The following is a 288,358-nucleotide window of genomic DNA, read 5'->3' on the forward strand; positions in this document are numbered from 1 at the left end:
TTTGTGCTTCAGAGGGACAGGAAACTCTAAAAATCTCCCTTAAAGAGTCTCTCACTACACAATCATGTCAAAATTTCTTTGAATGTTTTTGTGAAATCTGCTTTTCTAATGTTTAGAGTTTGCATGTGAGTAGCCTCAGGGTTCCCATTTGAGGCTGTTGTAAATGTTAAGATAAAAATACACACTTTCTGCCAAGATTCTCCTTATTCCTATCTCACCAACCAGTTCTTCCTCGCGGGTCCGAATTAAATCCTGAATAGCAGATCTCTTCATTGCAAGTTACGAACAACGCAAATCAAGAATTCGTTAGACACATCCCTTTTACCAGAGTGAGACTTGTGGAGAATGTTGTCACTCTGTCTTACTGGTGGGCCACAGTTCAGACATTATCCAGAGTCTCCAGCAAGCCAGGTTAATTTATAACTTATTCCTAAGACAATTACTTCTTCTTTATCTTTCTCTCCTTTTACCCTCCTCCACTCCCTTTGGTTCATGTTTCTTAATTAGAGAGTTGAAGATTGAGCCTTTCTGTTCTCTATCTTTCTTTCAACAGATTTAACTCATTCACTGCTGTCTTCAATATTTATATACAAAACTTTGGTGATACATACGTAATTTGTGTAAGACTACAAATTATCATTGCTTATTATCTATCTGCTCTAATTGGTGAACAGTTGAATCATATGGAGAAAAAACTCCAAGGACAAAAATGAAAGAAAATAAATGAGTATATTCCTCATTTACATCTATTGAACTGAATTACATTTCAACATTCATTGTGACAGTCCATCTCACTCAAGTGTTAGCCTAACAGATTTTTTTAAGTTCTAGATTTGTTAACAAATTTATGAGAAAAAATTCTTCATCTGTACATATTATACATTAATATCAAATCAATCTATTTTCATAGGTTTCAAGTCTATAGGAATTATTCCATTACAGACAAGAGAATATAATTTATGGAAGATACTCTCTGATTAGAATTTATTTCTGTTTGTGATGTGTAAAATCAGAATTTCTAGGAGCAAATATTAAACTGTACAACTAAACAAACAAAAAAAACTAGTCTCACAATTCCCTGCGGAGTAGAAAGCATTAAATTTTTACTTATTTTTGTTTTAAAAATAAGAAATTAAGTTAATAAAATATTTGGATGAACACAGACACCCTCCCTTAAGTTTTTCTTAAGTAAAAATAATTAAAATAATGTAAGCAAAACAATATGGTAACCAAACATCAGGAAATAACTTCAAAAGATGCGTAAAAAATATTGTGGAAGAATTTAAGGAACAAGTGTTAGGACAAACTACACAACGTGGGATGCTTGCTATAGCACTGGAGGAAAAAATGGATGTTTCTATAATGTCTTGACTTATGCTAGATTTTGCTTTAATTATATATTAGAAGTAATTTCTATGTTTTATTTAAGCAGAGGCGATCAGCAGAAGGCATACTGCATCCTTGGGACATTTTGGAAATAGGGACACATCTTTGATCCACGCAGTGACTGGGAGGCACTTACTGGCATTTAGTGGGTAGAGGCCAAGGATGCTAGAATTCCTTGTAGGCATGGGATAGTATTATACATTGAGGGACTGTCCCTTGTCCTGCAAAACTTCCAATGGTCTTACTGGACATTCAAGTAACCAAAAAACCTGCTAATTCTCTGAGCCCATATCTCACTCTGTTTTATATATAAACATTCAATATATTGTTTGCACTCTTTTCATATACACTACATTTTGGGAGAATGTAACTAGTGTAAAATGGAGGAGAAAATGTACTTTGTTTGGAACTTTGCTGATAGTTGTTCACCACCAAGTCTTGCTTATTTAATAATCATGAACTGATTGTTCATAACTCGCTTGGCAGCAAAACTAGATCTGAATCGATTTGAGGCTATTTGGAAAGTTATATCACTGACAGTAATAATTTTATCAGGCCACAGTTGTAACTGTCACATGCAAATATCCATATAAAGAAATGATATTGACTCGCTCTATTCAGAATGTGGACCTTGGACCAGAGCGTTGGAATCACTCTGAACTTGCTAGAAATGTCCCACCCTAGACCGGTGAATCAGAATCCATATTTTCGCAGGATCCACAGGTGACTTTTATGCACATAACAATTTGAGAAGCAATAATATAGGCAATAATTAGATGAAAATTCTTATACTTCTTATTTTTTGAGACGGTCTCGATCTGTCACCCAGTCTGGAGTGCAGTGGTGTGATCTAGGCTCACTGCAGCCTCCGCCTCCTTTGTTCAAGGGATTCTCCCACCTCAGCCTCCCAAGTAGCTGGGATTACAGGTGGGCATCACCAAACCCGGCTGATTTTTATGTTTTTAGTAAAGATGGGGTTTCACCATGTTGGCCAGCCTGGTCTCAAACTCTTGGCCTCAAGTGATCCACCTGCCTTGGCCACCCAAAGTTCTGGGATTACAGGCATGAGCCACCATGCCTGGACCCTGTTATACTTCTTAAATAAAATATATTCATCATAGATAGCACAAATATCTGACCCCTTTATTATGTCTTTAGTGTGGTTTCTTCAAGAATTTTACATATTAGGAGACATTCTATTTTATTACAATTTACTTTCTCTTATTTATCTTTTATTTATTGTCAGTGTATTTTATGTATTTTTGAAATTAGGACTTAATTTAATTTCAAGATGACAAAGAGGACAATGCAAAAATAAAAAGGTGTGTTGTTCTTATAAGGCTGAGAGCAACTGAGAAAAAAGAATTATGTATTGAGGAAGAAAAATATATTTCCAGTGCATATGATTTCCACTATAAAAACAATGTTTTATGGAAAAAAAATGTCTCAGTGCACTGATGGAAGAGCTGCTTTGACTGGAATAAAACTTAAATTCTAGGATAAGGATACAGAGATAGCTCCAAAAATAAATTTATTCACTGCTTTTAATAAAAAAGCAAAATGTTCTTGTGGCAAAGAAGTTGAAGCTAGAAGGGCACAAATTTGCTATAAGATTTTGTTGATATATTTGATGGTTAATTTTATGTCAACTTGATTGGGCTAGGGGATGCCCAAATAGCTGATAAAACATTATTTTTGGATATGTTCGTGAGGGTGTTTCTGGGAGAGATTAGCATTTGAATCCATAGATTGAGAAAAGAAGACCACCCTTGCCAATTTGGTTGAGCATCATACAATCCATTGAGCTCCCCAAAAGAACAAAAAGGCAGAGGAAGCATGAATTGACTCTCTTTGAGCTGGGACATTCATCTCCTGCCTTAGGACATCTGCACTCTTTGTTTTCAGGCCTTGGAACTTGGACTGTGACATACCGCATTAGCTCCCCCTGGTTCTTCAGTCTTCAAGCTTGGACTGGAATGGTATCACCAGTTTTCTTGGGCCTCCAGCTTACAGATTGGGGACTGTGGGAGTTCTTAGTCTCCATAATTGTGCAAGCCAATTCCTAATGTAAATTCCTATTTTATATATCTCTCTGTATATTCTATTGGTTCTGTTTATCTGGAGAACCCTAACTAACACATATTGATAATATTATCAAAGGCAGGCATTTGTAGTAAACTGTTCACTGTTCTCTGCAGAGATGATGAGCGATTATGAAAACATTCCGTATCATGGATAAGAATACTGATTATATCATGGCAGAGTATGTTTCACAGTTGTCAAATTTATTTTCTTATTCTTATTTTCTAAAAACACTAGTGCTTTACATTCTGTCTTTTCTATGATAACAAGTATCTGTCAATTCTATGGTAGTAAAGCAGAATTTTTAAAAGAAATTAGCATTGTCCCTTCAAAATGAAAGTGTCACTTTAATAACAAATTAGAGAGTTTCCACTTTTGAAGGCAACTTAGGCTATGGTGACAGCATTCTGAAAGCAGGCCTTTTGCAGTGCTTCCTTCTTAACTGATTGACTTCTGAAAACACGTATCATCTAAAAAACTCCTCATATCTGCTCACTTTAAAAAGCCTGGAAATAAACATTTCTAATTTGGTTTAAAAATCTTGCCAACAATGACTCTCAAGTGGGTTTTGAATCTACTTGTATATGCAATTGTTAAAAATAGAAAAATGCAACGCCTCTGATTAGTTGACAAAAAATATTGATCTCTAAGACACTGGATGAATTGGTTGTGGTAGAAAAGTCTTCTTAAAGAGTTCTTGCTTGTCTGCAGAGTTTCCCCAATTCTGTTTTAATTCAGGTCCATGATCACTAATTCATAATTCTAAAATCCAAAATTTCTGAAAACCGAAAGTTTTATATGTGACTCACTTGGCAGCAAAACCTGATCTGAATTGATTTGAAGCTATTTACAGTCTATTTTTCCGTGCAATATGCCTATTCATATCTTTTGCTGTAGAAATATAAGGGTGTTTAACTATGGGATGCAGCCCCAGACCTCATCAGGGGTATTACATAATATATGCTATATGAATTGTATATAATTTCTGAAATCCATAGAATTCTGAATATGATAAATTCATCTGATCCTAGGAGTTTTGGAGCTCGTGGAGTTATGCAAGTACCATCACTGAATAGGAGATGAGTAAAGAATTGCAGTGTTCCTGACATGCAAGGGTCTTTTCCAGTGTATTTTAATGTTAAGGGTCTATAATTCTGAAATTTGTTCCCAGATTTTTTGTTGTTATAAGGATAGAAGAATCACATTTTTGGGCAGAGGTTCTGTAATTCAGGGTCAGCATGTCAACTAACAGATTGTTCCACATATACATATTTTTTCCTACAGAGGAGCTCTAATTCCCAGGAACGCCCTGAGCGCAACTGAAGCTGAGACGTTTCTGAGAAATTCTTTTGCTTTATGTGGGGTGTGGAGTAAAGGTGTCTTGACTGGCCTTACAAACTAGCCTAAGGCATGAGTTTAAAAGTGCACCTTTAAGGCAACAGATTGTACAAGTGTGAAAAATGATACCAGCAACGGTTTAGTGTGACTGTCCACAGGATGACTTTTCTACTGGAAAATGAAGAATGAGACTGGAAAATGAAGAATGAGGCAGGAAGATGAAAATGTTTTCCAAACTCCTTGGCTATCAGCAAATGTTTGCCAAGAAAACATTTCCATAATTCTCCGGAGGTTCTAAGTGATTAGAAAGCACACAGGCAGGGATCCAACCGACTCTTACCCTGGGAGGTTTTACCATTCTTACAATCATTAAACAACATTTATAACAAGTCTTTCTTTTTCTATTCTTTTATTTTAAAGAAAACATTTGCTTAGAAAAAAACAATACTAAAATTTATATGGAACTACAAAAGACCCAGAATAGCTAAAGGTATACTAAGCACAAAGAACAAAACTGGAGGAATTACATTACCTTACTCCAAATTATACTGTGGAGCCATAGTAACCAAAACAGCATGGTACTGGCATAAAAACAGACACACAGACTAATTGAACTGAATAGAGGACCCAGAAACAAATTCACACATCTACAGTGAATTCGTGCTTTACGAAGGTGCCAAGAATATCGACTGGAGAAAAGACAGTTTCTTTAATAAGTGATGCTGGAAAAACTGGATATCCATATGCAGAAGAATGGAACCAAATCCCTGTCTCTCATCATACACAAAAATCAACTCAAAATAGGTTAAAGACTTTGTTTTTGATCCAATGATAGTTTTTATTATATACCATTTATAATTAGTTTTCCATTAAAAGCTATTCATATATGTGGCTCCCTTCGTAATCCTTTTAAACACAGTAGCCCTATGGACTTAACCTGTAAGTTACTATTACCCTTTATTTCATTTTATTTACAAATTTGATTAAAGACTTACATCTAAGATTTCAAATTATATAACCACTAAAAGAAAACATTGAGGAAACTCTCCAGGACATTGGAGTGAGCAAAGATTTCTTGTGGAGTTTATGGATTGTTTTTCTTTTTCTTTTTTGGGATTCAGTTTTTTTTTTTTTAATTCAATTGCGCTTATAGTTCTTTAATACAATTGCAGCAATCAGTTGGCATATAATTGTATTATTCCAAATATTCATTTTTAAATGGCTTTTTGCAAGTTTGCTTATTTACTAAACATGCTAGTTTGTATAAATATGCAAATCCATGAAAACAAATAAAATTATAAAAGTTATGTCAACATTATCCCATTACTGGGTATATACCCAAAGGATTATAAATCATGCTACTATAAAGACACATGCACACATATGTTTATTGCGGCACTATTCACAATAGCAAAGACTTGGAACCAACCCAAATGTCCATTAATGATAGACTGGATTAAGAAAACATGGCACATATACACCATGGAATACTATGCAGCCATAAAAAAGGATGAGTTCATGTCCTTTGTAGTGACATGGATGAAGCTGGAAACCGTCATTCTGAGCAAACTATCACAAGGACAGAAAACCAAACACCGCATGTTCTCACTCATAGGTGGGAATTGAACGATGAGAACACTTGGACACAGGGCAGGGAAGATCACACACTGGGGCCTTTGGGTGGGTAGGGGGCTGGGGGAGGGATAGCATTAGGAGAAATGCCTAATGTAAATGACAAGTTAATGGGTGCAGCAAACCAACACGCACATGTATACATATGTAACAAATCTGCACGTTGTGCACACGTACCCTAGAACTTAAAGTATAATAATAAAAAAAAGAAAAAAGTTATGGAAACATTGAAAATACAGAAATATTTCAAATAAGTCATTAGATGGGGGAGTTGGATCCTTTTGGGCTTGTTGGATATGAAAAAGCTTCACAGGGACTGGCTATGGGTAACTGAGAAGACGTATCTCTGGTATTGCAGGGGGAGCTGTAGGCGTCAGTGTGGGGCCTTTATAGTCACATGGCAGACAGCTCACAAGTTACCGTTGCTGGAAAAAATGATGAAACATACAAATGAGCTGAAATGAGGATACAGAAACACAATGCTCTGCACATCTTGGCAATATCTGCTGTGCTACTGTGTTCCTCATTCTGTCTTGAGACTTTTGGTCTTAGCCACTGTCATTTTTTCACAAAAAATTGAGCCTCACTAACGACACTGTTCTGATCTTTCAGTGAGTCACTGTTACAGTGGTTGAAGTGATTTATGTCATCAGGTGACTGGGGATACAACATCTTGCTCTATACTCTGTGTCTCCAGAGAAACATGTGCATTGGTTAATTAACGTTAGCAATTAGATGCTTGTGAATGAATGAATGAAATGAATGATTGCTAATCCACAGACTGTCAGGTGGACTGAAGGGCACAGAAGTCATGCAGATTATGTCAGTGAGGATTATTGCGGACAAATAATGAATGCAGACTTGCTATCTGAAAGAAAAGGGCACCAGGGCCTTACAGAATCAAGACAAAGTGAAAGAACAGCAGGAGTGAAGGAAACAAGAAGATAAAAAAAGAAAAAAGAAAAAAAAGACCCACAAAACCTAGGAAGTAAAAGTTTCCTAGGTTTTACTGGTCAGGGTAAAGCTGCTGCTGGGACTGCTTCTGTCTCTGTTCAATAAGCTCAACCCCAAAGATCACTGGCTCCCTCATCCCTTGAGATTCAGTCCACCAGACCTATAGGGTAAATGGAATGGTGGTGGGAATATGGAAGAAGGATCTGATCTTCACTTTTGAGGTTACTGCTTGAAATTGCTCTCTTGCCAGGACTATGCCTATTTGGGGAGAGGTAATTTTCTACAAGAAAATGGAACTGTCAGAAAAGATGACCGATGTTGGTATCCCAAAATGACCCAGATGATCTGGATGGCAGTGTTTGTATAAAATGTACCACAAGGGAAAATCTGGGGGAGCACCATTAGTATGTAAATACATTAGTAGTATTATAAAATAGTTCTGTTTCTGTTGAAAGCATTATTACAAATTAACAAGAAACTAATTTGCCATAGAAAAAGAACGGACAATGGACATGAATAGATCATTTTCAGTAAATGGTACAAATAATAACATGAAAAAATAGTGTTTAGCATTACTGATTATAAACAAGTTGATTAAAACAAGATATGATTTTGATTCATGACATTTCCAGGTTACAAGCAAGGCAATATTTAATACTGGAAGGTAATTTTGCAGCCTCACACAGCACCTTTAAAAAATGCTGATCCAGTATTTCTACTTTTAGGAATCTATCCTAAGAATGTAGAGATCTTGACAAAGATGATGCAACGTAGTGTTCATTCCAGCATGATCTGTAAACTGCAATAAAGTCTGAAAATATCCTAAAACATTTGATAAGTGATTGTAATAGTCTTCAACCATAGAAATATCTTAGAGAAAATTTAGTGACAGTAAATAATACTCCATTTATAAATACTGAGTGAGATAAGGAAGATTCTAAATTCCGTACAGCACGGTTTTAATTTTATAACAAACCTTTAGGCATAGAAAACATAAGGAAATATACTAAATGCTAATAGAGAGTGTGTGTGGGAGTTATAGGTGATTTTAATTAAAAATGTTTTTCTGTGGTCTCTAAAACATAGATGTCCTTTTTTCCTAAAATATAGATGTCAAAATTATAAAAATGACCATATATTGTTTTTATTCTCAGAAGAAAATATAACAACAGGATTTCAAATACCACTTTGACAAAAATGTCAAATGCATATTGAGATGAATGTATAGCATGATTACTTAGTCATCGTTTCTTGACATATTTGAAGATATGAAAGATTTGGAAGAAAAATCACAAAATCTCTCAGTAAAATAAAAATAATTACATACAAAATTATACTACTTCTAAAACTTATGTTTGGGAGTCCATAAGCTTAAGTTCATCTCTAAACAACATATGGCATTTCCTATTTTATTCCTCTATCCCAGGGAGGCAGAAATTCAGTTACTGTAAGGGCACTTAGATAATTTTCTTTCTTTCTTTCTTTCTTTTTTTTTGAGACACAGTCTTGCTGTGTCACCCAGGCTGGAATGCAGAGGCACAATCTCAGCTCACAGCAACGTCCTCCTCCCAGGTTCAAGTGATCCTCCTGCCTCAGCCTCCCTAGTAGCTTCGATTACAGGCACCCGCCTCCACCTCCGGTTAATTTTTGTATTTTTAGTAGAGCCGGGTTTTGGCCATGTTGCCCAGACTGTTCTTGAGCTCCTGACCTCAGGTAATCAACCCGCCTCAGCCTCTCAAAGTGCTGGGATTACAGGCGTGAGCCACTGCGCTTGGCCTAGATAATTTTATTTCTAATTAGATTTAGTAGAAAGACCTATTGTTGGAGGCAAGTGCCAAATGTTTTCATAGTGACACTTAAGAATTTGGGATGCAATTTTATAGACTGCTGCTTCTCAACCAAAAGTATTATAATTTCTAAAGACAAGCTTGTAAGAATGCAGTTACGTGTGTACACAAGACTTATCAGACCATCTGTGACTAATAAAGCTTGAGAAAGAGGGGAGGAGACAGGGTATTCTGCCTTCCAGTAACATGCTTGTCTGAAACTTGCTAAACTCCTCTTAGGCAATACTCTGCTCAGAGAGCCATGTGTTTAATTGTAAAAATCTGTCAGTATCATAGGATTCAAAAGACATCAATCATTTATGTCAACAAGGAAAGAGTGAGGGCTGTATGACTCTTCTATCATTAGGAAAAGATGTGCTCAAGAGACAAAAACGTGGTCTAAGGAGGGCTGAGCAACTGTAGGTTACAGGAAAACTGAGTTCCAGACTATAATTTGGCCCCCCTCCCCTAATTTGGACTGGTATATTATATTTTTCATTTCATGTAATGCCATGTGTGCAGTAAGACATTATGTAACTTGGCCAGTCTCGGTGTGTAATATCCACTAAATGCTTTAAAGTGGCTGACGTTATTAGCAGTTTGGTGCATGGGGAGGCCATTGCTTCCCTTGGCTTTGGCGGGATGCAATATTGTGTAATGAGGTTGGAACTGGCCTATACTCAAAATTACATTCCCAAAGGGCTGCTTATTCAAGCCACATGACAACTGGTTCTCTTTTTCTTAAGACTTCATTCTAAGTGGACTAAAAACAGCAAAATTGCCATGTTTGAACAGTTCCATAGGTGGACTGGGTCTTTTCCTTGTTTTGCTCCCAATTTATTATTTTATACTAAGATTTCTGAATTACACCCAGTTTTAGAGACATCGGGACACAAATTCCCGTCCCCCTCCATCTAAGCTGTGTGACCTCAGGCTGGTTACTTCATGATTCTGAGCCTTCATTTCCTTACCTGTAAGTTGGCGTTACCACTTCCCTAAGGAGGTGTAAGTCTTATAAAGACGCCAGCAAAGCTCCAGTCTCTTAATTATGTCGCCTCAGGCAATTTATTTAGCCGTTTGATTTGCCGATTCCTTACTTAAAAGTTGGACCAGTTGTGGCTACTATCCGCAGTAGTCGAGGAATAGGTATGATAGGCAAAGCTCCGGCAACGGTGGCTGGCCCTTGGCGGCTCAAGAGGACCTGATAATGGTCCTGCCAGCGAGCATGCCCTAGTGTAATGCGGTCGAGTCATGAAACTTTGGGAAAAGAGAGAACAAGGAAAGCGGGCGATCAGAGGCCCAGCCGCGAGACCCGCCCCGCTGGGGCCGCCAGCCTGCACCGCGACGCCCCAGGACCCGGCACCGCCTCGCTCCACCCCTGCGAATCCGGGGCGAATCCGCGCGGAGAGTTCCTGGCGGCCGCGCAGCGCAGAGCACCCTCCCGCCCGCCTCCCTCCCGTTGAGCTCCAGCTGTGCCAGAGGCACGCGAGCCTGGAGAGTCCGCAGCCAACGCGCAGGTGCTAGCGGCCCCTTCGCCCTGCAGGTAGGAGCCGCGCCGAGACCCGCATCACCTGGCGCCTGTGGGAGCCGGGTTTCCCCTGCCTTCGCCCTCAGTCCCTTCTGGCTCCCAACCCGGTCAACTGGCCGCTCCCCGCCCAACTTGGACGGGACTTCAGTGAGTGAGTCGGCAGCGGACTCCCCAGCGATCCCCAAGGGCCTCCCTTGCACGGCTTCTGGTGGAATTCCTGCAGGGTGAAAGCTGACAACTCAGGCACGCACTTTTGCAGCGCGGGCGGCTGCCTGGAGCGCAGAGCCGTGCAGGCTCCAGGCTGAAGCCCGGGCGTCCTCTGCAGGATGCACCGCCCCGCCGGCGCGGGGCTTCGGGTGCAGTGTGTGTGGTGTCCCCAGGTCATCCGGGCGCCCTTGGTTCGGAGGCGCGGTGGCATGACTGGGCTGGTGGGGGCGATGGGACCAGCATCCCGTACCAACCAGGAAGTGCCGCGTCCCAAAGCTTCGAGCCCAGCCCTCAGAGCACGGTCCCGGGGGTGTGGTCACAGCCGCGGGTGTCCGCGCCTCCCGCCATGTGATGTGACCACTCGGAGGCGGGGCGGGGGGCCCGGGGGCGAGCAGCAGGGCGTGTGTAAAGGGTCTTGTTCGTCACAGTACGATTCAAGGTATTTGGGACCTAGGGCTCAGATCCAGGAGTGCGGTCCTCCAAGCCTTCCAAAGGATTTTGTGACGCCCTTGAGAACTGCCCTTGTAGACTCAGTCCTGAACTACCGCCACGCCTGTGTTTGCTCCTCCTCATCTGGGATTATTGCCTTCTTTACTTCCTCTGTGAAGCACTAAATACGAGTAGCTTTTTAAGAACAGACCACAACAGTTTCTTCGTTTGACTATCACTAAGTCTGTCTCCAGAATGGGGAGCTCCGTTAACTTTATCAGCCAGCCCTGCCAATTTTAGTTAAGATAAGCCTTTGTGGGCCTCCAAAGACCTCTGAGAGACTAGGTACCCAGAGACCTCTGAGGTATGTTAAATGGTTTAATTCGTGGTGTTGCAATTAAAACTTAAAGAAGGAAAGGAATCTGCCATTTGAACTGTTAACAGACACCACATTTATACACTGCCTATTTGAATAAGAATCTCTTTCGATATTAAATGTTTTGTGACACACAAGTGAATTTGTACACAGTCTTTTAGCTTGAATTTGTAGACAGCCTTTAAATGTTGTTTGGGGATCTTTGGACTAATTGTATAGGCGCCCAGTCTGGCTTCTCAAGAACCCGTACAGTTAACAATCCATATAAAAAGTTGGAATGCTGCCTGGGCGCGGTGACTCACGCCTGTAATCCCAGCACTTTGGGAGGCTGAGGTGGGCGGATCACCTGAGGTTAGGAGTTCGAGACCAGCGTGGCCAACATGGTGAAACCCCGCCTCTACTAAAAATACAAAAATTAGCCGGGCGTGGTGGCACACACCTATAATCCCAGCTACTTGGGAGGCTGAGGCAGGAGAATCGCTTGAACCCGGGAGGCGGAGGTTGTAGTGAGCCGAGATCATGCCATTGTACTCCAGCCTGGCTGAAAGGGCGAGAGTCTGTCTCAAAAAAAAAAAAAAAAAAAAAAAAAAAAAGAATACTAAGGCTTTGAGGAAAAAATGTCTTTACAATGTTTGTTCCTGATGACAGAATAATTATGAACTATAGTAAGTGCTGTACAATGCTCATTTAGGTTTGTAGACTTACTTATAACTAGGTGGTGGGGAACCCTGCTTCTTGAAAGTAGTATGATTACTTAGTGTTTCTTAATTAAAAACATAGTTACAAATTTTATTTACCTTTAACCCTTACAGGGTTTTTAATTTATTTTTGTTCCGAAGGAAAAGTAGGACTGTCATTTTTTTTATAAAAAATTTCCAATTTTATTTTAGATACGGGGATACATGTACAGGTTTGTTACACGGACATGTAGCATGAAGCTGAGGTTGAGGGTACAACTGATCCCATCACGCAGGTAGTGAGCATAGTACCTGATAATTTTTTAACTTTTGCTCTCCTTCCTCCCTCCCACCTCTAGTAGTTCCTAGCGTCTATTGTTGCCATCTCTATATCCATAAGTGCCCAATGTTTACCTTATATATATATATTTTTTTGAGACAGAGTCTCACTCTATCTCCCAGGCTGGAGTGCAGTGGCACGATCTCGGCTCACTTCAAGCTCCGCCTCCCGGGTTCACACCGTTCTCCTGCCTCAGCCTCCCCAGCAGCTGTAGTACCTTCCACTTATTAGTGAAAACATGCAATGTTTGATTTTCTGTTCCTGCCTTAATATGCTTAGGATAATGCCCTCTATCCGCATCCATGTTGCTACAAAGGACATGATTGTGTTATTTTTTATTGTTGCATGGTATTCTATGATGCATATGGACCACATTTTCTCTTATCCCGTCCGCAGTTGATGGGCATCTAGGTTGACTCCATTTGCTATTGTGAATAGCGCTGTGGTGAACATATGAATGTGTGTGTGTTTTTGGTAGAACAACTTATTTTCTTTTGGATATATACGCAGTAATGGGCTGCGGGGTTGAATGGTAGTTCTGTTTTGAGTTCTTTGAGAAATCTGCAACTGCTTTCCACAGTGGCTGAAATAATTTACGTTCCAACCAACAGTATATAAATGTTCTCTTACAGGATGTTTTTTAAAAAATTTTTCTTTTAATTTCACTTTTGTTGTAGTAAAAGATGCACAACATAAAATTTACCATTTTAGTCATTTTTAAGTGTGCATGTAGTGGCATTAAATACATTCACATTATTGTGTTACTGTCACCACCATCCATCCACAAGACTCTTCATCTTTCTTACAGGGTTTTAATAACATTTTAATGATAATGGTTGTGTTGCAGGCTTTAGTTTTATCACTAAGCAAGGTTTGAGTTCCTTCTCGTAGCTTTAGAGAAATGCACCTTTTAAACTTTTTTTTTTCTGAGGCAGGGTCTCACTCTGTTGCCCAGGTTGGAGTGTAGTGGCACAACAGTCTTGACCTCCCAGGCCCAAGTGATACTCCCATCTCAGTTTCTGAGTAGCTGGAACTATAGGTGTGCATCACCACCCTTGGCCAGTTTTGTTTGTTTGTTTGTTTTTGTAGAGATGAGGTCTCACTGTGTTGCTAAGGCTGGTCTTGAATAACTGGGCTCCAGCAATCCTCCCATTTCGGCTTCCCAAAGTGCTGGATTACAGGCATGAGCTACCATACCCAGCCAAGAAATGCACTTTTAAAAGAGAAAAGGTAAAAAGCCATAACCAGACTGTTTAACAAATCTTATCTACAGCCGGAAAGGCCTAATACGTTACTGTTTGAGAATAAACTTGTGATGTATTTAAACTTTTGTCTAAGGGTATTGTGGGGTTTAGCTATCAAGAGGAAGGAACACGTAAGGCAGTTACTGTTATTGATCATTTCCTCTCCTGAGTATCTATCAGAAAAATGGCAATTGTCAGTGTTGTTGTCTTTAGCAGTGCAATAGTACCTATCTAAATTATGCTTGAACTCAGGTAATGTTGCCTTCTTAGTAACTAAAGGCAGTGTTGATCAAACTTGAAACTACATGTAGCAATTTCCTGTCCATCCCAGGTGTTTACTAAAGATTGATACTACGGGACCCAACACATAAGATATGTCTCTTTAAACTTGTAGTTAGGCTGAGTCATTGTGTTCACAAGAAAAGCTGTAACTTTGCAAGGTCTGGTTTTATGTTTACAATCCTTTAAGTCTGAGCATCACAAAATAAAATGTATTTGCTGGGGGGGTGCGGTTAAAAGTTGTCGCAGGGTTAAAACGAGAAACATGTAAACCTAACTTTCCCATAGGCCTGTGACATTTCTGGTTACAAAGAGAATCATACAAATCACATCTTATGCTTCAGTGGGAACACATTCCAGTGTGTTAGTTTCCCTAAATTCACACTGCAGTGTAAAATCTGGACCCCAGCTGTTTTAGTGCTGGGTTATTAAGCAAAAGTGTATGTTGTATAAGTGTTTCATAGTATCACAGGTTTTTTTCCTATTGCAAAACTTTCTTAATTTTTAAATTTATTGAGCAAACATTACAGCGGCAGAATAAAATCAATTATTTATTTAATAAACACTTACATGGTGTTTACTTTGTGCCTTGCACTTGTCTAAGCATTTTACAAACATGAATACATTTAACCCTCAAACAACCCTGTAAAGTAGGTAATCTTATTATGGCCATTTTATTTATTTATTTATGTTTGTTTTATTGTATTTTATTTTGTAGAGATGGGGTCTTGCTATGTTGCCCAGGCTAGTTTCAAACTTCTGGGTTCAAATGGTCCTCCTATCTTGGCCTCGAAAAGTGCTGGGATTCACAGGTATGAGCCACTGTGGCTGGCCTATGCCCATTTTATAGATGAGGCAGTTTGAGGCATAGTGAGATCCCACAACTAGCTCATGGCAGAGCTGGGGATCCATCTCTGGCAGCTTGCACCCAGAGTTTTGACACTGCTGTCTGTTTAGGAAAAAACATAACCTGTGATTCCATCCTCCTAACAAACTTTTTTTTTAAGGTTTTTTGATTCCCATTTTGTCTGTGTTCTTTGACGTAATCGCAATTATAGTGCAACTCAGACAATCTGTTCAAGTCCTTTACTTTTCGGAAGAAGAAATTAAGGTGGAACCTGGGTATGTCCAAGGGTAGAAGCACTGGGGCAGGGTCCTGGAGATCCTCTGCTGGGCCAGGCCTTAACTCCCTGATTGTGAGGAGATTGGGCCAGGGATCCTGGGAGAGTCTGGGAGGCCAGGGCTGTGTTTGGGAGGAGTTGGGTGTTATTTGCCAATCCAGAGGGAAGCATTTCAATATTTTAAAAATTGTTATGACCATACTAGAGCTAATCTACTAAATAAGGGCCCACGTTATGGCCGACTGGGTCATGGGAGGTCTTGCTTCCTAGGGCTCCAGAATCCTGGATTGCTTCCCCCGTTGCTGCTAATGCCCATGACCCTCAGCTCCCCTCTGGATGAGGGCAAGATTTTATTCTGTACTCAATCATTTTTTGAACTTTTTGGATCTAGAGTTGGGAACCTTTTGGAAGCCTCTGACGCACAAAAGAAAATCAGCCAAAATCAACATGGAAATAAAAATAACTTGGTTTAGTCAGTTCTTTTGTTAAGAAAGAGAGAGAGACACTTCTAAGGCCGTAAACTTATGAACTTTATATTAAGAACAGGAAAATAAGGGTTCAGAATTTAACAGTGATCTTTTTCAAAGTAGGCTTTTACAGATGGCACATTTAGATGAAGGCGAATAGGAATAAACATGGGGAAAAGGAAAGCCGTAGAAAGGGAGGGGAGAAACAAGTGCAGAGACGAGGCATTGGCAGAGGGCCATAGATAGGAAGCATGGAGCTAATACCTTTGTCAGTTCTTTACAAAAAGCCTGCGTCTCAGTGTGTTACCACCGGACGATGCCTTCAAAATATCATAAGCAGTTGCAAATGATCTTTCCTTTGGTTTATCTTGATGGGATCTTAATGTTTAAACTGTTGCTAATCAACAAAGCATGTGGACAATAAGATACAAGGGAACTCTTGGCCCCTGATTGGGATCTTCATAACAGTCTAGTCTAGTTTGGTTTATGCCACTTTCCGTGGGTGGATTTTATATGTAGTGTGATATTAGAATCACTGGATTTGCCATTATTTTTTCTATTGACGGTCTTCCCTGTGAGAGGGCCAGGTTCTTGAGGTCACACACTGTGTTTTTGTCATTTTTGTGTCTCCAGTGTCCATTGTAGTGTACAATAGATGTGAGCTGAATGACAGGGTACATGGATGAAGGGAGAAGGTGTAATCCATTTTGTTAAAAATACATAGGTATTTCCAGAAAATAAGTCTTTATAATTAATGTTGTACTTATTTATTTGCTCCATGGTGCCATTTAACTATTCTTAAAAATAAAATGTGTAGATGTGGAATGGACAGTCTGTGGCATTTTGGGTAAACAGCTGTACTCACTTCACTGATCTTTTTCTGCCCAAGTTCTGATGAAGGAGTCCTTTGAAATAAAGAGTTCGAGTAGGTAGCCATGGGTTGGGATTGGAGATTCATGACTTGGAACAGAAAAACATTTCCAGATGTGTAGGGCAGTGGTTCTCTGAAGATGCAGACCCAAAAGTGAGAAATTTAACCAAAGGAGCTAAGAATAGGGAAAAAAATGAAGATGAAGTGTTAGATACTGTTTTTTAAGTGTCACCATTATTCCTGCTTTGGAATAAAAAAATGTAAGAAGTAAGGTAGGAGTACAGAATTTGGGGATGAAGTATATTTTTGGCACTAACATCACTGTGATGTTAAAGCTATTTTTAAAAGATAATAAATACCCACACCTCTGACTTACTAATTATTTTACTAAATGTATTGCTCTCTATGCTATTTATGTCTATTATTTCTATATGGTGAAAATACTGTACCTGCTGCACGTCTTCCCCAAACTGCATGTTCTAGTGATATCATGTTGGTAACTTAGAAGTGGCCATGGTAGGAATTTCTTTTTTTGAGACAGGGTTTCACTCTTGTTGCCCAGGCAGGAGTGCAATGGTGCAATCTTGGCTCACTGCAACTTCCACCTCCCAGGTTCAAGCGATTCTCCTGCCTCAGCCTCCTGCCTCAGCCTCCCAAGTAACTGGGATTACAGGTGCATACCACCACGCCTGGCTTATTTTGTATTTCTAGTAGAGACAGGGTTTCACCATGTTGGCCAGGCTGGTCTCGAACTCCTGACCTCATGATCCTTGGCCTTCCAGGAATATTTACACTGTGGAAATTGGCACACACTACAGTTAGGGTTTCTCCTCCAACCTGGTTGCTAAGCATTTGTCAGCACACCACTGGCTTTGCCCAAGGGGGATATCTGAGCTTCTCCACCACCCCGCCTTTTTTTCTCATTATGACCAAAGAGATTTGTCGTGCACTTTTCTTTCAACTGTCACAGTGATTCTGAATTTGGCGATGTGGTTGGGGGGAAAGGAATACATATAGTTATGCTATGTTCTAATCTCTTTGTGCCTATTATCTGGTCTGGTACAGGTCTCAATTGCATTCAGTTTAACCTTTGATTCTATCCTTTTGTAGAGATAGAATTCTCCCTGCAACCTCCTGAAGAGCTGGCCTTCCCTCCTTCTCCATCACAGTAGTTCCAAGGTCTGGCTAAACAAAATCACCTGGGAACTTCTTAAAATACAAACTTCCAAGTTCTATCACATATGTAATAAATTTAGATTTTTGAGGAATGGGACTCAAAGTAGTATTTTGTAAATTCCCTTGGGAGTTTGATGATCACCCCATGTGGCTTCTGGGCCCCTCTTGTGGGCTCTTGCTCTCCAGCCCTGGCACCTGTGTACCGTGCTTAGAATCAGGTCATTTGGGCTGCTGGACCCCGGCCACATTGTATGGTAGCCTTGATTTTTATGTTTGTACTCAAATTCTGATCCTGTGAAACTTGGTAATCAGGGGCCACTCTTTTCCCCATTGGCCTGTCATTCATACCAGAGCCTGATTTTTCGTGTTCAGTTCTTTGGAGCTTGGGTTTCTAACTAGCGAGGCAGCTAGTGTGTTGCAGGGAGACTATCAGAGGAGTCAGGTGTGCTAAGTTTCATTTCTACTTTAGCGTCTGTGTAACCTCGATAAACTTGTTTTTCACCTTTCTAAACTACAGTTGCCTGTCTCCAGAGTTTGTTAGGAAGGTTGTTTCTAGAACACATCAAGCTTTGTTCCATCTTAGGGCCTTTGAATCATGCTATTCCCTCTGCGTGGAGCACACTTCTCCTAAGTCTTTGCATGGCTTGCTTCTTTTTTGTCATTTGGATCAATGACAAAATGGTCAAATGTTATCTCCTTGGAAAGGTTTTCCCTGACCATTGAAAGCTGCCTCACCTCACAGTCCACATTGCGTTGCTTGCTACTTGATCCTGTTCCAGCCTTTTACCTAGGGTTATTTTCATGCTAGCATTTACCACCATCTGAAATTCTTTTTCTTTTCTTGTTTTCTTGCTTACTGGGTTTTCTACACAAGAACTTAAGCTTTATGAGAGTAGGGACTTGCCTGACACATAGTAGGTGCTCACTAACTACTTGTTGAATGACTACCTTTCCAAGTTATTATATAAATATATGATGTTAGTGTGAACCCTGGTTCCCAAGCGATTCATTTGTTTTCCTAATTGTTCTTTTCTGACCTCACAGATGTTGCTGTTTTTATGACAGCGATTCATTGCTGAGATATTACTGCAATTTGGAGCAAAGTGCTGCTCTCAACTGATGAGAAATAAAATCTGTAGCTTTCTATGTGAATGCCTCCTTTCGTTTTCAGAGAGCTTGCAAAATCTTGTTTCAGTTGCATCTGTTTGTCATGTGGGTGTATAATCTGCGATAGAATGGATCGATTAAACATAACATAAATGAGACTGATTTGGGGAAACTCCTGTTTCCTCCCTTTTTTGAGTTCTACCAGGGGTGGTTTTTGGTAGGGTCATGGGGACTAGGGAAATGTGTATCACTTTCTAAGAAAGGCAGTCCATAGGCTGGGCACAGTGGCTCACGCCTGCCATCCCAACATTTTAGAAGGCTGAGGCAGGTGGATCACTTGAGGTCAGGAGTTCAAGGCCAGCCTGACCAACACGGTGAAACCTCATCTCTACTAAAAATACAAAAATTAGCCGCGTGTGGTGGTGAGTGCCTGTAATCCTAGCTACTTGGGAGGCTGAGGCAGGAGAATTGCTTGAACTTAGGAAGTGGAGGTTACAGTGAGCTGAGATCGTGCCATAGCACTCCAGCCTGGGTGACAGAGCGAGACTCTGTCTCAAAACAAAAACAAACAAGTAACAAAAAGAAAGGCATGCCAGAAACGCATGTTGGATATGTTCATCCTATCGGATCTCACCAGATACATGGGGTAGGTTTGACTAACGGTGAAGTAATTTTTGTAGATCCATTGCCTGGAAGGCCAATAAGGTTGGCAGTGAAAGCTTTCATCCTGTATTTGCAATAGCCCCTTTTCAGGATGGTGTTGAAGAATTTATCAAGCACAGAGTCTTTTTGGTGCTAACACAGTACTAGGCCTAGGCTAGTGAGTCTAAAATGTGGTTCCAGCCCCACAGTTTACAGTCTAATGCAGTCACCCAAAGGCAGGACTGAATTGTGCTGCAGAATCCTGCCAGGCCACCTGAAATGGGCTGCCTTTTATAATGATTCTATGTTCCAGTTTTCCTTGATAGTGATTTTCAAACTGCTTTGTTTCAGGGCAGTGCAGTGTTGTGAATGTTTGTCTTCTTCAAATTCATTTGTTGAAATCCTCACCCCAAGGGGTGATGGTATTAGGAGGTGAGGCCTTTGGGAGGTGATTAGGCCACAGTGGCTCTGCCCTCATCAAGGAGATTAGTGCCTTTATAAAAGAGGCCAGAGAGGGACCTCTGACTCTCTTCACTAAGTGAGGGGTTAGTGAAAAGGCAGCCACTGGGGAAGCAGGCTTTCACCAGACACCAAATCTGCAAGCACCTGGATCTTGGACTTCCCAGCCCCCAGAACTGTGAGAAGTAAGTTTCTGTTGTTTATAAGCCACCTAGTCTATGGTATTTTGTTATAGCAGCCTGAATGGACTAAGACAGGTGGGCTGGCATTGGAGTAGAGATTGGGTCCAGGGATGTAGACAGCAGAATTCTGGAGCGTTTCTAAACACCACATTCAATCAGAGCATCTCATTTAGAAAATGTACTCTTGTATATTTGCCTTTTAAAAATTATTTTTGGGCTGGGCACGTTGGCTCATGACTGTAATCTCAGCACTTTAGAAGGCCAAGGTGGGTGGATCACTTGAGGTCAGGAGTTTGAGACCAGCCTGGCCAACATGGTGAAACCCCATCTCTACTAAAAATACAAAAATTAGCCAGTTGTGGTGGTGCACACCTTTATTTGCAGCTACTTGGGAGGCTGAGGTAGGACAATTGCTTGAACCAAGGAGACGGAGGTTGCAGTCAGCTGAGATCGCGCCACTACACTCCAGCCTGGGCAACAAAGTGAGACTCCATCTAAAAAATAAAAAATAAAAAAGTAAAAATTATGTTTGTTTCAGATTTGCAGAAAAGTCGTGACGCTATTACGGCAAGTTTCAAAGGAGTACACAGTTTCCTCTGTTATTAACATCTCACATTGGTATGTGATACATTTGTTATAATTAATGAACCAATATAGACACATTATTAAGTAAAACCCATACTTTATTTAGATATTCTCCCATGTCCTTTTTCTATTCCAGTATCTTGCCCAGGATACCATGCTACATTTCATAGTTGTGTCTCCTTGGGCTCCCTTGGTTATCATGGTTGTTCAGACTTTCCTTGTTTTTGATGACCTTGATAGTTTTGAGGGGTACTGGTTAGGTATTCTGTAGAATGTCCCTCAGTTGGGATTTTTATGATATTTTTCTCAAGATTACATTGGGATTATGGGTTTGGGGAGAGAGAGGACAGAGGTAAAATACCATACTTATGGGTGCAGCAGACCAACATGGCACAAGTATACATATGTAACAAACCTGCATGTTATGCACATGTACCCTACAACTTAAAGTATAATAATAATAAATAAATTTAAAAAAAAATACCATACTTATCACATCTTATCAAGGGCACATACTATCAGCATGACTCATCACTGGTGATGTCCACTTTGATCACCTAACTGAGGTTGTGTGTGCAAGGTTTTCCATTGTAAGGTTACTTTTTTCCTCCCTCTACACACTGTACTCTTTGGAAAGAACTCACTGTGCACAACCCATATTTTTGGGAGTTATGTTCTACCTCCTAGAGAGGGGAAAATGTCCTAAAAAGATCTCATTCCCTTTACTTCCTTTAATGTTATAGATTTTCTGTTGAATGTCATTAATTTTGGTTTAAAATAGAAAAGTAGTACACTTAGGTGGCCTTGTTTCATTTCTGTGCTAGTTCACAAACACAGAAACACTTTAGAAAGAGTTTTAGTTGCAGGCAAGTCCCTCTTTTTTTTTTTTTTTTTAAGATGGAGTCTCACTCTGTTGCCCAGGGCTCACTGCAACCTCCGCCTCCCGGGTTCAAGCAATTCTCGTGCCTTAGCCTCCTGAGTAGCGGCAATTATAGGCGCACGCCACCATCCCCGGCTAATTTTTGTATTTTTAGTAGAGACAGGGTTTCACCATGTTGGTCAGGCTGGTCTTGAACTCCTGACTTCGTGATCCACCTGCCTCAGCCTCCCAAAGTGCTGGGATTACAGGCGTGAGCCACCGCGCGCGGCCTGAGTCCCTCTTTTTAAATGAAAGTTGTGGGCAGACAATTATGCTCAGAGACCAGATAAATCTGGTCAAAGGGACCAGAATGATACCCCTGAATCAGGTGTTGGTTAGTGGCTTAGTGTGCAGTAGGCTTCCCATGAAGCCTTTGTGCTCTGATGCCTGACTGAGGACACAGTCCTCCTAAAAAAGAGTGTGAGGCCCATCGCAGCATGGCTGACTCTCTAATGGCCAAGTTCTCTTGTGGCTTAGCTCTCAAGACAGTCAGGTAATATGCCCAGAGCTGGACCTTGGGATCTGGCTAGACAGACCTGACGAGTTTTCTGTTGCAATCAAATAAAGGACAACAATATTAATTTGGAACATGTTGAGAAGTCATTGTTGTAATTAAGCACAAGTTAAGCATACATAATAAGCACTTCACATAATTGATTAGAATTATTTTAACACAACCAAAGCAAAATTCAAAAATTCCAAAGCAAAAATTCAATTCTCAATCTTTCTCTCTCTCTTTCTCATGCCAGTGACCATTATTGACACTGTCTCCTGATTTCACCTAGAATTTATTTCTGAATTTACTTGATATTCTCTAAGTCATAGCACTTAATATAACTTCTATATAGCAAAAGCTTCCTTACGCCTGATTTCCTAGGGCCAAGGACTCAAGGAGTCTGTAAAATTTGACCATAATTTAAAATTGGCCATATGTTCAATGAGTAGGAGAGTTGATGTGAAGCAAGGGAGGTATCACAGGCCCAGCCTAGACCCTTTGCTCTGTGCTCCAAAAATGGTTTAGAATTCCTTTAGTAGAGAATGTGTAAGGTGACTGTCATTCACTGAGCACACTACCTTATCATTTAGTTCTGTATCCCACAGCATCTTAATCAGTCTACTTTGATCCTGTCCGACCCACTTTCCTGCCATTGCTGATTATATAATAGGACAATCTTACTTAAGTAGGGGTGAGTGTTACCTGGATTCAATGGCCTGAGAATTTTTTCCTTCCCTTTAATGTTTCTTTAGGTTTCACATTTTAAGGGTCAGTGACACTTAGCTGTTATCCATTGTTTCACAGATGAGTCATGGAAAATGGAAAATGAGTTTGAAAATTATCCTCACATGACAGCCATCATGCAACTTATAAGGAAAAATGGCACTTGGGGAGTAATAAGCCTCTAAAAATTTCTAAAGATTGAGGGGGGAAAAAACCCTCAAAGAATTTAGCTGACTTCAGTCAGTTTGAAATAAGAGGCCCAAAATCAATAAGTGAGAAATTTGAAAACTTCATTCATATCAATACATGCCAGCTTTTTTCATATTATTAGGATATTTGCATATATTTTGGTCAAAAGCTGCTTACTTGAAAATATGTATTCAGAAGAAAAATGTCCATAATATGCTGTAGTTTTTTTTTTTTTTTTTTTTAAAGACAACCTTCTAAGTTTGCCTCTGAAACTACCCTGAGAGCAACTGCCCTCTGGGGATTTATGGTCTAGTGCTGTGGTTCTCACACTCCACTGTGCACCAGAATCCCTGGAGAGCTCAGGAGAGTACAGAGCGCTGGGCCTCACCCTAGAGTTTCTGATTCAGTAGGTCTGGGCTGGGCAGAGAATTTGCGTTTCTAACAAGCTCCCAGATAATGCTGATGCTGCTGGTTTGGGGACTGCGATTTGAGAATCACTGATCTAATGGTTTAGCTGACACATCAGTAAACATAATTCAAAGATTAAATGCTGTGAAATAAGTACAAGTAACATGCAGTGGGAAACAGGGTGTGGAGAAGTGGGGTAAACGATGAATGATCAACTAAAGATCAGAGAAACCATATGGAAGCAGAAAGGTTAAGCAGGATCTTGAAGCCTTGGCAGGTAGGGCATTTTAGTGATGACAGTCCCCTGTTGGGAGGGAGAGTGCAGAATGTATATGGGAGTGGGAGTGTAGCCTAGCACAGGAGGAGAGTAGGGGTGGTGTGAAGGGAGGAACAACCATGAACAGGTAGAATTCAGAATGAGAGGGCTGGAAAGTTAAACTAACACGTTCTTGGTTTTTGGAGTTTGGCAGCAAAGGAAAAGCATGATCAGAGCTATGCTTAAGAAGGGCAGCTCTGGCATTGCAACAGATGGTGCAGGAAGAGAAAGAGTGATTCTGGGAGAATCAGTTAGGAATTATTGAGGCAGCCCTGCCCAGAAGCAAGGATAGCCTGGAGAAGAGCATGAAGGTGGGAGGGATACAGTCATGGGAGGCATCTGTAGCAGAAGCCACACATTTGGTAGTTGATTGGTCCCTGAAAATGAGAGAGCGAAGAGTCAAGGTGAGAGTGAGGATTCAAAGTCTGAATTGTTGATGATGAGTGTTGGTGGTGGCTGGATCTCTCAGAACAAATAATTGGATAAGAAAAAGAACCTCCTGGGCCTTAGTTTCTTCAGTAGAGGAGTGGACTAGATACTCTTAAAGATTTCTTTGTAATTGTAATTAAGGGTTTGAGGGTTTTTGTTGTCTGAAATATGATAGAACATAGTTGTACAAAAAGTTAATGGCTTGTGTATAACAGGCACTCGTATGTTTGTTGATTAGTTGATCCATGACAATCATTAGCTCTGAAATAGTTACATCTGCAAATGGTCTTCTTCCTCGGCTCTTCATTTTGCTACGGTTTTCTTAGTATGTTGACTTACTCTTCCTCCCATTTTATAAATTATGAATATCAACCTTTTTTGATATGTGCTCTATGTATATATTTTAACAACTACAGCAGATAATTTAAACATCTCTTTGGCTGTTTCTTACATCATAATAATCACACCATATATGGAGATATTTATACACAACTCTGTCTTTCCCACTGGATCATAAAATCCTTTTGGGTAAGGGACATATCTTACTCATTTTCGTCTTCCTCACTGCACTCATGGTCAATACTTATAAAAAGTGGCCAGCAAATGTTTGAGGAACTGGATTGAATCATTGAGTAAGAGTAAATTACTGTCTGTTCTTTTGGGAGAGACAAATGTTTCAGACAATAAAGAGTAATAGTTTAAAGGGAAATGGAAGTCCATATATCCTAGGAGGTAGAAAGAGGAAACACATTTCATTCAGTAGACTCTTAGAACTGGAATAGACATACTCATGGACACTGTAGGGACTAGAAGCAGAAGCCTATAAAAAGTAGCGCAGTGGTTAGCTCTATCCTAAATTAGCCATTGAAAACCTTGGGCCAGACCTTTCCATGCTGGACCTCAATTTTCTCCTTTGTAATATTGAGGTTATACTAAATTACAAAGTTTTAGAACTCTCTGAACACCCTTTTGGGAAGAATTCTAAGCAGAGGGAACAGCATGAGTAAAACACAAGAGATAGGTAAGAGTATGTGTGTTCTTTGTGACTGGTTGTGACATGCTAGGAAATTAAGCAGGAAGAGCAGGTGGAGGCCTTGTTTCAGAGAGCCAAGATAAGGAGTCTGGACCCATCCTATGATGATAGGTGGTGTCTTATGCAGAGATTTGTGCCAGGTGGTTTAATTGGGGTTGGCATCCAGGGAGCACGGGTGAAGGACCAGAGACAGTCATCTAGGGAAGGAGGCAATAGTAATACAAGGAGGCATTATTGGAGTGCCATTGCTATAGGCAGCTGATTGCTTTATTCCAAGAGATCATCTGAGAAGTTTTATGAAATGCACTCAGCACAGTTTATGTAGAGAAAAAAGAGAGAGGCTTTTATCTATATTTCTTGTTTCCCATTGAATTAAAGCAGCCCCACTTCTGGATTGCACATGTATGACTGCCAGGTTCCCATGGGCGACACATGAAGCAGCAACAGAGGAGTCTAGGGGTGTGTGGGCTTGTCAGTTTGCACTTGTGTGAAGCTGGTTAAATTCTTCATGGAACTGGCTGCAATGGCAATGCTGGAATAAGAAGCAAGTTTGAGAGGATTTGAAGTAGTCCGTAAAAGGAGGCCAATACAGGGAGCTATTGAGAGATTTTAAACAAAAGAACACCTAATCAGAATGATATAATGGTGTGCTTGTAAGTGTTTAACAACCAGCTCTCCAGAAAATGTGTGTGCACATATGTCTATTATAAATTGTTCTGATACAAAAGATGTGTAGCACACAATTTACAAGTAGTAATAAAATGCTCTTTATCATTAAATCTATATAGCTAATTGATTTGGACAGATTTCTGTTGGTTTTTGTTGAACTCTTGTATCCATAGCCTAGTCATGGTTACAGTTGATGAAAGAGCATATTGATATTTTCTTTTGACATTATTGTGTAATTTGAAAGTGAAGCAGCAGAGGTGTATCCCAAAATTTTACTTGTTCAGGAAACATCTTCCTTATGAATTGGCCAGTACTTTTTCTTAATACTAGAAGAATATTTCCTCAATTTTTTGTTTTATTCACGATGTAACTACTACAAGCACCAGGCATTTTATTAATATTTTCTCTATCACCTCCTTAGGCCTAGACAATTAACAAAACAGAAACGATGTGATTATAGTGTTCGTCAATTTCAGTATGAAACTACCCTTATCATGGCCAGTATCAAGTTACAGGAAATTGGGAAGAGATGCACAGTAGCAGCACAACACAACATTGTATAGTCTTTTCACATCCAGTAGTCTCCCGTCATCCAAGGGGGATATGCTCCAAGACTCCCAATGGATGCCTGACACCTCAAATAGTACTGAACCCTATACACACTATGATTTTTTTTTTCTTATACATACATGCATATGATAAAATGCAATGTATAAATTAGGTACAGTAAGAGAGTAACAATAATAACAAAATAGAACAGTCATAATGATATACTATAATAAAATTTACATGAATGTGAGCTCTCTTTTTTCCCTCTCTCAAAATACCTTGTACTGTACTCTTCTTCTTTTTTTTTTTTTTTTTTTTTTTTTTTGAGATGGATTCTTGCTCCCATCATGTAGGCTGGAGTGCAGTGGCACGATCTCGGCTCACCACAGACTTCACCTCCCAGGTTCAAGCGATTCTCCTTCCTCAGCCTCCCGAGTAGCTGGGATTATAGGCGTGCGCCATCACGCCTGGCTAATTTTTATATTTTTAATAGAGACGGGGTTTTGCCATGTTGGCCAGGCTGGTCTCAAACTCGTGATCTCAGGTGATCCACCCACCTCAGCCTCCCAAAATGCTGCGATTACAGGTGTGAGTCACCGCGCCCAGCCCCTTCTTCTTGTGATGATGTGAGATGATAAAATGCCTGTGTGAAGACGAAATGAGGCGAATGACCTAGGCATTGTGACATAAATGGAAAATGCCAGAAATAAACAATTCATGTTATAAATTGTGCACCATTCTGAGTAATGTGATGAAATCTTGCACTCCCCCATTCCATCCTGCCAGGATTGCCAGTCACTCGGTAGCCATCTCTGTTACCAGATTAACTGTGGTTTTATCAGTATCACAGTGCTTATGTTCAAGTAACTGTATTTTACTTAATAATGGCTACAAAGTCCAAAAGTAGTGATATAATATTTTCGGACCATGGTTGACCGCAGGTAACTGAAATTTTAGTTACATGAAACTACAGATAAGGGGGGGACTGCACTACAGATAAAATAGGCATAAGTATCCTCAAGACAATAGATATTATTAAAATGAAGAAAAATAATAAAGAAGTGATAAACTGAGAACTATTGCTTTAATATAATTTATTTTATTGTAAGTTTATATAATTTAATTTTTAATAATTGCTATGTTTAACAACTGACTCACAAAATTGCTGAAAATTTCCCAATCTTGATGAAAATTTCCCAGTCTGCTCTCAGGAGCCTATATGAGCCAGCCCAGAACACCACTGGAGTTATAATTTGAGAAGATTACCTTGGTAGCAATCTCTAGAAATGTTTTGTAGGGGAGCTACAGTAGGGGTCAGAAGTAGGAGACAGATTATGAAATGTCTTCAGACCCTGCCAGCGTGAGGGTTCAAATGATGTCTGGTTGGTGGAGATCATGCAAATTTCACTGGTTTGTGTTCCCACACGGATCTGTAGGACCTTCAGTGAAAGTCTCCTCCAGGTATTCCAGGAGGTATCCTGGCATTGTCTCACATGTGTTTTGAGAGCCCCACTCCCTTGGGGGGTCTTCCGCTTTTGCTTCCTTGTTGATGACCATGGGCCAAAGGGGCTCTGTGGGTGAGGCTCTACCTCAGCCATAGCTGGTGTCCTCCTGAAGAGGATTTATGCCAAAAAGAGTCACATGCCAGGCCTTGTTTTTTCAAGTTTGCAAATCTAGGGGAGAGGGAGGCTCTAGAAAAATGCTGGAACCTGGTATGTGCCCTGCAGAAACATCCTTGACTCCCTTTGTCACCAGGAGCCTAATTTTACTGTGTTTTTCTGTGACTCACAGAGGCAGGGGGCAAAGACATTCCTCCCCACTTCTTCCTGCAGCTGCTTGCTGCATCAGCCTCAGCCAGTCTGGGGCTGGGCAGGGAAACAAACCCTCTTCCTTCTCTTGGTTTATCCCCTGGTTTGCTCAGAGAGACCTTTGTGTCTGAGGCCCCCTTCTTGCCTTGCAGCTCAGCTGGTGCGGTGCTGAATGCCTTATTGATGGCCAGGGGCCCCTGATCCATCTGCATTCCCAGAACGTATGAATCTCATTTGGGGGCCACCCAGCCCCCACTACTCTTAGTAGATGAAATAAGGTGGAATAGATAAGAGGATGGAACTGGCCCCTGGATGCATGATGGGGCCAATAACGGAGGTACAGGGTGCATAGGTGGCTGGGCTGTTAGACAGGGAAAGAGGATGGAATTGAGATGCAAGGTAGAAAAGCATGACTATGTTCAGTTTGGGATTTGAAGAAATAGGTACTGGCAGGACAGTTCAGAGGGCACTGGGCCTTCAGGAGAAAGAGAAGAAAGGAACGGTGGCATTGGGAGTAGTAAAGCTGTGGGTATGAATGAATGTCTATGAGACTCGCCTCCCCGTGAGGACATAGAATGAGAAGACACAGTTTACAGGTAGACTAGGTTGGGTTCAGAAGCCCAGAGAACACGAGTGTTTAAGGGATGGTGTTGGGAAAGGGAGCCAGGCCAGCCAGAGTGGAATGTTTGGGAACTCTGAAAGGAAGGAAATGGCATGAACAAAGGAGCTAGGGCACAACAGTGGTGACTCACACTGGGAACACTTCAGCCCATTGTGTTTATGCTTATAGTTTCCCGAGTTTATCTTTTGCGGGTTATGATTATGTTAACCTCACCTCCCTTCCTCCCTCTTAAAAAAAAAAAAAAGGAGTGAAAGACTCTTCAGTATCATGAATGGCCCCAGGTGAGGAAGACATCTGACACTTTGATATCATGTCAATACTTCGATGTAGCCTTTTATAGTCAGTGTGAGGAGAAAACAAATTTACTTGAAGCTAAAGGCATGGAAAGTGTCAGCTTTTTCCTGTTTGATGTTTCTTGTTGTGTTTTCCATATTAATCACTTCATTTTCCCCTTGGTCACGGGCCTGATATTTTTTTTCCCGACACATGTCAGCTGCCTAGTGTGTCAGGCAGTTTTTCACTGCGATACAGAGACACAGTAGAGCTGCAGCTGGCAAGGCGACTGCCAGAAGTGTGTGTCACTCTTGATGGTTATGTTCACGAGCATCCAGAAAGCCCAGTGCTCCTGAACTGAATTGCAGGCTTTGAAATGACCATGTGGTTTGCATTCAGCAAAAAACTATACCCCAGACATGTGCAAGTGTTGTTGGTTTGGGGAAAATTAGATGGTTCCAACATGAAAAGACAGAGCCTATCTAAAGAGATAGGCTAATGTGAGTTTTTTTACAGCACAAATCTGTTGAATAAGTGGATTTGGATGTAACCACAGGCTTGCCATATGAAATTCTGTTCCATGGGAATTAAAGTTTGTGGCTTTGTGAAGGCATTTGTTGCAGACTTATGAAAAGTTCTCGTATTCTTTTGCCAAAACATAGAAACATGGAGAAATACAAAAAAGCCTTTACTGTGGCTGTCTCCTCTAATCCTCTTAAATACTTACTGTGTCCCATGTACATAGCAGTGAAATTAAATACAGCTATTCCTGATAATGTAGCAACTTAGACGTAGAAGTCTACTGCTAAGGGAATAGGAAGACTAAAGAAAACAACGCTTATATCAGTTAGGAATTGTGTTTCACTACAAGTATCAGAGCCCCCAGGTAGTGGCTTTCTTCTCATGTATAAACAGTCCAGAAGAAGTCCATTGAGAGCTGGCATGATGGCTCTAGAAGTCATCAGTCTCTAGAGCTCTCCAATCTGCCACTTCCAGGATGTGGCCCTTGTCTGAGGTGGCTGCTGGGGCTCTCCATATCACATTTACATTACAGACAGAGAATGGAGGAAGAGGGGCATGCTAACTCCCTTTGCATCGACTCCCTCTCATAATTCCAGTACTCCCAATTACGTCTCATTGGCCAGAGCTTAGTAACATAGCCACACCCCGCTGTGTGTCTCTAAATTATCATAAGTCTCCTTTTTTGAAAAACTAACTCACAGTCTTCTCTTCTCCTGGCCATTATTGCAAGAGATTGGGAGACAGCTAGTACAAGAGTGAGATTCTTTAGTGTCTTCCTGGATGATTCCATGCCAAGAGGTCTTCCTCTGTGTCCTCTCAACAGTAATAACTGCAACATCATGAATCAGTCAGGGTTTACCAGAGATACAGACTTAGTAGGTTACACGTATTAAGGGATTTATTATAAGGAATTGGCTTACTCAGTTGTGGGACTGGCTAAACAAGCTTGAAATCCACAGGGCAAGCAGTCAGGCAGGTAGACCATAAGCAGGCTGGAGCCCTGTGAGTGGAGTTGAAGCTTGGAGTCTCTGAATCCAGGGAGTGCTTAAGCCCTCTTTTAAAGGACTTTCAGGTGATTACATCAGTCCTACTCAGGATAATCTCCCTTTCGACTAACTAAAATCAACTGATTAGTTACCTTACATCTGTAAAATCCCTTCACAGCAGCAGATTAGTATTTGATTGAATAACTAGGTAAAGTCACGTGAGTACACACATGCTACAAAATGGTTGCTGCCTCCTTTCTTTTCTCCACCTCTTAGGAGAGAATATCCTTTGACCCTAAGTGGAAGCCTACAGGAAGTGGAATTCTGAGCAATGTGGTTCAGCCCAGCCATATCACACGCTATTATATAGTAGTCGTGAAGAGAGAGACATAGGTAAAAACAACAGTTAGTGTTTCTTCATTCTGATATCTGGCAGCAAGTGAGCGATGCTATCATTATTGGCTAACATCAGGAACTGGTATTAATGCATTTTGTTTTGTTTTGTTTTTTGCTTTGTTCTCCTCTGTCATAGATAGTGAAGAGTAAGGGAAGAATTTGAGGGTCATCAGCCATTGCAAACTCATCAAAGTTAGTAACACTTAAAATTTGCTTTTAAAATGAATGGAGAGATGTCCAAGTTTTTAATAGCACAAATAATTTTTTTCTCATTTGTACCTTTTTTTTTTGTCTTCTGTATACAGATATTCCCACTGTGGCCACTGCCCAAAGGGGCTCTTATCTGAGGACTACTGTTGACTTCGTGTCCCCAGTTTTACAGAGCCATCTTTCTGAAGCACAAATTAGATTACATTATTCTACAGCTTAAGTCCTTCCATGAACTTCCCATCACCCAAGAGTGGATCTGAAACTTCTTAGTGTGTCATTGAAGACCCTTCTCTATGTGGCTGCCATGTATTTTTTCAACTTTATTTCCAGCCTTCCAAATACATACATCCATCTCCCTCCCACACCCTCTGCAGGGGCTTTTCGGTGCCAGAACATGCCATGTGCTTTTCTCCTTTGGGGCTCTTTGAATAGGATGCCCTTCCTCCCTTGTCTACCTGTAAATAGAAACATCCTGTGCATTGGTGGAGTCTGCCCTGACCACCATTTTCTCAGCATGCTGAATTACTTCTGTTCCCTTCTGTGTTTGCACAGCTTTGTTTGTACACAGTAGACTTTTGGCTGGGCCATGTAGACTGCCTCCTCCATGAGTTTGCCAGCTTTGTGAGGACAATGTCTGTTTTATTCATCCTCGAATTCTCAGTGCCTAGCAGAGTGCACAGCACAGGGTAGTTATGGAATACATATTGGAGTAAAGGAATACAATTCAAATAAACAGTCTCATTAACAGATGCAAACCAACTCCTCTCATGACAGCAGAGAATCTAAGCTCAAACAAATTACCAGAGTTGGCAGAAGAAGTACTATATATAGACAGAAGTTAATAAGTGCCTTTCTTTGTCTTAGGCCATTGATGACAGTGATGTGTTTTTATAACGTAGATAACCACAAGCAGATGTGTCAAAGCTCTTTTGTCCAGGAATAAACTGAGTTTCGTCATCATCTTGATAGTACTTTCCTGGATGAATGTTCAGGAAACATGAAAAGTTTTTAGAACAATTCAACACATGTGTAATAAAAGTTTGTTATTTTGTTTTATTTGTTGTTATATTGTCTCTTGGCTTGGGTTTTTATTTGGGAAGCTAACAGAGAGACGGGATGTTAGAAAACCAGAGGCAAACTGCTTGGTTTATTGAAGCACTAACTGAATGAATGCAGGTACACAAGTAATCCAGGAATTCTATGCATTAAGGAAAAATGTATTTCCATCACCTCTGTGTTGTTGTTACTTTGTGAACCTGGCTTGGTTTTTTCAGCAGTTGGTAAACTGATAAACCTGTTTCTCACTCTGTCATTCATCTCCTCAGTTTCAACCCAGAAATCCTCCTTTCAGTCTTTACAAAAAAAAAATGCAGATGCACTCACAAACACAAAAGTTATTGTTATTATTATTATTATTTTTTTTGAGACGGATTTTTGCTCTTGTCACAAGGCTGGAGTGCAATGGCACAATCTCAGCTCATGGAACCTCCACCTCCTGGGCTCAAGTGATTCTCTGGAGTAGCTGGGATTACAGGTGCCCGCCACCATGCCCAGTTAATTTTTGTATTTTTAGTAGAGATGGGGTTTCACCGTGTTGACCAGGCTGGTCTCAAACTCCTGACCTCAGGTGATCCACCAGCCTCGGCCTCCCAAAGTGCTGGGATTATAAGCATGAGCCACTGCTGTGCCCGGCTAAATTTTTTTCTTGAGGCTGACAATCATACAATTTTTTTTTTTACAAAATATTTTTCTTCCTTTTTTTAAAAAAACCAAGTTGGTTCCAGTAATATCTAAATTTTGTTAAATTATCAGGGAAAAATATTTTCTTTTCCTAAATGAGAATTCAGGGATAATATGCTTGCTGCTCCATAAAAGATGGCTGTTCTTTAACTTGTATCAACCTTCCTCGTTTGTACCATGCCCCAACACACACACTCACATACCACACCATACCATGAACATTAACAAGGGAAAAGTGGCCTGAATTTTATTTTCTGGGAATGATGACATTCAAATGAGTTATAAAATATGCAAATATATTTTAGATTCCTTTCCTGGTGCACAAATCCATAACATTTTCGCCTAGGTTGATAACATGGTCATGAAGTTCTTGGGTGCTGCATTTTGTACAACCAGTTCTTGCAATGGTAGAGAACCATCATCCACTTGGGGGCACCCAGGTAGTTACTTAATTAAATAAGGGAAAATACTCAGGGTAGATAATCTATTCCAACATAACAAATCCAGAAAGTAGGCCTGTGTTGAACAGAGATGACCATGCCCTACAGACACCTAATGTACCATACAGACTCAGTAAAACCCTGGTCAGGTACCTGTTAGTTGGTACTTCAGCACAGGCACGTAGCCTGAGAGACACAGGGGCCCAGAGGCGGACAAGCAGAATGGGCAGTGATTGGCAAGAGAATTCAACTGTAAGCTTTCCAGGGCAGGGAACGTGTTTGGTTGACTCTCTGTTGTGTGCTGGGTGCCTAGCACTCTGCTGTAGACATGAACTCAGTAATATTTGTTTAATGAATGGCTGGCTGGCTGGATGAATTGAGTGAATCTAGAAGGAATCTAACAGGAAATGGATGGACAGAGACTGAAGGTTTAAAGCAGTGATAACTTATCTATGAAGGGAGTTAGTTAGCATGAGGCATCACTACGGAGGCACTACGTGTATTGAAAAATCTATTTGATTGGCTAGACTGTTTGCATAAGAGATAAGAATTCATAAGAAAATCCCCATGTTACCTATTCTAGTTGCAGTTTTGTCAGATGAGATATTTTGTTATATTTATTACATATAAAAAATTTAAAGACTTGCTGTTTGTATTTTGAGTAAGTAATTAAACAACACAGAAACTCAACTGACATGGAAGCTTAAATTACACATTTTATGGTACCATCCTGAACAATAATATTGCTTTGAGCAAAAGAAATTCTGAAATACTGTTTGAGTCCTCAAACAGTATTCAATTATGATAAAAATATTTCAGTGTTCCTAATTCTTTATTCTGTCTAATTCTTTGAGATTAGAATAATTCTAATACTTTGGATATTCAAGTATCCGCTTAGCTCGGTTGCTGCATTTCTCCCTGGCTCTGGGCTGACAGGATTCTATAATGCAGAATCAGTCTTACCAGCCATTTCCAGATGGACTTGGGGGTGGCTGCTCCTTGGTTTAGAAAGACAATCTGACTGGATCTTTTCTTTATCTTCCTGGACTCAGAAACTCACTTTTATTAGTTCAGCCAGGGATAAATGAATCCTACAGGTTTGCTTAAAATCAGATTCACTGGGGATGGATGAAGAGCAGGATAATAGTTTATTTATTCTGACAAATTGCTATTTCCAAATAGTTGGAAAAGTTTATTGGTGGGTAATTATTCTTCTGCCAGGAAAATCTGCCACGAACCTACATTAAGGTGACAAGATTGCTTGGAGGGTACTGAGCAGGATAAAGGGAGCCTGCTGGCCTCAATTCCATAGTACTGTTTCCAGTTTGGAAAGTCAACCCAAGAAACATTTATTGAGGGCCTACTGCATGTGAAGGAAAGGAAGTTGGCCATTATTGAACCCTTCTGTGTGGTAAGCACTGTTTAGTGCTTTAACACTTTGGTTTTCACATGCTTGTTGCATTTAATCTCATTGAATGGGCAAATCACTGTAGAGAGTACAGGACTGAAAGAAGCAGCCTCTGCCCATAGGGACGTTCCAGACCTGTAATGTCCAGTATGTTGTCCCCTAGCCACATGTGGTTATTTGAGAATTGAAATGTGGCCAGTGCAAGTTGAAATGTGCTCTAAGTATAAAATAGACACTGGAGACTGGGTGCAGTGGCTCACGCCTGTAATCCTAGCACTTTGGGAGGCCAAGGCGGGCAGGTCACGAAGTCAGGAGTTCAAGACCAGCCTGAACAACATGGCGAAACCCTATCTCTACTAAAAATACAAAAATTAGCTTGGCATTGTGGCATGTGCCTGTAATCCCAGCTACTCGAGAGGCTGAGGCAGGAGAATCAGTTGAACCAGGGAGTCGGAGGTTGCAGTGAGCTGAGATCGCACCAGTGCACTCCAGCCTGGGCGTCAGAGCGAGACTCTGTCTCAAAAACAAACAAACAAAAACAACAAAAAAATAGACACTGGATTTCCTAGTAAGCAAGAAACGTAAAATATCTCAATAATTTTTGTGTGGATCACATGTTAACATTACACAGTATTTTGGATAAATTAGGTTAAATAAACTGTAATTAAATTATTTTCATCCATTTTATTGCACTTTTTATGTGGCTACTAGAAAATTGAAAATTATATATGTAGCTCACATTTGTAACTCATACTGTATTCTGTTGGAGTAGAGAACAGAATAGAGGTAAGATATAAACATAAATTGCTGAGATCTAGGCTCTCTTCCAACCTTATGACAAGCATTTAAATTGGAGTAAACGTGTCGAGGGATACTTTGGCAGTATCCCACAACAATAAAATCTGGATCTTTACAGGAGTTACTGTAGTATTCCTATAGTACTGTGTCTGTACTTCAGAGACAGAATGCTGAGCTTAATATAAGTGCACCTAACATTGTATTTAACTTTTCCTTAGGATTCGCTCTAAAACCTAGTTGTACGTTATTAGCTGTTAATTGGCTATAATATGCTGGGTACTCTGTGAGGTATCCACTACAATGGTAAATACGGAGATCCAGATTCAAATATTAGATTATTCTCTCTAAGGGAGGAGTTTCTATAGATATTTGCTATCTATGGGTAGCTATGATACCAGACACAAAGTGACAGATGCCTTATGTGTAGCAGGTAAAAAACTTTGGTGATTCTAGAGGAGAGTAGTCACTGTCTGGCTTGCAGCCTGTATTTGAGCTGGAGCTTGAAGAAAAATAGGATGTCTACAGAAAGATTGGGCAGGTTGCGGTGGTGGCGATCCAGGGGAGGGAACAGCAAGAGGAAAAGCTCAGAGATGAGACATTCTTTGGGAAGAATGCGGCTAATTCATTTGCCTGGGGCATGGCATGTGTGCAGGCGAATGATAAGAGACTGGACTTTAATAGTGGAAGGCCAGGCTAGGGAATCTGGACTTTTTTTTGCCTGAGTACTTAAATGTTATTCAGATGGTTTCTTAAATACACAATTGGCTCAAGCCTGTAATCCCAGCACTTTGGGAGGCCGAGACGGGCGGATCACGAGGTCAGGAGATCGAGACCATCCTGGCTAACACGGTGAAACCCCGTCTCTACTAAAAAAATACAAAAAACTAGCGGGCGAGGTGGCGGGCGCCTGTAGTCCCAGCTACTCGGGAGGCTGAGGCAGGAGAATGGCGTGAACCCGGGAGGCGGAGCTTGCAGTGAGCTGAGATCCGGCCACTGCACTCCAGCCTGGGCGGCAGAGCGAGACTCCGTCTCAAAAAAATAAAAAACACAATTAGTGGTCCCTCTAAAATTCTGAATGCCTCAATGCGTGCTACTGTGTTTTTTTTTTTTTTTTTTTCCTTCTGAGAGTGAGGTGACTTAGTGCTTACATGTTTTTAAAATAAATTATGTTGAAATAATTACTTTGAGACTAGTTTCTTCAAATCCTCCAAATGTGGTATTTGTTTTGTTCCAAGTAGCAACATGTGCTTTTTAGGAGTGAGAACTATAAGACACAAAGAGATGAGCTGAGATAGGAGGATACATTTTTCTCTGATAACCAATTTGTTGAAGTGTTTCAAAAATTACACCAGCTCTTTATGTGTCTTATATTTCCCATTCTATGAAAGAAAACCACTTCCATAGAAATTATTTTTAAGAATATGAAGTCAAATAATACTCCTGGGTCTTGAAAAGACCAAATGGGTATACATATTATCCAAACACAGAGAGTATAGGACAAGAGTCCTAAAAATGCTGGAGAGTGTTACAGTTAAGAGGGTGGGCTGGGTGCAGTGACTTATACCTGTAATCCCAGCACTTTGGTAGCCTGAGGCAGGCAGATTGCTTGAGCCAGGAATTTGAAACCAGCCTGGGCAACATAGGGAGACTCCATCTCTACAAAAACATTAATACAAAAATTAGCCGAGTGTGATGGTGCATGCCTGTAGTCCCAGCTACTCGGGAGGATGAGGTAGGAGAATCACTAGAGCCCGAGATGCAGAGGTTGTAACGAACCATGATTGCACCACTGCACTCCAGCCTCAGTGACAGAGCAAGACCCTTTCTCAATAAACAAACAAACAAGCAAACAAACAAACCCTATCTCAATCAATAAAATAATAATAAAAAAAACCCAGGAGTCAAACATTTATATTTAAATCTACCATCTGCCAACTTTTATACTGTCTTCTAATATCCTCAGATCAACAATTTTACGTCCACTCCTTTGACTTTGCCACCTTTTTACTTTCCATCAATGCCCTGTGTAGTCTAACTTTCCACTTTACTCACCTTATCTGCGTGGTCCACTGTTGTGGTTACTCTACTTGCCTCTCTCCTCTTTCTATCCCACTGTCCTGCAAAACACAACCCTGGTTAAAATCAGGGTTATTCAGGCATAACTCTACACTTTCTTCCAAACAACAGAGCATTCCTGGAACACACACACACAAACTCTGATGACATTAAATTAATCATCCTACCTTCCACCCCTGCCTCCACTGATACTCAGCCCTCTCTGGCAACCCTACTATATTCGCTAGTAAACTCACTCTCCTGGGTAACTATTTCACACCTTTCTTTCTTTCCTCAAACCCCTAACATCCCTTCCCAGACTCTCTCTCTCGGCCATGGATCTTGCTGCTTATATCACTGGGCAACTAGAAGCAGTTTCCCAGCTCCCATATCCTCTTGCATCCATCCATCATCTGTCCCCCATCCCCTGCTCTTTACCATGGACAAACGTGCATCCTCCTGGTTGACATCCATTGCACCCCAGTGTACCCAATCTGTTGCTCTTGCCTGTTCAGAACTCTGCTGCCACAGAATCTGCCCACTAGCTTCATTAAAGTTCCTCTTTTTACAGGATCATTCTTATTCAAACATTCCATAATGTCTTCCTTCTTTACAAATATCTCCTCTTGATTCTTTATCTCCCTCCAGATTTGCCTCATATCTTTGTTCCTCTTTAAAACAAAACTCTGGTAAGTTGTCTGTTCTCGCTGTCTCCAATTCCTTACCCCACACTCTCTTCTAATAACATCTTATAAACATTTCAAACATGCAGGAAAGTTGAAGGAATGTTAAGGTGAACACCTATAAGCCACCACCTAGATTCCACAATCAACAGTTTGCTTTATTGCTTGAACATACGTCTTGTCACCCATCTATCCCTTTATCCTTTCATCAATTCAATTTATGTTTTGGATACATTTTAAAGTAAATTGCAGGCATCAGTACACTCACTCCTAAACATTTCAGTGTACATATGATTAATTTGCTTCCCTATTTGTTTATAGTTCTCTTTTTAAGTAAAATTTACATACACTGAAATGCTCAGATCTTTAGTGTACCATTCAGAGTTCTGAAAAACGCATGTACCACCTCTGCAATCCAAGCCCTTTTCAAAGTAAATAACACGACCATCGCCACAGAAAGTTCCCTCATGTTCCTTCCCAGTTAGTCCCCAGACCACCCTCTTATGCTCTGCCAGAGGCAACCACTGTTTTGATTTTTTTCCCACCATATGTTATTTTTGCCTTTCTAGAAGATTATCAAACTTGAATCATACAGCATATGTACTCTTTTATGTAAGGCTTCTTTCACTCAGCGTAATGTTTCTGAGATGTATTCATATCATGTGTATCAGTAATTCTTTCCTTTTAGAGTGAATCCATTCCTTTCTGAGCTACTGAGTATCATTCCATTGTTTGATGATACAACAGGTTGTTTATTCATTTTTCTACGGGTGGATGCCTGAGTTGCTTCCAGATTTTGACTATCGTGAATGCGGTCTTTTTTTGTGGCTGTATTTTCTTTTCTTTTGGATAAATACTGCAGAATGAAATGACTGGGTCATAGGATAGGTGTATATTTAGTTTTATAAACAATGGCTGGACTTTTTTCTAAGCTGGTTGTAGTTTTACACTCTTACCCATGGCGAATGAGAGTTGTGCTCTCTCTGCATTCTTGCCAGCATTTGGGTTTGACGGTCTTTTTAATGTTTACTTGTTCTGGTGGGGATGTAGCAGTACCTCATTGCGTTTTTCTTAAATTTCCCTGGTGAATATTAACATTGAGCACTTTTTCATATGCTTATTGATCACAAGTCTGTCTTCCTTTGTGGATGTCCAGTCAAATCTTTTGCTCACTTTCATCGAATTGTAGGCATTCATGAGGTATTTTAAAATATTAGTTCTTTGCCAGATATATGATTTGCACATCATTTCTCCCAGGCTGTGTCTTTCCTATTTATTTTTTAAATGACGCCTTTAGATGAACAGAAATTTTAAACTTTGGCTAAGTCTGTGTTTTTTTTTTCTTTTTCTTTTTGTGTTGATTGCTTTCTGAGCCATATCTAAAAGCTTTATAATTTTAGTTTTTACTTTCATGTCTATGATCCATCTCAATTTTTGCATGTGGTGTGAGGTCGGGGTTGAGATTTATTTATTTTTGCTGTATAGATATTTAGTTATTTTAGCATCATTTGTTAATAAGTCATTTTTTTTTTCTCTGTTGGATTTTTCTCTCACCTTCATGAAAATCGAATGACCATGTAAGTGTGAGTCTATTTCTAAGCTCTCTATTCTGTCTCATTGATCTATTTGTTGATCCTGTACTAGTACCACACTGTCCTGGTTGCTATAGACTTACTACGATGTCTTGAAGTCATGTAGTGTTAAGTCCTCCAACTTTGGTTTTATTTTTTTTTATGATTGCTCTGGATATTCTAAATCCTTTGAATTTCTATACACATTTTAGAATGAGTTTATCAATTTGTACAAAAGAGCTCGATGAGATTATAATTGCTATTGTGTTGGATCTATAGATCAGTTTGTGGATAACAGAAAATTTAACAATTTTTAGTCTTTTAATCTGTGAACATGGTATATCCACTTATTTAGGTCTTTAATTTCCCTCAGCAATGTCTTGTAGTCACATTCTCATTTGAGACGACGTTTTAGGCTTTTGCATAAATTTCTCCTGAGCCCATCTTGGGGACATCAGTGACCTCCATGTTTCTGTATCCAGTGGTTAGTTCTCAATCTTCCTCTTTCTCTATCTCTCAGCTCCTTTGACATAATTGATCTATCATTGACACACTCTTTTCACCTGGCTTCTGTCTTTCTCACCACACTCTCCTGGGTTTCCTACTACTCCACTGGCAGTTTTTCTTTCTTTCTTTCTTTCTTTCTTTTTTTTTTTTTTTTGACCCCCTTTACTGGACACATCTCTTCTTCCTGGTATTTAAATGTTGGAGAGTCCTGGGTGTCAGTCTTCAGAAATCCCTCCTTTATTCACCCTCAGTCAGTCTATGGTGAAAATATGTTACTTAATGCTAACTACCACGTTTAAAGCCACCTGACGTCCAAGCCTTGAATCTCAGACTTATGTCTCCAAACCCCAGTCCTGAATCTCACACTTATGTATCCCAATCCCAGTCCTGATCTCAGACTTACATCTCCAAACCCCAGTCCTCATACTTACATATCCAAACCCCAGTCCTGAATCTCAGACTTATATATACAAATCCCAGTCCTGAATTTCAGACTTATGTATCCCAATCCCAGTCCTGATCTCAGACTTATGTATCCCAATCCCAGTCCTGATCTCAGACTTACATCTCCAAACCCCAGTCCTGAATCTCTGACTTATGAATACAAATCCCAGTCCTGAATCTCAGACTTATGTCTCCAAACCCCAGTCCTGAATCTCAGACTTATATATACAAATCCCAGTCCTGAATTTCAGACTTATGTATCCAAACCCCAGTCCTGAATCTCAGACTTATGTATACAAATCCCAGTCTTACATCTCAGACTTACATATCATAACCCCAGGCCTGAATCTCAGACTTATGTATCCTAACCCCAGGCCTGAATCTCAAATTTATGTATACAAACCCCAGGCCTGAATCTCAGACTTATGTATCCAAACCCCAGTCCTGAATCTCAGATTTATGTCTCCAAACCCCAGTCCTGAATTTCAGACTTATGTCTCCAAATCCCAGTTCTGAATCTCAGACTTATGTCTTCAAACCCCAGTTCTGAATCTCAGACTTACGACTCCAAACTGCAGTCCTGAATCTCAGACTTATGTATCCAAGCCTCAAACTTAGGTATCCAACTTCCTACTTCTCTTCATTTGGGTATCTATAAGGTCTCTCAAACTTAACCTACCCAAAATGGCACTCTTGATTTGCCCCTAAAACCTTACTGCTTCTCCCCAGACCCCATCACCCACAATGTTCCCCAGCTGAATAATTAGACTTTCCTCCCTGTTACTCCTATGAGTCTTAGAGTATTCCTTGGCACCTCTCTTTCTTTCTTTAGCACTCTGCGTCACAACCCACATTAGAAAATCTTCTTGGCCCTATCTTTACAGTAGATCCTAGATATGACTCCTTCTCTTCATCTCCCACCTGGGCTACTGCAGTATTCTCCTAAGTAGTCTACCTTCTCTCAGTCTATTCTTTTTTAATTTTTTTTTTTTTTTCATTGAGACAGAGTCTTGCTCTGTCCCCCAGGCTGGAGTACAATGGCACGATCTCGGCTCACTGCAAATTCCACCTCCTGGGTTCAAGTGATTCTCGTGCCTCAGCCTCCTGAGTAGCTGGGATTACAGGTGCTCGCCACCACGCCCAGCTAATTTTTGTATTTTAAGTAGAGAGAGGGGTTTCACCATGTTGGCCAGGCTGGTCTTGAACTCCTGACCTCAAGTGATCCACCCACCTCAGGCTCCCAAAGTGCTGGGATTACAGGCGTGAGCCACCATGCCCAGCCCCTCTTAGTCTTTTCTTTACCTACCCAACTTGTGTAATCTTTTCAAATGGCACAGTATTTCACTTTCTTGATTAAACCTTTCAGGGCCTTTTCATTATATTTAAGGAAAAACACAAATGAAACTATGCGATGGTTTACAAAGCCGTACATAACCAGACTCCCCAGTTTCTTCTCTCACTACATCCTCTACTGTTGCCCTTTCTTTCACAACACTGACTACATTGGCCTTTTTGTTGTTCTTGAACACACTAAGTTTGTATTGGCCTCTGGGCCTTTGCAGTTTCCGTTTCTTCTGCCTAGAACCCTTGCCCAGATGTCACCTCACTTCGTTCAGGTCTCTGCTCAAGTGTCATCTCCCCAGAGAGGCCTCTTCTGACCACCTTATCTAAGGAGTGTGCCACCTCGCCACTTACCCCATCTCTCTCCAGCCCCTTACTCTGCTTTAGTTTTCTTAACAATACTTAGTATTTTCTGGCTTTATATAGATTTGTTTTAATTTTTGATAGTCTGTCTTCCCTAATAGAATATAAACTCCCCGAAGATAGAAGTTTTCTGCTTTCATCACTAATGCTGATAGCAATGCCTGTCGCATAGTAGGTGCTCACTAAGTACGCATTGAATGCCTGACCTTGGGAAATTTAAGCTTTCTGGCCCCATTTTCATCACCTGAAAAATGGGGAAAATAATTGTATCAACTCCTATGGCAGATGTCAATGTCAAATAAGATATTGAGTCTAGTAAGATATTATGGCAATAGTGTTGGCTGTTGTTTTGTAATTATCATTAAGTAACACAAGTAATTTAAATATCTTATAAGCAACAAATATATATATGAATGCAATGTAAGGTAGAATTTTTACTATATACTTTTTACAATGGCCGATTTCAGAGGTATAACTTGTAATATGTAGTTGCTGATTACTAAGTTGGAGGAAGTAGTTATAAGTACATGAAAAGTTAAATGCCATCGCTATTTAAATAACCCATCCAGATAAAATAGAAAGTCGCAAGGTATAATTTGTTGCCTAATGGATTTGCTGCTGCTAATGATGATTGCTGGAGTTGTTGAGCAATTTTTTTTTAAAGCAGGGTGACCTGAAAATGCTTTGTAGGGGACATGGGTTTGGGCTGCCCCTTGAAATTCTGGAGAGAATCTGACTCCTTTACTGTCCAGGAGGGGGAAGGGCATTGCCGCAGTTGCGACAGTGGCACAAACTCGAAAGGAAGGAAGAACTAGGTAATTTGAAAAATGGAATAAACCAGTTTGGTTGGAAAGCGAGGTCTTGCGAGAAAGCAGATTGAGAGCAACACAAAAAACAGGGTAGGAACTAGAGCAAGTGGCTTCAGGTTAAAGGAACTGCTAGGGCAACAGGAAACCCTTCCTTAGATTGGGTAAGCAAGGAAGGAAATGCCTCTGGGCAATTAGGAAAGAAGGTAAATTACCAAGGGCTTGTTCCTGCCAGGTTTAGTCTCCTCCTCCCTTACACTGCAGGCAGCTCTCAGTGAAACCTCTGCGTTTCGTACAGCGGATGGGTGTGCCGTGTTCAGAGACAGGCAGCAGCAGGGAGGCCAGTTCTTCTGTTCCTGGGATGTAGAATCCAATTCTGAACTCTTTTTACACACAAAACTTTTCACTCTAGTTTTTAGGTGACTGATTAGAAGGCAAGTGACAATTTTCACTATGGCTCCTTATTTTAAAAAGAAAGAAAATAATAGGGAAACTTGGAAATTAAAGATCCATCAATGAACATAGTAATGTATATTTTAACTGCATATTAAGAAATGTTCAGCTTTGTTCAGCCTTTTTTTTAAAGCTGAAGTTACTGTATTGTGTCAGATTAGTCATATAAACCTACATTCTCGTTACTGTGTAAATGAAAGTCATGTATTATATGAGAAGGGGCCAAAGTCGTCTGTGAACTGATCAGGTTATTTAAAAAGAGAGGTTATCTAGTTAACCTTGAGATAAAATTTGTTTGCAATTATACAGTTTTATGTAAAATTACAGTTATTTAAAAGGGCGCCATCACACGTGCCTTCAGTTTTTTGTTATTACCAAGTTACAAAATGATGTTACACGTTGCAGGGTTAGAATAGATTTCAGAGCAATTTGTAGTAATTAAGAGTCACGCTGTAAAAGTAAAAGAAGCAAAATAAAATGAAACATAGACAGGAGCCATGACAGATGTTACAGAATAGAGAAAGGATGTGAAGACAATGGGTGCTGTTGTCATTACCGCAGCCCTGGCAACACGCGTCACAGATTCGATAATGAATGCCAGTTGGTGGGCACAGAGAGGAAAGAACAGAGAGCCCATTGTTTCAGCTCATCCATCTAATTTCAAACCAATTGCTTCAGCAAAGTCTTCTGTCTTGGTTACAGCCAATGGCAAATTAAAGAGCTGAAATATTGCAAATCTTGTAATTCACTCTGGATCATCAATCAGAACTAACTAAAAGAGCTTTGAACAAGGAAACAAATTCAATTCTCAGCCTTACCTGCAAATAGAAGCCTGGAGAGAAGTGCAGCTCATCACTGGGTGGGCACCCACTGTGCCCTCCTCTTGCGATCAGGTTCTAGCTAGTGTGGTATGAGGGGGGGCTCTTCATCTTACTCTTCTGTGTCCATGACTACAGCTCCATAGAGTGGGGTGACAGGTACCGCCGTCCGCTGCAGCACTGGCACAGTGCTGAGGCCCAGGAAGGAGTGTCCTCTTAGATGGCAGCTTCTGCTGAGGTTCAAGGCAGGTATGGGTTCCTGCCTTTTCCTACTCTGAATCAATGTGATGAACGAACAAGCTAATACATGTGAAAGAACTTTGTTTACACAAATGAAGCAGTTACTGTTTTGATTATTTTAGGATGTGGAGTCAGGTGGTGGTGGAAAGAACACAAAGTCAGAAGTCCTGGGTTTGCATCCTAGCTTTGAAAGCTGGCTCCATCTCATACCAGGGTCCCCCTTTTCCCAGTGCTACTTTTAAGTGTTTTCCTGTGGCTTCTTTCCCCTTTTATTTTAGTTAATTAATTAATTAATTTATTTATTTACTTATTTTGAGGCAGAGTGTCTCTCTCGTCCAGGCTAGAGTGTAGTGGCACAGTCTCTGCTCACTGCAACCTCTACCTGCTGGGTTCAAGCAATTGTCCTGCCTCAGCCTCCTGAGTAGCTGGGATTATAGGCGTGCGCCACCACACCCGGCTAATTTTTGTATCTTTAGTAGAGATAGGGTTTCACCATGTTGTCCAGGCTGGTCTTGAAGCCCTGACCTCAGGTGATCTGCCCCTCTCGGCCTCCCAAAGTGTTGGGATTACAGACGTGAGCCACCGTTCTGGGCTCTTTCCCCTTTTAAATCAGATGTTCTTTACTTTTACTTGTGCCATGGGACCTCTCTGATATTCTAATTAAGCTAATGAATCACTCTACAGACTGTTTATTCTGTAAAATTAAACATATAAAATTAAAATGCATAGGATTACAAAGGAAACCAATTATATTGACATAAAGTTATCAATATGCAAAGAAGTAAATATGTCATATTGTGATACCTGTCCTTTATTAAAATGCATTACTTACCAGTATCTAGTGACAGGTCTAATAACTACTGTAATTTTGAAATAATGATGAGTGGAAATGATACTTTGAGATATTACAATAACTAATGTGATATGAAAATATCTTTGCTGTCTAAGAAAATATCTTTGATGTCAAAGAAAATATCTTTGATGACAAGTTACAGAAGGAAATGATAATTTTAGTTAGAAGTTAGTAAAAATAAAAATAAAATTTTTTATCAACAGCCTGAATTCTGTCTGACACCCTTAGCCTTGCCTTAAATTTCACCCTTTCTTGTTATGCTGTGCATTTTCCAGGGATAAACTCTGTGTTCCACTGTCCCCCAGCTGCAGCTGCTCCTTCAGTGTCAGTGACTCCTAAATGTACACCTCTGCTGTCTAGGCAGAGAACTGAAGCGCCTGGCCTGCATCTCCTGGGACATGCTGAATATTCTCCCTGAATGGCTCAGAGGACCTCAAACCCAGCCTCCTTCAGCAAACTCCTTGGCTTGAGCATCTCCCCACCCTGCTCCCACCAGCCTGCCCTTCCTCCTTGTCCCTAGCTCTGTGAATGGCATTAGCAACCACCACGTGGCTCTAGCCCCGAGCTGGCTTGACAAGGGAGCCAGTGAGCATGCTGCTGCAGGGGTTGCTGCACAAGACTCCTTGATACAGTTTATGAAAGTACAAACTTGTATGTTTTACAGCACTGGCCGCTGCTTGCCTTTACCTGGGATGTCTAAATTTCTACTCACTGAACAAAGCCTCATTCTTCCTTTTCAACATGCATATCTGGACACTTTCTGGTTTAGCATCCCTTGGTGATGCCTCTTTGCTCCCTGATGCGACATAAGAGGACTTTACCTTCCTCATAGCGTTTTCTTCTGCTGGTCCCTCAGCCTTACTAAGGCCCCTGCAGGCAGTCCCTCCAATATCCCCTATGGCATTTACCCCTTTGCTTTGGCGGACTGAGTGAGTGCCCTCTCCCTGGGGACCCTTTCCCTTCCATGTTGCCTCCAGGTCTCAGTTCTGTGGCCACTTCTCTGAAAAGACTTTTTGAGGACCATTCACAGTGTTGTTCTTATCCACTGTCTCCCCGCCCTTGCATTTGACCAGGGCCTTGGCAGGGTTTAAATGGTATGCACTCAGGAAGAAAGAGTTATTAAAGTACATGGTTAGGAGCACCGACCTGGGTTCTAATCCCAGCTCTGTCTCTAACCGTGTGATCTTGGCAGTGTACTTACTAGCCTTTGGACGCCTCAGTTTTCTCATCTGTAAAACTGGTATAATAATAGAGTGGTAAGGTTTAAATGAGTTGGTACTTATAACGCACTTTAGAACCAAGCTTGGCTCATCGTAAGAGCTTAAATGATAGCTATCCTTATTCATTTTAGTTTTTTGTTCATTTGTTTTGTTTTGTTTTGTTTTGTTTTTTTGAGACAGAGTCTCGCTCTGTCGCCCAGGCTGGAGTGCAATGGCACGATCTCGGCTCACTGCAACCTTGGCCTCCCGGGTTCAAGTGATTCTCCTGCCTTAGCCTCCTGAGTAGCTGGGATTATAGACGTGCGCCACCACACCTAGCTAATTTTTGTATTTTTAGTAGAGACGGGGTTTAGACAGGGTTTCACCATGTTCGTCAGGCTGGTCTGGAGCTCCTGACTCATGATTGGCCTGCCTTGGCCTCCCAAAGTGCTGGGCTTACAGGTATGAGCCCCTGCACCTGGCCTCATTTTAGTTTTAGTAATACAGCTTGGGCTCATTTAAAAGTCATATCCTGCTATAGTCTTATTATTGCTTTATTAAAGAATGTAGTGTAATTTGGTGCCCATGACTTAACTTTTCTTCGTCTTCATTAATGTTAATATTAGACATTCATTTTAGATGAATTAATTTATATGTGGCAAAAGGAAATAAATTTTTACTGAAAGATAAGAGAAATTCTGGGAATACAGACATACAGACTGATGGAGACACAGCCCCACCAGTAGTTTATCTAGCTGAGTTGGGGATTTATTCATATTTCTTCCATTTCAAAGATTGTGTTGGTCTCCCAGGAGTATTTTTTGAAGCTCTTTGTGCAGAGGAGAGATCAATATTATTTATCAGAGGATTTCCTTGAGCATGCAAATTATCATACATGTTTGCAAACCAGATCTATGTAAAAGAGATGGTTTTGAATCTAATTGCATTTTTTGCATGAGCATTTTTATATCCTCTAGAAATATATCACAATTGTGTGGAAAAATTTAACATTTAACAACATATTGTATGTGACATTAATGTGCTCGCATAGCTGATCCTTCCCTGTTTTTCTTCCAACATCAAAGTAGTAACATTTCCCCTGAGGTTTGTTCAGCTCATCCAGCCTTCTCTTGGTTTTGCCAGCAGGTGGGGCACTAGCTCCTTTTAAAGTCATCGGCCACATGTCCTGAGGCTCGTTTTCTTTTCTTCCAGAGGTGGAGGGGATTGTCTTGCGGCGTCACTCTGAAGTGACCCCATGAGATCCTGTTGAGCCATGACCCGGGAGTGGGTAGAGGAGGTGGGAAAGGTGTGTGTTAGATCTAAGATAGTCTCCAGGATTTTCATGCCTGGATTTGTTGAGCTAATGGCTTGTATTTCACAGGTTTTGAGTCACTTGAATTTTACCAGTAATTCATGTAAATCAGTTTGGCAACAGGTGAATCACATTTTGCTTGGCATATGTGGTCCAATCTTATGGTTTAGGAGAAACAATAAAACTCAAAAACTTTGATCGTTATGTTAAAATAAGTCTTATTTAAACAAAGTACAAATCATGGCAACAAGCCATTAGAATTAAAACTGTTCTTGGAGTTGAGTTCTAGGGGAAATATGTATACTGTGAGCACATTGTGTAAAAAGCTGAGCATAGATTCTTCTTCTTTCTTAAGCAATATGCTAGAACATTACTGACTCTGCTTTAAGATCTAACTGCTTTAAGGAATTGATTGACTACATTTTTCTAGAATGAAACATAAATTTCTTACTTTGAAATCTTAGTGAGTGGTATTAAGTTCCATTTTAAAAGGCAGCTTAAAGATCCATGTTAAAAGACATGTCTTAGCTTATACATCTATTCTAAATGTAGGTGGTGAAACTGAATTATAAGAATGTTTTTAAGACTTATAGACACTAAGTCAGAATCAGAAGTTAGAAGGTTCTTTGACAAATTTTCCTGTTGAACTTATGTTGATCATTGGATTTGATGAAGTTTTTAAGCTTATTCAATGATATCTGAAAATAGTGATAGTATCTACATTGGATTCTCAGAAATGATAACTTCATATGTCCCTCTTATGCAATGTGAAATTACAGTGCTATCTGTTCCATAACTGCCACCCAACTTGTACAATATAAAAATCATTTCATGGCCCTAATGGAGGACAGACTGTATTCCCTTGTTTAAAGTAAATCAGTCACTTTAATGCAGTGTCTGAGGGGAGAGAAGGGAGTAAGAGTTCCCTTTGTTTAAGTTTGTGTTATGGTTTTCTTGGGCAGCAAGTACGAAAGTGCAACCCGAAGCTGTAGCTCATTCTGTATGTGGGTTTTATTTCTCACAGCAGTCCGGTGTCTATTTAACATACGGGGAGTGGTTTCAAGTTCATTACTAAAGCTTATAGGTTAAAGTGCTTTGTGGGCTTGGCTATGACTGAAGTTGCCTTGAGGGAGTCAGCCAAAACTGGGCTTGGGAACAGGAAGGCTTTCCCTGTTTATTTGGATTCTCAGGGTAGTCAATTTTGCCACCTCTTGGCTTTCAGCTGCTTTGGAGATTGGTTTCATAGCAAGGATTCTTTCCTTAAAGTGATATGGAGCAACTATTTTCACAGGGGCACCAGGTTAGTAAATAACTTTTTGCACTTTCTGCTGCATGTGTCAGATTTTCTTTCTGAGCTCGTGGTGTGATGATAGGACAAACTGGGTTGCTGCGTTCTTTTAGAAAATAATGTGAGTTCGTTTATCCTGCAGAGGTTTAGGGGGTTATGTTTTTCCTTATAATATATGCATTGTTTACCCATATTAAATACAATGGGAAGCCAAGAGGAAATGACATATTCATATCTGTGTTGGATTTGCAATCCAGAAGTCTTGTTAGTAAATATCAGCCCCCACCACTTTTTTTTTTTTTTTGAGACAGGACGTTGCTCTGTCACCAAGGCTGGAGTACAGTTGAATCATCATGGCTCACTGTAGTCTCAACGTCTTGGGCTCAAGCGTTCCTCCCACCTCAACCTCCTGAATAGCTGGGATTACAGGTGCATGCCACCACACCCAGCTAATATTTTTTTATACTTTTTATAGAGACCAGGTTTTGCCATGTTGCCCAGGCTGGTCTCCAACTCTAGGGCTCAAGCGATTCGCCTGCCTTGACCTCCCAAAGTGCTGGGATTACAGGCATAAGCTACCTTGCCCAGCCCAGTTCCTTTCTTATCATTACTTTGTGTCCTCGCACTAGACTTTCTAGGCATAAATATGATTTTATATGCAGTTGATTTTATTTTTTGAAACATTAAGTAGCGGGGAGTTGTGCCCCAGTTGGGGTTGTCCTCCCTCACCACACTGGTGCGTGCTTGTCTGATGCACGGTTTTTCCTCGGGCCTACTCCTTGGAGTTACAGTGAACCAGAATATCATTTTAATTTTTCTCTTTGAAAAGTCTGGCACTTTTCTGGAATGCCTCATAAAATACTGGCATAAGATTTGATTCAGGCAGAATGTACAGGTGGATTAAGCCCCACTGAATTTTGTCTTCAGTTTTGCTGTTTTTATTCTCAAGTGATTCTTCAGAACACAAGATTACCCTAGGATTAAAGAACAGCTGTAAAAATGGAGTGTGACTTGTAAAACATAAAAGTATAGTTAATAGTAATTAAGAAATTAAGTCAATATAATCAAGCACAGAGGAAGACATTGTCTTCCTTAATCTCATTAATTGAAAGATCTAAAGAGCAATTCTGCCTTTGTTAATTTGCCACCAAAGCAATCTGGCATGAAATTGTTCTATAGGAATAGTTCAATTTGGTGTTTTAAAGTTTGCAACACTTTATGAAATATAGTTTCTCTTGCTCTCATGTTATTTTAAGGATGCTTTAGTTCAGGGTAATGTACTAGTGTTTTAAAATATGCTAATATGCTTCTGTTATTGCCATTTTATTCTCCTTTTTTCCCCACTGGGAAATACAGTGTATTAGAAAGGGTCTGTTCTTTCATGTTCTTCTCTGCTTAAAGAAAATTGAGGGGGAAGGGAGACAGAAATAGGTACTTAAAAAAGATCTTTGAGGTGATATGCCACACTTTAAGGATCCCTTTCCCATCAGTGCTAAGTTGAAGTTATAATGTTATGGCTGCATGCTATTTCGGTATTACAACATTGACTGTATTTTATACCCCCAAGACACAATTGTACACCTGTGTTATTGTCCCTGCCTCTGTAGATATTTTCTTTAACAGTAAGTTTATTACATCATTTTAGCTTCCCCAAAGTGCAAAGATTGCTATGACTTTGCTAAGTTATATATATATGCCATATATATGCTATGACTACACATATGTGCCGTTGTGCAATTATTAATTATTAAATGATATTAAATTTTAAGGAACGACTTGTCTACCTGATTGTAGCTGCCTGATGATTTTAGAGAGAAATATTAAGACATATTACTCGTTGATTACTTGTTTGTGCTTGACGGGTACAGATAAAGGTCTTTCAAACTTACATGAAACTCATTTGTAACTCGTAGATCTCAGTTTCTGTGTTCCCAAGTGCTTCATAGCTTTTCATCTCAGATGGCAACAAAGCAAAGACCACTGATTAGAAACAAAAATAATGTGGCAAAGGATTAGATAAGAGGGAAACTCCCTAAAAACCAGATTTTAGGGTTTTCCCAGAGAATATACACATTAAAATGTTTCCTCCAAACGTGGGAGAAAAAAACAAAGGACTACAGTAGAGAGTTCAAAATCTGTAAATTTGGGATAAAGTATCTAAGCAAACCTTAGATTATTCCTGATTCTAGGTTTGGAACACACATTGCATTTGTGTTCTCATTCTGCTGGACTGGCTTAATTTTGTTATATATTTGTTATATTTTGGCTAATAAGAGATGGGTATTTGCCTCATAACATACCATCTAATTTTAAGCTGAGTTTTGTGCTAATTAATTGTTATCCAACATGCTTTCTTGTGGATATTCAAAGTGATTTAGATGTCTCACACATCTCAGATGGTTTATGAACCTAACTATGACCCAGAAGGATGTGATGCCAATTTTCTTATAAAATGAATCTGAGTTTCAAAGCTGGAGATAAATTCTTAGGCAAACTTTTTTAACTTGAATTGGCTACGCCCCAAACGTTGAGCAAGTTGCATGGCAGTAGAAGATCAGGACTCTGAGGAAATAACTGAGGAACTAGGAGTAGCAGTGGTATTAGAGATGAATTTTCGACCCTTGATAGATTTTCACCAGATGGACCAGTTCCGTTCACAGCCCAGATCACTCCTTGTTCTTGTGTGATCACACATAGTCTTGATCTTTGCAGCATATGGTTTGGGAGGTGCAGGCTTTTGATCTGCAGTTTATAGCCTTGTCAGCTTCAAGTAAGGACTAAAATGAACTGTGCCACATCTGCCTTTTCCAAGAACCATCCTCCTGGTTCTTGCCCCCTCAAGAACCAGGTGCTTGTGTGCACATAGGTCTTATGGTTGTGTATCAGGAAATGTGGAAGATTATGATACCACCCACCCCAGAAATTCACTACTTTAGTAATGTCAGTAAATACTGAACTTCCCAGAGGAATTGCAAAAGCTGAGGACAGAGTATACTCCTGGAGCTGATCTGACCACGGAGGTCCCCAGTTGCCTGTTTCATTCCAAAGAACCCAATTTAAGTTTGACCTGGGATTTCCGGGGTCGTCGTACTACCCTAGTAGTAGTAATAGTCATAGCAGAAGTGGTAGAATAGTGGTAATAATAATAATGAACACAAAAGGCATTTCCTAAGTGCAGTCACTATTCTAAGCCCTGCCCCACCTCCTTTTTTTTTTTTTTTTTTTTTTTGAGGCAGAGTCTCACTCTGTTACCCAGGCTGGAGGACATTGTCACGATCACTGCTCACTGCAACCTTAAACTCTTGGTCTTAAATCAGCCTCCCACCTTGGCTTCCCAAAATGCTGGGATTACAGGCATAAGCCATGTAAACAAAATGCTGGGATTACAGGCATGAGCCATGTAAACAAAATGCTGGGATTACAGGCATAAGCCATGTAAACAAAACGCTGGGATTATAGGCATGAGCCATGTTAACATGCCCGGCCTGTTCTAAGCCTTTTCCTTAATGCTCACAACAACCTTAAGTGGTTGATTTTCTTTATTATCTCCATTTTGCAGTTGAGGAAACTATCCAAGAAAGTTAGATTGACCCAAGTCAGAGCAACTAGTAAGCAGCAGTGACAGTGTTGTGCATCAGAAGGTGCTGTGGAGGGGGAAAAACTGAAAATATAATCCAATATTAGAAAAATATAAGAAAAAAATACAACCTAATACATTTTGGATTGTATTATATCCAATATAATCCAGTATTTGTTATTGAGAAGCAACCATGTAGATACTAACATCTGTGCTGCTCTTCATTCTGAAGATGCTCCGTTGACCTACTGTCAACCAGCAGGGCAAGCCATTTCTATCCTTTCTCCACTTGGGTTGGTAAGCTTGTGTTCTGCTTTCTCACCTACTCTGCTCATGACCAGTGGCAAGAACCTGGTGACCAGTGGCAGGATATAGAGGTTGCCCATGGCCTGTAAATGAGACCAGTACTGGCCAGGCCACATGGAGAATAGCCCACTGCATTGAATACTGTCTTTTAACTACTTAAGCTACTCTTGGGATTTTAGAGACTTTTTAAGGCTAAAATAATAAAACCACTAAAGCTAGGAACTTGAATTTTCTGATTGTTTAGCTTTAATTTGGCCTGTATGAGTGTCCTCTTTATTTCTGCCCAGTATGACTTCCTGCTAGTAATCAAAGCTCTGGTTATTTTGTCAGTCTTGAAGGTTTTCTTAAGCTTAGTGGATAACCGAGATTATGAGACATGTATTCTTTTTAAGAGACATAAATGTGCATTTGAAAAATATTGGGCAAATAACTTCTACACAATTTGACTAAAATTTAAACATGTGACAAATAAGTTGGAACCTTTAACAACATAGAACAAGATAGCCCAGCCAGATTAAGGAGCTAACTTAAAAGAAAGAAAAGAAACCAAACAATAAGAATTCTGATCTTTGAACGGGTAAGCACTTTCTCTTCCCGAAATCAATAGAGGAAATCACAAAAGGAAAAAGTCCATAGATTTAAATTTTCTAGGTAGGAGTATAGAAGCTTTAAGTATAAAAATGTTAATCGAAGCTTTATTTATTACCATGAAAAGTTGCAAATAATAAAAACATAGAGTAGCAGAAGAAAATTGCATGATGGACCACCACAATTTTATTTATGGAAAATTGTAATAGGAGGAAATGGTGATGATAGATCTTTAAGTTAAAATAATGGATATTAAACTATCTCTCCATCATACATCTGAATGTGTTTAAAATATACCTCTCTATGTGTGTTATGCTTCCAGAGACAATAGAAAGGACGATCTCCTTAAGTTAATAGAGATTTAGGGGTTATTTTGAAGGTGGGATTTCTGATGATTTATATTTTCTTCTTATACTTTTCTATGTATTGGTATTTTTAAACATGATTACTTTATATTCATTTAAAAAAGGGAAAAACTATTCATGGAGAAAAAAATGAGACTATACCAACATTTAATAATAGAAATAGTAGACTAACATCACTCTTAATCTATTTAAGGTAATGGCTCTAAGATTGATTTTAATTTCCTCAAAGTTTTATATATTTAAGGTTTTCTTAAATAATAATTTATTACTTTTATAATAAAAATTAAAATAGATTAGAAGTGACAGGTTAGAGTTGAGGTGAAATGAATTTTTGTAAAGGACAGGATCATTTTACTTTGGAGACCAATTATATTGCTGCCCTTATACATCATGTTAGGAAACATACCTTTTTGACTTTTCTGTGTCAGACTTAAAATTTTAATTAGGTTTTTATAGCTAATTAAATTATGAGGTAGATACTTTATTTAATAAAGGATATGGAGGAAGTTCACATAAATACTTGAAACATCAGTCCAGGAAAGATTCTTTGAGGGATTTTCAATATATCCAGATGTCTGAATAACACTTCTTTGGTCTAAATGCAGTTGATGATGTCATGAAAGAGACAAGTCAGCATACCAAGACAATCCTTAGAAGGGATGATTTGACTGGAATGCTGAAGACAGAAGAAAACCTTAGAGTAGCTGACTTCATTCTTCCCCATCCTCAATTTACAGATCAAGTCACTGAAACCCAAATTTATTGAGTCCTCAAGGCTACAAGGTCGTAATAGACTCAAATGGAGGCTTTTGGGGTCCTTTGATTCCCCCTCTGCTGCTCTTTATAATATTCTGCTCGTTTTCACGCACTTTAGTAATGATGAATGAAATTTTATTTCCATTTCTCCTAGGTTGGTAAAAACTAAAAACTAACACCATTCAGAACTTAACTAATGATGTTTGAAAAAGAGGCGGTAGGCTGGTAACTGCTTCCTAGGAAGACCTACCAACTTCACTAGCATGCTCATTACTTTCATCATTGTTGTTGGAACAATTTGTTCTTGGGTACAAGCTTACTTTACACACATCTGGTTTCTATGTTTGTTCTGGAAGACAGCAGCCACATGGAGTGACTAGAGAACACTTGATACTGAGCTCTGGAAATCGTTTTTTAACAGCTTTATTGATATTGTATAATTTACAGATCATAAAGTTAAGCTCTTTAAAGTATACAATTCATTGGTTTTTCTAGTATCTACAGAGTTGTGTGACCATAACTATAGTTCATTTTTTAAACATTTTCATCACTCCAAAAGGAAACTTTGTATCCATCCTCTCTACCTCCCGCTTTTCCTCCCCTAGCTTTAGGCAGTTTTTCTTTCTTTCTTCCTCTCTCTTCCTTCCTTCCTTCTTTCTCTCTCTCTCTCTTTCTTCTTTCTTTCTTGATTTGCCCATTTTGAACATCTCATATGAATGGAATCATACAATATGTGAGAATCCTTAAAATTTTGATTGGATTTTCAAAGACGATGTAGACAAACATGACCTGGTTACTCTGCAGGCCCCATCTTCCCAACAGTGTCCTGAGTGTGAGATTAAGACCAAATGAACTCTGTCAGTGCTGTCAACTATTTTATTAGATTAAATGACTTGTTTTTGGCCTCTGGAGTGTCTAACTCTTTAACTTTTCAAAGTTAAAGAAAAGTGGCCGGGCGCGGTGGCTCACACCTGTAATCCCAGCACTTTGGGAGGCCGAGGTGGGCGGATCATGAGGTCAGGAGATTGAGACCATCCTGGCTAACACAGTGAAACCCAGTCTCTGTTAAAAATACAAAAAATTATCCGGGTGTGGTGGCGGGCACCTGTAGTCCCAGCTTCTGGGGAGGCTAAGGCAGGAGAATGGCGTGAACCCGGGAGGTGAAACTTGCAGTGAGTCGAGATCATGCCACTGCACTCCAGCCTGGGCGACAGAGCAAGACTCAGTCTCAATAAAAAAAAGAAAAGAAAAGTAAAGAAAAGAAAAGTATATACTCATTAGTGTAAGTCTGTTGTAGGCCATGTTGCAAAATTACTGGGTTAGACCATTGCTTATTAGTTGTGACCTTGTGCAAATTACTTGACTTCTCTAAGACTCAACTTCCTTACCTATAAAATGGGGATAATAATTGTACTTACCTTAGATGGTTCCTGTAAGAATTAAATGAAATAATGCATATAAAAAGCTTATCATAATGCCTGATACATTATAAGTGTTAAATGAATATTAGTGATTATTATGTGTCATTGAAAATAAACTGTAGACCGGGCGCAGTGGCTCATGCCTATAATCTCAGCACTTTGGGAGCCTAGGCAAGAGGATCACTTGAGCCCAGGAGTACTAACACAATTATGAGTGTGAAGGCATCACACTCACACTGGTGTATGAGACTTTGCCATAGATGGCAATTTGGTGTGGTATGGTGCTGGAACTCAGAGTGTGAGAATGAGTTCACCATCTCACAATATGAATAGCTACTATTTGTACATATCATAAGCACTTACTATGAGCTAAGTTAGAATCCAAAATGACTCCAAAACTATGTAATCAGGTTGTAAAATTGCTTACTTAAGGCAACCAGTTTTCTTGTTAATAGTTCTGTTTTACAGAATGTTCTCACACATGTTAAACTGAAATTTACACTCTTGTAGCTGCCCCCTCACCCTCCCAAGTCTTGTAATATCTTCTACATGGAGAATCAAATGCCTAATCAGCTAGTTCTTCAGATATCTGAAAATAATGGTCATGACCCTCACTTACCTCACTTTCTTGCTCAGACATCCAGAGATACATATATTGTTCCTTAGATTACACAGTCCAACCCACCATACCCCTTCCTCTTTCCTGGAATGGGCTTTCCACTCACATGAGCTCATAAGTGGTCTTCAAGGTTCCTGTCCAGGGTGCTTTACCAGTGGCAACCTTCCCCAACGCCCAGATGTTGAGCAGCTCCTCCTCTGGGATACGCCCAGATGTTGAGCAGCTCCTCCTCCTGCTATACTTCTGTTCACATTCTTGAGAATTTGCTGTGTCCTCCCCCGGCCTGTGAGCCCCTGAGGGAGAGCTCTGTTTATCTTTGTGTTCCTAAACCCCATCCCAGCCCCTGACACTTAGTAGCTTCTCAATACAGTGGAAGAGGAACTTCATCTTACTTCATGTGGATACCTAACTATATCTGGTTTTAGAGAGGTTGCACTATAAGAACCTCTCTAAAGTTTTTGGATATAAAATGCATAGACAAACCTTGATTAACTTAGGACAGAAGAAGATAACCAAAAAGCCTATGGCTTCTCCTAGACCAAAAGTAGCACCGTCTGGGGAATAAGACTGTGAAGCCCTTTCACTTGGTTACTGCACCATTCAATTTCACTTGGTAAAAGTGTCCACTAATATCCTGATGTGAGTAAGGTGCTTGTCTGTTGGGCAAGGTTGATACCCACCACCTTTGCTCAGAGAAATGTAAATAAAATGATTGTAACATTTTACATATGGTTGAATGACAAAGTTCACAGTAAACTTAATGCCAGTGTTCAAATGAATGCTGATAAGAAGATACAGTCCAAAGTTACGTTTCTGTATTAATCTGAGACCTTTGCAGTTTTCATGGAGTATATATAGAGATTTTTTCTGAATGTGTGGATAGAGGGTTAATTTAAGAAAAAGTATGTTAACTGGGGAAACAAAGAGGCTGGCCTGCATCTAAAGGAAAGAAAGTGGGTCTCACCAAGGGTTTGTTGTGATTCATAAAAACTGGTCCGCATCTTAAATGGATTAATTATGGGCCCAACTGGAACATTCTACACAGAATGAGCCCAGATGCTGGTCATTTTATCTGGGAGTCTCAGGACTTACCACATGCCTGCTCTGAGCACCAGACTTAATACTTTCCCACTCTGTAAATCCTAGGAAACACTGCCTCTTGATGCCTGAGTTTGAATTTGCCAGGTTTCTCCATCCCACTTGAGTCTGCCACCCTTATGCATAGTAACAGCACCAGACACCCCAGTAAAACCATCTTCTTCCCCTTGCTTTTTACTGGTTTTGCTCTGGTGGAGGTCTGGCCTAGGTCTGAAGGAGGAAGAGTCAGGTGTGGAATTCTGAAGTTGTGGTAGATGCCAGGGTGTGTTTTCTGAGACCAAGAAGGAGGCTCTTCTGGGGAGTGCTGGCTCCGGGGAACTCAGGGACTGACGGAGCATCTCCTTTTTTAGGAAGCACTGCATTTTCAAAGGTCTTTTAACTGTTGGATGGCTTGATGTATTAGAAAGTTAGTAACTTGCCATGGTCTGTAGAAGGAGGGATCCAGACCCTGCTTTGCCTGACTATAGAGTGTGTTCCTACCACTTGCTCTGCTCCCTCCCAAGTAGCCCTGCCGTGAAGTTGGCTGATCCAAAATTCCCAGGGCTTTCTCACAAGAATAGCTGCTAGTCCAGGCAACTGCCAGCCTATACATGTATGTGTGTGTTTAAACTTCAATGAGGATGTATACATTTATCTTATTAAATTTTGTCTCTTTTGTTTAGCAAGGAACAACTTTGTGTATGTCCCTTTCCCCATTTTTTACAGTGTGATTACCAGATCAAAAAGTATAAATGCTTTTGTTGCTCTTCAACTATCCTACTACATTTTCCCGAGAATGGTGTCTCCATTAGCAATGCCACCAGCAAGTGAGTGCTTCAGCACAATTGTTACTAGCTTTTAATACAATCCATTACTGGTTTCATTTGGGCTGGGAACTTGGGTCTCTTGTGGAAAACTCATGCATGTGATTCTCTCCTGGAGTTCCTCAGCTCCCCCTTAAACCCCCATCCTAGGCTGACTCAGGCTGGTGAGTTACCCTGCCAGGTCCTCCCTTGGTAATTAACATGTGTCTTCAGGTCGTAGTGGCCTCTGGACTCTGCCTTGAGTCAGACACCTTGGGCTGCACTGCCCCAGACTTTGCTCTGCTTCCCTCCCATCCTCTGACTTTGAGCATGCTCACTTCCTTCCTCTTCTGTCATTGTAAAATCCTGGGTTATTTCAGGCAGTTTATAGAAATTCTCTGAAACTAGAGGATGTCTCATGACAGTAACAGAATAAGAGCGCTGAGAATTAAAAGCAATTCTTTTTATAGAACCACAGTGGTTGAAGGAGGGATGTCTTGCAAACTTTCTAGAAGATAATACCTAGATGATTAATTAGCAAGAAATCCATTCCAATTATTCTAGTTATCACTAGATGAAGGCAGGGAAAGTGACAGCAGAAAGTGTGAAGAATGTATAATTGAAGGCATTAAGGAAAAGAACCCATCTACTAGATTTTAAATCACAAAAAGGAAAAAACTTAATAAAAGAAAGAATTTCTACCTGTATACTGTGTCATTCTTTTAGTTCTAGGAAGTATAGATTTGTAAAAAATGTAATTAAAAAAATAAATGTAATTTATTTTTAAAATGGGAATAAAGAAAAAAGTCAAATATACATCTTGGTTTCTACTAAAACCTCCTTTCATTATTTGCATGACTTTTATAGGTGGAGTTATTAGGGTTCAATAACTCTATCTTGACCCTTTTGTAACAACAATGAAATACCAGTCTTGCGTTTGCAAGCAAAATAGCAGAGCTTTGCCTTTGGGGAAGCAAGAGAAATGACAGTAACCAAAGGGGACAGTAAGACTGTTCTGTTAGAACATCGGTATTAGGTTTTTGTTAAGAAAAGAAGTAAAACAGCAAGTTGCCAGACAAGCTAATTGCTAAGCAAAATGTAGATTTAATACTGGGCAAGATTTAAAAAACATCTTTGAATAAGTAAATATTAACTAAACAATTAGCAACAGATTTGATTATGCTACATGAAACAAAATGGTATGAGTATAAACACAAAGCCACGTACATACACAAACATGTAAAACATCTTTAATTTTCAGGAATGGAATTCTCTAGCTTTTCTAGTATCAGGAAACTAGAAGGTTCCCTTTTCTTCTTTTTCTCCCTTTTCCACTCCCCACATTTCCCTTTCTGTTCTTCTACTGCTACCTACTTACCCGCTAAGCATCAAGTTACTAGTATGAGGGCACAGGGTCGAGAGAATGTATTCTGGAATTAAATTAGAAGAAGAAAATTCTATAGAATTTCTCTTTCAAAGAATAAGTGTAAAATTATCTTTCTTGAATGAAAGAAAAAAAATCAGTATCTTCAGTAATTAATACTAAAAATTAGTATCTTCAGTATCTGGACATCATCAAAATATATCTTCCTTTCATTATTTGCATGACTTTTATAGGTGAAGTTGTTCAGCAAAATGAACTCTCTTGTGAGAGGACAGCTACTGTCCTGCACCTCTCAACCAAAAATGCAGGCCACCTTCTGCCGGAATAAGGCAGGCCACTTAAAAAGAAAACCATAAACCTTACTGAAAAAAACTCATTTAAATCCAGTTTAAGCTTGTTTGTTAGCTTTAGTGTTGTATATGTGCTTAAATAATTGTATGAATATTTAAAAGGAAAAAGTGACCTCGACAGGAAGGAACTGCTGGATTGTGAAGGAAGGTAGTAATATCATACACATGTTGAATTTTATCAGTCCACAGGGCAGCTCTACTCTGCCTGATGAGTGATTTCAGTATTTGCCAAAGACTTAATGTATTTTTATTTGCTACATGATATATGCTTCTAAAGACAGGTTTGGAAATTTCAGAGAGGAGTAGAATGATAGATGCCCTCCCCATAGACTCAGTTATTGCTTCTGTCATCAGTTCTCTGGGGATCTTCATAGGTCCTTTAAAAATATCCATATGGGCCGGGCGCGGTGGCTCAAGCCTGTAATCCCAGCACTTTGGGAGGCCGAGACGGGCGGATCACGAGGTCAGGAGATCGAGACCATCCTGGCTAACACGGTGAAACCCCGTCTCTACTAAAAAATACAAAAAATTAGCCGGGCGAGGTGGCGGGCGCCTGTAGTCCCAGCTACTCGGGAGGCTGAGGCAGGAGAATGGCGGGAACCCGGGAGGCGGAGCTTGCAGTGAGCTGAGATCCGGCCACTCCACCCCAGCCGGGGAAACAGAGCGAGACTCCGCCTCAAAAAAAAAAAAAAAAAAAAAAAAAAAATATCCATATGCCACTATCCAGGAGAAGGAAGGTCCTGAGACAGTCATAGCCAGCTGGTTTTGTTCTCTCTAGGCACAACGCTTCTGTCATGTTTTCCTTCTTGGACATTCTTTCCTCCTATCATGAAGGAAGTGTTTTACTTTGGAGCTAGTCTAAACCAGTGTCTCGGAAGCTGATATGCTTATGGCTCACTTGGATGTCTTGTTAAAATGCAGATTCTGTGTCCGGAGTGTGGCCAAGGTTCTGCATTTCCAACAAGCTCCTGGGTGATGCCTAGGAGGCTAGTCTATGGACCACACTCTCAGTAGCAAGGATCTCTAGGTTTTAATTGTCAACAATCCCAGAGAGACAGATGGTGGGGAAAGGTGAGCAATAAAACAGAGATTAAATGGAGGAGCAACATTTGTTCGTTGATCACTCTGATGACTTTGGCCAGTGTCCAGTTAAGTTCAGATAGGCAGCAGTGCACATTGATTAAGAACTTGGGCCCTGCAGTCATCTTCCTGCCACCCACCAGCTGAGTCACGTGAGCACGTGACCAATCTCTCTAAACCTCAGTTTCTGAAGTTAAGACACACAAATAATATGAAAATTTACATTCTAGGGTTACTGTGATGATTAAGTAATATAATGTACATACTGAATAAGTGCTTGCTGTTAGCTATTAGTAGTAAGAATCCAGGAAGCATTTATTGAACACCTACCACATGCCTGGCATGTTAAGGTAGGGATAGAAAGATTAAAAGCCAGCTCTTTAATTTCAGAGGAGATTTAATTGGTTTATTTGAGAGTCCCCGGAGTTGAGGTAAGATCTAAAACTTTTGACCCCAGGGCCAGTGCCCTTTCAGTCCACATGCTCATTGCCTATTTCTTACATTGAGTAGCTATACGGAAACAAAGGTGGTTTCAGACCAGCTTTAATTCAGTAAAATCCATGTGCTGAATCATAGTGAATTGAACATGTTCTGACTTTTAAGACCAAGTGATTTACATTTAGTTCCTATGTTTGAGCGAGGTATCTCTGAGGATAGAAATTAAAGGGCAGGTTTTTGTTTTGTTTTGTTTCGTTTCTTTATCAGCTGAAAGTTTTTCTTGGGCAACTAGAACTGAATGATATCAAAGGCAGGTATAATCAATGTTTATTCTGGTGAATCAAATTCGGAGCATATACTTGCCTTCCACTTTTGGCATCTATCTTCTGAAAGTGAAATCCTGAAAGTGATTTCAAAAGGACTCTGTTTTTACTTGAGCTAACTTCTTTTTCTAATAGAGACTAAAAAATTTGCACCCTGTGTCTTTTCCAACAATTGCCCAGCATGAGTATGTGTGTGTGCCTTTGAGGAGCTGGGTATTCCTGCTTTGTGTCCATCTTTTGTACATTTTTTTGGAACCCTGCCTTAAAAGGAAATGATCACTGACCCAGAATTTCTCTTTTCTTTATCTAATTGTTTTTTCTAGTTATTGAGTCTTTCATACTTTTTCTGAACTTACAATAGTTTTCTTTGTGACACATACTTTGGTAGTTTTTTAAATACGATAATAGATCCCAGTATGATTTCTGTGTTTGTGAAAACATAATTATCTCACTGAGGAGAGTCTTCAGAAAGAAACAGTGGAATTAAAGTAATATTCAATATAGACGTTGTTAGATTGCTTTCTTTTAGTGTTTTGACAGTGTCTTTTCCCCTTTTCTTTTTGGGTATAAGCAATTTGTCTATTTTTGTTATAAGAAATGTAAAAATGATTTTTGCCTCTGGTTTTTCTACGATGGGATCAAGGAAAATTCCCTGCCCTTTCTTTGAACATTGATTGATTTTTACAACTCTGGTTATTATTATTCCTATGCCATTGCTGATTTTAAAAAAATCTTTATTGGGATATAATTTATAAACCATGAAATTCACCCATTGAAAGTGAACAATTCAAGGTTTTTAGTATATCGACGGAGTTGTCTTTGCAGATTTTTGCTAGCACGTTATTCCCTTCTCTTTCTACTGTGTATGCTTAAACTCCTCTGTATTCACATTTCTTTAATGAATTTTGCCACTGTTTATAGTTTTGGGCAGATGTAAGTATGGTAACAATGACTTTTTAACATCTACTAACTTAAGACACATCCTGATTACATCGCACGTTTTTATTCACTTTATATTAGTGCCATTTTAATGGTGAATCAATAATCTGTCAGCTATGCCTACGCATTCTTAAACCTGGCATGTTCTTCATTACCCCTTCCATCCTTTCTTCCACCTAAACCTCACTGTCGACACACATCCAGTTTAGCTTGTTTACCTTAAATATTGCATTGTTTCTTAAATGTGACAGACAGAATTCTGGTGGTCCCATTAAGGCACTACTTTACAGCTGAAACTCATCTGGAAATCATTGTTCCCTGTAGCAGCTTTATAAAGAGAGCTGGTTTTCTGTTTAGCAGAATATAAATTTGTGATAAAATACCATAGTTTAGCCGGGTAATTAAAAATAACCAAGTAAAAGTGAGTTACTTATCCTGTGAAATCATATTTGGGGCAGCCCAAACTTATTTTTAGGGAAGACTTTTTAACTCTAGGACAACAGCATCAAGACCACTCTGGGGGAAGGGGGTGTAAAGAGATAAAGTTGTAAATGCCTTAACATCACTTACCTTGTACTGTATGTCCAGGTGCACTGCACCTTTTTCACTTCTTCAAACATGTCATGGTTATGGAGTTAAAATATGGTCAGATGGGAGAGATATTTAGAATTTGGCTGGATTTATTAATTGATTGGATATAAAGAGTTAGGAAAGAGAATTGCTAAGGATGAGTTCCAGAATTCTGGTTTATGCAGCAGGGTAGATGATGTTTCTAATTTTTTTCAGGAAGAAAACATAGAAAGAGGGAGTGTTTTGTGGTTAGAAGATGGTGAATTCTGTTTCGAGCATATTGAGATGCTCTATGGAATCACCCAGTGGGGAAGTTCCTAGGCAGTTACATAGACAGGTCTGAAGATCAGGACAAGGATTGCAGCTGGAAACAGTTACTGAGAGCCCAGTAGATGCTAGTGATGGGCAATACAGAGTTGGCCTCTCTCTTCAGGGAGCTCCCAGTTTTTTAGGGGAGACAGAAGCCAAGAGGAAAGGAATGTACTCAACAGTGGTATCCCTGAGTAAAGGAGACATCAGCATGTATTTTAACCATCCATTACAGTGGATGAGATCACCCTGGGAAATGTGTAGAGTAAGAAAGAATAATCCCAGGACCCTGAAGAATATTAGCATGTAAATTTTGAGCACAAGAAGAACAGCATCAAAGAAGACTCCATCTCAGTTGGCAGAGAGGGAGGAGGAAAACTGGAGGAGTGTGAGAACATGGAAGCCGAGGAAAGAGACCCTCAGGAAGGATGCAGTCGAGGGTTGTGCAACAGAAAGATTAAGTGAGATAAGAATGGGGAAATGTCCTTCAGATTATGAAATATGCAGGCGGTTATGAACTTTGGAGACAGCTGTTTGGTGGAGTGTACAAATGGAGGCCAGTGACAGCAAGTTAAAGAAGGAGGAGTGATAAACTAGAAGGAGCAAGTAGACAACTTTCTTAGGAAGTTGACTTTGAAAAGAGGGTGAGAGACATAGCTGGAAAGCCCCATGAATGCCAGTCTGCGTAGTTGAGTGCTTTTTATCCAGCCATGTTTAGAAGCCTTGGGATAAGTGCCAAGAAGGCAGATAGTTGGTGTGGCCCAGGGTTGAATTTTTCCAGAAGACTGCAAAAGAAGGACATACGAGCAGAGATTTTTGGGCAAGCAAATAGTCAGAGATGGACTGCATGCTCTCAGTTGGATGAACAGGGGTGTGAGGTCTAGAAGGAGCTGGTGGCGAGTTAACACCTTATCGGAGATAGAGTAGTAGCTGAGTCTCAAGGGTGACCTTGGATAAAAGTTGCCTGCACAGCTGTCTCACCAGATAGGATGGAGATTTCCTGGTTTTAATAAGGAGTGAGTCACAAGGCAAATCTCTGGTCATTTTGTCATAAACCCTACGTTTGAGAAGTTTTGCCGCTTGGAAGAAAGATGTAATATCACTAGTATTTATGTTCATCCATCACACTGGAGGACAATGGAAGTGTTATCTCTATTGTTCTGGTTGTATTATTTCCTTTTCTAGCTGTACTTCTTTTGTTAAAATTAGCCAGAATTGACTTATCTTCAATTCTAATATGTAGTTTGGTTAGACACAAGGTGAGAAGATTGGTTTCGAGATACGAGATTTTGATGAGGAGAGTTTATGGAGAATTATATACATCTGAATATGAAGGCAGTAATTTACAGGAAATGGAAAAAGCAGAGAACGTGAAGTTGAGAGTTTTACAGTAGGACCTTAATCACTTTGAGTTATTGCTTCTTCAATGAAAAGAAGGTTAAAAATAATAGTTTCCCCTGTAGGATTATTAGGAAAATGAAGATGTATGTGTACAGAATGCTTTGTAATCCAGAAAGCATTACGCACATGTTCTTTGTGCTGCCCAAACTGTGAGCAGTTCTGAGTCTTATTCGTATTCATTCATTCTCATTCGACTCATTCAGAAACAGTGACTGGGAACCCAATAGACACCAGTGACTCAGGATTTAGAGACAGCGTCTCCCTTCAGAAAACTCAGTCTTCCAGAGGAGTCAGAGACCAAGTGGAAAGGAATGTACTCAATGGACTCACTTGGATGCTATAGAAACACTGAGAAAAAAGGCACCTAAACCAGCCTGGGCTGTCAGGGGAAGCTTTCTGGAAGGGGTGACACCTGATATGAGTCCCAATGGATGATAGGAATCAGTCAGGCAAAGATGGGGTTGGAGGAAGGCAAAGCTGCAGAGGGAGCAACCTATTGGAAGGCTGAGGTTGGAAAGCATGGAGCATGTTTTTTTCAGTCCAGCTGAGCAGGGAAACCTAACACAAAAACCTTGACTATGAGTCACAGCAAGAGAGAAGCAGTAGAAGGGAACATATGTGTAATTGAGATACTTGAGAATGTTTTAAGTGGTAATAGGGGAAAGCCACAGGATCAGGAGAAGTTGATGAGGGAGTTGACTGATGAAATAATGAGAGGAGCGTTGGAAACAAGCAAAGGTGGGAGATAGGACACGCAGAGGAGGGGCCTTCTTCCAATGTTTTGGTGGGCTGGGAAGGAGTCAAAATCACAAATAAGGTGAGGGACATTGAGAGATTCTGCCCTTAAAGCCTCCCTTGTCATGGTAAAGTGAAATTCATGAGGTTATTTTATATTCCCAGTGCCTAGCATGGTGCTCAGCACATAGTAGGTGTTCAATAAATATCCATTGAGTGAACTATTGTCATCCTGAGAAGCTGCTTAAGAAGCCCCGCAAAACAGCTGCACTGGAAAGCAAGGTAGCTTATCAATCTGGCTGGTGCACACTGACTCTCTTTCCAGTTCATCAAAGTTTGGCAGCCTGCCTTTTAACTTGCCATTTCTTGTTAGTATTGATGCAACCCATTTGCTTCTGACCCTTGGGAATGTCGCAGGAGTCAGGTGTCCCGAGAATATCTCTATTCCTTAGTACTATGCATAGGAGCAGTGGTTAAACAAAGACCAAACTAGTTCTTTCCCAGTGAGGCTGGCAGCCTGTCCACACCTGTTGAGCAGTCTGGCTGCAGCTCAGACAAAAGCAGTTTATCCTGCCTGTCTGGTTGTCTTTCTTACACATTTCAGACATGGTTCAAAGCTGCATTATAAAGGAAGAATCCATCCCTGAAACAGACTTGTATGGGCAAGCAGGGTGCAACAGAGGTGTAAGTTCTAGTCTCATCAATCCTTTATCTGTATGATTCTGAGCCTCTCTCTTCTCAGTGCATTGAAGAGGTTGGACCAAATGAATGCCTAGATCATCATGTGTGCCAGGCATTACAGATCAGGTTTTTTATTCATTGGTTTCTTCAGTCTAAAAATTGCATGCTTAGTTCTTACTCAATGTAATTCAATTCAATTCAAAACCTGTATGGTGCCACCAAATATGTGCACCATACAGGTTTTGAATTGAATTGAATTGCATTAATTTCTATTCTTTCTAAGACACATACACACACATAGTAAAATACTGCCCACCGGTTATATAATTCACTTCCCTCATTTAATTCATTTCTTCTCAACAAATACTAAAGATATGAGAGGGATCAGATTTGATTTCTTTCAGAGAGGGCAAGATGTTAAAGCCTCTGAAGTATGGGGTGAGAAGAACTCGGAGGTGTATGCAGGCTCAGAGAAAGTAGGCTGTGATCACAGATTAATGTTTGCCATGGAGATGCAACTGGGAAGGCTGGCCACAGGTTTCATTTATTGTTATTCTGAGTTCTCAAGGAGCTTACAGCTCAGCAAGAGGGAAAGAGCTGCAAATAGATAACTTTGGTTTAGCCAGAAAAAATGTCAGATTTGTATGATAGAGACCACAGAAATAAAAATGCACTGAGTCCCTTTTGGACTCCTTGCTAACGGCGTTCTCCTCCCTCCTCTCTTGCTAAATGTTACCATTCTTCTAAAGTTATTGTGTATCATTTCCTCAATTAGTTTTTATGTCATACTTCTATATATTTATCCATAGACAACATACAGGATTGTTCTATGTTTTTAAATCCTAAACAAAAATTGTAAGCCGGATTTTTCCCATCAAACTTTGTATTGACATTTATTCATGTTGATACATGTAGTTCTAATGCACTTATTTTCTCTGCTGTATAGCATTCCATTTGAAACATTCATTTGCCTATTCTGTGGTAGATGGATATTTTCAGTTGTCTAATTTTCTTTATTGTGAATAGTGCTTTAGTGCCCATTTGAATATATGTCTTCTTATACCATGGGGGAGTATTTTTGTGAACATACTTATGGGAAGCATTGCTGGCCAGTAGGTTCCATCATCTTCAAGTTTACTAGATATCGTGATATAGATATGAAATTATTATTATTTTTTTCTTTGAGACAGAGTCTTGGTCTGTTGCCCAGGTTGGAGTGCAGTGGCGCGATCTCTGCTCACTGCAAGCTCCGCCTCCCGGGTTCACGCCATTCTCCCGCCTCAGCCTCCCGAGGAGTAGCTGGGACTACAGGCACCCACCACCACGCCCGGCTAATTTTTTTGTATTTTTAGTAGAGACGGAGTTTCACCGTGTTAGCCAGGATGGTCTCGATCTCCTGATCTCGTGATCCGTCCGCCTCAGCTTCCCAAAGTGCTGGGATTACAGGCGTGAGCCACCGCGCCCGGCCCATTCTTCTATATTTTATTTCAAATGTCTACATGTTTGTAGTTCATGTTTAGGTTTTTAATCCTAAAAACATTTGTTATTCACATTTGGGACTATAATATGGAAACTATTCTTATTGGAGCTTTGAAGTAGAGAACTAATTTTATTTTGTATTTCTCTGAATTGCCAATAGTTTCAGCATCATGTATTAAAGAGTTCATTTTTCTCCATTATTTTTTTCATTCCACTTCTGTCAGATGCCAAGAACTCATATTTGAATAGGTTTGTTTGGGGGGGGGTCCCTATTTGGTATAGTTCATCTATTTCTGTGCCAATAATGTACAATTTTATTTTTTTCAGGTTTGTAATAATTATTGATCTATCTGATAGGGCAAGTCTTATCTACTTATTATAATTTTTCTGTTACAGATTCTAGGATCATATTGTCAGGTTCTGTGAGAAATTCTTAGGAATTTGAATCAGTAGATTTCCTTTGAGGAAAAGCAACCTTTATTTACTAATTCAATACCACATTTATTGAGCTTTAGGATGTTGTTTCAATCTTACGGCCTCCATTTATTTCTGATGAGAAGTTCATCATCGTTAGTATGGTTCTCCTGAACACAAGTTATTTTTCTCTGGCTGCTTTTAAAATTTAGTTTTTTCTTTACATGACAGCAGCTTGACTTTAATGTACCTAGGGGTCATTTTCTTTGTATTTATTCCTGTTTGGGATGCACTGAACTTCGTCAACCTGTAAATTTATTTCTTTCACCAAATTTAGTGAATTTTTTAATCATTATTTCTTTAAACATTTTTTTTTCTGCTTCATTTTCTCTCTTACCCTATCTTTCTGGGATTCAAATTATATGCTTGTTAGATTTTTAAAATATTATCACATAAAATACTGAGGCTTTGTTCGTTTTTAAAAAAATCTTTTTTCCCCTCTGTCTGTCCTTCAAATTGGATAATTTCTGTTGTTCTGTATTCAGGTTCACTGACCCTTTCTTCTGTCATTGCTATTCTGCTGTTAAGCCCATCCTGCAAATTTTTTCTTTTCTCTGGTGAGATTTTCTACTTATTCGTTCACTGAAACCATATTTTCCTTTACATCTTTGAGCATTATTATAATAGTTGTTTTAAATACTCCTTCTCAGCTAATTTCAACATGTCAGGCTTGGTCTCTACTCTTCACAATGGATCACATCTTTCTGTTTCTTCTATGTGTAATAGTTTTAGGTGACATTGTGACTGGCATGTTGTAGAGACTCTGGATTCCTTTATACTTCTTTCCAGAGTTTGGATTTTTTGTTGAGTTTAGTTTTGTTTTACAGTCATTTAACATGCCTGGACTCAAACTCCAGACCCCATCTGTCCTGTGGTGAGCAGCAAGAGAAATATCTGTTAAAGTCATTTTAGTACTAGCTGCGTAGCTTTGGAATGTATCCCATGCCTACATAGTTCAAGCGTCAGCCTATGCAAAATTTGGGGTTGTCTCCCCCTCTGTGGCTCTCTCCTTTCTAGGATTTCTGGCCTCACTTTTCAGCTGCTGTGATAGCTGTGAAGTTTGTTCTTTGGTTCTTCAAGCCAGAAATCTATGGACTTTCTATCCAAGCTTTAGTCACTCAAGTTGACATGGTCTGGGACCAGCCCTTAGACAAAAACAATGCTGTTTCTTTCTTCCGAATATAGGTTTCCTTCCAGTTTCTGCTTGATTTTGGTTGTTTTTCAAGCAAGTTATGTATATATATATACACACACACACACACACTATATATATATAGTGTATATATAGAGTAGTTTTATATATATTACAGAATGTGTAGTTGTTATCTGTGGGATGGTAAATCTAATAAAAGTAATACCTCTATTACTGAAACTAGACATTGTGATCTTGGATAATTTTTATATACAGTTTTTCATTTTGTAGTTATCACAGTTCCATGTAGTTTCTTCCCAGGGATGCTGGGTGTGGTTATTTAGTCCCTTTTAAAGAGGCAGTGTAGCTCTTTGTAGCTCTGGGTTTTTTTGTAAGCGTGTCACTTCCAGGCCACTGCCTCCCGTGGTTCTGGGATCTTATCTCCTAAAATTTATGTGAGGGAACAGAACTGTAATCTCAGATGCTTATCTGAGATCCAGAACCCTTTGGACCCTACAGCTTCAGTTCCAGTGTGCCCATCAGACTTCAGTTTCTTCATTCTTAGACACTGTAGGTTTTTTCTTCATTATTGTTTTTGTTGCTGCTGCCACTGCTGTTAACCTTGAATAAATCTTTTCTTAAAACAATCACAATTTACCTAGCAATTCTGTGTTTTCAGTAGAAATGGAGCGTATGTATCAGCTTGATTCATTTTGTTTCCGGAAGTTTGTAGCAGTGTTTTCTATAACAGACAACATCAGACCGTTCCCAGATCCAGCTCTTGCTGCTAGTTCCTGTGCTTAGGAGGGACATGATTCAGGTGGGAATATATGGACTTTGGGCAGGGGTCTTACTGATAGCTCTTAGAATAACTAGGGACATAAGAACAGCTAACTTTATTTTAGCATCTAGTATAGTCCAAGCTCTAAATCACGCAATGTTACTTCCATTTTACACATTAGGAAGCTGAGGCACAGAAAGACATAAATAACTTGTTTCACCATAAGGAGAGTCATATTTCAAGTTAGTTCACTCAAAATCACAAATGTACCATGGTACAGTACTGCCTCAACAAACATTTTTAGTAATTATATAGATGGCCAAAAAATTGGAATTGTGCTATGTCAACTAGCAGTTGTGACAGGATTCAAAAGCTAATCAGCACTGGAGAGTTTTTGGAGGAGATTACGATGTGTGTTTGCCAGATTCATTCTTCTCATAGGTGAAATTCATGGGATATCATTGAAAACACTCTCTGTACTGCCAAAACTCACACTAACAGAGGTCGTTTGCCTGTTGCTTTGAAGAGAAGTGAAAGAAAGGAAAGCATGAATATTCTATTCTTGGCCATAAAGAAACTGAGTATTCATTTAACATCCAAGGATGTTAATTTTAGAAGTCTGACCACAGTTTTTAGCAATATTAACTACCTTTCTTTTATAAAGAAGAATTTTCCCTTTGACTTAAGTCAATCCAGTGGTTGTACAAAGTCTCCGACTTACACGTAATAAACGTATTAACAGGCTTTGAAGTTAGGAGTGATCCTCCCATATTTTCTCTTCAAATACAAATCTTTGTAATGTGCCTTGTCACTTACAGGGACAGGAATAAATCTTCCTAGATATTGGCTCAGAATCCTCATCTAAATGTCCTTGGCATTTGGGCTAGGTTTTTATCTTCTGGGTGATGTCATTTAGAATATGTTGTTTTTCTGACATTTAGTAATGTTGACAGAGGAGTTTTTAAAATTATAATGTATCTATTGCAAAGTCCTAAACACAGACGACTTCATATTCGTGTAAAACAGATATTTTAATTTTCAGTTTTTGGGTGAGGAAACTGAGCACCAACTAAAGTGACTTTGCCCAAGTTAACCAAGGCAGAAATAATAGCAAAGTAGATCAGATAGTTGTGTGGCCTTGAGCAAGTCACTTATCTCTCTGTGCCTTCAGTTTCCTTGCCTATGAAAAGGGGCTAAGAATAGCAGCTACTTCATAGGTCTGTTGTAAGGACAGATTGAGTTAATGCATGCAAACCACCTGGATCACTGCCTGGCACATAGTAAACATTATACAAGTTTGCTTTTTAAAAATTACTGTTAAATTCAGCACAAACGAATTTCTGCAGGAGCCAGGATGGTTCAGAAAAAAAAAAAAAAAGAACAAACAAACAAAACATGGGCTTTGGAATCCTGGTTCTAACACTGTCCTAGCTCAAGTTTCCTGTATAGAGCCTCTGGGGTTGCATAGTAGGGTTGAATAGGGGTGTTTATAATTCTAGAGGAGAAAAAAAATGGGGGGGAAGAGAAGAGAGGCAGGAAAGAAGGCAAAGCAGTCATTTCCTGGCTGGCCATAGCTTCCCAGGAAAAGCAGCCAGTCACTCCATCACATAGAACATCTTCCAGATTGACTGTTTTGTATCAGTGTGCTCAGCACAGCCAAGGCCTGAAGGAGAGGGGAGAGGCATGCATCTGCCAGCAACTTAACCTGCCCTAGTATCACAGGCTGTGAGACTTGGTTTCCTGTACTCCTCTCACCCCCCTGACACACAACTCCTGAGGAAGCAAGAGAACATGTCCCCGGTGCAGCACTTTAACTGAATCCAAAAGCATCTGGATGAGCCAGTGCCTCCGAGGGTCTGGTCGGAGGTCAGTGGAGCCGCGTGCTGTACTGCATGCCATGGAAGCTGTGCCAAAGCCCTGCCCTCGCCCAGAAGGAGGTTGAGATGGTTGGTGGCTTTAGGAGAAGAAGTGAGAGCAGTCATGACTGGGGATCTTTACTGAGCAGAGGCCAGGAGGGCAGATGGGACCCAGCCCATCTGGTGGCCTACATACCAGAACCAGTCCCACCACTCACAACTGTGCAGCCTCAGTAAGCTCCCATGACCCCAGTGAGATTGTTGTGAGGATCGGAAGTAATACACGTAACATGCCTTTCAGTGCAGGCACTCAAGAAATGACACATCATATTTTCTTAACCATCAACATTTGAAATAGAGGTCAATTTCCTTCAGCATGTGAATAGATGTCAATTTCCTTTAACATCTGTATTTGACTCTGGAAGCAGTTTGAATTCAAAGATATGACTGAGATGAGCTAGAAGCTGATACCACTGCAAAAAGGGAAATATTTAACTCTAGGACATATTAAAGGAAATTACTCAGAAAGCTCATGCCAGAGAACAAATGCCATGGATGTTTTTAAAAGGTCATCCAAAGAGGTAAAAGGACTTACGAAAAGTCATGAGAATCAAGAAATGATTTTCATGCCCCAAAACATGTGACTTATATCCTAATTCACTATTGCATAGTGAAACAGCTGTCTGGAAGGTTTTCCCTTCTGGAAACCATGATGTCTTATGGGATTTCTTTGTGCCTCCATGGCATAAAGCTGCCTTGGTTTTCTTGGGTTATTATTAAAAATGGCTGGGAGAGATCATTATTAGAAGTATCCTAATAACATACTTACTGGTTGAGATTAGCTAATGGCAGAAATTATGGAAATTGTAAGAGCTATGTAACCATTTTGCTTTATGTCATTATAGATGTGTTTTTGTTTGTTTGTTTGTTTTTAGCTAGGGGAAAAAAGAGAACATGAATTCAACTCTTATTCTGTGAGCACAGTGAGTCCAAAGTATTTAGCACCAGTCTGGACATCTCAGGGATAAAAGCAGCATCAGTGTTAGGCCAAGTGGAGGGTTTGATATAAAGCCAGGAAAGAAGGATAAGTAAGTGGAAGATTGCTGGGCTCTGGGCTCCCTGAGATCAGACTGGATGTGGAGCTCAGTGGAAGGACTGTGTTTGGGAATCAAACTTCTGACTCTTAGAACCATAGACGTAATAGCAAACTGGACTCACAGGTTATGGGCAGGAGAGCTGGCTGGGTGATTCCGCATCTTGGCATTTCCTTTTCTTGGCACAGGCGCAGGTGGAAGGCAGAAGAGGAGCAGGCGCATGGCTTTTGGGTCAGCCAGAGCCAGGCTGAGAGGTGACTTACTGACTTTCTGACTCTTCACCTCTGTCACACTATCTCACTGTCTGCAAAGTGGGAATGATGACAGTACTCCTCATGAAGTTGCCGTGAGGATCATTTGACATGATGCATGAAAAGCCCTCAGCAAAAGCCTGGCACACAGGAAGCTTCACTAGCAGTTTGCTGTGTTAGCTGTGATTGCTTTGGCAGCCAATCTGTTTCTTACATGTTATACGCCTCTCAGGGGCTTTTCAACCAGAAGGCTTCTACATCTGAGTGTGTCTGCGGTATGTAAGGGAAATAATATCTCTTTGTGTCATTCACTGAATAACCTGCAGCTGACAGCTTTCTCTATGGATAGCTCACTGATTATGTCACTTAATCAACAAACGTGTTGAGCAGGTGCTCAGCTGGGTGTCTGTGGTGAATGCCCATGACTCTAACCCTCTTCCCCCAGGAGTGTCCCTGTCTAGTGGGAAGACAGGTGTGTCAGTGCATCAGCACATGATTGCAGCTCAGTGGACATGCTTCTTCACCTAAAGGTCTTGAGGGTACAACCATGAACCTATGAAAATATATGCAAAATGCTGCATGTGAACTCATGCTCATTTATTTCTGGAGTTGTGGGTTCATAGATTTCATCAAAGTTGCAAAGGGTGCTGGACCTCAAAGGGAGCAGGAGCCACAATCGTGAGAAAAGTGGCGAGCACTATGGGGATGCCAAGGAAGGATTGCATAACCAGCCAGGGACAGCAGGTTGGATGAGGCCAGGAAGACATGCAAAGAAAAGGAAGGACATTAGCTGGGTCTGGCTGGCTAATGCCTTCCATGATTGTTTTTGCAGAGGAAGGCTTACTGGTTTCTCTTATACTTAGGGTAGTATAGTCCAGAAATTTCAGGACTGGTTGAATGGGAGAGACCCATTCTTAGAGTAGCCCAGCCAGAAAGACAGTTGCAAGATGGTATGTTAGTTTTGGCAGCTAAAAAAGAGATGAAAAGCAGGATAAACTCTGTTAAGATTATTTTTTCAGGGGTCCCCTTTTAATAGAATTAAAGATGACACTAGCAACCGAGATGATTTTTGCCTGTAGATGAGTATCCATGATCACATTTACTCCTCACAGCTTCCCAAGGGAGGAAGCATGAGTGGAACATTTCATAGAGGGACACTGCAACCCTCGGACTGGTAGTTGCCCAGGTTACACTCATAGTAAGGGTAGAACAATCCTAGGTCATTTGATCTTTCCCTTTTACCATTGACATTTCATTTTCTGTCCAAGGTACATAATCACCTTCCATTAATATTTGTGGAAGTCATGTTCCTTTTTATAAAAAGTCAAAGATCCAATTAAACATCAGAGGATATTTAAAATGTATTTTCTCAAAACATGTAGTCTGGAGTGTAAAATATGTTAATATCTTTTACTTTATTGAAAGTCAGCTAAACTCAAAAGATATTTATCCAAGTCATATTATATTACTAGAGATTGAGTTTAGTACTTGAATCCACATTTATAATTTTTATATCTCAGAGAGCATCAAGTCAGTTCCAGAAATACAGTTGCTGTATGATGTGTTTTCGAAGGTTATATATTATGGATCCTTTAATTTTCATCATCGTGAAAAAATGGGAAAACAAGATATCCCCACAACTCAGTTTGGGTTTAAACTATCTAATCATGATTTTTTTTTTTTTTACATTCATACATTATAATATGATTTTTGGCTTAGGAATTCATTGCATTTATTTCTCTCAGTAAGTACAATAGCATCTAGAAAAAAATGAGGAAATTTTTGCACATTATGTTAGAAAGGAAGCAATAAGTAAATTGTAACTATGTTCACGGAGTGAATGTGGGTTGTTGTTCTTTTAAAAATGGTTTTACTTATTAGCAATGCATAGTGGCACATGCCTGTAGTCCTAGTTATTCTGGAGGCTGAGGCAGGAGGATCACTTGAGCTCACGAGTTCAAGGCTGGATTGAGCTATGATCACACCACTGTACTCCAGCCTGGGCAAGAGAGCAAGAGCTTGACTTAAAAAAAGAAAAAAACAGTTTTATTTTAAGAGTATATGAAGCAAAGTGTAAAAGCCTCCCAGTGCTAATGTTTCCTTCCACCCATAGTCTCACCTCTGGATTCGTAGGTAGCTGGGCTTTGAAGTCAGATCAATCAAAGTTGATCACCAGCTTCATCACTTCCCAGCCATGTGGCCCTGCCAAGTTTCCTACCTTCTCTAAGCTACTCATTAAAAATGCTGGTAACAATGGGACCCAGCTCCTAAAGTTATTGTGAAGATTAAATGAGATCATGATATTAATCTCTTTGTACGGTACCTGGCATGTAGTACAAATTCAGCAAATATTGGCTAATGTTCATATTTATGTTAATATCAATAATTATAGTTGATATTATTGTATTTTGGCTAAGGCAGTGTTTATCTATTTGTTATCTGAAAAGGAAAGTGTCTGCTTCTCTTTGATGTTCTACTTCCCAATCTTGTTGAAAGTTGAGAATAGAAAATTCTCTGATTTCATCACTGAATAACTGGAGGCCATTAACTCTTCCCTGCAAAGATTTTCAGTTCTATAATTCAAAACGAGAAAAAAAAACCCTTATTTACTTTCCAGATACAAATGCAAACAGAAATAAAACACAGCTGCTCTTATCTCTCCATGGGCACCATCTCTTCTTGGTACTGAAAAAGATAATGATCTTGCAGTATAATTTTATAAGGAGGTAACAAAATCAATTACATTATCTCAAGTGTAAACACTGAAGCCCTTATCCAATTGCTGACTAATATAGGCTGTGCCTGTGGCAGCTGCTCACCCCCTATTATAGATTATTTTAGATGAAAGAAAACATTGACTGATAAATGAAGATTTGACAACATAGGAGCATAGATGGTTTTACAGCTTGATATTCAAGAATGAAACCAGCAATACAATGGTTGGGTGAAAAGTCAGCACACAATGCCCATGGACACAAGTAAAGGTAAAGATGGACAAATGATTCATTGTCTATTATTAAATAGTAAAGTCTTTACAAAAGCATGAATAAATCTGCAAATGCTTTGGGTCCATTTCCACATGGTCTTATAAAATATTATAAACCATAAAAGTAAAAGGCTAAGAAGGAACTCAGGAAGCTGTTGAGATATGTCATTTTCATAATTGAAGTGACTGTGGGATTAGTATGATCCCTTCCAAGGTATGGTGACTAAAGTAGAGGACATCTCTTGTCACAGGACTTAAACTTCATATAAAAGATTAATTTAAATTTATAGACATTCAAGCCCATAAAATAAAAGTAATAATTATGGGCCTCTGTAACCAACTCCATAAGATTTTAGAGCCAGACAAAATCTGCTTTATAAACTCAACACTGACACAAGTTGAGTGACCTTGGACGATTGCTTAACTAAATCTCTCAGAATAATCATATCTACCATGTGGGGTCATTGTGAGTATTAAATAACATAACTGTGCTACAATTGTGCTTAGCATGTAATAAACACTTGATAAATGATAAGATGTTTTCTTTGTTTCATGTCTCACTCTTCAAGTTTCTCATAAGTGAATATGCTTCTTTTTTCTCTATCTGAAGTTGGATATTTATTTTAGCTTGATGCGTTAGCTCTGTAACACTGTATAGATTACTGAAGTCTTTGTATTTCTTAAAATTAACAGGCATTTTTAGGATCAGCACGTAGTTCAAAAGGAAGGTTATTTGGAGTAACCTTTGTCTTCACTATGTTAAGAAAGTTGACAAAGTTAATAAGTCTGTTTAATCAATAAAAAAATCTGAAGTCTTTAAAAATTAACAAGCTGCAATGATATGATGTAATTTCTTATCTGTTTTTCCTTGTCTCTTTTCCTCTAAATTTTTCATTACTTTGTATTTTGAGTAGAATAAAATCTGACACATTGTTAAGTGTTTGTTGAATGAAGAGGAAAGGACATACATATTTTGATTTTGACCAAAGGCAACGCTCCTCAATAGAGGCTGAATAGATCTTAATTAAATTATGTAGGTTAGAAAACATTCTGCTACCTGCTTCTCTTACTCACATGCAAAACTACTCTGATTAATTTCTTGGGCTAGGAAAAGGGTTAAAGTAATTAAATTATAAGGGAGGCTGAACACTTTTATGGCATCTTTTATCTACAGTTAGGGTTTTCGTGTTGAAAGAACTCTAGAGATGAAATGCCTCAACCTCTTCAATTTATAGAGAGGAAACAAAGACCCTGGGAATGTAAATGGCTTCGTCTTGTGGTAACCGAGTTGCAGGAATTTATTTCCAATTCTTCCTATTAGGGTTTGCTCTTAAATGGACTTGCCCCAGGGTACTTATTTATATTAACTGTTCCATCTATTCCAAGGGCTTACATATCTACAAAGAATAGATAGCAAGGTAAAGATTGTGATTGAGAATATTGGGGTTTAGGTTAGAGAAACCTGAATTCCAGTCCCTTCTTCACCACTTACCAGCTGTGTGACCTTGGACAGATTGTTTAAAATATTGGTCAAGTTACTTAGTCTTTCTTTGCCTCAGTTTCCTTATCTATGAAGAGGGGATGACAAACTCCTGTCATGCTCAAAATAGAAATAACAAACCGTCACAGATTTATTATTAATGACAAATGAGACAATGTATGTAAACAATTATAACCAGCGAGGTGCATTCTAAACAATTAGTAACTATTAACTATTATCAATTAGAAGTGGGAGGGAACATTGAAGGGAAGAGATAGTCCTATACTTTGCTATAGTAGGCCACAAATTTGGCTCCAAGCTTTCTTACAGCCGACATACAGAAAGAAACATGATTGATTACATAGTTCCAGGGAACTTAGATATATTAATTTTATATATCTGGCCAAACCAGAACCTCCCTCCTTCACTCCCGTTTTTGAATTTCCAAACACAGTCTCTTTCTCCCAGACATAACAGTACAGGTTTTAGAGACTCATTGAGTTATAATAAGGGCTGTATGAGTTTTCCTGAGACTTTCTTAGCATTCCCATATAGCCACTTAGCTTTTTGGTAGCACTTGCAGGAGAGACCCAGATAAGTGTCTTCCCCGGGCAAATTTCATTCTCAAGAAGCCCAAGACCTTGGAGGAGGCCAGGGGTGAACTTTGGGTTATATGCCTCATTTCCCTCACCCATATCAGGTGTTCCTTAATCACAGGGGCCTGCCTTATTCACCTTCACATTTTCATTCATCACGTGGTGGATGCCCATTGTGATTTGCAGTTATAAATGAACATGTGCTGAAGAGTTACTGGTATGAGCGTCCTTCCGTTTTAGGGCCTGGTTTTAACAGAGAGATTATTTCTATATCAGGCAAAACAGATGTTTCATCCAACTCTGATGACAGTGTGCGAAGCTTGAATCTCAATATTTTACATGAAAAATAATATCCATGTGAACTCTTCTGCCCTGGGTACTGATGTGCAACGACTTGTGTTATTAAATATCAGAATGAAATAGAACTAGTTTTCTTTAAAGAAATAAAAAAAGGAGGGAAGTATAATTCTAGCACCTCAGATATCTTTCGGAATAGGTAGTTAATCAATTTCCTTTCAAGACACATACGTCATTATACCTCATGTAAAGTCGTGGCCAAATTCTCATATCTCGAAAGGTAATATACACTTTGCTTGTGATATCACCTACAGAGAAAATGTAGAAAGATTATGCTATCATAAAAATATTTCTAAATCTGTATATTTCAATATGTGAAATACTCTAAATTTTCTTTAGGAGATATTTAGACTTGCTTATTTTACATTATATTCTTTCTTCAGCTGTATTTATTATAGCAAATAATCTATTTCTTTCTCTGAATAAGCTTTCCGAAACCAATCTCCCTTGAATTACTTATCCAAGTTAATAAAGTCAGATGAGAGAAATGTTGGCATTCAATGTGGTGTTTCTTTTTTTTTTTTTTTCTTTTTTACAATTGAGTACTCCATTTTAATTTACAAGTTAAGAATCCTTTAAATGTTAAACAGGAACAACAACTAAAAGGTTGTTTTAGATAACTGAGTCTCACACAGAGCAGGCGGAATTGTTTCCATATGCTGTATCTAAGTCTGGATTCAAATTGTGGAATAGCATTTTATGTTATCAAAATACTAAGTCTTTGTAACCCTTTTCTTCTTTCCTAGCCCCTTTGCTTTTACTCTGTCCTAAGTTAACATGTCACTGAAAACCGAGTCACGGGTAAATACCTCTGCACTGCAGAAAATTGCTGCTGACATGAGTAATATCATAGAAAATCTGGACACGCGGGAACTCCACTTTGAGGGAGAGGAGGTAGAATACGACGTGTCTCCCAGCGATCCCAAGATACAGGAAGGTAAAGACGGATGATCTGAGCGGGGAAGAAAAGAGTTTGTCAGGGTTGCTTGGAAGAGCACAAATTTGAAGTAACCAGCAAATGATTGATTTTCCTTGCAGATGTAACACTGGGCTCAGATCATTTTGTAAGAGGCTTTCTTGTTTTAACACATGGTTCTTGAAAGAATGCCTGTAAAAGACAAGTTACGCTAATCAGATATTGCATTAACTTTATTTACTTATTTTTTAGTGTATATCCCTTTCTCTGCTGTTTATAACACTCAAGGATTTAAGGAGCCTAATATACAGACGTATCTCTCTGGCTGTCCAATAAAAGCACAAGTTTTGGAAGTGGAACGCTTCACATCTACAACAAGGGTCAGAGCGTTTATGGACTCACCGTTTTTTCTTTTGTCAATATATGTGAATTACTACATAGCCTTTCATTTTCCTCCCTCCTAGCTATGACCATGTTTGTGGCTGTTTGTTTGTTTTTATTTATCTGTTATTTCCAAGTCATTGTCACCTGTCAAGGTTTTGCCTCCTTCCCACTTAATCTTCATTCTTATATTCCTCTTTCTTCATTCGAGCCAAAGCTCTTTCTTTTAAAAAGGCATGTAAGGCAAATTAACAATGTAATAAATTGCAAAGTGCCTCTCTTACTCTTCTTCTCTCCCTAGTTTTCTGTTTCATTTGGACTCTTGATGCGTATTTGTTCCACCTTGCATGGCAAGTATAAGTCAACAAGAATTTTAGCTTTCCTAATGTTTATTTAGAATGAAAATGTTGGTGCTCCCTGGCTCTTAAGAAAAAAAGCCAGGATACTGGATTGGCCAGTGCCATTACCCCAAAATACTGTTGAGAGAATTCTGCAGGCATACTCTGCCTCTCTGATTGGTTCCTAGAAAACCATCCTTTAGTCCTCATTCATGTGCTTTTTCATTGAACGCTGAAAAGGCTTTGGAGTAAAATGTCTTCAGCAATCAAATCCTTTGAAATGTCTCCAGGGGAGGAAAATGGCTGCAGGGTGGTGACTTTTGTCCCTTCAGGCTAAGCTCTAGCCATGGCAGAGTAAGGCCACCATTGCCTCCTGCCTCAGGGGAAGCACAGATTAATAACCAGCTGTCAGGGCACAGCTTCGCCTTCCCTTCCTCCTTGTCTTTTGGAGGTGGCATGCGCTGCATCGCTTTCTGGGTGGTTTTGCCTCGTGCTGTGTCCCAGCTTACCTGCACATGTACTGACTTCCAGCCTGCACTCACTTGGGTGTCAGCCTCTGGTTTAGACTTTCCCTGTAACTCGGGTCCATGTCTCCCTGATACACCACTGAGCAGAACTCACTCAGAAATGTCTCTAAGATGAGCTTTGTTTTCTTTTTTCACCTGCCAGCATTTAGATTGAAAGATAGTTAACATGTGGGGGTAAATGACAGACTCTAGAGCCAAACTGCATGATTTAATTCATCTTTGCCTTGTGATCTTGAACGAGTGACTTAACATCTCTGTTCCTGTTTCCTCTTCTGAATAAGGGGTATAACAGTGCTTACCTTATAGGCTTGTTATGAAGATTTAGTAATGATAATACATATGTATAATATTATACAAATGTACACTGTATACTCATTACCGCATTCACTTTCTCCACCCATGCCTCCTTAATACTGGTGGCTCCTCAGGGTGGGTGGGTGGTATAGACAAGGCTGGACCTTGGAATGTGTTTCACAGGAGAAGGAGAGAAGGCATGTCATGCCATTTCTGAAGAACAAAAACAGCCAAGATGGTGCATTTAGTATACAATACCTCTCACCCCTGCCAATTGCCTGGTTCACTGCTTGTATTTGTGGACTGGACCCCTGAAGACTCATTAGGGCCTTCTCTCATTGTCTCCTCCACCTAGTTCCTTGTTTCAGGTGTGTGTGTGCGTGGATGCACACACACACACACATATGTTGGAGGAATAGCATTTGTAGGAATCGTCTCGTGTGATCAAAAGTTTGTCTTATGTAATTCATCAAGTGAACATTTAGGGAATATTATTTCTGTAACTGGCTGCTTTTGAAAGAAATTTACTTAAGTACTTACATAAAATAAGTAGGCTGGACTTAAGTATACTTCCCTGTTACTAATTAAATATTGTTCACTGAAAGCTTTTGGAATTTTTGTTGTTATCTAAAATATCAAACATTTTTATGTATCACTGTAGGTACCAAGTATTAATCTTTACACTATTGAATTAACACATGGGGAATTTAAATGGCAAGTTAAGAGGAAATTCAAGCACTTTCAAGAATTTCACAGAGAGCTGCTCAAGTACAAAGCCTTTATCCGAATCCCCATTCCCACCAGAAGGTAACCATTTTGGAATTAATTATGCCAGTATACAAGTTGAATGGAAAGTGTATTTTGGCTGGGTGTGGTGGCTCACGTCTGTAATCTCACCACTTTGGGAGGCTGAGGCAGGAGGATCACTTGAGGCCATGAGTTTGAGACTAGCCTGGGTAACGTAGCAAGACCTCCTCTCTACAAAAAAAATGAAAAATTTAGCTGGATGCGGTGGCACGTGGTGGTAGCTAGTAGTTCTACCTACTCAGCTGCAACAGGGGGATTGCTTGAGCCCAAGAGTTTAAAACTACAGTGAGCATGATTGTACCACTGCACTCCATCCTGGGCAACAGAGCACACCCAGTCTCTAAAATAAATAAATAAAAAGTGTATTTAATTCACAGTATTGGCTAACTAGTCTATTGTTGGTAGATATTTTCAATTAAATAGTGTCTTAAAAATATGCCATCTCATGAAACATACATTAAAGTCATAGTCACAGAATAATCTAGTAAGTGTTTGCATTCTGTGTGTTTGTGTTTTAGACACACATTTAGGAGGCAAAACGTCAGAGAGGAGCCTCGAGAGATGCCCAGTTTGCCCCGTTCATCTGAAAACATGATAAGAGAAGAACAATTCCTTGGTAGAAGAGTACGTTGCTTCACTATTCTGTTGTTTTGAACCTAATTTTGCAGTGCTGTAGAAACACAGCATCTACTGAGGGGTGAAGTAGGCCTGGCTACAACTCCTCTCATCCACTCATCGATCCCCCGGGCTGGTTTAGCTTTTCTGGAACTAGTTAGGCAGTCCCTTCTTTCCCCAAGCCATACAATGCATTTTCTCAGAAGGGGAAGATCGTTCTTAGTTAGGACTTAACGTTATGAAGAAGCTGTTCTCCCGACTAGAACCTTTTTGAGCTTATTGTGAGTCAAAGATTGAACTCATTGTTGTGGATTTTGAGATCTACTCTTTTAAAATAATATATTTCCATACATAAGCTTCTGTGTTCGTAATAGCCCATCTTAAATATATGTAAAATCTCATTCCTAAACTATAGATGGAGCAGTTAGGGCCTGAGAAGAGTATGACGGAGTACAGACCGGCACAGCACGGGGACAGAAAACTCCAGGGGAGGGGCACTTCTGCCTGCTTCCAAGATGGGTGCTGCAGAGTGTGGACGATTAATTTTTTTTTTTTACTAGAAAGTGAACAAGTGTTTGTTAATTTCTGTCAGTTCTGTTTGGTAATCTGAAACATTCATGTTCCAGAGGGAATGTTTGATTTCTCCTTTGTAGTTGTCATCTTGGCTAAAATCTCTGTAGGTATCTGGACCAAATATTTTCCAAGATACCTAGACATATATAATTATATAGTGTTGGTTTACTGTGTGCACATGTGTGAATTCAACTGAAAATGAAAGTTAGTGATTAAGCAAAACCATGCTGAATTTTATATCATGGTCAATATGATTGACATCTGTTGCTCCAGTGCCCCAAGCCTATATCCCTCTACTCCCCATCTGCCTCCACACACAGTTTAGCATATTTAAAATCAGTACATTCTACTAGAAAGCCGTTTAACCTCTCTCCACTTTTTTTCCTGGAAAGCTGTTTAAAAATTGTAGTGTATCTTTCAGTAAGTTCAGTGTTAGAATTGAAAAAAAAAATGAAAGTTTTTGGTAATATCAACAAATTCTTTAAAACAACTTATAGCAAGTCCTGCTATAATAGCTATGGAGGATTAAAAGACTATATAGCTCAGGGCTTGTCAGCAGTTTATAGAAGACCTAAGCATATGGAAAGTTAAAAAGTAAGAAGATATTTAAATAACAGTTCAAGAGAATTATGGAAATGACAGACTAATGCCATTCAGGATTCCTTGCTCCATGATTATATTATTAAATAATTGAATAACTTATACAAGTTAAGATGAAAATGATGATCTCATCATTGTCACTACTGTTTAATTTTTAAAAATAAATATGACCATGTTAACACTTACCTAAATTATTTGCATTACAGAAACAACTGGAAGATTACTTGACAAAGATACTAAAAATGCCCATGTATCGAAACTATCATGCCACAGTAAGTACTAGTCAGTGATTTGAGTTTGGAGTAATTTTCACTATAGTAAATTGTCAGCTAAATTTTGGATCATTTTATTAACACAAGTGATTGTATCCACATCTACATTTGTCCTTGAATTAAATTAAGTGAATACAAAGTTGATTTGACAGCAAGGTCCAGTTTACAATGGTGTGATGCTGTTTAAAAAAGTTGAATGAACTTAATATGTCTATAAAAATAGATTTAAATGAACTTGAAATGCTGCTATAAGCTAGATTATCTAGAAATCAGCCTTCTTCTCTTCTCAGGTTTCCAGGAAAATGCCAAAAAACACTTTTAGCTACAAAGAGTAACTGTTGAGTAGTAAGTGATGAAAACAGTTGATGGGAGTTGAATGCCTAAAGATTTTGTGCTGGGTAGGGCGGTTGCCATCTGATTGGCTTGTCATGCCTGTTAAAGGCCTGTCTTTTCATTCCAAAGTGAGAAGCATGGGAAAAGCTAGGAAAGAAAAAACGCTTGAGGAATCCAAGTAAAGAGAGAAGAGGTGATGGGGCTTAGATGCAGCCACAGAAATTAAGCTTGGGTTATGCAGCTGGCAAGCAGGGAGGGAGTAGGTTTCCTAGTGTCAGCTAACAATTAGCTCTGAGCTGTTAAAGGTGGGGTGTTTTTAAAGGTTTAGCCTTCAATTATCCAGAGGTCTGGATAACTGAGAATGCACTGGTTTATTGGGTGTATGTATGCCTTTGTATTAATTGTATTGTTATGGGGCCGTGTGCATCTATATTATATGTGTGCAGAACTCAAGAGTTGGTGCAATTGTGATTTGGCCACTAGTTTAGAGAATGGCATCACATAAACACATAAAAAGAAAGAGGAAAGACCTTAGTATATTTTGGAGAGGATTCAAGAGCAATTGGCTCTGTGAGTTTCTCATAACAGGAGCTGCCTCGCTGCTGCCTTGCAACACACAGTTTGGAGTCTGGTCCAAATATACATCCAGCTGGTCCCCATTGCACACAGCTGACCTGAGTCTAGGTCACTACCTGCCTCCTGCAGCAGCTTGCACTGGGGCATTCGATGGACTTGAGGGAGCTTCTATGTCTTGGTAAACCTGGAGAAGGGTTTTCTGAGGAAAACAGGAATTCAGATTGCACCAGAGAATCTCAAGGGAAGGATGATGGGAGGCAGGGGTTTCTTTTCTTCTGGGACTCAGTAACTTGTATTGTTGAAATAACATAATGAATAAGGATACTACTACTATTGTTAATAAAAATGATACCTCCTGTTGTGTTGTCTGAAATCAGACAACAGACAATTATTTAAATGTGTATTAGTACCCATATGCAATAATTTTCCATTTCTTTTACTTTTCTGCCTGCCTGTGACTTTACTTTTACTATTTCTTTTGGCTTTAACAGTTCTTGGTGAGTTCATTCTTCTCTTTTTATGTACTTTTCTACATTTGGGATTCTACTATTGACTAAAGAATGTTTACGTCTAAAAAATGTTCATTTTAATACTTTTCTGGTCATAAAAATATTTTCAAAGTTAAGCCATGTTGTATTTAGAAATTCCAGAGTGACCTATAAACATTTCCTTTGGAAGGGAAAGCCTCATTAGCAACTGGCTGAGAAGATTCTCCCTCTTATTTTCTTTTTCTATTTTTTTCCTTTTTATTTTTTATTTTTTATTTTTTTTGAAACGGAGTCTCACTCTGTTGCCCAGGCTGGAGTGCAGTGGCATGACCTAGGCTCACTGCAACCTCCGCCTCCCAGGTTCAAGCAATTCCCCTTCCTCAACCTCCCAAGTAGCTGGGACTACAGGCGCCCGCCACTAAGCCCAGCTAATTTTTGTATTTTTTGTAGAGACAAGGTTTCACCATGTTGGCCAGGATGGTCTCGATCCCTTGACCTTGTGATCCGCCCACCTCGGTCTCCCAAAGTGCTGGGATTACAGGCGTAGCCACCGCACCCAGGCTCCCTCTCATTTTTGATGGTTACTGAGATTATTCTCTCCAACAGCTGAATTGTTCAATATGATTCAAGCACAGGATACAATTTGATATACATTAATTCTCTAACATTCTTTTTCTTTAAATGTAGTCTGGCCTAAAGACTAGATCTGTAGGCCTCTGCCTCATATTTGTGAAATGAGATTGGAATCTATGTGTTTTCTTCAATAATTGTGAGAAATATTAAAAAACTGTTTGTTAAAAATGCTTTACTGTCTGTAAAAAGCATATTAAAAATTATTTTAACATGTATATAATAAATTTACACTTTTATAAGTATAAAACAAACCTATTTTAAGTGAATTCAGGTCCTTAAGCAGATAGAATCATGGATCAGAGGTCAAGGGACTGAACAGGATATGTTCTTAATCTCTATAGGACCATCCAGATCTGTATTTGGAACAAGTGTGTTTAACAAATAGCTCAAGTGATTCTTATCATCAGGAGTTTGAGAACTAAACTAAAATGCTATGGTCAGCTTAGAAATGTCTTGGTAAAGTTAGACCACTTTAAAAAGTGGAGATAGGGCTGGGCATGGCGGCTCATGCCTACAATCCCAGCATTTTGGGAGGCTGAGGCAGGTAGATCACCTGAGGTCAGGAGTTCGAGACCAGCCTGGACAACATGATGAAACCTTGTCTCTACTAGAAATACAAAAATTAGCCAGGCGTGGTGATGGGCGCCTGTAATCCCAGCCACTTGGGAGACTGAGACAGAAAAATCGCCTGAACCTGGGAGGCAGAGGTTGCAGTGAGCCACGATTGTGCCACTGCACTCCAACCTGGGCTACAGGGCAAGACTCTGCCTTAAAAAAAAAAAAAAAAAAGTGGAGATAAATTTATTATAAAGGTGTTTGTATAATAGGATTTTTGCCAAAGGAATTTGGTTTAGGGTTCTAAGCACTGACATTATTTTTCTTAAATGGCCTCTGAAATTAGACATGGACAGTTCTTTCCTCTCACTTTATAGTCATTGGTTGGGTTTGTGCTCAGACTTTTCTCCCATGATTATGAAGACTTGGTCTGATTTTAATTCTTTTTTTTTCCTTCTTACCCTTCTGCAAAACAGAGCATCCTAGTGTTTTAGTGTAGTCATCATCAGACAGTCCCCTCAGAGACTATGGGTGATTTGTTCAGTTTTCTTTGCTCATTTGTAAAATGAGGACAAATGTATTTCCCCTTTACTCTAAGCATAAATATGTAAAAAATACCAATATCTGAGTTGTGTAATAACATATAAAAAAATCTCAAACAGGAATTCCTTTTGTATTCTGAAATTGTATTAGTGCTGGCTGTGGTAGAGAACTCACTAGCTAGGCATTTTAATTAGTAACTGGAAAATGTTTATTTTCCAGGGAATTAAAATAAGAGGAATAAGGAGCAGTAAATGTACCTTTTTCATACGTGAGATTGAAATCTAGAAATGGAACAAAAACTGTACAATTTCCAAGAGAAGGGCCCTAAACTGATAGGATCATATCTCTACCTTGAAGTGAATCATTTAATTCATGTGACTCAGATTCCTTATCCCCAAGAAGATGATTAGCTTCAAATCTTGGATAAAACATGCCACAGATCAGTAATACTGTGTTCATCTCTCCCTTGTTTTGTAGAATGAGCTTTAACTTGAGGGGAAGAGTAGGTAAAGAATAAACATGCACGCAGTGTTTTCATTCCAACAGGGAAAAGCTGTACTAATTTGAACAGCTGCCTTTTCGAATTAAGGGAAATGTTTTCTTTCTTACGATTGAGTCTTAGCGTTTAGAAGGACTTTAGGCCTTTGTCCAGCCTCCTAGTTTCCTTCATAGATTATATGTCCTCTTTGTTCCCTGCCTTTCCTGGAGTACCTGAGTCTACAAGGACATTGCCCAGCTCGATGCTCTTACCTTCCTTGTATCTGATAATTTTCCACCTGGCCATTTACTTGAGTTTTTGCTACCTGGGAAATAAAAGGAGCCTCTGAAAGTCACCCTTCTCTTACAATACAAGGATGGGTGGAAGGGGCAGTGTGTACGTGATTGCCAAGTGATTTTCAGGATTTTTTGTTACCCCTCGGGTTTGTTGTTTGTCTCTTGACATAGAAATATTTTTGCTTCTCTGTTTCTCTAATGTTTTTAGTATCCAATTGGTAGATCACGTTGGAATTTTTTACTTGAGACCACTTTCCACCTAGTGCCAAGAACATTATTGCATTGCAACATTATTTCAGTTGTATTCATATTTTACAAATTCCTTTGCCAAAAAACAAAGACAAAAAGGTATTGATTATACATTACTCAAAAGATCAATAGAATAAGTCCCGTGAAATACTGTTAGGCTAAATTGATCTTTAAATTCTTATTCCTGAGAATCGCTTGCCCAAATGGAGAATAGAATTCTTATCACTGAAGACGTACTAAGAAGTTTAGACAACATCATCTTTGTTAAATTTTAATTTTTATTAGTTAGGTTTGCCTCTCAGTTGACCCTGACACACTTACTTTCAATTTGATAACTCTATTAGAAAAACTTTTATTGCCAGATATGTTCTTTTCTATATAATAGGCCTGGTTCCTTCTTAAAATCTCTCTCCAGTCAAACTTTACTAAGCCATTAGGATAAATTAAATTTCATATTAATGTGTAACTTTCAATTTTCTACATTATTAATGTGTGCTTATCTACTTGGCTGAGACTCTTTACACTTAGCAGTTTTGTTATGATACTCCAAAAGTTACGATTTCTGAATGATTTCGGAGAATATTTCTGTTGTCAGCTATTTGATGATAACAGCTATGTAAATAAGAACTTTTTTTCTTATTTAGATTAGTGGCTTCATAGTCTTCAAATGTAAAGTAGGACTGACATTATTTGTCTGCTCGCTAGAGATAAAAGTTATGACTTAGGATTTTAAAATATTTTGGATTTTATGGCTGGCAATCTGTGAGTCATTTCCAATAACCCATAGGTTACTACATTTTCCAATTAAGAAGCGTTTTCACAAACCAGATAAAAATGCATGATACTGAGTGAATCACTGTTTTATATAAGAAATGAAATGTAAAGACCTTGAGGTATTTTTGTTTTTTGTTTTTTGTTTTTTTGAGACAGTCCCACCGTGTTGCCCAGGCTGGAGCGCAGGGGCACGATCTCCGCTCACTGCAAACTCGCCTCCCGGGTTCGAGTGATTCTCCTGCCTCAGCCTCTGCCTCCTGAGTAGCTGGAATTACAGGCATGCACCACCACACCCGGCTAATTTTTGTACTTTTAGTAGAGATGAGGTTTTGCCATGTTGGCCAGGCTGGTCTTGAACTCTTGACCTCAAGTGATCCACCCACCTTGGCCTTCCAAAATGCCGGGATTACAGGCGTGAGCCAGTATGCCTGGGTGAGTCCTTGACTTTTTAAATTCTCAATTTAAAAAATGCTGTATGAAGATACCTTTGACTTAGGATTTTTAAAAGATAAGTCTTTTTGAATTTTAAAGACTATTTTCTGCAAATAACCCCAAGAAAAGAGAAAAATGCAAGCATTTAGATTAACCTTACAAGGATAGAAAGTCTTGAGATATTTGTAATTTTTTTTTTTTTAACAAGAGTAGTGTTAGATATGTCCAATCACATATAAAACTGTCATGGAAAACTTTTGTTTTGTTAATCCCATTTACAAACCTAGATCAAATGCCCCTGCCTCTGTGATGATGTCATGTCAGCTAGGAGGTGGTTGCCCTCCACTGCTCTATAACTGTAACTACTTTCACATGCATCTAGGGTGGTTCATCCCACAGAACTTCATTGAGGGGAGTGTTTTCTATATTTGGTCTCCCATCTGCTTCCTAATGCTAGGAGAGTATCCTTTTAGTCTCTGTTGTCTATCAAGGCTGTTATTGACATGGTGTAAGGAACTGAACTTATTCTTTGTCACGTTTTTTAAAAATCTGCAAATCTGCATATGCTAACCATTACATAATGTTGATTTGTTTTTCCCTCTATGCCTCCACATTTACATCTGGCTCTCACCTACCTAGAATACGCAAGGAATGCAATTTGAGTTAGATAAACGTTGAATGACTTTTGGCTTTTGCAGCTTAGTTTTGAGGGCGCTGACTTTGGTCTGACTTCATAATGAGTTAATCATACTGAGGTAATCCCTTCTTAACTGTGTCATCTTGGACAACTTACTTGACTTCTCTAAAACAGAGGCCTGCAAACTAGGGCCCGTGGACCAAATCCTCCCCATGGCCCATTGCCTGTTTTTGTATGTTCTGTGAACTAAGAATAGTTTTTATATTTTTAAGTGGTTGAAAAAATCAAATGAATAATAATATTTTGTGACACATAAAAATTAGATTATCTTCGTGTTTTATATCCATAAATAAGGTTTTATTGGAACACAACCACAGTTATTCATTTATATATGTGTCTATGGCTATTTCCGTGCTACAACAGCAGAGTAACTGCAAAATGAAATGTATGCCCACAAAGCCCAAAATATTTACTGTCTGGCTTTTTGTGGAAAATATTTGCTTATGCCTACTCTAAACCTCAGTTTCCTCTTCTGTACAATGGGAAATATAGCACCTGCTTCAAAGGGGTTTGAGATAATGCATGAAAAATGGTTAGCATAACACCAACACATAGCACTCAGTAAGCACAGCCACAGTTGTTGTTATAATATTTACAGTTTTTAACCTTCCAATACAGTGAAGGTGGGCCTAAAATTCTCTTCCTCTTCAACTCATTAAAAATCATTCTTTTTGTTATGCCTGATGTTCAAAGCCCTCCCCACTCTCTTTTCAGCCTGTTTAATTTTTCATTTTTTCCTTCATCTTACTCACTGTAACCCAACTGTACGTCCTATAACCTTTTTGGACCTTCTGTTCTAGCCCCCCCATTCATCTCCCATTTCCGTGCGCCCAAATCGAGTCCATCTTCCAGGTCCTGCACCAGTATCACTCGCTTCTCACATTCTTTTATTGTTTGAGTGTACACTGTGCCACACAATATCCACCCTGCGCAACAAAAACAAACATGAAAGAATATTGGGAATAGACTCCCTCTCTCTCCAAGCTTCTTGAGCATTTTATCTCTGTATCTTAGGGCACACCTCACTCTCTTGAGATTTAGAAGATCTAGTAGGGTGTGTCTTCATTATTTATATACTTCTAATCTGCACTCTTTTAGGGCAATGCCATTATTATTGATCTCTGTAGTCTGTGGAACACACCAAACAGTATTTACACACAGCTATACCTAATACATGTTTTTTAATGCATAAATTTGAATTGTTTTGCTTGCTAAAGATGGATTTTTTTGCCTCTTTTCAGACAGAGTTTCTTGATATAAGCCAGCTATCTTTCATCCGTGATTTGGGACCAAAGGGCATGTAAGTTGCAATAAACCTTGAAAGAGAAGTATGAAAAGTTGATATGCATTAACACTTAATATAGCAGCATGCCATGGTGATGGAGTCCTCCTGGCTTTACTGCTAGCTTCTCTTCTCCCCAGTAGAGTTAAAGCAACTGATGGAATTACTCATACAAATCAGAGCATCTCCCGTGATAAACAATGGTAGCAACTGCTCCACTGTCTTTGTCATGTGCTTACAGCACAGATTCTTTCTAACCCAACAGTGGAAGTGTCCAATACCTATAGCAAGTATGATGTGTAGGAGAATACATTAAAAATCAAGTATATAAGATCTCCTTTTATAATCCCTTATAAAGTTAAATGTTTATACTCATTTTGATGATTACTTTAAAATAATACTATGTAAAATATATGTTGTATAACCAGATGGAAGTTTATGATTTTCCTTCACAATATTAGAGCTTGAAAACATAAAGAGCTTAACTTTCAAGCTCTAGTTAAGAGCGTTGTTGATAGTTGTTTCAAAAAGTTTTTTTTTTTTTAAGTTTAGCCTTTGTTATTGCTTTTTCTTGTCACATTTTTCAGAATTAAGATATTGTTTTCAAAACTAGTAGCTGTGCTCTGCTTCCTTTGGCATGGCTCAATTAGCTCAACTAGTTAGTTAGTTTGCTAGAACTGTGTGTGAAGAGACACAGGGATGTCCCGGAATCTGTGTGTGAGATGCACCATGGTCTCAACAGCAGGTGAAGCATCCCTGTGCAGGCATGTGGAAATGCATGGAGTCTTTTTTTAGTTTGTCACAGTGTCACAATGTTGAGGAGGGAACACTCAACATTTAGAGCCAGGAGACAGAATGCTTAAGGTCCTGTGTAGTGCACAACAGAATCACACCGCCCCGAATGCTGAAGGGGCTATATCTCACCAGTATATCTTAGGGTTCATCTCTAGAGTACCCAGCCTAACAATTAGGGTACTGATCTAGTTGAGAGCGAGGAGGAGAGAGTAGGGAGGAAAGTCATGTGAGAATGAGATGGTTTATTTAGTCCCATGTTGGGAGGCTATACAAGCTAAGTGGGAGCAGGAAATTTGAAGGTGATGGGTTAATTTTATGTCTATTTCAGAGAAGGTATGATAATGAAAAGATCTGGAGGACACAGAATACCAGGCTTGAATTGCTGTGGTCAGGGAAGAGCCTGCTACAGATGGTCAAAAAGGTAGGAATTAGTAAGTTTTGTGTGTTTGTTTGTTTTAATACACTGGGTATTTGGGTTAGTTTTACATACCAGTTTTAAATTATAAATCCTTTAAAAGTCATGACAGAAGAAATTTTTAGTTATATTTTAAAATCCAAGTTCCAGCATTCATTTAAATATTCTACCCAAAGCTGAACTTGTAGGCTAAGTGTACAAATTATATTCATGAAAACCCAAGGACACAGAAGGCACAAATTGACCAGCCAAAGAAGATGTACAAATGGCTAGTGAGTATACAAAAAGATGCTCAACATTACTAGTCATTATGGAAATGTAAATCAAATCCACAGTGAGATACAATTTCACACCGTTAGGATGGCTATAATCAAAGGGATGGACAATAACAAATGGTGGTGAGGGTGTAGAGAAACTGGAATATTTTCTGTAGAGAAGCCTCAGATATTGCTAATGGAAATGTAAAATGGTGCAGCCACTTTGGAAAATAGTCTGGCAGTTCTTTAAACTGTTAAACGTAGTTTCCACATGTCCCAGCAATTCCAGGGATTCACCTAGGAGAACTGAAAAAAATATGTCTACACTAAAACTTTTCCATAGCAGTATTATAATAGCAGTATTATGGATAATAGCCTTACAAGTGGAAACAATTCAAATGTTCATCAATTGATGAATGAATAAACAAAAATGTGGTATTCCATACAGTGGAATATTATCCTGCCGTAAAAGGAATAAATCACATCAAGTTAAAAACCTTCTGCACAGCAAAGGAAACAATCAACAAAGTGAAGAGATAAACCATAAAATGGGAGAAAATACCTACAAACTACCTGTGTAATAAGGGATTAAGAACCAGAAAGAACTCTACAGGAAAAAAAAAATCTGATTTAAAAATAATCTGATTTAAAAATAGGCAAAAGATCTGAATATACATTTCTTGAAAGAAGACATACAAATGGCAAACTGGTGTATGAAAAGGTGCTCAGTATCATTGATCATCAGAGAAATGCAAATGAAAACCACAATGAGATATCATCCACTCCAGTTAAAATGGCTTTTATCCAAAAGACAGGCAGTAACAAATGCTGGTGAGGATATGGAGAAAGGGGAACCATCATACACTGTTGATGGGCATGTAAATTAGTGCAACCACTATGGAGAACAGTTTGAGGTTCCTCAAAAAACTCAAAATACAGCTACCATATGATCTAGCAATTCCACTTCTAGGTATATACCCAAAAGAAGGAAATCAGTATATCGAAGATATATCTGCACTTCCATCTTTGTTGCAGCACTATTCACAATAGCCAAGATTTGGAAGCAACTCAGGTGTTCATCAACAGATGAATGGATAAAGAAAATGTGGTACATATACACAATGGAGTACTATCCAGCCATAGAAAAGAATGAGATCCTGTCATTTGCAACAACATGGATGGATCTAGAGGTCATTATGTTAAGTTAAATAAGCCAGGCACAGAAAGACAATCTTTGCATGTTCTCAGTTACTAGTGGGAGCTAAAAATTAAAACAATTGAACTCATGGAGATTTTATCAGAGGCTGGGGGAAAGGCAGCATGGAGGCGGGTAGTGGGGATGGTTAAGGGATACAAACAAATGGGATAATTAAGATCTAGTATTTGATAGCACAACAGGTGACTATAGTCAATACTAGTTTAATTGTATGTTTTAAAATAACTAAAAGTATAACTGAATTGTTTGTAACATAAAGGATAATGCTTGAGGTGATGGATACCCCATTTATCCTGATGTGATTATTACACATTGTATGCTTGTATCAAAGTATGTCATATACCCCATAAATATATAGACCTACTAGGTACCCACAGAAATGAAAAATAAATTAAAAAAAGAAAAGAAATGAAGACCACTGATGGTCATGGAGTTTCTTTATGGGGTGATGAAAATATTCTGACATAAGATGGTAGTGACGGTTGCACAACTTTGTGAATATGCTAAAAACCTTTGCATTGTAAACTTTTAAAAGGTAAGTTTTATGATATGTGAATTCATCTGAATAAAAATTTAAAATTAAATGAAAAAGCATATGAAGTTCTGATACATACTATAATGTGGATGAACCTTGAAAACATGGTAAATGAAAAAATCCAGATACAGAAAGGCACATATTATATGATTCTTATTTATACGAAATATTCAGAATAGACAAATCTGTAGAGACAGAAGTAGATAAAGGGTTTGTTTCCAGGGAATGGGGAGGAGGTTGCTTTGTATTAATTTGATACTAGTATGGGGTTTCTTTTTGGGCCAATGAAAATATTTTGGAACTAGATAGTGGTGACGGTTATACAACTTTGTGAATATGCTAAACATCAAACTAAACTGTACGCTTTAAAAAAAACTTAAGTAAAATTGTGCAGACTTCAGGGATGGTAATTTTAGACTTACATTTGTGAAAAATGTTTATCATGGTAAGTGTAATATAGACAGAAAACTTTATTTTATGTCTTACGTCTTACCAATTAAAAACTCCTTGAGGAACAATATTTTCATCTGATTCTTATCTGTATCCCCCAAGTTTGGCAAATAATAGGCAAAAACTGTTGCAATAACAATGTACTGGGGTTTTGAAAAACTATTACAACACTTAAGAAATCAGTTATAAATATTTTATCTGTATATATAATATTTCCCCCAAATTGAAAATGATAAATGTGGAATTGAGCTATGTGTATATTCAAAATGTATAAAATTAATACTGGCATCTACCTTTACACATATCAATTTAAGATATACTCCCAACAAAAAATACCATTAAGTTGGGCCTTTACTTTGTGGACTTTGAAAGGACAGAAGAAATTATAAGGAAAAGATCAGAAGATTAAAGAAAATTGAAAATTTTTGTTAAGGAAAAAAGTTTTACTAAAATAAAAAGGGAAATAATATACTAAAAAATGTATTTGCTTTCAAATACACTTCTCTAACTTCTAGAAACTTGGGGATTCCTTCTGACCATTCCTCCCTAGTAATTAAGTGCCCAAATCAGCTGCTACATACCAACCACAGTTTTCAGACTGTAACCTTAAGCATTTGTGATTCTTTGACCAAAGATTCTGGAGGCTGTCAGAACCCACCTGTCTGTGTGCACAGCAGTCTGGGAAGTGTCAGCAGCTCCCCGGAGCAGCCATCAGCCAAGAACTGATCAGAGTCCAGCCCCTGCTCCTCAGGTGGGGTGATTCTGCAGCATTCTCTACACTGTGTCCCAGCGTTCCTCAGCTGGGTTACGGCACAGTTGCTCACAATAAAACGCATGAAAATCCACTCTCTGTGGCTTCCTTCCTTGCTCTTTCTTTCTATCCTTCCCTAATGGTGCTTCCTGGTGCCCCCTTATTAAACTCCTTTGTATACATCCGTATCTCAGAGTTTACTTCTGGGACAACTCAACCAACCGAAGGCATCAGCTCAAGGAATGGAAGCCATGGTCTGGTTTATTCAGTCATTTATCGAGTGCCTAATGATTGTGACATACTCTTGTGAAAAAGTAGTGAAGAAGATGAAGTCTCTGCCCTCATGGAGTTCTATTAGAGGGGAAATGCAGGCACTAAGCTGACAATTAATGTAAATTGTATAAATTCAGGTAGCGATGAGAGCTTTAAAGGGGAAAAATGTTCTGTGAGGGATTTGGGGATTAGAGAGGGTGACTTTAGCTCTGGGAGTCAAGGAAAGGCTCCCTGAAAAACTGACATTTGGATTTAACCCTTATGAGAAGCAGCAGCTAGGAAAGGTGAGGGAAATACTTTGTTACATAGAAGAAATATGCCCCCTCTTTTTAAACTTTGGATTACATTTATTATTATTATTATTATTATACTTTAAGTTCTAGGGTATATGTGCACAACGTGCAGGTTTGTTACATATGTATACATGTGCCATGTTGGTGTGCTGCACCCATTAACTCGTCACTTACATTAGGTATATCTCCTAATACTATTCCTCCCCCTTACCCCCTCCCCACAATAGGACCCGGTGTGTGATGATCCTTCACACACCAGGAAGGATCCTGTGTCCAATTGTTCTCATTGTTCACTTCCCACCTATGAGTGAGAACATGTGGTATTTGGTTTTCTGTTCTTGCGATAGTTTGCTGAGAATGATGGTTTTCAGCTGCATCCATGTCCCTACAAAGGACATGAACTCATCCTTTTTTATGGCTGCATAGTATTCCATGGTGTATATGTGCCACATTTTCTTAATCCAGTCTGTCACTGATGGACATTTGGGTTGGTTCCAAGTCTTTGCTACTGTGAATAGTGCCACAATAAACATACGTGTGCATGTGTCTTTATAGCAGCATGATTTATAATCCTTTGGGTATATCCCTAGTAATGGGATGGCTGGGTCAAATGGTATTTCTAGTTCTAGATCCTTGAGGAATCGCCACACTGTTTTCCACAATGGTTGAACTAGTTTACATAATAAGTCAATGAGGACAATCTAAAAAGATACGATCCTCCCTGGAATGAAATGTATCATCACTGTAAATTGTGTACATCTTTCTGTGAAGATTAAAGCCCTGGTTCCATATTAATAATAAGTATTCTCTGAGTCACATTTTTGGGATTTAAAATACCAGAAAGCATATATAGAGGATAACATATAGTTGACAAAATTAGTTTAGAAAGTTTCTCACAGTCACAGGCTTTTTTTTTTTTTTTTTTTTGGAGACAGGGTCTCACCTTGTCACCAAGGCTGGAGTGCAGTGGTACAATCTCGGCTCACTGCAGCCTCGACCTTCTGAGCTCAAGCAATCCTCCCACCTCAGCCCCCCAGGTAGCAGGGATACAGGTGCGTACCACCACACCTGGCTAATTTTTGTATTTTTCTGTAAAGATGGGGTTTTACCATCTTGCCCAGGCTGATCTTGAACTCCTGAGCTCAAGTGATCTGCCCGCCTTGGCCTTCCAAAGTGCTAGGATTACTGGTGGGAGTCACAGCAGCTGGCCAAGACCACTATTTTATTAATGTCTAAATGAGACTTACTTTTAAAGGTGATACTCCTTCATAACTTTTTTTTACTTGTACCCATAAAAATACATTCTGATCACTTTTTAATGTATTCTATGACAAATTGTAGTAAGGCAAACAAGGAAATTGAACTTTCAATCAGGTCTCATAATGACCTTGTCTGAGAGGTAAGTTTAAAAAAAGACAAACAGAGAAAACATTTCTTCCTACAATGTAGAACATCTGCTTCAACAGCACATTTATTGAGCAACTTCTCTGCACCTGGTAGGAAGTTAACTTTCTTATCTCAAATAATGTCTTAAGAAAAAGAGATACACAGATGTTAAGAAATAAATTTAGCACGTATTATGGTGGTACAGAAGTAATTGTGGTTTTCGCCATTATTTTTAATTTCTTAGCACTTTCTTACTTAGTGTTTACTTTAGTGAACTCTGAGCTGTACCAATAATTAAAATTTTTAGACAGTGATAGTGTCTACACGGTTTTATTTACTCTCTGGAATCCATTCATCCAGCCATTCTTTAGGTGAGTTGGTGGCCTTGCCTGAAAGCTTGCTCTGGGCTGCTAGAAGATAATGCTAGCCATTGGGCAGATAGTAGTAGACGCGATAGGCACATTCCCTGTTCCCAGGGATCTTACGCTGTACTGTAGGAGACAGACAATAAACAAGAAGACAAATACTTCCAGATGTGCAACAAAGAAGCTAAAGCAGGACATGATGGAGTAGAGTTGGGGTGATGAGGCAGGGATGATGGAGAATAGCTTTTTTTGGAACCAGTAGACTGCCTGTAGAAGGATTTTTAAGGAGAAGTTTGATTGACAAGAGACTGTCCATGGAATTGTCTAGAAGAAAGTTTTTAGACAGAGGAACAGCAACAACAGAGCCCAAAGAAGAAACCTGGCAAGTCTAAAGAAGACCCAACATTGACCAACATTGTGGGAGAGAACAGTAGGAGATGAGGCTGAGAAGGGGAGGGCTGGCTCAAGTGGGCTTATCTGCATTTTAATGCCATGACAAGTAGTAACACAGGCAGAAAGTATCTTTTTAAAACAGACCATAATCTCACATGGTTTAGAACAAGGTTAGTTATAATAGTTCGCATGTATTGGGGCCAGGCACTGTGCTAAGTATGTGCATGAGTTATCTCAGTTAATCCTTCATGAATACGTGAGTTATCTCAGTTAATCCTTCATGAATACTTATGAACTTGATGTTACTGTTAGGTCCTCATGTTATAGGTCTTATGTTGTCCTCATGTTATAGATTTCGACATCATGCTCAATCACTGAAGTTCGCACAAGCAGTGAGTGGCAGATAGAATTGGAGCCCAGGGAGGCTGACTTCAGGGCAGGCACTTGATCCCTGTGCAGATGGTGCTAACTCCTAGAAGGCTGGTTGATAGATGTATTTCTTGATATATATATATTCCTGAGAAAGAAAAAAAAAATCTTGTTGAGGTGTTTTGCATCTATGTTCATAAAAGATATTGGCCTGAAGTCTTCTCTTTTGTGTTGTGTCTCTGTCAGGTTTTGGTGTTAGGATGCTGCTGACCTCATAGAATGAGTTGGGTAGGAGTTCTTCCTCCTCAATTGTTTGGAATAGTTTCAGTAGGAATGGTACTAGCTCTTCTTTGTATATCTTGTAGAATTTGGCTGTGAATCGCCTGATCCTGGGCTTTTTGTTTTTGTATTTTGGTTGGTAGCCTATTTGTTACTGATTCTAATTCAGAGCTGATTATTGGTCCACTCAAGGATTCCGTTTCTTCCTGGTTCAGTCTTGAGGGGGATGTATGTGTGCAGGAATTTATCTGTTTCTTGTAGGTTTTCTAGTTTTTGTGCATGGAGTTGTTCATAGTAGTCTCTGACAGTTATTTGTATTTCTGTGGGATCAATGGCAATGTCCTCTTTGTCATTTCTAATAGTGTTTATTTGGATCTTCTCTCTTTTCTTCTTTATCAGTCTGGTTTTGATTTATCTTAGTAATTTTTTGAAAGAACCAACTCCTAGATTTGTTCATCTTTTATATGGTTTTTTATATCTCAGTCTCCTTCAAACCACAATCCAACAGCACATCAAAAAGCTAATCTACCATGATCAAGTAGACTTTATCCTCAGGTTACAAAGTTGGTTCAACATATGCAAATTGATAAATTTGATTCATCACATAAACAGAACAAAAGGTAAAAACTACATGATTATCTCAATAGATGCAGGAAAGGCTTTTGATAAAATTCAACATCCCTTCATTTTAACAACCCTCAATAAACTATGCATTGAAGGAACATACTTCAAAAATAATAAGAGCCATATATGACAAACCCACCGTCAACATCATACTGACTGGATGAGCTGGAAGCATTCCTCTTGAAAATTGGCCCAAGACAAGGATGCCCTGTGTCACCATTCCTATTCAACATAGTATTGGAAGTCCTGGCCAGAGCAATGAGGCAAGAGAAAGAAATAAAAGGCATCCAAATAGGAAAAGAGGAAGAGAAACTATTCTCATTTGTAGATGACATGATTCTGTATCTAGAAAACTCCATAGTCTTTTCCCAAAAGCTCCTTGAGCTGATAAACATCTTCGGCAATGTTTCAGGATACAAAATCAATGTAGAAAAATCATTAGCATTCCTATACACCAACAACAATCAAGCCAATTGTGAATGGGATTGCTTTCCAATCAAATCAGGAAGGAAATCCCATTCACAATTGCCACAAAAAGAATAAAATACCTAGGAATACAGCTAACTAGGGAGGTGAAAGATTTCTACAATGAGAATTACAAAATACTGCTCAAAGAAATCAGAGGTGACACAAACAAATGGAAAAATATTCCATGTTTATGGATAGGAAGAAACAATATCATTAAAATGACCATACTGCCCAAAGCAATCTACAGATTCAATGCTATTCCTATCAAACTACCTATAACATTCTTCACAAAACTAGAAAAAACTATTTTAAAATTCAAATGGAACCAACAAAGAGCCTGAATAGCCAAGGCAATGCCAAGCAAAAAGAACAAAGCTGGAGACATGATGTTACGTGACTCCAAACTACACTACAGGGCAACAGTAACCAATACAGTACAGTACTGGTACGAAAACAGACATATAGACCAATGGAACAGAATTAGAGAGCCCAGAAATAATACTGCACACCTACAACCATCTGATCTTCAACAAAGCTGACAAAAACAAGCAATGGGAAAAGGACTTCGTCCTTAATAAATGATGCTGGGGTAACTGGCTAGCCATATGCAGAAGATTGAAACTGGACCCCTTCCTTAGGCCATATACAAAATGCAATGCAAGTTAGACTAGAAACTTAAACGTAAAACCTAAAACTGTAAAAACCCTGGAAGACAACCTAGGAAAAACCATGCTGGACATAGGAACTGGCAAAGATTTCATGATGAAGACACCAAAAGTAATTGCAACAAAATCAAAAATTGACAAATAGGATCTAATTAAACTAAAGAACTTCTGCGCAGCAAAAGAATTTATCAACAGAGTAGACAGACAACCTACAGAATGCAAGAAAATATTTGCAAACTGTGCTTCTGACAAAGATCTAATAGCCAGTATCTATAAGGAATTTAAACAAATTTACAAGCAAAACCAAACAATTCCATTAAAAAGTGGGCAATGGACATGAACAAACACTTTTTTTTTTTTTTTTTTAATTAATTTATTATTATTATACTTTAAGTTGTAGGGTACATGTGCATAACATGCAGGTTTGTTACATATGTATACTTGTGCCATGTTAGTCTGCTGCACCCATCAACTCGTCATTTACATCAGGTATAACTCCCAATGCAATCCCTCCCCCCTCCCCCCTCCCCATGATAGGCCCCGGTGTGTGATGTTCCCCTTCCTGAGTCCAAGTGATCTCGTTGTTCAGTTCCCACCTATGAGTGAGAACATGCGGTGTTTGGTTTTCTGTTCTTGTGATAGTTTGCTAAGAATGATGGTTTCCAGCTGCATCCATGTCCCTACAAAGGACGCAAACTCATCCTTTTTTATGGCTGCATAGTATTCCATGGTGTATATGTGCCACATTTTCTTAATCCAATCTGTCACTGATGGACATTTGGGTTGATTCCAAGTCTTTGCTATTGTGAATAGTGCTGCAATAAACATACGTGTGCATGTGTCTTTATAGCAGCATAATTTATAATCCTTTGGGTATATCCCCAGTAATGGGATGGCTGGGTCATATGGTACATCTAGTTCTAGATCCTTGAGGAATCGCCATACTGTTTTCCATAATGGTTGAACTAGTTTACAATCCCACCAACAGTGTAAAAGTGTTCCTATTTCTCCACATCCTCTCCAGCACCTGTTGTTTCCTGACTTTTTAATGATCGCCATTCTAACTGGTGTGAGATGGTATCTCATTGTGGTTTTGATTTGCATTTCTCTGATGGCCAGTGATGATGAGCATTTTTTCATGTGTTTGTTGGCTGTATGAATGTCTTCTTTTGAGAAATGTCTATTCATATCCTTTGCCCACTTTTTGATGGGGTTGTTTGTTTTTTTCTTGTAAATTTGTTTGAGTTCTTTGTAGGTTCTGGATATTAGCCCTTTGTCAGATGAGTAGATTGCAAAAATTTTCTCCCATTCTGTAGGTTGCCTGTTCATTCTGATGGTAGTTTCTTTTGCTGTGCAGAAGCTCTTTAGTTTAATTAGATCCCATTTGTCAATTTTGGCTTTTGCTGCCGTTGCTTTTGGTGTTTTAGACATGAAGTCTTTGCCCATGCCTATGTCCTGAATGGTACTACCTAGGTTTTCCTCTAGGATTTTTATGGTATTAGGTCTAACATTTAAGTCTCTAATCCATCTTGAATTAATTTTCGTATAAGGAGTAAGGAAAGGATCCAGTTTCAGCTTTCTACTTATGGCTAGCCAATTTTCCCAGCACCATTTATTAAATAGGGAATCCTTTCCCCATTTCTTGTTTTTGTCAGGTTTGTCAAAGATCAGATGGCTGTAGATGTGTGGTATTATTTCTGAGGACTCTGTTCTGTTCCATTGGTCTATATCTCTGTTTTGGTACCAGTACCATGCTGTTTTGGTTACTGTAGCCTTGTAGTATAGTTTGAAGTCAGGTAGCGTGATGCCTCCAGCTTTGTTCTTTTGACTTAGGATTGTCTTGGAGATGCGGGCTCTTTTTTTGGTTCCATATGAACTTTAAAGCAGTTTTTTCCAATTCTGTGAAGAAACTCATTGGTAGCTTGATGGGGATGGCATTGAATCTATAAATTACCTTGGGCAGTATGGCCATTTTCACGATATTGATTCTTCCTATCCATGAGCATGGTATGTTCTTCCATTTGTTTGTGTCCTCTTTTATTTCACTGAGCAGTGGTTTGTAGTTCTCCTTGAAGAGGTCCTTTACATCCCTTGTAAGTTGGATTCCTAGGTATTTGATTCTCTTTGAAGCAATTGTGAATGGAAGTTCATTCATGATTTGGCTCTGTGTTTGTCTGTTATTGGTGTATAAGAATGCTTGTGATTTTTGCACATTAATTTTGTATCCTGAGACTTTGCTGAAGTTGCTTATCAGCTTAAGGAGATTTTGGGCTGAGACAATGGGGTTTTCTAAATATACAATCATGTCATCTGCAAACAGGGACAATTTGATTTCTTCTTTTCCTAACTGAATACCCCTGATTTCTTTCTCTTGCCTAATTGCCCTAGCCAGAACTTCCAACACTATGTTGAATAGGAGTGGTGAGAGAGGGCATCCCTGTCTTGTGCCAGTTTTCAAAGGGAATTTTTCCAGTTTTTGCCCATTCAGTATGATATTGGCTGTGGGTTTGTCATAAATAGCTCTTATTATTTTGAGGTACGTTCCATCAATACCGAATTTATTGAGCGTTTTTAGCATGAAGGGCTGTTGAATTTTGTCAAAAGCCTTTTCTGCATCTATTGAGATAATCATGTGGTTCTTGTCTTTGGTTCTGTTTATATGCTGGATTATGTTTATTGATTTGCGAATGTTGAACCAGCCTTGCATCCCAGGGATGAAGCCCACTTGATCATGGTGGATAAGCTTTTTGATGTGTTGTTGAATCCGGTTTGCCAGTATTTTATTGAGGATTTTTGCATCGATGTTCATCAGGGATATTGGTCTAAAATTCTCTTTTTTTGTTGTGTCTCTGCCAGGCTTTGGTATCAGGATGATGTTGGCCTCATAAAATGAGTTAGGGAGGATTCCCTCTTTTTCTATTGATTGGAATAGTTTCAGAAGGAATGGTACCAACTCCTCCTTGTACCTCTGGTAGAATTCAGCTGTGAATCCATCTGGTCCTGGACTTTTTTTGGTTGGTAGGCTATTAATTGTTGCCTCAATTTCAGAGCCTGCTATTGGTCTATTCAGGGATTCAACTTCTTCCTGGTTTAGTCTTGGAAGAGTGTAAGTGTCCAGGAAATTATCCATTTCTTCTAGGTTTTCCAGTTTATTTGCGTAGAGGTGTTTATAGTATTCTCTGATGGTAGTTTGTATTTCTGTGGGGTCGGTGGTGATATCCCCTTTATCATTTTTAATTGCGTCGATTTGATTCTTCTCTCTTTTCTTCTTTATTAGTCTTGCTAGTGGTCTGTCAATTTTGTTGATCTTTTCAAAAAACCAACTCCTGGATTCATTGATTTTTTGGAGGGTTTTTTGTGTCTCTATCTCCTTCAGTTCTGCTCTGATCTTAGTTATTTCTTGCCTTCTGCTAGCTTTGGAATGTGTTTGCTCTTGCTTCTCTAGTTCTTTTAATTGCGATGTTAGAGTGTCAATTTTTGATCTTTCCTGCTTTCTCTTGTGGGCATTTAGTGCTATAAATTTCCCTCTGCACACTGCTTTAAATGTGTCCCAGAGATTCTGGTATGTTGTATCTTTGTTCTCATTGGTTTCAAAGAACATCTTTATTTCTGCCTTCATTTCGTTATGTACCCAGTAGTCATTCAGGAGCAGGTTGTTCAGTTTCCATGTAGTTGAGCGGTTTTGATTGAGTTTCTTAGTCCTGAGTTCTAGTTTGATTGCACTGTGGTCTGAGAGACAGTTTGTTATAATTTCTGTTCTTGTACATTTGCTGAGGAGTGCTTTACTTCCAATCATATGGTCAATTTTGGAGTAAGTACGATGTGGTGCTGAGAAGAATGTATATTCTGTTGATTTGGGGTGGAGAGTTCTATAGATGTCTATTAGGTCTGCTTGCTGCAGAGATGAGTTCAATTCCTGGACATCCTTGTTAACTTTCTGTCTCGTTGATCTGTCTAATGTTGACAGTGGAGTGTTGAAGTCTCCCATTATTATTGTATGGGAGTCTAAGTCTCTTTGTAAGTCTCTAAGGACTTGCTTTATGAATCTGGGTGCTCCTGTATTGGGTGCATATATATTTAGGATAGTTAGCTCTTCCTGTTGAATTGATCCCTTGACCATTATGTAATGGCCTTCTTTGTCTCTTTTGATCTTTGATGGTTTAAAGTCTGTTTTATCAGAGACTAGGATTGCAACCCCTGCTTTTTTTTGTTCTCCATTTGCTTGGTAAATCTTCCTCCATCCCTTTATTTTGAGCCTATGTATGTCTCTGCGTGTGAGATGGGTCTCCTGAATACAGCAGACTGATGGGTCTTGACTCTTTATCCAGTTTGCCAGTCTGTGTCTTTTCATTGGAGCATTTAGTCCATTTACATTTAAGGTTAAGATTGTTATGTGTGAACTTGATCCTGCCATTATGATATTAACTGGTTATTTTGCTTGTTAGTTGATGCAGTTTCTTCCTAGCCTCGATGGTCTTTACATTTTGGCATGTTTTTGCAATGGCTGGTACCGGTTGTTCCTTTCCATGTTGAGTGCTTCCTTCAGGGTCTCTTATAAGGCAGGCCTAGTGGTGACAAAATCTCTAAGCATTTGCTTATCTGTAAAGGATTTTATTTCTCCTTCACTTATGAAACTTAGTTTGGCTGGATATGAAATTCTGGGTTTAAAATTCTTTTCTTTAAGAATGTTGAATATTGGCCCCCACTCTCTTCTGGCTTGGAGAGTTTCTGCCGAGAGATCTGCTGTGAGTCTGATGGGCTTCCCTTTGTGGGTAACCCGACCTTTCTGTCTGGCTGCCCTTAAGATTTTTTCCTTCATTTCAACTTTGGTGAATCTGGCAATTATGTGTCTTGGAGTTGCTCTTCTCGAGGAGTATCTTTGTGGCGTTCTCTGTATTTCCTGGATTTGAATGTTGGCCTGCCCTACTAGGTTGGGGAAGTTCTCCTGGATGATATCCTGAAGAGTGTTTTCCAACTTGGTTCCATTTTCCCCCTCACTTTCAGGCACCCCAATCAGACGGAGATTTGGTCTTTTTACATAATCCCATACTTCTTGCAGGCTTTGTTCATTTCTTTTTCTTCTTTTTTCTTTTGGTTTCTCTTCTCGCTTCATTTCATTCATTTGATCCTCAATCGCTGATACTCTTTCTTCCAGTTGATCGAGTCGGTTACTGAAGCTTGTGCATTTGTCACGTATTTCTCGTGTCATGGTTTTCATCTCTTTCATTTCGTTTATGACCTTCTCTGCATTAATTAGTCTAGCCGTCAATTCTTCCACTTTTTTTTCAAGATTTTTAGTTTCTTTGCGCTGGGTACGTAATTCCTCCTTTAGCTCTGAGAAATTTGATGGACTGAAGCCTTCTTCTCTCATCTCGTCAAAGTCATTTTCCGTCCAGCTTTGATCCATTGCTGGCGATGAGCTGCGCTCCTTTGCCGGGGGAGATGTGCTCTTATTTTTTGAATTTCCAGCTTTTCTGCCCTGCTTTTTCCCCATCTTTGTGGTTTTATCTGCCTCTGGTCTTTGATGATGGTGATGTACTGATGGGGTTTTGGTGTAGGTGTCCTTCCTGTTTGATAGTTTTCCTTCTAACAGTCAGGACCCTCAGCTGTAGGTCTGTTGGAGATTGCTTGAGGTCCACTCCAGACCCTGTTTGCCTGGGTATCAGCAGCAGAGGCTGCAGAAGATAGAATATTTCTGAACAGCGAGTGTACCTGTCTGATTCTTGCTTTGGAAGCTTCCTCTCAGGGGTATACTCCACCCTGTGAGGTGTGGGGTGTCAGACTGCCCCTAGTGGGGGATGTCTCCCAGTTAGGCTACTCAGGGGTCAGGGACCCACTTGAGCAGGCAGTCTGTCCGTTCTCAGATCTCAGCCTCCGTGTTGGGAGATCCACTGCTCTCTTCAAAGCTGTCAGACAGAGTCGTTTGCGTCTGCAGAGGCTTCTGCTGCTTTGTTGTTGTTGTTGTTGTTGTTGTGTAGCTGTGCCCTGTCCCCAGAGGTGGAGTCTACAGAGACAGGCAGGTTTCCTTGAGCTGCTGTGAGCTCCACCCAGTTGGAGCTTCCCAGCAGCTTTGTTTACCTACTTAAGCCTCAGCAATGGTGGGCGCCCCTCCCCCAGCCTCGCTGCTGCCTTGCCGGTAGATCACAGACTGCTGTGCTAGCAATGAGGGAGGCTCCGTGGGCGTGGGACCCTCCCGGCCAGGTGTGGGATATGATCTCCTGGTGTGCCTGTTTGCTTAAAGCGCAATATTGGGGTGGGGGTTACCCGATTTTCCAGGTGTTGTGTGTCTCAGTTCCCCTGGCTAGGAAAAGGGATTCCCTTCCCCCTTGCGCTTCCCAGGTGAGGCGATGCCTCGCCCTGCTTCAGCTCTCGCTGGTCGGGCTGCAGCAGCTGACCAGCACCGATCGTCCGGCACTCCCCAGTGAGATGAACCCAGTACCTCAGTTGAAAATGCAGAAATCACCGGTCTTCTGTGTCGCTGGCGCTGGGAGTTGGAGACTGGAGCTGTTCCTATTCGGCCATCTTGCTCCGCCCTCGAACAAACACTTTTCAAAAGAAGACATACATGTGGCCAAGAAACATTTGAAAAAATACTTAACATCACTGATCATTAGAGAAATGCAAATCAAAACCACAATGAGGTATCATCTCACACCAGTCAGAATGGCTATCAAAAAACAAACAAAAAAACAGATGCTGACGAGGTTGCAGAAAAAAGGAAATGCTTATATGCTGCTGGTTGGAGCATAAATTAGTTCAGCCATTGTGGAAAACAGTGTGATGATTCCCCAAAGAACTGAAAATAGTATTACCATTCGACCCAGCAGTTCCATTATTGGGTATATACCCAGAGGACTATAAATCATTCTACCGTAAAGACACATGCACGTGTATTTTCACTGCAGCACAATTTACAATAGCAAAGACATGGAATCAACCTAAATGCCCATCCATGGTAGACTGGATAAAGCAAATGTAGTACATCTACAACACAGCATATGAAATCATGTACTTTGCAGCAATGTGGATGGAGCTGGAGGCCATTGTCCTTAGCAAACTAACACAGGAACAGGAAACCCAATACCACATGTTCTCACTTATAACTGGGAGCTAAATAACGAGAACTCATGGACACAAAGAGGGCAACAACAGATACTAGGGCCTACTTGAGGGTGGCGGGTGGAAGGAGGGAAAGAATCAGAAAAAAAAAATGCCTGTCAAATACTATGCTTAGTACCTGGGTGACGAAGCAATCTGTACACTAAACCCCTGTGACACAAGTTTACCTATTTAACAAACCTGTAAGTGTACCTCTGAGTCTAAAGTAAAAGTTAAAAGAAAAAAATATATCTATTGACAAAAAAGAAAAAGGGAAGAAATCAGAGGAGTTTTTATGAATGGCATAATTAAGAAGAGCTTTCAATAAAAGCCAAGCATCAAATTACCCTAATATCTAATGACTGGTAAAAAGAACAACTACAAGACACCAATGAAAAAAAATTGAAGAGGAGCAGAAGAATTAATACTGTTAAAATGACCATACCATCCAAAGCAATCTACAGATTAAGTGCAACCCGATCAAAATACTAATGACATTTTCACAGAAATAGAAAAAACAATCCTAAAACTCATATAAAACCACAAAAGACCCTGAGCAGTCAAAGCAATCCTGAGCAAAACAACAACAAAAAAACAAACCAAAGCTAGAGGCATCACACTACCTGGCTTCAAAACATATTCCAAAGCTATAGTAACCAAAACAGTATGATACTGGTATAAAACAGACACACGACTAGTAGGACAGAATAGAGAACTCAGAAATTAATCCATGTATCTATAGCCTACTGATTTTTCCAAAGGCATCAAAAACATTCTGTGGGGAAAGTGCACACTCTTCAGTAAACAGTGCTGGGAAAACTGGGTTACCCTTTGATATCATAGCCTTGGTATTTGTCTTGAGGAGCATTATAAGAACTCTTATAAAATGTATAATTTCTATATTTGCTTTGAAAATTGTTATCGGGAATATTATTCATTATGTTGTTCAGTTGTCTTATGTCAGGTCCCAAATGAGAAACTTTGTTTGGAATTTAGTTTTGGAGGAAATCCACTTATTTCTTTAATTTATTCATTTGACAAGAAAAACCAGGAAGCTTATACCCACATGAGTGTGTCATCTCTGTAATTATATTTACCTTTGTGGTTAGGTATTTTAGGTATTTACTTTCTGTGACCTTGACATTTTTCCTTTTTTGAGCTATACCACATATGTTCTTTGCTGTAAGTTATCCTAAATCCATTCTATGCCCTTTTATTAGAAAGGAGATAGCTTATGTATTAAAAAACAAATTAATGAAATGAAACTATGTGGAAATCAATGTAGGTTTGTCTACATTAAATTCCAAGTTACAAAGCCATTAAAACATAATGCAATTCCCAGTTTCAGTAGAGATTTATTATAGATATATTTTAAATGCTGAGTTCCCATGCTATATTTACAGTATTACTTATTTTATATTCAGACGTTCCAACCTTACTATTCCATAATGTGGAAGTACCTAGAGTGCTTTACTTTGATATGCGCTATTATGCCCATTTTGTTACTTCAGTTTTCAAATAATTCAGTCAATCACTCCATAATTGCAGGCAAATAGGAATACATGTTGCTATATGCAGCCTTATGAAGTTACCATTTGCATTCACTGTAAATGGATTCCATCTCCTTGGTCTTGCCCTTCTATTGGGGGAACCCACCCCCGATAATTCAACATTATTTCACATAGGTTCTTTTCTATTTCCCTAAGTGTTGGCCGGTCTGAGAAATAAAGGGAAAGAGTACAAAAGAGAGAAATTTTAAAGCCGGGTATCTGGGGGAGACATCACATGTCAGCAGGTTCAGTGGTGCCCCCTAAGCTGCAAAACCAGCAAGTTTTTATTAGTGATTTTCAAAGGAGAGGGAGTGTATGAATAGGGTGTGGGTCACAGAGACTACATGCTTCACAAGGTAATAAAATATTACAAGACAAATGGAGTCAGGGCACGATCACAGGACTGGGGCAAAATTAAAATTGCTAATGAAGTTTCAGGCACACATTGTCATTGATAACATCGTATCAGGAGACAGGGTTTGAGAGCAGACAACTGGTCTGACTAAAATTTACTTAGGTGGGAATTTCCTCGTCCTAATAGGCCTGGGAGCACTATGGGAGACCGGGGATTATTTCATCCCTTATCTGCAACCATAAAAGACAGACATTCCCAGAGCAGCCATTTTAGAGACCTACCCCTGGCTATGCATTCTCTTTCTCAGGGCTGTTCCTTGCTGAGAAAAAGAATTCAGTGATATTTCTCCTATTTGCTTTTGAAAGAAGAGAAATATGGCTCTGTTTCGCCCAGCTCTCAGGCAGCCAGGCCTAATGGTTATCTCCCTTGTTCCCTGAACATCGCTGTTATCCTGTTCTTTTTTCAAAGTGCCCAGATTTTATATTGTTTAAACAATTTGTGCAGTTAATGCAATCATCACAGGGTCCTAAGGCAACATACATCCTCAGCTTACAAAGATGACAGGATTAAGATTTGAAGTAAAGACAGGCATAGGAAATCACAAGAGTATTGACTGGGGAAGTGATAAATGTCCATGAAATTTTCACAGTTTATGTTCAGAGATTGCAGTAAAGACAGGCGTAAGAAATTATAAAAGTATTAATTTGGGGAACTAATAAATGTCCATGAAACCTTCACAATTTGTGTTCTTCTGTCATGGCTTCAGCCGGTCCCTCCATTCGAGGTTCCTGACTTCCCTCAACACCCTTCCTATCATGCATCCTGTGAGTGCTACCTGCCAATATTAGGGACATTCCTCCGGTTTTGCCATTAGTGTTTAAAGAGCTAATGAATTACTGTGAATTACTTGTTACACTGTTTCTTAGAAAAACATAATAGAAAGGTTTTGTTGTTGTTTTTTGTTTGTTTCATAGCGATTAAAAATAAATAAATCTCCTATGTAGAAAATGTAATTATGTCTACAGTCTGCCAGAGTGATTACTTAAGATTTGTCATAATAATTAGTTCTTCTCATTTTATTTACTCAACACAACTTTTAAAATACTTACTACCTTCTTACAGATGGTTAATAGTGAAAGATTCCTTTTTACTGTATATGAAACCAGACAGCGGTGCCATTGCCTTCGTCCTGCTGGTAGACAAAGAATTCAAAATTAAGGTGGGGAAGAAGGAGACAGAAACGAAATATGGAATCCGAATTGATAATCTTTCAAGGTACAAGTTTCAAATATTTAAAAAAGATTTCCACAAAAATATCTTAAAAACAATTTTTTCCTTAACCTTAAGTAAAAAAGGAGTTTAAAAAGGGTTAGAAAATTGTAATTTAGAGCTCATCCTCCATCAATGTAATGAAACCACTTTTTTCCTTGTATATATTTTAAAGAGTATCCTGTGTGCAACAGAGTCAGAATAAACAATCGCGTATGTAGATGTTTGCCTATGTTAACAGAAATTGCTACTCAATTTGCCAGTTTACTAAACAGATAGATTAGAGCTATAGTTCACATTTTTAAAATAAATGAAACCTTTACTTTGTAAATCAATATTCTTTAATTAACAAAACACCAAAAGAGTGATTTGATTTATAAAAATTGTTACACACATATTTTAAGAAAGATACCTTCTTTTTCTCTGAGACAGGGTCTCACTCTGTCACCCAGGCTGAAGTGCAGTGGCGCAATCTCTGCTTACTGCAACCTTCACTCACTGCAACCTCCATCTTTCAGGTTCAAGCAATTCTCCCACTTCAGCCTACCAAGCAGCTGGGACTACAGGCGCCCGCTGCCACACCCGACTAAATTTTGTATTTTTTGGTAGAGACGGAGTTTCATCATGTTTGCCAGGCTGGTCTCGAACTCCTGACCTCAAGTGATCTGCCCTCCTCGGCCTTCCAAAGTGCTGGGATAACAGGCCTGAGCCATCCCACCTGGCCAAGAAAGATATCTTGAAAGGACACTCATGTACATTTATTTATTATAGATTTTATTAGTGAATACATGTGTATGTGATCTTTCTGGAAGATTGTAGTTATATCATGTATGTGTGTCTTTATACGTATATATCCATTTGTCTCTATATAGTTCATTCACCATCATGTATATGACTATATATGCATTTCTCCCTGTACACATACACAACATAGCTTCATATTCCCTTACTAATTTACATGTTTGTGTGTGTGTGTGTGTGTGTATGTGTGTGTGTATAAAAAGATGCTGAACTTCCTGATGATATTCTATGAGAATGGAACATTTAAGATTGTGACTGGAAATATAATGGTGCTGCCATTACACCTTCCTCCTACATTCCTGTTTTACAGTGAGCCACAGAAGTCTGGCCACAGTTCTCATTGGTCCCTTACTTTATTGGCCACTTCATCTGCATTTCCCACCCTCGCTTATTCGTATGTCAATGCCAAATGAGGCCATTCACATCCAGGTTTCATTACCTTCCTTCCTGGTGTAAGATCCCCCCATGATTTTATCAAATAAGGCCAAATTTCCCCACTTATTTTTGAAGGGCATTTATTTTCCTGCGTTTATTTGAAATTCCTCCCTAATATGCCTTGCAGGTTCTATGGAGGCAGCATTTTTTTCTTGCCTCTTTCCCTTTGCTTTTCTTATGTCCATGGTTGGAATAGTTCTTTTTTTCCCCCTTGATTCTGACTTACATCCTGTAATAATGTCTTATCTTGTTACTTGTATCTTCTGTAAAGTCATCTCGTAACTGTTTTTCAGAGGCTTTTTAGCTCAATTGGAGTAGTCCTTGCAGGATGGGTCAAGCCCAGGCACCTCCTGTGCCCTCTTGTCTTCATCCCTAGAAACCTGTGCCTCCTTTACCACACATGATGGGGATGCTTCACTCCTCTCAGCTCCACCATGTCTCTCCTCCCCTGTCTCCACAGCCCAGCAGCAGCAGCCTCCCCCTGGCTTCATGACTTTCAGACAAAAGCCAGCATCTACCTCTGACATATTGAGGAAAGCAGTTTGGACATGGTTAATCTTTATAAATAATTCTTTTAGAATCTATGAACACAGCCCCCTTCCCTGCTTCTCATCAGGATCATTGCATTTCCTCAAAAAAGCAACCTCCCTCCTCACCCATAGTCTTCTTACATTGGGATGGTGGTAGATTTCTGCCTACATGGCAGGGATACAGCTGGCTCCAACACTCTGTTTTCCTTCAAACTTCAAATTTGGATAACTTATTTTTCCCTCTTAGTAGTAGGCAGAATTCTGACACTTGGCATTAAGAAAAAAACTTTCTGGAATCCACTCTGAATTTTTTTTTTTTTTTTTTTTTTAGCATTTATAACTCTGTACGAGTTTAGGATCGTTTAGTTGTGAGTGACAGAAAAATCTAAAGCAAACTGGCTTATACCAAAGAGAACTTATCAGCCATGTTGAGCGTGACTGATTCCCTTGTGGTAGCAAGATGGCCACCTCCCACACTCACACCAAATTCTGTGGAAGCAAGAGAGTCCCTCCTGGCATTCCTGAGCAAGTCCTCACATTTGCTCAGGAATGGCTGAAAGGATACTCATGTCCATTTGTTATAGGAATGGATGAACAAATGTACATGAGTATCCTTTTTTTTTCTGATATCAATATGTTTAATTGATTATTATTGCAAAAGAACAGTTTTCCTGGCCAGGTGCAGTAGCTCACGCCTGTAATCCCAGCACTTTGGGAGGCCAAGGTGGGCAGATCACAAAGTCAGGAGTTTGAGACCAGCCTGGCCAATATGGTGAAACCCTGTCGCTACTAAAAATACAAAAATTAGCCGAGCATGGTGGTGCTTGCCTGTAGTCCGAGCTACTTGCGAGGCTGAGGCAGGAGAACTGCTTGAACCCAGGAGGCAGAGGTTGCAATGAGCCGAGATTGCCCCACTGCACTCCAGCCTGGTGACAGAACAAGACTCCATCTCAAAAAAAAAAAAAAAAAAAAAAGCCAGCACGGTGACTCATGTCTGTAATCCCAGCACTTTGGGAGGCCAAGGCAGGCAGATCACCTGAGGTTTGGGAGTTCAAGACCAGCCTGACCAACATGGAGAAACCCGTCTCTACTAAAAATACAAAATTAGCTGGGAGTGGAGGTGCATGCCTGTAATCCCAGCTACTTGGGAGGCTGAGACAGGAGAATCACTTGAACCCCGGAGGTGGAGGTTGCAGTGAGCCGAGATCATGCCATTGCACTCCAGCCTGGGCAACAAGAGCAAAACTCCGTCTCAAAAAACAAAACAAACAAACAAACAAACAAAAAAGAACAGTTTTCCTACGATTAATGAAACAGAAAATGCACAACATATTCATGCCAGAACCACCTTCTGGGACCAGGAAGATGGAATATGCAATTTTGCTTAGCTTTGTTGAAGAGAAGGGATGGCTGTCATGAAGCACAATTGGGATGATATTTCCAGAAGCTGAGGGAATGGATACTAGAGGGCACAAAGGGAAGTGTCCTCTAGAGCAGAGATCCCCAACCCCCTCGGGGTGCCAGTCCATGGCCTATTCGGAACTGGGCCGCACAGCAGGAGGTGAGCAGTGGGCAGGGGAGCATTACCACCTGAGTTGCAGTCTCCTGTCAGATCAGCCACAGCATCAGATTCTCACAGGAGCCCGAACCCTATTGTGGATTGCACATGGCGCGGGATCTGGGCTGCACGCTCCTCGTGAGAATCATGTCACCTCGTGATGACCTGAGGTGGAACAGTTTCATCTCGAAACTACCCCCCATCATCTGTGGAAAAATTGCCTTCCACAAGCCTGTCCCCAGTGCCAAAAAAAGTTGGGGACCACTGCTCTACAGGAGCCAACAGCTCTCTAACACTTAAAAGTAGATCCTCACCTTACCCCTCTTTCTTTATCCTCCTCATGGCCTAGCACGCAGCTCTAGGTCTATGGTAAGTATCTTTATGCATGTTTGCATGAGTTAATGAATAAGTAACCTGAACATTTATTTTTGTTATATTGAATATATTTCTAGAAATACTACCAAAAAATGTTAAATGCCTGCTTTCTTCATGTTCTTTGTCTAAAATTTTCAGTTTATGTTTGGTATACTACCAAATAAAAAAGAGCATGAGATAGAACAGAGTGACTATTCTTTTCAACTTTCTGCTTTCTCTTTAAAGGACACTTATTTTAAAATGCAACAGCTATAGACATGCTCGCTGGTGGGGAGGGGCTATAGAAGAATTCATCCAGAAACATGGCACCAACTTTCTCAAAGATCATCGATTTGGGTCATATGCTGCTATCCAAGAGAATGCTTTAGCTAAATGGTAAGTTAGTTATTATTGCTCTAAGCCTGCCAAGGCAGTCCTAGCATCTAATATTACACTGTCCTAAATTCACATGGAATCAATTTTCAAAACTGTGAAAGATTATGCATTATACTTAACAAGGCTTCTCTTTTTGTGATAATTATAGGACTACCTGATTATATATTAGTTTTTCAATTGTTGCTTTTAAGATTTTTCATGGTGAACTTAGCTAGCTTTAGAGTTTGAAGTTTGAATTTTAAAGCTAACTTCATACATTTCTTTAATGATGCAAATGGAAGGTTTATTTAAGTCATTAGCCCTAATTTAGGAAAAAGCATTTACTTGCTAGATATTTCTTTTAAATAAAGTCACGCGTAGCATGTTTTTCTACCCGTGGATTGGAAGCTAATTTGTTTTCAGTCTCAGAAGAAAAACTGTATGTAAGTTCAACAGGATAGGAGAATTCATCTGGCTCCTTATGATGATGAGGCTCAATAAATTTGTTGTTCTCTAAGCAGAGAAAAATCAGGCTGCTTACCACTCACTGCCCTTCCTAGGCAGCAGAGGAAACTTGGTATTTTCAATCCTTGTTTTGCAGGTACACAAAGTCAATGATGATTGTGTGTTATGTGGAGACTCTAGGCAGTGGCTTCCATGTTTTGCTTTACCATAAGATAAGTTTCGTTTCTTTTCTTTTTTAATAACAAAAAAGAACAATAAACTTGTCTTTCAGGTATGTTAATGCCAAAGGATATTTTGAAGATGTGGCAAATGCAATGGAAGAGGCAAATGAAGAGATTTTTATCACAGATTGGTGGTTAGTATTTGTCCCTGGGAATTTTTTCTGGAAGTTTCTATGTTTAGAAATGTACAGTGGTATAGTGCTGTTCAAGAATTACACATATGAAAATCAGCAGTATCTATGGATGGTTTGGCCAGAGTCTCAACCAATTGACTAAGCCTTCAGTGAAAGGCCTTTTCAAAAACCTTGGCCTCAACAATATTCATAAAATACTTAGTTTGAACAATTAGGTTTTATATTTGCATTTGGAAGCAGACTTCCATGTGTTCATGTCAGTAAAGATTATGCTGTAATGCAAGTCCACTTACAGAGGTAATGGTGTCTTTGGGTGTCTTTTTCTAATTTTGGTATGTCTGTCATGAGGGCCAGTGAGTATACTTCTTCTAGATTGTGACTTTGATGTTGAAATAGTTCCACTTGCCTGTTACTGTAAAAATATCCTCTGTAATGACTAGGCCTCCTCAGCTGTTCTAGAGATACATCCGGTTTCAACTTTGTGACCACCTTAAAAAAGTGTCCATAAGAGTTGCTATGCTTATTTAAGTCACCAGAAGCCTCATATCTGAAACTCATTTAGCTCTTGGGAAATTTACTCCTGTAGTTGGTGTAGGCATTCTAGTCTGACTTCAGTTCCAATCATTTATCTGCCTGGAAAGCTAAAACCCGTTACACATGCTAACACTGGCTATGATGGAAATGAAAATGTCTAAAATGTGTTTTCCTTCTAGGAACTTATTAGTAGTTGCCTGAATTGCCCCTTATCCAGTTTTCTTCCAAAAGGTACCTTACATGAACTGTTAATATATCATCATAATTTATTCCCTTCTAATTCTAGGTTTTGTGGGCAATATCAATATCTAATTCAAGAATGGGAACACATCTTTTGCTTCAGTTGTCTGGAAATCTATAATGCTAAGGCATGCTTTCTTAACCTTGGCCCCATTGACATTTGGGGCCAGATAATTCTTTGTTGCAGGGGGCTCTCCTATGCATCGTAGGATGTTTAGTGACATCCACTAGCTACCAGTAGTAAGTTCCCAGTTGTGACCACCAAAATATCTTCATCCATTGCTAGATGTTCCCTGGTTGGGGTTGGGAGAGGATGCAAGATCCCTGTCGGCTGGGAATCACTGATCTAGAGGGGATAGACGGGGCATGTGGTGGCCAGCATGCTCATGCTTGTGGAGGAGCTTAATTCTGGTCTTTCTATTCTTGCCAAATTTTCTCTTTTCGGTCAGTTACCAGGAAGAAAAAATGTTTCATACTTAGGAGCTATTTATTTGGTTGAATATTTTATAAACACTTGTGATAATAAATTTGTGCCAGTGAGTACTATATTCTTTAAAAAAATATTTGTGAGAGACTAAAAATAATTTTTCCATTGAGTCTAGATTTTCGTGCTTTGTATCTGAACACCAAAATTTTTTTAACTTTTAAATTCAGGGGTACAATTACAGGTTTGTTAAATAGGTAAACTTGTAGCATGGGAATTTGTTGTATGGATTATTTTATCACCCAGGTGTTAAGTCTAGTACCCACTAGTTATTTTTCCTGATCCTCTCCCTCTACCCTTGAAAGGCCCTAGTGTGTGCTGTTCCCTTGTACGTGTCCATGTGTTCTCATCATTTAGCTTCCACTTATAAGTGAGAACATGTTGTATTTGGTTTTCTGTTCCTGTGTTAGTTTGCTAAGGATAATGGCCTTCAGCTCCATCCATGTTGCTGCAAAGGACATGATCTCATTCTTTTTCATGGCTGCATTGTATTCTGTGGTGTATATGTGCCACATTTTCTTTATCTAGTCTACCATTGATGGTCATTTAGGTTGATTCAATTAAACATTGTATACAGAGATGGAACCCTGAATGTTGTCCTCTCTACTTTCAGCAAGAGTATGAATTGGGAGGTTATTCATTTGTTCATGACTGCACTAGGATGCCATTTTATTACAACACATCATTAGAAATAAAACCTTCACAGTAACTTCTCTCAAACAAGTAAAGAAAATTCTTGTTGTACAAGCATATTCCAAAAGGAGCATTCAGAAACTTAACCAAACCCTAATATGCGTAGACCTGAGAGACTGGGGTTATCTACCACAGTCTCTGTATGGAGTCTGTATGTTAAATGTGTCAGAAATAGGATTAAGAAAACAGGAGAATACAAAAGAAAAATCAATGAACAGAGATTTTTAAAAGAGGGATTTTGTAAAGGGTAGAGAAACAGAAGAGACAAAGGTTGAGCTGGAGACAAAGGTTATAAAGAAAATAAATCAGCATTGCATTACTAACTGGCTCGCAAACAGAGACTATTCTAGGTAAAAGAATACATGTTTTCAATGCATTTAAGTTGGTTTTAAATGCAACTTTCTTTAAGTTGGTTTCAATATTGTTAGTGTTTTTCAAATGATGGGTTGAGCCTCTTTAGTAATTGTTTGTTAAAATAATTTAGTATGTTGTGACCAGTATTTTTTTTTTTTTAAAGAATGGCGTAGGATAGGATAAGGAAGGGAAGGGAAAAGAAAGGAAGGGTACAATGTAAGTGGTAATAAGGGCTACTAATTTTGGAAACTTTTATTTCGGTTGTAGATAGATAGATAGATAAACAGACAGACTGACCGACCGGCTGTTGGTTTGGGGTATAATGTATTTCTGTCTGCAGTTTATGGTCCAAAAGTTTAAAAGTTTGAAAGCCACTGACTTTCAAAAATGGTTAGTAAACTTTTTCCTTAAAGAGCCAGAGAGTAAATATTTTTTTAAGGTTTTCAAATCATGTATGGTGTCTGAAGCATATTTTTTTTTACAACTCTTTAAAAATATAAAAACCATTCTTAGCTCACAGGCCATGCTAAAACAGTCTATGGGCAACATTTGACTTGTGAGCTATAGTTTGTCGACACCTATCTTAGAAGATAGACTTAATTCACCACATTTTATCAATACTAAGAGCTAAATGTAGTGTTTTCGGAAGTTGTACCATTTTACATTTTCACCAGCAATGTATGAGAGTTACAATTCTTCCACATAATTGCTAGTCCTTGGTGTTGTCAGTCGTTATTTCAAAGGGTATACAATAGTGTTTTATTATGGTTTTAGCTTGTGTCAGGAACATCATTTCACATTGAGCAAATTTTCATGTGCTATTTGGACATTTGTTTAACTGTTCAAATTTTTTCCCTTTTTTTGAGAGGGAGGTGTTGTCAGTCTTCTTGTTTAGTTGTAAGAGGTATTTGTACATGCTAGTTAAAGTGGTTGTCCCATTTCACTCTGGCCTCCATTCTTTCTGTTGAGAAATTCTCTGTCACTTGAATAGATTGTTCCCCTCTAAGTAATGTGTTATTTTTCCTCTGAGTGGTTTCAGTATTTTCCTTCTGTCTTTAGTTTTCAGCAGTTTGGTTATGATGTTTGTGTTTATCCTATTTGGGGTTCTCTGAGGTTCCTAAATCTGTAGTTTTATATCTTTTGCCAAATTTAAGAAATTGTTAGCCATTATTTCTTTACACATTTTTTCTGAACTTTCCTCTTTCTCTCCTCTTCCTGAATCTCCAATGACACAAATAGTGTCTTATTTATTTGTCAAATTCATTGACTCTTTCCTCTATGACAGGGTCCCCAACCTCCAAACCAAACCAGTCTCCAGACTGTTAGGAACCAGGCCACACAGCAGATGAGCCGGAGGTTGTAGGGGGAGGTAGTGAGCATGAGAATTACTGCCTGAGCTCCGCCTCCTGTCAGATCAGCCGCGGCATTAGATTCTCCTAGGAACATGAACTCTATTGTGAACTATGCATGTGAGGGATCTAGGCTGCCTGCTCCTTATGAGAGTCTATATAGTGCCTGCTGGCCTATCTGAGGTGCAACAGTTTCATCCAGAAATTATCCTTCCCCCTCATTCCCACCCGTGGAAAAATTGTCTTCCATGAAACCGGTTTCTGGTGCCAAAAAGGTTGAGAACTGCTGCTCTATGATCTCCATTCTGGTATGGAGCCTATCCTGTGAGGTTTGGGGGATTTATTGTTTGCTTTTGTTTTTCTAGTGTTTTTGGTAATTGTGTTTTTCACTTTGAAAATTTTTATTTGGTCCTTCTTTATATCTTTTTCTGTAAGACTTTTTTTGTCTTTTCATTTTAGGAGTGTTCACCCTTACTTAGAGCATTTTTATAATATCTGACATAGCCTTAAGTAGGTAATTTCAATATCCACATTGTCTTGATATTGACGTCTGCTGATTCCCTTTTCCATACAAGGTTAAGATTTTTTTTTTGTTGTTCTGGTTCTTTGTGTGCCGGGTACTTGTACTGTATTCTAGAAAATTTTATTATTATGTTATAAGACTCTGAGTCTTGTTTGAATCCTGTGGAGAATGTTAGTATTTTTGTGTTAGCGGGCAATTTACCAATTTCAGTTCAGGCTTAAAGTTCCAACCAGCCTTTTATGAGTGTTGTTTTAATGTCGGTTTTGTTGTTAATGCCTTTGCGGTGCTATTCAGATCTGTCCCATATGCGTGCCACCTAGTGGCCAGTCTGAGACTTGGATGGTGGTCTGTTCCTCAGTTCAGTTCTCAGCCTCTTTGGTGTGATGTTTAGGATGAAATCCATGCATAGACAGCTTGGGAGTGAGCCAGAAAATCAGAAACAACTTTATGGAGCTGCTTTTCTGAGCTCCTCTCCCCTGTTTTTAGCTTCCCATGGCTTCCCTTTTTAGCCTTCTAGCCTGAAAGATGGGTTTTTATTTACTGTGCTCTGCCATGTGCTTTCTCTGATGGCACCCATGTCCAGAGCCAAGCCAGGCGTATTTACATCACCATTGGTGAGGAAATTTCCCCTGCCTCAGAAGTTTTAGTACCTTTGGGCTCTCCACTGCAGCCCTGTCACTACCAGAGATCCTTTTCATTCTCCCCAAGCCTGAACGAGAGGATTTTTGAACTTCTCTCTGTGCCGATGCCTGTTTCCAAGTTTTCCCTCCAAGTCAAGGAATCAAAGGGGGAAAAATTGTTAAACTTATCACTGGCTAGGTGGTACTTCAAATTCTGTTCTTCTTTTTCTCTATTGAGGCTTCCACTTATTTAGCTCTTATGTAATTTTTCTCAGCAATATTTTGTATTTTTCTAGCTATAGGTCTTATACGTATTTTGTTAAAATTTTCACTGAGTATTTTATGTTTTTTGATATTATTGTAAATGATATTTTAAAATTCATTTTCCATACAGAACTAGAAATGCAATTGATTTTTGTGTATTTACCTTATAGCTTGTGACCTTGCTAAATTAATTTATTAGTGCTAGTAGCTTTTTTGTAGATTGCTTAGGATTGTCCTGTAATGATTATATGATCTATGAATAAAGACAGTTTTACTTCTTCTCTTCTAATCTGTATGCTTTATATTTTATTTTCTTGCGTGTTGCATTGGCTAGTTATCACCAGTAAAATGTTGAATGAAAGTGGTGAGAATGAACATCTATGCCCTGTTTCTAATCTTCAGAGGAAAGCATGCAGTTGTGTTATATTATGAATGATGTTAGAGATAGATTTTTTATAGGTACCCTTTATTACACTGAGGAAGTTTTTTTCTATTTCTAACTTGTTGGGAGTATTTATTGTTAATGGATATTGAATTTCTTCATTTCTTCTGCATTTGTTGAAATAATAATATTTTTCTCCTTTTTGTTGTTACTGTGGTGAATTACATTGATTGATTACCAACTTTTAAACCAACCTTGTATCTTAGGATAATCCCACTTGATCATTATTTTTGTAAGTTGCTGTGTTTTTGGTAAATATTTTTACTTCTGTGATCATAAGGGATGTTCTTTAGTTTTCTTTTCTTGCATTGTCTTTATTTGGTTTTAGTATGAGGAGAATGCTGACCTCATTAAATAAGATAGTGAGTGTTCCCTCCTTTGTTTATTGGAAGAATTTAGGTAGTACTAACATCATTTCTTTCTTAAATATTTGATAAAATTCAAATATTTAATAAATTCTGTAAAGTTGGCAGAGTCTGTAGTTTTCCCTTTGGGAAAGTTTTAATTACAGATTCAGTTTTTCAGTAGCTATGAAGTCAGTATCAATTTCTTTTTATTTTCATTATGAAAATATTTTATTCAAGGAATATGTTTATTTTATTTAAATTACCACAAATATTGGCATACAGTTATTTTTAATAGTTATTATTCATTTAATATAATTTAATGCCTCTAGGCCCTATAGTGATTCCCTATCTTTCACTCTTTTTTTTTTTTTTTTTTTTTTTGAGACAGGGTCTTCTTCTGTTGCCCAGGTTGAAGTGCATTGACATGATGATGGCTCACTGCAGCTTCAACCTTCTAGGTTCAAGCAATCCTCCTACCTCAGCCCCCTGAGTAGCTGGAACTACAGACATAAACCACCATGCCTGGCTAATTTTTTAAATTTTTTCATAGAGACAGGGTCTTACTATGTTTCCCAGGCTGGTCTCAAACTCCTGTGCTTACGCAGTCCTCCCATTTTAGCCTCTCAAAGTGCTGGGATTATAGATGTGAGCCCATCCTTTCAATCATTTTTTTGTCATGTTTTTTAGCCTTGCTAGAAGTTCACAAATTTTATTGATATTTCAAAGAGTCAGCATCTAGTTTCATTGAATTTTCTCTGTGTTTTTTCAGTTTTATATTTCATCAAGTTCTGCTCTTATATTTATTATTCCCTCATCTTCTTGCTTTGGGTTTAATATCTTCTTTTTCTGTCTTTTAAAAATGGAAAGTCTGATCAATAATTTTTAATTTTTTGTTTTTCTCATGTAAGCATTTAAAGTAATTAAATCTTCTAAGTGGTACACTTAGAGGTATGTTTTAACATCTCTGAAATCAGGAAGCATCTTACGCTCTTACAGTTACAGTTGTCATGATTTTTTCTTTCTTAGTGGTACATGCAGTAACGATGCATCCTACAATCACTGGTGTCCTAGATTCAATTAAATGTAATATTAAACAATAACTTTGTTTACAAGTGAGTAAAGACCCTTACATAATAATGCTTGGTAAGTTATAGCTGCTTTCTTCTTGCTGTGCAGCCATGGTTTATACTTTGTTTACACCATGATATAACAAAATCTTTTTTTCTTTTTATGTGTTATCCTCAAAATTGAGGGCTCCTTGAGAGCTATCTTAAGATTCTTCAAAGTATCTAGTGGAATGCTCAGCATACAAGGGTACACATGTTTGTGGATTAAATGAAATAAATGATGATAAAGACTTAATTGCAGAGTATAACATTAAAAGTCTCCCGCAAACTGAAGCTCTTTGAGCCCATATTTAATGTATACATCAAAAAATTGCAATTGTGTATATGTTGTTGGATATCTCTCATTTTTGGTGAACTAGCAGTGGACAGCAATGTATTTTACTATTTTAAAGCAGATTTCTTTTTAATGCTTCTTTGATCTTTTCTGATCAATTGCTGTGCTTTATTTGTTTGTTTGCTTGTTTGGACATAGATTACTTTTGAGTTTGTTCCCTACTCTAAATTAAATATGCAAGTACTTACACTGTCCAAACTCTCCATTTGTCTGTTTCCTTATTTATTTTACCCAATAACGTTTCCTTTAGAACCTTTATCTCTGGGTTTTTATTTTCTTTAACTGAATGAAATAGAGCATAACATTGATTTCTTTTAATCTCTTTACCTCCTTGAAGCACTGTTGATTTCACATGCTTAGAGGACTCCCTGGGAGGGCAATACTCCAGTGCAGAATTCCATAAGACTTTTATCTTGACATAGTCTACCCCTGCTTCCTCAGGTCTAGCAGTTCAGTGAAGAAAGGAATATTTTCTGCTGCTTCTTTTTTCTAACAACAGGGAAGTTACAGCATGTACATATTTAACTCAGAAACTAACTTTAGAACCCAGCCCCAGGGGAAAAATGACTCTATTGTACTCTTAGCTGCCTTGCGAAGCTTAGCTTACCTTAGCCGCCTTATGCCTTACTGAAGGAGAAGAGCCTAGGAAGAATTTCGTATGTCAGCCGACCTTCCTTCTCCCCTGTCCAGAAAGCCCAAGGTTCCCTCAGATGCTGCTTCTTTGTGTATAGGAAGTCAGTGTGTCTGGGTATCCATTAGAATGCTTTTAGTTTGGGGTAACAGAATGTTCAACTAAAGAGGGCTTAAACACTGAGGATTTATTTTTCACATTTAATGTTAGTCTAAAGTTGGGCAGTTCTGAGGTTGGCAGAGTGGTCTAGTGATTCTGGGGTTATGGTCTTCCCCTTAGAATTTCAATATTGCTGCACCTCTATAAGCATCATACTCCCATATGACATCCATCCTAAAGCTGGAAGTGTGGGCAGGCTTTCTCCGAGAGAGGGAGAGAGAGCGAAAGAGAGGGACAGGGAGAGAGAGAGAGAGTGTGTGTATTTGTGTGCGTGTTTCAGGGAGGAAAAACTTTCCCATTAAGCCCCTGTGTACCTCCTCATATATCTCATTGTTCAGGATTGTGTCACGTTGTGCTCTAGCTGCACAGGAGGCTGGGAAAGCAAGTATCTAGAATATTCAGAGTCTGTGGTGGGAGAGAGGCTCTGACAGCAGGGAAGAAGTTGGAGATTGTTGGTGGGCAACCAACAGTATCTGCCTGTGTGCATAGCTGTGCATGTGGGTACGAGACAGAGAAAGAGAGGGAGAGAGAGAGAGAGAGAAAAACTAAGATTGATGTTTTGTATGGCTAAAGGCTATTTTTCCCATATGAAGTTATACTTAGACTCATAGTATTAGTTATTATACCTAGACTCATAGTATTAGTTATATATTAGACTCATAGACTCATACCTAGACTCATAAAGCTTTGGATTACCTACCACAATAGAGGATGATAATGGCATTTGGGCTGAAATTGCCTTTGCTTCCTATGACACAATCAGAACTTTATATTTTGTTTTAGTTACTTGAAATCTTGGTTTCATTATTTCAGGCTGAGTCCAGAAATCTTCCTGAAACGCCCGGTGGTTGAGGGAAATCGTTGGAGGTTGGACTGCATTCTTAAACGAAAAGCAGTATGTACTTTCCCAGAAAATGCTGATATAATTTTTTAACTGTCTGTTGTCTCTGAAATGCTTTTCTTTTCAAAGCCTTTCACACGTATAACTTTTCACTTTAGAGTTTGACAAAAAGTAGGATAACTAATGTTTTTCAGTTCATTTGGTTCTATTTTTTTCCTATTGCTTTTGAGTGCATAAATATTTTAGACTAATTCACAGCATGGATTATGTTAGCATCTCTAATTTTTATTTTTGAATCAGTTATGGGCAGTTAATTTTATAGGCAAAAAAGTTATAATAAAATTTCATCATTGAATAATAAATGATTAAATGGAGCATAACATTTAATTGTATTCATTATTTTGTCATTTAAGCAAAAGAAAAACTCATCTGGAGAATGGTTTCAGCTAGATGGGGCTAACATGGTGTAGAATAATATTAAAGGGGGAGGAATAGTCACAGTTGGTGGTGTTTTTGCTCTAGTTTTGGTAAAGTTCATGGTAATAACGTGAACTGTTTCCTGTGGAGTTGACCCTGTACATTCTGGGTGAACATTGAGTGTGTGCTTTTTAGGTATAAAACGTAAATAACTGAAGCAGTCTAGGCTCACTAATGACTGCATTGGTATTTCTAGTGATTTTTTAATGTAATATGCCCTCAACAAAATTAAATCAGTTTAAATTAAAAATAGACCTGGATTTATTATTTAGCATGTCCAAATTGGAAAGTGCTAACTTTTTGCTGTTATCAGAAACTGTCTTAACCTTTTTTTTTTGAGATGGAGTTTTGTTTTTGTTGCCTAGGCTGGAGTGAAATGGTGCGGTCTCAGCTCACTGCAACCTCTACCTCCCAGCTTTAAGCAATTCTCCTGCCTCAGCCTCCCAAGTAGCTGGGAGACAAGTGCCTGCCACCACACCTGGCTTTTTTTTTTTTTTTTGCATTTTATCATTTTTAGTAGAGGCAGGGTTTCACCATGTTGGCCAGGCTGATCTTGAACTCCTGATCTCAGGTGATCTGCCCACCTCGGCTTCCCAAAGTGCTGGGATTACAGGTGTGAGCCACTGCTCCTGGCCAACCTTTTTTTATTCTATCATTAAATATGCTAGCAGAACATGTAGAGCCTAAATAATTGAGGTTAGCATTTTTCTGTTTCTCATACCCTTCACTCATTTCTTCTTTCCTATCCTCTACATTTCACTTTTTCTTTCCCCATTCACTTTCCCCTTTTCTCTCTGTATCTTTTCCCCATGCATTTACTTGAGTATTTCTGGGGATATCCACAAATATAGTCAGACCTCTCTGCTAATATTGAAAGCAAAAGAAATTGATAATATTTATTTGAAACACATTCTGCCAAACAACATCATTTTGATGGATAGTCTAGTTTGTTTCATCAATAGAATTCCAGTTACAGAATTGGACATTTTGATTCTGAAAACATTATTCACATATTTATTAAATAATTCATCATACAGTTACTGTCTCCTATGAGCCGGCTTCTATGGTAATCACTAAGAATGCTACCATGAATTGGATTTGAGCCTTGACAGTGGAGAACTTGCTGAGGGAGGGACTCATGTCTTGAGCTCAGTCCTAGCCTTACCAGACTACTTTCTACCTATTGAATGGGCAATAACTTTCTCTATGTTTCTCTCAATTAAATGGCATCTTTACCATTTTCCCTCAAGATTCTGTTTTAGTACATTTTTCCAGCCTTGCCTAACAATCTGTACTAATACTAGTAAGTTTTTTGCTTATAATATGTAATCAACACTTCACTGTTTTAGGTTTCCATCAATATGTATTTATTGAATGTTTTCTATGTGCAGGTCATTTGGCTAATCATATGAGGATGTACATAAATAAAAGCTATTGTTCTTAAGTTGAGGGAGCTTATAAAATCTACAGAAGTATCAGTTGCATACAGAAAAAATGCCTCGATTTTATGGCAAGAGGGAAAGCACTGGGCTTTCCCAGTGGAAAAGGTCCAGTTGGGGAGCCCCTCACAACATGAAGGATGTGGGGCATTTAGGATGGACAAACATTTTTAAAAGGGAAAGAAGAACTTTCTGGGTGTAGTAAATGTAAACAGCAGTGCCAAAGACTTTGTCAGGCACAGCAGGGTGGTTAATCCCATCTGAGTGTTAGCATAGCCGGATGGGAGATTAAGCTGGAACTGCTCAATGCAGCTAGGATGCAGAGGCTTTGTGAGCAAAGCTAGTGGTTTGACTTTATGGGAGACAGTGGAGGCAGTACTGTGTGGGACAGGACAGTGTGGGGAAGCAGGGGTGGTCTGATCGAAATGATGTGTCAGACCCCGTCTCTACTAAACATACCAAAAATTAGCCGGGTGTGGTGGCGGGCGCCTGTAGTCCCAGCTACTGGGGAGGCTGAGGCAGAAGAATGGTGTGAACCTGGGAGGTGGAGCTTGCAGTGAGCTGAGATCATGCCACTGCACTCCAGCTTGGGCAACAGAGCAAGACTCCGTCTCAAAAATAAAAATAAATAAATAAATAAATAAATAAACAAACAAATAAGATGTGTTGGGAAGGTGATTCTGATAGTGGAAGAAAGTGGGAAGAACTCTGATTCAGAAAGCTAAAGTTTAGATCACTTGAAGGTACAGTGTCTACAGGACATCTAAGTTAACTTGAGAAAGCTAGTAAATGCCTCGGCAGGGCTCTGGAGAAAGATCCTGCAGGCCTAGCTTCCGCCTCTTGTTGGCTGGCATGCGCTTGTTTATTGCCCTCAGCATACCTGTTTGGTTACCTTTTCTGTCTCTAGCATGACTTCTCTTTACTTTTATGGCCCATGAACCCTGGTGAGGTTCCTTGTGAACACCATGGCCAAATAAACGTTATTGTCTGAAAACAGTGCTTCATTTCCATTTCATCCACTTCTTGGAGCTTATAATTTTTAAATTGCGGGTAATGATATTTTAAATTTCCTAAAGAAATAGTAATACAATTAAAGATTGATTTCTCGGTGGTACATTTAGTGGAGTTGCTCTTCCTTAATCTTCCACCATATTATTACTTTTTACTCATATTTACTGAGTGTTAAATTTTTTACCACTCAGATCATTCCAAATTGACATTTTATATGCACATAAATACGGCTTCACATAAATAAATTAGTTTCTGAAAGCCACACACTAGCTTTGCAAAGTATGAGGTTGAAAGATAATGTTTGTTTTTTGCATTAACAGGTCCCAGAGGTCCACAAGATTTATTAAAATGAATGTCTTATTTTCTTCTATCTGATTGTGCAGATTTTCTGAGAGGAATTTAGAAACTGTTTCTGCCTCATAGCCAACCTATGGCAAACATCTCTTATAATGGCTATTTTTTAAGAAAAAAATACAATATTTTATTTATCTGGTTAATAACCAAGTTGAACTTTTCCTATTTCTTTGGCCTTCTGATCTGCAATGCCATCACTTAAAATAAAAGCCAATCTTGAGAGGCAGACTGTTCACAACTCAAAGAAATCAACATCTCAGGGCTTTCCACAGTTCTGCACTTGCTATACTAAGAGGTGAGATAAGCTGCATCACAGTTATGGCAACCAAATCCCCACACGCAGTTTTGTGTATCTCAACCTTAGAGACTTGTGATATTTCCTGTAAAACTTAGACTAATGGGAGAATTTGTCTTCAGGTTGATTTCCTTCTGTCCTGGATCACAAGGCACAATGTAGAGTTGCAGTCAGTGATCAATAAAAGGGAAAGTCGTCCAGGACTGAGAAATGACAGGAATAATCACATCTCTACACAGATTCTTATCACATCTCTACACAGAGTCTTATCAAAGTGGTGGGCTACAGTGGCTTGCAGGGAAGGTATCTTCAGCTTCAAGAATGTGCTTCAAACAAAATTGATGTGTCGGACCCCGTCTCTACTAAAAATACAAAAGATTAGCTGGATGTGGTAGCGGGCGCCTGTAATCCCAGCTACTCGAGAGGCTGAGACAGAAGAATGGCAAGAACCCGGGCTGGGTTCTAAAGTTAGTTTCTGAGTTAAATATGTGCATGCTGTAACTTCCCTGTTGTTAGAAAAAAGGCACATGAGCTTTTGTGCTCTTATATCCCAATGTTGCCTGCTTTTAAACGGTGAGGAAATGATTTCTTTATACCCTTTACTTTCCATTTTCTTAATATATTATACCCCTTGGGGAAGTCCTTGGCAAGTGACAAAAACATTAGTGAGCATCCTGGGTTAGGGAGTGGGGTGGGCTAAACTGTCTTCAGGCAGCGGACAGACTTGGCTCATTTAGAAAATATTTTCACTCTGCTACCTTGAGCAATCGGAGGAAAAGCTGGCTAAGAAACAAAGTCACTGATTTCCACTATAAAAATGTTCTTTTCATTGTCTTCCCATGTATTTTGAATATCTAAAGCGCCTAAAAATTTCTACTGTTTATAGTGTTATGTCTGCTCTACTTGACAAAAAACGAATTAGAAAAGAGGACAGAACTTTCACCTTTAAAAATTCATGTTTTATGAAATGTATTCTCTGGAAACTTTGGGTCAGCTGAGTTCACCAGAGATAAGAAACACTGCATTGCATAGGCAACTCCAGGCCATCTGTTTTTCTACTTCTGCTATTAGTCATTTCTGTCCCTTTCTCTAAGCAAAAAATAATTTCCCCAAGGGTATTAAAAGGCAGTAGGCACTAAAGCATGGGATATTTTGAAAGTGTATGTTTTAAATTGCAGAATTAACATCATCAGGTTTTTCTTTCCTTTGGCTTTCATTTTGTAGAGATATTTCTCACATTTTGTATAAGCCTGCACTGTAACAACCTGGAAAATGCCTTCATCCCCAAGGAATGATTCATTCTCCTTTGCCCTTTATGGCTAGAGTTGATAATAGTCAATACCTTGACCAAAAGAAGAAGAGTGCATTGTTTTATTATCACAGGAATATTGTCACTAATTAAATGTTTATTGTGGCTATAGGTGTAGGTAAATAATTATAAACCACATAAAAATGAACTTTCTATATTTGATTACTTCCTTTTTAGTCATTTGTCTTTAAGCTAAAAAGACAAGTCTCTACCCTATTTCCTTTAGAATTATTTCAATGAGAAAAGACATAGTATAGAAGAAAATGTCAGGTATTAATAAATGGAGAGTAGGAATATAATCCATTAGTGCTAATATCTCTATTATTTCAAAAATCCATTAGTTATCCAGGTAAGTGGAAAACTGTAGGATTCAGGCCAAGTTCCTAATTTGCAACTACTATTCTTCATGAGTAATAATGTCTTAAGCCTAAGAAACAGAATTTCATCTGCTTAAAATAAATGGATCATGATGAAAAATGTCAGGTGTAACGTTCTACAATTTAGGTTGAAATTTTGGGTTTTGCTCTTTGTATTATATCTTTTAGTGAGAGGCTTTTTTTGGTAACCGTTATTCAGTGCTGAATTCTAAAATATTCAAATACCAAAAATAGACCTGAACAGGAGAGGAGAAAAATAAAATAATTTTGTAATTTTCCTTTAGAGCCCTTCATCAGTGGTTCATGACAGAGCAGTCTCTGGCCAGACCATTAAAATTAATCTGTTCACCTTTTGCTACACTTTCACTCTTTGCTGAAATATGTATCTATATTCTTGATTGTAATAGTACTTGCATAATTGTAATAGGTAACTAGCAAGTGCTAGAAGCCAGCTGTTAACCAGAGAAATAGAATGACATATATATTCTTTTTGATCCTGCTTTTTTTAGAGCAAAAGTGAGTCTTCTCCTAGTACTCAAATCTTGTTCACGCACACTGGAATGTAAATCTAGTGTGCACCTCAGAAATACATATACCGTTAAGATATTACTAACACCATGAAAGACAGAATGTTAGTATTTTGAAGTAATGTTAGTATTTTGAAGTAAATTCCTTATTATAAGGAATTTAGGGTTCAAAACATGCTTTTTAGTACTGGCAGGACAATATTATGGAAATGTTTATGTGTTTGGTTTGCTCTTAAGATTTTATATCCTGTGATCTAGAACCTAAAAATATTAACTCCTATGTTATATCAGATTGTATAGCATTGCAAAAGTTTTTAGTTCTTGTAAAAGAACTAAATTGTATAGTTTTGCAAAAGTTTTTAGTTCTTGTAAAGTAGGTGCATTCAACCCAGTAAGATATCTTTAAAGATTTTTATTCAAATTTCCCTTATAAACAATGACTAATCACCATGGAGTATTACTTTAAACTATAACAAAATTATTTTTTCATTATGGTTTATTAGATACGCCTGCATCTGTAATATTCTAGAAAGTATTATGGAAAAATTATTGCCTTAATTCTCTAGGATATTAAATGTCAGGTGTCATTTAGATACGTAATCTAGTATGTATGCAAAATGTTTCAGAATGCTTTCAGAGCGACTGGGTACAAACAATGCAAATTGAAATGGTGCAAACTGTACAAAAATAAGGAGAATTCAGGACTAAAAAGTAAAAAAAGGGATCCACAAGGTGGGGGTGAATAAGCCAGTTTCCTGGAGGTAATACATTCTGAACTGTACATCGGAGGGGGATCCATGAGTGGGCAAGCAGCAGGAGAGGAGCATTCCAGTGAGGGGCAGTTTAGCCTGGCCTGAAAGCCTGTCACCAACCAGAACTAGAATGGAAAATACCAGTGCTTTTCTATACTATTAGCTATCGGACCTGGTCTTTTGGTTTTTGTTTAAATATTTTTTTCAGATGAGATGGGTAATGTGCAGACGTCCTAAGAAGATTTGAGTGTGGCACATCTCACACTTGTGAGTGAACACACAATCATCATGCTCATGAACTACAAAAGAATTGGACATTGTCTTTTTAATGATTAATATTACTAAATAATGGTATTATTTGTATAACATGTTAGCATCTACAAGGCACTTTTGATTTAATTTGACTCAATTAAATAGGCCACAGTGGCCTTGTCTATTTTCTTTTAGATCCAAGGTCTAAGGAAGGATGGATCAATTTAATTTGAGTGTCCATTTTATACTAAAGTTTTCAATGTTTTGGATCTTTAATCAATTATTGATTCTTTCTTGATATGACAAGTTGTAAGAATGGAAGGGAGATAGATTTTTATTTTTAATATTTGTGTCTCAATATACACACTTATGTGGCACTTCCTTGTATTGCCTTTTTTATTAAAATTTTATCTTATTTGTTTATAAAAGAAGTTAGAAAGTACAGTGCAGGCTAGGTGCGGTGGCTCATGCCTGTAATCCCAGCACTTTGAGAGGCCGAGGCGGGTGGAACACTTGAGGTCAGGAATTTGAGAACAGCCTGGCCAACATGGTGAAATCCCTTCTACTAAAAATACAAAAATTAACTGGGTGTGGTGGCACACGCCTGTAATCCCAGCTACTCAGCAGGCGGAGGCATGAGAATTGCTTGAACCTGGGAGGTGGAGGTTGTGGTGAGCCGAGATTGCACCAGTGCACTCCAGGCTGGGTGACAGAGACTCTGTTTCAAAAAAAGAAAGAAAGAAAGAAAGTACAGTGCAAAGGATAAAGAAAATGAATTGTAACTTCCCTCCAGAGATACTCATTCCTCCATCTGTTTTCTCTTGTGACAGCAACAAGGGGTGAGGATCTTCATAATGCTCTACAAAGAGGTGGAACTCGCTCTTGGCATCAATAGTGAATACACCAAGAGGACGCTGATGCGTCTACACCCCAACATAAAGGTATTCAGGTTCATCTTGATAACCAATGGTTCTTTATTATTCTATAGGATTTTTTCAGATATGTTTTGTTCTGGGCAGTAATAATCTATAGAATTCCCAAATGTATATTTGATCAAATAGCATTGTGTCCTCAGAAATGAAGCAAAATACTATACTTTCTTATCTTCCCTACATTGATGGAGGTAAGCAGACCTCATATTTCTGCTTCTCTGACTCTGATAATTGAAAGTGAGAGTTTAGACAAGAACATGCTTCCTGCATTTGTTTTGATATTCATGAGCTCTATCAAGTTCTCACACTTGTCATTAAGTTTATCCTGGAACCTCTTAGATGTGGTCTCCCTGTGACATCCCCTGATCATTGATAGCAGCAAAGAGATCTCCTCTAGGATTTAAAATGTCTTAAAAAAAAATCAGTGGCACCTAGTATAAAATACTAATAAAGTAAATAAACATGAAAAACAATTTGAAATAGTTATTTAATATTTTGCCAAATACCTAAAACCTATCAATAAATATAACCCAGTCATTGAGGTACATCAAGACATAATGAATGAATAAACCTCCAGCAGGCTTAAAACATGTAACAATTGTATGTTTCACTTGGTCAGAAAAAATGAAAGTGTTTTCTCCCAGAGAATGATTTATTAGGTTGCATAATTTATATATATTATTTATTCATTCACCAAATTTCTATCAAGTACCCACTAAAGATGTAATTTTGCAACACCAACAACTGTGAGGAAAGAGCTGTTAAAGGAGCAGAGATTTGTATGTTACTGAAGTTAAACTGGTATAAATTCAAATTAGAATGTTACAACTTTAGGATGTTACATTTAACTGCAAAGAAAATAGCAATCCAATATATCACTATTTAACAAAAAGAAATGAGAAAGGAATTTATACATGTCACTACAAAAAAATCAACCAAACAAAATAGAAGACAGTAATGCAGGAAATGAGAGACAAAAAAGCTATAAGGCATGTAGAGAATAGTAGCAAAAGTACAGAAGTATCTTACAAATAATTACTTTAAATGTAAACGGATTGACCCCTCAAATCAAAAAACAGAGATTGGTAGATTGGATTTTAAGAAAACATGATCCAACTATATGGTATCTACAAGAGACTCACTCTAGATGCAAAGACACAAGTAGGTTGAAAATGAAAGAATGGAAAGGATATTTCACACACATAGTAAACAAAAAAGAGCAGGAGTGGCTAAACTAGTATCAGACAAAATAGACTTTAAATCAAAACATGATTACAAGAGACGAAGAAGGACATTATATATTAATAAAAGGTTCAATACAGCAAGATATAAAAATTATACACATTTATGTACCTAATAACAGATCATCAAAATACATGAAGCAAAAACGGACAGAATTGAAGGGAGAAAAACACAGTCTGTGGTAATAGTTGGAGACTTCAACATTTCACTCTCAGTAACGGTTAGAGCAACCAGACAGAATTTAAGTAAGAAAATAGAAGACTTGAACACACAGTAAACCAGCTGGATCCAGTGGACATACAGAACTTTCTAGCCAACAACAGCAGGATACACATTCTTCTCAAGTGCACATGGGGCATTTTCCAGGATCATCTGTTAGGCCCCAAAGTAAGTCCTAATAGATTTTAAAAGGTAGATAAAATCTGTCTGACCACAACAAGATAATGTTAGAAATTAATAACAGAAGGACAGCTAGAACATTCAGAAATTCATAGAAATTAAATAACACACTGTTAAACAAGCAATGGATCAAAGAAAAAATCACAAGGGAAAGAGAAAATACTTAGAGACAAATGAAAATGAAACAACATACCAAAATTACGGGACACAGAGAAAGCAGTGCAAAGGGGGAAGTTTACAGCTATACTTGCAAAAAGAAGAAAGATCTCAAAACAACAACCTAACTTTACAGTTTAAGGAACTAGAAAAAGAAGAACAAACTAAACCTAAAACTACCAGAAGGAAGGAAATAAAGATTGGAGCATGAGAAGTAAAACCAGAGGATAGAAAAATAATACAGAAAATCAATGAAACCAAGTTGGTTTTTTGAAGAGATAAAATCAACAAACCTTTAGCTTGATGGGCTAAGAAAAAAAAAAGACTCAAGTTACTAAAATCAGAAATGAAAGTAGAGACATTACTACCAATTCTACAGAAATAAAAATGATTCTAAGGGATTACTGCAAGCAATTGCATACCAATACATTGGATAACCTAGAGCAGATGTGCAAGTTCCTAGAAATACGAAACCTACCGAGACTAAATCATGAAGAAATAGAAAATCTTAATAGACCTTTAACTAGTAAGGAGATTGATCAGTAATTAAAAATCTCCCCCAGATGAAAAGCTAGGGACCTGATGGCTTCACTGGTGAATTCTACCAAACATTTAATGAGGAATTACCACCAATCTTTCTCAAGCTTTTTCAAAAATTGAGGAGGAGAGAAGAGTCCCTAACTCATTACCCTGATACCACTGGATTGTACACTTAAAAATGGTTAAGATGGTAAATTTTATGTTATGTTTATTTTACTACAATGTTTTAAAAAAGTGTTATTAAGAAAACAGTAAGGCCAGGTATGGTGGCTCATGCGTATAGTCCTAGCACTTTGGGAAGCTGAGGTAAGAGGGTGGCTGGAGGCCAGGAGTTCAAAACCAGAATCGGCAACATAACAAGACACCCATATCTACAAAAAACAAAAAGATTAGCCAGGCATGGTGGTACACGCTTGTAGTCCCAGCTACTCAGGAGGCTGAGGCAGAAGGATCATTTGAGCTCAGGAGTTCAAGGCTGCAGTGAGCTATGATCACGCATCTATACTCCAGCCTCAGTGAGAGTGACAGTCTGTAAAAGAAAGAAAAAGGAGAGAGAGAGAGAGAGAGAGAGAGAGAGAGGAAGGAAGGAAGGAAGGAAGGAAGGAAGGAGGGAAGGAAGAAGAGAGAACGAAGAGAGAAAGAAAAAGAGAGAAAGAAAGAAAGAAAAGAAAGAAAGAGAAAAGAAAGAAAGAGAAAGAAAGAAAGAAAGGAGGAAAGAAAGAAAGGGAAGGAAGAAAGGGAAGGAAGGAAGGAAGGAAGGGAAGGAAGGAAGGAAGGAAGGAAAGGAAGGAAGGAAAGAAAAAAGTAGTTGCCAAAGCTTTTGTCATCTTTTTACCTTAACGCAAATGAAAATAAGAAGTCAGACTGGGATAATTTTGAAAGCAAGAGGTTATTAACTAACTACTCAAGGTACCTTTTAAATAAAGAGCTGCCAAAATATCTATATGCCTATATTCATATGCTTAGTATTTCAATTCAACAACTGATAAAATATCAATATAATGCATTACAAATTTTTCCAGAGATAAATAGTAGTTAAATATTTTTAGCTTTTTTTTTTTTTTCAGTACTGAGTTTAACTTAATCCTTACAGGGGGAAGGGGACCAGCTATCAAACTGAGCTGACTGTTTTCTAATGTATTGCCAGACCTCAAGCTAAATGGCGGCTGCCCCAAAATATAGTATATGGACATGGGAGCTTGAAAAGTAAATAGGAGTCTTTTTTTTTTTTTTTTTTTTTGCTAAATGCTGAGAATAAAATTATTTTCTTTGGTGTATACGTTGTACGGTTTGGTATTTGAATTATAGAAAATGCTTTTCAGGGAGAATGCAGTCCTATTTCATTATGACAGGAAGGACATTTTAAAAGCATATTATCAGTGGGGATTTTTCCCTCTCAAGGTGATGAGACATCCGGATCATGTGTCGTCCACCGTCTATTTGTGGGCTCACCATGAGAAGCTTGTCATCATTGATCAATCGGTGGCCTTTGTAGGAGGGATTGACCTGGCCTATGGAAGGTGGGATGACAATGAGCACAGACTCACAGATGTGGGCAGCGTGAAGCGAGTCACTTCAGGACCATCTCTGGGTTCCCTCCCAGTAAGTATATTTCACCTTTATGGAAATGTATAACACGAACGTAATTTGTATAAGTTTGTATTAATAGCATGACTGATGGATTCATTGAATAAGAGATGGTGTCTCCTTGGAGGGGAAAAGAACATTAAGTCAATCATGAGACAGACTTGGTTTCAAATACCAGCCTCCCCACCTAGCTAGCTGTAACTTAGCATTGCTGAGTCTGTTCTTCTCTTGTAAGAAAAGAAAATAGATTCAGTGGAATTTTGGCTGTCCCATATTCAGCTTTGTTTTCCATTTAAATTAAGATTTATTTTTTATTCAGAAATAAGATTGATAAACAAAAATATATGGCAGTTGAGATTTAGGTATTAAAAAGCCTTAAGTATCTGCCACAGTTTTTGGAAAGTTCCTACTTAAAGATACACAGAAACAGGATAGGTCAGTCTGGGGTCATTTAGAGGGAATTTGAGCCAGAAGTGAATAACTTCCCAAAGTGCCTTTTTAAATAGAGCTGCCAAAATATCTATATGTGTATATCAATCTGCTTGCTGTTTCAACTGAATGACTGCCAGAATATGAATACACTTATTAAAAAATTTGATGGGCTTCATCTTATTTACTGCTGGAAATGTTGGTGACTCATTTATGCAGAAATAGCAATTTAGTGCATAGGGAACAGGAAAAATGATTGACAGAGGAAGCCTTGCTTACTTAATGTTTATCAGAGGAACAAGTTCAGGAGTTCAACAGTGAATGTAACCCATGTAATTGTATTTGAGATTAAAAGTTTAATTGGAGTGAAATTTCAAGAATTTGACCTACTGAAAGAAGAGCCAGAGCAGAACTCCTCCTATTCCTTTGGTAGTTTTTAAACAGTTCACAAGAATCCACCACTACCCTGTGGCTGACCTCAGACATTATTGCATATCTATTACAGAACCTCCATCATTCGTAAACTTTATACTTAGCTCTACTTGAATTAAAGAACCACATTGCAGCATGTCTTATGCAGTGTCTTTGTTTACAAAAATAATTTTCTCAGCCTGCCGCAACAGAGTCTATGGAATCCTTAAGCCTCAAAGATAAAAATGAGCCTGATCAAAACCTGCCCATCCGGAATAGTGTTGATGATGTGGATTCAAAACCGAAAGGAATAGGAAAGCCAAGAAAGTTCTCCAAATTTAGTCTCTACAGGCAGCTCCACAGGCACCACCTGCACAACGCAGATAGCATCAGCAGCATTGACAGCACCTCCAGTAAGTCATGGCCTTTGCTAGAATTTATCTTAACTACCCACTGTTCTTCCATAGCCGGACACTACATACCTGTTTTTAAAATCTGTCTTTCTGTGATGGAGTAGAATGAGCAATGTTGAGAGGTCACTATATCATTCTATTCAACCTCATGCCATTTTGTGGCTTTGTTTGCCTCATTTTAGAGCAGATTTATTGTTTTATCCACACAAAAGTCATAACGACCACGATTACTGCTTCTAATGGTAGCAGAATGACAAAGGGTTTCTAAAATACACCAAGCCATAAAGGAAAAAGGTATTAGATGTACTTTATAAACTTTTCTTAGAAGAAATTACATTTATCTTCCTATCCAGAAATATATCAAGCTTATCTCTTCAAGCATCAGACTTTCTACATCTTGTAAATTTACTATTCCTTTGAAATCCATTGTAAAACCCTACAATTTTCTGTTGCACAGAATCTTATAACTGATGTTATAGCCCTGTCTGGTCTTTAAAATGATCAACCTTGCTTTCCAGTTGAGAAAATTTGATATCTGTATTTCTTTGTAAAAAAAAAAAATTCTCAATTTCTCTAGGTTGTTTTAATCACTATAGAAGTCATCACAATTTAATCCATGGTTTAAAACCCCACTTCAAACTCTTTCGCCCATCCAGTGAGTCTGAGCAAGGACTCACTAGACCTAATGCTGGTAAGTGATTTGTGAAGTGGCAGAACTCCCTTAGGCTTGAGCTTTGGTTGTGCTGTCTGCTGCATGGGCATAGTGAATGTGTTTCCAGATTGGCTTTCTGTTTGCAGTTTTGTTGCTACATATATTATTGAGAGTCTGCTCTATGCAAAGCATCCTGTAGTATCCAAGATCCCTACTCCCTAAGAACTTATAGCACCAAAGACAAAACAGACCTAATAAGAGAAAATGCATGGCACATGCAATTCAATAGTGTTGTGGACGTTCTATGGAAGGTGGAAGGAATTCCTCTCTGATGGTCCAACAAGACTTTTTGAGGAGGGGACATTTGGGTTAGGCCTGGAAGTAATTGGGGTAGGTGATAGGAAGTCATTGCAAGTGAGGGAGGTGAGTTGAGCAAAGGTGCTGGAATGGGAAAGCAGCAACTGTTTTCAGATCGTGTAAAATGCATTATTTGGCCAAGATGCAGTTTTTGATATAAGACTAGGAAGATATATGACATTCACATTTGGGAGTTGGAATTTTATTCAGTTAATTTTTTTTTTTTTTTTTTTTTGAGATAGAGTCTTGCTCTGTCACCCAGGCTGCAGTGCAGTAGGGCCATCTCGGCTCACTGCAACCTCTGCCTCCCGGGTTTTAGCGATTCTCCTGCTTCAGCCTCCTGAGTAATCCCTAGCTGGGATTACAGATGGGCATGACTGTGCCTGGCTAATTTTTGTACTTTTAGTAGAGATGGGGTTTTGCCATGTTGGCCAGGCTTGTGTTGAACCCCTGACCTCAAGCAATCCTCCCACCTCGGCCTCCCAAAGTGCTGGGATTACAGGTGTGAGCCACCGCACCTGGTCAGTTAAAAATCCTGAAGGCCTTTGGGTGGATGTGTTGTGTCATGCTATGTGAATTTTCAGAAATCACAATCTGATAGCTGTTGGTAAGAAGATACTCCAGATACTTGAGGAATTAATGAATGATTAATGAGTTTCACTTGTGGTGGGAATAAAGAAGGATTTGGCCACTGGTCAGATATGGAGATAAGTAATCATAATAAATGACGCTAGTAAAATCATAGGCTAAAATTTATTTTATGCAGACTGTATCCATCACTGCCCTGAGAACTTGCAGTGCTTAGTAGTAATATTGTCATCTTCTTTTTACAGATGAAGACATTCAGGGTTAGAGATGATACATGTCATGCCCAGTGGAGTTCCAATTTATCATCCTCCCAGTGCCCATGATTAAGACTTGTGATTTAGCAGAAATGAAGATCACTATGTTATACTTTTTTGGCTAGAACCTAAGGCCAGGGCTCTCATGTACTGTTTAGCAGATGAGAGTTACAGTCTAGCACACATGCCTGAATGTGAGTCACTTGTGGCTTGCAGGTGCTAATGAACCAGAAAACTTATGCTGGACTTTGAGTAGGGATTCCCAGCATTCTTTCACCTAGGGCAGGGGTGTCCAATCTTTTGGCTTCCCTGGGCCACATTGGAAGAAGAATTGTCTTGGGCCACACATAAAATATACTAACACTAATGATAGCTGATGAGCTAAAAAAAAGTTGCAAAAAAATTATAATGTTTTAAGAAAGTTGGTGAATTTGTGTTGGGCCACATTCAAAGCCATCCCGGGCTGCATGTGGCCCACAGGCTGTGGGTTGGACAAGTTTGGTCCAGCTACCCTGCATTTTAAAAAATGCAGTAATCAACTACACACAATGAACTAAAACTTCAATGTAACTGTTAAATAAATTTATGTTTTATAAATCATAACAGCATCAATATACATTTAAAAATGGAGAAGAGGCCAGGGACGGTGACTCACACCTGTAATCCCAGCACTTTGGGAGGCGGAGGCAGGAGGATTGCTTGAGCCCAGGAATTCAAGACCATCTTGGGCAACGTAGTGAAACCCCATCTCTACAAAAAATTAGCTGAGCGTGGTGGTGTGCATCTCTCGTCCCAGCTTTTCCAGAAGCTGAGGCGGGAGAATTGCTGGAGCCTGCAAGACAGAGATTGCGGTGAGCTGAGATCATGCCACTGCACTCCAGCCTGGGTGACAGAGGGAGACCCTCTCTCACACACACAAAAATAATTTTTAAATTTTTAAAAAATAAAAATAAATGGCTCAAGCCTGTAATCCCAGCACTTTGGGAGGCCAAGACGGGTGGATCACGAGGTCAGGAGATCAAGACCATCCTGGCTAACACGGTGAAACCCGGTCTCTACTAAAAAAATACAAAAAAAATAGCCAGGCGAGGTGGCAAGGCGCCTGTAGTCCCAGCTACCTCGGGAGGCTGAGGCAGGAGAATGTCGTAAACCCAGGAGGCGGAGCTTGTGGTGAGCTGAGATCCGGCCACTGCACTCTAGCCTGGGCGACAGAGCGAGACTCCGTCTCAAAAAAAAAATAAAAAATAAAAATGGAGAACAAATATGGGGAGACATTCTTATTTAGCATACAGCTAGTACTGGATGTGTATGTGGATTCGGGGACAACTCCCATTAATTCCTGTGCTTGACAAAGCTTCAAAGTCCTGGGAAGCAGGAGGCCTCTGCGAAATCCAGGAAGCCAGGAGTGCATGCAGTGGCAGATATTAGAAGTAAAGGGTTGGAAACAGCTCCAGGTAGTGCCTTATCATTTCAATGTGTAACTTTGCTGCTTTATTACTGAAGTTAAAAATGAAGTGGACGAAATGAGATTGCCAACCCTGAAGATTATGGATCTGAATTATGACTGATAGTGTTGCTGACAATAGGATTGAGAGCAAGTGGAAAAGATGTGAGTGAAGTGCTGAGTCCAGTAAGTAACTCACACCTACCACAGGTTGAGAGGGGTGATATCCACAGGGGTGATCTGAGACACTGATCATACATGTGTGTGGTTTTCTGTTGCTGATGAAAAGTACCCTTGACATCTGTTTACAACCTCTCACTGATAAACTGAATATATGTCTAGTGCAGCATTGTTGAGAGACAAAGAGAGATAGGGAGAGAGAACAACCTAAACATCAAAGAGTAGGGAATAGGTGAAGAACATAATGAATGGTAACAAATGGTTCATCTCTTTGATGGAACTGGGCAATGATTAAAACTGTAATTGGGGATACAAAAATAAACATAGAAGATTTATTTATTTAATTAAATAAGTATTTATTGAGTTTCTATTATATACCAATCACTATTCTGGGTTCTAGAGGTGTAGTGAATAAAGCAGATGAAGTGCAGTTAACTAGTTGGGTGGTAAGGATGAGAACTGTATGTACAAATAGAGGGTCAAACACATTATATCAGGTGGTGATAATTATGGAGAATAGTTGAGCATGATAAGGGAGGAAGGGCACAGGAGAAGTTACTATTTTGTAAAGGCTGGTCGGAGAATACGTCTCTCATGAGGTTAGTTTTTAACTGACATCTAAAGGAGGAGAAGAATGAGGATAAGAAACTGTCTGAGAGAGGGTGTTTCTGACAGAAAGAATAGCAAGTATGAAAGGCCATGAGGCAGAGGGGACAGGTGTGTTCCAGGAATATGGCTGTAGTGAGGTGGGCTAGGAGAGGATGATAAGAACAGAATCAGAGAGGTAGGCCAGGGTGGATTATGTGAGGTCTTGAAGACCACTGTAAGATTTTGACCCTGAGTGAGACAGGAAGTCATCGCATGGTCTTGAGCAAAGGGTAAGCAAGGGCTGACTTACATTTTCCAAGGATCATTCTTCAGAGCAGACCAGGGTGGCAAATGGTGACTGTGCAGGTTATGAATATATTTTGAGGGTCGAGCTGACAGCATTTGCTGATGAACTGGATATGAGATGTGAGAGATGGAGAGGACTCCAAATCTTTGGCCCCACTGGAAAGATGGAGTCTCCATGAACTGAGATGGTTATGGGAAGAGCAAGGAAAGTTTGAGGACAATTGCCACTGTGTCAAAATACGTTCCTGAAGGCAGCTGACAAAGGGCGTTCAATGATGCTATCTTTGTTAGGAAAATGGAGCTTGAGGTGATTTATTTTTTTCCTACATTGTTGATACTGTTTTCAATACAAATTTAATTTTTTAAAATGAAAACAATTCATTTACCTCAAAAGAAAAGCCAAAGGATAGTGGGGTCCTTCTAGAGCAGTGCTTTCCAAACTCGATTCCTTGGATCCTGGAGTTTCTAAAAGGCTTTGAGGAGAACATTGAAGTAGGTGAATCCCAGGACCCTCCCACTGCTCTTGGTGCGTCTTCAACCAGAACAATCCCACTTGTATCTGTTTTAAATATTGGAGTCCTTCTGAAGTTGTTTTCAAAAAAAAAAAAAAATAAGTAAAGTTCTACTAAAAATAATGAAGGAAGTTTAAAGAGCAAGGCACTAGATTTAAATCATGTAATACCTTAAAAACTCAAGTTGCCTTATAAAACAAATTAAGCATGGAGTGACTCTTCGTTAGAAATTTAAAACTGAATATGAACTTGAGTTAATGACTTCCTTGTCCTGAGAATGCAAAGAGAGGCTCTCTGCAATATCAATTTCACTTGACTGCACATGACCATGTTGAATTGGGCTCCTATTAAACCTCCCTGGTGTCATACAGAAATCAGTGTGGAGTGAACATCGCTATAGGTTTTTAATATAGAAAAACTGCACTGAAAACGTGGTTAGGAATCATATCTGTAATACATGTTTTTCAAAATCACTCAGCCATTTTCACTTTTTTTTTCATTCAGAATTATGTTGTAAGAGGGAGAATTTTGCTTGATACTATTTTTAAAGTGTTGAATTTTATTCCTCTTATTTATTTATGTATTATACTTTAAGTTCTGGGATACATGTTTAGAACATGCAGGTTCGTTACATAGGTATACACGTGCCACGGTGGTTTGCTGCACCCATCAACCCATCATCTACATTAGGTGTTTCTCCTAATGCTATTCAGCAACTGTATGCTGATGTTTTCCTTTTAAGCAATATTAAATAGGTAAGTGAGGGAAAATTATTTTTGCAATTTAGTTGAGACAGGCTTTTCACATTTGAGTGTCTAGTCATAAGGGATAATATTAAGCTGTTTCTAAACTGTTCTTAGGAATGCAATGGATAAGATGTATAAAATTCATCTTGTGCTGTTAAATAGCTTATTATCTAATAGGTGAGCATGAGTTTTAAATATTTTACAAACCTAATATTTTAGTCATTCATTGAGGGAAGATACTCCTACTGCAAGAGTCATCATTGATCCACAGATGACATACAGGTCTACAAACCCTTAACAACAATTCTAAATCCCAAAAAATTTTGAAAACCAAAATATTTTTTAAAATATAACTTGTTGAGTGCCTGTATTGGAACTGGCCTCGAACATACATAGAAATTCAGTAGGTAGAGACTAAAAAGGTAGAAAAACAGGCATTTTAGGTAGATACTACATCTTAAGACACAGATATAGGAAATGCAAAAGTATTTATTTCGGCATCTCAGACCTGAGTGTAGAATGTGGTAGATACATATAGCTCTATAATCTCTCATACAAAATCTTTGGAATCAGATTTCAGAAATCAGAAAGTTGTGGATTTTAGAAAGGTAATACAATACCTATACCCTCTATTATGTTACCCTCCCAGCAGCATCCAGGAAATACCTGGAATGTAGGCAAACCATTTATGTTTGTGCAACACCAAGTGGGATCAATAAAGATAATAAATAACTTCTTGTCAGTTCAGGCCAGGCTTTGCTGACCCGGGAGCTATGAAATGAGCTGTGAAAATCAGCTATGAAAAAACATTTGAATTGTTAGAACTTTTGGAGTTTTGGAATTGTGGTTAAGGGCTAATTTGTGCAGATTGAGCTGGTGGGATATATCTGTATCAGTTTACGGAGGACTTTGACAATCAGACTGAGACATTGCACCTCTTCCATTAAATGTTGGAAAATCCCTAGGGGCAGGGAGCAATTAAGGGTGAGGCTTTATAGCATTTATAGTAGAGACACGGGGAGTCTGACAAGGTTGTGTCAGTGAGTTCAAGAATGAAGTAAATGGGAGAACCTTTTTCCAAAGGCATCATGGTCTGGGAAGCCATGGGAAGGTGGGTGGAGAAGTCCATGAAGAATAAAGGAGCCAAAGATGATTCCGAGGTTTGAGCTTGAGTTACTACACGCAGAGAGCAGAAATCTCAAGGAAAGACTTGATTTTATGGAATGATAATGATTTTAGTGTCAGACATAATTTTAAAGTTCTGGTGGGAACTAGGTAAACAATGTCAAGTGAGGCACTGGAAGTGACCTTGGATCTGGAGTCCAAAACAGAGGCCAAACTTGCAGGTGCACATTTAGAAATTGTATAGAAAAAGATGGGAGCGGCCAGGCGCGGTGGCTCACACCTGTAATCCCAGCACTTTGGGAGGCTGAGACGGGCAGATCACAAGGTCAGGAGTTCGAGACCAGCCTGGCCAACATGTGAAATCCTGTCTCTACTAAAAATACAGTAATTAGCTGGGCATGGTGGCGTGTGCCTGTAATCCCAGCTACTCGGGAGGCTGAGGCAGGATAATTGCTTCAACACTTGAACCCGGGAGGCGGAGGTTGCAGTAAGCGGAGATCATGCCACTGCACTCCAGTCTCAAAAAAAAAAAAAAAGAGAGAGAGAGAGGAAGAAAAAAAAAGAAAAGAAAAGACAGGAGAAAGGGGAAACCTTGTTAGTGAGGAGGAGCTAGGAAAGAAGAACAAGAGGCGTAGGCTGAAGAAATGGTAGAACAATGGAGACCTGGAAGGCAAGAGATGAAAACAAAAGGAGAAAAGGAGGAGGATGTGGCAAGACCAGAGAACACCAGGCAAGGAGCAAGAAGACCCCCTTCTCATAAACTTTAGCAGCCAGAATCTGAGCCACTGGCAGAGGAGGATGCAGAAGATTGGCATGACAAATCTGTGCCAAAAGATAAGGCAGGTGCAATTATGAAATCATTTGGGAGCCAGATAGCAACCTAATGAGACCCCCTTGGATCAGCATTGTTGACATCAGAAGTCCTCTCGACCTGCTTATCCATGCTCATACAATTCTGAGCTATTGTTTTCACAGGAACTAGTATTTGACTCTATTGCCTTAAGAGTTCATTTGTACGGAGAAGGACCCTAATTTATGTGGAATAGTTTTTAGGCCATGGCCAAAAACAAAAGCAAATTTGAATTATGAGCAGGTTGAATTCAATTAGTACCAAGATAATTTCCTGAGACTAAGAATTTCCTTATTTTCCTTATCATAACTAGTTGTTAGATGAAAGTTAATTTTTAAATGAGTGTATGTGTGTTTATGTAAAGCCTTAGCTTAGAGTTTTGCAACTGATGAAAGCAAATTGTATATATATTTTTTATATTTGAAATCTGAAATATTATTTATCTCATTTTTGGTCCCTTTTGTTTCTTTTCTTACCCTCTGTTTTTCTTTTTACAAAGTGCTATGTTAACAACAAAGAGCCTGTAGATGAGCAAACAGGCCTACCTGCACTTTGGCCTTTCAGTCTCATAAAGCAGGAAAATAAATAACTGGGAGAAGTCAATAGAAGTCTATTTTTAACATGATTTCATTTTGCTAATCTATGGCATTTTAAGTCATTTTTCTTTTATAGAAAATTTCAATAGCCTTTGGAAGGTTAATGATTCAGTTTGAGATAGAATATTAGCATTGTGTGTGGTGATTACATAAAAACATTTGTTCTGCAAATATTTATTGATTGCCTGGATGCTTGGAGGTACTGGCAGTGAGGAGATTTGGTTCCCACTCCCAAAGAGTTTATAGACTGGTGAGGCATTGATGGAGGGCGGGAACCTGATACAATTGCGTCACAGAGTTAAAGGTGTTGGGGCAGTTGTTAATGGGATGACAGCAGTGCTAGTGACTGCGTCTTCCTTACAGGGAGCTGGGAGGTCTCTCTAGAGCAGGTGACAGCTAATGTGGCTCTTGAAGGATGATTAGGATATCAGGCCAAGAGGGAGAAAGGAGCATTTCAGGGAAAAGGAATAATGTGCCGACTACATGGAGACATGGCAGACCACGCCTGTTAAAATACAGTGAAACATGTGCTTTACATGGGGCCTGGGGTTGGGTGGGAAAAAACAAGGACTAGAAAGAGTTGGCACCAGTTTGGGAAGAGCCTTCTATGCATACTAAGCCCTTAAGACTTCAACTTCCTGTAGGCAGTATGTGAACCTTCCAGGGCTTTAAGCAAAGAGTGACTTTTACAAAGACAGTTCTGGGACAGTGTGTTGGTGGCGGGACCAGTGCAGCCCTCTCACTGGCTACTGCAAGCAGTACCATTTATTCATTCAACACGTATTTTTGCATTCAGTGTCTATTTGTTAAATGCCTCTTTTGTGCCAAGCGCTGCATTTGTGATTTGTAATTCTGCTAATCTTTTTACTTCATTGTCTTCGTATTTAGCCTTAAGTCAATGGTCTCAGCATAGTTCTTTGTGAAATGCTACAATAGATTGCTGCTTTTGTACCTATATCATAAGCTTTCATCTGTTGTTGCCATATTTTTTATAAATGCCATCTATGATTTGAAGTATGTAAATGTTAAAGCGCAACAGATTTTAGCTGTTATCTAGGCGAAATTCTTCATTTGATGCGTAATGGACTTATGATCTAAAAAGTTGAAGCTCAGTGTCACTTAGCTAGTTAATTCCAGGGCTGGAACATGGACTATCTGTAAATTTGAAGTTCTTGCTTCAATGCAAAACAATTATGCATCAGGTGTGCACCATGTTGGTTGAGGAAAAAGAAGTGGCATGGTATCTTTATTGCCTCTGCGTCTCAGGTTTCTCCACCTCACCCCCGCCCCTCCCCCTCTACCCCCCAAAGCCCCCCAACAGCTTTACTGCTCTCTCATAGTGCCACCTTGTGAGTTCTTTATTCACAGTTAATTCTGTGATCAGTTCTTCCAGTGATCTGGTAGGTTGTGGGAATAAGTTACTCAACTGCCTGAGGTCAAATTTCATTGTTTGATGATGAATCTTGTTATAGCCCTAATTGCCCACTAAAAGTAAACTTGTAAGGACTGTAAAACGTTGTTAGCTCACAACCTCTAATACAATGGACATATGCCACCCTAGTGATGTCTTAAGAAATTAAGAAGCTTTTAGGTGTTTAATAAATGAGAGTTGAGCCTCCCTTTCTGGGATCCCCCTGAACCACAGTCCCTGAGGGGGTCTTGCTGCATTCACAGATACCGGGTCCATCCGCAGTTTACAGACAGGTGTGGGAGAGTTGCATGGGGAAACCAGATTCTGGCATGGAAAGGACTACTGCAATTTCGTCTTCAAAGACTGGGTTCAACTTGATAAACCTTTTGCTGGTGAGTATTACGATGGTGGGGTGCTGGTTATATTTTGTCTTTTACCTTTGAGTATCTCAACAAGTACACACGTGCATGATCTAAATGACTTTTGTTTTGCTTCTGTTTATTTTTGAAAATTTTTTAAAACTTTGGAGACTTGATTTAGTCATTAGTCATGTGCTTAAGGACTCTTTTTTTCAGTTATAATAAGAAAAAAACACGAAATAGAGCTGAACTGTCTGAAACCTCCAGATTTGTTATAGGCACATTTTTGGGGTAATAATCAGTAATTTTTCAGGAAATGGTAGGCTCCCTTTGATCATCTTTTATTCTGCTTATTTCCTGCATTTCCAAAATGAGAATGGCGTATTTTCAGATTATCACTGGGTTTATATGTTTAAGAGGAGATAGAGATGGCATTGCCTGCCATTGTTTCAACAGGATAAAAAATTAAAAATATATTATCAAACACACAGCCTTAGATAATTTGTACCCACTCACATCTTGCCATGTCTAGTGATTATCTAATCCTAAGTGAAATGGAAACATATTTGGGGAGGTGCCTGGGAGCTATGTCCCTGCATGTGAAATCTGTTTCCCTTGATTATAAAAATGTTGTTCTGTGCAAGCCAAGAAATATATACCTAGTGAGCACTAACCCACGTTTCCTTTTAGTATCGTAGTTGGAGTCAGAGAGCCTCTGCCCCAGCACCGTAGTTAATGACTGATCCTTGCCTGGTGCACCTGGGCAGATTTCATTGACAGGTACTCCATGCCCCGGATGCCCTGGCATGACATTGCCTCTGCAGTCCACGGGAAGGCAGCTCGTGATGTGGCACGTCACTTCATCCAGCGCTGGAACTTCACGAAAGTACTTGGATATTGCTATCATGATTTATCCACATGAAGAGAGGCAGGCCTAACTAGAGAAGAGGTTCAGAGGAGGCTGTTGGCAAGAAGAGATTGTCGTGGCCACAACTATGTCACCGCTCTGCTGTTGGCTCCATTGATGTCAGGGTGCCTGGGCATCTGGGCAAAAAAAGAGGGAAACATTTCTGAATGTCCACACCATAGACAATTCAGAGTGCCTAGGGATAGGTGCTGCTGTGTGGGTCCTGATTTTAATTTTGTTAATATCTTGGACACAGTGTTGACCAAGCATTTAGTAGCCCGGGCTCGGTAGTCATTTGCAGGGCTGTTATAGCGGGATGGGAGCCTTGTTTAGATGAGAGGGCTTGAGCTTTAAAGTCCCGTCCAATCCTGGAACTGCAATGGGTTTATATTGGTACAGGATTCTGAGAGCTGGTTCTGAGCAAACCAAGCAATATTAAGAAGGTAGGGCCATTTTCCTTTTCTCCAGATTGTGTCCTCATTACTTGTAAGAACTTGACCTAACATTCAAACCTAACATTCATAAGTTAAGTACGTATCATTCAGGTCGGGCTCGGTGGCTCACGACCGTAATCCCAGCAATTTGGGAGGCCTAGGCGGGTGGATCACCTGAAGTCAGGAGTTCGAGACTGGCCTGACCAACATGGTGAAACACCATCTCTACTAAAATACAAAAATTAGCTGGCCGTGGTGGTGGGTGCCTGTAATCTCAGCTGCTCTGGAGGCTGAGGCAGGAGAATCACTTGAACCCAGGACGCTGAGATTGCAGTGAGCCGAGAGAACGCCATTGCACTCCAGCGTGGGGGACAGAGCGAAACTTGGTCTCAAAAAAAAAAAAAAAAGAAAGAAAGAAGGTACATATTCAGGTGTTTTTAAAGTTTCACTTTATTTACTTGAAGTGATAATGAGGCATGATTCCCCTTGGTCATTTTGAAAAAGAATTTAGTTTTATCAACCACTTAGACTCTCACTTTGTTTTTCATTCACATGAGGATTATAAAAATTTAGTGGACATTCTAATGGAAATTTTTTAACAAAAATTTAGGAGAGGTGGATTAATAAACAAATGGGGTGTTACTTTTAACCTGCTGTACTGGCAAAGATAAAAATCTCTGCTAATACCTGTAGTTAGATTTGGGGTGGTTTTTGTGGTGTGCTCATACACGCTGCCCCAGGGAGGATAAATTGGTACAACACCAATAAGTCTTTTTTAAAGACTTTGATCCAGAAAAACTTATTTCCAGGTATTCAAACTAAAGCCATAATCCAATAAGGTAATTTATTTTGATATGGCTTCTAATAATTCAAATAAAATTAGAAATAACAGAAATCCTTACTAATAGGAATTTGTTAAACAAATGATTCTTTTATACCATTTTACTATGAAGTTATTAAAAATAATGATATCCCACTATATTGCTGTGGCAAGATATCTAGAACATAATCAGTAAAAAAATTAGTTTATAAAACAATAGTCTTATTTTTGCAATTATAAACTTTTATAACTACAGATTATATTTAACCTGTCTTTATAAATATAAAACAATATGTCCCCTACAAAAGGTAAAAACAGGACTATGAGAAATAGAAAACAAACACAAATAATCTGTAGCCCTTCACTTAGAAATGTCCATTAACATTTTTCTTTTTCTTTTTCAAATTAACCTGAATTTTTTTTTTTTTTTTTTTTTTTGAGATACAGATTCACTCTTCACTCTTGTCACCCAGGCTGGAGTGCAATGGTGAAATCTCAACTCACTGCAACCCCTGCCTCCCAGGTTCAAGTGATTCTCCTGACTCAGCCTCCTGAGTTGCTGGGATTATAGGTGCCCGCCACCATGCCTGGCTAATTTTTGCATTTTTAGTAGAGATGGGGGTTTCACCATGTTGGCCAGGCTGATCTTGAACTCCTGACCTCAGGTGATCCCCACTCCTTGGCCTCCTAAAGTGCTGGGATTACAGGTGTGAGCCACTGCGCCCTGCCATAAATTTATTTTATAATCACAAAGTAGGGAGAATGAATCTTTTTTCTCATTTGAATATTTTTTATCCCTTTTTCTTTATTTTAGATTATGAAATCAAAATACCGGTCCCTTTCTTATCCTTTTCTGCTTCCAAAGTCTCAAACAACAGCCCATGAGTTGAGATATCAAGTACCTGGGTCTGTCCATGCTAACGTACAGGTAAGTTCTGGCTTTTCTTTTTGACAAAATGCTACCGAGTAAAATTACTGTTATTGGACCAAGGGCCTGTTACATTGGCTTCAGATTTTTCAATGACTGCTTTTCTAAGGCAAAACTAAATGGACCTTTTAACACTTAGTATTAGATTTCCTATGTTAAATGGATTCGGTCTAGTCTCTTTTTAAAACTCTTATAAATATAATAAATGCGTGTCCTTAGAAAAGGCCACCGCCAAGGAAAGGCTATTCCTGTAATTCCTTCTGAAGTGACCCTAGCAATGTGATTCCCAGTAAACCTGGACCTGATACTGCCTAAGCACCAGGAATGTGGCTGAAACTTAGCAGCTAGGAAGCTAGTTGTAGTTCAATCTAATTTTAGTTCCTGATTAACCAAATGTCTTCTAGAGGCCCTTTTAATGGAATAAGGATTTGTCTTAATAGAGTCACAACAGTTTACCACATCCAGTTTAACCATCTCAAACTACAAATAAAATTCAGACCTCGTGGGGCTCTGAGGCCTATCTAGGGCCGGCCAGCTGGTTATCAACAGAGGTGGACCTTGAAATCCTAGTCTAGTCCAGTGTTACCCAGTCTGCTTCCTTTACCAACTACAGCTCAAATATCTTGAGATCATGTGGGGACAGAAGTAGGATGGGCCACCTTTGGCGTTGCCTTTTGTTTGAAGTCATCACTATGGGCATCAGAAGAATTGTTTACGTAAAGTCCAGCAGCCTGCTACTGCTACATATCATCAGTAGGGACTATATAATGCAGACATGGATCCTAGGGAACATGATTATATAAATGAAGTGCCTAAATCAGTTATTTTGCATCGTGTGCAATTGGAGGTATGCGTATATAAAAAATCAGACATTTCAGACTGTAGATCAAATAATAGAACATTTTTTTTAAAAAAGGCCAGGCACGGTGGCTCCCGCCTGTAATCCTAGCACTTTGGAACGCTGAGGCAGGTGGATCACCTGAGGTCAGGAGTTCGCAACCAGCCTGGCCAACCCTGTCTCTACTAAAAACAAGAAATTAGCTGGGCGTGGTGACATGCGCCTGTAATCCCAGCTACTCGGGAGGCTGAGGCAGGAGAATCGCTTGAACCCAGGAGGCAGAGGTTGCAGTGAGCCAAGACTGCGCCACTGCACTCCAGCCTGGGCGACAGGGTAAGACTGTTTCAAAAAAAAAAAAAAAGAGAAACGGCTTGAGAGAAATATCAGCAGCAAATACTAGTCATCCCAGGCTAAAAAGAAAACTAATTTAAACTCAGAGGCATAGATAGCTATGATTTATATGTAAGCTGATGAATATTTTATGAACCTGTTTAATTTTATTCTACGTGGAGGAGAAAAAACTACCCATGCTAGAATATAAAATAAGAAACTTGTTATTAGGAAAATAAGAATTTAAGATTTGGACTTGCGTTATTATTGACGTCATGGTCAATTTATCAAAGTTAGCTGATGTTAATAAGTATCTGTTGAAAATGGATTGCTGGGAATTAAGTATTTTTGTAATCAGTGAAGAAAGTTTTAGCATAGTGTTGCATATGCATATATTTTCCACTTCACTGTTGGTGAAGTCCTGACTCACATAGTCTCATCTTGCTGTCTGGTGAGGTCGATAGATACTCTATAAGATGCTTCTCTTTGTTCACTTTTTCCACATCACCGATGTTGTGTGAGAAATGACACTAGACTGGGTGTGGTGGATCACACTTAGAATCCCAGCACTTTGGGAGGCCAAGGCAGGAGGATTGCTTGAGCCTAGGAGTCCAAGACCAGCCTGGGCAACATAGTGAGACCCCATCTCTACAAAAAGTTTTTAAAAAATTAACCAGGCCTGGTGGCACATGCTTGTGGTCCCAGCTACCCAGGAGGCTGAAGCGGGAGGATTGCTTGAGCCCAGGAGGCGGAGACTGCAGTGAGCCTTGATTGCACCCATGCACTCCAGCCTGGGCAACAGAGCGAGACTGTCTTGAAAAAAAAATAAATAAATAAAAATAAAAAGTAAAAGAAATGAGACTAGATCTGATAAGCTCATATGTTAATCCCTCATATGTTCAGGTGACCTGGATTCAGGAATCTACAAAGCCAAGGATATTTAACAAAGCTTATTCATTCACTCGTTCATTCATTTATTCAGCCAACGTATGTTTACTAAGCGTTGTCCGTTTGCACGGTGAAGTCATCAAAGCACACTTGGGTGTCAAGGGGGTAGACAGCAAAGGAGTTCTCTGCCTCTGGAAACTTAGTTAGCTGGGGAGAGATAGCTGAGATGAACAATTCAGTTAACAGTGCAAGATACGGTCTCTGAGTAAATGTTGGTGTGAAAGTAAGGACCAGCATGCTATGAATTTGGAAATCCAGAGCGACAGAACTGGGTGTCCGCTCTAAGGAATAATCCTGCTTGCTCAGAAGACAAGAGGACTGACTACAGCAACCCATTCCCTCTAAGAGAGGCGCTGATGATGGCATAAGGCCGGGGCGGGGGTGGGGGCGGGGTGGGGGCTGCGCCTGGAGTGCTGGCCTAGTGAATTTGGACCTGGTACCGGAAGCGCTAGTGAACTTTGGATGGTTTTTTTTTTAATTGCGCAAGAAGCATGATACATGAATGTTCTATGAAGATTAAGGAGAGAGTTTTCCAAACTGAATTTACCTGTGAGATGCTGATAACTATTCCACAAAGATTTCTATGGACAGATAAGGCTTTGTAGAATTCTTTAAAACAGGTCTCCTTAGCACCTTTGTTATGCTACAGTGTATTATAAAACCACCAAGAGGGAACATGATGTGAGCATTTCCCAAGCTTATTTGACAGAGAATCTCTTGTTTTATGCATTCTTATCTGTTTCCATCTTTCCAAACAAATACCTTGAGACCAAAAGTTTATACACGTGAAGAACTTATTAGACTAGAGAGAGAATGAGAGCAAGCGAACAAGTGAAGAGGCTGTTACAGTAATTCTGACATATAATTAAGTTCTAAACTAGAAATGAAGAGAAGGGACAAATAGGAGATATTTTTGAGGAAAGAGACAAAGGGACATCACGACTAGGAACTAACTGAAAATTTAGGACAGAGGAAAAAGTTAAAGATAATTAGTTTAGTGTCAGAAAGTCTCCAAAGAACCATAGGAACTATGTCATGACTGATGGGCCGGGGCACTAATTGAGATCACCAAAGGACTCGGGTAGCTCCTGTAGTACATCTAGTTCTGGGTGCTATAAATTTTGCAGCATGATAATGGGTGTATAAAATGAGTATGTAAAAGTGTCGCTAGGCAGTGCTGCTGGAAATATCCAGCTAAATATAATAAAATGCATTTTAACACTAACAAATCATGAAAGCACACAAGGTGGTGTGGTATGAAGACTGTACAGCAGCATGTGGCCTCAGCATGCCATTCCCCCTCCCTGAGTCCAGTTTTGTCATCTGAAAGCCTTATGTTTGGTATGAATCTGATCTGAGTCCCTTCAGACATTTAAAGGGAAAATTTTCATTCATCGTCTTTCATACATGAGGTATCGTTCAAAGTACAAGTCTGCTTAATCCTTCTGCTATAGCTATGATTCCTCACAGAATAGAACTCAAATGGCCACCAAAATACACTTCTTAATTTTTAAAGTAGTTAGAATGACATTTATCACTAAATAGAAATAGAAGCCTTTGCTCAGAATTTGTACCTTGATGGTTAAACTTGTTTCTATGGATTTTTGAAAGAAAAGGAAAATATGTAAGCAAATTAAAACATAGATACATTTAATCATATGGCAGTGATAAATAGGACAAAAATTAAAAGGAAGGATAAGAGTTAAGAAAATAGGACATCACTGATGAACTCTTAAATTCCAAGATTATAAGATTATAATTTATTTTACTCCTCTGGTCCTGAAAACCTGCTATATCTATAATTAACTCTTTGCCATCTCAGTGCCTAAAGTAAAATCTCCTACAGACTGACTGGAGTTAAGGCTGTGAGTAGGGAATCAATTGCTCACTTCAGGAACTCATATTCCTTGTAGCTTCAGGCCCTTGCTTAGCTTTAGGACCCTCAGCTGCCCAGGCCTTTTCTAGACCTGTTCCCAGTTTTATATTTGTAAGTCTGCATTGATTTTGTTAAAGAGGCCTCCCCTAGTTTTCAAAGTGTGACACCTAGCAAAACCTGGAGCCCTCCTGGTTTGTAGTTGATGTTTTTCAGAAATGCTGAACTAACTGTAGGGTGAAATAGTGGAGGTAGCCAGGAAGTGTATCTTTTTGAAGATAGGAAAGTCTGAGATGGCCAGAAACTTGAAAACAAGCAAACAAACGAACGAACGAACGAACAAAACATTATCCCCCTACGTTTCTCCTTTTCTGTGAAGTTGTGATCATGATATTGTTTCACTTTCTTCACACTATTTACTGGCTGGAATCGTTATTTATCTTTTCAGACACTGGTTTTTCAAGCTGTGAATGTATGGTGCTTAGAGGGCAAGAGTGGTAATCTAGTCCAATCTCTGGTTTTTCAAAAAAAATCCAGAAGGAGCAAGGAGACAGGCACCTGGCTGTGTGGGAGGCTATTTAATTTTTAAAGAGTTTGTTGTCACATTCTCAAACCTTTCCATCTCAGCTCTCATGACAGTAGCCAAATGACTGTTACCCAGTTGAGAAATGTAATAAATTTTTTCCTCAGGATTATTGTTGTTTGCATAGCTTTTAACATAGTTATTATAGCAATACTAAGAAGGAAATGTATTTTTTGATTTTTTGTTTATTTTTAATTATTATTGATACATGGTATTTGTACATGTTGGTGGGGTACATGTGATATTTTGTGACATGCAGACTGTGTAATGATCCAGTCAGGGTATTTGGAGTGTCATCATCTCAAATCTTTTGTTATTTCTATGTGTTTGGAACATTTCATGTCCTCTCGTCCAGCTCTTTTGAAATATCAACACACTGTTGTTAACTATAGTCAACCTACTCTGCTATTGAGTACTAGAACTTATTCCTTCTAACTGTTTGTACCCATTAACCAGCCTCTCTTTATCTCCACCCTATTCCCTGTACCCCCCTACACACACCCTTCTCAGCCTCTAGTTTCTATCATTCTTCTATCTTCTTGCATGAGATTGACTTTTTAAGCCCCCACATATGAGTGAGAACAAGATTTTAACATAGCTGATTGTTCATAATGTAACTTAGAAGCCACAAGCTTATTTAATTGTGAAGAAAAATATAAGGTAGCAAATAAGGGATAGATTCTAGAGCCAGACTGTGTTAACATCTCAGCTCTGTGACATACGAGCTGTGTAACCTTGGGAAAATTACTTCACTCTTCAGCATGTTCCATTCATTTAAAAAACATAAATGACACTGTCTGTCTCATAGGATTGTGGTGATGGTTAAATTAATACATGCAAAGCATTTAGAAGAGTATACCAGTTTGAGTTCCATCAAAAATAGCCTTCATGCTTTCCCTAGTGTTTCAAAAGTTTGCAACAGGCCAGGCACAGTGGCTGAGGCCTGTAATCCCAGCACTTTGGGAGGCTGAGGTGGGTGGATTACTTGAGGTCAGGAGTTCGAGACCAGCCTGGCCAACATGGCGAAACCCCATCTCTACTAAAAATACAAAAATTAGCTGGGCGTTATGGCACATGCCTGTAATCACAGGTACTTGAGAGGCTGAGGCAGGAGAATCGCTTGAACCCAGGAGGTGGAGGTTGCAGTGAGCCGAGATTATACCACTGCACTCCAGCCTAGATGACAGAGCAAAACTCGTGTAAAAAACAAAAAAATAGTTTGCAACAAAGAAGTTAACATTTCTCTGGGTAGGTCACCAGGCTAGTTCTAGGGATAGAAATTTTTATGCCATAAATCTATTGGAATGGGGAGAAAGGGTATTTGACATAATAAAGTAAATAATAGATAAAATTCAAGTTATTCTTTTGTCTGGAGAAGGGCACTTAGTTGCTAATTTTTTTAATACAGAAACATTGGTCACACACCACTGGCAATTCCACAGAGGGGAGACACAGCCAACCAGGGAGAAGGGAGCTACGGCAGGCAGTGTGGATGCCTGCCCACCAGCACGAATTGCTGCTTCTGAAAAAGTCATCCAGACCTGATAGCTGACTTCAGCAGCTTCCACTGTACTTTTAAAATAATCTTGGGTGTTACCCCTCAGTGCTGAGCCTTCTCAGAAGCCTGTCAAGAGCACTCAGAGAAGAAATGGCAGGAAAAGTCATGGGTAGCAGGAGGAAGTGGGAGAGATGGTTCTGAAACTGCTTCTGCACAGAGAAGGTGAAGAAACTAGAATAAACTCGGTTTCAGAGTGGGCTTAATGGCATTTAAGATACGTTATAAAGACAGAGGATATTTGACATGTCTGTTAAGGTGAAAGAAAATGCTGAATGCCATGTCGGCATCAACATGGGGTCAACACATGGGAATCTTTTTAAAGCTCCTAATAGAAACCTTTCCTTGGACAATCGTGCTGAGAATTCCTGCCTATATGGAAATAACTCTACTGGAATCGAGTCTTCAGTCCTATTTGAGGGAAAAGAAGGAAAGAAGGAAGGGAGGGGGGAACAAAGAAGGGAAGGAAGAAAAAATGAGAAAGAAAGGAGGAAAGGGAAAAAGGAGAGAGGGAGAGAGGGAGGGAAAAAAAGAAAATTTTCAAGAAAGTATAAATAACATCCGAATTATACCACTGAAAAAAATTGTTTTCACACTTGGAATAAATGTCTAAAGGATATTCCAAAGGATCTGTTAGATCTGAAAGGAGAGCAAAATGTTTTGTATTGCAGAGTGGTGTGAGAGAATAAAGTAGATAGGTGAAGAATAAAGTGAGCAGGTGGGGGTAAAAGGAATCCACTTTGTCCATTTCCATGGAAGTTATTTACCATGGGAGTTGTTTTCCACGTATGGGCCAGACCTTCACGGACTAACACATTTGTGAGTGTTACTGTGGGTCTTGGCTGGAAGAGCTGATATGAACAGAGCATTTGCTATGTGGTTGGCACTGTGTTAACCCTTTGTGGATTATCTCATATACATTCAGCAGTCTGTAAGCTAAACTCCTGTGCAACCTGTTTCTACAGATGAGGAAACTAACACTATGAGAGGTTAAAATAACAGTAACTAGTGGGGGTCTGGTGCAGTGGCTCATGCCTGTAATCCTAGCACTTTGGGAGGCCAAGGCGGGCGGATCACCTGCATCAGGAGTTCGAAACCAGCCTGGCCAATATATTGAAACCCCATCTCCACTAAAAATACAAAAATTAGCTGGGCATGGTGGCGTGGGCCTGTAATCCCAGAAACTCAGGAGGCTGAGGCAGGAGAATTGCTTGAACCTGGGAGGCGGAGGTTGCAGTGAGCTGAGATCACACCATTGTACTCCATCCTGGGAGTCAGAGACTCCATCTCAAAAAAAAAAAAAAAAACAGTAACTGGTAGGGATGACTTGCTTCTAAGCAGTTTGGCTTCAGTGCCTGAGGTTAATTAGCCATGGATACTGTTTCCAGTAAGACAAAGATGGGTGTAACCACTGGGGCTCTAGCAGAGCAAAGCTTCATGTCCTATTTGTCTTTGGGTGTCACCTTGTGTTGCCACAGCCCCAAATCCATCCCAAACTCTCCTTTTGCTTATTTCTGGCTCCCAACAGCACCCAACTAATACTGTGTTTCCTAGGACTTCTTTCACTTTAAGTCCTATTCTTCAATAATTACCTTTTCTTTCTGTCCTTCAGCTTCAAGATAAACTTTTCTCTTTTGTTCAGGAAAGGAATCATCTTATGTGAATAACTACACACTGTGATATGAGTGGCTGACACTCAACTAGAAAAGTGGCTATGAAAAGAAAGAGCTTGATAAGATGAGACAGGTTCTTGAACTAGGTCAGTTTGGTGATGCTCGTTGCCTGCTGTTCTCCTCAGTACAGACTGGAAGGAAAAGGCCCAGCAATGAGAGGATTCCCTTCTCTCCCCAACACATACCACTTGTGAGCTTCTACACAGTTGGCCTCTGCTTGTGGAACATTTAAAAGTGCTTTTGTCCTAAACAATCTTTGTTCCATGATTGACTTGGAATCTCAGGGAAATAAAAAGGAATTCATATATGTGCTGAATTTATAGGGAATAAAAGCATTATGGTGAGAGAAAGGAAGGGAATTTGGGACAAATACTAAGAAAGATCCAAAGGTTTTTCCTTCAGAAAGAAATTTCTGTTATTTAATCCATACATTTGACTTGGGCCCATAGGATGGAAGGTGATTAGGGATTGTGGCTAAAGAGAAGGCTATATTTTAGGTTAAAAAATAAGACATAGCACGGAGGAAAATGACTAGTCCAAGTTACAGCTTTGAGGCTAAACCATAAAATCAGAAATATGCCATTTTTATATATTTTAAAATTATGTTTTCACATTCGCGGTTTGAAAAGTATGGGTTAGATTTGATTCCCAGTACATTTGGGACAGTAAAGATAAGCTATATTTTTGCATGTGAGGGAACAGTTTGGGGGTTATCTCAGTTACATTGGTTTAAAACAGAAATGCAAGACAAGTTGGTGAAGTCAGTGAAGAAAATGAAGAGAGTAAATCCCAAACTTAAAATAAAAGGAAATCTCAGTGGCAATGGAAAAGGTGAAAAAATAAAACAAAAGGAAATCAATCAAAATGGGTGATATGTTTTGGCTCTGTGTTTCCACCCAATCTCACCTTGAATTGTAATAATCCCCACATGTCATGGGAGGGACCCAGTGGGAGGTAATTGAATTATGGGGGTAGCTCTTTCCCATGCTGTTCTCATGATAGTGAGTAAGTCTCATGAGATCTGATGATTTTATAAAGGGGAGTTCCCCTGCTCATGCCCTCTTACCTGCTGCCATGTAAGATGTTCCTTTTCTCTTCCTTCATCTTCTGCCATGATTGTGAGGCCTCCCCAGCCATGTGGAACTGTGAGTCCATTAAACCTCTTTCCTTTATAAATTACCCAGTCTCTGGTAGGTCTTTATTAGCAACATGAAAATGGACTAATACAATGGGTTTGACTTATTTGACTGTTGATAAAACTTTCTAGGCCATCAAGCATTTAAAGCAGTTCAGGTGATTTTTATATAACCTCAGGGTTCCCTGTCTGCGGTTCAATGGTCTAGGCAGAGCAAGAAGGAAATTCGTATTTTCCATTTTTCTTGTGGTGATAGGGAGATTTTAACTAATTAGAATAGTAGTAAATGAATAACGATCCCAAGTGATTTTCCTCCGTGTTGCTCGAAAGATATGTTTCAAGTTTAGCCGCAAAAAGATGACATTTTTTATTAATGAGTTTTTATTGTGAGTAAAGGATATGGGATTGGACTCAGGCAATGGGATAGATGATGCTGAAGCCCCTCAGGAGGTAGGAAACCCCTCATACTCAATGGTTTTATAGGCATCAGGGAGCCCCCTCCACTTTTTCTTATGCTCTCCCACAGGCTGATACATAAAATGGTCTTTTTTTTTCTCTTTTAAGATGCAGTTTCACTCTTGGCACCCAGGCTGGAGTGCAATGGTGTGATCTGGCTCACTGCAATCTCCGCCTCCTGGGTTCAAGCAATTCTCCAGTCTCAGCCTCCCAAGTAGCTGGGATTACAGGCACGCACCACCAAGCCCAGCTAATTTTTGCATTTTTAGTAGAGATGGGATTTCGCCATGTTGGCCAGGCTGGTCTCGAACTCCTGATGTCAGTTGATCTGCCCACCTTGGCCTCCCAAAGTGCTGGGATTACAGGCATGAGCCACCACCCCTGGCCATAACATGGTCTTGTTTTGGCTTGAAGCTTTACATATTTTAAATACTTAAATGCCTACAGATAGAGAAACATTTACCATTATCCTTCACAGAAAAAATGGCAAATATGTGACCTTCAGGCGTCCCCTTCCATGAAAGCCATTGAGGATCAACCTCAGATTTCTTCCCCAGTGCACCTGCTTTCAAGAATTGCCTCTTAACCCAGCTGTCCAGGAAGTCATTCTGAAACTATTAGACTTCATATGCAAGCTGACATCGACATAATTCTCCTCATGTGTATCTTATGTGAATGAGTTTATTGAATCTTACGTGAATGAGTTTATTGAGTCAGAGCAAATTTTGAGAGTAAGAAAGGAAAGAAAGTATAAGGTTTTTGGATTTGAGGGAAAAACTCAGATGTTACCAGCAAGGGTGGGTTATAAATTTTGTCTATAACTTTTTATAGAGGTAGACATACTATATATAGAACATCTAGTACTAAGTGCCACATACCATTATTATTACTTTGTGTTTGTTATGCCATTTTTTCTTCACAGCAGCTTTAGGGGATGGGGAGAGGTCTCAGTTGTACAGTGGAGGAAACTGAACCTTCATCATATTTAAATGATATGTAAATGCTCTTTCACCTTGGTCAAGGCATTTAAACATAATGGAGATTCCGGTCGGGCATGGTGCTCACGCCTGTAATCCCAGCACTTTGGGAGGCTGAGGCGGGTGGATCACTTGAGGTCAGGAGTTCAAGACCAGCCTGGCCAACATGGCAAAACCCCGTCTCTACTAAAAATACAAAAATTAACTGGGCATGGTGGCACGCATCTGCAGTCCCAGCTACTTGGGAGGCTGAGGCAGGAGAATCACTTGATCCTGGGAGATGGAGGTTTCAGTGAGCCGAAATCACACCACTGCACTCCAGCCTGGGCAACAGAGCAAGACTCCGTCTCAAAAAAAAAAAAAAAACACAAAAAAACCCCAAAAACTCTTGAGGTTCCCTTCTTTCCTGGGTACTCTGCAATTGTATACATTGCCTCCAGAGTTGTATAGAATCACATCAATAACATGAGAATCTTCTCAAAGTAGACCGTATTTTCGGTGCTATGTTCCTTAGTAACAAAATTAAACATTAATTTGAGTGGACTAAGAATTAAAACTTCTATTTCTTCAACCTTTGTTATTTCTACCTGATAAGTAATAATGCAGCTCCTTGGAGATGATGTAAAATCATGATATTTTTCCAGTATGGATAATATTTATCTAAATTTTCCTTATGAGTTCTCTTCTGTGATATTTAATATATTCATGTTGACAATTAAATTTTGAAATTTTGTTGCACATATTCATCTGATAAATTTTTTAATACTTTGGCGATATTTTGTAATAAATAACTCATATTGGACAAATAAATAACACTACTGAGGATGGCACAGTCAATGATTTTTAGTAAGTGTGAGTTTTGGATGTAATGGCCTTATAGTTTCAATTTTAAAGTTATTTATTTGAACAAGAATTTTACCAGGCCTTTTATACAGCAGACATAGAACTGGTTATATATTGGATCGCTTTTTATATTCCTAACGAGTATGGGGCCATTCTTTTTATTTTCAATATCAGTTGACCTTATAAAGGACAGTTTTAACATTCATTTCAAACCAGAAATAGCAAGTCTATTTTTATAGTAATTCTTTTGTGTGTCATGCTATTATTTAAGCACCTACTATATGCCAACATCATACTGCAATGCTAGTTAGAATGTTGAAAAAAAATGATGACCAATTATTGCTGAGTGTTGAGAGCGCCTTCCTTCCATGTTCTCTCGTCCTCTCTCCTGTGCACAGCCACAGTCTGCTCTGCAGCTTCCCTGACACAACCTGCCACAGCTCAAACGCATCCTCTAATGCTCATTAATAATAACACTTATAACCACTTAATAGGTACCAGGCCTCCTACCACACATTTCACAGTAATTCATTTAATCTTCTCTATGACCCTGTAAAGTAGAACTCCATTGTATAGAACAAAAATCTGAGGCACAAAGAGGTTAAGAAACATGATCAACAGCCAGTAAGTAGAGTAGTTGAGCCGGGCTTGGAACCTAGACAATCCTGCCCTGTATCAGCGTATTTAACCTATATTCAGGTGTCTGAGCAAGAAGAAGCTTGAGTAATCCAGCCTGGACAGGTGAGTATCTGCGTAGAGCGAGGCAGTGTGAGCGATGAGAAAGCAGCAAATCTGAGAAATCCTCGAAAGAATAAACAGAAGTAGATGTGAGATTGAATACAGACGCTAAGGAGAAGAGCCATGCCAAACAGCATGCCAAAGACTAATGGAATGGTGGTATGCCCCTGGCCAGTGGGGTATTTGAGATGGGAAATGGTTTAGAGAAAAAAGTCATGAGCTCCATTTTGATGTGTTTAATCTGAGGTGATGGGATCAACTCCAAATTGACGGGTATGACACACAGATGTGATGAAATGGCAAAGCAGTGTGCCACGGTAGAAAAACATCAGATATGGAATGACAAAAAGCAAGTTCAAGCTGTGAGGCTGATGCTAGTACCTCTGTGACACCATGCAAGTTTCTTTGCTTCTCTGAGCCCCAGTTCACTTTCCTGTGATTAATTTCCTTTATTATGCCATTAGAAAGTTTAGACTAAAGTGGCGTGCCATGGAACAGCCAGCCAATTAAAGGTAGAATGAAGATCACATGCCTAAATGAACTACCTTTCAGAATGTATTAATCTGAGCAATATCTATTTAGGGGAAAAGGAATAATCACATTGTTAAGTCAGAGCTAGGATGGCCATATCATATGGTCCAAACCAGTACCCTTTTAAGAGTGAAAATATGTGCTCTAAATAAATACACCAGAACAACAGGGATTCTGGTGTAATTGTGGGACTGTCATAGGAAAGGAATACAAATGGTTACAGTACTCACAGCCACCAGAAGAGGTACTTCTGAAATAGTCTTTATAGAAACCACAATTTGTGGTTTCCAATTTTGAATGAAAATAATCCTGGATGAAAATGGGTATATTCAGGATGTGATTTCCAGCTGAGAACCTTCCTTATGGACTGTATCCAAAGACCAGTTCCTTTCTCCCGTCTTCCTTAGCAGCGTTCCCCACCCCACTACTCTCTGTTTCACACAAGACACTCAAGGCACTGTAGTCATTCAGTCATCTAGAAAAAGGAGTGACTTCATTGTATTAATATGTCTGATGTCCTCTCCATTGCTAATACTTGTTCATTTCTGATTGCTGCCTTATAGTTGCTCCGCTCTGCTGCCGATTGGTCTGCTGGTATAAAGTACCATGAAGAGTCCATCCATGCCGCTTACGTCCATGTGATAGAGAACAGCAGGCACTATATCTATATCGAAGTAAGTCCTGCTCATGTAAATTCATGTGAGAAGCTGCCTTCCCTTAAATATCATGCCGAGATTTCAGAGTCCCCAAACTTAGGACCTGTCATATTAATGAGTACATTTTGAGATGTGAAACGTGCTGGAGAAGCTCTGGTTCATATCACCTGGATTTTGACCTCCCAAGCATACCTGGAATTGGCTCTGCATTGTCATTAACTCAAGACTGTATTGGGAGTCTCCCAAATCTTTGCTATTAAAATGCATCATCAACTCACTGTAATAGTATTAGACAGAAATACCCCAACATGGATATGTAAGTTTTGATTTCGCTTGGGTTGGAGGGTTTAAGTGTGAAGCAAGTTCTATTTCAGGAGAGCACACACAGGGGTGAGTTGCTAAAATAGAGACCACTGGATGCTACTGGTTTGGGCATGGCGGAGTAGGGAGACTGCAGGGAAAAGAACATGGAAAAGGAACATGTGAGAACATTAAGAGCAGGTACCACCTTCTTCAATCCTGTGTGAACTACTATTCATTATGAAGCTTTTTTTCATTCCAGAATTTTTAGAGTATATGAGAAAATCTGGGGACACTGAGTTTAGCTTGGGAACTTAAATTACTCTTCAAAGTGAATATAAAAATAGTTCAGAGAACTTGAAAAACCCTGAGAAAATAAAAAGTCACAATAATGGAAAAAATAAATCATAGCATAATTTCCTTCTTTATTCAAGTCTTTTCTTTCCCAATGAATGTTTTAAAGGTAGATAGGGGAATGGGTTAACTGAGGAAAACCATTCTAGCCCTGTTTTTCTTCCCCTTGGGTCCTGGCCCTCTCCCACTCTGCATAGCAACAATTCATTACAGACAAGCAGGGAAGAATTGGAGCTTTATTTGTTTCATGAGCCTGGCTAGAGAAACCTAAGTTAAATATAATATATTAGCTGGCTAAATGCAGTGTGATATCCTGAATGGCATCATGGAATAGATATAGGACATTAGTGGAAAATGAGCAAACTCTGCATAAAGTCTGGAGCTTAGTAATGCTATTAGTATTATTAATTTCAACAATTATACCATACAGATGTAAAGATGTGAAGGCTGGCTCATCTATTGCCCAGAATCTTTTTGCTTCATCTCTTTTTAGTAGCATTAACATCAACTTTTCTGGCCGGGCACAGTGGCTTACGCCTGTAATCCCAGCACTCTGGGGGGCCGAGGCGGGCAGATCACCTGAGTTCAGCAGCTCAAGACCAGCCTGGCCAACATGGTGAAACCCCATCGCTACTAAAAATACAAAAAAAAAAAAAAAAAAATAGCCGGGTGTGGTGACGGGCACCTGTAATCCCAGCTACCTGGGAGGCCGAGGCAGGAAAATCACTTGAACCCGTGAGGCAAAGGTTGCAGTGAGCTGAGATTGAGCCATTGCACTCCAGCCTGGGTGACAAAAGTGAGACTCTCTCAAAAATAAAATAAAATAAAATAAAATAAAATAAATAAATAAATAAAAATAAATAAATAAATACAAAATCAGTTTTTCTTTTTAATGTGACCATAGTATTAAATGATGTCAGTAATGCCATGTAGGTAGACATGTTGGGACACAGACCTGGTTCACACTCCTCTAGTCAAGATAAGCAATCAGCATTCACCCGACTCTTCCAAAAAAGGAGAAGTAAAGGACACGACATGTAGCCAGTCTGTGTTTACAGCTGCTGAGGAATGCTAAGCTTCTTTATAATATGAATTCAGAAAAAGAAACATGGTTTGGTTGCCACTGAGATTTTGATTGTCTGATGCCCTAAGGGGAATCACATTCTCAAAAGACTTTCTGCACTGTGTCTTCCCGTAAGTTTGTCTTCTGGAGGCATTTTACAGATTTATGCACTTAAGTATACAAGCTCATATAGTCATAAACATGATAATGCTGCAAAGGGATGATAATTACGAGTTGTTACGTATATATCTCTTTACCTTGAGATGATTAGCAAATACTACTTTGTGATAATTGTCCTTATAAATTACAGATGCGTTGTAACAATCTATTCTATTTGAACACATGATATTCATAATATTTGCACCAAATTTTTAACATTTCTTTATGCAGCAACAAAATCTTTTGCACTGTTATGATAATGTCATAACTTGTTTTCTAGTAACAGTTTTAAAGACTATTTTGTAGATATATAAATAGTAGAAGTACTTAGAGGAAAAAAACATTTATTTTATTTTATTAACTGGCTTATATGTATGCAACATACAAAACAGAGCTGAGGCTACTTAAAATAGAAGTTCAGAGATAATAAGATACCCAAACAAACAAGACAAGGTGAAAGCAGATACCAGGAAATAATGGAGAACGGGTGGAGAAAAGTAGACCAGGCTTTTGCCATTTACCCTGTTATAAAAGCAAGCTTAGCATGAGGTAGGATGTTTGCCAATATAGAATTTTTAATCATAAGAATTTATACAGTGTGTGAATCTGAAAGAAACTAATTTCCCTATTGATTGAATTTGCAATGTTCCTCAGTATTCTGAGAATGTAATTTAGAAAATCCCCTATGAGGAATTCTCATTGTGGAATAATATAGTATAACTTTCCACTTGATTAAGTGTTATAGGTGATAAGACCTGGAATCAAATGAGACCCAGAGTGAGATGAGGCAGCTTTTATTCTGTGTCATTGACTTTCTTGATGTGATTTCAATGATCAGAACACATCTGCTGTGTGAAACATTTTAAAATATATATCAGTGTATTTTTTATTTACCATATTGTCCTTACGTATACTGCTTACAAAATAAAGACTAACATGATTGTCTTGTTTATTTCTCATAGAACCAGTTTTTCATAAGCTGTGCTGATGACAAAGTTGTGTTCAACAAGATAGGCGATGCCATTGCCCAGAGGATCCTGAAAGCTCACAGGTAACAGCCTTTGGCTGGGAGTTTTTGCTACAGATGTTCTTGTATGTATTACTAAAATGACTTTGCAAGGCCCATTTTTAAAGTACTGTCATTTCCTAGCAGGCTTAAATTTGGTTCAGCCAGCAATAGGTTACTGATGCCTTTAGTCTGAGTCAGCTGCTAAAAATTCTTTAGTCCCCTTTCTAGGGAATTTGAATTCTTCCAGGGCACAAAAATTTCTTCCTGGCCAGTCTGTTTCCCACACATGAGGTTTGTGATTTGTTTTATTTAATAGCAGACTATGAGCTGTGTTCACTTAAAAAACAAAGCAAAATAGACATAATATTTTGCTGTGGGTTATGTTTAAATTCTTGTTACCATATGTCATATTCATTCAGTTCATGGGATTATTTCTTTAATAATTGGTTTGCTGTGATAGAATTTACATACTGTACAGTCCAGCCACTTAAACTATAGAATTCAGTGATTTTTAGTATATTCACAGAGTTGCACAACCACCACCTAATCAATTTTAGAACATTTTTATCAACCCAGAAAGAAACCCCATTAGCAGTCATTACCCATTTCTTCGTTTTTTAGCCCCTGGCTACCACTGATTTTTCTTTTTCTATAGATTTGCCTAGTCTGGGCATTTCATATAAATGGAGTCACACAGTATGTGGTCTTTTATGACTGATTTCTTTGTCTTAGCATAATGTTCTTGAAGCTCCTCAGTATTATAGCATTTATCAGTATTTCATTTCTTTTTATTGCCAGATAATATTCCATGATGTGGATATACCACATCGTATTTATTCATTCATTAGTTGGTGGACATTTGGGTTGTTTCTACTTTTTGCCTATTATGAATAATGCTGCTATAAACATCCTTTACTAATTTTTGTGCAGATATATATTTTCATTTCTCTAGGGGTAGAATTGCCAGGTTATAGCTAACTCTATGTTTAACATTTTGAGGAACTGCCAGACTGTCTTCCAAAGCGGCTCTGCCATTTTATATTCCCACAGTGTATGAGAGGTCTAGCTTCTCTGTATTTGCCAATAGTTACTATTATCTCTCTCTTTGATTATAGTCATTCTAGTAGACATGAAATACCGTTTTAGAAATGGTATTTCATTGTGGTTTTCATTTGAATTTCCCTAATGTCTAATGATACTGAGCATTTTTGTGTGTGCTTATTGGACATTTGTGTATTATCTATGGAGAAATATCTACTCAGATCCCTTGCCTATTTGTTCATTGGGTTATTTGACTTTTTGTTGTTGAGTTGTAAGAATTCTTTATACGTTCTAGATACAAGTCTCATATCAGATACATGATTCCCAGTTTCTCCCATTCGACGGCTTGTCTTTTTACTTTCTTGCTGGTGTCATTTGAAACAGAAAATATTTTTTATTTTGATAAAAGCTAATCAGCTTCTATTTTTTTCCTTGTATCCCTTGTTCTTTTGGCATCTAGGGATTATAGATAGTGCTATCTAAGAAATCACTGCCTAATCTAGGATCATGAAGATTTATGCCTGTTTTCTCCTGAGAATTTTATAGTGTTAGCTCCTACATCTAGATCTTTGACTCATTTTGTTTCTTTTTATATATGGGGTGAGTTAGGGGCCCAACTTTTTATTCTTTTCTTGATGGATATAGAGTTGTCCTAGTACCATTTGTCAAAAAGACTATTCTTTCCACATTGAATTGTCTTGACACCAGGTACAATTTCTTTTTATGGCTGATTTCAGCTCCATGTAAAAGTAGCAGAATAAACACATAAACACAACCATTATATTTCATTACTTCAAGTCATTGAATGCATGCAGTGAAGAGTAAGTGCATATACATTTGAGAATTAAAACATTTTTTACTTCCAGTGTCATGTGGTACTTTGATCTCTTTTTTTCACATAATATTTGGGGACTTTTATACTGAAGGACATATTATAACAGTAACTATCAGCATTTTATGTGATTCACAGTTTATAACTACATTATCTCATAGAATCTTCACAACTACTCTTGAGAGTAGGTCATGTATTTGTTGTTGTTATTGTTATTATTGCTGTTGCTGCTGTTCCCATTTTTAGGATTAAAAACCGAAATTCAAGAGGTTATGTGACTTGTTTAGGCCACTAACAGCAATAGGTGAAAAACAGCTTTGAGCCTAAATCTTTGGACTTTCAACCCAGTGCTTCCCCTCACATGACTCTAATGCATTGATGGTTAGGATTAAAAACCCATTCAGGGCTTCCCCAAGCTGAGGCAAATGTGTTGGGCCTATAGTTCCCTTCCCCTATTGACCGACCATTGGATGCAGGCTGATCCTAGGGAGTGGGGATGACCTTGAGTGAAGCAGGTCCCTTTCACCTATGGAGGACTCCATACTTTTCATACCTGGAGGACTTCACTGTGAGTGTTCTGTGGCCTACATGCTCAGTAGCTGATGGGATGGCTGTCTTGATCCCATGGTGAGAAGATCTAGGCAGCACACTACAGCATCCATCACATCCTGCAGGGTGTACAGTGGATCTCACCCGTGACTACGCATCAAAATCACCACTGACTTTTGCAAGATTGCAGAGAGCTTAACACACCTCCAGGCTTAATGGATCATAATTTCCTGGAGTGGGGTCTGGCATCCGTATTTTATACTGCCCCAAATATGTGTTTTTAAGTGTTTGGGAGCCTGAAAGAATATTTTTCTTTACTGTAGTAATTTGTCTTTAAAAATCTGGACTTCTAAAATAATAAAATTAGGCTGGGCATGGTGGTTCATGCCTGTAATCCCAGTACTTTGGGAGGCCAAGGTGGGTGGATCAACTGAGGTCAGGAGTTTGAGACCAGTCTGACCAATGTGGTGAAACTCTGTCTCTACTAATAATACAAAAATTAGCTGGGCTTGATGGTGCATGACTGTAGTCCCAGCTACTCAAGCTCCTGTGGTAGGAGCTTGAACCTAGGATGCGGAGATTGCAGTGAGCCGAGATCATGCCATTGCACTCCAGCCTGGGTGACAGATCAAGACCCTGTCTCAAAATAAATAATAGATAAATAAGTAAATAAAATTATAACATTTTAGGGTTAGAAGAAACTTCAAGATATTTTCTGATGGAACATTTCCCAGTGATCTTATTAGCTGCTCCTGGAAGGAAAAGGGATCTGTGACTTTAAACAGTATGGTAAAGTAGCACCTGTTGCAGATTGTATCTTACACTGGAGTTTGATGGAGCACATTAAAGACTGGCAATTTCAAGTTTGCTTTGTGGAAAATGGGGAATTCATTCATCAAATTTCAAATAAACCATGTGTCATTCAGCTCTGATCTCTCGATAGTCTCATTTTTTTGAGAGGCACATTTTCAAAATGGTACATGTGTCACACATTTAGACTATCCGTGGATACACACACACATCCTCAAAACATATTTTACGTTTTCCCCCCTCTCTGCATCTCTGCATTCTTGTTAATCTCCCTATGTTAACTGCAACTGTAAAACATATTTTTGCTTAATTTCAAATCTGTGAGCTTGTGTTCTGTGAGCTTATGCTGGGCAAGTTAAAGGCAGAATTAAAAAGCTTATCTTGGGCAGGCGTGGTAGCTCACATCTATAATCCCAGCACTTTGGGAGGCAGAGGCGGGAAGATTGCTAAAGGCTAGAAATTTGAGACCACCTGTCTTTACAAAAAATAAAAAAAAAATCCAGGTGTGTTGGTGTGCCTATAGTTCTAGCTACTTGGAGGCTGAGGCAGGAGGATTCCTTAAGCCTGAGTGTATGAGGCTGCAGCGAACTGTAATCGCACCACTATACTCCAGCTTAGAGGACAGAATGAGGACTCGTCTCTAAAATAAATAAATAAATAAAAATAAAATAAACGACTTATTTTGCAGGTTGCTGGCATGGGGTGCCCCCTTTTCACTAATTAGGGGCCATGATATGCCATCCCAAGCTTACCCCTCTCTCTCCATAGACTTCTCTGTAGTCTTCTTTTCTGAGACTCAGAACTTCCCTGCCAAAGTCACATTCTTAGCAACAAGTATAATTTTGGCTATTTGAAAAAGAATAGAATACAGCCCAAAGCAGATGGAGGGAAATGACAGTCCGCAGTTAGCCAGGCCTCACCAAAGGATACAGGCCCTCTGCCAGGTCCCTCCCACCCTGGAGAAATCTGAGTCTTCAAATTGCCAACTCCCTCAACTGGGCTAAGTCTTTATTTTTCTGCCAGCGCTGGAATCCAGCCTCACAACAATTCCCCTAAGCAATTTCTCGGTTCCTCTCACTTCCTCTGGTTCCTTCTCAGCAGCCATAATTCTTTATAGAAATAGGTTTGCAAAGCCTCCATATTCTGACATGACCTAGAGCCTCAGACTCATGTTTATTCCATGCTGACCTAAGAACAGCCAGGGAAATCAAAATTAAAAACAAAAAAAATCTTCACTCTAATAAGTAAAACTGTCTCAGAGTTGAGGCCAGCTGCCCAACCCACTTGAAACCTTTCTTTAACAACTCAAATGTGATTGGACATCAGAGAGGAAAAAAAAAAATCATAATCCACAGTCTAAAATTTACTGTTTTATGCCATGTTTGACTAAGCTAAAAGATAGGACCAACTGCTCCAGGTAGACACATTTTTAAACACTGTGTGCCATGAATGAATGGTTTCTGAGGAGGATCTCAGATCTTTGCACATGGAAACTTGACATGCATAATTTTTCTGCTTTGGTAGAAAGTCAGGAAGTGAGAAAGTGCATTTTATAGTTTAGCAACAAAAAGTTGACGCATGCAATGAAAATAGGCAGTTGACTTAATGCTTTTGTGTTTTAATATTAAACTGCATTGAAAAATATGCTATTTAACTCCATTAAAAATACAGTTTTGAACATTGTTCAAACTTACCATGCTTCTTTCTTTTTTTTTTTTTTTTTTTTAAACAGAGCCTTGCTCTGTCACCCAGGTTGAAGTGCAGTGGCAAAATCTTGGCTCACTGCAACCACCACCTCCCAGGTTCAAGCAATTCTCCTGCCTCAGCCTCCTGAGTAGCTGGGATTACAGGCACATGCCACCACACCCAGCTAATTTTTTTTGTATTTTTGGTGGAGACAGGGTTTCACCATGTTGGCCAGGCTGGTTTTGAACTCCTAACCTCAAGTGATCCGCCCACCTTGGCCTCCCAAAGTGCCCCTCATGCTTCTTATAACTGTAGAAGAGCTACGCTTGCCTGTAAGTGGGTGGTATGGGAAATACCACACTGAGAAATCTGAAATTATTGGGGGACCAGATGTCTGGAGACCTGGATTCTCTCCAGCTCTGTTATCCACAGGTATGTGACCCTCTGAGTACGTCAGTTTGCCCTTCTGACACGCTGTTTCTTCACCAACCACGAATAATAATATCTGTTCTACCTAGCTTATATGAATATATGTGAAAGTAGTTTGTAAGCTGTAAAGCACCAGTTCAAGTAAGAAATTATTACAGCATTTCCATGATATTCATCATCTGGAAATATGTTGTTCACTGTAAATTCAAGCAAGGATAAAGAAGCATGATATTCAAATCAGCTGTTTCAAAATTAGTATTTATGCTAGAAAAAGAAATGTTTTAATTAAAAAGATGTTTAAATGTTCCATATTTTAAATTATTGGATGGCTACTTCTGGATAAGAAAAATTTGTTTTGGTTTCTCACCACTGGCTCTTGTTCATCTTGTGACAGGTTTAGGCACACAATTACAACACTTCTGTCTAGAAGTTTGCTGCCAGAAACCTATAGCTCACTCTTCCTGGGGATCGATTTTTGATTTCCCTGTTATTGATCTGATAACACCCTCCCCCAAAATATAAAGTAAAATAATAAAATGTATTCTGAAGCATAATATATGTTCAGTTTAGCATTGTTTTAACTTTAGATGCTATTTACTTGTTGTTATTTGAAGATATGCAAGCTTTCTAATTGAAATCACCGGTTGATATAATTGAATGAAAATGTTACCAAATAGTTTCTGAGTCTTTCCACATAATCAGTGCTGTACCTGTGTTACCTCATTCAGTCTTTGTATCAACTTTATGGGATTGGTTGTGTAATTACTCCCATTCTACAGATGAGGCTGCTGAGGCCTAGTGAGTTTAGATAACTTAGCCAAGTCATATAGCTGTGGTTGGATAGGAGTAGGACTCAAACCATGTCTGTAGGACCTCAACTTGTGCTTTTTACTAGTAAGCTACAAAGCTTCCCCCATTTCAAGGGATGTGGAAATTTTCGAATGGTAAGCCTCCCAGAAATCTATGAAAAATACTTTATCTTGAAATTTTAAAAATTGAATGAGCTGGGCACTGTGGCTTATGCCTTTGATTCCAGCACTTTGGGAGGCTGAGGCGGGAAGATCACTTGAGCTCAGGAGTTCAAGACCAGTCTATGCAACATAGTAAGACCTAGTCTCTACAAAAAAAATTTTAAAAATTACCTGGGTGTGCTGATGCATGCCTGTGGTCCCAGCCACCCGGAAAACTGAGGTGGGAGGATCTCTTAACCTGGGAGGTCAAGGTTGCAGTGAGCCATGGATTGCACCACTGCACTCCAGCCTGGGTAACAGAGCAAGACCCTGTCACCAAAAGAAAAAAAAAAAAATCAGATGAATGTTTTATTTTTTAAAAGTAATGCTTGATAGATTAAAAGTTCTTGGGTTTAAAGAAAAATCTATGTCCATAATTACCATATCCTATAATTTTGTACCAAACTGAAAAGACATGTTGGGCTTGTTTCAGGAACACTGTCTTAAAGAAAATTTAACTACAGTTATAATAAAAAGAATGAAACACATTTTATCTAAGTATGCCAATCACTGGTTTCACATTGTTTCTTGTGGGATAACTCCCAAGCTCTGTACGGTTCCTGGAGAAGAGGTTACCTTGGGACACAGATGACAACAGATCGTGGCAGGAGACCTTTTGATTTAGATCATGTGAATGCTTTCATTCTAATTCTAAAAATTGTATAAAATGGTAATCTCAGCAGATAGAGAAATGAAAAGATTAGCACAAGGCAGAGGCCAGCAATCATTTTGAGCCTGAGCATGTGCCCTGGAAAAGAGAGGTAGGAAGAAGGAGACTTAAAGAAAAATGAGAGTGAAAACGGACTGGGCCATAATGGGAACAGTTTAATATAAGGTTCTGTCTAACCTCATCTGGGGGCCACTCAGGGCCAAAAGACGATCAAGCCCAGGGTGAAGTCTAAGTCAAACATGCAGGGGAATCCCTCAGCATTCTTAAGTTGGAAAGCTTGCCATTTTCAAAAGATAACCAATGAGAAAAATGATGTGTGTTTGTGCACAATATATAATAATTCAAAATCTATAAAGTCACATAGAGGATAGGTAAAGTCAGTGCTAAATAGGGCCAGCATTTCTAGTGGACTAGTCATGATTTTAGCCAGTTCTTTCATGTGCAGATGAGGAAACTGAAGCCCAGAAGGATCTTCTCCTTTTAAAGGATTTGCCAAGCACAAAATAAAAGGGGTTATGTCCCAAACGACCAAGAAGCTACAGGTCCAATTCCAGCATAACTGATACCACCATAGTATAAAGTTCTCTTTACACACACATACACACACTAAGCCCTAACCACAATTCTTATTTCTGACAGTATTCACTGCTGCAAAATCTACGAGACAATTTATAGCAGCTCTTGAAGTTCACAGTGATGAAATACAAACTATAAATCCCAAATTCTCAAAAAGTAAAGAGTCTTGTCACTAGCGAAGCATATCAGGCTTCCTCGGGGCCTTCTTGCCAGACCCTGAGACCCAGTTGTGAGCAGACGAAGCTTCTCCTAACTGTCCTTCATGCTGAGGAGGGACCACGGGGTGAAGGAGGAGGGGCTTATGCAGCAGACAAAAACAAGAAAAGGAACGTAGAGGTACATCACTGCTGTGACCCAGCTACATGGTACATTCGTACTCTGCTTTTAAAGGTACAAGCAGCTTTATAGCAATCACAAACATTTTTAATTTTTTTTTTTTTTTTTTTGAGACGGCGTCTCACTCTGTCACCCAGGCTGGAGTGCCTTGGCGCCATCTCGGCTCACTGCAAGCTCCGCCTGTCAGGTTCACGCCATTCTGCCTCAGCCTCCCGAGTATGTGAAACTACAGGTGCCCACCACTACGCCTGGCTAATACACACACTACTATTTTCTGTTGAATTGTAATTTATTTTCTTTTCCTAGAGCTCATCTGAATTTCTAGCTCCAGCGCATTTCCACACAATAGGAGGGGTTTTAGTTTTGGCACTTCCTGATAAACGTGGCCAAATTCAGTGATTTCTCATTATTTCCCCTCTGTATTCAGCATCAGGGTTCTACTCCTGCCTCCTCTCCCTCCACATCCCTTCCTTGATCTTGATGCTATGGGGCCCTGGATCTTTGGAAAGGGGCTTCCAGGCACTGGTGTTGATCTCCCTCGGGCCTATTCTGGCATCTGCTTAATGTAGCTTGGGGATGTCAGCCTTCACCTTCAGGCCTGCCTCTCTACCACTTCTCCTCTGCTCCTGCCACATCGCATAGCTGCTGGACGACATGCTCCACATTGCTCTGGAGTTCACCTGAAAGCAAGGCTCAGATCCTCCTGGCTCTCATATCTTCACATTGAAAAGAGAGTGGGGTCTATCCTGTTTTCCCCACAATTCAGCTTGAGGCCGAAGGACTGATTCCTTGCCCTGAGTCTTGCTCTCATTTCTCTACACTCCTGCCTCCGCTTAGAGAATCTCTCTCCAGTTCCCCAAATCTAAAAGAAGTTGATGTTTTTGTGTCCTGCTTCTCACCACTCTTCCGGGGTGAGAGTGCCACCCTGGGAGCAATGCCTACTTCGTTTCTCCGGTCACAGAGTGGGGGAAGTTAACACATTTAAAGGGAAAAATGATTTAATGTTTTGTAGCATTGGCCTGCCACATTTTTATTGTCTTATAACATTACATTGGGGTCATTTTAACACAGTACCAGCAGTATCGTGCTCCTGAGCCTTCATAGTGGTCATTTTTAGTGGCTGCAAGATGATCATTCCATTGAATGGCTATAACATAATGTAGTTACCCATCCCTTTATTATTGGACATTTATTTCCAATTTTTAGCTATTATACATAGCACTGCCATAAGAGTTAGGGAATTTTGAAGAAAAACGTTTAACAAGAAGCCTGAGAATGCTGTTTTATAGAAATTGAACTAATGTGGATGAAGTGGTTGCTGGCATGATGGGTAGTTATCTGGGGCTTAGTGCCCACTAGCCATTATCTTGCTTTTAAGATCATATATATTTTATACACTAGGGGCTCAGATTCTTACCCTAAGCTGATTGCTATCATTTCCCCAACCCCCATGTTGTGAGCGTTCAGTATTTCCGAAGGGCATTAGATTCCTCAGCAGCTGGAACTCTTGTCCTCTGTGGATTGGATCAAGGAGGCAGATTGGACATAGTGTCCCATGGAATCTTCTGTGCTTTGGCTTACATTCAACCACAATTTTGCATTTGAAATTCCAGAGCCCTTTTTTCTACAGCAGCGAAAATCTAAATAGTTTCCACTAGTTTGCTGAACACAGTTCAAAATTTTCATCATTCAGGAAATTTATGAGCTACTATATTGTAAAATAGGAAAGGGTTTGAAATGGAGCTAAGAGAGTCCTAAAAACAAGAAAATGTGAATATTCTGATTCCTACAAACTAAAATTTGCAAGAATGTCTTATAATATTTTTATAGGACATTTCTCAATATCCTACATATGAGATCTCCCTTGTAAAATCATTTTTGCTTAAAAAAAGGATAAAATAGAACTGTCCCTTACAAACATCATCACAAACATTTGTGTCAAAAGACCAGCAATACCACTTGTAAGATTTTTCCAACAAAAGTAAAAAATTACTTTTGTTAGTCAACATAAATATAAAAATATTTATTTTGAAATAGAAACAAAATTAGAAGCAATTTAAATGCCTGTCAATAGAGAACTGGTTTAAATATTAAAGTACAGATACATGGTAGAATATTAAATATTAAAGTACAGATACATGGTCCCTGTTCTTAAAAAGCAACTATGTTCTGATGTGGAAGGATTTCCAAGATACCCTGTTAAATGGTAAAAATCATGTTCAGAAAAGTGTTTAAAGTGTTTATAGTATTCTAATATTTGTGTAGAAGGAAAAAGTACATATATTCTTACAAATTCATACACTATTTCTAAAAGAACATGGAGGAAACTGTTAACAGGAGTTGCCCTCAGGATGAAGGAGTGAGAGAGAATTTTTTTCACTGTATAATCATCTACCTCTTACATTTTGTACTATGAGCATATGTTACTCATTTGAAAGTAATCTATTTGGTGGTTCCTCAAAATGCTAAACATAGAATGACCATATGACCCAGCAGTTCCATTCCTGAGTATAGTCCCCAAAGAACTGAAAACAGGGACTCACAGATACTGTATGCTAATACTGATAGCAGTATTATTCACAATAGCCAAAAGGTGGAAACAGCACAAGTGTCCATCAGCAGGTGAATGTGATATGTACATACCACGGAATATTATTCAGTCTTAAAAAGGAGGGAATTCTGACACATGCCACAACATGGGTGAACCTTGAAGATGTTATGCTAACTGAAACAAGTCAGACATAAAGGACAAGTATTGTATTATTCTAATTACATGCAAAATCCAGAACCACCAGATTCATAAAGACAAAGCAGATTAGAGGTTACCAGGGGGTGCAGGCAGGGAAAAACAGGGTAGTTATGACTGGATAGTCACCGAGTTTCTGTCTGGGATGTTGAAAAGGTTTGGGATAGATCATCATGATAGTTATACAATATTGTGTATGTAATTGATGCCATTGGACTATACACTTAAAAATGGGGGCTGGGCGTGGTGGCTCACACCTGTAATCCCAACACTTTGGGAGGCCGAGGTGGACCGATCACCTGAGGACAGGAGTTCGAGACCAGCCTGACCAACATGGAGAAACCCCGTCTCTACTAAAAATACAAAAGTATACAAAATTAGCCAGGCATGGTAGCACATGCCTGTAATCCCAGCTACTCAGGAGACTGAGGCAGGAGAATTGCTTGAACCCGGGGGGCAGAGGTTGTGGTCAGCCAAGATCACGCCATTGCGCTCCAGCCTGGGCAACAAGAGCGAAACTCCATCTTAGAAAAAAAAAAAAAAAGGGTAAAATGGCAAATTTTATATTATATGTATTTTACCACAATAAAATGTAATTTAATTTAAAGAAAATATAACTTTATTTAAAGAAAAAAGTATGTAATATATTATATACATTTTACAAATAAAATGTAATTTAATTTAAAGAAAAAAACTCCTGTTCAGCTTAGCCTCTTCTCTACCAGAAACTTCCCCAGAAACATTTTTCCAACCTGATCCCATCCTCCTAAAGCAAATAATACCGCGTGTATAGCATGTGCCAGGCAGGGTTCTTGATTGAGCACTATCAAAACCAGAAAGATACGTGGACAGGCATCCTGTGTTTCCAAGGAGCTTATCACGTAGCCTAGAGAGCAGATGTGCGTATCACTATCGTGTGAAGCAGAAAGAGTGCTGAACAGACATCCTAGCCATGTGCTCTGAGTGCCAAGGCAAGAATAAACCAACTCGAACTGGAAGGGCCAAGATGGCTTGGCAGAGGAAGTAGCCGATAAGGTGACCTAGAAGAAGTGGGATTCATTGGAGGCCCGGAAGGCTGATAAGCCAAGCTTTATTAGTAGGAAGGTGTACCTCTGAACAAAGGGTGGTAGTCTCCTGTCACTGGGCTGTGGTTATGGGAGGATTATACTGTAAGGCAGTATAATCCTGAATTCTGAAAAGGCAGTTGAGGCCAAATGACATCCATTTTTAAGTGTCCAGTTTAAGTTATTTTGAGTTTTAAATGTTGGCTGTGGGGAAATAGCTTAATAGCTTAGGTTTTTTGTTTGTTTGTTTCTGTTCTTTTTCACTATCCTGCTCACCATTTAGAGATGTGAGCCTTTTATTCTTATCAAGCAGCAAACTTGAACAGTTTACATTTTTTAATGTTTTCTTTCCAACTCAAACTATGTTTGCCATCTAGTGATTAATCTATGCCATTACAACAACCTACTTAATTTCCTTGTTTCTTAGCAAGGCAGCCAAACTCACAGGCCTCCAAATTCCGTTGTTGGTAGTCATTTTTGCCCTGAACTTCTCTTCCCACTTGCCCTCATGTATACATCGACATTCAGAGACATCAGTAATAAAATCTGATCCCCCAAAGAGTACTATAATATTCACATGAGAGAAAATTTTAGTTGGTTAGAAGAAAACGCACTTTAGAAATGAGAAGTTTAAGTAGGATCGGACTTGAAAATTAACCAATAACAACACACGTTTATGTGACTGTAGTCCTCCCAGATATCCCGGCGAGATTCATTGATCACAGTGTATGTCACATTCCTTTCGAGGCTTTTTCTTCTTCCTGTATATCCTATAAATAGAGACAAGAATGTTAATAGCTTTTGATTCTGAATAAATGGTACCTATTTGGAGCATACTTCAAATTTCTGACTTTCTGAATGCCTGTCAAAGGGGGAAACCTACACTTTCTTCTTCTATTGTTATATCATTGAGTAGAATTCATTTTCCGTCAAAGGTTGTCGTTAATCACTTGAGACAGTGGGACATGAAATACTGTGTTGTATGTGCAGGGGGCCTAAATGTACATATTGGCCACTCAGAATTCTTTTTTTTTTTTTTGAGACGGAGTCTCGCTCTGTCGCCCAGGCTGGAGTGCAGTGGCGCCATCTCTGCTCACTGCAAGCTCCACCTCCCGGGTTCACGCCATTCTCCTGCCTCAGCCTCCCGAGTAGCTGGGACTACAGGCGCCCACCACCACGCCCGGCTAATTTTTTGTATATTTAGTAGAGACGGGGTTTCACCGTGTTAGCCAGGATGGTCTCGATCTCCTGACCTCGTGGTCCACCTGCCTCGGCCTCCCAAAGTGCTGGGATTACAGGCATGAGCCACTGGGCCCGGCCAGCCTCTTGGAATTCTTAAAGGGCCTAGGGTAACATTTTACAGCTGAAAACTCAGAGTTTCTGAGTAGATAATGATGACTTCTGTTTTGGAAAATATAATAGATCCAGTGTGTCTTTTTGCCCCTGAGATCTTGGCTATGAGAACTGATTTACTCAACAATTATTAACTGAATGTCTACTATTTCCATGACTCTAGCTAGGTACTGTGTTAACTATTAAGATAACATCTTTTTTCAAAACTTTGTTATAGCCTCCTCTCCCTGCCTCTTTCCGTGGGATCCAAGCAAGGATTTCTTACACTGCATTTTGTCCTACAAGCGATTATGCTGTAGAGAGACAATGGGTACAATTTCTACTTTACTGCCAAGTTCAGCTTGTTATTCAGGCTATGAAGCGATAGCCTGGATGACAACTTCTGTCCTCCAGTCCAACAGCACCCCCCTCCCAAGTCCTGAAATGTGACAGAACGTGTTGACGTGTTGTAGGAAGCCATTCACTCAATCTCAAAAACCATATGAATTGCTTGGCTGTCATTTCAAGCTGATACTACCTTTTATTTTTTGGGTGAATTTCTCTGCATCTGACCTTTGCAGGGAAAACCAGAAATACCGGGTATATGTCGTGATACCGCTTCTGCCAGGGTTCGAAGGAGACATTTCAACCGGCGGAGGAAATGCTCTACAGGCAATCATGCACTTCAACTACAGGTGCCAAAACTCTAAATGGTCTGTTTTGAGCTTTGGATCATGCGTGTAAGCTGATGAAGAGAATGGCAGTGTTTCTCTGCCTCCATTCAGTGGAATGGGGAACGAATGAACACTTTATCTTACTTTCAAATCTTGGCCTGTTTGCTAGTTGGTAAAATTCAAATGGAGTCTACAATGATAAATGATTGGCCTAAGACACATGGCAAACATAAACGAACTAAAATATTAGTCCCTCTTGTATAGTTATTGTCTATTTCTATATATGTATAATGTTGGTTGAAACTTATCGCTAAGTGGTTAAATAGCTATTGAGATTTACATGTACTTTGCAGTAAATAGAGAAAAAATAAATGCCTGAAACGGTATGATTTGCTTGTGTTTGGTTATGATTCTTTAGGTAGCAAGTCCTTCAACAAGGTTGATAATGATAGCTTCTGTTAGTAAATACATTTCTGGAATTTTGTTTTCTCTACCACATCTTTGTTAAAATTTTAGGGAAAGTTTTGTGCTTGATATTTTTAAAAGCTGAGTTTGTATATGTATTTAAAAGGGCACACTTGGGTTCCTCTTAAGGCTTCAGATATGGTCAGTGGAGCATTGTGAAAAGGGCTAGAAAGTGCTAGCTGGTGGCTGGGGGGAGCACAGGCTAGAGAGCCTGCATAGAAGGGGCTGGAAAGGCACCTCTGACCTTCTTTCAGGGTCACTTAACCAAAATCTCTTATTTTTGTGAACCACCTGTAGTTTCTCACCTTTCTAATCAAACCCTTTTGAAAGGTGGGAGAGGACGAACGATACCTTACATAGAACCCTTGGTAAGTAAAGCAGATTAGGGGTCAGGGCCTTGGTCAAATCGGGGGTGGAGGCTTAGATGCCCTCCTGCTTAGGCCCCCTCCCCAGGTTCTCCTGCTGGAGGATCTGTGCCCAGTTTGAGTGCACCATTGTAGTGGAAATTTTTTTTTTAATGCTCTTTTTTCTCACTGATGTTTCAGACTTGTATCTGTTTATCTGCCAGCATTTCAAGGATATATTTTGTTTGTTTCCTTCAGGGTGCTTTGCCTTGTTGCAGTACAAGGGAGCTTTAACTGTGCTTTGGCCTATATACTTGGACTGAAGATTTGCACATTTCTAATATTATCTGATTTACAAAATGATAAAAAAAGCTTTTCAAGTATTTAAGGCTCTGACATAATGTTTAATTGAATTTTATCAATTTCATTCACCATTCTAATATTATTTTTGCAATATTGTCAATTGTAATTGTTTCCTATGACTATTTTCTTGCCTTCGAACCAGCTGAACGAAATAACACATTTGGCTTTTGTTCAGAAACAAAATCTATAACCTTTTACTATGCAAAAACATCTCTATTTGCTGGCATCATCTTTAATAATATCAGCATTTCTCAGGCATAAGTATACTCTTTATTACTCTCATAGAACAAGCAGATGAAGCATAGAATTTTTGGTTTTGTCAGATTTTATAATTCATGAACGATTATCAGAGTCTTAAGAAACAAAATTATTAGCAGAGTCCTTTATCTGAGACTATATTTTTCATTTTTAAGTGGTTTTGCTGACTTTAGAGACAGCCCATTCTAATAGTTTAATTCGTAAATTATTCTGCTAAGTGCTTGCCCTTTTCACCTCTGAGAGCAATGTGATTCTGTAAGTATTCTTATCTACTGATGCATTCTAAATTTATCTTTGCTGTTATCCAGTTTTGTAAGAGGGAAAGTTCATTCATGACCCATCGTTTTTCAATAGCCTCTCTTTCTAAAATCTGACATGAATTTTATAACGTTTCCATTTACCCAACTCAAAACAACTATCATGTCCCATTAGTAACAAAAGTGATATTCATGTAACTTTTTAGCATTTAGAAATATATGTAGCATCTTCTCATGGAAGCACTTGTTCTGTTTTTACTTGTGTTAGAATTAAACCTACAGATACTGCATGGGATTGGTTGTTTTGAAACCTCTGTAATTATTTTTTTCCTTTATATATTTTCAGAACCATGTGCAGAGGAGAAAATTCCATCCTTGGACAGTTAAAAGCAGAGCGTAAGTAACTGCTTTTTTTCTCATATGGTTGTTTTTTATTATGAAGGCGAGGTATCAGTAATCATTAACGTTTCACAGTGTGATTATAGAACTCTGCTTATAAAAGGTACCCCACAAAATGTTCACCTGTAATAAAGCATTTATTCTCATTAAGTTGCCCAAACCATTATTCAAATGAAGACACCAAGACTAAGTAGATAATAAAAACTGAGTATCTTTATAATTTCTATTTATTTTTGTTTATAATTATTTTGATAATAATCATGAGATATTATAGTTGTTTGTTCTTCTTTATCTACTGAATGCAATTTTTTTATACTTTTCAAAGACGCTTTCACAGATGTCTTCTTTTTTTTTGAGACTGGGCTTCATTCTTGTTGCCCAGGCTGGAGTGCAATGGCACGGTCCCAACTCACTGCAACCTCTCCCTCCTGGGTTCAAGCAGTTCTTTTGCCTCAGCCTCCCAAGTAGCTGGGATTACAGGCGTGCACCACCACGCCCAACTAATTTTTTTTTTGTACTTCTAGTAGAGACAAGGTTTCACCATGCTGGCCAGGCCTGTCTGAAACTCCTGACCTCGGGTGATCCGCCCGCCTCGGGCTCCCAAAGTGCTGGGATTACAGGTGTGAGTCACCATGCCCGGCCTCAGATGTCTTCTTAATTGATTCTTCTACCTAGTTCTTGGCTACAATATATTGTAACTAGAGGTTTACGTATCTATATCTCCCTAAACTATGGGTTCAGCATATAGTGGGCACTCAATATTGCCCTATATCTCTGTGCAATCGAAACAAACTAAACTGGAGTCAGAACCCAAGTTGTATGACTTCCAGTTCAAGTTGGGTCCAGATTGTGAAAACTTGGACAGCCACACTAAAAAGGCTATGTTTTATCCAGAAGGCAAGAAGAGTTTGGTGGACACCTCTGAGCCCCTGGAGCAAACTCATCAAACTGACATTTATATGAAGATTCATTTACTGTTGGTAAACAGGGTAGAGATGGTGGCAGGCAAGAGACAAAGGTACATTGGTAATGGAAAAGGAGGGTCATGTGTGGATAAGATTGTGAGGGAAGACTTGAGGGAATGTGGGAGCAGGAGAGGAAGGGAAGTGTCAGCTAATTCTGAGTTTCAATCCAACGGACCAAGAGAATGGAGCTGCCACAGGAGGTCTGGAAAAGGCAGAAGGACTCGTCCTAATCATGTGATGCCCTTCAGATAGAATATAAACCTCAGTTGAGTTTTTTGAAGGAAGATTTTATTTTATACTGGTAGCCTCCCAAATGGGGTGCACTGGATGATGTACTGGAATGTGGGTAGAAAATAATAGACTTTCCAAGTCTGTATATTTTTAGTTAAAAAGTAAGAAATTAGGACATCAGCAGGAATGGCAGAGGAAGGATCTCCAAAAATACAGTCCTACATAAAAGCAACAAAATACTGACAAAAGTTGTCACAATCAACTTCTTTGGACGGGGAAATTAAAGGCTTGTAACAATCCAAGGAGTGTTTAATGAAGAAAAACAGCTGAATCTTGGTAAGAATAGCAAGCTGTGTGGCATTTTAACTTGCCGTATACCCATCTCCCTCTTCTGAGCTCCAGAATAGTCTTAAAAGCCAACAGCTGCTCAAATCAGGGTGAAAACCAGCAGCCTAGCAGGCATTGGGGGGAGCAGATCAGGGCTGAGGCTCCCATGTCCCAACAATTCTCACAGTATTGTCATTATGTGACCTGTCTAGCACTTCCCTTTAAACTCCCATTCTAAGTACTTATATTTATTTCACCTGACTCAGACCTTGCTCAGTGCAAGTAGCCTTTTTAAAAAACCTGGGTATTTATGGCCGGTCCCGGTGGCTCACGCCTGTAATCCCAGCACTTTGGGAGGCCGAGGTGGGCAGATCACGAGGTCAGGAGATCGAGACCATCCTGGCTAACACGGTGAAACCCCGTCTCTGCTAAAAATGCAAAAAATTAGCCAGGTGTGGTGGAGGGCGCCTGTAGTCCCACCTACTCGGGAGGCTGAGGCAGGAGAATAGCGTGAACCCGGGAGGCGGAGCTTGCAGTGAGCTGAGATCGCACCACTGCACTCCAGCCCAGGCGACAGAGCGAGACTCCATCTAAAAAAAAAAAAAAAAAACCTGGGTATTTATCAAAAACAATCAGCAACATTTATTTAGCATCACAGCTAACTGAAGCGGCAGTAACAGTTGAGTGAGCAAGAAGCTGACTAAAAATCTTAAGAGGAAAAGCTGAGGAAGGAGATCCCCTAGTGGGCACTAGAAACCTCCAACGTATCCCTGGGAATCTGAAAGGTCATGGGTACGTGGAGGGCTGTGCCCATGCCCAGGGCAATGCGCATGCTCAGGAAAGGATTGAGACGGCCCTAAGCTCTCACCTCTAGCTGACCTTGAGGCTTTGTGCAAGCAGAGAGTGAAGCCTAAGACAGAGTTATAAACTGCATGCCGGAGCATGTAAGGCCTGTGGCCCTCACACACATACACAGAGCTCCTCAGTGAAGTGTAAGAAACTCATTTGGTACAGGCATTTAAGGAATTGTATAAAGTATGTTCTCTGGCCACAATGGAATGAAATTATAAATAACAAAAGGAAATGTTGGGAATTCACAGATAGGTAGAAATTATACAAAATACTTCTAAATAAGCAAAGAATCAAAGAAGATACTTCAAAGGACAGTAGAAAATATTTTGAGATGAATGAAAATAAAAACAACATATCCAAACTTATGAAAGGCAGCTATAGCAATGCTTACAGGGAAATTTATAACTATAAACGTTTATATTATTTAACAGAAAATAAGAAATCTCAAATCAATAACCTAACCTTCATTTTAGGAAAGTAGAAAAAGAAGAGAAAAATAAACCCAAAACAAGCAGAATAAAAGAAATAACAGATTGGAGGGAAAATAAATGAGATAATAGAAAAAAATAGAGAAAATTAGTGAAGCCAAAAGTTAGCTTTTTGAAAAGATCAACAAAATTGACAAACCTTTTAGGTGGACCAAGTAACAAATAGAGAAGACTCAAAGCACCAAAATCAGAAATAGAGGAGACATTACTACTGACTTTACAGAAATAAAATGGAGTGTAGAATACTATTAACAGTTGTATGCCAACAAATTAGCCCAGATAGATGGATAAATTCCTTTAAAGACACTGTATTAGTCAGGGTTACCTAGAGAAACAGAACCAATAGGAGAGATATATATATAAATTGAGAAATTATATAAATATAACTTCTCAGCCTCCATAATTACCTGAGCCAATTCCTCGTGGTAAATCTTTTCATATATATAAAAGATACATGTATGAATATATATTTTATATATTTACATATTATATGCATATATATTATTTAATATATATTAAATAAAATATTTATTAAAAATAAAATATATAAATATGTGTTATATCTGTGTAATTATAGATAATATTTTAAATAATATATAAATAAGTAATTTATATATTATATAGTTATATATCCATCTATATAATATATATTGATATATATCTTTTATCTATATGAAAAGATGTATATATAATAAAATATATATTTATACATTATTTATATATTATAAATATATAGATATATATTTTTATGTGCTATATATAAACAATATATAAAATTTTATATTATATATTATATATTTTTATATATCTATCTTTCATATATATATGAAAAGATTTATTATGAGGAATTGGCTCAAGTAATTACGGAAGCTGAGAAGTTCCACAATCTGCAAGCTGGACACCCAGGAAAGCTGGGTATGTAATTCTCATCCAAGTCTGAAGGCCTGAGAATCAGAGGAGCCAATGGTGTTAATCGCAGTAAAAGGGTAAGAGCAGACCGAGATTCCAACAGAAGCAGAAAAGCAAGAATCAAAAGGCATGAATTCCTCTTCCATCTGTCTTTTGATCTCCTCTGGCGCTCAGTGGATTAGATGATGCCCACCAACACTGGGGAGGGCAATCAACTTTAATGAATCCACGGATTCAAATGCAAATCTCATCCAGAAAACCCCTCACAGATACACTCAGAAACAATATTAAATGGACACCTCTTGGCCCAGTGTTGATATGTACCATTAATGGTATTGTATTAAAGACACAAACTCCCAAAACTGATTCGAGAAAAAATTGAAATTCTAAATAGAGCAATAACAAGTAAAGAGATTAATTTAGCAATCAATAATCTTCCTACAAAGAAAAGCCCAGGCCCAGTGACTTTGCTAGTTAGTTCTACCATCCGCAATAGAATTAACACCAATCCTTCATATACTTCCCCCCAAAAATAGATAGAAGAAAGGAATACAGTTACATGTTGCATAATGACATTTCAGTCAACAACAGATTGCAGCATGATGGTGGTCCTGTAAGATTATAATGGAGCTGAGAAATTCCTATCACCAAATTATGCCACAGTCATACTCATGTCATGGTACAATTCCTTTATTTTTAAATAAATTTAAAAATTTAATGTAACCTAAGTGTACAGCATTTATAAGTCCACAGTAGTGCACAGTAATAATTTAGGTCTTCACATTTATTCACCACTCACTTACTGACACCCAGAGCAATTTCATTCATGGTAAGTGCTCTATGTAAGTGTATCATTTTTGGTCTCTTATACCATGATTTTACCATGCCTTTTCTATGCTTAGATTCACAAATACTTGCCATTAAGTTGCACTTGCCTACAGTATTCAGTACAGTATCATGCTGTACAGATCTGTAGCCTAGGAGTAATAAGCTATACCATATAGCCTGGGTATGTAGTAGACTATATGATTTGTGTAGTAGGTTTGTGTGATTAAACTTTATGATGTTCAAACAATGACAAAATCACCCAATGACACATTTTTCAGAACGTATCCCCATCATTAAGCAATGTATTACTATACTTCCCAACACATTCTATGAGTCCAGTATTATCCTGATACCAAAACCAGAGTCATTATAATAAAAGAAAAGGACCGGGTGCGGTGGCTCACACCTGTAATCCCAGCACTTTGGGAGGCCGAGGTAGGAGGATCACGAGGTCAAGAGGTCGAGAGCATCCTGGCCAACATGGTGAAACCCCATCTCTATTAAAAATACAAAAATTAGCTGGGCGTGGTGGCCTGCAACTGTAGTCCCAGCTACTCAGGAGGCTGAGGCACGAGAATCGCTTGAACCTGGGAGGCGGAGGTTGCAGTGAGCCGAGATTGCGCCACTGTACTCCAGCCTGGGCGACAGAGTGAGACTCCATCTCGAAAAGAAAGCCACAGATCAATCAGATCAATATTCCTTGTGAATGTACACACAAAATTCCTCAGTGAAATACTACTAAACTGAATCCAACAATATAAAAAGGATTATACATCGTGACCAAATGGGATTTTTCCCAGGAATGCCTGGTTGGTTTTAACATCTGAAAATCAATCAGTGTGATGCACCATGTTAATAGAACAAAGGACAAAAACCACAAATAATCATCTCATTAGACACAGAAAAATTATTTGGCAAAATAATTAAAACAAAACAAAAAAACCTCAACAAACTAGGAATACATGGAAACTTCCTCAGCCATATAAATGGTATTTGTAGATGTCACATATAACTGACATCATACTTAATGGTGAAATACTGAAAGCTTTCTCCTCTATGATCAGTGACGAGATGAGAAAGTTCACTCTTGTCAACATTGCACTGGAGGTTTTAGTCACAACAATTGAGCAAGACAAATACATTTTTTTAAAGGGAAAGGAACAGGAAGAATAAAACTACCTCTTTTTATAGATGACATGATCTTGTATGCAGGAAATTCAAAGGAATTCACACATACTATTACAGATAATAAATTAGTCTAGCAATGTTTCAAGATACAAGATGAATATTCAAAAATCAATTCACTTTTATACTCTAGCAATGAATAAACTGAAAATGAAATTAAGAAAACAATTCGATTTAAAATAGCATCAAAAGAATTAAATATTTAGCAATAAATTTAATAAAGGCAGTGGAAGATACATATGCTGAACATAATAAAATATTGAAAGAGATTAAGGAAGATCTAAATAAATAAGAAGATACTCTGTTAATGGATTGAAAGACTTGGCATTGTTAAGATGGCAGTACTCTCCAAATTTATCTATACATTCAACACAATCCCTATTAAAATCCCAACTACCTTTTTGCAAAAAATTGACAAACCCTAAAGTTCATTTGAAATTTCAAGGCATTTAGCATTGCCAAAACTATCTTGAATACGAACAAATTGGAGGTGTCACATACATGATTTCGAAACTTGCAGCAAACCTACAATAATAGTGTGACTTACAGATCAACTGAATAGCGTTGAGAATCTAAAAATAGTTCTTATGATTATGGTCAATTAAATTTCAGCAAGGTGGTGCCAAAACAATTCAATGGAGAAAGAATAGTCTTTTCAACAAATGGTGCTGGAAAAACTAGATATCCACGTGCAAAAAGAAAAAAAAAAAGTTGAACCCCTACCTCATATCATATACAAAAATTAACTCAAAAGGGATCAAAGGCCTGAATATAAAAACTAAAACTATACATTTCCCAGAAGGAAATAATAGGCACAAATCGTTGTGACAATGGCTTCTTGGATTTTACACCAAAAGCACAAGCAAACATATAAAAATAGATAATTTGGATTTCATCAAACATGAAAGCTCGAAAGCCTTTGTGCTCCAATGAACATTATCAAGGAAGTGAAAACACCCCACAGAATGGGAGAAAACTGTTTGCAAATCATATATATAAGGGACTAGTGTACAGAATGTATAAAGAATTCTTACAATTCAATAATAAAAATAAAAATAACTCAAAAAATAAAAAAATGGGCCAAGGATCTAAACAGGTGTTTTTCCAAGTAGATATTCAAATGGCTGATAAGTACATGAAAGAAAACTCAATATCACTAATCACTAGAAATTCAACTCAAACCCACAATACAACCTCACACCTTCACATTCACTAGGATGGCAATAATAATAATAAAGTATTGGCAAGGATGTGTAAATAGTGGAACCTTAGCACATTACTGTTGGGAATGAAAAATGGTACTATTTCTTTGGAAAGCCGGTTTGGCAGTTCCGCAACAGTTAAGTGTAATTACCCTATAACCCAGCAGTTCTACTCCTTAACATTTACTCAGATATTAAAAACAAATGTCCACACAAAAATTTGTACACGAATGTTTATAGCAGCATTATTCAGAAAGCCAAATGTCCATTAATTGATGAATGTAGCAACAAAATGGGGTGTATCCATACAGTGGAGTATTATTTAGATATAAAAAGGCTTGAACTGACACATGCTGCATCACAGATGAACCCTGAAGACCTTACGCTAAGTGAAAGAAGCCAGGCATAAAAGGCCACATATTGTCTGGTTTCATTTTTATAACATGTCTTCAATAGGCAAATCCATAGAGCCAGTTAGTAGAATAATAGGGTGTAGGGGAGAGTGGAATGGGGTGTAACTGTTAATGAGTATAGGGATTTTTGGGGGGGGTGATAAAAATGTCTTGAAATTAGGTAGTGGTGATGGTTGTACAGCCTTGGGAATGTACTACTTATAAAACATACTGATTTGTACACTTTAAAGAAGAGATTTTTATAGTATAAAATTTATAAATTGTAAGAATTTTAAAATGATTTGGAAACTTTAAATACAAATTTAAAACAGTGACAAATTAAAAATAGTGACAAGTTTTAATACATGTATATAATTTCAAAATATACATATACTGGTGTTGTGTGTTCAGCAATTTTTCACTGATGGTCTGCTCAACCTGCAAAACTTTTGAAAACAACTTTAGACAAAAGATATGTACATCACCAATAACGAATACTTCCAAAAGTTGTATCTCATTGTATGTAGGACAGGGATTTGCCAGAGTATTATCTCTGTCTCTGTTTTCTGAAGGCCTAAAATGAAGATGACAGTGAATGAGTAAATTTATAAAAGATATATTGATAAAGTAAAATCGGGAAAATCATTCAGTGCTGGCAGTGGCTTGTGAAAAAGCACAGGTGAGGATATAGGAGAAGAAACAAAAAATCAAAACAAGCCTATTACGTTTTCAACAGTAAAAATGTCCTGGGCTTATTATAAGGTATTTCCTTTGGCTCTAGACCCTTTTCCTGCCTTTGCCTATTCAAGGGTACAAATTGGATTTTAACACAAGAAGTAATTTCAGTGCTAAGCCTGTTTGTAAAAAGATTTCCAAGTACCTTGGGAACAGTCAAAAATAAGGCGTCTCAGTGGGGAAAATGTTCATATGCTAGACAAAGAGAAAAGATTAATTACATAATGCCTGTTTCTAAAGTACAAGGTTGTATTGTTGGCTTTGTTTTTGTATATGTAGTGGGTTTTAAATACATGAACTAGCTAATCTCTAATTGGATAGAGAAATATAGTTCTCTACTGTTTTAATTATTTAGAATAACAAAACTGCTGCTATGAATATGTTAAAATTCCTGAAAAGAAAACCAGCAACTATTAGTATGTAATTATCTGATACACCAGTCTTCAGAGATTTAATGTTTAATTTAAAGCATTTCTTTATCGTTTTTATAATTTTTGTTAATTTCGGTATTAGCAGCCAATTTAGTATGATTTAAGGGCCAGAAGTTTTCAATCAGGGTTAGATATGTACATATACCAAGTGCTACCAGTTTTTAAGTAACAAAAGCCTGTAACAATTCTTGATGTCCTTTCACGAAATTTTCTTATAAATATCGAGTCTATTGTATTGAATTTCTCTTCTTTTTTTTTTTTTTATTATACTTTAAGTTCTGGGGTACACGTGCAGAACATGCAGTTTTGTTACATAGGTATACACGTGTCATGGTGGTTTGCTACACCCATCAACCCATCACCTACATGAGGTATTTCTCCTGATGCTATCCCTCCCCCAGCCTCCCATTCCCCTGATAGGCCCCGGTGTGTGTGATGCACACACCAATGATCACAACACGTATGTCCTGGGATCTGAATAAATCTCCAGGTTCTCAGATACCTCCATGACATTATATAACTTGGGACTCTTTCTTATACTTGTTTATCTATTTCTTCACATTAATGCTTGTATATGCTCCTGGTTTGCTTATATTTTCTTCAAAAAGCATATGTTTCTCTGGTATATCCTCATAACATAAATTAACATCACCAACTTTGTACCTATTACATGTTGAGCCAGTTTTTTTCACAGAATAAAGTACTGGCTGAAATATTTTCTCTATTTGTTTTTTCTTCTTTCCATATAGAGTTCATGGTGAATTTATTCACATCATAAATGGGCGTCCCCATAGCATTTGGCAGGCCACACTCGCATTTGTCCAAAATGTCCACTTTCTGGCTAGGAACCATTATCTTTCTTTTAGATCATGTTACTGGTACCAACTGTTAGCTCTCTTCCCAAGGCCATTTTTCATGAAGAAATAAAGATTTAATTACTTCATAAGAATTATTGCATAGTCAAGGATGAGTGGGAAGTAGGTATGGACTGTGGGCTGACAGGCTGTCTTACTAAGTGATGTTTTGCTGATACTCTCTAGGCCTGCTTTGACATGGCACATAGATGTGCTTTAGAAAATTACAAATATGACGTGGCCTAAACCTTCAAGCTGCTGACAGCTAGTCAGTATCATTAATCTTAAAAAAAATTAATTTTGAAATAATTTCAAATTTATAGAACAACTTCCAGGACTGCCATATATCCTTCATCCTAATTTTCCAGATGTTGTAATAATTTTACTTTCTTTGCTTTATCATTCTCTCTTAATACAAAGATATATTGATATATAGATGTTGGGATCTTTTTTTTTTTTTAACTCTGAGTCGTTTTGGAATAAGTTGCAGCCATGATACCAATTTCCCCCTAAATATATATGTGTGTTTCTGAGAAAACAAGGACATTCTCTTAAGCAAGTATAGTTCAATTATCAAAATAAATGAACATTGATATAATACTGTTATCAGTTTATAGAACTTATTGAAATTTTGCCAGTTGTCTTAGGAATGTTCATAGCAAAAGAGGGAAGAAGGCTTTTTCCTAGGCTAGAATTCAGTTCACAATCATTTGTGACATTAAGTTGTCATATGTCTTTATTTTTCTTTAATCTGAAATTATCTTTCAATCATTTTGATTGGGGGGGTGGCAGAGCTTTCTGATCTTGATGTTTTTGAAGAGTACAGGCCAGTTGCTCTATAGATTGTCCCTCAATTTGGGTACATCCGTTGTTTTCTCGTGATTAGATTTAGGTTATGCTTTTTTGGAGTAGTATCACAGAAGTGAGGTTGTGTTCTTACTGTAACATAGCAGGAGCAACCTTACTGGTTATATTAACTTTGATCACTTAGTGAAGGTGGTGTCTGCCAGAATTCTCCACTATTTTCCCCTTCATAATTAATAGTATTTTGTAGGAAAACACTTTAGGTGTATATACATATCCTGCTTCTTATCAACCATTGACCTCCTGGTTTTAGCATGCGTTAATCATTCTCTGAATCAATTGTTGTGATAGTTACCAAATGCTGACTTTCTGATTCCATCTTTTTTTCCTACATTTATTGGTTTCTTTTAAATTAATTAGTTGGAATTTTACTGTAAGGAAAGTTTTCCCTTTTTCCCCGTTTATGTACTTATATTAGTATGGATTTACAGCTTCTTTTATTCAATGAGTTAAGATCTTGGAGTTCAGCTTGCCCAGGTTTGGCCAATGAGGGCCTTTTAAAGGTGGCTTGATGTTTTTTGGACATGTCCCCAGTAATCGTCTTCTTTTACTGGCACAACAAGGTGTCCCAGACTCATATATTCCCAACACTAGCCCTGCAATCAGCCATTTCTCCAAGGAACCTAGGTTATTTTAGTGAAAAATTGTATTTATAAAGCAAAATCTGGGTGCTAGATGTGATCATTGCTACTAGAATATCACTACTTTGGGCCTCTGTACACACACACAAACCTGTTCTCTCTCTTTCTTGTCATATGGATACCTCCAATTCCAATCCCACAACATAGGGTTCCTTCTAGTCATCCTTCTCTTTATGTTTATACCTCCTTTCTTTCACAGTGAGAAACACAGCTCCCTAATCTGCAGCATATTTATGTATTTCCTCAACCTTACAATACACAGAAAATAATTTTGGGATTGCTGGCCCATACCACTGTGAAAAATGAATCTACTTACTAGAGTTTAACATTTGCTTATAGTGTTTTTTGCCTTTAGCCTAAGGGTGTACACTCAAATGTCTGTGATCAAAAGTAGTTGGATTATGTTGTTAACTTCATTTGCTTGGATTATGTTATTAACTTCATTTGGTTTGGTTCATTTGCTTTGGTTTATATTACATTTCAGGGTTTTTTTAAATCTCTCTTATTTTTTTTGAATGCATGAGCTATGCTTCCAATAGCCAGAGCTATACAAAAAGTATATTTAGATAAATGCCATTCCTCTATACTTTCAGTTTCTACCCCAACCTTTTATCTTTTTCACCCTGTACTCACCCATCCCCTATTGGTAACTGGTTTCATCAGTTTCTAGGTTAATCTTGTGTTTCTTCTTGGAAAAATGCTCAGATAAGTGTGTATGTTCTTATTTCTCCCGATCTCTTTCACAAAAAATATACTGCATATTCTCTTGTTCACCTTTTCTTTTCCATTTAACAGAATATCCTGGAAATCACTCCATATTAATTCACAGAGATCTTCATTTCTTTTTAACACGGCATAGTCTTCCATATGTGGATTTGCCATAGTTTATTCAATCACTTTGTTATGAAGGAGCAGTTAGATTAACTTCAACAACAATTATATGTTTCTAATAGAACTATATACAATGGGTAATTGTGTATATATTAATATATATGCATATATGCTCTTATTTGTTGGAGGTATATATTTAGAGTAAATTTCTAGAGTGGGATTGCTGGGTCAGGAGGTAAACACATAGGTAGCTTTGTTAGATATTGCTAAATGACCCTTCAAAAAATTTGTACAAATTTGCATTTTTATCACCAGTATATGAGAGTCTGGCTTCAACCCATTCTCACTAACAGAATATGTTGTCCTACTTTTTATTTTTTGCCAGTCTTATTAGATACGAAATGGTTTCTCAATGTCATTTTTATTTGCATTTCTGTCATTATGAGTCAACATGGATATCTTTTCAAATGTACCTTTTGTGTGTGTGAATTGTCTATTCATGTCTTTTGCCCATTTTTCTATTAAGATTTTGATTTTCTTTTCCCTTCAATTATTTAGAGTTCTTTATATGTTAGGATTATCACCTCTTTTATCTGTGACATATACTGCAAATACTTTCTCCTAATTTGTCTTCTGCCTTTTGTTTTTTGCTGGTGGTGTTTCGTGTCATGCAAATGTGTTGTGATTTTTTTAATCTAACCAATTTACCAATCTTTTCTTTTCTTTTTTTTGCGTTTGGACACTTACAAAGTCTTTCCTACATTTGAGGTAGAGAGGAATTCACGCTTGCTTTCTTCTATCACTTGTCTGGTTTCATTTGCTTACATTTTTATCTCTGATCCATTTGGAGTTTATTCTTGATAAAAAAATTTTGGAGTTTTATCTTTTTCAGTTGGCTATGTAACTGTACTAGCACCTTTTATTTAAAAGTCCTCGTCCTTATCATTTGAGCTGTTTCCTTTATCATATACAAAATTTCCTTATGTATTTGCATCTCTTTTTGGACTTTCTATCCCATTCACTGGTTTATCTGTCTATTTATCTGCTAGATCTGCACTGTTTTAATTATACAGACTTTATAGTATGTGTTAATATCTGATAGGGCTAATGACTCATAGCTTTTCTCTTCTGTTTTTCTCAATTTATTCTTGCATGTTTATTTTTTCCATACAAACTACAGGTTATCTAACTCCATGAAAACTTGTTGATATTTTTTCCATTACAATACATTAGATTACATTACATTAATGTGATCTCATGTAATGTAATGAGATCACATTAAATTTATAAATTAACCTGGGAAGAGGTGACATCTTTATAATGGTGAATTGTTTTATCCCAGAACAAGAGCAATCTTTCCATTTGTTTAAGTCTACTCTTGTGTCTTGATAGTGTTTTAACTTTTTCTTTATAAAAGTTTTGCACATGAACCATTAAGTTTATCTCTTTTATTTTCTTTGTTGTCATTCTAAATGGGGCTTTGTCTGTGATTATATTCTCTACGTGGTTATTGTTTTGTGTGTATAAAGGCTGTTGATTTCTATATGTTAATTTATATCCTGTTATTATATTTAGTATTTTTATTATTTGATATAATTTTATTACTGATTCTTCCGTTATGTTTTCATAGTATCTGCAAGTGGGGATGACTTTACTTTTTATATGATTTCTCTTACACAACTGTATTGGCTGATACTTCCAAGGCAATGCTAAATAGTATTGAAATTATTATACACACATATACATATAAATGTATAATACATATATTATATATTTTTTCTGCATGTTAAGAAAGTATTCATCATTTCCTACTTTCTTCATTGCTTTTATCAGGAGTGGATACTGAATTGTGTCAAAAGCTTTCCAGCATCTGTTAAGATAATTATTTTTCTCCTTAGATTGGTCAATTTAATGTCTAATAATGGATTTCCTTATATTGAGCAGACTTGCATCCTGGAATACATCTCACTTGGTCATGGTGTATTATTTTCTTAGTGTATACTAATCTTAAATAATTATCAAAGCTCTATGGCAGTGTCATTCAAAAACAATATCCCCTAGGGAACTTACTGAATTGATTTGTGCTGAATCAGAATTCTGGGAATAGTCACAGGAATCTGCTTTTAACAAGTTCCATAGAGGTGGTCTTCATGCACTCTGAGAACCACTGGTCTACTATATTGTTCAATGTGAATTTTAATGGAAATTACTATAAAAAAATACTTACTTTAGCAAAGGACTTGCTCCATGATTCCTTTGAAAAGCTGCTTTGTATCTTAAACTTATAAATTCTAGATCATGATCCAGCTGTAGGAGAGTAGATGATACAGAGAAATTAAAAGGTAAAATATTTTTTAGTTTCAGCTGGCACCTGAATATTCATTTATCCACTCACACATTTATTCAGCTTTTTTTTTTTTAGCACTGTGAATGGATGAGAATACCAAGATGTGTAAGATCCAGTTCCTGTATAACAGTAGAATAAATTGAGGATTATATAAATATTTGTAAGATACTAGGCATTATGTTAGAAACGTTATCCAGGAATTTTATAGGTCTGAGGGGCTTAAAAAAGGAAATGGATCAGAAAATACTTAAAAAAGGAGGTGATTCTTCAGATGAAGCATCTTTCCAATATAACATTAACAAATAGGGGAACAAGTTGATTGCAAAAATCTCATTTACATGAAACTTTTTAGAAATGCATCTCGTACACACGATGCACTAGTATACCAACATTTCAACTCTCATCAAACACAGCTATACAACATCACTCGTATGTATATGAGGGGAAAGCTATCTCTAAATGCAGGCATCTCTGTACGTAACCTATGAATGGATTTCTTTCCAAGATACCCAAACTTAATAGAAACACTGAATAGTATCAGTAGCAAAATAGAAACCATCAGTAATAAATGGAAACTTCAGTAAATGGGAGATGAACTACCACCTTTCTATGCTTCGAATTCTCTTAAAGGCAAAAAAAAAAAAAGACCAAAAAAAAAAAAAAAGTATGCTCTCTTGATATTAGAATTTGTGATGGTTTGGTTCCACTCCATTTATTCTTGGTATCAGACTTTGCTTATCCAAGACAACTGCTGTGTGGGAGAAAGACCGTAAAATCCTGTGACTAACACTCACACCAGGGGTCATGATTATGAGCTGGCTTAGTATGGAATGCATTTCTTCTCATCATGTGAATGGCCCCCACGTGATGAGATGGAGGGCAATATTTTAAAGTACAAACCTGGTGCTGCTTGCTCTGAAGAAAACTCTAAGTCTCATGTAGTAAGGATTCTTCTATTTCCTAATTTTAATGATCTAAAGGGAGGAATGGTTTTTCATTGCCAATATTTTTATTTACCCAATGTCTGCAGAATTTAACTGATGCTTCATGCTGAATGTGCTACAAATGATGTAGCATCAGGTGGTTTGTCACACACCTTGCATCTGATTCAAACTGCAGCAAGTGTCAAGCAGGATAGAAGCAAATGTCACACTGAAGTCTTGGTTAATCTCTTCTGGCTCAGCGTTCACCATCACTCTTCAGTAGTTAACTCATCAAATCATTGAAATAAAATGTTCATATTCGAATAGCTTTTTGGATTGCCTTAGCAAAGGGAAGACAGAAAACACTTCAGTTAAAAAATATATATATATATAGCCATTCAGATTGACAATATGAAATTCAGATACCAAAAATAAATCCTGGATGAATTCTGAAATAGAAAAAATATACATATAATATACAATCTATTCTGAACAATCTAAGTAGTATGTTTTGAGAAACAATAAGATTTAATGTATATTTATTGAGCTTGGTCACATTAATTTTAATAATTTCTTTTTAAATTTGCAGTTGGCAATCAGTGGATAAATTACATATCATTCTGTGGTCTTAGAACACATGCAGAGCTCGAAGGAAACCTAGTCACCGAGCTTATCTATGTCCACAGCAAGTTGTTAATTGCTGATGATAACACTGTTATTATTGGTAAGTACAGTATATGGTCTATTATTGTATTCCTTGCCAGTTGACTTACCCCATGCAAAAATGTTTGCTGCGATTCCTCCTAAGCTTCCTTTGCATTTGAAAGAGATAGTAACATCATCTCTAAAACATTTCTGAAGCTATCCTTTTCTCTTATGTCCTTTCTAACCCATCTGTTGAAATTGTTATAGATACAGAATAGGTGTATATATTTGTGGGGTACATACGACGTTTTGATACAGTCATACAATGAGTAACAATCACATCAGGGTAATTGCGGTACCCATCACTTCAAGCATTTATCATCTCTTTGTGGACTAAACTATTTTTATTTATGAAGAATCAGAGGTACAGAGCAATTAAAGGGACTTCGTGAAAATTGCAGCGTCCAGGGGCAGCTGTTTAACCCAGCAGTCCGATAATGTGCCAGATTTCACTAATTCTTTATTACTCCCTTATTTTTTTTAATTTTTAAAGCTATTTTTGAGATGGGAGTCTCACTGTGTTTCCCAGGCTGGTCTCAAATGATTCTTCTACCTCAGCCTCCTGTGCGCTGGGATTACAGGCCTGAGCCACCACACCCGGCTATCCCCTTATTTTTATTTACAATCCAAGTGCCCAGATTTCAGGGATTGGTGGGGGGATAAATGAGGAGGGAAAGTGTATCTTAGGTGAGTACCTTGTGGTAATTCATATGTGTTTACACTACGTCCACCTAACCATTACCACAGATCTGAAGTTGTACAAAAGTCGAAATCAGAAGGATGGTAAAGTATTGCTGCCTCTATGCATGCCATTATTTTTCCTAACATGTATGTTTTGCATGTCATTAATTAGGATGTAGAGCAGTGCAACTTTGTTGATGTGCGTGGGTGAAGTGGGTATTGTGTACTAATGGTGGGACGTAGCCCTACACTAAGGTCTGCAGTCTTTTCTTGTCAAGGATACACAGAGAATTTTTCCAAAGGTCTCTTCCCACTGACAGATTCAGGAGAGTTACTCTCCTAAATAACTTGTACATTCTACCTAAATTAGATTAGCTTGATCAGAGAGGTAGATGTTCAGCTTCCTTCTTTTATACACACAGAAAGCTTCATTCTTCCATCATTGAATTATTTTGACTTCTAATATTAATATTGTATAAAATGCATATTGGAAGTCCAGGATGACAGAGTATAAATAACCAACGAGATAAATGAGGTAACCAGTGTGGGGCATGTTATTTAGGGAGATGACCAACCAGATAAATGAGGTAACCAGTGAGGGGCATGTTATTTAGAGAGATGATATCTCCCACTAATGGGAATTCTGCTCATCTGTTTCAAATAAAATGTAGTTTATCAGCTTGAATAAGATACTTTCCTATTATTCAAGAAACTAAATGCCATGGAGTATTTTGAAAATTTTGGACAATAAATGTGCTTTCTATTCTCCACCGAGAAAAGGAAAAATATCTCATATCTGAGAGTAGTAAGACTGTGTTATCTGGAACATGATTTGAAGAGAAAAGAAACAGTTCTAAAGCCGAAAATGGTGTAAACCACAGTATGGTGAGATACATACACACACCACACACACAGACACACACACACACACAGACACACACTTTTAATATTTGTATAGCACATCAAAATAATATTGTTCTTTTATCTCCTCGTCTATAGCCAGAAACTGTGTAAACCACAGTATGGTGAGATACACACGCGCACGCACACACACACACACACACTTACTTTTAATATTTGTATAGCACATTAAAAAGTATTGTTCTTTTATCTCCTGGTCTATAGGGATAAAAGCTCTTTAGGAGTTTATTTTTTTCCCCCACTTGCTCTAATACACAAGATTTCATTTATTTCTCCTGAGCTCCTCTGACTTGCTCTTCAAAAGCAAACCTCAGAATACTTTTGAATTAAATTTGACAATGACAGTAAGAAATAAAAACTATTGATGTTTCCTGAAATGGAAAAATGAAAATAAACAAAGCCACATGTTTCTTCACCAAGATTTCAGAAGCCTTGAAGTAAAAACTGACAGATGTAAATATTTTTTTGAAAGGTCATTTTGACTTTCAGCCTCGTTTACTTTACGTGAAGTATAAATACAAATTAGTTTTCGGTAACAGAGCTAACAGTTAAATAAATTTTTTCAGGTTTTTAATTGACTTATTTTCTGGAAAAGTCTCTAAACCCTCAAAGACTCCAATTTCTTTTGTTTAGCAATACTTTATCAATTTTGCACACAATTCTTACACATTCTCTTGAAACTGAGGATGTGGCCCTGGGAGTCTAAAGAGGTCTTACTTGCTAGTCCTTGGAGGCTGAATTCCTTTTTTCCTTCCCCAACTGCCTTAGAGAATCAATTTCTCCCAAGGAAAAAAATCCAAAGTTTCTTTTGTTCTTTTTATCTTGGTGGAAATTCAAGAATAAGCAGGTTTATTGTTACTGTTCTAACACATTCACCCTATTTAAGTTCCTAACACAGAAAACAGTATTTAAAATTCTCAGAGATGAATTTGAGAAGTTAGTTTGAGAATATGTTACAGGTGTTAAGCAAGTATTTAAACATTTAAAGGAGATTTAAGTAATGTATGATTAATTTTTCTTCCATGGCAAACTTATGCCAGAAAGATTGAGTAGCTGACATGAGAAAAATGACCGTTTATCTTCATTTTACTCCTCATGAGGAAATATTTGTTTTCTCACACTGAAGATCGCTTTTGTGCATAGCTTTAATTGCCTGTGGCCCAGGGTAACCTTGCTGGTCATGAAATCTGTGACCACCTCCAGTTTTCTTACCCATCTTAATTTTAGCCTTTAACCAGACACACATTTATTTGGTTTCCTAAACAAAGCCAAGCTACCCTTCAAGTAAAATTTAAGCCTATCCTGATGACTAAGTGAAATGGTTGTTTTTAATGTTCACTAACCTGCTGCAAAGCACAATAGAGAGATGCGAAACGTGAATAAAACAGCGCCACTGCCCTCCCAGAGATCACGGGCTGGAGGAGAGGCAGCTACTCCTTCCATATGAGAACAGAAACACTAGGATGGACGTGGCCGAACCGGAACAAGAAGGTTCAGGGGCAATCAACAAGTATGAGTAGGAGGAGAAACTAAGTCGAGGTCATGAGTCTCAGGATTTAAAGGGCAGGCTTCACTGTGGCAGATGAGAGTCTGGAATTGAAGGGCTGCCCCAGTAAAGAGGGGGATATTTCCTCATGTCTGCAATTTACTTTTAAATGGATCAAAACAAAAATACGAATTGACGATGGATACAGGGATGAAGTGGTATACCAATGCCTGGTTCTTATTTTTAGAAATTATGATCTAGTTGGTCTGGTTTGGGGCCAGGCATCTGGGTTTTTTTGGTTTGGTTTTTGGCATCGGTATTTTTAAGAAGTTTCCTTGTTAGCCTTCCTAGGTAATGCTCATGTGTGGTCAGAGCTGAGAACCTCTGACCTGGAGGCAAAGGAAATACAAGTAGGTAGAGAAGACAGAGTCTCCCAGTGTGCTCAATAGAAGAACCAGTTTTCCTTTAAAACAAACTAAAACGGGGTAGAGTTGGTGCGTTCGTTTTCCATTACTGCTGTAACAAATGACCACAAACTTAGTAGCTTAAAACAATACAAATTTATTATCTGACACTTCAGTAGGTTAGGTTTAGTAGGTTTAGTCTTGTGAGTCCCACAGGACTAAAATCAGAGTGTGAGCAGGGCTGTTGCATTCTTTTAGAGGCTGTTAGGGAGAGTCCATTTCCTTGCTTCTAGAGGCTGCCCACATTCCTTGACTCATGGCCCCTTCTTCCACCTTTAAAGTCAGCAACATTCTATCTCTGAAAAACCCCCAAAAGTCTCAACCCATTCTTCTGTAATCATAACTCAGTCTGATTCCCTTTCACTTTTACAGACCTTATGATTGTATTGGGTCCACCTGCATAATCCAGGCTGCTCACCCTATTTTTAAAGTTAGCTGATTAGCAACCTTAATTCCATGTGCAGCCTTAGTTCCCCTTTGCCGTTGAACATATATTCACAGTTTTTGGAGATTCAAGCATGGACATTTTGGAGAGCTGCTATTCTGCATACCACACAAGGATTCACAATTTCTGAGTGAGACACACAAAATAAGTACAAACCACAAAGGAAAGGAAAGATAAATCCAACTGCATTAAAATTCAGAAATTTCTTCATTGAAAGTACTGTAAAGGGGAATAAAAAGATAAACCACAAACTGAAATAAGATATTTGCAATCCATTTAATATACAGAGCACATAAAAAACTCCTATAAATCAATAAGAAAAAACAAATGTCCAAAGAAAAATGGGCAAAGCAATTATATAGGAACTTCACCAAAAAGAACATACCCAAGCCCCATAAGCATATGAAAAAATGTTCCTTCTCATTAACATGAGACAAATAAGAGTTTTTAAAAATACCCGACTGGCAAACATTTAAAAGTTAGGCAATCTGAGTATTGGCATGGCTGTGGAGCAATACAGACTCCCCTCCACGGCTATTGGGAGTATAAGTTGGAAAACATTCTGGCGTTACCTAGTAAAGTCATACATCCTGCAGCTTAGCAACCCACGCCTACATACAGAGCCTAGGAAACTCACACATGTCTGTACCAAGAAACAAATACACAACTATGTACAGCAGAATTGTGCATCACTGCAAAACTCTGGAAGCAACCCAAACATCCATCAATAGCAGAATAAATAAAGAAATCCCTAGTATGTTCATTCAAGGAAAAGAAATGCATTATAATTATGTACAGATAAATCTCAAAGACATAATACTGAATGGAAGAAGCAAATCTCAAAGGACTATCTGCTATATGATTCCATTTATATAAATTAAAAACAAGTCAGAAATAAACTCTTCCTTTGGTTGTTTAGGAAAACATTCAGAGCATGATGAATACAAAATTAAACATCAAGTCTTCCTCTTGGGGAGGGAAGAGTATGCATGGGAAGGTGCACAAAGCCTTCTGGGATGTGGTAATATTGTTTTTGGCCTGGGTGATAAATTCAGTGATGACTATTTTATTATTGCTTAAGTTTTACACACATGGTTTCATATAGCCTTTTGTATTTTGCCGTATTTCACAATTTTTAGACTGTTTTCTAATAGCAGACTCAGAATAGGTCATATAAACAACAAGGATGTTTATAGAGTAAAAGATCAAAACTCCCCTTATTTTCTTCTCTCTCTTCACTGAAAAGCACCTACTATTGTTAACAGTTCAGTGTGTATCTTTCTAGATCTCTTGTTCTGTCTTCTTCCTCATATGTTATATAAAAATAGGGTAATACTACAACTGTTGTTCTGAATTTGATTTTCAGAATACAGGAACGAATGGAGGGAGCATTTACATCCATCATAGCTTATTATATCTAATTTATTCATTCATCTAAAATTTTCTCATTCCTTTCTTCACATGCCTATTAAATAGTAGCCAACACACTTATTTAATGTGGTGAAGAGTCAGTGCTCTGGGTAACTCCATTTTGGCCCTTAAAATACAAGAACCACACCCTCTGTCTAATAATTCCAGCTCAGAACGCTGGGAATGTGGGGGCCCACCGTAGTGGGAGAGGAATGGGGGTGGGTGGGAGAGTGTGTGTGTGGAGGGAGCTCTCCAGGCTGGCTCCCATCCCGGGTTCTCCTGACCCTAAACAAAGCAGTGATGTCAGTTCAGTCTAGCAGTCCCCGCCTGACAGCGGCCTCTGCTGGCTCCAGGGGCACAGTGACAGTCCTAAAGTAGCACTATGGGTTCCTACAGTTCACACATGGGGCGATTAAGCCAGAGAGGAGGCTCCTTTAAACAAATGCTACGTTCCATCAAATGGTCAGTTCCTATGGCAGCGTTCTCCGGTGCAGATATTATAGAGTTAACAAGGATCTGATGATAATGCCAGTAATAATTAACATTTGTAGAGCAGCTTATAAATCATTAAGTGCTTTCACATGGTCTTACTTAATTCCCACAACAACCTTACAAGGTCTATATTATTCTCTCAATTTATGAAAGATTATGTTAAAGCTGAGAAAGATTAAGTGAATTGCCCAAATTAATGTTGGGTCAACTGTCAAGCTCAAAGATATAGCTGCAAATTTTATAGCATAACCACGATGTAAGTATATGTATAAAGGATGATTTGTTGCTAACAAAACAAAGTGTTTCAAAGGTTCCCACTTTTCAGCACTCCAGTAGCATTCTCACATTTCTGTAGGGTGCTCAATCCTTTCTGTGTTACCCAGGGCACCATGGGGCACCACTCACATCCATAGTCATCATAGCTTTATGTATTAACTACGTGACAATATTCTGGCAAAAGGCAGTAAAGTCTCTTCAGGAAAGGGCAGCTTGTCTCATTCATCTCATCCTTTGAGCTCTGGCAGGGCTGCTGTCACCTTATAGCTCTGGCTGCTCCAGTGAGAGGGCCTCCGGGATGCCTGTTCAACCTGACCCTTCTGCTCCACGTCTGAAGAAGCACTGGAGTTGTTGCAGCTAGAGCAAGAGGAACAAGAATAGTCAGGCCCTTTCTGTCATTTGTAGGGCACCTCAAGGATTCAAACGTGTGAATCTGCAGAGATTAATGCAAAAAAAAAAATGTGATGAGGTTCCTGAATACACAGCAGAGGACTGCAGAAAGTACAGATTGAACTAATAGCAAAATATTTGCCCTTCATATGTGAAAGTCAACATTCTCAGCTCATTTGGATTTAAAAATAAAATAGATTCCTCAAATGAACAAGGTATTGAGCTAATAAAGAGAATTAATAATTTTAAAAACTAGAATGGAGGAAAACTGATACAGAAGCTATTGGCATGCTACACAAGTGAGGGAGGCAAGAAAACAGAAAGCCCAAAGCCACAAAAGACAATCTGTATTTGAGATTATACTCTATTGATTATGAAGGTACTCTTGAGTTTTGACATTCACAGTTATGTGACTATGAGTTAAAGTCTACAGAGAGCCTGATTCTTAACTCCAAAAGCAAAGCCATCTTTCCTACTGAACTGGTAGGCATGCCTTTTTTCAAGTGCTTGATGATTATATCAGTTAGAATCTTTTGTGCCACAAGAGAGAAAACTCAACTAGAAAAAACAAAAAAAGAAAAAACTCAACTAGAAGTGTGTGAAACAATAAGGAACAATGTACAAAATAAATTATTTCACATAACAGAAGGTAAGAATATTCAAAGGTTGGCTAACTGAATGACTTAAAGACCCAGAATCTTCCTTCTTTTTTAATTTTTGTTTTTCTGTTTGTTTAGAGATGAAGTCTTCTCTTTTGCCCAGGCTGAAGTGCAGTGGTGCATTTATAGCCCACTGCAGACTTGAATTCCTAGACCCAAGCAGTCCTCCTGCCTCAGCATTCCGAGAAGCTGGGACTACAGACACGCGTCACTCAGGCACTGACCACACTCAGCTAATTTTTAAAAACTTTTTGTAGAGACCAGGTCTCGCTATGTTGTCCAGGCTGGTCTCAAACTCCTGGCTTTAAGCGATCCTCCTGCCTTGGCCTCTCAAAGCGCTGGGATTTCAGACATGAGCCACCATGCCTGGCTCTTTTTTCTGCTTAGCATTTTTTTTAAAGCTTTTTTGTTTGTTCTCTAGTGGTTGTAAAATGACTGCAGCAGCTCCTGGAATCGTGTCTTCTTCCAACCCTTCAAGCCAAAATATCCAAAGGATGGAAGAGACAGAATCCATTTTTTGTGTGTTTATACAAAGGGGAAACTTTCTCAGAAGCTTTCCTTCATGTCACATTGGCTAGCACCATGTCAAGAGCCCATTTCTAAGCCAGTCACTAATAAAAATAATGAAATTACCACGGCTGGCTTAGACTGATTAAGATTCACCCCTGGGTGAGGGAGGGCCCCACCTCCCTAAAAACACATCTTCCCTTGATAACCTGGACAAAATTACGGTTTTGTTAGCAAGGACCAATTGAGTGGGGAGGGCAACCAACAGTGTCTGCGAGGTCAGGAAGGTTGTTCAGCTTCGCTGTTTCTCCTTACAGGCTCTGCCAACATAAATGACCGGAGTATGCTGGGAAAGCGTGACAGTGAAATGGCTGTCATTGTGCAAGATACAGAAACGGTTCCTTCACTAATGGGTGGAGAAAAGTACCAAGCTGGCCGGTTTGCCCAAGGACTTCGGCTACAGTGCTTTAGGTCAGTCCGCCAAAGTATGTCTCTCTGATGTATTTCCACTGCAGCAGTGGACGCAGCCCTGAACTCTGGCCCTGAGCACACGGGTCATCCTAGGTTCTTCTTCGTCTAAAACAGTGTATCCCAGAATATAGGATATGTACCACCAGTAGTATGAGAAATGACTTTAGGTGGTACGTGAATAGTTTTTATTTTAATAGCTTTTTATTACTGTCACATGCAGTAGAAAAAACTGCAGTGGTGGTGCACTTACAGCTCATTGCATCCTTGAATTCCTAGGCTCAAGCAATCCTCCTGCCTCAGCATTCCGAGTAGCTGGGACTACAGGCACGCATCACCACACCCAGCTAAGTTTTTAAAATTTTTGTAGATACCGTGTCTCGCTGTGTTGCCCAGGCTGGTCTCAAACTCCTGGCTTTAAGCGACCCTCCTGCCTTGGCCTCTCAAAGCACTGGGATTACAGACGTGAGCCAATTAAATACTAGTCCTTAACTGATTTAGGACTAGACCAGGTCAAACCCTCCAGCTTCCATTTAAGTTTTTAACATCAAATTAATTCCAGTGATACAAGGATATAATAAAAATTATTGAGGGAGTATGCCAGTGACTGCTGGTGTAAAATTTAAATGTAGGAACTTCTGTTTTCAGGTTTAAAATGACTCCAGGTGTCAGACATCCCTGATCTTTGGCAAGAAGATGCTGCTTTTAAACTAATCTGTGGTGAAGCAGAGAGAATACTGGGCTAGGAAACTGGACTCGTTTAGGCTGTGTGATCCTAAATAAGTCCATTCAGTAAAGTGTTATTTAGAACTTTCTAGGGCTGGGCTGTAACTGTCCGCGTCACCTGTTGTCTATTCTCAACAGAGTGGTCCCTCTAGAACCTTCTAGATGATGTTGCTTCTCTGGTCACTACTGTCCAATGGCTTCTTATCTCACAAGGAACAAGTAATATAATCTCATCTCCTTTCACTCTTTCCCTTGCTCCCTACAGACACTCATTTCCCCACTGGCCGTGGAACACCCTAACTACTCTCCCAACTCTAGGCCTTTGCAGGAAGTCCACAGTTTTATGATTCTAGAACTATATTTGCCATGAGGCAGTTTTGGTGCAGCCTCTATAGTGGGATGCAGCAGGTGGCCCTGATACAGTTAAGGTCAGGACTTTATGCTCTTCTGGGAAGGGCACTGCACCGCAGCCTGTTGTTTTCTTTGTGTTAATGCTCCCTTTTGGAAACTGGCTCACTTGCAAATGGGCGCTCAGCGAGCACTTAACTCCCTGCAAAGGCAGAGGCCACTTCTCTCATTCCTACCAGTCCAGACTTTGGCTTCCAAGACCAACATAAGCCTCAGTTGTAGAGACATTCATTCTGCTCTCTCTGTCCAAGTAGCTCAAAAAATCCATCCCTCAAAATCTGTCAATACCTTCTAACAATGTTTACTGCTATATTTATTGCCTTTGTTATTACTTGTTTTGCCAGTAAGCATATTTTCAAACCATTGATAATTCAACTAGCTTCTAATGTTAATTTGTTTTGTTTAGCAGAGGAGAATTTAAAAATTGGTACCCTGCCAATTAACCCATTGATTGCCTACTGCAGCATATGTAGAAGACAAATACTTCCTTTTGTAAGCTGGAATGTATGTCATATCTTTACAGTTCTGTGAGAACTTAAGAATTCTCTTTAAAGTCATGAGTTTCTTTATAACTTTTAAAATATATAATAATTATAGCAGGTAGAGGTTTTTGATTACAGCACATTTTTATGTACAAATTTGGCAAATACAGAAAACCAGTAAGAAAATTAAATTCATCTGTAATACCATTACCCTGTGCTAACAGTTTTAACATTTGATTTATGTCATTCTACTTTTTTGTTTATATAGATATTAACATACTGTATTCCTTTTTTAAAACAAAATTAGAATTTTGCAAGCCTACATGTTTTTTTATTATTTAAACAATGTTTCACACATTTTCCATGTCATCGAGTATTCTTCTATAATATGTTAATGGCTACATTATATTTTATTGTATGTGTATATCATAATTCCTTTAATCTCTCATTGTTTGGCGGATATTTTTGCTGATATAAAAAAATGGGTATCTTTGTGGATACCTTCTTGTTCACCTTCTTAATTGTCTTCTTTGATCTCTTCTTGTTATATCACTAACAATATTTTAGAGGGCTTATTCCTTCTATCTTGACTGAGTTTATTTAATCTTTACCAATTTGTTAGATTTCACATGGAATTTCACCATTTTAATTAACATTTTTTAGAGTTAAAAATGTGTTTATTAGCTATGTATAATTTTTTTCATGAATTGCCTAGCTTATTTGTGTCCTTTGCCCATTATGCTGGAAGGTTCAACTTTTTTTTTATTATTATTTTTATACAATTAAGGAGTACAGGTACAGTTTTGTTACATGGATATATTGTGTAGGGGTGAAGTCTGGGCTTTCAGCGTAACTATCACTGAAATAGTGTACATTGTACCCATTAGGTAATTTCTCATCCTTCACTCCACCTCCTACCCTCCCACCTTTTGGAGTCTCCAACGTCAGTTTTACCACTCTGAATATCCACGTGTATGTACTGTTTAGCTCGCACTTATAAGTGAGAACATGCAGTATTTGACTTTCTGTTATTTCGTTTAGGATAATGACTTCCACCTCCGTGCATGTTGCTTCAAAATACATGATTTCTTTTTTTATTTTTTTCACTCAGTTGCATAAAGTTTTGGGGGTTTTTTGTTTTTTAATACTTTAAGTTCTAGGGTACATGTGCACAACGTGCAGGTTTGTTACATATGTATACATGTGCCATGTTGGTGTGCTGCACTCATTAACTTGTCACTTACATTAGGTATATCTCCTAATGCTATCCCTCCCCGCTCCTCCCTTACCCCTCCCCACAATAGGCCCCAGTGTGTAATGTTCCCCTTCCTGAGTCCAAGTGATCTCATTGTTCCCACCTATGAGTGAGAACATGTGGTGTTTGGTTTTCTGTTCTTGCGATAGTTTGCTGAGAATGATGGTTTCCAGCTGCATCCATGTCCCTACAAAGGACACAAACTCATCCTTTTTTTGGCTGCATAGTATTCCATGGTGTATATGTGCCACATTTTCTTAATCTAGTCAGTCACTGATGGACATTTGGGTTGATTCCAAGTCTTTGCTATTGTGAATATTGCCGCAATAAACATACGTGTGCATGTGTCTTTATAGCAGCATGATTTATAATCCTTTGGGTATATACCCAGTAATGGGATGGCTGGGTCATATGGTACTTCTAGTTCTAGATCCTTGAGGAATCACCATACTGTTTTTCATAATGGTTGAACTAGTTTACAATCCCACCAACAGTGTAAAAGTGTTCTCCACATCCTCTCCAGCACCTGTTGTTTCCTGATTTTTTAATGATTCCCATTCTAACTGGTGTGAGATGGTATCTCATTGTGGTTTTGATTTGCATTTCTCTGATGGCCAGTTATGATGAGCATTTTTTCATGTGTCTGTTGGCTGTATGAATGTCTTCCTTTGAGAAGTGTCTGTTCATATCCTTTGCCCAGTTTTTGATGGGGTTGTTTGTTTTTTCTTGTAAATTTGTTCGAGTTCCTTGTAGGTTCTGGATATTAGCCCTTTGTCAGATGAGTAGATTGCAAAAATTTTCTCCCATTCTGTAGGTTGCCTGTTCATTCTGATGGTAGTTTCTTTTGCTGTGCAGAAGCTCTTTAGTTTAATTAGATCCCATTTGTCAATTTTGGCTTTTGTTGCCATTGCTTTTGGTGTTTTAGACATGAAGTCCTTGTCCATGCCTATGTCCTGAATGGTATTACCTAGGTTTTCTTCTAGGGTTTTATGGTATTAAGTCTAACATTTAAGTCTCTAATCCATCTTGAATTAATTTTCTTATAAGAAGTAAGGAAAGGATCCAGTTTCAGCTTTCTACTTATGGCTAGCCAATTTTCCCAGCACCATTTATTAAATAGGGAATCCTTTCCCCATTTCTTGTTTTTCTCAGGTTTGTCAAAGATCAGGTGGCTGTAGATGTGTGGTATTATTTCTGAAGGCTCTGTTCTGTTCCATTGGTCTATATCTCTGTTTTGGTACCAGTACCATGCTGTTTTGGTTACTGTAGCCTTGTAGTATAGTTTGAAGTCAGGTAGCGTGATGCCTCCAGCTTTGTTCTTTTGGCTTAGGATTGTCTTGGCAATGTGGGGTCTTTTTTGGTTCCATATGAACTTTAAAGCAGTTTTTTCCAATTCTGTGAAGAAAGTTATTGGTAGCTTAATGGGGATGACATTGAATCTATAAATTACCTTGGGCAGTATGGCCATTTTCACGATATTGATTCTTCCTATCCATGAGCATGGTATGTTCTTTCATTTGTTTGTGTCCTCTTCTATTTCCCTGAGCTGTGGTTTGTAGTTCTCCTTGAACAGGTCCTTCACATACCTTGTAAGTTGGATTCCTAGGTATTTTATTCTCTTTGAAGCTATTGTGAATGGGAGTTCATTCATGAGTTGGCTCTCTGTTTGTCTGTTACTGGTGTATAAGAATGCTTGTGATTTTTGCACATTGATTTTGTATCCTGAGACTTTGCTGAAGTTGCTTATCAGCTTAAGGAGATTTTGGGCTGAGACGATGGGGTTTTCTAAATATGCAATCATGTCATCTGCAAACAGGGAAAATTTGACTTCTTCTTTTCCTAACTGAATACCCTTTATTTCTTTCTCTTGCCTGATTGCCCTAGGCAGAACTTCCAACACTATGTTCAAAATACATGATTTCATTCTTATTTATGGTTGAGTAGTGTTCTATGGTGTGTGTGTACGTACATGTGTGTGTGTTTTCTTTATCTAATTGCCTGCTTAAGGACACTTAGGTTGATTCCAACACTGTGCTATTGTGAATAGTGCTGTGATAAACATACAAGTGCAGGTGTCGTTTTTATGACACCTTGGGTAGGTACCCAGTTGTGGGATTGCCGTATTGAATGATAGTTCTATATTTAACTCTTTGAGAAATCTCCATACTGCCTCCCATAGAGGTTATACTAATTTATATTACCACCAACAGTGTATATGCGTTCCCTTTTCTCCTCATCTTTTTGACTTTTTAGTAATCGTCATTCTGATTGGAGTGAAATGGTATCCTGTTGTGGTTTTAATTTTCATTTATCTGATAATGAATGATGTTCAGCATTTTTTTATGTTTCTTGGCCGCTTGTATGTCTTCTTTTCAAAAATGTCTTTTCATTGTCTTTTGCCCACTTTTTAATGGGGTTGTTTTTTAACTTCCTTTTAATGATTTATAAGTATTTGAAATATGTGTAGGATGCTTATTCCTTTGTCATATGTGTTGCAAATTTGGTTTGCCTGTTGCCTTTTAGTCATCTTTGGAGAATTTAGGGGAAATTTTTCAATTCTTATTAATCAAATCAGTCTGTTTTTTTTCTTTTTTGTTCCCACCTGCCTTTTCCTATATACTTAGAATAGCTTCCTCAGCCTAAGATTAAACATTTACTTGTATCTTCTCCTGGTGCTTGTTTGACTTTACTTTTTACAATTAACATCTGCAGTGTATTTTAGTGTAAGAGGTGAGGTCGGGGTCCTGACTTCTTTTCTCAACTAACCAGCTGATCTGGAACCTTATGATATGTAGTAGGATTCTTTGCCTCTGTTATCCGCAGTCCACCTTTAAGATACACTGAATCGCAATCTATTCTGGCTTCTCGCTTGTCTCTCTGTTATGCTATATAGAAAGTCGGTTTACTTGCATGCCAGTGTGATACCATGTTATTAATGTGGCTGTGAATTGTAACACTACTTTTTGCCATACCACTTCTTCAAATTAGTATTCTTTTTCAAAATAATCTTGGTTATTCATAAACATTGATTCTTACACATGGACTTCAGAATTTTTTTTTTTTTTTTTTTTTTGAAACAGAGTCTAACTCTGTCGCCCAGGCTGGAGTGCAGTGGTGCGATCTTGGTTCACTGCAAGCTCTGCTTCCCAGGTTCACAGCATTCTCCTGCCTAAGCCTCCCGAGTAGCTGGGACTACAGGCGCCCGCCACCACGCCCGGCTACTTTTTGTATTTTTAGTAGAGGCGGGGTTTCACTGTGTTAGCCAGGATGGTCTTGATCTCCTGACCTTGTGATCTACCCGCCTGGGCCTCCCAAAGTGCTGGGATTACAGGAGTGAGACACCACGCCTGGCCTAGAATTGTTTACTCAAGTTCTCTCAAATTCTTATTAGTTTTATAAAATTGGAATTATAGCAGATTTAGAGATGAATAAAAAGAATTGACGCCTTTATAATATTGAGTCATCTTGTTGAAGAACAAGGAATGGGCTTCAATTTATATGAATATTTTATTGTTCTTCAATAAAGCTTTAGATTTTTATTATTGGTGGGGAGGAAGATTATTCTACAGTAAAGAATTCATTTTTTTAATGCTGATCCTATACTTATGCTAACTTTGTTTCTAGGTGCTTTTTCTTTGCATCTTTCAAATTGTGTTAAAGAGGCAGTTCTTAAACAATGATTTTCACTTTGCCCCAACGGCAATGCAGATAATATATTTAAAAGCACTACAAAAACGTTCTGTCAATTTTAGCCTCTTTTTATTAGGAAACATTCCCAAAGATAAATATTGTGGCCTTGACTACAACCATTTTTTTCACTTAAAAAATGCAGTTTCACTCCGTTTTCCATCTGGCCTATTTTAAAATAGAAATAGAGAGACATATTTCAATGTGAAATCAATTCTAAATAGAGACAAGATCAAACATGTACGAAATTTCACAACTGTGAGCTGAACAGTTCAAGTCCTAGAAAATTATCCAAACTTTGCAGATACAACCATCACTCAAGAGAAACCATTGTCCACACAATTAGGGCTCAGAATCATTTAAAGTGATAGATATGAGGAATGGAAAGAACAGAAATATTTGTTTGTGGTTTTCCTACTGTCCCACTTTTTGTGATGAATAAGCAAATATTAAATAATTTTCATTAAATACGTCAACATAAAATTAAACTAGTTTTCTCTCAAATTTTAGTCCTCAAAAGAACACCCAGAGTACTTCATATTATTTTTACTCTGCATTTAATATAAATTTCTTATAATTAAAATACTGACAGGGAAAATAATATATTGCCTATTTTAGACTTATTTAAATACTTTTTCTACAAACAAGCCCTTACCTGATAGTTTGGTGGACACATTGGCTTATCTCTTGCTCTAATTTAAAAGCAAAGTCACAGAAAAACTCTTTCTGCTCAATTTTCAGCTTCTTAAATCTGGCCCAAATCAAAGGTATTATAATAATTGACTTACTGTCATCATTTGTACTGTCATTCACATTTGATGCAGTAAAATTTTGCTTTGGGTCTCAATTAGCAGCCAATGTCTATGTGCAAACATCTCTTAAATCTTTTTTTAAAAAAGTTATTCTCATGTAGTCTGAAGGAGGCATTATTTGAAGTGGAAACAGAACTTTGAGGTTATAAAAGTCAAGAATCCTAGAAAGCCTATGGTGCCAGATCCATTAAAAAATTTTTTTATATAGTGGAAATAGTGCAGACTAAAACTAAAATGAGTGTCCTTTAATATCTACAGAATTGTACTTTTTCAGGAGTTGATAATGTTGGAGAACACTGGGAACATATGCATGCTTAATAGTGTATGTTTTGGTACAGCCTTTCTTGCAGTAATTTGCATATTCTCTGACCCAAGAATTTTAATTCTAAAATTTCTTCTAATGAAATAATCACAGAAATGTACAAAATCACATATGATGAATCAACTATGGTCACTGGAACACTGTTTATAATAATGGGAAATTGGAAATTACCCAAAAGTCGGTAATAAAATAATTGGTTCAATAAATTTCACATGATGGGAAACTCTGCAGCCATTAAAATGATGATGCAAATCTACATTTATTTAAATACAAAGAGGGTAACAATATAATGATATCTAGTTGTTAAATCCGGTGGTCAATTCTTATCTGAATTGGACAGCTCTCCTTGACGTACTTCTTTGTGTGGTTTCAGGATCCCACATCCTCTGGCTTTTCTCCAGCCTCACTGGTTCCTCCTCCTCTCCCTTACTGTTGATGTGCACCCAGTCCTCTTCTCTGTCTGTACTCACTTATTTGGTGAACTCAGAAAAAAATACAGCCTTTGAGCACATGGGTGAGGACAATTCTCAGATTTATATCTCTAAACAAGCCTTGTCTCCCAAACCCCAGTTCCATTTATCTGCTGCCTACTCAGCACTGCCACTTGCATCTTTATAGATGTCTCAACAGGCTCAAAATCGAATTCCTGATCTCCCACAAACCAGCTCTACCCACAGAATTCCCTATCTCAGCTAAAGGCGACTACAGCTGTACATTATTATAGTTGCTCAAGACAAAAACCTTGCAGTCATCTTTGACGCCTCACTTTTTAACACACCCTACATTCACTCTGTCAGTAAAACCTGTTGGGTCTATCTTCATCTCCACTGCCACCCAGGCCCAAGTCACCATCGTATCTCACCTGGATTATGGGAGTAACTCCTAAATGGGCTCCCTGTTTCAACCCTTGCACCCTAGAGTGTGTTCTCAATACAGCAGCCGTATTTTAATATGTAAGTCAGATTCTGTCACTCCTTTTATATTTCATTTAATATAAAAGCCAAAGCCCTTACAAGGCCAATTTTCCTATTGCTCTTTCCAGATAGCACAGGTCTTCTTGGTATTATTTCAGCCCATCGAGTATGTGGGAAAAGGACTTTGCCCTTGGTTTGAGTTCTAGCTCCATTACTAGTGTGCCTCGAGACGTTAGTTTCCCATCTACAGAAGAAGAATCATCTGTCCTGTCTACCACACAGGATTAAGGTGAAAGTGTTTTTTAATCCTAAAGGCTTCTCTAAGTACAAGGGTTATTATAATTTTCAAATGTCACTTCTAAAACTTGTCTCATTTGCTTCAGAAGTTTTTGTTATGTCTAGTCCCCTGTTTATGTATGGTCAATTCAGACAATAGTTCCTTTTATGTCAGGCACTCTGAGGATATGCGAGTAGCCAGGTCATGATCTCTCAAATAATTTGCATATATGTATATATATATTTGCATATGTAGAGATAGGTAATAATAGACATATATCCTGCAACAAACTGCTTTATCCCAGTTACTCAATGTGAAGGTCACTTGTATTTCAGGGTCGTCCTTGGCTATCTTGATGACCCAAGTGAGGACATTCAGGATCCAGTGAGTGACAAATTCTTCAAGGAGGTGTGGGTTTCCACAGCAGCTCGAAATGCTACAATTTATGACAAGGTGAAGTTCACATATTCCTCCCCCCTTTCTTTTCACTGAATCTCATCACAAAAAGCATATTGTTATTTCTGCATATTATCGGTACAGGGTATTCTTAATACATGTAAAAAAACTAATACATTTCCAGGTTGTAGTAAAATGCCTCTTTGTGGACCCTGAAAAACAACAGCAAAAAGCATCATGGATTTTGGTTTAGAAAAGGCTTTAGCAGCATTCTAATCTCTCCTGTGATGCAGGAATCCCATCGGCAGCATCCTTAGCACCTGGTTACCCAGCCTTTGTACATGTCTAGTGACAAAGAGAAGAGGGGCAGATGGCATCAAAAAATAAGCCACAGCTGAGTTCAGCCTAGCTCAAGTTGCTGGTATTATAACCTTGTATATAGTGACTTGACTTTCTGAGTCTCTTTTTCCTCTCCTATAAATTGGGAGGAATATTCACAAGGGTAGTTATGAGGACAAAGAATAGTCTAGTGAATGTTTTTGGCACATAGTGTATAGTAAACAGTATTCATCCTTATGATGAAGCTTGTTAATATTAATAACAAGACATGTCATTTGTTGGACAGCTCTAGTTTTAGAAAGGTGTTTTTTTTGTTGTTTTTTTTTTTGTTTTTTTTTTTTGAGACGGAGTCTTGCTGTGCTCCCAGGCTGGAGTGCAGTGGCGTGATCTCGGCTCACTGCAAGCTCCGCCTCCCGGGTTCACGCCATTCTCCTGCCTCAGCCTCCCAAGTAGCTGAGACTATAGGCGCCCGCCACCACACCCGGCTAGTTTTTTGTATTTTTAGTAGAGACGGGGTTTCACCATGTTAGCCAGGATAGTCTTGATCTCCTGACCTCGTGATCCACCGCCTCGGCCTCCCAAAGTGCTGGGATTACAGGCTTGAGCCACCGCGCCCGGCCTAGAAAGGTGTTTTAACACCAGCTCCATTTGATGCATACCAAATGTATCGCCTGTGAAGTCTACCCTTTGGTTATAATAAAAAATGTAAAAGAGTTAAGAGTTGTGTAACAGTGGAACAAGTTACTTCAAAAAGTAGCTAGTTGCCCATCAGGGAAAAATATACAAGCTGTGTTCTAGCCAAGACTAATTGACCATCTGTGAGAAGCTGGATAAGTCTGTGTTCTTCTTCGTGATTTCCAGGTACAGACGTGAACCTCTTTTTAAAAAATTAGGGAAAATACGCAATTTTTGTCTTAGAGCTCCTTCCAACAGCGAGACTTATTATTCTTACTTAAACATGTCTACTATCTGTATAACCTTATTTCTTTTCTTTTCTTTCTTTCTTTTTTTTTTTTCTTTAAATTGACATGGAGTCTCGCTGTGTTGCCCAGGCTGGAGTGCAGTGGCATGATCTCGGCTCACTGCAATCTCTACCTCCTGGGTTCAAGTGATTCTCCTGCCTCAGCCTCCCGAGTAGCTGGGACCACCACACTCGGCTAATTTTTGTATTATACAGGCTGGTCTTGAACTCCTGACCTCAAGTGATCCACCCACCTTAGCCTCTCAAAGTACTGGGATTACAGGCATGACCCAATGCTCCTGGCCCCTGTATAACCTTATTTCATCCTGAGGACTGAAGGCTGTGATCGAATAGGTCATGCGCATAGAGTCATTAAAATGTAATTTTACAAATGCAGTGCACAGCCTTATTTGAGTCCTGGATTTGGGGGAAAACATCTATAAAAGACATTTTGGGGATAACAGGATAAATTTGAATATGAAGCATAACTTAAATGACATTATATAATTAATTTTCTTAGGTGTGAGAATAGTATTGTGATTATATAGGCACATGTCCTTATTCTTAAGAAATACATGCAGAAGTATTCAGGGGTGAAGTGTTATGATATCCAAAACTCATTTTCAACTGGCAAAGTAAGTGTTACATATTAACAATTGATAATGCTATGTAAAGGCACAGATATGAACCTCTTTCAAGAAAAGTTAGGGAAAATATAACATGCAATATTATTCTTAGACCAGAATCTCCAGTGAAATCCAGGGATGATGATTATAAAAAAAAATTAACTTTAATGTGGGGTAACATTAGTGTAATTTCTTGCCACTAGCCATGACTTTTTTAAATGGAAGCAAATCTACTTATGTGTAGCACGTAAGATAACCAACTCTTAAATCAGGTCTGTGCTGTAACATAAGACTAATAATATGCTTCATACAACAGAGGTCTTGTCTGTTGGAATAATTATTTTCCATAAAGGGCATGTGCTCGCTCTTAAACTTTTTGTTCATTTTTCTATTTATGTTCTAATCAGGTGTTCCGGTGCCTTCCCAATGATGAAGTACACAATTTAATTCAGCTGAGAGACTTTATAAACAAGCCCGTATTAGCTAAGGAAGATCCCATTCGAGCCGAGGAGGAACTGAAGAAGATCCGTGGATTTTTGGTGCAATTCCCCTTTTATTTCTTGTCTGAAGAAAGCCTACTGCCTTCTGTTGGAACCAAAGAGGCCATAGTGCCCATGGAGGTTTGGACTTAAGAGATATTCATTGGTAGCTCAAGGACTTCCACCCTGAAGACCACACTGCACACAGTGACTTCCTAGAGGTGTCATAGCCAAAGCCAGGCCCGATGCATTCTCGTATCCAACCCAAGGACCTTTTGGAATGACTGGGGAGGGCTGCAGTCATACTGATGTAAGGACTCTGAACGTCAGCAAGGCTTCATAATTCCTTCTGCCTAACCTTGTAAAAAGGGGGCTGCATTCTTGTTGGTTGCATGTACTCCGTTGAGTATATACATATACTCATTTGAGTATGTGTTGAGTAAAACACATATTCAAATTCCATAACATATACCAAAACCCGTTTCCTTTGTAACAAGAATTTACCTATAACTGTGATCTAGATTGCCAAAAGATGTCTGAATCTCCTTATTCTTCTCTGATCTTCATTTATACAGCCAGTGTATAGCTGGACCTGCCCTCATCTTGCAGTTCATACAGGCACTGTTTGAGAAATTGTTTATTACTAGAAGTTGTAATGCTGCTTCAAGATTTTTCATGGTTACCTGGGATGCCCCTGCTCATCTGGTCCTGAAGTAGTAACATTCACCCAAATGATGACATATTCCTTACTCCTTTTCAGTCACTGTACGAACAAGGCAGACTTTAGCCTACACAGTAGACTGTGGTAGGCACTTCTGATAACATTGATACTATATCTTGACACCACGAAGCAACAGGAAGGAATAACTTCCAATATTGAGACAGAGATTTATTTCATTTTGCTCCCAAAGGCACTGACAAGATGAGTCCTTGTGATTAGGCCCACCTGATCAAATGTAAAAACATGCGTGGGATATTCGATTACATAGCAACCAGATAAAACTGAGAGCACATAGCCTTCGGAAACCCCCAAGGTGTCAAGGGGGATCAGATCCAGATAAGAGAAGATGATTCCTTCTAGTCCTATAAAATTTCCTGTCATCCGTAGCTGCTGGGTGGATTGAAATTTGATTTCTACATTTCAAAATCAAACCAGTGAATACAATTTGTCTTCTCAAGAGAATCAGAGGCATCATAACTCCTACCAAGCTAGTATGAGTCTAACCTTGTTTGACATTCAGCTCTACTGCTACATAATCTTCTTTGAGAAAAATTAATTGATTATAAAATATATGCTATTTCACTTGCATTATTAAATATATATTAACCCCTCTCACCAGGGCTTCCAGTGAAGTTACAATGCCCTAGTCTGTGAATTATCCTGGAAATGTGTTTTTCCTTTTCGGATGATAGAGTACCCTTTGGTAAACTAAATTTTACTAAGCAGAACAACTCTGACAGTCTGAAGAGTTAATGTGGGTTCTCATAAGGCCTGTCCCTGTAAAACAAAGTGCAGGTGTAATGATTATACGTGTCTATAGATTACCTGGACAGACTCCTCTTTGGGTTGTTCTTCAGAGAAGCAAGCAGCTGATCCCTGTTTTCATGAAGCTAATACTTCAGTTGGAAAAATTAAACAGGAGCACAAAGTCAGGGATAGGGGTTAGCGGAAGAGAGAAATAGTGTCACATCAAGGAGAGGATCTCATAGCTAGGGAACATTTCACAAATAAGGTGAGATTTTGTAACCAATAATAAAAACGAATGTTTTTATAAGTAAATAACTTATTTTTCATATGGCTATAGATGGTAAAATGACTTCATTCTATAGCCATTGTAAATAAGAATTTGCTACTGATGAAAGAAGTTTAGATTGGCATTTGAAGTATTGAGTGTATAGGATCGCTAAGGATTTCTTAGATTTTATATTTGAATATTTTTTAAACCTTAGAGGAAACAACAAACTGGCTCTTGATTTTGAGCACCCTACTCTCATGAAAAATAGAAGGCTGAAAGGACCCTTTCCCTTATAAGTAATTTAATCCAATTTCTCCCCATTTTATACATGAGGAAACTGAGGCTCAGATCAGATGAGGACTCACTTAAATCCACTCAATATGTAGATGGTAGAGCTGGGACTAGCAACATTGCTGCAGCCTACTGTTGGCCTCTCTCTTCACTTTATCATTGCCCAAGAATGAGGATATGCAGTAAACAGATTTCAGGCAAGATATCTCTAAGCTGTTTTGAACCCTCTGATATTTTGTATTTATGTGTTCGTCTGTCCCCCTACTAGAATGTAAGCTCCATGGGGCAGGGACTTCACTGTATTTTGTTCATAGTGTATACCCAGAACCTGGACCAGTGCTTGGCACATAGAAGATGTCAATAAATGCTTGTAGAATTAATAAACAAGGTGAAGGAGAGAGCTAATGAAATGAAAATCTTAGCTTCATATAAGAAGTCTTACTACTGCTTTCTATGGCAAGTTTCTTTTCTATTGCATCTTCCCAAAGGCAAGATGCTTATCTGCAAAGAGGTGATAAGATTTACTTGGAGGGATTTTATGGAAAATTCAGTGCAATATTTGCTTTTTTTTTTTTTTTTTTTTTTTTTGCAGTAGCAGTTTACATAGTACAGCATTCTGCAAAAATTGCATGAAATGTGGACACAAGATGTACTGTATGACTTAATTACCTGTCATTCTCTGACACCATTACTACCTACTAGAAGTTCAAATAATTTATCTTTAACATTGCAATATCTGATAAACCTTTTAAAATGTGAATAATTCAAAGCCTTGAAAATCTATCATGAATCTGCTCAACATTTCAAAGTGACTATTTTGAAATGCCTATAAATGCTATATACCTGACATCCTGCTAATTTCTGTAATAATTTTTGTTTTCAAGGGGGAAAAATTCTAGTATTACAAAAAATGAATGATGGAAAGTGGCCATGGTCTATTAAAGCTATTCAGATTGGCCATGGTCAGTCAGTCATCGGAGGATAGCCTTAGCATAGCAAGTCTGGTGCAGGCGTTTGTTCTAAATCTAGTGTCCAGCTCGTGACTCACCCTTCAGTGGGATGTTTTTAATTCCCACCTGTAATGCATCACAGGGAGGCATGTAGAGCTGGTCATTAGATAATTGTGTGGCATACTGGAAAACAAAATGTTTATTTTCAAAGCACCTTTGAAAGGAAATTTCATCTATAGGTCCTCAAAATATGGACAGTTAATTTCTTATGTGAGAACTTAGGAAATTATAATATCATGAATTAATACTTTTCCAGATGAAAACAACAAGCTGAGAAGTCATTTTGCAGATGTAAGACTAGGAAAAATAGATTTTATGTATATAGAGCCTGAACTTTTTCTGCATCTCTCCTCATTTCTTATATTTTTTTTCTTTTTCTTTGTTTCTTTTCTTTCCTCTCTTTCTCTCTTTTTTTTTTTTTTTTTTTTTTTTTTGAGCCTGGGTCTTGCTCTGTGGCCCAGGCTGGCAGTGGTGTGATCTCCACTGCAACATCTGCCTCCTGGGCTCAAGCAATCCTCCCACCTCAGCCTCCTGAGTAGGTGGGACTACCGGTGCATGCTGCCACACCCAGCTAATTTTCGTATTGTTTGTACAGATAGCATTTTTCCATGTTGCCTAAGCTGGTCTCGAACTCCTAAGCTCAATCTATCCACCTGCCTTGGCCTCCCGATGCCAGGCATTCAGATTGCTTGAGCTCCCTCCCCTGTGCTGGGATTGCAGGCGTGAGCCACCACACTGGCCTCCTCATTCCTTATTCCTTCAGTCTCTTCCTACCACAGCACCTTCTTATTATGTAAAAATTATTTCAGAAGCCAAGAACAAGTATCCTGGAAAAAAAAAATTAGGCCTTATATTAGTCTGCTCAGGCTGCCAAAACAAGATGCCCTAGACTGGGTGGCTTACACAACGGAAGTTTATTTTCTCACAGTTCCAGAGACAGGAAGTTGGAAATCAAGGTGCCTGTATGGTAGGTTTCTGGTGAGGACTCTTCCTGGCTTCTCGGCCACCTTCTCACTGTGTGCTCACATGGCCTCCTCTTTGTGTGAGCACAGGAGGCAAAGGGCAAACTCTCTGGTGTCTCTTCTTCCAAGGCCACTAATCCCATCATGAGCACCCTACTCTCATGACGTCATCTAACTCGACCTCCCAAAGGCCCCATTTCCAAATACCATCACATCAGAGATACGGGCTTCACATGAGCTGGGAGGGAAGACACAAACATCTATAATAAATATTCACTTAACTCATACTTTAAAGTGACTGGCAAAATACAATTTTTTCACACAGGTCATTGTTCTTTTTAACTTCCCTGATCTGATGTGGCACCTGAGCATTTTCTGGTACCTGTCACCCTCTGTAGCAGGGATGACAAGGACCCGTCATGTCTCCTTATTCCTCTACTATTTCTTATACAAAAGGAGCAAATGCTAAAGGATTTTAAGTGTGCTTAGTATATATTTGTATTTCCTTGGAATATTCATTGAGGTCAACTACTACTGAAGTTTGGTGATCTAAAATGAGTTTACCCAGGCCTGGGCCTTGAGAAATTCTTGAATCTAGAAATCCACTGGAAAAGGAACTCATCTGCCTGTATGAATAAGAGGCAAGTAGAAGAATCAATAGATTTGCATTTTTTTAAAAAGGGGCAAGTAGGTAATATGATTCTTACTCTCAATTTAATTCATATGTAAGATGTTCCTGGTTTTCACTTGAGATTGGAAGGATTCATTAAAGGATCAAAAATTCCCAGCTTAATTTTATAGGTTATTTTATTTTTCCTTTATACCATTTATAATTTTTAACTTAAAAGTAATCAAACATTGGATAAATGAAAATCTATCACATTAAATTTATTATTTTATTTTATTTTATTTTTGAGATAGAGTTTCACTCTTGTTGCCCAGGCTGGAGTGCAGTGGTGCAATCTTGGCTCACTGCAACCTCCACTTCCTGGGTTCAAGCAATTCTCCTGCCTCAGCCTCCCGAGTAGCTGGGATTACAGGTGCCTGCCACCACACCTGGCTAATTTTGTTGTTGTTTTTGTTTGTTTGTATTTTTAGTAGAGACGTGGTTTCATAATATTGTCCAACCTGGTCTTGAACTCCTGACCTCAGGTGATCCACCCCCTTGGCCTCCCAAAGTGCTGGGATTACAGGCGTGAGCCACTGCACCCAGCCACACTAATCATTTTAAACCTTTAAGTTTTAGAATTAGATTGAATGGTAGTCCAATCAAAACATGGGCTTAATCACTCTTCCCTATTTCCAAGCAACTATCATTCTTCACTTTATTCTAGACGAGTGCATTTAAGTGAATGTCATCCTAGCTCTGTGTAATGCTAAGAAATACAACATCATACTCTCCCAATGTATATTCCACTTGGATTCTTCACATAAAATGGACTAGACCAACAGCACTGATGCTCTGCATTTTAAAAATTCATTTCAAATTATTTCAGTTGGAGCACACGCACACTCTGACACAAATAGCAAATATTGGGTGATGAACATCCATTCAGAGTATCCAGATATTCTGGAGAGAACTGGAGCTCATAGCCTTCCCTCCAGGGCAAGTTTGGCAAACTAAGTCTAGGCCTCCTCTTTTTGTATATAAAACATTATTGAAACACAGCCACAACCATTCACTTATATCCCATCACGATTGTATGATCCATAAATCCTAAAATATTACTATCATTAAGACAAAATTTGCTGATCCTTCCTACAGAAAGCAGAAGATATCCAGACAGGGTACCTCATTCAGACAGACTTGCAGGAGTTTTAATCTCCTCCGTTAGCAGAGTTTTCAATTCTCCCTATCCCAGGCCCCAACAATTTACAATGTGTTTATTATACGAACACAGCCAAGTCCTTTCAGGAATTAAAATTACATGGTTTTTTTGGTTCTGGAAAGAGAAGTAGTCGGCTAAAGCAGCTATCTCCCAGACAAGCACTCATCAACATGCATGGTGGAACATGCTTGTAACTGAAGTGTAATGAAGATGAGGAGGGATAGGCCTAGGTGTTTGTATTTATAATTGGAATTGTGAAATCAAGAAACTTGTTTTCTCTGAATTTTCCTTCTGTGAAGTGTTGGAAATGATACATGTATCCCTTCGTAACTTCACAGTCAGTGCTTTCTATATCCCTTAACTACTTTTTCTTTAAATATCAATTAATTGAGCAATTATAAGTGTGATATCAGCAATGTCCCTCTATTTGAAAATAAGATTCCTCTTTCTGCATGTGGGGCTTTTGGAGCCAGTATGCTGTATGTCTCAGATGAAGACAGCAATGTGTGCCTCTAGAGACCTCCTCTGCACACAAGCATGGGTCCCCCCGAAGGCCCGTTATAGATTCAGGGTGCATTACAGAGGCATAGCTCCCTGCCCCCTGCCCAGGCCTCTCTCACCTTAAAGTGTACTGATACCATGATGAGGTGAATTTCTTTTAAAAGACTAACGTGGCATTCGATAAGAACATATTGAGCGGGGCCCAGTCAGGATGCTGGGGTCGCACCAGTGAACAAGTCAAACCAGGTTCTCCTCCTTTGTGGTGCTCTCCCTTTAGCAAATGGAGACTACAAAGCTATTTCCATCCTGAACATAAGAAAATGCATGAAATAAGATGCAATTGGGTGGAAGTGTAAGAATTTTCCCAAGCTAGGGAGAATGGCAAAGACTGATAAATGCTGAAGACACCAGAGTATGAACCAGGAAGCAACAATATTACTAGTACCAATAACAATAATAATAGTTAAGATTAGTAGTGGCTTTGTTGGTCACAGCCTCTTCTAGGCACTTCACATTTTAGTTCATTGACTACTTTGATAACTGGCTGTCTGCAGCTCAGGGGGCCAAACATACACCAGTGCTCTCTGAACTCTGAGACTGGCTTCCACCTCCACTTAAAGCCCCTGCAGCCTTACATATAACCCCCAGGCCCATGAGGTATAAGTGTGGAACTAACCAGCAAGTAGTAGTGGGAAGAGCATGGGCTTCAACATTACTGAGCTCACCTAAAAGCTTGGCCTTACCATTTGCCAGCAGTGAGAGTTCCTTGAGCAGATGAACCTCTCTGAGGTTTTCAGCAGCGTGGTAATAAGGCCATGGAAGACCTAGCAAAAAGCACAGTGTCCAGCATATAGTGGGTGCCTTCTAGCAAATCAGTGCTAGCTGCTGCAACTACCTTTCACTATTCTCTTAAAGTAAGGGCATCTTGAAGGGAGAGGACACACACAACCCATGACCACATCTTTGGTCTGGATGTTAGGTCATCCAGACCAAATTGCCGAAGAAACTAGAAGAGCTACTCAACTGAACCCAGCCCAAAACGCTGACCCACAGAATTAGAAGCAAATAAAATTGTCCCTATCTTAGCCACTAAGTTTTAGTGTGGTTTGTGACACAGCAATAGATCATTGATGGAGTCAAGCTTCTTCAGGGTATTCTGTTTTTCCTTTTTTACACTCTAATTGCTCTATGATCTTCTGCCTTCTGGCTTCTAGCCACTCCACTGAAACTGATCCACCTCTGTTTTTCTACTCTTTAGTAATATATAAGTGCAGGAAAACAGCTTGTTGCATGATAAGAATGACACCCATCCTGAAGCGAAACTGCCATGCCAATGGATGTTTGATTCCTGCATACCAAGGTGTTCTGCAGCAAGGTTCTTAAACAATGCCTGTAGCATAAATAACCCCTCATAAAGATGCTTATCTCACCTCCCTCTAGCCCAGATCTCTCTCCTAAACTCCAGACATACCTGAAGATTAGATATTTCTACCTGCTTTCTTCACATGCTCCTCAAACTCAACAACACAGCCGATCCAAAATGGCAACCATCATTAATACTCTCTTCCGGTCCCTGGTCAATGCTCCCACAGGGCTCCTTCTGTTACTCCTCATATTAAGGAACAGCCCCACCAGTCACCGACTGCCAAACTGGAAAATAATTATCATGATTGATTCCTCCCTTTCTCTTACGTTCTTCATGTCATTAGCCACCAAGTCTATCAATTCCACTACCTCAATGTCTCCCAATTGCTTTCAGTTATTTTTCCTCCCAATGCCACTTCCTACTCTACCTTGGTCACCATCACCTCGTCTGCATTAACTAGTCTGTCAATTCTGGTCATTCCCAGATATATTCATTGCAGTCAGAGATATTTGTTAAATGTAAATCTGGTCATGTCTTTTCCAGCTTAAATTCCTTTGAGAGATTTTGTTTTAGGGTAAAGTCCTAAAAAGGTTCTGCAAGGCTCTTTATAGACTGCCCCTTCCTTAATCCTCCAGCTGAATCACCTCCAGCTGCCACTCTTCTTTTGAGCAATACTTAATTTGGCTCCTGTATATCCCTTTCTTCTGACTTTCTTAAAGCCTATTTTTTTTTTCTCCTAAGTAGCCTTCTTTGACCTCCCCGCCTCTGGCTTAGTACTGTGGCCTCCTGGGTGCCACCACAGCATGCTGTCCTTTTCACGGCATTCCCACACCATATATGATGCCTGCTACAGTAGTACCCTGAGCTCTAAGCAATGGGAGCTCATGAACCATGACTGTCTTGGGCATTGGGGCACCCCCAGAACCTAATGTACTTCAGACAGACCAGATGCATAATAGATAGTTGGTAGAGAAAATGAATAAATCTGAAAAAGAGATGGATGGAAAAAGAGAAAGATAGCAGATTGCTGCGCACTTGCCAAGACCTAGGAAGAATAGAAGTCTTTACACTGTGTCACTGCCTGAGCTAGAAAGGCCACATTTAAATTGACAATAAAAAGGAGAAGGTGTATAGTAGGGCTGTCTACTGTGGCAACTTCATTCTCAGCCAGCCTCTCAAATGGTCAAGGGCAACCAGCAAGAGGTGAAGCAAATGGGAACCTGTGCTGATTGCATTAATTTTATATCTTGTTCCATTACTAGGGAATTGAGAAATGGCAGAGTCGGAGGGGAAGAAAAGTTTGGTTTTACACATCTTGGCATTTGACTGTATTCTGCCTGATGTGTTTTATTTGGGTTCCCCCTCTAAAGCAAACCCTGAGACAAAGATTTGAATGAAGGTAGTTTAGTTAGGATGTGTTCTGAGGAAGCACATGCACGGGAGTGGGTAAGCAAGAGAAGGGCAAAGCCAATAAATGGTGCACTAAAGAACAAGTTACCACTGATGGCAACAGGGCCCTTACCCACTGAAGGCTCTGAGGCTTGGGGAGACTGACACTGAAGGTCGCCCCTGGAGCTGTAAATCCCCAACACTCCTGGAGCTTCCCTGCACAAAGTTACAGCTTCCCTGCACACAGTTGCTGGGTCAGAGAGAGCCAGCAAAGAAGCAGAGAGAAACCCATTCAGGGCAAAGCTGTCAACTTGATGGGAACTGGCCCCTGGGGCCACAGGTAAACTCAGAACAGGCTGAGGGTCTATGTGGTTGGACATCAACAACACTAGGTTGAATAAACCTTTAACTTTTCACAATAGTTGGTACAGCCGCTATAGAAAATATTCTGGAGTTTCCTAAAAAAATTAAAACCAGACCCAGCATTCCCACTCTAGGTATATATCCAAAGGAAATGATATCAGTATCTGACAGAGAGATCTGCACTCTCATGTTCATTGCAGCATCACAATAGCCAAGATATGGAATCAATCTAAGTGTCCACCAACAGAGGAGCGGATAATGAAAAAGTGTTGAATGGAATACTATTCAGCCATAATAAAGATGGAAATTCTTCCATTTGTGACAACATGGGTGAACTTGGAAAATATAATGCTAAGTGAAATAAACCAGACTCAGCCAAGACAAATACTGGGTGATCTCACTTATGTGTGTAATCTAAAAAAGTAAAACTCATAGAAGCAGAAGGTAGAATGGTGGTTGCCAGAGGCTGGGGGGTGGGGGCAGTGGAGGAAGAGGCGAGATGTTGATCAGAGGGTGCAAATTCAATTATAAGATGAACAAGTTCTGGGATCCAACAGTCAGCACAGCATGGTGACTATTAGTTACTAGTACTGTACTGCGTACTTGAAATTTGAAATAAGAAACTGGGTCTTAAATGTTCTCATCACATAGGAAAAAACAGGATAATTATGTGAGGTGTTGCATGTGTTTATTGACTTGATTATGATAATTATTTCACAATGTGTATGCATATCAAATCATCACATTCTGTACCTTAAATATATACAGTTTTTAATTTGTCAATTATACCTCAATAAAACTAGGGGTGGGAAATTTCACAATGTAGTAATTCTTATCCATTCCAGAAGCATGTAATTTCCCTCAAGACAGGAATATTCTAACTTTTTATACCTTTTGTATTGGGCTTATCACAATCCTGAGTATATTGTTCAAGTTATGCAAAAATTGAATTGAAAAGTTGCCACCTCAATCCTCTTCCCCCAAGGCTTCCTATGCTTATGATATTTGAGATTCATTAGGCCAATTCTAAAGCTCGGGGGAGAACCAAAGAAATAAAAGCTGTTTTTGTATTAGAGTGATGCAGTAAGAAGTGGATTTCTGAATTTTCCTTTGGTATTTATAAAGTCTCCATCATTTTTTAAAACATAAAATGCAGTTAAAGCTGTGATAATGGAACGAAATATCAGGTCACAATCTCATTTGAAAGATTATGGAAAATTAAAATTATACAGTTTTCCCCATGATATTTGACTATTTCCTTTCCAGAATCAACAAAACGGCTGGTTTGGAATTGTACCAATAACTCAGGAAGCAAACATTGGGTGATTTATGAGAAACAACAAAAAGGGTACTTTTGAAAATAAAGACATTATTTTCCAAACTTCTTTTTCATATCCCTTCTTCATTCACAAGAAACTTTACATTGCAATGTGTTCTCTACATACAGATGCAGGGGACTCATGGTGGAAGCTAAAATCAGGAAGTTCTTGATTAGCAGTTGGAACCAACCTCTCCACACCCTGCTGTTGATATGCTTTTCATTCCGGGAACGGCAACCCAGATCTGTACCAAAGACACCGCCTTGTTTTGAAACTGGTCTGTGGTGTCGTTGAATGCTCCTCTTCTCTTTTACTACCACTCTTTCATATGCCCTCTTTTTCAAAGTCTAAATGTATTTTTCCAACTTTTTTTTTTCTAACTAGTTTTGGACCTCTAGTGCAAAGGACTGAGTTAATCACATCCCTCAATTCAAGGCCTAGTAAGATCCCCTCTCTTGCTTAATTCATTTATTTATTTTATTTCCATACACCATTCATTTTTCTTCTTCTTGCAATAGACATGCATTTTAACATATTTTATGTATATCTTTTCATGTGAGTATGTCCTTGCAAAATGTGTATTGTCATTTTGTGAATTTTTATTTACATGAATGATGTATGTTGCATTCTATTTCTGACAATGCACTGTTTTTAAGATCCAACTATATTGATGTATATAGTTCTAATCTTTTGTGTTTAATCATTGTATTTAATATTAAGTGATCACTACACTTAGTCCATCACTTTTGCAAAAATTGACACCTGGGTTACCTCCAACTACCCACTACCACAAATATGCTGCAATGAAAATCCTCATCCCAGAACACATGGACACACTGTGTGGAACAACACACACTGGGGTCTGTCGGTGCTGGGGTGAGGGATGGGGGGAAGGAGGGCATCCGGAAGCATAGCTAATGGATGCTGGGCTTAATACCTAGGTGATGGGTTGATGCGCACAACAAACCACCATGGCACATGTTTACCCATGTAACAAACCGGCATATCCTGCACATGTACCCTGAAACTTAAAAGTTGAAGAAAAAAAAAGAAAACAAGAAAATCTTCATCCCATAGGGCTACTCACAACCGGGCAGATGGCTTCCCTCAGATTGAGTGATCCAAGGAAGAACAAAGCAGAAGTCACAGATCTTTTAAAACGTAGCTTTGGAAGACACAAATTATCATTACAATGATACTCTATTTGTTACACCAGTCAGCCCCACTCAATATGGGAAAAGACGATGCTACATGAACACCAGGAGGCAGGGATTATTAGAGTCATCTTGGAGGTTAGCTGCCACATACATCGGACATGATGTTCCCTTTTTTTTCCAGATTTCTTGTTTTGCCATATAGATATGTGTGTGTGTGTGTGTGTGTGTGTGTGTTTCTCTGCTTTTTGCATGAATTGATTACTGTGTGATAGTGCTACTTCCCAGGAGATATACCTTCCTATGCTTACAAAAACTCCAAAGCCTTCTTCATATTCCCACTGAGTTTTATTTTAAGAATTGTCAAATGGCTGCCAAATGTTGTTCATAAAAAGGAAAGTCATGATAGGTTTTCAACACCTGGAAGAAAAAAACCCATCATATTCAAGAATCTGAATTTTGATTAAGCCATGATATTTTCGAACACTTTAGCCAGCCTAAACTCTTCTTTCTATTGCTGCACATAGTGAGATTTGTTTCAATTGATTGTATTTTCATTTTTTGAAATATATTCTCAAACAACATGTGTAGATTAGTGAGATTGTTGGCCTTTTATTAAAAGTCAAAAGAAGTATAGAAAGGAGAAGCATCCTTTTGACACTTTTATAGGTCAGATAGAACTATAACAAAGGATGGTTTTTAAACAAAATGTTTTATTACAATAGAAAATGGTCATTACAACAACTCTGAAATAATATCACATGAAAAACGAAAATATTCTTTTTGTAGCTGCTAGTCTGTGGCCCTTGGATTTTTCAACACATTTTTGCATATCAAATAAAAGGTTAAGGGATATGAATAATAGCAATACAACAGAGAACCAAATACTCATTTTTCATTAGGAAAATATAAAAAGAAAGAATGTAAATTGATCCTTATCATTTTTAATTTATTGAAGCAAAAATGTCTTTCAGCATGAATGCAGTATTACCATCCAAAGGAAGATGCGCATGGGCATTGAGAGTCCAAGGGGAAAAGAAAGTCACTCAATCTGAGTGTTTCTCCCATCATGTAGGCCAGAGAGATAAATTATTTGCTGAGAAATCCACCTCAGTTTATAGAGTTGCCACAGGAGAGCCTCAGCACTGAAGCAAACCATCGCAACATAATTTTAATCTTGGTTACTAATTCCTTTTATTTTGGGGTTCCCAGTGTGTTTGAGGCCCTCAAAGAGTTCCTCACTGCTCTGCCAAAAAAAGCACATGACAGGCCATTAACAGCCTCCTATGGGAAACCTGCCTCTCGGAAAGCTTGGTACATCCTTCCCAACCTGTGTTTGACTTGAGGGAGAGAGACATAGGCCAAGGGACCACTGATTTATCTATTTCCCAGGCCACACCGAAACCAGTAAACCTCAATCAAGACTAGATAGATTTCTTTTTGCCTTGCTTGATCTCTCTAGAGATTTGTAGTTAGGACTGGAAATTTGTAGAAATGAAAGATAAATGATATTACTTGAACAGTCATTACAGGCTATGCTTCTGGTTTTACTGTTGGGAGAACTGAGGTGAGGGCTTGTGGTAAGGAATATAGGAGTCCTTAAATGAAAACGTTCTGAAATTTTAAATGCTCATGTAATACAAAGCCTGTGCCCAAGGCCAGAAATAGCTTCAGGATTACTTCAGGATTTTTGTCTTGGGCTTGGCAATTCCAGATAGAATACACCGGATCCAGATACCCTGAATTTTCTCTGGTAAATATATCTCCTCTACTTGATAGCAAGGAGTCAGGGCCAGGAAAGTTTGGACCTCAGATGGGACGGGCTGATGTGTGATGGGTGTTTTCACCACAGACCATGTTGCTTTACATTTTTCACTTCAGGATCTTTATTCATCAGGGCACACTAGGGACACATCATAGATATTGTCAAGGTAAGCCTACCGAAGGCAGACGTAATACCAGTAAATAGTTCACCTTCCTCCAAAGAGCTACAAGCAGTTCCAAGTATGCTCTCAGAGCAGCTGCTTATGGAAGATCAGAGCAGCTGCTATTTTTTTTTTTTCTTTCACATTTTACGGAGCAACATTTGAAAGATTAAGTGACATGGCTGAGGTCTGAATCATGAGTAGAGAGAATGGAACAGAACTTCCAGGGACTTCACTCTCACTGAATGAGACCCCACTACAACCTCCCTATGAGGCTGAGAGAGTGAGCCCAGCTAAAGCGGCCTCTAAGTTCCCTCTTCCTCAGTCATATTCTCAGGCTACAAATGACATTAACCATAGCCCTGGTTTAAATGCTTCCTGGCCTTCTCCATCTCAGCTCCAAAATTTCCAAAGATCTATTTAATTTTCAGATCTTACTTTCAAAGTATTCGGAGAAATTTTTATACATATACAAATGCAACTCTGAAAAAAAAAACACTCCACATAAATCTATTGGCTAAATTAGTCTTTAGACAAAGGTAGTATTGTTTAACAGTTAAGGGAATGGAACTTGGAGTCAAATCTCAGCTCTGTCAGTATTTTACTTGGTATCTTTGGGTAAGTTACACAATCACTCTAAACCCTGTTCTCATAGGCTTCTGTTTCTCCGGAGAACCCTGACTAGTGCATGGGTTCTATTTCTAAGATGTTAGTTCTGCTTCTTTGGAGAACCGTGACACACACAGACATACATACATATATACATAATCTTATAGGAGATTTATTATGAGAATTAGCTCACACGTTTATAGAGGACAAGAAGTCCTACTATCTGCTGTCTGCAAGCTGAAGAACCAGAAAAGTCAGTGGTATGATTCAGATTGAGGTCAAAGGCCTGAGAAACAGGAGCTTTGATGTCTGAGAGCAGAAGAAGCTGGATGTTCCAGCTCAAAGATAGAGAGCGAGAATTTGGCCTTCCTTTACCTTTTGTTCTATTCAGGTCCTCAGTGGATGGGATGATGTCTGCCCCCCACATTGGTAAGGGTGGGTCTTCTTTACTCAGTCCACTGATTCAAATGCTAGTCTCTTCCACCAGCACCCTGCAGACACACCCAGAAATAATGTTTTACCAGCTATCTGGGCATCCCTTAACCCAATCAAGTTAACACATAAAATTAACAATCACACTACACAAATATTTATTGAGCACATACTATGTGTGAGACCTATTCTATGTTTGAAATAGATTAGGGAAAACTACAACTAACAATAAAATTATTGAATTGTCATTGGCATCAACAACACAATGAATATTTGGTGTGAGGAGAACACGGGGAGGATTTTTTGGAAAAAAAAGTCTAAAGACCTAATTTTAAATTTCATCTCTCTACTTGTCATCTACCAATCCTTTAGTCACTCCCACCTAAACCACAAAGATTTTTCATCTGTTTTGTTCTTACTCTTAACTAGGATCATTTCATGATCCATATAGGCATGGGAACAACCTTGACCTCTCTGTATCCTGACCCCCACCTCCAGTGCTTGTAAAGCTCATGTTTACTCCACCTTTGTTATCCCTTATCCCTGCTCACAGATGTTGCCTAAAGAGGCTTTCAAGTTTTTAAGCTATGTGCATATTTCTAATCATTTATTAATTCACCAAATCTTTAACAAGGGTCTGCAACGTCCCAGGCACTATTCTGACCCCTAAGGATAAAGTGGTCAAAAGAGACCAACTTTACCCATAGAGTAAAAAGAGACAACCAATAAGCAAGTTGAAGTCAAAGATCACTTCAGATGGTAAAAAGTCCTAAAAGAAAGATGTTGGTGTAGGGAGAGTAATACATTTGCAAGTCCTGGAAGACAGGATGTTATGTCAGTCAGGGTGATGCAGGAGGGTCTCTCTGAGGAAGAGGCATTTCGGATGGGTCTGATTGTTGAGAAGGAGCCACCACGTAAAAATGTGGGTGAGAATGTGTAAGACAGAACAGCAAGTGCAAAGGCCATGAGCCCCACAAAGGATGACCTTGTGGGACTGGGGAGCAAGCAGAAGGCCAGAGTGGTTGAAAGTGAGTGAGGGGACCATAATGGGAAATGACATTGGAGGCCCAGGCCAGGGCAGGCCAGGTAGGTATTTTAAGCCTCAGTTAAAAGTTTGAAGTTTATTCTAATTGTTAAGACATCATAAAAAGATTTTAAGTAGGGGAGTAACTTGATATAATGAAATTAAGAGATCATTTGCCTGGTATGAAATAAAGGAAGGCACAGAATGGAGTTGATAATGATGCTTACTTGTCATAGTTGGTGTTTTTTCAAAAGTAGATGTTGAATAATGGAGTTGGATGCTGGTAATTTATTTGGAAGTGGCCCCAGAAAGCACAAGTCAGGGAGTGGGGAAACTGAGACAAGGGCAAGAGAAATGCTAATAGAGAGTGCATCAGTGCATTAATAGGCAGGCTACCACCATGCACAACAGGGCTCAATCCTATTTCAGAAGTATCATGTGAAACACATACTCCTGTGGCTTGAGAAAGCCCTCAGGGAAAGCAACAGAGGTGCTTTGACACTTGATGTGAGAAACTCTCACTGTGTATGGGAAATGTCTACCACGGCTTTGGGGGAACTCAGAGGTAGACGCTATTTGTCAGCTTTATGTGTAACAGGCTAGGCTGTTGTTTCCAGTTATTCAGTCAAACATTCATCTGAGTGTCACTGTGAAGATATTTTGTAGATGTGATTAAAGTTCATAATCAGATGACTTTCAGTAAGGGAAATTATCCTAGATACTCTGAGTGGGCCTGATGGAATCAATTGAAAGACTTTAAGAGGAGAACTGAGGCTGCCCTGAAGAATAGAAATTCTGCCTTCAGATAGAAGCTTCAGCTCATGCCAGAGAGTTCCTAATGCCCGTTGTTTCTGATGGCTTGCCCAGCACATTTCAGACTTGCTTTGCCAGGCCCCATAATCACATAAGCCAATTCCTTGCAATAAATCCTCCTACTAATTCCATTTCTCTGGTTGAATCCTAACAGGAAGAAAGAAAAGACAGAAACCACCATACTGGTTATTTTCACAGAACATTACCTAAACAGTCATTGGAGAACTGGAAGGGCAGAATGGGAACACTGATGTAACAGAGATAATATCTGCAAGAAGTAGGAAGCAGCTATTGCCCCTGGGGCTGGACAAAGAAAGGGAAGATGAGGTTTTTAAAATGTAGAAGCTTGAAGGAGGGGACCTACAAAGTTAGGACCCAGACCTCTGAAGGGGTGGCATGGTACTGCTGGTGACAGGTTCTCTGAGGGGGATTGATAAGGCTGCTCTTTTTCCTTTCTGTAGGTGCAGTATTTTGTCCATTTTCTTAGAGAGAATTCTGTCATGCCCCAGAATATTGGATCCCTACAAACTGTACATATGGGGGAAACCCCTGGATCTTGGAAGAGGTTTTCTCACACCTTCTGACACATGTGTGTCTTACCAGGGCATCCAGAGAACTTGTCATTTTCTGCTCACCAAGTCTAGTTAATTTAATGTGATCAATATCATGGAGTACTAAACAATGTTCTGTGAATGTAAAAGAATTAGTATCCCTTTGGAATATGTTTTATCAAAGAAGGCAGAAAAGTTAATTTGGTCCTGGGACAAGAAATCAAATATGTTCTACTGTTCTTCCTATGTAAATAAAAACAGTTTTCATCCTCTTACCTGTTGGGAATTGAAAAGGATGTATTCGCTAAATCAATAGCTGCATACCAAGTGCCAGGGGATGTGCTGAACTGATCAGTAAAGATGCCATATCCGCCATAGCAGCTGTGACGAGGAGTGACAAGCGTACAGTGAGAGTGCATCAAGTACACACAATTTTTAAAGAGTGCTGCTTGATGAGTATTTACACCCACAAAACCATTACCCAGGTCAAGATATGGAACATTTCCACTACCCTAATCGATGCGCTTTTCCCCTTAATGCTGCTCTCCTTAAATAACTACTATTCTGACTTCTATCATCATTCATTAGTTTTGTCTGCTCTTGACCTTCATAAATTGTTGGGGTGTTTTGCCTGACATATGTCTGTGAGAATCATCCACGTTGTGCATGCAGCAGTAATTCATTTTTTTATTGCTATGTGGGATTTCATGATGAATAAACTATAATTGAATTATCCACTCTCCTGCTAATGGACATTTGGATTGTTTCCAGCTTGGGACTATTTATTGATAAAACTGCTGTAACATTCTTTCGTTCAAACTGTACACTAGAAACAAATCATGACAGTCCAGTGCTTGGCATTCCATTCTTCCCTGCACGGGGCGGAGCCCAATCCTGTGGCTTTGGAGAAAGTCCTCAGGCAAAGGAGCTGAGGGACTCGGGTGCTGAAGGTAGGCAACTTGCATGGAAGCTATTCACTGTGGTCTGAGGTGAACTCAGAAGTCGACCAAGAAAATACAGGGTGGAACATCAACAGGACTACTCCGTAGGGATGTTTTGAGCCTTAAATGAAGTAATGTATGTAGAGCACAAAGCATGTACTAATCACTCAATAAAAGGGGGTTGTTGCTGTTGTTAAATTTATAACCTTAGACTTTTAAAGCAGCAGGTCTCAAGTGGGTACAGTAGAGTTACTAAGAGTGAGCCTCTATAACTTATGCCACATCTGCAATCCTATTTCATTCATCTTTCTCTAATGCTATAAAGCTTTGATACTCAAAGAATAGTATATGGACCAACAGCTTTGCTTTCTACTTGCAACATACTAGAAATGCAGGGTCTTTGGCTTCACTGAATCAGAATCTGCAGTTTTACAAGTTTCTGGGTAACTTGTATGAATATTGCATCTGGATAAATACAATAAAGATCACACAGAAAGCTTTAAAACTTACTGATACCAGGGCTCCACCTTCAGAGCTTATAAGTTAATTGGCTTGGGATGTGGCTTGGGCATCTGGATTTTTAAAATCTCTTCATGTGATGTTAACATGCAACTATGTTTGAGAGCCATGGGCTGAAAAGGAAAAGGGGAAAAAGTCAAAATCCTCAAAATGCCTCTAATTTCATAGCTAACCTCAATTAAAGGAATAAGATTACTCAAGCTGGGAAGAAACCACTATATGAGGTTGCTCAAAACCTTTTCTATTCATTTTGAAAATTTTAAAATGTCAGGGCATTAAAGGGAATTTAATTCTCTCAATAGCAGAATACAAGTTAGACTTCCATCCTGCAGCAGGGCTGATGTAGCCACCAAGGATAGGAAGAGCAGGTTGTTCTGACAGCAAGACAAACATGACTGGAGGGGTGCAGAGTAGTTCCTCTGGGCTAAAGAAGACAGAAGAGTGGCAGTACTGAGAAACAGGGAATTGCACTTGCTAAGGGTAATTAGCACTTTTCTCTTAAAATAAAGTTGCCAGATTTAACACATAAAAATACAAGACCCCCAGTTAAATTTGAATTTCAAATAACAATGAGTACATTATTTTGTAACAGCTTTATTTATATATAATTCATATACCATACCATAAAATATCTATTTATAGTGTACAATTGAATGATATTTAGTATACTCATAGATATGTGCAGCCATCATCATGGTAAATTTTAGAACACTCTAATCTCCTCAGACAGAAAACCCATATTCATTAGCTATCAACCCCCAAACATCCATCTCCACTCCCTACCCAATCCTAGATAACCACTAATCTTTTTTCTATTGTTTATAGATTTGTCTTTTCTGGACATTTCATATAAATGGAATCATATAATTTGTGATATTTTATGACTAGCATAATGGTTCAAGATTCATCAATGTTGTGGCATGTATCAGTACTTCATTCAATTTTATAGCTGAGTAATGTTGCATTGCATGGGAATACAAATGTTGTTCACCCATTCATCAGTTGATGGACATTTGAGCTGTTTACACACATTAGCTATTACAAATAATGCCACTATGATCATTTCTGTACAAGTCTTTGCATAGACATATGTTTTCATCTCTCTTGGGTATACGCTGATGTGAAATTGCTAGATCATTTGTAAACTCTACCTTTAATTTTTTGAGGACCTTTCTACATTCCCATAAGCATGTATGAGGCTTCTCTATCCTCACCAATATTTACTATCTGACTTTTTTATTATAGACTTCCCAGTGTGTGTGAGGTAGTATTTTATTGGGGTTTTCATTTGCATTTTCCTGATGACTAATGATGTTGAGCATCTTTTAATATGTTTATCGGTCATTTGTTTATCTTCTCTGGAGAAATGTCTTTTCAGATATTTGGTACTTTTTTGATTCGTTTGTCCTTTTATTTTTGAGTTTCAAGAGTCCTTTATATATTCTAGGTACATGTCCCTTGTCAGACACATAATTTGCAAATATTTTCCCTTATTCTGTGGGTTACCTTTTCACTTTCTTCATAGTGTCCTTTGTAGGACAAAACTTTTAGTTTTAATGAAGTTCAATTTATCTTTTTGTTGTTGTTCACTGTGCTTTTGGTGTCATGTCTGAGAATCCATTGCCAAATCAAAGGTCACAAAAGTTTCTCTTAATATTCTTTCTAAGAGTTTTATAATTTTGGCTCCTACACTTAAGTTTTTGATCCATTCTGAGTTAATTTTTCTATATAATGTGAGTTAAGAGTCCAACTTTATTCTTCAGCATATGGCAATCCTATTGTCTCAGCACCATTTGTTGAAAATACTAGACTTTCTCCCACTGAATTGTTTTTGCAGTCTTGTTGGAAATCAACTGCCATAGATACATGAGTTTACTTCTGAACTTTTAATTATTTTCCATTAATCTATGTCTATCCTCATGCCAATACCATATTGCCTTGATTACTGTTGCTTTGTATTAAGTTTAGAAAGTGGGAAGTGAGTCCTCCAATTTGTTCTTTTTTTCCAAGAACAAAAAAGTTTGGGCTATTCTGAGTTCTTTGAGTTTCCACATGAATTTTTGGATCAGCTTGTCAATTTCTGCAAAGAACCATCTGGTGTTCTAATATAGATTACACTGAATCTATAGATCAGTTTGGAGAGTATAGCTGTCTTAACAATATTTAATCTTCTCATCTATGAACAAGGAATGTCTTTCTATTTGTTTAGATCTTAAGTTTCTTTCAGCAATGTTGTGTAGTTTTCATTGTGCTTCTTTTGTCAAATTTAATAATGAATTTTTTTTAGTAAAAAGTATTCCTCATGCATACTTATTCTAATGTATAAGATGTACTTACACTAAAAAAATTATTCATTGTCTCTGTAAAATTCAAATTGAATTGGGCATTCTGTATTTTATCTACTAACCCTATCTTAAAACTGATCAAAGAGTAGAATGAAGCACCTGAGCCCAAAGCTATGAAGGGCATCTGGGTAACCAGGGACTGGAAGAGAAACAAAGATAATTAGAACTATACAAAGGCAAATATTTAGCTTATAGGAGGTTATAACAGTTAAGCACCAGTGAGCTATTCTGTTCCTAAAAAGTGTTTCACTTTAAACTTTACTCTGAAATATCGTGTTTCTTTGAAGAAGAAAGCAAACATTTTGAAAATAAATGCCTTTAATCTAAATTCTCAGAAAAGAATATTTTGATGTTGAGGTTCAAGACAGTAGTAAACCCTGAGCTATGTCTGCTACTTTCATCAAAATTGCCTTCATTCTCGTATGGCCAGAAACTTTGAATGCCCATGAAGCCTAAGTGACACTGGTATGAAGTGATGACAGTTAGCCCTTGAGTTCTAGCTAGGATTGTTTCATTTTTGAGAAATCATTTTTTTCAGCCTAGTGTATATTAAGAAATAACCCCTTATGTCAAAATCCTGATTGGAGCCTTGTCATAATTAGACCAACCATGGAAAACAACAGAGCCAGATAAAATGGAGTCATGACAGGGCAAAGAAAAAAGATATGCAAAGAGCACTCATAGGAGAGAAAATGCACTTTTGGAGTAACGAGTGGCATAACAGCAGGAAGTTTTGCAGGGTAGATTGGAGAAAACAAAGCTACCTTAGAAATCAAATTTTAAAAACAGCACTTCAAGTAAACTTGAAGTGTCCAGGGATATAAAATCTATGAATAATAAAGGCCTTGATAAAAAGAAGGCACATCCCAGGCAGATCAGCCTGGGTCAAGGACACCACAAGACTGTCAGAAATGAATCAGTAGAGCGAAGCTATGTTCTCTAGCAGGGAATAAAATGAACCCTCTGCAGGAATGCTTCTGTAAGTCACACTGACTAAAGATTCTTACTATACCTTTAGAGAAGGAATATTGTGTGTGGTATAAGATCTCTGTGTATTGTATACATGCTTATACATAATTATGCCTATGTCGACTTGACACTGCAATTTTCTTATACATATATTTAACTTACATGTATGGAAAGGCATGTCTAAGGGCATGAGAGGGATAACTATTTGGGGCCACATCAGGAAATTCCAGGCAAAAGGCAGTTTCTTCTTTTCCATTAGAATCCATAAGTTTTGCAGGCTCCTGTTGTAGCCACATTTATTCCCATTCTGGTGTGGCATCTTCACACAGACCCCAATGTCTAGGAGAGTTCATTTCCTTCCCTGCTACTAGGTTTTTACTTCTTACTCTAATTCAGTGAGGGGGAGTTCCAAAGAAAATATCAAACTTTAAATGCAAGTTTTAAACTATTAAAAAAGTAAACAACATTTAGACCTTAATTTCTAAATAAAAACTCTGACAGAAAGTAAGTGAAAATGGATTTACATTTAAATAAGCCACCCAAATTGTATCTGCCTTTTTGAAAATAGACATTTCTTGAAAATATGTGTAACTGTATTTCCACATATTAGAGATTGCAGGTAACTAAATTAATCAAGTAGAAAATAATCTTGAAAATTGTGAAAGAGAAAAATTATTAGATGATAATGAAAATGAAGCTGAGATATGCAAAAATTTCAGGAGATCCAATATAATTATGTTAATTCTACAAAAAAGAGCAGAAGCCACAGCCAAAGAAATAACAGAAGAAAACTTTCCTAATCCAAAGAAAGATCTGAGTCTATCAATGAAAAGGATTCACCAGCCACCAGGCAAAATAAATTAAAAGAGATAAGCATCTTAAACCAGTGTTTCCAAGTTGGTAGTCTATGGAGGCCCACAAGATTTTAGTAGGTTTCTATAAAAAAAAAAAAATAGTGTTTTGTAGGTAATAAAATTTGGGATTTAAAATTTCTTTGCTGAGGGGATGGAGCAAGATGGCCAAATTGGAACAGCTCCAGTCTCCAGCTCCCAGCGGGAGCGACACAGAAGACAGGTGATTTCTGCATTTTCAACTGAGGTACTGGGTTCATCTCACTAGGGAGTGCCGGACAATTGGTGCTGGTCAGCTGCTGCAGCCCGACCAGCAAGAGCTGAAGCAGGGCAAGGCATGGCCTCACCAGGGAAGCGCAAGGAGGAAGGGAATCCTTTTTCCTAGCCAGGGGAACTGAGACACACAACACCTGGAAAATCGAGTAACTCCCACCCCAATACTGTGCTTTACCAAGGGTCTTAGCAAACGGGCACACCAGGAGATTATATCCCACACCTGGCAGGGAGGGTCCCACACTCACGGAGCCTCCCTCATTGCTAGCACAGCAGTCTGCGATCTAATGGCAAGGCAGCAGCGAGGCTAGGGGAGGGGCACCCGCCATTGCTGAGGCTTAAGTAGGTAAACAAAGCTGCTGGGAGGCTCAAACTGGGTGGAGCTCACAGCAGCTCAAGGAGGCCTGCCTGTCTCTGTAGACTCCACCTCTGGGGACAGGGCACAGCTAAACAACAACAACAACAACAACAGGCAGCAGAAACCTCTGCAGACGTAAATGACTCTGTCTGACAGCTTTGAAGAGAGCAGTGGATCTCCCAACACGGAGGCTGATATCTGAGAACGGACAGACTGCCTGCTCAAGTGGGTCCCTGACCCCTGAGTAGCCTAACTGGGAGACATCCCACTAGAGACAGACCAACACTACACCTCCACATGGTGAATTACACCCCTGAGAGGAAGCTTCAAGCAAGAATCGGGACAGAGTACACTGGCTGTTCAGCAATATTATCTTCTGCAGCCTCTGCACCAAGCATGGTAGGCAGGGTCTGGAGTGGACCTCAAGCAATCAACAGACCTACAGCTGGGGTCCTGACTGTTAGAGGAAAACTATCAAACAGGAACAACTTCCAACATAAAACCATCAGTATGTCACCATCATCAAAGACCAGAGGCAGATAAAACCACAAAGATGGGAAAAACGGAACCCAGAAAAATGCATTGAAATGGCGCATCTCCCCCACCGAGCATGACTCATCGCCAACAGCGGATCAAAGCTGGTTTAGGTGACTTTGATGAGATGAGAGAAGAAGGCTGGTGTATTCTCAGAGCTAAAGGAGGAATTAAGTACCCAAGCATAAAGAAACTAAAAATCTTGAAAAAAGGCATGCGGAGAATTGATAACTAGAATAATTAATGCAGAAAGGCCATAAGCAGACGTGGACGACCTGTAACCACGAGAAATACGTGACGAATACTAGATTCAATGTGACTGATTAACTGGAAGAAAGAGTATCAGCGATTGAGGATCAAATGAATGAAATGAAGTGAGAAGAAATCTAAAAGAAAGAAATGAACAAAGAGTGCAAAAGTATGGGATTGCTTAAAGACCAAATCATCTGATTGGGGAACACTCAAGGTGGACAGGTTGGGCTTACTCATTTCAAAGATATCATCGGAGGCTTCCCAACCTAGTAGGGCAGTAACGATCAAATTCAGAAATGCAGAGGCATTAAAGATATATGAGAAGAGCAACTCCAAGACACATAATTGCCAGATTCACCAAGTTGAAATGAAGGAAAAAATCTTAGGGCAGCCAGAGAAAGGTCAGGTTACCTAAAGGGAAGCCATGTGAACCTTTAACATCTCAGCAGAAACTCTACAAGCAGAAGAGAGTGGGGCTGAGTATTCAGCATTCTTAAAGAAAAGAAATTTTAAACCCAGAATTTCATATCCAGCCAAACTCAGTTTCATAAGTGAAGGAGAAATAAAATCCTTTGGATAAGCAAATGCTTAGAGATTTTTGTCACCACTAGGCCTGCTTACAAAGGGAACCCTGAAGGAAGCACTCAGGAACAATACGGTACCAGCCATTGCAAAAACATGCCAAAATGTAAAGAGACCATCGAGGCTAGGAAAGAAACTGTATCAACTAATGGTAAAACCAGCTGAGTTAACCATCATGGCAGGATCAAGTTCACACATAACAATCTTAACCTTAAATGTAAATGGACTAAATGCTCCAATGAAAAGACACAGACTGGCAAACTGGAGAAAAACAGTCAAGACATCAGTCTGCTGTATTCAGGAGACCCATCTCACATGCAGAACATACATAGGCTCCAAAATAAAGGGATGGAGGAAGATCTACAAAGCAAATGGAGAACAAAAAGCAGGGCTGCAATCCTAGTCTCCTGATAAACAGACTTTGACATCAAAAAAGATCAAAAAGAGACAAAGAAGGCCATTACATAGTGATGCAAGGTCAGATATAGGAAGAAACTAACTATCCTAAATATATATGCACCAATTACAGGAGCGCAGATTCATAAAGCAAGTCCTTAGAGACTTCACGAGAGACTTAGACTCCATACAATAATGGGAGACTTCAACTTACTGTCAATAGACAGATCAATGAGACAGAAAGTTAGCAAAGGATATCCAGGAATTGAACTCATCTCTGCAGCAAGCAGACCCTAATGAACATCTACGAACTCACCCCAAATCAACAGAATATACATTCTTCTCAGCACCACATCACACTTATTCCAAATTGACCACATAATTGGAAGTAAAGCACTCCTCAGCAAATGTACAAGAACAGAAATTATAACAAACTGTCTCTCAGACCACAGTGCAATCAAACTAGAACTCAGGACTAAGAAACTCAATCAAAACTGCTCAACTACATGGAAACTGAACAACCTGCTCCTGAATGACTACTGGTTACATAACGAAATGAAGGCAGAAATAAAGATGGTACTGAAACCAATGAGCAAAAGACACAACCTGCAGAATCTCTGGGACACATTTAAAACAGTGAAATTGCATAACAAATACCCACAAGAGAAAGCTGGAAAGATCTATAATTGACACTCTAACATCACAATTAAAGAACTAGAGAAGCAAAGAGCAAACACATTCAAAAGCTAGCAGAAGGCAGAAATAACTAAAAGATGTAAGAGCAGACTGGAAGGAGGAATGGGAGGGCATACTCAAAAATCAATGAATCCAGGAATTTGTTGTGGTTTTTGAATCAACTCAAATTGATAGACCACTAGCAAGACTAATCAGAAGAAAGAGAAGAATCAATGGATACATGGAAGCTGGTGAGAGTACCGCATTACAAATACAAACTACCATCAGAATACTATAAACACCTCTACGCAAATAAACTAGAAAATCTGAGAATGGAAGAAAATTTCCTGGACACTTACACTCTTCCAAGACTAGGCTGGGAAGGAGCTGAATCCTGAATAGACCAATAGCAGGCTCTGAAGTGGGGGCAATAATTAATAGCCTACCAACCAAAAAGTCCAGGACAGATAGTTCACAGCTGGTCTACCAGAGGTACAAGGAGGAGCTGTTTTATTTCCTTCGACACTATTCAATCAATAGAAAAGGAGGAATCACCTAACTCATTTATGAGGCCAACATCATCCTGATCCAAAGCCTGGCAGAACACAGCAAAAAAAAGAATTTAGACCAATATCCTGATGAACATCAATGAAAAATCCTCAATAAAATACTGACAGAGTAGTCAGCAGCACATCAAAAAGCTTATCTCGTGGTGACTGTCCCTGGGATGCACAGTTCAACATAACAAATCAATAAGCGTAATCCAGCATATAGAAGCAAGCAAAGACAAAAAACCATGATTCTCTCCAATGATGCAGAAAGGCTGAGACAAACAGCCCTTCATGCTAAAAACACTCAATAAATTCGGTATTGATGGAAACGTATCTCAAAATAATAGAGCTATTTATTACAAATACACGTTTGGTATGTACTGAATGGGTAAAAACTGGAAAAATTCCCTTTGAAACTGGCACAGACAGGGATGCCCTCTCTCACCACTCTATTCAACATAGTGTTGGAAGTTCTGACTGGGCAATCAGGCAAGAGAAAGAAATCAAGAGTATTCAGTTAGGAAAGAAGTCAAATTGTCCCTCTTTGCAGATGACATGATTGTATATTTACCAGAAAACCCCATCGTCTCAGCCCAAAATCTCCTTAAGCTGATAACCCAACTTCAAGAATCTCAGGATACAAATTAATGCAAAAATCCTGGCATTCTTATACACCATTGCTGGGCAAACAGAGAGCCAAATCATGAATGAACTTCCATTCACAATAGCTTCAAAGAATAAATACCTGAATCCAACTTACAAGGGATGTAAGGACCTCTTCAAGGAGAACTACAAACCACTGCTCAGTGAAATGAAGAGGACACAAACAAATGGAAGAACATACCATGCTCATGGATAGGAAAATCAATATCACAAAAATGGCCGCCTACTTGAGGTAATTTATAGATTCAACGCCACCCCATTAAGCTACCAATGAGTTTCTTCACAGAATTGGAAAAACTTCTTGAAAGTTCATGGAACCAAAAAAGAGCCACATCTCAGAGACAATCCTAAGTCAAAAGAACAAAGCTGGAGGCATCCATACCTGACTTCAAACTGCTACAAGGCTACAGTAGCAAAACAGCTGTTTTGAGCAGAGATATAGACCAAATGGAACAGAACAGAGTCCTCAGAAATAATACCACACACATCCCCAATACATCTGATCTTTGACAAACCTGAAGAGAAACAAGAAATGGAAATGATTCCCTATTTAATAAATGGTGCTGGAAAAGTGTGGCTAGCCATCAGGTAAGCTGAAACTGGATCCTTTCCTTACTCCTTATAAGAAAATTAATTCAAGATGGATTAGAGACTTAAATGTTAGACTTAATGCCATAAAACCATGAAGAAAACCTAGGTAATATCATTCAGGACTCGGCTCGTCGGTTTCATCGCTTCCATCAAGTGTCATCGGATCGTCGCTCCGGCTTATCAAATCGGGCAAAAACCAATCCGGAATCGAGATCAATCAACCTAGGATACCATCTCACACCAGTTAGAATGAAAAGTCGTTAGAAAGTCAGGAAACAACAGGTGTTGGAGGGATGTGGAGAAATAGGAGCACTTTTGCACTGTTGGTGGGATTGTAAACTAGTTCAACCATTATGGAAAACAGTATGGCGATTCCTCAGGATCTAGAACTAGAAGTACCATATGATAGCATCCCATTACTGGGTATATGCAAAGTTATAAAATCATGCTGCTATAAAGACACATGCACGTATGTTTATTGCAGAACTATTCCTAATATGAAGACTTGGGAGATCAATAGAAGTATCCGTAGTGACTGACTGGATTAAGAGAAAATGTAGCACATATACACCATGGAATACTATGCAGCAAAAAAGTTAGGTTGTGTCCTTTGTAGGGACATGGATGAAGCTACAAAACCATCATTCTCAACAAACTATCACTTAAGAACAGAAAACCAAACACCATGTTCTCACTCATGGTGAACTGAACAATGAATCACTTGGACTCGGGAAGGGAACATCACCAGGGCCTGGGGAGAGGGGAGTGGGGGAGGATTGCATTGGGAGTTATACCTGATGTGTGACGAGTTGATGGGTGCTGACGAGTTGATGGGTGCAACACACCAACATGGCACAAGTATACATATGTATAAACCTGCACATTATGCGTGTCTGAACAGTATGTCTTAAAACTCCAGAGAGGGAGGAATAAGACACTGGCCTGGGCTTTCGCCTTTTACACAGCGGAGCAAGGCTGTGTGCCATCTGCAGCAGAGACTTATACACTTTCTGGGGAAACAGCTCCTGGCATGTTACTGGGCTCCTGTAGAAAAGCAACAATTGAGCATGGGACACTGAATGACTGCGTCTGGACTTGCCTATTCGCTGGATCTATCAAGAGCACCTGAATACTGTTTGAAAGGCTGGCAGCATTCAAAAGGTGGAACAGTCCATGGGATTATGTCTAGGTAGGGCCGGAGCTATAAGGTTAAGTGCCAGATCAGTGAATCTCCCCATGTGGTCCTCCATGGGTGCGTCATTGCTCATGTCGTGGTCATAAAGGGTCCAGCAGCGACCAGCAGGAAAGGAAAAAACTCATGCTTGGTTTTTATAGATGGGCTGCAGCAGGTATGTGGGAATAGGGTCGAAAAGGACATCAGTTGCATTGGAGCCACATCCAGAAGTGGCCTTGAAAGATGGTATAGAAGAAGAGTCTTCCCCATGGGAGGGCTGTGAGCAGTACATCTGGTTATCTACTTTGCTTGGAAGGAGAAGTGACCTGATGTGAGAATATATTCAGATTTCTAGGCAGTGGCCAATAGCCTTGCCATCTGTTCAAGAGCCTAGGAAGAAAGGATTGGAAGATCAGAGACAAGGATGTCTGGGGAGAAATATGTGGACCAACATACGGGAGTCAGTCAAAGTGTGAAGATTTCTGTAGCCACATTAATGCCCCGTAGAAAGCGTCTTCTATGGAAGAGGCCCTGGTTAACCAAGTACACAGATAACGTGGGTTAGCCACCCTTTGTCACTCTGGAACTGGCACAATGGGCACATGAACGGAGTGGCCTCGGAGACAGAAATGGAGCCCACTCATGTGCCCTGCAGGTTGGACTCCCACTGACCAAACCTATTGTAACTCCTGCCATTAGGAGGAGTTTCCTGCGTCTAGAAACTATCAAAAACGCATTCCCTGCAGTAAGTTCTCTCCTGGAGGGAGTTCTGAGTCACACCCTTCCCCGGCTGCCACTTATGGGGGATTCAGTGAAGGTGAGAATGGAAAGAAAGAGAAGATCACTTTTTTACCTATTTTTTATAACACATTTACTTGTCCACATGCATCAGTTCATCTCCAATGCATTTTTTTTTTCATTTTAAAAGACTCAATTTGAGCTTTTCTTATGCTAAATAGGTAGTCAGTATTATGTAGTTTTATTATTCTTAAAAATTAACTGTTATGCAATTTGATCCTGATGTTAGTTGTAAGGGATTCCTATGCATTGGGTACTTACAGTATTCTGGGCACTGTATCGATGTGGCAAAGCTATTGCTTTTAATAACTATTCACAATAAACCTGTGGCTGAGGCACAACTATCCGCTGTTTTATCAATGAGGAAACTGAAGCTCAAGGAAGATAGTGAATATTTCCAGAATCACAGAGTTAGAAGTGATATCACTGAAACTGGGGTCTACCCTGCTGACTTTCCAGCATTATCATTGGCCAAGGCTGAAGCTTATTTTCCTAGTGAAGATAAAACATCTAAGAATCCAGTATGAAATGAAGCCTCAAACTCCTATCTCCAGAATCCACACCAGGTAACCTGATGGCAGGTGAATAACTTGGAGAGAGAAAAGATTTTTCTGAGAGAGGTTATGGTACAAATTCACAGCCTAGAATTTATACCATAAACAGTAAGACTCCAAGACAGAGAGAAAAGTTAGGTTAGTTTCTAGGCTGAGGGATGGGCTTAGAGAGAACTTAGAGAGGAAAATAAGACAGTGAGTCATTAGTGAGGGTCCCTGAGAAAAGGGCTTTCTACCTATCCCCTCTTAGGGTGCAGTGGAGGAAATGACAGGGCCTCCTGGGTGAATTTAAGTATCTGGCAGCTGAGCAAATGTGTTTTCATCTTTCTTGCTGGAATGCTGAGAGAAGAAAGTCTTGCTGATTTCTCTGTGTCAATGCAGAGCAGCCACAGTGGGAAAAACATGGTAGCAAAGTAGATACAGGGCAGAGACAGAACCTAAGATAGTTTCTCCACATCCTGGCTCCTGTGCCTTATGCAGTTTGTCTGTGAAGTCTCCTTGAGAGGAGATTCAAGGATTTCACTTTCCTACATAGGAAAAAAAAGCTACTCTGATGTTTGGCTGATCATGGATAGTTTGGCAGAGGAACACTGGGAATACATCGACTTATCAACCAAGAGGGCACTGTGGGATGTGTGTTCTTCAAATAAGCAGATGCAACAGGGGTCAGAGCCAATACTCCAACACAAGACGGACTGCCTCCTTGGAAAGGGCTAGCTGGGACAGAGGACAGTAGGGGATCAGCTCCTTCTCCAAAGCCAGGACACATGCTGAGAACTTAGGACTACCCTGAGAGTGAAAGAGAGAAGGAAAAGGAGAAGGGGAAGAATCTGAAAATGCATGAAAATTCCTGGATCAATTGAGGAAGCAGAATTGTTGATTAAATTGTTCACCATTAGGCCAGAGATAAAATGCAATAGAAATAAAGTTACATTTTGCATACTGAAAAAATAATAATAAAATAAAATTTCTTGCTGTAAATACGTCCAGAATCTTAATATAATTATGAGATTGTTAATCCATGAAAGGTGACATAAATACAGTGTTTTTCAAATTAGTGGCCACTGAATTCTTTTGTCACAGAATGGCTTTTTTTTAAATTTATTTATTATTATTATATTCTTTTAAGTTAGAAGCATGTGCATAACATGCAGGTTTGTTGCATATGTATACTTTGTGCCATGTTAGTTCCATGCACCCATCAATCCTTCATTTACATCAGGTATAACTCCTAATGCAATCCCTCTCCTCCCTCCCTCCTGCATGATAGTCCCCGTGTGTGATGTTCCCTTCCTGAGTCCAGGTGATTCAAGAGCCCAAGGTTCCCACCCATGAGTGAGAACATGCGGTGTTTATTTTCTGTTCTTGTGATAGTTTGCTAAGAATGATTTAGCTGTGTCCATGTCCCTGCCAAAGGACGAAACTCATCCTTTTTATGGCTGCATAGTATTCCATGGTATATGTGCCACATTTTTCTTAATCCAATCTGTCACTGATGGACATTTGGGTTGATTCCCAAGTCTTTGCTATTAGAATAGTGCTGCACAGCAGCACATGCATGTGTCTTTATAGCAGCATAATTTATAATCCTTTGGGTATATCCCCAGTGTAATGGGATGGCTAATATGTATGGTACATCTAGTGTTCTAAATCCTCGAGGGAATCGCCATACTCAGGTTTCTATATAATGGTTGAACTAGTTTCTTACAATCCCACAAAGTGTTCCTATTTCTCCACATCCTCTCCAGCACCTGTTGTTTCTGACTTTTTAACACCGCCATTCTAACTGGTGTGAGATGGTGCATTCCATTGTAGCTCTGACTTGCATTTCTCTGATGGGCTGTGATGATGAGAGCATTTTTTCATATGTCTGTTGGCTGCAGGAATGTCCCTTTGAGAAAATGTCTGCTCATATCCTTTGCCCACTTTTTGATGGGGTTGTTGTTTTTTTCTTGTAAATTTGCTGGAGTTCTTTGTAGGTTCTGGATATTAGCCCTTTGTCAGATGAGAGTAGATTGCAAAAATTTTCTCCCATTCTGTAGAAGTTGCCTGTTCACTTGATGGTAGTTTCTTTTGCTGTAGTTTCCTTTTAGTTTAATTAGATCCCATTGTCAATTTTAGCTTTTTGCTGCTGTTGCTTTTGTGTTTTTAGATGAAGTCTTTGCCTATGCTCTTGCTATGTCCTAATTTGTGCTCTCTAGGATTTTATGGTATTAGGGTCTAACATTTAAGTCTCTAATCCCATCTTGAATTAATTTTTCGTATAAGGAGTAAGGAAAGGATCCAGTTTCAGCTTTACTGATGCATAGCCAATTTTCTCCTAGCACCATTTATTGTAATAGGGAATCCTTTCCCATTTCTTGTTTTTCTTGTGGTTTGTCAAAGATCAGATGGCTGTAGATGTGTGGTGGCTATTTCCCTGAGGACTCTGTTCTGTTCCATTGGTCTATATCTCTGTTTTGTACCAGCACTCATGCTGTTTTGGTTACTGTAGCCTTGTAGTATAGTTTGAAGTCATCAGGTAGCGTGATGCCTCCAGCTTTGTTCTTCTTTGATCCAGGATTGGTCTTGCAGATGCAGGCTCTTTTTGGTCTCCATATGAACTTTAAAGCAGTTTTTTCCACCCCTGTGAAGAAACTCATTGGTAGCTTGATGGTGATGGCATTGAATCTATAAATTAGCTTAGCAGTATGGCCATTTTCACGATATTGATTCTCCTATCCATGAGCATGGTATATAGTTCTTTTCCCATTTGTTTTGTGTCCCTCTTTTATTTCACTGAGCAGTGGTTTGTAGTTCTCCTTGAAGAGGTCCTTTACATCCCTTGGGAAGCTGGATCTCTAGGCATTTTATTCTCTTTGAAGCTAAATTGTGAATGGAAGTCTATCTATATGATTTGGCTCTGTAGTTTATCTGTTATTGGTGTATAAGAATGCTTGTGATTTTTGCACATTAATTCTGCATCCTGAGACTTTGCTGGCTGCTTATCAGCTAGTTGGAGATTTTGGGCTGAGACAACAGCTCTCAAATCATGTCATCTGCAAACAGGGATACTCTGACTTCTTTCCTAACTGAATACCCTGATTTCTTTCTCTCTTGCCTAATTGCCCTGCAGCCAGAACTTCCAACACTATGCTGAATAGGAGTGGTGAGAGGGCATCCCTTAATCTTGTGCCAGTTTTCAAAGGGAATTTTTCCAGCTTTTTGCCCATTCAGTATGATATTGGTTGTGGCTTATTACAAATAGCTCTTTATTATTTTGAGGTACGTTCCACTGGTCACCGGAATTTATTGAGCGTTTTTAGTATGAAAGGGTTGAATTTTGTCAAAAGCTCTTTCTGCATCTATTGAGATAATCATGTGGTTCTGTCTTTGGGTTCTGTTTATATGCTGGATTATGTTTATTGATTTGCACGTTAACCAGCCTTTGCACTTACAGGGATGTAGCTTTCTCCACTTGATCATGGTGGATAAGCTTTTTGATGTGTTGCTGAACTGGCTTCATAGTATTTTATTGAGGATTTTGCATCGATTCACTTCAGGATATTGGTCTAAAATTCCTTTTTGTTGTGTCTCTGGCCAGGCTTCTTGTATCAGGGATGATGCTGGTCTTATAAATGAGTTAAGGAGGATTCTCTTTCTATTGATTGGAATAGTTTCTAAAGGAATGGTACTAACTCCTCCTTATACCTCTGGTAGAATTCAGCTGTGAATCCATCTGGTCCTGGATCTTTTGGTTGGTAGGCTATTAATTATTGCCTCAATTTCAGAGCCTACTATTGGTCTATTCAGGGATTCCAGTCTCTTCCTGGTTTAGTCTTGGAAGAGTGTAAGTGTCCAGGAAATTATCCATTCTTCTAGGGTTTTCCAGTTTATTTGCAGAGGTGTTTATATAGTATTCTCTGATGGTAGTTTGTATTTCTGTGGGTCATGGTGATATCCTTTATCATTTTTAATTATGTCAATTTGATTCTTCTCTTTTCTTCTTTTATTAGTCTTGCTAGTGTCTGTCAATTTTGTTGATCTTTTTCAAAACCAACTCCTGGATTCATTGATTTTTTGAGTGGCTTTTGTGTCTCTATCTCCTTCAGTTCTGCTCTGATCTTGCTATTTCTTGCCTTCTGGCTAGCTTTGAAATGTGTTTGCCTTTGCTTCTAGTTCTTTTAATTGGCATGTTAGAGGTCAATTTTGATCTTTTCCTGCTTCTCTTGTGGGCATTTAGTGTTATAAATTTCCTCTGCACACTGCTTTAAAATGTCCCAGAGATTCTTGATATGTTGTATCTTTGTTCTCATTGGTTTCAAAGAACATCTTATTTCTGCCAGTCTCCTCTATTTCATATGTACCCAGTGCAGTCATTCAGGAGCAGGTTGTCTAAAGCTCCATGCATTGAGCTGTTTGATTGAGTTTGGCCCTGGTGCCCTAGTTTGATTGCACTGTGGTCTGAGAGACAGTTTGTTATAATTTCCTGTTCTGTACATTTGCTGAGGAGTGCTTTACTCTAAATTATATGGTCAATTTGGAGTAAGTACGATGTGGTGCTGAGAAGAATGTATATTCTGTTGATTTGGGTGGAGAGTTCCCATTTATAGATGTCTATTAGGTCTGCTTGCTGCAGAGGGATGAGCCCAATTCCTGACATCCTTGTTAACTTCTGTCTCTGCTGGATCTTGCTCCAATGTTGACAGTGGAGGCTAGAAGTCTCCCATTGCTATTGTAGTGGAGTCTAAGTCTCTTTGTAAGTCTCTAAGGACTTGTCTTCTTTATGAATCTGGGTGCTCCTGTATTGGGTGCATATATATTTAGGATAGTTACCTTTCCTGTTGAATTGATCCCTTGGGACTATGTAATGGCCTCTTTGTCTCTTTTGATCTTTGATGGTTTAAAGTCTGTTTTATCAGAGACTAGACAACCCTGTTTTTTGTCTCCATTTGCTTTGGTAAATCTTCCTCCATCCCTTTATTTTGAGCTTCTATGTATGTCTCTCTCTCTGCGTGTGAGATGGGTCTCCTGAATACAGCAGTGACTGATGGGTCTTGACTCTTTATCCAGTTTGCCAGTCTGTGTCTTTCATTGGAGCATTTAGTCCCATTTACATTTAAGGTTAAGATTGTTATGTGTGAACTTGATCCTGCCATTATGATATTAACTGGTTATTTTGCTCATTAGCTGATGCAGTTTCTTCCTAGCCTCGATGGTCTTTACATTTTGCATGTTTTTGCAATGGCTGGTACTGCTGTTCTTTTCCATGCTGAGTGCTCTTCAGGGTCTCTTGTAAGGCAGGCCTAGTGTGGTGACAAAATCTCTAAGCATTTGCTTATCCTGTAAAGGATTTTACTCTTTCCTTCACTTATGAAACTTAGTTTGGCTGGATATGAAATTCTGGGTTTAAAATTCTTTTCTTTAAGAATGTTGGGAATACGGGCCCCACTCTTCTGCTTGGAGAGTTTCTCACGAGAGATCTGCTGTGAGCCCTGATGGGCTTCCTAGGGGTAACCTGACCTTTCTCTCTGGCTGCCTTTAAGATTTTTTCCTTCATTCTCAACTTTATGAATCTTGGCAATTATGTGTCTTGGAGTTACTTCTTTCCGAGGAGTACTTTGTGGCGCTTCGTATTTCCTGGATTTGAATGTTGGCCTGCCCTAATTTTAGTTTGGGAAGTTCTCCTGGATAAAGATATCCTGAAGAGTGTTTTCCAACTTGACCCATTTTTCCTCACTTTCAGGCACCCCAATCAGACGGATTTGGTCTTTTATATACAATCCCATACTTCTTGCAGGCTTTGTTCATTTTCTTCTTTTTCTTTTGGTTTCTTCCTTTTCTCGCTTCATTTTATTCATTTGATCCTCAATCGCTGATACTCTCTTCTTCCAGTTGATCGAGTCGTTACTGAAGCTTTCTGTGCATTTGTCGCTCTTATTTCGGTCATGGTTTTCATCTTCGCCTCTGTTTATGACCTCTCTGCATTAATTATTCATTAATTCTTCCACTTTTTCAAGATTTTGGTTTCTATGTTTGGTACGTGAATTCTTTATTCTAAGAAATTTGATGGACTGGAAGCCTTCTTTCTCTCATCTCACAAAGTCATTTTCCATTCAGCTTTGATCCGTTACGCATGAGCTTCCTTTACCGGGGAGATGTGCTCTATTTTTGAATTTTGCTTTTCTCTGCCCTGCTTTTTCCCCATCTTGTGGCTCTTTCCATTCGGCTCTGGTCTTGATGATGGTGATACTGATGGGGTTTTGGGTGTAGGTGTCCTTCCTGTTTGATAGTTTTCCTTCTAACAGTCAGGACCTCAGCTGTAGATCTGTTGGAGATTGCTTGAGGTCCACTCCAGACCCTGTTTGCTTGCATCAGCAGCAGCAGAGGCTGCAGAAGATAGAATATTGCTGAACAGCTAGTGTACCTGTCTGATTCTTGCTTTGAAGCTCTCCTAGGGGTATATACTCCACCCTGTGAGGTGTGGGGTGGCTGACTGCTCCCCAGGGATGTCTCCTTAAAGTTAGGGCTACTCAGGGCCGTGGGACCCACCTTGAGCAGGCAGTCTGTCCGTTCTCAGATCTCAGCCTCCGTGTTGGGAGAGATCCACTGCTCCTTCTAAAGCTGTCAGGACAGAGTCGCCATGCCTCAGAGTTTTCTGCTGCCTTTATTGTTGTTGCTGCTGTTGTTGTGTAGCAGCCTGTCCTCAGAGGTGTCTGCCAGACAGGTGAAAGTTCCCTTTGAGCTGCTGTGAGCTCCACCCAGCTGGAGCCTCCCAGCACTTTGTTTACCTACTTAAGCCTCAGCAATGCATGGCCCCTCCCCCAGCCTCAGCCTGCTGCCTTGCCGGTAGATCATCACAGAGACTGCTGTGCTGGGGCAATGAGGGAGCCCGTGGGCGGGACCCTCCTGCCAGGTGTGGTTATGATCTCCTGGTGTGCCCTGCTCTGCTTAAAGCCGACTCATTGGGGTGGGGAGCTCACCCTCATTTCCAGGTGTTGTGTGTCTCAGTTCCCCCTGGCTAGGAAAAGGGATTCCTTCCCTTTGCGCCTTCTAGGTGAGGCGATGCCTCCCAGCCTGCCATCGGCTGCAGCATGACTCACAGCACTGATCAGTCCGCACTCTGAGTGAGATGAACCCAGCACTGCCAGTTGGAAATGCAGAAATCACTGTTCCTTCTGTGTCACAGGCCAGAGTTGAGACTGGGAGCTGTTCCTATTCGCCATCTTGCCCGGCCCAGAATGGCTTTAACATCTTTTTAAGATACACCTTAGGAATCTCCAAGTAACTTCATTTAAAATCCCAACTTTTGTTTTAAGAAAATATATACTTCCCAAGAAGAAAAAAAAGATTAGAATTAAAGATAGATAGTATATTAGTCCATTCTCATACTGTTATAAAGAACTACCTGAGGCTGGGTAATTTATGAAGTAAATTATGAAGAAAAGGGGTTTAACCAACTCACAGTTCCATAGGCTGTACAGCAAGCATAGTTGGGGAGGCCTCAGGAAACTTTCAATCATGGTGGAAGGGCAAAGGGAAGCAAGCACCTTTTTTGCATGGCATAGCAATGTGTGTGAAGAAGGAAGAGTGTGAAGAAGGAAGTGCCACACACTTTCAAACCATCAGATCTCATGAGCACTCACTCACTAGCATGAGAACAGCAAAGGAGAAATCTGCCGCCATAGTCTAATCACCTCCCAGCAGGTCCCTACCCCAACACTGGGAATTATAATTCAACATATATCTGTAGGGACACACAGCTTTAAAACTATATTAGATTTCAAACCATACTCAGGATAGCAAAATGTTAGCAGAGCTTATCTCTAGGTGGTAGTATTATTTCTGCTTTTATTTTTCTTCTTTATGTTTGACTGTCTTTCCAACGTTCTTATAATACTTTCAGAATCAAAATTATAGGGTCTGTTAGTTACATTACAAGATGGAATTAGATATATGAGATAGCAATGGAAGTGTTGGCCTTACAAAGCAACTAGGAATGATAGAGTTCCAACTCAGACCTGGCTTTAGTCTTTGTCCCAATTCCTGTGTCCAATCAACTCTACCAGGGATTGTTGGGCTGCCTATTTACCTCTCGCACCGTCTTTCCTCTTGCTGTAAGCCAGAAGGCCTTGCCAATTCTTAGGCGGTACTCCAGACTTGTTCCACAAGGCTAATAAATGAAAATTAATGCAGCAAAAAAAACCCCAGTTAATTGTTTACATTTTATTTTTGTTTTTCATTTCAGTAGGTTTTTGGTGAACAGGTGGTGGTTGGTTACATGGATAAGTTGTTTAGCAGTGATTTCTGAGATTTTTGGTGCACCCATCATCTGAGCAGTGTACGCTATACCCAATGTATAGTATTTTATACCTCACCTCCCAACCCTTTCCAGTCTCCAAAGCACATTGTATCATTCTTGTGCCTTTGTATCCTCATAGCTTAGCTTCCATTTATGAGTGACAACATATGATGTTGGGTTTTCCAGTCCTGAGTTACTTCACTTAGAATAACGGTCTCCAATTCCATCCAGGTTGCTGTGAATGCCATTTTTTCATTCCTTTTTATGGCCAAGTAGTATTCCATGTGTGGAATACTACTCACACACACACACATATCACATTTTCTTTATCCACTTGTTGATTGATGGCCATTTGGGCTGGTTCCATATTTTTGCAATTGTGAATTGTGCTGCTATAAACATGTGTGTGCAAGTATCTTTTTTATATAATGACTTTTTTCCTCTGGGTAGATACCCAGTAGTGAGATTGCTGGATGGGATGGTAAATCTACTTTCAGTTCTTTAAGGAATACTTAGGAATATACCTACCAAGGAGGTGAACGATCTCTACAAGGAAAAGTACAAAACACTGCTGAAAGAAATCATAGATGACACAAACAAATGGAAACACATCTCATGCTCATGGTTGGGTGGAATCAATATTTTGAAAATGACCATACTGCCAAAAGCAATTTACAAATTCAATGCAATTCCCATCAAAATACCACCATCATTCTTCAAAGATCTAGAAAAAAGAATCCTAAAATTCATATGGAGCCAAAAAAGAGCCCTCAATAGCCAAAGGTAGACTAAACAAAAAGAACAAATCTGGAAGTATCACATTACCCAACTTCAAGCTATACTGTAAGGATATAGTCAGCCAGGCACAGTGGCACATGCCTGTAATCCCAGCACTTTGGGAGGCTGAGGTGGGTGGATCACTTGAGACCAGGAGTTGAAGACCAGCCTCGCCAACATGGTGAAACCCTGTCTCTACTAAAAAACCACAAAAATTAGCCAGGCATAGTGACATATGCCTTTAACCCCAGCTACTCGGGTGGCTGAGGCATGAGAATCACTTGAACCTGGGCGGTGGAGGTTGTAGTGAGCTAACATTGCACCACTTCACTCCATCCTAGGTGACAGAGTGAGACCCAGTCTCAAGAACAAAAACGAAAACAAAAAGGCTACAGTCACCAAAACAGCATGGTACTGATATAAAAATAGGCATATAGAACAATGGAAAAGAATAGAGAACCCAGAAATAAAGCCAAATACTTACAGCCAACTGATATTCGACAAAGCAAACAAAGACATAAAGTGGGGAAAGGACACATAACAAATGGTGCTGGGATAATTGTCAAACCATAAGTAGGAGAATGAAACTGGATCTTCATCTCTCACCTTATACAAAAGTCAACTCAAGATGGATCAAAGACTTAAGTCTAAGACCTGAAACCATAAAAATTCTAGAAGATAACATCAGAAAAACCCTCCTAGACACTGGCTTAGGCAAAGACTTCATGACAAAGAACCTAAAAGCAAATACAACAAAAACAATGATGAATAAATGGGATTTGATTAAACTAAAAAGCTTCTGCACAGCAAAAGAAATAATCATCAGAGTAAACAGACAACCCACAGAGTGGGAGAAAATCTTCACAGACTATGCATCTGACAAACGACTAATACCCAGAATCTACAAGGAACTCCAACAAATCAGCAAGAAAAAACCAAACGATCCTATCGAAAAGTAGGCTAAGAACATGAATAGACAATTCTCAAAAGAAGATATACAAATGGTGAACAAACATGAAAAAATGCTCAGAATCACTAATGATCAGGAAGATGCAAATCAAAACCACAATGCAAGACCACCTTATTCCGGCAAGAATGGCTATAATCAAAAAATTTTAAAAAAATAGATGTTGGCATGGATGTGGTGAAAAGGGAATACTTTTACACTATTGGTGGGAATGTAAACTAGTACAACCACTATGGAAAACAGTGTGGAGATTCCCAGCTAGATTTATAAAGAGAGGACTTCAAATAAGAAAACAAAAACCTGACAAGTAGTCTCACTCCCAGTCTTCTGACATTTGAGGAGGACAGATATAAAAAGAGGAAGAGCTTTTTCAGAGTGGGTGGCATGAGGTAGAAATAATTAGCTAAAACAAAAATCTGAGCACGTTTCTTTCCCATAGGTTTCTGATGTAACCCTATATACATCAGTGGAAAACCTGTTGTGTTAGTGCTCCCAAATAATCCGGCTATCAATTTTAGATATAGTAGATGCTCCAGTTTCTGTAGAAAATTTAACTTTCTATTAATGGTTCAGAACAAATGTGACCGTGAAGATCTAACAGTCCTTAGACTAAGGTTTTCCCAGCCTTTTTTTTTCAAGTAACCCTATAAAACAGCCATCTATGTCAGCCACCTATTGTCAGAGTAATGCCGCTTGACAATTTCAAAAACTGCTTTCAACAGCAATTCCTTATTCTTGCTTGTGTATTTGTGGGTTGGCTAGAGGTCCCCTGATTTAGGCTGAATGTGATTCCAGAACTGTTTCATATGGCGTTTCTCTTCCTCCTCCTCGGACCACCAGGCTGACCAGAGTATTTTCTTCTCATAACAACAGCAGAAACAAAGACAGCACTGCAAACACAAATGCCTCTTAAGAACTAAGCCTGGAACTGGTACATGGTCACTCTGCTCGCATCCTATTGGCCACAGGAAGCAAAATATTCAAACCCAACATCAATGCCTCTAGTGTAGGAATTCCAAAGCTGCATGGTAATGGCTGTGCCTACAAGGCTATAAAATTGGAGCCAATAAGTCAGTATACCAAAACGTCTAACATGCTTGCTATTCCCTTACAGTATATAGCACCAAGTCAATAGTATCTGGTTTGCTCTAAGATACCTGTAGCACTCTGAACCCATCTATATTTCTTTGTTTGTATTCTTCTGGTGACAAACAAGCACATCTAATAGCTGCTCCTTCCTCAAATTCTGGTTTTCCTCAACAGAAAGATTTCTGGAACGCATTCTGACTTCAGCTTTCTTAATTTACTGCTTGGGTGAATATAAAGGCAGTTCATGGAAGATTCATCTGCCCTGCACCAGATTAAGTACGAGCCTTCAATTTTTGGGGGCTCAATTATTTAAATCAGAAATTCCCTGATTTAAATATTTTTAAACATGCTGTTTTATTATTTTAGATATTATGGCTTTGTTCAATCTCTGATATATTTTCTAGCAACAGAATATATATCTCATTCCTTTGTTTCCTCAGAGGCTTAATACAGCTCTGGCCATGTGTTCCTAACTACAAATCAAGGTAGATAAGCTGACAAGGAGACTTTTTAAAATTGGCAATTACTGCATTTGACATATTGTCTATTACTGATAATTTGTATTCTTCATATTTCCTCTCACAAGGTATTAAATTTTGATTAAACCCAAGGACCTCTGACTGTCAACCATTAATAGGGAGAATTCTGTAGAGTCCTAGACAACATTTTTATATGCAAAACAAGTTAGTAACCTGTCATACTAATTGGTCCAGTGTGGATCCCCCTAAGTCCTAACCACTCCCTTGAGATTTGCACTAAATCTTCCTACCAGCCTATAACATTCTGGGTGATAAGCAATATTTTTTAACGAGGTTCCACTTACACAAACATTTTTATCCTCTCTAAAGGAAACGTATACCTTTGTTTGCCAGAATCTCAGGCCAGAAACATCCAATGAAATGATGTAAAAGGTTCTCAGGAATAACAGAAGTCAATGTCACTGTTTCTGGGCTTCTCAAGCACAATCCAGTCTTACAGAAATAACATCAGAACTCACTGTGTGCCAGGCCGTATGCTAAGTGCTTTCCATAAGGCATCTTAGCGAATCCTCACAACAGCCTTGTTATAGGTACCATGGCCTCCAGGGACACTGATGAGAAATTTGACCTTACAGTCCTTATAGATATTAGCAGAGCCTGGATTTGGACTCAAATGCATCTGAGCACATAGTTTATTTTTCACTTTGAAATGTGCCCTTCACCTCTATCTTCATGATAAGGAGAGATCATAATGGTACTCCAATCTCCAACCTCGGATGGGTTATCAAAGTCTGCATCGGCTACATATTGTATTGATCCAACATTAAGAAACTCCTTAAAAACTGTCATCAAATGCTGCTAAACCATCAGAGCAAATCCTGAATAATTTTCCCCATGCTTCTTCTGTGTTTCTGTAAGAGTATGATTCCAAGAACTCCTTGATTCCTGGGTATACGTTGAATCCAGGGCCCAGGACCCAGGACCCAGATGCCTTTTCCTTAGGCATCTCCCGATTGTTTATTCTACTTTTTTCTCCTCAATACACATAATTCATATAATCACTCTTCTTCCACATGTTTTATTCACTGCCCTGTTTACTAACTAAAGTTTCTTGCTTAGAAAAACAACTTCCATGCAAATATTCGTAGCAACATTTTTCAAAATAGCAAAAAACTGGAAACAACCTAACTGTCCATCAACTAGTGAATGGACAAATATAACTGGTATATCAATACAAGGGAACACTACTCAGCGATCAAAAGGAATGAAACACTGATAAATGCTACAACACGGATAAACCTCAAAAATATTATGGTAAGTGAAGAAGCCAGACGCAAAAAAAAAAAAAAAAAAAAAAAAACCACACATTTTATTATTCCATTTATATGAAATTCCAAGAAAAAGCAAATCTGTGGAGACAGAAAAAAGTCTGGTGACTTCATGGGGCTGGGTGAGAATGGGAATTAACTGTAAAAAACCAGAATCTTGGCCGGCACAGTGGCTCACGAGTGTAATCCCAGCACTTTGGAAAGCCAAGACAGGCAGATCACCTGAAGTCAGGAGTACAAGACCAGCCTGGCCAACATGGCAAAACCCTGTCTCTACTAACAAATACAAAAACTAGCCAGGCATGCTGGCAGGTGCCTGTAATCCCAGCTACTCAGGAGGCTGAGGCAGGAGAATTGCTTGAATCTGGGAGGTGGAGGTTGCAGTGAGCCGAGATCATGCCATTTCACTCCATCCTAGGTGACAGAACAAGACTCTGTCTCAAAAAAAAAAAAAAAAAAAAAAAAGAATCTTGTTGGAGGGAGATAAAAATGTTCTAAAACTGGACTATGGAGATGGTTGCACAACTCAGTAAATTCACCAACATTTATTGAACTGTACATTTTAAAATAGTTAATTTTAGAGTATATAAACTGTACCTAAATACAGTTGTTTAAAAAATAATCAATCCATGGATAACAATTTTTGATCACATTAAAAACTGATCAAATTCTTTGGACAGTAAGCCAACTGAGAAATTGATTCTTTTTTTATCAGTACACTAAATATAGAAATTCCTACCTCAAAGACAATTACTTGAATATCAAATGGGATATTAAAATTTAAGTGTTTTGAAAACTGAAAAATGGTTAATTGATTCCTTAGGTTCAGTGGTGAATGGAAATTATCTCATTCTGTCCTCTAGGTGGTGCTAGAATCTAAAAATGAGCAGCCCCAGGGTAATGCAGCAGCTTTGTACAAAATTACTTTTCTTTAATAGGTGACATCCCTAAAGGGAGTTTTCAGTCCAATTGTCTTCTAGTCCAGAGCTTTCTCCTGAATTAACCTCAGGATAACAGACATTCAACTTCAGTTCCAGTCTTCCAGCTATACCAATAATTTTTTAATTTTTAATTTTGTATGGTTTCCTCTTTGTCCTGTTGAGCCATTCATCATCCATTTCTTTCCACTTTTATGAAAACTGTAGTTTCCATCAAAATTTACACATCTTTTTAATTGCATTTTCAATATTCTTAGTACTTAAGTCAGAATGAGGGAGTTGATTTGTCAAGCCATTTGTAAAATCAAAAGAAACCCAAATATTGGGAGGCCAAGGCAGGTGGATCACTTGAGGCCAGGAGTTCGAGACCAGCCTGAGCAACATGGCAAAACCCTGTCTCTACTAAAAATACGAAAAATTAGCCAGGTGTGATGGCACACACCTGTAGTCCCAGCTACTCAAGAGGCTAAGGTAGAAAAATTTCTTGAACCCGGGAGGTGAAGGTTGGAGTGAGCCAAGATCGTGCCACTGCACTCCAGCTTGGGTGACAGAGTGAGACTCTGTCTCGAAAAACAAACAAACACCCAAACATAGCAAACAATGGCCACATCAGTGAAGAAATTCAACAGAAGTTCTTCTGCCTGCCCCTGCCATCTGTTGGTGGTAGGAACAGCTGATGCGCTATTACTTTGCAGTGTGATGTGCAGTTTTATATATATGAAAGTTCACGCATAAAATGTTGTAATAAGAGCTTTGGTATCATGTTCAAGAATTCAATGTGAGGCTAGCCCTATTCCTCTACCAAAATCCCCATAGATTAATAGACTGTCTTTTTGCCCTTTATCTGATGGTTTCTAAAAGCATTTGGATCAAGTAGGAGAGCCAGGAGTCCACAGCACAAAGCATACTGGCCCTGCTGTACAGCAAGAACATAAAGTGTTATTATCTGAGCCCCTGAGCTTCCATATTAAGCTAATGAGTGGCAGGGCTGGTCCTTCAAGGGAGTAGGAAATTTGAAGTTTGTGTCTCATGATGTGTCTTGCAAAAGGAAGCATACAGAAGCAGCATGCAAACAGGCATTGAAGAGTTGTGCAAACAGACAGCTCATTACTGAAAATTCCTCACTGGCAAAAGTAATTTTGCACAAGGGAAAGGGTTTGAAAAACAGCTCTTGCCTCCTGAAGCCCTTTCTGTGGTGGAAACAAATCAGCTTTTAAAATACAATACCATAGTGGCTTTAAAAAGTGGTATTTAAGCAGCATGAAAATAGCCTACGAGAAATTAATGCAAAATCAATTCAGGCACATAATTTACATCTGCTGTGTTACCCAGAATGGCTCTCTTCTATAACTGGAAATCTATGGACCTAATTCTGGGATGACTGGAAGGAGTTTTATATCTTCTGGGATGTAGCCGAACAATCTGTCACCAGGAGGAAAAACTTGTAACCCTTAAGGGCCAGCAGAAGCTAGGGTCCTGTTGTTAGAACAAACATACACTTAAAATTAACAGCCAACAAAATAGGTGGTGTTCCACAGGTCTAGCCCTTTAAATCCAGCCCTGTGCCCAAACCGACAGTCTTTCCACACTCATCAGGCTCTGTCCTTCCTAAATATAGTTCACGAGCTGTTTCTGCATTGAGAGTTGACAGTGAACGTCTGGAGGAGACACAATCAAACTCATTGCTGCGCTGGACCTGGCATCCTGGCTTCTCACTGAATCAGTGGGCAAACAGAAGGCCCGCAGTGGGTCTTCCTCTCTATTTCCCATCCCCGCCCTGGGTTTGATGCTGATTCAGTTCATCAAAACCATGTGAGTTAATTTTCATAAAGTACACTTCAAGTTCCCAGTTTTGAAAGTAGTTATAACAAAAGAGAACAAGAAGGAGCATCCCAGGATGGGAGGGGACATGAGAAAAAGATGACCTCAGGAAGTCTTCGTAAGTTTCAATAAAAGGGAATTTCAAGGAATAGGAAGTTGGTCAAATGCCACAGGGAAGATGAGTAAGATGACTCCATGTGCCCATCAGGCCCAGCCTTGAGGGCAGCACTTTGGGACGTAGTTGTGTGGAGTGAGCGGGGAAGCCGGGGGTTGAGTGATGGTACGAACAGACAGAGGTGCCGGCCTGGCTGCCTTCTCTTGTAAAGAGAGACGGAAGGGACATTGCCATGTGGAGGCAATAAATAGGAGAGAAGATTTTTTTATATTGCAGACTTTTTTTTTTTTTATAACACTGCCTGCCTCTATCAAGTGCTGAAATCACAGACTGGGAATTCTAATCTTACCTGAGGCACCATCTTCCCATGAATCGCTCATAGTAGGGTTTCGATACATATTTGTAGGAAGAAGCCAGTCTGCACACTCGAAACTGCTTATATGCAGCTTATGTTGCATAAGTAATAACAAAGCAGCAATACTTTTTAATCAGATTGAAAGATTTCCACTCTCCTTTTCTTTAAGGTTTTGCAGGTCTCAGTTGTGTGACCTGGGACTAGTTGCTTCACTTCTCTATGCCTCAACGTCTTCATGTATAAAAGTGTAAAAGTGCATGGTTTATGTACCTATAAGAGTGCACATGGCCGGGCGCGGTGGCTCACACCTGTAATCCCAAAACTTTGGGAGGCCGAGGTGGGCAGATCATGAGGTCAGGAGTTTGAGACCAGTCTGACCAACACGGTGAAACCCCATCTCTACTAAAAAACCACAAAAATTAGCCGGGTGTGGTCATGTGGGTGTAATCCCAGCTACTCAGGAGGCTGAAGCAGGAGAATCACTTGAACCCGGAGGCGGAGGTTGCAGTGAGCTGAAATCGCACCAGTGTACTCCAGCCTGAGTGACAGAGCGAGACCCCATCTCAAAAGAAAAAAATAAAATAAAATAAAGAGTGCATAGTTCAGATTAAGCAGATTACATTATTTGTTATTATTACTTGTTACCTTGGACCAACGGGAGACAAGCATTATCTGTACTATAAATCCAAATAACTCGCAAAATATTTTTGTACAAGGGGAAGAGTTTTAAAAACAGCTCTTGCCTCCCGAGGTCCCTCCTGCGGTGAAAACAAATTGGCTTTTAAAATGTAACACTGTAAAACATCTTTTAAAATGCCAAATACTATACTAAACAAGTTTTTAAAAAATGAAATGACTCTGACAGCAATGGCTTGCCTAATTGTGCTTGTGAAGAAAAGAAACCACAGCATCATGTCAGGGTTACAGCCGCCCACCTGTACCAGGGCTGTGTGGCTCTGGAGGACTGAGTGGGGAGAAGCTCACCTCTCCCAGGGCCACTATGGCTCTGGACGGCCGGGTAGAGAGACAGCCTCCACACTGCAGGAGCGGACCAGAGGGAGGGCCTGGGTGTGTGCAAGCCCGGAGTAGGCCTCTAGTAGCACTCCAGGAGATCTTGACCAACTTCACAGAGGGATCTTGTCAGTGTTCTTGCACCGTGAGAATCCAGGCAGACGCCCAGGGGGAGCCTCCAGGCTGCATGACTCTGTCACAGTGAGTAACCAGTCCTCTCACCTGTACCCATGATGAGGTGAACTAAGGGGGTTTCTTGGGATGTGCCCTAAAATGAGATTGAGCGGTAATCTTACAGAAGCAGGCTCTGTCCATGGCATAGAAGCATGTGGGTGCTCAGAGGTTATGCCCTGCCTTGAGAATCAAGTGGGTCTGGTTTGAAATTGTGGCCTCATCACTTAGCTTGGGCGAATCACTCAACTTGTGACCCTCAGCTACTCATCTGCCAAACGTAGTTAATAATAAGGCCTGTCTCCATGTATACCTATGTAACAAACCTGCACACTCTGCACAGAACTTAAAGTAAAATTAAAAATCCCAGCACTTTGGGAGGCCGAGGCAGGCAGATCATGAGGTCAGGAGATAGAAACCATCCTGGCCAACGCGGTGAAATCCCATCTCTACCAAAAATACAAAAAAAATAGCTGGGCGTAGTGGCGCGTGCCTGTAATCCCTGCTACTCAGAAGGCTGAGGCACAAGAATCACTTGAACCCAGGAGGCGGAGGTTGCAGTAAGCCAAGATCGAGCCACTGCACTCCAGCCTGGTAACAGAGCAAGACTCCATCCAAAAAAAAAAAAAAAGAAATAAAGAAAAAAAAAGAAAGAAAAAGAAGAAGAATAGGGCCTGCTTCAAAGCCGATGGGAGGATTCGAGGAGCTAAGGCGGGGTGGCAATGTTGGGCCCACAATGGCTACTTTTTCCTTAAGTCAGCAGCTCTAGCTCCTGCCATCCTTTACTTTTGTCCTTCACTGAAAAGCAACATTTCTAAATGTTGCTTCCAATTCCTGATGTTTCATCAGCTTCTAGGGAGAGTAACAATTCCCTTCCTTGTTCTCACAAAGATCCAGGTTTGAAACTGGGGAGGGGTTGGTGATAAAATTGTTTTTCTTCTTTCTAAAGGTCAAATAGTAAGTTTATGTTTCTCTTTCTGGTTTCCCTTTGACTCATCTTAGTGCCTGAGGCAAATTGTGTATTTCCTGTCTCATTCTCTTTATCTGAAAAATGGGCTTTATTTAATCATTTTCCCTCCCTGCCTTTCAGCACAGCCTCACTGTTTTGAGACCTACAATCTATAAACTGCATTCAAATGTTCTGCTTCCGATTTTGTCTTTCAGGAGATAGTCTAGATTCCATTCCGGTATTAAGGAATGGGAGAAATCGTTCTCCAGTAGTACCACTGGAGAACAATATCATAGAGCTGTGGTTCTCAGTTGAAGTGACTTCGCCCCTGAGGGGACATTTGGCAAAGTCTGGACACATTTTTGGTGATCACAACGGGCGGTGCGGAAGAAGAGGATGCTACTGGCATTTAGTGGGTAGAAGGTAAGGATGCTGCAAACATTTTGTGTTGCACAAAACAGCCCCACAAGGAAGAACTGTCTGGCCTAAAATGCCAATAGTGCCAAGGTTGAGAAACTCTGCCATGAAGGATCTCAATGTGTGAATTTTCCTCAATCACGTTTTATTTTTCCCTTTACATTGTTGTCCTTAGTTTCAATTCTCATCCTCTCCTCCCTTATCCAGACTCTCCTCTCTCCTCTCAATCTTTCTACTCCTTCCCCTTCTTACTAGTAAGTTATTTTTCGTTTTCCCTACCTTCCGCTCTATCATTGTTTACTGTTCCCTCCAAATACTATCATTGTTTCCCATTTAGTGACCCTCCTTCAAAATTCCCAGCCTTTGGAAAATATTCTCCAAATGGTCATTCCAGCTTGGTCACTCAGTAGCGGGGTGGCCCCTGGGGCCGGTCGCTTCACCTCTCCAGGCGTTGGCTTTCTCCCTGTAAATGGACATAGCACTGGATGACCTCTACAGCCCGACCCGTGATTGACAACTGTCTTGGCAATTTGAATGACTAACAATCCTACAAAAAAAAATCAGCGTGAGAGAGGGACCCTGTTAAAAAAAAATTCACTCACGGTTCATTGGTATACAGTTAGAAAAAGACGTTTATGCAGGTGTGTGAATATATGGAAATTCAATCCTGCCAAGGCAGTTGAAGGTAAGGTAAAATAAGTAGGTGGCTAACATTTTCAAAGAAATCTATGGAAAAATTAAATGAGCTAAAACAATATTGATTGCAACATTATTTATGATAATAATAATTGGAGACAATATAAATAGCCAACAATTGGAAATTGAGAAAAAAAATCATGGTCTATTTATATGATAAAATACCATGCAGTCATTAAAAATAATAATTATGATGTTATTAATAACATGAACAATGCTTACATGCAGATTGCAAAGTTATCTGTAGTATATACTCACATTTACTCTTACTCATATTTAGTAAAAAGGTATAATGGGCTATAGTGAACATATTTATTTAAATTAAATAATTTTGTCTTATTTTACTTACAGGTAATACATGTTTATTTGTAAATAATTTCAAAAACTCAAATAAGAAAAGGAAAATAAAATTATGTGTAATTCCACCACCAGAGTTGACCCCTGAGACATGTTTGCCCTTTTTCATTCATTAAAATAAAAATGGAGCTATACTGCTTTCGTAACCTACATTTTTTTTTCCTTGTCATTAAATAGTCCTCATCAAGGGCATTTATATTAGTTGCACAATATTCCTTTGTATCTGTACTGGATTTAACTTGGGATGGGAAGATTGGGGTGGTAAATAAACTTTTAAAAAATGAAAAATATGGGTTAACAGCCAGCAGCCTGGTGGACCTGAACTATTGATGCTTCTCTTCATTAGTAATCAATGGACTCTACATGAAGCAGATACTTCAGTAATGCTGGCTTCTTAGCACCTATCATAGAACCATACATTGGCCAGTTTGGGTGGGGACCATGGAAGGAAAGACCTTTCCCTCCTACTCCACCTCCCTATTAAATGGGTGAAGAGGCTCTTCACCTTCCCACTAACCTATAACCTGTATATTTGGTTTGATCAGCCCAGAGGAGGAGAATCACCTGTGTGTGTCCCCACTCTCCTCCAATCTACCCCCTACTTCCTTGCTCCATCTGGTTGAACTGAAGGGGCTGTCCTTTTCCCAAACCCTTTCTCCAGAATGTTGGGGGGAGGGGCTCCAGGCCCTGTTTGCCATCAGGTTCCCATGGCACAGGCTCAGGCTGAGACGTTCCTCCCTCTGTGATTCAATGCCAAGTCTGCATTCTGCTTTTATGTCTGGGGATGTTATGATACCAGATTTATCTGGTTAAAGAAAAAATGCTTACCGGCTAATATCTTTACTGGGGCACAAGAGCTACTCTGAAAATCCTCTGAGGTTCACCAGACCCTTATCTCCAGGATCAAAGCCTCAAGGCCTGCAAGGATGGCTGCCCTGGTCAGGCCCACGTGGTCACAATAAAATTCCACCGGAGTCAAAACTTTCCTTTGTTGTCATGCCTCCGCCCTCTGAGTCCCTATCCCATCCCTTCCCAGCAGGCAGAAAATACCGGACAAACTAATTTTGCCATGTTCTTTGGAGATTCAACATGATGGCATTTGTAAAGAGAGGTATAAAAGGGTGATGCTTGATCCAAAGACGTGACAGGGTGACTGTGGGGCCTCGGGTGTCCCTGAGGGGCTGTTTGACCAACTCCTGTTTCCACAGCTTTCCGCTGGGGATGCATCCTCTTCATTCCCACTGGAAGGGTTGGAGTAGGGAGAAAATCAGAATCCACTGAGCCCCACAATGCGGCAGGCATGGTCCCAAGTGCTTTCCGCATTTATTCCTCACAACACTGTTCACTAGGCATTGTTATCTCAGTTTTAATATAGAATCACTGAGACTTCAAAAAGTTAAGTCATTGGCCCAAGGGGCACAGCAGGATTTGAACCCAGGGCTGTTGATTTCAACATTACATTATAACCTTCCCATAAGAAAAGGACGTATATATTTTTAAGAAATAAAAAAGTGGGAGGGCAGCCAGGCGCAGTGGCTCACGCCTGTAATCCTAGCACTTTGGGAGGCCAAGGCGGGCAGATCATGAGGTCAGGAGTTCGAGACCAGCCTGCCCAATATGGTAAAATGCCATCTGTAGTAAAAAATCAAAAATTAGCTGGGCATGGTGGCATGTGCCTGTAGTCCCAGCTACTCGGGAGGCTGAAGCAGAATTGCTTGAACCCGGGAGATGGAGGTTGCAGCGAACCGAGATTGAGCCACTGCACTCCAGTTTGGGCAAGAGAGTGAGACTCCATCTCAAAAAAAAAAAAGGGGGGGGGGTGGTAAGCCTAAATTAGAGACCTTCTGTGCTGTGATGGATCTGTTAATACAAATGTCTTTGCATGCAGTAAGCATTTTTACCTGAGCCCTTTTGCCCCAGGCATGTGTATGCTATAGATTTAAAGGACAAGAAAAGTCTCCTCCAATCCACACGTGTTGGTTCCAGTTATTGCCTCTTCTGCCTTCCTTGTCCCTTTGCAGTTGCTTCTGTTCGGTCACGAGGGTGAGCCACAGAGCACCTGGAGCAGCAGTACCGAAAGTGTGGTCCCCAGACCGGCAACCTTGTCATCTCCTGGAAACGTGCTGGAATTGGATTTCTTCCTTCCACCCCAGACCTGAATCAGAGATTCTGAGAGTGGAGCCTATAATCTGCGTTTTATCAAGCCCTCCAAGTGATTCTGATGTGCTAATGCTTGAGAACCACTGACCTAGAGAATGTCATTGGCATAAATCCTTGGCTCCATGACCCCCCATCCAGTTTGTTGCTAAGCTTTGAGAATTCTGCCTCTGCCTCCTAGTTGGGCTGTCATTGTCCTACTTCAGGCCCTGTTAACTCCTACCTGCACTGCACCAGTAGCCTCCCCACCTCTCATCCCTCATTTTCCTCCAGTCCATGTCACCCTCTGATACCACATCAGCTCTGTGCTCTGATGGTGCCATGCAACTGTTGGAAAAAAATTCCAACTGCTTAGCTTGATATTCAAGATCCTCCAAAATATACATTCAACTTTCCTTTTTAATCTTATTTTGTACTTACTTTTCTCTGTTTGCACCTTATACCTAAGTCTACAAAACTACTTACTGTTTGCCACAGATTTGAACTTTCTCACTCTGGGCCTGGAATTGCCTGTCACTCATCCCACCACATCATTTAGGGTCCAGTTCAAAGACTCCTTCATGAGTCTTCCTTGAACCTTCAAACTACAGAATCCCTCCCCTTCTTCTTCTCCCTTTTTTTTTTTTTTTTTTTTTTGACAGAGTTTCACTCTTGTTTTCCAGGCTGGAGTGCAATGGTGTGATCTCATCCCACTGCAACCTCCGCTTCCTGGGTTCAAGCAATTCCCCTGTCTCAGCCTCCCAAATAGCTGGGATTACAAATGTATGCCACCATGCCCGGCTAATTTTGTATTTCTTTAGTAGAGATAGGGTTTCACCATGTTGGTCAGGCTGGGCTCTAACCCCTGACCTCAAGTGCTCAAGTGGTCCACCCCTCTTGGCTCCCCAAAGTGCTGGGATTACAGGCATGACCCACTGCACCCAGCCAGAGCCACTGTGCCTGGCTCCTTTCTTAAACTCACGTAGAATTTATCTTTACTTCTCTTAGGGCTCTTATTAAATTATATAATATGTTTGCTTGTAAACTTGGTTTGTCTCCCTTGCTACTAGGTGGTAAAGAGTAGAGCTGTGTCTTTTTTCATCTCTGCATCTCCTACAGTATCATGCACAGTGGCAAAGCTTAATTCTTAGTTGTGAATGAATGAATGAATGAATTGGATAACCTAAAAAGAAACTGAATCCACAGTATGGACTCAGTTATGTTGGATTCATGTTAAAAAACTGATTTTCCATCCTTTGTTTTTCTCCAAGTTCTTATCAAAATTAATGATATTATGGTTATTTTTCCTAACAAGGTGTTGCCCATTTTATCTCCTTTCAAAACCAGGTCAGTTAGAAAGCACAGATTACAATACAGTTATCAGGGATAAAACAGTGTCAGTAGAAGCAAACAGTTGCTCCCACAGTATCTGTGGCTTCAGCAACTAAAAAGAAGAAGAAAATTACATATTGTGTTGCTAACCTTCACCTTGGATAGCATGATGTCCCTAGCAAACCCTAGCAGTTTCTCTTGCAAAGAATAAGGCAGAAACAACTCTCAAGGAAACGCTTTCTGGAACTTTGGAAGTCCCCAGTTACAGTCATTGGCCTGGCTTGATTCCAAAGTTGGGAAAGAGACTGTCTGCTCAGAGAAAATCACCTATATAGGTAGTGAAATACTTCTGCTCCATCTTGATACCCCCATTCATTGAAGATCTTCCTCCATATGGGCTAAAAAGGATGACAGAGGAGCATTCTTCAGGCCTTCAATTATCAAGCATGTGTGTTCAGCACCAAACACAAACCAGAGCAGCAGTGCCAGGTTTACCTTGCAGCAGGAAGCCTGTTGCTATGGAGACACAGAAGTGCCTCCAGAGCAGTCATGATTCTGGCAGGTTTTAAATGTCCTTAGAAATCCAAAAGTTAAAGATACAATCTCCCCAGTCACAGGCTATGCACTTCTAGCTCTGTGTGGGGCTTACCTTGCATCTTCTCTCTCACTTCACAGTTGTCACTTCTTATGAAAGACTTTGTAATCTTTCTGAGCACTCACTTTTCAAGAGGGCAGTCAGCCCTTTCTACCTGACCCTCATTCGGGCAGAGGAAGAAATAGGAAAATGGCACCCTGACCACAGAGTTGTGCTGGCTACAGCTTGACCTGAAGTGGCTTCGTCTGCTTCTGCCTCACTAAGCAGGACGATTTCCTGGCAGTGTGCAGCCCTTTCTGCTGTCACCTCAGCCCTGGGACTTGTCTATGATGTGTGCTGGCTCTAAGTGATAAGTCTCTGGGTGATCCTCTGTCATTCTTGCTTTCTTTCCTGCTGCATGAAGGTTCTCATAAAAAGCACATGGATTTCCTAGGTCCATATTTCATATTGTGTCTATTGTGAAAGTCTTTTCTCTGAATGTCTTGAAGTTTCTGAACACCCTTCCTTAGCAAAAAGTTCCATAATCTTCCCTACATCTCAAGATTAGGTTATAAATGGGCAGTTCATGTTGAGGTTGGTGTCACTGTGAGGCAGCCAACTGGCAGTGCCAAAAAGTGCTGTTTGGGAGGAATAAATATTTAATAATATGGAAAGATGATCACTATGTATTAAGATACAGGTTATGAAATAATTAACATTATAATATACTGCATATACTTGCACATAAATATTTGTAAAAAGGGACCAAAAAGACCAACATGAAGTATTAACAGTCCTTATCTCTGGTGAGTCAGTGTGTTTTTATGTGTTCTCTTTATTTATTTATTCTTCTTTTTCTTCTAGGTATGTATCTTTATTTTCCAAATTTTCTACAATGGACAGATTTTGTCTTGGTAATAAGAAAAGATGAGCAAAATATATTTTTAATTTTCTAAATAAATCAATATCCCAATAAATAAGTTTGGATTCGTATATCCAGAAAGAAGATGGATTAGTACACCTAGGGGTTCAGGTATACTGCATGATGCTCTGTGCTTAGCAATACAGGGCAGGTGAGCATGGACACCTGGGACTTAGCACAGGCCCCATCCCTGAGGCAGGCGAGGCCCAGATTTCATCCCATTTCAGCCAGAGTTGACCCCAAAAGAGCCAGATGGGTAGCAGGTCATCCTCAGGAGTCAGGCACATGGGCTTTCTGCCTTAGTCAAATTTGGCAACTCAAACTATGGGGTAGGAGTAGTAGTGGCCCTCACTCTGAGGAATGGGAAGACCATCTGAGGAGCTGACAGGGTGCCCCGCCTTCCCTTGGCCCTTCTTTCCCATAGGGATTGTGTTATGTATGCTTTTTGTCAGGGAGTGGGCAGAAAAGGATCATTCCCATTCTCTATATCTTTAGGAGCAAACAACATCTCCTAGAAAGGCCAGTTATGTCAGGTAGATAGTGCAATACTCTCTGCTCCATCTTCATGGCCCAACTCACTGAAAACCTTCCTCTATTGGGGCTGAAAAAGATGACAAAGGACTATTTTCAGAGATCCTCATTCTTTTTTTTTTTTTTTTTTTACATGGAGTCTCACTCTGTCACCCAGGCTGGACTGCAGAGTGCAATGGTGTGATCTCTGCTCACTGCAACCTCCACCTCCCAGGTTCAAGTGATTCTCCTGCCTCAGCCTCCCGAGTAGCTGGGACTACAGGCTTGCGCCACCATGCCTCGCTAATTTTTGTATTTTTAGTGGAGACGGGGTTTCACCATGTTGGCCAGGCTGGCCTTGAACTGCTGACCTCAAGTGATCTGCCTGCCTCGGCCTCCCAAAGTGCTGGGATTACAGGCTTGAGCCACTGCGTCCGGCCAATCCTCATTCTTTACATGGAACAATTCTAGATCTATAACCCAGTCATGGAGATAGAGTATTACCCCAAACCTCCTTTAGCATCAGAGCAATGGAAAGTCAGCCCCACCTGCCCTAAGGAAAGAGACTTCTGGTTTGGTGAAACTCTGAATGACTGAGTTAGGCTGGCTGCTGGGTGAATTAGGGAGCATAGGTAGATATGAGAGGAATCAGCGTGATCCCTGCAGCACGAAGGGACATCAACTTTTTACGGTGGAAGACATTCCTCAGAATTGGGGCATTCAGGCCATACTACTTATTTATACCAAAGTCAACCCATTCTAAATCCAAACTCCCTTTTAAGGAGGTCTAAACCAACCTTAAAGGGGATGTATTATAAAGATGGTTTAATCTCTAGAGATGGGGACAAAACATTAGTATTTTTATAATCCTGCTAACTCCAATGGCCAGTCAAGGTTGAGAACCACTACTCTTAATTGGTAGCAGATACTCCACTGAATGGCACCAGTGGGATCCTCACCACACCCATTATGCCATGAGATTAGGGGTGTTGTTCCTGTCTGGGTGGCCTGCTAGCCAGGTGTAACAGCTCTTCTCACAATTCTGTAAACAGCCAAGACTTTTAAAGTAAATTTATTTTCTACCCAAATCAGCTAGAGTCATTTACTCTTCCTTACACTAAGAACCTTGACTAACACAAACTCCAACCTCTATGTTGCCAAAACCCAATGCCCCTTTTCTGACCTCAACCTCTCAGGCTACACTGGACACAATTAATCCATTATTTTCTTTCTGAAACACTTCCAGAACACTTGGCATTTTGTGATCACTCCAAATACTTCTCCAACTTCAGTGGCCCCTCCTTCTGTCTCCTTTCTGATTCCTTTTTCTGTACTTTATCTGTAAATCATGGGTTTCCTTCTTAACTCAAGGTGATCTCATCTAGTCTCATGGTTTTGAAACCATTGACAGGTATGTATCTTCAGCACTGACCTTTCTCCTAAACCCCAGTCTTATATATGACATCTAATCATACGCAATATCTGCCATGGGATATCTAATACATCTCAAATTTGGCATGTCCAAAATGAAACTCTTGAGTTCACTCTTAAAACTCTTCTTCCCCATTTCCCCAATTTCAGGAAATGGTTTCACCATCCACCCAGTTGCTCAAGCCAAAAATGCAAGAGTCAGACGTACTTTTTCTCTTTTTCTCACTCCCCATGTACAAACTATCAAGTACTCTCAGTACAACATATAATCCTAATTCAGCCTCTTCTTTCTATCTTCACAGTTCCTACCTGGTCCAAGCCACTACCAGCCTCTCAAAGCCTCTTAGCTGACCCTCCTATTTGAACTCTTCATTCTACATTCCAAATAGCAGCCAAGGTGATAAACAAACAGACTAAGTCAGATCCAATTCCTCCCATGGTTAGAACCTTCTAATGGCTGAGAATGAGATCTGAAGCTCTTATGTAGGCTTATAAGAGCTATGGTATTTCAATCTCTCCGATTGTATCTTATATTACTCTCCCTCTCTACCATTATGTTTGAGTCATATTGGCCACTTCCTATTATTCCAAAATGTCAAGCTGTCTCAACCTCAGGGCCTTTGCAGTTACTGACCCCTCTACGTGGAACGCTCTCCCCTCAGTTACTTGCATACTCAACTTGTCATCATTCACGTCTCAGTTCAAATCTCACTCCTCAGCAAGGCCTTTCATGATCACCTGATTTAATGAGTCATCCGCAAGCTTCCACCACTCTCTATTATATATATTTATTTTCTACTTTTTTCAAAGCACTTATCACTTTCTGAAATTATCTTATGCATATGTTCGTTTTTCTCACTGGAGTAGAAGTTCCATGGGAGCAGGATCTTACCTGTCTTACCCATTACACTATTTTCTGCACCTAGAACAGTCTCTGGCATGTACAAAGTAAGCTTTCAATATATATTTTTGAATGAATTAATTGACAGTTTCCTAGAAAATAGTTTATCTCATCATCTGGTGAGTCTAATTAAACATCAGTCTCTCTTCCTGCCTTATAATGTAGAGTGCAGTGAACAGAACTTTTCCTTCTGTGTTATATGGACATCTTATAGCAAATAAGGGTCACTGTAACCAGTCAAATGACCACATGAAAAGGGGATGGATCTCCTAGCCAAACTTGGATTTCAGTCCTGTTTTCACCATTCATTCCTTCAACCCAACAGAAGATGTGGATAAGGGGGTGGGCAGCACATAAGCAACAGTTGAAGTCATGGGCATAGATGAATGGAAAAAAGAAAAGACACTGATCCCCTGGGTGATGTCAACATACAAGGGCTGGACTAGGAAAGAGTTTCCAACAAAGTGGTTTCTAGAAGCCAAGGGCAAAGCAGTGTGTGGTCAACCCACCAGATGCACATGAAGAGTCCAGTGAGGTAAGGACTGAGACTGTAGGGTCAAATAGAAGGTGACTTCTTAAGCCTGCTGATAAGCTGAAAAGAAAAACTCTGTGATATGGACAATTGATTTCCCTCTCAAAATTCATTTCCAACTTCATATAATGAGGATCTGTCTTATCTACTTTAGATGGCTGTCAAATAGGATGTATTCATTCAGTCTTCTAATACTGGTGGTCGTGCAGAGATTTACTGAGAAAAACACCTGTGAGGGAAAGGGAAAGGAAGTTGGAAGAGGCCACAAAGTCATCAAGCCAAGATGCACATCCGAGCCCTATGGAGGAAAGAGGAAAGGATGGAAAGTTGGGTATTAACAACTCTTACACCACTTTGCAGTTCTAAGAAAATTTCAGTGAGGCCAGCGGGGAGTCCTCAAGTCTCCCAGAAACAGGTCCACCTTAGCATTTCTGCCTAACTCAGTTGTTGGTTCGGAGCAGGCTGTGGGGCACCTGCTCCTTATAAACAGATGGATTTTAGAGCACAGCAGCTGAGGCTGGAGGTTTGTTAAACTCCCACACTCCAAGATCTGCATTTTCATGGCCACCTTGTAGGTTAAGAGGTTCTGCAGTCCTTTTTGAAATGCGAAACAGGTGACTAATCCAAGCTGTCATTTTAAATTAACAACAAGTGTTTATTGTTGCTTACTAAGAAGATAAAAGAAGGAAAGAAAGTACTCAATTTCTGTACTCTACTTGCTTACATTTTCTAATCATGTGCTCCTTCACCTTAGGACTCCTTCAGTCTATCAGCTTGAGACTAGGGTTTAAGCTAACAGAGAATTATAAATAGTTGAACTCTGGTTAACAACATTGTGACCTCAATGCCGATTGGACCCAGTTAATCAAAATAACTGTTATCCATATTTCAGCAAACCTCTTAAACATTCATGCTCCCTGGGGCATGATGTCCACCTAGTAAATGCCCAGTTACAGACAAAGTTCTTGTTTTTCAAGGCCTGAGTAAATTAGGTGCTAAGAATTTTGAAAACTGTCATTTATCTGGGTTGCTTGGGAAAGTTCACATAACTGCATGTAGTACTCCTTTCCTGATAAAGCAGCTTTGCATTTCATTTTCTCTGCCCCCTTGTTTGCTCTAAATCACGGTCAATGACGTTCATCTCTGTAACTACTCCGTAGAAGGACAGTCATCTGTGTGGTTCCGATGCATGTTCTAACTGGGGATGAAGATCCCTGAACACATTTGCAACCTTGAGAACTACCTTGTGTGACAGTATCAGGGATCTCTATGCCCTAAATCTGAAGATTGGCCTGACTGGAACAGAGCAAAATCAGTACTCCTAATATAGCTGTTTCTCCATCATTGTAGAATTCCTTGACTGGGTGTTCATCTTACAGGCTCTTCACCCTGAAGATTAGTATAACAAGGAAAGTGTGTTCAGGGGGTTCTAGCTGTCTTGCTAGGGCTCATATTTTCTAGATGGTGCTAGCCAATCTGTTTAAAATTTGAGGCTGAACATGAGCTTCTTTTTCATTTATTTTTAACACTAAAAACACATAGTTTTTCATTCCCTTGTGTGTACCCCACTCTCCATCAGGATCACTTTTATTTCTAGTCTCAAGGCAAAATCCTTGGGTAAATGGGGACTTCTCCCAAGGCTGCTTAAAAACTAGTGGTTTCTTAGTCAAATCTCAGAGATTTGCTAGGAGACAATAATAATAGGAATAAGAAATAGAATTATTTTCCTAAATATTTTTATTAATGGTAAATCTGAACAGATGGCTAGAAGTCATATCTAAAATGTACATGGGCAAGAATTTCAGATTTTGTTTGTGTGACATAAGCCCAGTAAAGCTACAACTCATGGCATCTTAAAGGATGTATGGAATATCTATCTTCCGTCAATGGCTAAAACTCTATAGTCCCGGACAGATGTTTCCATCTCTCCTAAATCATTCAACATTTTATTACAAATAAATTAAATGACAAGATTTATCTTTTAACTTCTCTCAGAGAGATTTCATAATGTCCTGTAAAGGAAAGTGTGACTTTAAGAGAGGAGACTAGGCCGGGCGCGGTGGCTCAAGCCTGTAATCCCAGCACTTTGGGAGGCCGAGATGGGCGGATCACGAGGTCAGGAGATCGAGACCATCCTGGCGAACACAGTGAAACCCCGTCTCTACTAAGAAATACAAAAAACTAGCCGGGCGAGGTGGCAGGCGCCTGTAGTCCCAGCTACTCGGGAGGCTGAGGCTGGAGAATGGCGTGAACCCGGGAGGCGGAGCTTGCAGTGAGCTGAGATCCGGCCACTGCACTCCAGCCTGGGCTACAGAGCGAGACTCCGTCTCAAAAAAAAAAAAAAAAAAGAGAGGAGACTAGCATGATCTCAATACATTTTTAAAAATATGCTTATGCATAGAAAAAAGTCTCCAGACTCCAGATTGTGTTTAAATAAAATTGGGGGTGGTAAAGATATGGGTGATTGTTATTTACTCCCTTTATTTTCTATAGTGGGTATGATTGATTTTTATTTTGGGGGGAAATTAACTATTTAAGAAAGGAGAGTTAATTACTAAATCAGAATAATTATGTGATTTATGGAAGCAACCTCTTCATTTCACAGGCAGGCAAACTCTACATTTAGGCAAATTGATCTGTAGTTGTGTCCCCTTCAATTCTTGTCTCATCTGTTTGACCTTGAGGACATATGACTGCCTGGGTGGTGTGTAAGGGAAATATGTTTTTTCAGCTATAAAAGAAAATTCCAGTTGTCAGTGAGCCAAGGCTTATAAAAAGAAGGCTTTTGAGAAAGAAGCCATTTTTCCCACCCTTTGTGCATTCCACCGGGTGACCGGGACCATGTTAATGACAGAACTCCTGTGTGCAGACATGTGTGGAGAACTTCCTACAATACAGGGTTGCTTTGTACAGAGGTCCTGTGCCCCAGAGGCTGACGGCAGCTGTGTGCCCTTAGGTCAACATGAACAAATTCCCCTACAGAAAGGGAGCCCCGCAAGATAGCTAAACGAAACCAACTCAATTAGGAAAGGCTAGAGTTGCTGTAAAGAGTCAAGAAGTTTGGAAATCTACAGAAGATAATCCTAGAAGTAACAGCCTTCCTTTAAGACTCCTTTCTAACTTAAATTTGGTGTGGGAGGGGGGACTCTCACTGCATTTACCTTTTCTTTTTCAGCTCTCTTTGCCCCATCATTGATCAAGCCTTGCTCTTAATAAGAGTTTCTTTGCCCTGTAGGTGATGGCCCTTAGCTGGCCTTTAAGATCAAGGAGACAGAATTAGAAAAAAAGTCAAGGACCCAAGCCGTGTGATATCATTTACTATGAACAAGGGAGAGAAAAGGTTCATTCTGTGACTGTAATGGAGACCCTGGCTTTAGGGGATTTACAGGAAGAGGCCTAGGAGATTACATCATTAGCTTCCAGATGGGGGAGTCTGGAAAGCATTAAAAAAAGAACTCTGGGTGGGCATGGTGGCTCATGCCTGTAATCCCAGCACTTTGGAAGGCTGAGGTGAGTGGATCACCTGAGGTCAGGAGTTCGAGACCAGCCTGGCCAACATAGCAAGCCTCATCTTTACTAAAAATACAAAAATTAGCAGAGTGTGGTGGTGGTCACCTGTAGTCCCAGCTACTTGGGAGGCTGAGGCAGAAGAATTGCTTGAACCCAGGAGGTGGAGGCTGCAGCAAGCCAAGATCACACCACTATACTCCAGCCTGGGCAACAGAGGGAGAATGTTGCCCCCCAAAAAAACACAAAAAAATGAAAAACAACAGCAAAAGAACTCCAAAACTTCACAGTGTTGTAATTTTTCTCCTACCTGACTGCTGGGGCTTGGTAACCTCCCAGGACCTGGACTCTCTGGGTATCAGAGGTGGGAGCAACATCAGAGATTATATATCCCAGGGATTCCAAAACTCAAGGTTTACAGGGGCCAGAAAACTGACATAAACAAATGAAGAAGACTGGATATACAATAATTAGAAAAAGTAGGGGCTATAGCAAACCAGAAAGAATATGCATTTTTAAAAACACCATGTGGGCCAATGAAAACAAAACTACTAGCCAGTGTTTCCATGCAGGTTGCCCATTTGTGACACACAACTAATCCAAACTAGTTTTGTGAATGAAGAAATAGAGGCTCTGAGAGGTAAAGTGACTCACTGAAGGTCACACAGCCAAGTAGTGACAGAACCAATAATGACCCCTGGACTCTTAACGCCAAGGCTTTCCCCACCGTATCATGCCATCTCTGTATCTGCACCTTGAGTAGAAATTGGGTCACTGGAGAAAGCATCTCCCTCCTATTATAAAAGCTGATGTTGGGAGTTTTAGTGAAATCCAGCGAACTTTTCCCAGTAACTCTACATAGATTCTGGTTTATCTAACCGGTCATGCCAGCTGTAAATACCACTGTCATTTATGACTCTCTCACACTGGGAATTCCTTTCTTTGAAAGCATATGAAGAGGTTCCCTTTATGGGGTCCCCCCGGGTATAACTTGGGAACCAGTTGTTCCTCAGTCCAAGACTTCAAGCAACAAAACCATGATCTATGTGAGGTATTCTGAACATCAGTACAAGTTTTACTGCAGTTATCTTTATATTTGTCCCTAAGATGTTGGAGGAATTAATTACTACTTGTAAACACCTTAAAAATAATTGGGAATAAAGAAATCCATGGATTCACAAAATATTATAAATGAATACCTATCAATAAACAGTGATTAAGAATAATAGGCATTCTTCATAGGTTATCAAGCTAAGGCATCATTCATGAGTAAGAACATCAGCTATTTTGCCAGAAATGTTTTCTTTGTAATTTGCTCATGAAAAGTTTGTCCCAAGCAAAAAAATAAAATGCATTTTGTGCTTTTAAGAGAATATCATTAATGTTTTTATATACCATGAGTTAGTAACGATGAATAATACATACTTAATTTCCATTCATAATTTCTTACCCTTGAAATTCTTTTTTTTTTTTTTTTTTTGAGACAGAGTCTCACTCATTCGCCCAGCCTGGAGTACAGTGGTGCGATCTCAGCTCACTGCAAGCTCCGCCTCCCGGGTTCACGCCATTCTCCTGCCTCAGCCTCCCAAGTAGCTGGGACTACAGGCACCTGCCACCACGCCCAGCTAATATTTTTTTTGATTTTTAGTAGAGATGGGGTTTCACCGTGTTAGCCAGGATGGTCTCAATCTCCTGACCTCGTGATCCACCTGCCTTGGCCTCCCAAAGTGCTAGGATTACAAGCGTGAGCCACCACGCCCAGCCTTGAAATTTTTTTCAAATTTCCTCTACCTTGGTTTCAAGGAGAATTTTGTCAGATAATATGTATTTTTAGGAGGTTTCTTCTCCCACTGGTCTTCCATCCAAGAAATCAGTGCCCTTCTGATTTTCCACCTAGGAGAGACTCTTGATGCATAAATATTAAACATCTGCAGAGCTCAGGGTCTACACATAGTAAGTGCTCAATAAGCATGTTGACTGAGTGAGTGACTGGCCACAGTTCACTGAGACTAGTCTGGAAGCATGGATGACATAAGCACTCTAAAGTGGGAGGCCACATTAGCTCTTCAGGTAAGTGGACAGAATCCCCCCTGGTAAGAAGACTGGGCTAGAGACCTTGATTTCTGAGACTTGGTTTGGATTTCCAGTCAATTTCTCAAGCCCTTTCAGTGACTGGTGGTGGCCTCATTGTTCAGTGATGATGGAGACTAGATTCATAACTACAGTTCATTTCCTTTTGGGCCGTGTGTAAAAGTTCCAAAGCTATTGGGCCTGAGAACAGAACAAAACTATTGGGCCCGAGACTCACAAACACACAGATACAGCTTTGAAAAAGTTTAAATCCTAGCCAATAATTACAGCAAATATTTCAGCAGCAATTACATTGTGCCTGTGCATTATCTCATTTAATCCTCACAACTCTCTTATGAGAGAGATACTATCAGTGTGCCTATATTTAGGGGGAAAAATCAGAGGCAGATAAGTAATTTACCCCAAATTATACTGATAAATAGCAAGAGTTGGGATCTGGGTTCAAGTGTGTCTGGTTCTACAATGTGAGCCTTTCATCTCTGTGATGTATCGCTTCTCATCAATCATGGCTTTGCCACTTATTACCTCTGTAGTTTTAAATGAGTTCCTTGGCCTCTCTGGGACTTAGTCATCTCATCTTTAAAGTAAAGGTAGTCACATCCACTTTGCAGAGTGTGTACCTGAACAACAGCCTCTTCTTTGCTCTTCCCTCTGACTCTAACCATAAGGTTCAAAGGGAACTGATTTCTTCTTACTTTCCAATGCCCGACCTCATTCATTGGCCAAAGAATGAGCACCTCACCTAGAGACCCCAATCAGAGTTGCCTACCGCTGTGGCCATAGATATTTTATACTCAAGCCAGGCCAATTGAGCCCCTCTCTGGGATTTTAAAACTTGGCACCAGAAAAAGTGAGCCCTAAGCCTCTGGTAAAGTGAAGAGATGGGAGCCAAACTATGCTTCCCTGCAAGTGGAGAAAGCTTGTCAGAGAGAATGAAACCAACATAAAAACGAAAGCAGAAGGAATAGTCAGAGGAAAGAGCCAGGTCTACCCCCAAATTCTACTGGCTCTGCTGCCATTTCTCCAGTAGAGTTACAGAGCAAATAAATCCCCATTTATGCCCACACTAATCTGGTTTAAGTTTTTGTTGCTGGCATACACACACTCACACACACACACACACACACACACACAGAGAGAGAGAACAAGAAAGGGAAAGAGAGAGAGTGTAGGGCAGGGGGGATTCTGACAAGTCCATGGCCTTGAGCCTAAGTAAGTCATATGAGCATATATAATGGAAATCTATTTATAAAGGATTCAGATTTTAGGGTGTTTTTTTTTCCCTAAAGAGGAGGCTTGAGTAAGTTATATCAGTATTGGAAATGATGTCCACTAGAGTTTTCAGGACACATCCTTTGGCTGCAGTGCCATACATAGAATGGTAATATCTTCCAAAACTTTATACCTGGCCCATCTCCTCCCAATACATCTTGGCTTTTACCAGCAGTGATATTTTTCCAGAGAGCTAATGTCAAATATCAGAGGGGCAGAAATTAAATACATGTGAAATTTTCAAAAAAGCAGGACAGTGATCATATTCAGGATTTCTCACGATCACAGGTGTCAAAGGCATTTTGTTCAATTTATTTTCAGTATCCTATTTCCTTAAAGACACTACCAGGATACCTTTTTATTTCTATATTGTCAGTACCTGGAATTTGAACACACAAAAGATGGTGAGATGTTTCCAGGCGTCAAGCAAGATTCAGAAGTAGTTCTTTTCATCTCAACCACTTGGTATGTTATTTTTCATAACTCTTCCCTGCTGAAGATAGAAGACATGCATTTTGTTGTTGTTGTTGTTTGAAATTTTATAAATGAGGAATTAACCCAGATATATCACACACATACAAGTATCTCATGCTTTCCAGACTATCATTTTTTTAATTTAAGGACCAAATGGATATGTATAAAATTTTAGATCCATGCTGTCCTATCCTATTTATTCTCCCTTTGCTCTCCAGATCCATTTTCCACTCTCCAGTACCTAGGATAGCATCACCTGAGTTGCCTTGCCCTCCAGCTTCTAGTTGGGCGTGGCCAATGGGAGATCAATGGTGGGCATGTTTGGGGTATCTATTTCCCTCCTCCCCTGTGGTAAACACTGCTGGTGCCACACCCACATGACTGTTTTTGAGCATCCATTTCCTTGTTTCTATGTCCTTTGTTTCTGTTGGCTGACACCTGCAGCTTTCCTCAGAACCCCACTTTGGGCCACAGAGCCACTTCACCCAGTACAGGTAGACAGCTGGGGATGCCTGGGAGCGGACGTCACCTCTGGACATTAGCCAACCACTGAGGTAAGAGGTTGAAAACCAGCTCCCTTTCCTGGAGGTGGGAAAAACTCTGAAGGGTGATGACTCCGATATATGATTTCACTCCAGAGCAACCTCTGGGGTTGGGCTGGTGCTGGGACATTGCTTGAATCTGTAATTTTGCAAGGCTTTCCCTCTTTCCCTGTCTTGGTTCCCTGTTTCTCTCATGTGCATCTCCAGAGAGCACTTCCTCAATCATTCACTTACACACAAATCCTTGCTTCAGGGTCTGCTTCTAGGGAACCACAACGAAGGCCTCTCCGATATCCATTTCCTTAGAGCCTGGCCACAACCTCAGCAGGGGCTGAGCCTCTCTACAGCCGCAGATCCTATTGGGTGGCCTTGGGAACTACATTTCTCCTCCTCGGCCCTTTAGGTCTAGGGATGTTAACTGCTTCCCATTGGTGCTAGTATTTGGGTTCCTGTTGGTTCCCTTAATCTTGCCCACCACTCTCTAGCTAACGTTCTCTTTTACCCCTTTTTCATTAAACCTGTTGAATGAACCATTACTTTCTGACTGGGACCCCGACTGAGAATCCTTTCTGCTTCCCCTTCCAACTCTGCTACTCACTAGCTACAGGTCGAGAACCAAATTGATTCAGATAACAAGGCATCCCTTGCTGTCCAAACTCTCTTGTCAAGAATCTCCCTATCTGAACTCAGAGAACCAACAGATTTTGGACAGTGAGGATAATTGCACATATACCCATATATACAGATGCACATATACACACACATACACACACGTGTCTCATATAATTATTTTGAAAGTTATGCTGAAGATACTAAAAGAAGACAAGTGGTAGAAAATGCCTGAGAAATGTGAAATAGATTTCTGTTCTGCCCATGAAGGGTTAACTGTGACAGGATTACCTCCTTGACATATCCCACTAGAATAATGGACAAAATACATAAAACAACTCTTTGCAGTCTTTGGACAGAAAGCAAAGCAGGACTGTAATCTCTGAGAAAGGGGAAGCATATGATGTGAGCCCTCCTTATGGCTACCCCAGTTACTGCCTGGAGACAGTTTCCAGGCTGCAGAATGGGAAAAGGGAAACCCAAACAGGTATAACAGTCTCATTGAGTAAGGAGGTAGGGATCAGGTTTCAGGGAGGCCAGGGAAAGGACCAGAAATGAGGGAGACACACAGAGAGAGCACTGTGGAGTTCTGCAGAAGGGCCCCTTCGAATCTTTGGCTGCTGCTGACCTGTGCATGTGTGGGGTAGAACTGTGACACTGGAAAAAGAAAAGCCAGAAAGAAGTAAGCTCAGTAATTCTTGGAGTTTACACAGGGCTGGGAAATGTTCACTTTTCCATCAGTCAGAGTAAAGAGACCTCATAATACACAGACCACATAATACACAGGGAATTGTGCTGAGCCCTCAAAGGGCATTTTCTAATTGAGATAATTAACCCTAAAACAAAGCCCAGACCCCGCCTAACAAAGCCCGGACCCAGCCTAACAAAACTTAAAAAAAGACTTGAAAGAATCTAACTGTTTTCAAGTGACTTAACTGCCTACCAGAACAAGGTCCACAATTACTAAAAGAATTCAACAAAATCTGGCACCCATAAACAAACAAACAAAACAAACAAAAGCATATCTGTAATGTCTGTCACCTAATGAAAAATTACCAGGCATGAAGAACGGAAAAATATGACCCATAATCAGGATAATAATCAATCAATACAAACAAAACTAGAGATGACAGAGATGATGGAATTAGAAAGAAAAGACCTGAACCAGTTATTAGAGGTATGCGTCATGTGCTTGAAAATGTACAGCAAAACATGAATATAATGATAAGAGAAATGGAAGTTTTTGTTTGTTTGCTTGTTTGTTTGTTTTGAGATGGAGTCTCGCTCTGTCACCCAGGCTGGAGTCCAGTGGCGCGTTCTGGACTCACTGCAACCTCCGCCTCCAGGGCTCACGCCATTCTCCTGCCTCAGCCTCCCGAGTAGCTGGGACTACAGGTACCCGCCACCACGCCCGGATAATTTTTTGTATTTTTAGTAGAGACAGGGTTTCACCGTGTTAGCCAGGATGGTCTTGATCTCCTGACCTCATGATCTGCCCACCTTGGCCTCCCAAAGTGCTGGAATTACAGCTGTGAGCCACTGTGCCTGGCCAAGAGAAATGGAAGATATTTTTTAAAAGATTCAAGTGAAACATCTGGATATGAAAATACATTTTAAATAAAAAATACACTAAATAGAAGTAACAGCAGACTAAAACTACAAAATAAAAAAAAATAGTGAATATAAAGACCTAAGAACAAAAATTACCCAAAATGAAGCACAGGGAGAAAAAAAGGTTTTTAAAAAATGAATAGGCTGGGCTCCGTAGCTCCTGCCTGTAATCTCAGTGCTTTGGGA

At 39.2% G+C, this 288,358-nt stretch overlaps 1 protein-coding gene and 1 non-coding gene across 6 annotated transcripts; one reads left to right on the plus strand and one right to left on the minus strand.

The window, feature by feature from the left end:
* Window positions 1-10,624: 10,624 nt before the first annotated feature.
* On the plus strand, window positions 10,625-222,120 carry PLD1 (phospholipase D1). Of its 5 annotated transcripts, none has more exons than XM_017955714.2 (28): window positions 10,625-10,761; window positions 80,730-80,920; window positions 81,152-81,279; window positions 83,101-83,246; window positions 83,765-83,870; window positions 85,241-85,306; window positions 92,602-92,660; window positions 93,766-93,858; window positions 112,302-112,454; window positions 116,373-116,522; window positions 117,238-117,321; window positions 126,236-126,317; window positions 133,887-133,997; window positions 137,727-137,927; window positions 138,952-139,165; window positions 139,743-139,856; window positions 149,038-149,166; window positions 149,901-150,019; window positions 152,109-152,222; window positions 165,266-165,376; window positions 168,197-168,285; window positions 181,906-182,019; window positions 184,032-184,081; window positions 199,679-199,813; window positions 200,542-200,577; window positions 207,843-207,996; window positions 217,212-217,329; window positions 219,606-222,120. In XM_017955714.2, exons 2-28 carry the CDS (start codon window positions 80,761-80,763, stop codon window positions 219,828-219,830), a joined length of 3,261 nt encoding a protein of 1,086 aa, XP_017811203.2. In that variant the 5' UTR covers window positions 10,625-10,761; window positions 80,730-80,760; the 3' UTR covers window positions 219,831-222,120. The 5 variants fall into 5 exon arrangements, with proteins under 5 accessions (XP_017811203.2, XP_009199624.2, XP_017811204.2 ...); XM_009201360.4 differs by lacking the exon at window positions 10,625-10,761 and adding an exon at window positions 48,094-49,787; XM_017955715.3 differs by lacking the exons at window positions 10,625-10,761; window positions 139,743-139,856 and adding an exon at window positions 48,095-49,787.
* On the minus strand, window positions 133,012-133,115 carry LOC116274042. The gene has a single exon (XR_004182521.1). It is a non-coding gene; the product is annotated as a small nucleolar RNA U13 (small nucleolar RNA).
* Window positions 222,121-288,358: the final 66,238 nt, after the last annotated feature.

This window comes from Papio anubis, chromosome 2 (genome assembly GCF_008728515.1).
Source record: "Papio anubis isolate 15944 chromosome 2, Panubis1.0, whole genome shotgun sequence".
Classification (NCBI taxonomy): domain Eukaryota; kingdom Metazoa; phylum Chordata; class Mammalia; order Primates; family Cercopithecidae; genus Papio; species Papio anubis.

What these genes read in the sequence shown, in the direction of transcription:
- PLD1 (XM_017955714.2), top strand. Translation starts at nt 80,761, where the DNA reads ATGTCACTGAAAACCGAGTCACGGGTAAATACCTCTGCACTGCAGAAA. An exon ending in GAGAATGCTTTAGCTAAATG is followed by an intron (nt 116,523 to 117,237) that starts GTAAGTTAGTTA and finishes CTTGTCTTTCAG; the next exon opens with GTATGTTAATGCCAAAGGAT. An exon ending in CATCTCTGGGTTCCCTCCCA is followed by an intron (nt 137,928 to 138,951) that starts GTAAGTATATTT and finishes TAATTTTCTCAG; the next exon opens with CCTGCCGCAACAGAGTCTAT.